The sequence below is a fragment of the Chlamydotis macqueenii genome, chromosome 1 (genome assembly GCF_036417535.1).
Source record: "Chlamydotis macqueenii isolate bChlMac1 chromosome 1, bChlMac1.mat, whole genome shotgun sequence".
Classification (NCBI taxonomy): Eukaryota; Metazoa; Chordata; class Aves; order Otidiformes; family Otididae; genus Chlamydotis; species Chlamydotis macqueenii.
Genome location: NC_141556.1, coordinates 207,560,520 through 207,848,877, shown reverse-complemented (window position 1 = coordinate 207,848,877; position 288,358 = coordinate 207,560,520). Strand labels below are relative to the sequence as shown.

The following is a 288,358-nucleotide window of genomic DNA, read 5'->3' as shown; positions in this document are numbered from 1 at the left end:
CCATAATGAGACCTTTTCTTGAAATTTTTTAGCACAATGAGTAGCTCCAAGCAGAAGCCAGCGTTGGATGGTCAACAGATGTTTGCAGAGATCAGTACAAGCATCCCTTTAAAAGGGGATAGTCTAAACTCTGTTTTCCAGTTCAGCCACTGATTCAGTCAGGCTGGTCTCTCGTAAACCATCAGATGTTCTGTGCTTCAGATCACTGCGTGTGAAGTACTCGCGTTTTGCATTGGATAATTACACTGCAAATTTGCTGGGACAAGCCATGACTCCATTCTCTTCCTATTTGTGTTCCCTATGAAAGACCAAGTGCTAGGGGGAAAAAACAAAACAAAACAAACCACCCAAAATAAGACCCCTTCAGGTCAAAGAGTTATGAAGGAAAAAGTGAAATTATGAATCCTATAAAGGAGGAGATGCTGAGTGCCTCTTCCTAGCTCCAATAATGAAGTCTTGATTTGATCTAGAGGTAAGTTGTTTCAGCATGCAGTCAGACACCTGCATGTGCTGAATGCTAAATGGCTTTGTGATCATTATTTAATGAAAACCACACATGAAAAATTGTCAGGCAAGATGCTTTGTTCTTTGCTGTAGAAGACATGAAGCAGCCCTTGAAATCTGTCAGCCTGCTGGTGCTGTTTGTCTTTTTGGAAATAGCTGTGTTGGTGACAGTTGGCTCCCGCTAGTCTAGGTTTAGCGGTTAATGGCGATTGAATTCCCTCAGCATCAGTAGTAGCAGCAGCAGACTGAGGCTGACACAGGAGACGGTGATTTGAAAAGAGGGAAAGTCGAAATGAGTGCTGCAGAAGCCTGGTGGGTGCACACGCTTGGGACAAGAGGCTTTCCTCGGCTTTTGCTGACAAGGGATGCAATTCGTTCTGGTCAGACCCACTGGGTTTTGCCTTGTTTGTGATCCCTAAGGATCTGCTGTTTGTTCAGCTGCTTTTCCACTTGTCTTCTCTTTTCCCTACGAAGAACTGTCTATGAATCGGGCTGAAATGTTGAGCTGGCATGATTACCCCAGCCCTTTCCTGGCTGTGGGGCAGACGGTGTGCTATTGCCCTTTGTGCAAGGGGGAAGATGGCTGTGTGGAGCAGAAAATGCAAAGTAGAGGGATGCTTCTGCTAAAGATTTCCTCAGTCCTATCCTCTTTTTAATAAATGCATCTGTGACTTAATTTTTTATTGCTTTGGACTTCAAGGAATGCTTTGAATTTTAATCTCTTCTGAAATTCCTCTGCATTCTTTTGCTTTCAATATCAAAGCACCAAATATCCTTACACAGGTTGCTCCTACCAACAAAGACCTTTTTGAGTTAATTCAGTTACATAAAGGTGTTTCTAGAGGACACTTTGTAAATTCCTAGTGAGCAAGTATGAAAGCTCTCTGAAACGTTGAGGTACGTAAGGGCTCACCAGAAAACCCACTGGAGCCAAAGGAAATACTCTAATCAATTCTAGTAGTGAAAACCCTGCAAAAGATGAAATATAAAAAGATTTTCTTCCTCCATTTATAAACTTTATTTGCTTATCTGAAGAAATTTGGCTCTTGACGCCACCCTTTTCTGTTCCATCAACTCTGTCCTCTTGTTGTTGTGGGTAGTAATTGTTCTAGTTTCTTTTCAAAAGCAGCAAAGGATCATAATTTTGAAGGACAGTCTTGTCTTCTCATGATGATGAGTGAGAAGACTGAGCTTTCCTGCTTGTGAGTAGTGCGTCCTAAGCAAAGCAGCCTCAACTGGAACCGGTTGTGTCTTTGAAATGTGATCGTCCACTCGAGCTGCACTTCAGTGTACCGTAAAGGTTACAGATCTCACATCTGCCTCGCTTCAGGGTTTATCTTGGCTAGGAAAACAGACAACAGGGTAATCACGCTGACTGTGATGCAAGGCTCCCAAAGTAGCCCGCTGCCTTGCTCTCACTGCACCTCACTAATCGCCGCCTCGCTAAACCGCCCCAAAGCCTCCTTTGCGGTGCTGTGCTATATCCAGCCTCGGAAATTGCCGGCTGTCATCGCCCGTGGGTGCCGTCCCACCCTTTCCCCTCATGTGAATGAGCTGTAACTTAAACCAGGACTAAAAACTCTGCTGTGTGCATTGAGGATGTTTGGTTATTTCCAAGTGGGAGCTGCAGACCCAGGAAAAAAACTCACCTCTAATGCTTGCCCCTCCAAATCCGGTCAGCTGGGTAACTGGGGAAGGATAACCCAGACACAGCAGAAAATGAGATGGCAATGAGTGCAATTTAGGCTGTAAATGTTGTCCGTGAAAAATGAGACTGGTTTGAAGAGTAGAGCCAGGGGTAGCAGCTCAGCTCATCTGTCTGGATAAAGAGGAGCTGGCTGTGCTGTGCTCAGAGGTTGTCTCTGTTTTCACATTAATAACGAGCTAGTACCGCTTTCTGGATGGGACCACACTTGTGGAACCAGTTATCCTTTCCCAGCAAGCTCAGAAGATAATTTTAGCTCTGTTTAGTGCTACAATTCAACTCAAGAAGCAGATGCCACCTTTACATTTGCCCCTTTGATTTTTCCACTCCCGCTTGTCTGGGGGCAGTGTTCCCAAGGACGTGTGCGCTGGTGAGCGCACCGTGGTGGTGTCCCCACCGAGCGTCTTCTGGAGTCCAGCCCTGGTCCGCAGGCACCTGACATGGCCAAAATCTATGTCAGTCATGGTTTTAGCTGTGCATGGTTCCCTGGGGGAGAGGGGATGTTGGAAGTACTCTTACGCTTTCACAGGCACTGATCGTGGGCTCTGGAGTGTCGTGAATGCAAACCTCGGAGCTTTTCAAAGCCTGATTCCTCTAGTACCTTTCATCCGTGAATCTGCTCCTCCCCAGTACTGCTCGTGCCTCGGGCACCGTGGAGGTCTCAGACTGGAAGCAATCCTGATTGTGTGACCCATGGGATCCAACTCCTGCTTTCGCTGGCAGGAAGAGCATCCGCGGCTCATCTTCTGTGCCGCTTCGAGTTTCTTACTATGAACATAAACCTAACTAATTCGATAAGCCCATTCTCAGCCAGGGCATCCTGTAAGGAATGTTTCCCTTCTTATGGGACCAATACGAGAGATTCGATGTTAAGAATCACGAGGGGTTTGGTGCAAGTGAGTAAATCTTCAGTGAGCAGGCGGATACTGCTCTCCGTCCGGGGAGACTTGCAGCCATGTGGAGGAGGAGAGTCATTCCCAGCTGTCGCTTGGGTCGTGGTGTAAATATCTCCAAGGGTCATAGGCACAAACTTCAGTAAACGTAACAGCCGCAGCATCCGCAGCAGCCAAGACTTTGTGAAGGGGGAAGTGGAGGAGAGGGCAAGGCTTTGACATTTTAATGGAGTGAGAAGAAAATGTTTGGTCTATGGCGGGGAGAGCTGCTGTGATTTCAGGCGCTGCCGTTGCCTCAACTCCCGCAGACTGTTTGGAAGCAAGCTGTACCGCTGGCTTCCAGATGCAGTCAGTGGTAAAGGGGAAAAATGAACTTAAATCAACGTTTTGGGGGAGAAAAGGCCATCTAATGAGAGTACAGAAGAAGCCCAGCGCTTGTTGCTGTGCTGGTTTGGAATGACAAGTATATCTCCGGATATCAGGGAAGCAGTTTAAAATGTGCCGTGGTTTTTAGCATAATAAGATGTGCTGCAGATATGTCACATCCATTTTATTCCCCACAGCTGTTTACAAAAGGAAAAAAAAAAAATAAAAAGCCCTGAGATTGGAGCTGCTGCAGTCACTCAGCTGTCAGTATGGGACAAGGCTCTTTCTGCTCCTCTTTTATTTCCACTTCACTCCGTTCTGCTGCACGAATTTGGCTGTTCTGTGAATTTGCAGCTCATGAGATTTTTTTTTTTTTTTTCACGCTGCCTTTGATCTATACAGAAAGATTCACCCAGCTCTCATTTGAATTCATTAATATTTTGAGTAGGCATTTTAATTTCATGTTTACTGGCTTGTTTCCCTTTGTAGCGTTATCTGACTGACGCGTTCATTGTGCTCTGCGTTACCTTTAGGTTTTTGACTCTAAAATGTTTCCTCTTTCCTGAAAGCTGTGATCACTTTGAGAGATGTTATAAAGGCATCTTCATTTCCTCAGAAGAAAACCTGAATTACTCTCAGCTTTGATTACTAGCAAGTCAATATTGAAGCACGTAGTCGTCCTTACAGCATGAACAAAGTACTTTTTATACCATCAACTGTAGCTTGAATTGTAGTTTAAAAGCCTGCTTAAGCACTGAAAGCAGTGTTTTGTTTGCAACTTCCATGCCAGGGAAGTCACAGCATTAAAGGGATTTCCTGCGTTGGAGCTTTTCCCACAAAGGTCTGCTGTCTTTTCCCCAACAATTGTAAATTTAGCACAATGTACAGAATTTTAGCGAGAACCCCAATTCCTAAAGAGGTGGCCGGAAGGGTGAGGAGAGGACGCGTTTCCTGTTGACCAAGCACAACCATTTCAGTGGAGAAAATGCACTACGCCGGCCAGACCGTTGATCTGGAGCTGCTGGGGTGGTGCTGCCTTTGGGAAGGGCATAGGTGTTAGCAAAGCCCCAAACTGTGAATCATGGACTGTCAGAAGCGTTTGGCTTGTCTGGTTTGTAAGTTTCTGTTGTCAAGTGTGGTGCAGTGGGGTTGAGAAAGGAATGTGTTTGGGATGACCAGGATGATGAATGTATGATGCTTCATGTTTATTTGTAATGTCCTTTTTATACTTAGAAATTGCTTACATATGTATCTGTATGTAAATAAATGTTTAATCCTTTCCACTTGGTGTTTGAAGTGTTTGATTTGTTTGTTGTTTTTTTTTTATTTGAACTGGAAAGCAAAGTTGTCTTAAAAGTATGTACCAGACAGGTTCACTTGATGTGATTTGATATCAGACCAAAAAATGAATGCCTCTGGAGGATTTTCTGCTTGGGTTCAGCACACCAAGCCTCTCACAGCATTAGGACCTCACAAAAAAAGCAAACGTAGAGCTGCTGTCCATGGGAGCAATGTCTCTTTGCACTAGAACGGAAGAAAAAATTATTCAAAGCAAGAGAGATCGTAGTGAAGTTTGAAATGCTGGCATCAGTCACTAGAGGGTGGCCTTTGACAGAGGTACCATCTTCACTCAGCTCCTTGCAAACATGTAGTTGGTTAAACTCCTGTCCTCGCAAGATGTTAGGTGTGTGTTGGTGAAGATTATGGTGGATGCTTCGGCAATCTTTTATTCTTTGTCCCAGTGCCTTTTTGGTTTTTAATGCTAGTTCTTTTCAGCCTTCAACTTGCTCTTTTCATGCTTGTAGAACTCCACTGGAGTTCCCCAATGACCTGCCTCTTTAGGGGCCTAGAATCCTTTTGGACAAAATCTCCCATTTTAAGCCTTTAGTCTCTTGGTCAGTATATAAAGTCTGTGCTCTAACTCATTCTGGGCATCAGGTTTCCTCCCCTGTGCTCTGCTCTACATCAAAGACGACTTCTGCTAGCGCTTACACGGATAAATGAGCTGTGAAGCTTGAAGACACCATGTGTCTTCTATTGCCTCTTCCGCTGACCTTGGAGCTCCTTCCTTGGTAAAAGTCTGACATGAGGGCTGGACCATCTGCTCTGTGTTCCCCAGGAAGCTGCCAATTTGAGTCAGTGATAAAATAGAGGTGTTTGGAGAGGGAAACGTCCCTGCATGCATTTAGGTAGGCAAAGGAAGAGGAAGAAAACATCCTTAAAACTTGGACAGCTTGGGAATTGAGCATTTCCTGAAAGTAGAGGGCTGGAGTGTGTTGCCTGTAGCGGTGATGGCTGGAGAAGCCAGACCAAGCTTCTCCTGGGGAAAGGTAAGGGGCAGGTGAAGAGTGGCTGCTCTTCCTTGCAAGGAGCTTGGAGCAGGGGGATGTGCAACCTCCTCCTTGCTCAGCAAGTGTAGGAGCAAGGCTGTGCAGAAAGCCTGTGCCAGGCTTTGCTGAAAAAAAAACTGCCCAGGGGAAGAAATGCAAGACTGGCAGATTACAGGAGCAAAACCAAGACGGTTCACTGCCTCTCCTCCATCTTCTCATGTACAAAGTCTTCCTACAGAGCACTTGGGGAGCTGTGCCCAGAAGATGTCATCTTGCTGACAGGGCTCTGTCACACAACAGTACTTTTTGGTCTCTGCTATGTGTGCAGTCCTCGCACACAAAGCACAGGAGATCTGACTGCCCTGCATTAATTTCAGTGGCATTGTACAGACAGTCCTACCTAATTTAAAATCTAATCTTGATTTATGGGTTTCTATGCATAGGGAATCAACCACAAACCCAGTATGCATTTTTCAGGAGTTTTATTACCTTCAGAATTAAACATGCTGAGCTTTATACTTTTTGTACAAGCTTGTAATTATAATCACATCAGCTTGCACCAAAGCTATCACTTACCGTAGCACGTGGATGAATTCACCGCTGAATAAAATCCCTCAGGCTGGACAAAACATTTCATGTCAAGATGCTGCCAGGTATATGACGTAGAAGTTCTGGCAGTGTTTCAGTGCTAGCAGCATCAAGTCTCTGGTGGATCACTTGGAACCGGTCTGACCCCCGTGATAAAGTGGGTGTTTGTCCAGTTCATCACAAGGGAGTGCTTAAAGAGCCAGTGATACTGCAGTCTCATATTATGTGGGATGCTGTAGCAGAAACAAGTAGTTTCATGCTTTATTTGTTTGAGCACTGGTATCTTAAAACCCTTATTGCCTTCCCTGTGCTCTGTGATTTGGATATGAGTAACGTTGTCTTTCCCTTTATTTCTTCTGCATAAGCCATCAACGCAGATCTACCATTTCCAAGCAGGCTACATTTCTTACTCCTTTGCCGCTTGCCCCTAACATAGATTCACCAAGTAGGATTTTATTTGCAATAAATAAAATATTTTGAACAGGCATGACATCGGTAAACACAGGCGGAAACGCAGGCTTGACCACTTGGCTCACCCTAGAGCCCTGCACTGTCCTGCCTGAAGCACCCCTGGTGCAGCGCTGGTGCTGTGATTTGCTATCAAGTGCAGGGCTAAAGCTCAGCTGGGGAAGCCAGCAACAGCTTATAAAGTCAATACATCGTCATCTGTTACCGTCATGTCCCCTTGGCTGTGGCAAGAAGCCCTGCAATAGGATCTTACAGCACAGCACTGCCAGGCTCTGCCGTGGCAGCTTAGGCCGGTGTCACTGGCACAGCATCTAAGAAGCGACTCCACTCACAGGTACAATGCTTGCAGTTACTGTGGTCATCAAATTGTTTAACTCTGCTTCCCTCCCACTTTTTTTTTTTGCTATAATTGGATGTTGGGGTTTTGTTTTTCTTCTGTTTATGTCCAGGATCCAGGGCCCACAGGGATCTAGGCTTGGGTCTGTGAGAAGAGACCTCAAGCCCCTTGCCACCACCACCTACTGTTGCAGCATCCTTAAACACCGGGAGGAACATTTGTGTTGTGCTTGAGGATCTTGCTTAGCCGGACAGCAAGGAGAAAAGATGGTTTGCTGGTTAAAACCTTCTGGTGATACCCAGAGCTAGGCTCCATGCTCTCTTAACAGTGGGCAAGTCTTTGAACCGTGCCCCAATTTCCTCAACTGTAAGTAGTGAAAAAAAACCAAACTAAACCAAACCAACGCCACCTGCTATAGAAAAACTTTTTTTGTGAAGTAATTTACCTGTGCAGACTTGCTGCATAGCCATGAGGAACTGTTTTCTTCATCCAGCCTACAGGAACGCCTGCAGCCTCAGCACACCCGTGCCCTCAGTAGGAGAGGCTCTGTCTCACTGATCACCTGCTCAGCTGCAGAGGCACGTGAACATAAATATTCTTCTCCCTCCCGTCCCTCAGTGAGAAGTGCATTTGATTACAGTGTGGAACTTAGGGTAGAGACCAAGAAACTGAAGTCTTGTCTCTAGTCTCAATGTAAATGGTGCATATTCATTTTACATCTCCATCCTAGGATCCCAAAGGGGCTTAAAGATGAGGCTCCCATAGGAGATACGAAATTCTTTGATGAAAACTTGGCCCTTCTCCGCAGACAATCACTAGGCAAGAATCTGGAGTGGACATGGACTCCAGAGGCTCTTCTTGAGACACCTCACCTACCTGTATTGGATAAGTGAGACCTATTAAATGCACACATTTACAAAAGTTTTTATTGCACAGTTCAAAGTTAATTTACAATAAAGTAACTGCAAATTCTGCTTTTCCCCATCTCTGTGCTACAAAGCTCTGCAAATAAACATAACTCATCTTTGGAAGACCAGGAAGTATATAAATAATTTAACTGTTTTAGCTCTTTTCTTCAACTGGTTCCTTCCACAAAATCTTAAAAGTAATTCATGCTAAAGCATAGAAATGTCTTTTTTTTTTTTTCTCAGTATTTTGACTTACTGGAAAAAGGGCTCCGTGCCCGGAAGAACAACTCAGGAGACCAGTCAGTTGCCCCTTCCAACATACCCCCTGAATAATTCGCACTTGAGAGGAGACTCTTGCCTTCTGAAGGGGAGCAGGTTTCCAGGACTGTATTGTTTAAAAACAAGGCCTTGGTGACACCTGCAGACACAGGAGTTCTGAGCATGCTGGCTGCATTCCCAGGGTTTAATTTCTCTTTTCTGAAGGATATATCATTTTCACTCTTCTCTTTGCTTTCAGAAATAGGGTTCCTGCCAGCGTGCCCACAGGTCGATTGCAGGTCAGTAGCCCAGCAAACTCTTTTTAAGGTTAAAGATGCAGCTGGTTTCAACCTTTTGTTTGCAGATGGAGGGATCCACTCCTCAAAGTCGGCAGGCAGCTGGCTGTTGAGGAACTCCTGTGAAGCAGAGCCGTAACTTTCTCTGTCTTCCCTGGTACTTGGCCTTTCCCGTTTCACTAACCTGCCAGTAAGCTGCTGCAACAGAGTGTTTTGGAAGGAAGACCTAGACCGCTTCCCTTTGGAATGGACTTCAGTGGGATTTTTAGGGGTGAAGATGGTGACAAGAGAGCTTCTTTCCCCAGCAGGCCACAGTTTCTGGAGAGGTTTTGTCATAGGAGTTGACTGTGAATAAGGAACAAAGTCTTGAGCACTAACTGAATCGCATTCTGAATCACAAAAGCAGGAAGTTACTGGTGTACTGTGCTTACTAAAAGCAGGAGAGGATCTACGTAGGGATGAGCTCGGTTTTGACCAGTTACAGGGAACATCTCCAGGATAAAGCACCAATTCAGGAGCTGTCACCTTTTCTGTCAAAGTATCTTCCTGTATCAAAGAATTACAGGATTTACTTGAGAATTCTACAGGGTTTGCTACCTCTCTTGCACTGGCATCAAAGAGATCAGCAGAAGCATTGTAGCTGCCTTCAGGAAAGTTATTGTTCCACAGCATCTCTCTCCTGTAAACACTGTTGAAGGTGTTTTCTGACAGTTCTATCAATGGTTTTAATTCTCTTTTACCTATCTTTCTTGTATTGTTGGGAGTTGCTGGATCAAAGTCCCACGCCCCTGTGAATGCAAGACCTGTTCTTTGGCTGGGTGTAGAAGAATTTTCTTTGTTTTCACAGCCAGCTAAACAGCTGTAAAGTGCAGAGTGCATACATGTAGCTGCCTTGCTCCTTTTTGAACAGGAGGTTTCTCCATGTTCAGCAGTACACTGCAGGCTAATAAAAGACCAAGCTGACTTTGAAATGTCAGTATTTGCTGCTTTGGACTGCACAAATCTGCCCTCAGAAACAGAAGACTCTGATATAACTGGCAAGGACTGTGACAGAATAGGTAGATGAGAGTTAGGTATAAAGCAAGATGCTCTGCATTCCTTGTCAGCTGAAGATAAAACACGAGATGAAGACTCACATTGTGACACCTCATCGCTCAGAAGATTTGCATTCGAGTGAAGACAAGCAAACAGCATGTTCTCCCAACTATCATTCTCTGCTGGTGGCAAGAGCCTCCCCGAAACGCTCGCTTCAGGCAGATCACCAGCTACTAGGGTTTGCCTGGGATATGATTTGTTAAGAATTACACCCAACTTGCTACTTTCAAGAAGGCCACGTTTGCCTGTATCAAGGCTGGGTGATGTTACAACACTCTTGCCATCTTCTATTCTGGCTAAAAATTCATTTAGGCTTTCTGAGAACGGGAGCTCATCCCAAAGCACAGAGTCTGTCCAAGACACTCCAGCTACATTTACACGATTAGAAGATGAGGAATCTCTCTTGTAAAAAAGGGAGTTGTGGGATTTTTCTGGGTAAGAATAATTTCTACTATTAGTCTTTGGGTAAATGCCTTTTACCCCAAATTCTAAGGGATATTGTAACAACCTGGAACTGTTTCCATGTGAATACTCAGTCTTTGAAGAGGATACTTCCTCTAATTCATCAGCTGCAGAGATACTGTCAGCCCGACTACGCTGTGAAGTCAATTCATTATCCTCCTTGTTATCCCTTTCCTTCACAGAAGAGCTGCAAAACTGTGAATCCTGAAGAGTTTGATTGTTGAGGCTCACACTGCACAATTCTACAGAGACAGGCTTCCCCTCTTCTTCATGCTGTTCACTCACCAGCTTTCCCACTTCCAGAGTGGGAAAGTCTTCTGCTGTTACCCAAGCAACAGATGAAGTCAGGCTGAAGGACTGCTGCCAGAACCCTAAAAAACTTTCTCTGCCACTGCACTGAACAAAACAGGAGCTTCTACTCAGGCTAGACAAGCTGCTGACCTCACTGACAGGTTCATCTATTGGAGCTGAAGATGCATCAGGTAAGCATAAGCTGTTATTACAGCTCCTGAATTTTGCTGACTGCAAGAGTCGATGGAAGTAGCTGATAACAGTAAAGCCTGTAACAGCAGCATTTGGCAGGAAGATCTGGCAAGCTGTAAGGTTTTTTGTATTTCTATTAATTCTGGAACAGTTTTGCAAGATGCTGCTGGCAGCAGAACGCGCTCCATCCTCCCTTGCAAAACCCTGGGGGGAAAAAGGGGAAAAACAAAACAAGAAACTTTAGTACAATACTCTATTTTGTGATAGAAAAAAAAATTAAGGCATGTCTTAAGTCAGGCTAAAATTTAGGTCTCACTTTTTGTCAGGATCTGCAGGGAATAGAATACAGAACAGTCTGTCACACAAAGCAGTACTTCCTGGGAAACAAGCACTGGCAAGGGCTATAAAGGGCATCACAGCGAGAGGTTCTTTGCTCGTTGCAATTACGCGGAGTTTTGGAGCTAGAAAAACAACCAAGAATTCTAAGGACAGACAGAAAGTTTCTTCCTCTCTTTAGGGCACTGGGTGCTTCCGGGCTTCCTCCAGTGCAGCTCTGTGCAAACAGCTAGCTGCTTAGCGGCAAGGCTTTTCTTTGATCTAGGAGGCACTGAGCCGTACTTGAAGGAAAGGACTCTGGGTACCAGACACCTGGCTTGGCAGCTCAGCTCTTAAAGCCAGCGTGATAGGTTCTGTGTGCTATCTCTGTGCAAGGGAAATAAGCAACAACCTTTGTTGTCTCAGATTTATCTGGAGAGCAGTGCTTCAAAGGAGCTTCAGCCTCAATTCTTTATAGAACCTATTTCTACACAGAAATTACAGGTGAAAAGTGACCTTAGAAGTAGAGGGAATTATCTAATGTTTTGAAAAGTGGATAAACCCTTTTGCACCTCCCCTTTGAGGTCTGGCAATGCCAGAGAGGCCAAAAAGCAAATATAGCTGTCTTCAAATTTAACAACCCTCCTACTGCCTGAGCCTACACAAAAAGTTGAGGCTGAAGACTGTTAGCCAAGGACAAATACCCTTCTGGGTAAGGCTTTAAAAAGAATGTTGATTCAGAGTTTTGTATGGGATAGTGCAACTGTATGTATATCTGAACACAACTACACAGAAAATTCTAGGAGACAAAGGCTGAACAAACGGTCTTTGAACGCGTGTTCAGTTCTTGGGTGTGCATGAGCAGCAACAAGGCTGTTGATAGGTGGGATTATTTCCATTTGTAAAGGCATCAGACCTAGAGACCTGGTGAATGGTTCCAGTGAAGTAAAGTTAATCCATGAAGTCCTCCAACTTTTACTACTTAAGATGGTGTGCACTGGAAAAATCCCAGCTCTGATACAAACCTCATGGTAACCTGTGGGAGAGGAAAAACACCTGCCAGGTAGGATTTAGTTCACAGACTTCATAATATGAACAACTCGCACAAGCACCACTTGAAGAGAGCTTGGAAGACTGTTTCTATGGAAATATTACTAAGAACTAATATTTCAGAGTCTGTTAAACACATAAAAGAGCCACAGATGCATATGCTGAACAGCTGTACCTTATCAACATTTTAAAACACTCTCTTAAATCCAGAAATATCAAAATTCTGCAAGGGAATGTGTTTCTCCTTACATGTCAGACTCCAGGAGACTGTAGCATGGGAAAGGTAGGACAGCACTTGAAAAGACAGTCCGTTTCTCGCTTGAACTGTACGAGGCTTTTTTTTTTTTTTTACAGACTCCAAGCTGTTACTGCCATGCACAGGAGCTGGCACTGCTCAGGCTCTCTGAAAAGCAGCCCTGACAAGCTGTCAAGCTGACTACTGCCATTCAAGATGACTTTTGGATGCGACTCATTTAAAATAACACAAGAGTCTGGGAGAAGAGGAGTAGAATCCTTCCCATGTCCTAGCCCTAAATTTTCTCAAATTCCCAAATGACATTGTACATAATGCTTTCATAACTCAGTCTACGCCACCAACTGGCTACAAGCTAATGAAAAAACTCAGTATAAGAGAGTGATGTGGATTAAAAGTTACCTTCACTCCAAATATAAATCTTTTTCCGATGAAACAGGTTTCCACTGCTTGAACTAGTGCTCCTGGAGATGCATCTGTGTTTGTTTCTCCTGACAGCCGATTGAAATCTTGAACACACCTTGAGTAAAAACATATAGAAGTATTGTACCAACAGAGGAAGCCTTACACAGCATTTTAGCTGTAGCACACATGCTAAAGAGAAGATACTGTGGTAGCTTAAACTAAATATAGAATGAAAACAGGAAACCATGAACCTAAATTCAATGGTTCACTTCACAGAATTTGTTAGTGAAACAGAAGTAAACAAAACAACCACTTTGAATGGGTTTAATACACACACAACTTCAGGGTGTTCCCTGTGTGGCTGTGATTTTTGTATCAACACCATGACTGTACAATGCTGTCAGTATGCTGCTACTGCGTACACATCCTTTCTGCCCACATCTTTACAGTGACAGCAGCATCCACATCAAGACATGCTAATAACTCTGGTTTTCATAGCTGACAGTAGTACAGCAGCCTAGAGTAGAATGCCTTCCATGAGAATGTCGTTAATGCTGCTAATACAGGATTTTAAAAGTGTTCATCTTTGACCCAGTGATAACACAAGGCATTGGAAAGTAACAGAACAGAGAAACAAGTAGTGAATGTATCTGGATATCCCATCCTAGCAGTTTCACATATCAGAAAGTCTGAAGTTTATAATGTAGGTGGTCAGGCTCCGAGGACTAACAGGCTTTCTTAGGAATCCCTTCTTGCTAAAGGAAAAGCTGCTCACATTGAATTAAAGTCATAAAGTGCACACTTTAAAAAAAAATCCAAACTGTTAAAAAACTCAAAATCCAAAGGCTCTATTTCTTTAGATTCTTACTCTAAAATCTTGAGGAAACTATAAGTCTAAACCTCTGGAAAAGCCAGCTTACTTAGTAATCTGACATTAGACAAAGGAAATTCAATCATCTCAAATAAAGGAGGATAGACACGAGGAAGAAGTTCAGCCAACCAAATCGTGAAGCTCACTTAGCAGGTGGTAGTTGCCTTCAATAGACAAGTGGAGGATCTCTTAAGTAGAAGTAATCAGTCTCAAAATTTCAAGATTTCAGGAAGAAACCAGATTTCAGTATTTTCTCAAGGTGACAATACCAAGGAAATGCTGGAAGGGAGCACTTCAGCAGCTTCTTCCCACTCATCTCCCCACCATCCAAACTCAGTTTTTTTAAGCTGAAGAAAAAGCAGCAGCTGTATAGTTACAAACCATACATTCCTTACCTCTGCAGATTTTCCGCGGTGACTCCAAAGAATGGGTCTAAGCAACTTCCAAACACAGTAATGTCAAACAAATCATTAGTGTCAGCAATCTTCAGGGACAATCTATATCTGTAGCTTGCATCTTTAGCTTCACCTGTGCAGCCACATCTTAGACAGCTAAACCTGACAAAAGACAGTAAAAGGATAAAAAAAAAATTGAATACATGAATTTATGTTAATCACTGCTGAGGTAAGAACTTATCTACAGCCATAAGTATTACTAATACAATGTATCAAATATTCCATTACAAAACTGCAAGATTCTTCCTTATTCTTTACTCCTTGAGGCATTAATCTTACTGTAGGCTCAGCAAGGTGTCTGTTTTGTGACAGAATCCTTCCGGCTTCTTTAATGATTTATTAAATGCTAGCCTGCTGTGAAGTTGGAGAGAGGCAGCAGGTTTTGAATAACTTGTTGGGGAGTAATTCTGAATTCCCTGTACCTCTCTCTCTTTTTTTTTTTTTTTTTTAAACATTTGTCATGGTTTAACCCCAGTTGGCAAGCAAGCACTATGCAGCCACTTGCTGCCCCTCCCTGGGGAATGGGGGAGAGAATTGGAAAGAAAGGAAAACTTGTGGGTTGAGATGAAGACAGTTTACTAGGGCAGAAAAGGAAGAAATAGTAGGATTATTAATAATAAAAAATAGGGAAAATAAAATACACAAAACAAATGCACAATTTGTCACCACTCAAGGACCGATAGAGCCCGTCCCAAGCAGCAATTACAGAACAGAACCGAGGGCGATCTCAGAACGATCCTGAGAGGAAGCCAGAGCTGCCCACTGGCCAGCTCCTCTTATGCACCGAGCACGACATCTACAGTGTGGAATACTTCCTCTGGCCAGCGTGGGTCAGCTGTACTGGCTACATCCCTCTCAACTTCTTTCATCTGCACGTTAGCAAAACCTGGGAAGCTGAGAAAAATCTTTAATCTCTCAGCAACAACTAATAACATCAGTGTACTATCAATGTTCTTCACATATCAAATCCCATACTAAACCCCACACATGGAAGTTACTGGGAATAAAATCAGCTCCACCCCAGCCAAGACCAGAACAGCATTTCACTCTTGTTTGGGATTTTTCTTCCTGTAGCTCTGGTGTAATACCTAGATTTAAAAAAATCATCAGAAAGCAGCACTGTTATCTTTTAATTCAGCATCTGAAGCAACAGATATTCTTGCTTTTCAAAGTCAGCTCCTTCCATTTAGTGCTGACATTTGCTGCCATACTGTTCTGTGCGTCATAGATTTCCGATAACTGGGATTAAAAATGAAAGCTCATGTTTCTGGACACACAGTAAGTGGAAGAGTCACACCTGATGCATTGCACATATTTTGTAAGAGCAAATTTTAAAAATAAGACTTGATTCAGAGCGGCTTTCAGCCAACACTTTCCCATTTAGGACCAGCACTGAAAAACTGGACTGCAGGGGATGCGCTTGGAAGCTACTAACACGCATCATTTATGCTCCTAAACTGTCCTGGCCCTGAAGGCAACAGAACTCTTGATCCGTAACGACCTCCAAGGTGCCACTGGAATACAAAGATCTAAATAGAGATAAGTAACACAAATATCTGAAATCAGCATTTATTTCTATCATGGCTGGATTTTCACCGGTTTGTTTTAACTTCTGTTCAGCTCACAGAGATTCCCAAGGCCTCTGACAGTGACGGTTAATAACCCCCCAAACAGGACGTACCTCCTAGAATCCAGTATCAGCCTAGAAAAGCATTTTTGACAGGCCGGATAGACAAAGCAGGAGTTCTGGATGGAAATTACAGAGGCAGCCAAGAGTCCTCGCACACTATTCATGTGCTCGCAGCATCACCTGAAACAGGCAAGTCAAAAATGGTTCAAAGTTCTCATTTTATGACATGTTCGTATTAACTGCTTTTAGTTTGGCTGTTTGAACATTTTGAAAGGCAGTCCTCAGGAAACAATGATCTCTGTCTGAAAATGGTAGCCCAATTGAGTTAACATCTATTATTACCCTTAATTAACCCTTTAAGGAAAAAAAAATGAAATAAGAGGCAAGCAGCCACTATATTTGCACTTGGCACACCACTGCAGACAAATAATGCAAATCCCCACTTGTATTTAGGGAATCTTTATTACAACTATCCTTGAGCACAGCACTACCACAAGTGTGTTTCTGATTTTTTCCTTAATTTAGGAAAAAAAATAAAAAAATCACAACATGAAGTTAAAACTGGAAATGATTTTATGTGTGTAATTCTGCAAATGCCTTCAACACCAATGACTTTGAAAGGGGAGGATACTCAGAAAATCTCAAAAGGGCCTGCAATTGCAATTATATTCCTGCCCTTTGAGCCAAAGGGACAGCTCTACAGTGTTTATCACCAGTTTTGACATGGGGACATACGGAACCAACAAATAAATTATGAACTGAATATGTAAATTAAAAAAAAAAAACACATACTTTTCATCAGTGTTACGTTCCTGCAGAATTATCTTGCTTTTATTATTATTATACTGTCCAAAATATCATTTTTTTAGGAAACTCTCCCTGTTTTAGGTTAACTTTTTTCTCAACAGATGCTAGAAACAAGTAGACAAAATTACTCTAAAATACCTCAAATGATAGAGTTCCAACTTAATCACCAAGATGTGAATTAAAGGAGGCCTTATAAACCCTTTTTTGCAGAACCACTTTTGTCACAGCAGGAGCTACATACACATCTCTTTTCAGCATAAGCTGCAGAATAAACTCAGCACGGAAAGTGAATTTCGCATCTTCATCCCGTAACTCCCTCATGGAGGCGGAAGGCCAAGGAGATAAAGGAGCCTCAAGTACGGCTTTGGCGTTTAACAGCCGTTCAATAACCAGCAACGATGTTTTATTGGTATTTTGCCACAAACTAGTTCAAGTCACAGGCTATCCCTCTGCCCATTCTCAGCATTCTGGCAGAAACAAGATCTGTAACACGAGTACTAGACAAACGTGAGTGACTCTAAGCCATTTGGAGGCACACAAAATAATCATATATACATATATATGATTTCTATGGCAGAAAGGCCAGGAAAAGAGAGCCAGGAAGATGTAAAAGCTTTACTGGAAGGACAACCAAAATGAAAAATCTCTCATCAAAGCATGTATTAACAGAGACTCACTTGACCTAATACATTAAATGGTGTAGGCCTTCAATTCTTCCCGAAAGGGAACTATTTTGCTTTAGTTACAGTACAAGATACTGGTGAATAGTGCAAGTAAAACACACCAACACACACACAAAAAAGAAATAATAAAAGTTAAGTCTGGTTTCAGTATTGCCCAAGGAGGTGGACTTGGAGAAACCACCAGGTGCTTCACATGCCACCTGGTTTTCAAGTAAGAACTATCTAAATGAAGTATACTGTTATCTGCAGTTTTTAATAAAAGAAAAAAAAAAACCCCACATCCTGGAAAACACAGCCAATACTTCAAGTATTCCACTGGAACACGGGAGACAAAGTGTATCATGTAGGTACCACAGAAGTTCTGGTAAGAGCTCCCTTCAGAGCAAACGGACTCAGATCTACACCTCTCTTTCTCTTTAGTTGAAGTACAGAGCTCGTGATCTGCAGATAAGTTAAAAGAGGGCAGTACGAATAGATCTGGTTCACTTTATGATCTTTTAATGAACAAAACAAACCCCTGGACCCACATACCCAGCCTGGGAACCACACTGCACTCCAGCTCCCAAAGAGCTTTTCCTTCCAGCAGTCTCACCGAGATTTCCATCGGTGCCTGGTGCCCTCTAGCGAGCTCGTGGCCTAAGGAAAAAACAAAACAAAACAAAACAAACCCAGAACACATCAGAAGAGCCGTAACGGGTCCCACACCGCGGTTTTCACCCCTGCACCAGCAGCCTCCTCCCGCTCCAGCCCCGGGCGGCCAGGGCGCAGCACAAGGGCGCCGAGGGCCGGACGGAGCTGCTTAGCCTCACCCCGCCCCCGCCGCTCGTCCTGGCCGCTCAACGCCCAGGAAACGCTGCCGTTACTGAAGCGTTACCGCTCGGGCCTACTTCAGCGCCGTGATCCCCCTCTCCCGGATCCTCCGTCTCCCGGCCGCAGGGACCGCGCTGAAGCGCTGTCACCCGGGCAAGGGAACAGACAGGCGGCGGCTGCACCGCCTCCCCTCGCGGCCCTCAGGCCCACCCGGGAGAGAACCGCCGAAGGGCGTTACCGCGGCCGCGGCCCCACAGCCGGAACGACCACCGCGCCCAGGAGAAGCCGGAAGACGGAAGTCCAGGCTGCTGGGGGAGGGGACGACGAGGCGCTCACCCAATCGCGACGCCGTCCGGAAGCAGGCCCGCCCCACTCGCCCAATAAGATGCCAGCCTCGTTCTCACGCAGCACCTAGTCACGAGAAAGGCGGATCACGTGCCCTTAAGCAAAACCCCAACCAAACGGCCACAGCCCACCCTCTCGTCCGCAGCCAATCGGAAAGCCCCGCTACTTAGTCCCCACCCCCTCCACGTGCCATAGCCCCGCCCTCCCCTCGGCTGGGTCCTAGCGCCCGCCTCTCCCGCGGGGCCGCCTCGGGGCAGCCGGCGGGCGGGGGGCGGTGCGGGGCCGCTATAAAGCGGCGGGGCGGCGGGGTGCTCCCCCCCCCCCCCGCCCCGCTCCTCCTGGCCATGCTGCGGCTGCTGCTGTGTTTCCTGCTGCTGGGCGCTCCCGGCGCCCTGCTCGTCCCCCTCCTCCGCCGCCACCGGCGGGGCGCCGCGCCCCGTGCCGCCCCCTACCTCACGCGCTACTTCCCGCAGCAGGTAGGAGCGGGTCCCGCCTTCCCCCGCACCGCCACCGGCCACCCCCGCCCCGAGGGGCCGCCGCCGCCGCTGCCCCCTGCGCCGCGGTGAGGGGAGATCCGCCCGGAGAGGCCCGCGCCCCGCGGAAGGTTGCGGGGCAGCCCGGTGCGGTTTCTGTCACTTCGGGGGTTTGCCCGCAGCGCAGCTGCTCTGGGGAGCCGGTGGCCCGGGTCAGGGTCGGGCAGTGGGGATTCAGGGCGGGGGTTTCTTCTATCGGATGCCTCCTTTAGCCCCAGGCTGCGCGGGAGCGTGTTTTTGTGGATTTCTGGATGTTGCGGTGCTCGTTCGCTTCGGTAAAACGTTCCAGGTCTGGAACATCCCGGTTAAATTGCAACTGTCCAGATGCCCCATCCCTGGAAACATTCCAGGCCAGGCTGGACGGGGCTCTGAGCAACCTGATCCGGTTGGAGATGTCCCTGCTCCTTGCAGGGGGGTTGGACTGGATGGCCTTTGAAGGTCCCTTCCAACCCAAACCAGTCCATGATTTTTATCCCAAGGGACCAGCTGCAGCGACGAGTAGTCTGCTCTGCTGTATCTCTACACCCTATCCTAGCACCAAAGTCCGTATTCCTAAACGCTGCACGGTGTGTTGGCAGAGAGGGGCCTCGCTTGTGCCCTGATGGCATTTGCAAACAGCACTTGTGTGATTTTTTTTTTTGTTGTTGTTTGTTTTAAATACAGATCAGACTTCTGTTGCTCACCTGAGCTTTGTTTTCCTGTCTGCTCTGACAATTCTCCTCGCAATTTGTTGGCAAAATGCGGACAGAAGGGAGGGCTCCGCGGTGCTGGCTACAAGTGCTGGTGTGGTCCCCTTGCAGAAAACGTGGAACTCCGCTTGTTATAAATTCTCACGAAAACAGTCAACAGCTCCTTTGTATGTGTCTGGGAACATCTGCGTCCTCACCTGTGCTGCACCTGATTTTTGCAGGGGAGGAAATGATTCTTCTTACTGGGAGGTGTAGGGAGGGAAGAGGACACTTCTAGCATTCTTTTGGTTCGATTAGAATCAGTCTTGTAGCCTACATATGAATTTCATGCCCTGGTCTACCTAGGGAGTGATGGGAAGGAGAAGATACCTAATTTGCAGGCTTCTTGGAGGACATGTGGATTGAACATCTCCTGTTTCAACTTTGTAGAAGGTGAACTTGGGATGGGATGAGCAAAATGGGAAGATTATACTTTCAGTGAGAACAGACATGAAGAAAACGGGTAACCCTTGTGAGATTATCCCAAATAGCTATGGAATAATTTTAGAGTCAAGGTCCCTGCCATTAGGGGGGTGAGAGGTGGGCTGGGAACAGTTTTAGTGACAAGTCCATACATTAAGATTATATTCTTCTGCAGACTGTGTTACTGGTTTGGGAGCATTCCTCTTCAGTGATCTCCTTCCATAAATCCTGTGTCTTGAAAGCCTCTCTGTCTAATGCTTTTCAGTCACTTGGGTAGTGATTTGAGCTCCTCCGTTCACTCCTCTAATAGCCCTGAAGCATGTTTTGGTAACCTACTGCAGATGCCTTCTGCGGTGCGTGGTCCGTGTTGGCCAGGATACCAGTCCCGCGGTAGTGGTGTAACTCTAAGCATGACACCTGATTCTCCTGGCGCCTCAGTTGTTGCGCATTGCTGTCATAGTATCAGCGGTACTAATTCTGTGCCGTGGTCGGAACCACCCTTTGTCACCATGCTGTGACTCCTCTGTCCTCATCCCATCTCTGGGTTGCGATATCTCCTGGTTATTCTCCTCTGTGATCGGCAGAGCTTCCGTGTGCCTGAGATCTGTGGATCTGGGGAGGTAGACAGATGTTGAGAGAAGGGACGGAAGAGTCCCCGTGACACCCTGTTGTAAAGCTGATGCCACATCTTACTCCCTTCACTCTTCCACGTTTTCTTTCCCTGCTCCGAGGAAAATCATACTGGCTGGGAATGGCTGCTGTGGGAAGAGGAGTCCTATTCACAGGCCTTGAAATCCTTGCTTTCCTTGTCAAAAGACTTGCTAGTATTGTTGAACATGGTGGGAGATGTGTGTATATTAATGTATTTTTTTTTTTGTATTCACCACAAATTTGAATGCTGCTGCCTGGCAGGTGAAAGATGCCGGGGTAGCATAGGAGGTCTAATCGGACGGAGGGCGTAAGGCTGCTCCGTCAGTAGCACAGCATGCAGAACTGATAGCCAAACTCTTCAGCCCTTAGGAAACGCGCACAGAGTGCTGTCTGGGAACTTGCAATTACATGATGATTCTGTAGTGGAACATAAACACCGTGATTAATGTGTTAAGTAGAGGCGGTGATACTTTGCCACCTCTCAGGGTTGTTGAAGTTTAATTATTTACATGATAGTTGCTTATGGCATGAATCATCTGCTTCTGTTCTGTGCTGCTGAGTCTTTCTTCTTAAATTTCCTGTTTTGATTCTTGTTTCTCCCTTTGATGGTTTTCAACATCAGTTAAAATAATTTATATAAAATCATACAACATAAAAGTGACTTTCAAATACGGCAAAATATTACACTGTCACAAAGGAAACATTTCTTATACCTACTTCTGTAAAAATATTTTTGAATAGTCTTTAAATATTTAATACTTCTACAAAAGAAAACAGGAAAGTCTAAATAGGTTTCTTGCATGAATTCTGTTGCTTAAAAATAACCTCTTGAGCACTGTGAACAATTCATTAATGCTGCACATAGAAGCGAATTTCAGAAGCTGAGAATTCCTATATGGAATTACAATCCCTAAATGGAGCCTCCTGGCATGAAGGCCTGTAGCCCTGTAGTGTTGCTTGAGGGTTTACTGTCAACTGAGGAGCACTGATATTGAAGTCTGCTTTCATAAAAATGGAGAAGTGGCAGGGTCAGAGTTCAGCTCAACGCTCCTTTACGTTGGATTTCCTCCTGTTTACCATTTTAAGTGTCAGACATCCCTGACGACGGGGCTAAAGTCTAGAATAATGAGAGATAAGTCAAGCAGTGCCTCTGTCAGCGTGACTAGGATCTTAGCTTGCATGCTGGACTTTGTATGTCCTCAACAACTTTTATTATTTTGGCTTGGACATATGATTTTTTTTTTTCTCACCCTTCATAAGTAACTGATGCCTTTCAGCTCTCTTCTCCTCCAACGCAGAAGTGAAATCACCCCAGGTACCATTAAGGTACCTCATGCTGATCTAGATTAGTAGATGGCCCTTGAAGAAGAAACTCTGCCACCACCACCATATTTGCATCGACAAATTTTATCTATATTGGGGAAGCTGGTCTCCTTTTCATCTCTTCTGATGTACTAGCGTGACTTTTGTGGGCAAGGCTATTCTCACTTCTGCTGTGGTGGCTTGTTTGCTGAAAGGTTGCTTGTGATTTGTGTGTTAAATTAATCCATCCCAACATGAACTTTACAGAAGGAATGATGTGTAGTGCCACAGGAAGACCACCACTATCTGAATGGCTTCTTGGTAGGCACCCGTGTCAGTGACCACAATTCAAATTCATCAGAAAGACTTGGTGAAGTATGCAAGAGCCATCTCCTCCTCTTTGCCCAAGTAGAAATAACCTTATAGCACAGTGAACAGGAAATTTTCAGTGAAACATGAATTTCAGTGAAATGACCTATAGCAGTCTTTTCCAGAAAAGAGAGTGGATGTGGTGTCTCTTCACTCAACTTGATAATTCATGGCTGTGTGAGACTTAGTGTGCTGGTGGACCCTTCACCCCACTCACGCTTTGTAAGCACACCATTTGCTTCGTGAACTGCTGTGAATTGGCCTAAGAACCGATGTAACAAGTACAAATTAACTTAGTTCAGCAAGTTACTGAGCCTGGTCCTTCGATCAGATTGTCTTTTGAACTAAGACATGTCAACTCTGTCACCATTTCTAGAGGATGGATTCTGATTGCATGTAATCAATTCCTAGAATTCATTCCTATGTCAGTATTTCATAGCTTAGTAAATTAATATGCAAGCCTTTGTGCTCTGAAACACATCTGCACTTCATATTGTGCGTACATAAAAGGAAGCTGTGTTGAAGCTTCAAAGTGATGAATTTAGAAAAGTAAGGCAAGTTTATATTTTCTGGCTGTATCAGGTGTCTTTAAAGCCAATTTTGTGTCACAGACTGAAGTTTCGAGGCGTAGGAAATGAAAGCCTAGATTGAAAGTGTGAAAACTAGAATGCAAGTTTCAAGCCAGAAAAGACAGTTGGAGAAGGACTGCAAAGGAGAATTAGATATATTTATTTTTATAGGTATGATTCTTTCTGTTTTACAGGAAGGGCCAATTTATAGGAAGCCAGTGAATCCCAGAATTTTCCTGCTCTACCTGAAAATGTACTACAGCAAAAAACCAATTTTACTTCAGTCTCAGGTCACTGCGTGAATGAGCAGAGTAAAGGAAAATGAGATGAAGAGATCAGATCACCTTTTTGATAACAATGCTGTCACCTTAAGATGATAAATTTGACTAATTTAATTTTTAATTGATTTATTGATTTGATTAATTTATCATCTTAAGATGGCAAATTTGTGTTAGTCCAAACTGAGAGTGCACTTTTGCTCTAATGTGTTGCATCTGCTGTCCTCACAAGAGGGAAGCTTACAATTATGGAATGAGCTATCTTTAATCTGATTCAGCATTTTCCAGTCTCTGAAATTTTCACTGTTGGATATAAATAAGTGTCACTAAAAACATCTATACAACAGTGCTGTATAAGCTGTTTTAATGCTAATGAAGTAATTCTCAACCATGGGCCTAAAACTTACTTCTAACATACTAAGACAGATTCTGATTAGAATCATAGAATCATGGAATGGTTTGGGTTGGAAGGGACCTTTAAAGCCCATCCAGTCCAACCCCCCTGCAAGCAGCAAGGACACCTCCAACCAGATCAGGTTGCTCAGAGCCCCATTCAACCTGGCCTTGAAAAATTATTAGATTAGCACTTCTGGTCAGCAATTTTTTCAGCACCTTATTGTGACTCAGGTGGATGTCTCGGAATAGTAACAGCTGTCGGGAATGGTTAAGATGGGTTTGTTTTTCATATCTGGCACCATAATACAATAGCACTTGTAACTTCTGGTGAAGGAAAAAACAAACTGCTTTTTACAGAGCCCCTTGGTACCAATTAAAACTTCTGCCAGAGGTTAGAGAAGAGGTGGTGCTGATGTTTTTCTCGGAGGTGAATGACTTGGAATATGTGTTTTACTCATCAAGTAGCACAGGAGCACTTGGCAGCTCTTACTCTGTGATTTCGTAGTGTGATTTAAAACAGGAGCTGTAAGCTATAAACCAGGTCTATAAGCAGAAACAATAGCTCTTATTCAGTGGACAGGAAACGGGGAAGTACTTGTTAAAGCTTGTCAGTGAATTTTTATTTTTATGCACTACTTATCTGTAGGTCACAGTGCAGACATCGGCTTCTCAAATTAAGCAGGAAACATTTAATTTCCTCACAACCTGCAGTCTCTTCCTTCAAGTGAGCAGTTAATACTAGAGACTACAAAAAGCGTCAGTGATCACTACTGTCTCTGAAAATAAGCATTTTTAAAATCTCACTGGCTTTAATAATTAAAAGCTGTAATAGGCCACCGAAAGATTTCTGATAGGCTGTCTTGATTAAAGGAAATCTAAAGCACTAAACAATAAACACAACTGCATATGGCTGAAGCAGCAAGCTGTTTACGAGCCAGATGTACGTGAGATAAGTCCTCTTAAGTTCATTGAAGTTATTTTGACCTGTACCAATTGCCCATGAGCTGCTAGCTGTTGAATCAGGCTTAGCTTGGAATTTCTTGATTTTTTTTTTTTTGGGGGGGGAGCAAGGGGGAGTTGGGTAGGGAGACAGAGAGGGAAATGAAGTTCAAAAGAGAATTTGATGTTGATGTGTTCTGTATTGATTGCTTCATCTGACTTCGAGGAGATCCAGGCCAGCCAACAGCGTAACTTGTCGTAGGCTGTGCAGATAGTTTGTAACATATGCCAAATTGGTGAGAGACTACAGGTCATGCTTGATTATTTCATTTTACATCTCAAAAACCTGAAGAATTACCTTAATCTTATTTTTTTTTTTCATACATGCTGGAATATTTAGATTTTATATCTAAAGCAGCGAAACTTGTGGGAAATTTAATGGGGAAAACCAGGCTGTCATCTTCCATGTACTTGCAGAATGGTTCAGTTATTTGTTTTCCAGGCATGTGAATTCAGAGAATTAAATATGGGCAACAGAATAGAAATTGCATTTCTTTTCAGCACAATCAGTAGATTCTGTCCTCCTTGCCTGTGGTGTAGGGGGATAATTTATTTTTTATTTTAAGTGTTTAGTCGCTGTCTCCTATGCTTTAGTTCAGCCCTAGTGTGCCTGGAATATTTTCTAATACTCAGCGCTGCTGTAGTGCTGTGCCAAGTGCCATTATGACTGTCAGGTCTGCTGTGGTTTCTGTTCTCTAAATGTGTAGAGTGAGCAAAAAAAACCAAAAACCAAAACTTCTTGTCCTTTTGAGTAGCCGTTTCTATATTCAAATTGATGTAACAGCTTTTTCCATTCTCCACTCCTACACCTGAGATAAAAAGTTTATGTACAAGCTTACCCTTCTGTCAGGCTAAAAGTGACAGTGTTTAGGTGAAGATTATCTGGAAAAGGTCTTTGGAAAGTAAGATCTCAGAAGCGTCTCTCTTTCCAGAAGAGGAGAGGGTTCACTGAAAGGCCTGCGTGGGATGTGAGTATGCAGGGAGCTGCGATGCTGTGCGCTAGCTTCTCCCTCTGACTGCTGATAGAGACACTTGGTGGTGCATCTCCTTTCATAGAATGGTTTGGGTTGGAAGGGACCTTTAAAGCCCATCCAGTCCAACTCCCCTGCAAGGAGCAGGGACCTCTCCAACCAGATCAGGTTGCTCAGAGCCCCGTCCAACCTGGCCTTGAACATTTCCAGGGATGGGGCATCCACCACCTCTCTGGGCAACCTGTGCCAGTTTGCCACCACCCTCAGTGTAAAAAATTTTTTCCTAATGTCTAATCTGAATCTACCTCCCTCTGTTTTAAAACCATTACCCCTCGTCCTGTCACGACAGACCCTACTGAAGAGTTTTTCCCTGTTTTTCCTGTAGACTCCCTTTAGGTACTGGAAGGCTGCTATAAGGTCTTTTATTCCTACTTAATTTATTCTGCTTCCAAAGGGAGTAAGTTTTCATGTACTGTGGAGCAAAAAAAAAAAAACAACCCTTTCTAAAAGCATCCACAAAAGGACTTACTGTGAAAAAGCTAGTCAGAAGTAGGCTTAGATGGTAGTTTCCATGCAGGAACTTCCTTTCAAGACAACAGGAACTGAAAGTGATGGGCATCAGGCCCTTTGACTTCAGCAGGGCTTGGACTGAGGCCAGAGCGAGCTAGGGGAAGTGGGTGAAAGCAAAACCAGCATTAACAAAACGTTTATTTATGCTTCAAAGTAGTAGCAGCTTGCTTTTCCTTACTGCCTGACTCCCTGAAAACCGAGTCTTCCACAAAAGCTGTGCAGCACCCCGTGCCGCGCTGGGAGCGCTGGCTTTTCTGTCGTGTTTCCTGTACTGTGATAAATGGCTGGCCACTTGCAAGTGAAGTTTTCAGTCCTGTAAGTCACTGCTACCACTGGAGAGCTTTTTTAATGGTCGTGACAAGATAACCTGGATGTTTCTGTTGCAAAACTGAGCAATCTGTAGAAAAATCTTTTCACCTGCAGGGAGCCATGGATGTTGTTTCCCTGAGTGCTCCCTCTCATCCTGTCTACCAACGTCTTGGAGCTCTGCAAGCAGACAGTTGTTCTTCAGTGTTCAGATATGTCGCAAGCTTGCCGAAGTAGCAGTTGCTATGTGGTACTTCTGCTGTTGCATAAGGGCTGTATGACTAATAGCTGCTTTGCCTTGTTTTCTGAGTTTTTCTTTCCCTCCTCCCCTTAGATGCTCATCAAAATTGGTGGCTATTAAATAAATGATCCACTGTGTAAAATCCCTAGCACTGGGCCTTATGTAGGTATTCAGTGCCTTTAAATACAAATTAACTGCCATTCCTGCACTGAGCTTCTGCAGTTTTGCCTGTGCTTTGTCTCATTAGAATATCCAGATGGATGACAGGACAGTTCTCCTGTTGGCTTTCATTACATTTGTCTCTTCTTCCTTGGATCCCTGTCTTGTGTGGGCTTATCTGTAGAAAATAAAATACAGATAATAGTGGAGAACAATAGAACAGAGCAAATTTCTTCGAGGCTTTGAAAATCCGGAAAGCAAAACAATTGCGACTTGAGTTGAACCTTTAAAAATATTTGGGAAAGTAGAAAGTTCTAGCTCTTTTGGGGGGAGGGGTAGAGATGTTTTAAATATTTAATTTGAGTAAGTCAAAATTTTGTCTTGACTCTGAAATGCTTTTCTTCCCCATGTCGTTGCTTACAAACAAGACACAGGAAGCCTTTCAAATGAAAACTGTTTTGATCAGAGAAGATCAAACTTATTTTGTGAAGTCTCTTGTTTAAACAATTAGTCCTACTTAGAGCTTTAGGATGCTCTCAGCAAAACAGGTATTTTTATACTGCTTAATCTGTGACATATTGAAGGTTCGTGTCCAACTTTTTCCTGTCCTCTGAAGTTAATCCTCCAAATGTGATGGATTTGTAATTCAATCTGGAAGGCAGATGGAAAAAAAAATACAGGCCTTTGCCTGTTGAGGGTCAGAGAGACCTTTCACAAGGGTAACTTTGTTTTTGCTGATGTAGTGTATCTTCTTTGTGCTTAGTTCAGCTTTATGAACAACGCATTTTGGGTAGTACAGCTCCGACCTGGTTGTCCCTAGGCCTTGCCCCATCCCTTGTCCCATGGAAGAATTTCACCAGGACACTGCCTTGAATGGAAGCATCAGTGATGTGAACATTTGGTGTTTTTATCACCGTAGTAGTTTGTTGTAAATTTACGTAGTTGATTGATTCGCAGCCTCTCCATTGCTTGGAGAAGAGCAGGGTGGTAGGGGAATGGAGAATGTGGTTGAGGAGCTCAGCAGTAAAGCTGGTGTAAGCGATTCCTGCTGTCTTTTGCCTTAGTCACCCATTCTCTCCCTTCTGCTGGAGCTTTGCAGCCCTCAAATCTGGGGCAGAAATTGTTGGGAGGGTCTATAGAACCTCTCAGACTGTCCTTCCAACTGGAGGAGCTTTAACAAAAGGAGCAGCATCTTCACAGTGACTGCTGGAGGATTTTACACCTACGTAATTAAAGGCTAAATGTGTTTATGGACTTCATTTTTACATGGTAAACAGAATCTGGAGTTGCAATTGCAGCGCAAAACTACTAATGGTTTGTGGAAGTTCAAAGCCATTTGTTTGTGTTCTTGTTAGCCGCTTAGGCTTCCAACACAAAAATAATGTTTCATCATACACTGTTTGGGAAGTGTTTGTTTTGGACAAGGGCTGACCTGGGTACCCTGGTTCTTTCCTACAGCATATCCTGTGGCTGTTTCAATGTCCTTCGGCCTTTTTCTTTTAAGTGTCGTGTCCAAACTCTGTGACTCAGGGCAGGGGTAGAGTTCCTGTCTGAGGCTTTTCTTGTCAGTGTTTTTTAATCACTGAAGTGATGAACGAGTGCTGAAAGCAGACTTCCTCAAACGGTTTCAGCCTCCCAAGAGCAGGTGACATGGTTTTTGCAGCGTAAAAGAAGCTTCAGTAAAATACACGAGGCATGATTCTAGCCAAAGGCCAGTGTGTTCACAAGGACGCAGTCACAATGGAAGAGATCCCTCCATTACAAGGACCTTAGGCCTGGATTTGTTTTGCGGAGCATGTTTGGCTGAAAGCTAATTCCAACCAAGGAAAAATTGGTAACAGTAGTGCTAGGCCATCACTAGCAGAGTGGAAGCTGGAATGGGCAAATAGCATGCGTATTGTATGTCCATATGCTTTGTCAAATGTGACAGATTAATGAAATAGAATTAAATCTAGTGAACAAAACCTCTGAATTGTGGGTAGTATAGAAGGTTACAATGACAGTCCATCTCTTCCAAATTTCTTCTATTATTTACGTGTAGGACTTTGAAGTTAGTGGGTTAGTGTAGCCTGATGCAAGCAGATGCAGTTTACATCTTCTTGCTCCTCCACAGAGCATCAAATGATTATGTATTTCAATGGGCTGCTTCTAACCTTCAGTCTTTGCTGTCCCTTGCACAAGTATTAGCCCAGGAAGCAAGAAAACACCTCATTCCTTGCATCTAAAATGAAAAAGGTAAAACAAAGCTAACATGTATTTTCTTTTTAATTTTTTTTTTATTTCTGCACTAAGTTAGCAGGGACAAGCAGAGAATCTACCAGCTGTCAGTGAGATGAAGCCTGTCCTGGCAGGCTAAGATACACAAATGTGTGCAATAGGAGGAAACAACACAGCAAGAATAGCATCAGGGAGGGAGAATATATTTTAGAAAGTGAATTTTATTTAGCTTTCATTTCTGGTTCTGCCTCCCCTGCTATGAAGACATAAATAGTGTGTGAGTATAGGTTTTTTTTAGTGGTACTCTACTGCTGCAATGTTTTTTATGAGCTTGAATATTTAATAGATGTACTAGTACTTTCATCAGAATGTGGGGCCCCTTGAATATGATGCTGTACAAAGATGACAAGGCAGTCCCTTGAACTTTCAACTTCACTGGAGGAAGCAAAGGTTTTTAAGAGGAAACAAGACTAATAGAGCCAACTAACTGGCCTGGAGTCCCACAGCCTGTCAGGAGTAAAATCAGGAATAGAAACGCAGTGGTGAAATCCCAGAGAGGCTAGTGCCCACACCGTGTTCAGGCAGGAGGATATCCTCAGACTATCCTGTATCTTCCTGTCCTCAGGAAATAATTCAGACAGGATGAGCACTCAAAACAGCTCCGTGAACGTGTGGAGGGGTGGAACGTGACTCTTAAAATCCCCTGGCTTCTCACTGGTAAAACACCCGACTTGATTTCAAATAGAATAGCCAAGTTTGGGAAAATAAAGCTGTTCTCTAGAGGACTGAAATCTGAGGCATGACAGAAAAGCTTTCAGGCACTTGCAATATTGCCAGAAACTCAAAAGCATAAAACCATCAAGTGATGATTTACTGCCTTGAATGACATTAAATGCTTTTGGTGAGAAGCTACTCTGTGAATTAGTCTTTTTTTTTTTTTTGTAAAGGCTTGGGTTTGCTGTTCTGTCTCTGTAGTCACTAATGACCTTAAGAAGCTGCTGAGAAGGAAGCGGATTTTATCCCACATGTCCTGTTTTGTCTTTGTGCTCCACGCAGTGCTATAGATCCCAAATTTTGCCAGGAGTATATTAAGCAGACTAACATCTGCAGAATAACTAACATCTGCTGTGCTGTTTTTTTTGTTTCCTCCCCAGGGTAGATGTGTGGCAGAGTGGCATATTTTATTTTAAATGGACTTTCAAAACAACAAAAAAACCCACACATTAAAATAACCCACCCCAAAATAAGTCATCTTCGAGAGCTCAATGTGATACATGTGCACAAATAAGGTAAAGTCACAGAAATGTGCTGTGTATTTTGAGTGGAAGGCAGTGAGATGGGTTTTGGCCCTTCCTTCTTCTTTGCTCAGGGGACCAGTGCGGAGCTGGTCCTGAGCCGATGAGCTGCACTTCACTGGAGAAGGTTTCTCTGAGCTGAAGGACCAAGGCTGCTGACTCAAGCCTTCAGTCTGGAGCTCTCATCAGCCTCTTGGGCACAACAGCTCGTCCTGCCAGTTGCTTTTTTAATCTGCCTCAGTGAGCGCAGTTCTCGGCAGCCGTGGCCGTGCCTTGGGACGTGGCTGCAGTCTTCCATCCGGAGCTGGCTGCCTCCTAGAATCATAGAATGGTTTGGGTTGGACTAGATGACCTTCAAAGGTCATCTAGTCCAACCCCCCTGCAAGGAGCAGGGACATCCCCAACTAGATCAGGTTGCTCAGAGCCTCATCCAGCCTGGCCTTGAACGTTTCCAAGGATGGGGCATCCACCACCTTTCTGGGCAACCTGTTCCAGTGTTCTATAACTCGCATTGTAAAAATTTTTTTCCTAATTTCCAATCTAAATCTACCCCCCTCTATTTTAAAACCATTACTCCTTGTCTTATTGCAACAGGCCCTACTGAACAGCCTCTCCCCATCTTTCTTGTAGGCCCCCTTGAGGTACTGGAAGACTGCTATCAGGTCTCCCCGGAGCCTCCTCTTCTCCAGGCTGAACAGCCCCAACTCTCTCAGCCTGTCCTCATAGGAAAGGTGCTCCAGCCCTTTTATCATCTTCGTGGCCCTCCTCTGGACTCACTCCAACTGGTCCATGTCCTTCTTGTGTTGGGGGCTCCAGAACTGGACACAGTACTCCAGGTGGAGTCTCACCAGGGCAGAGTAGAGGGGGAGAATCACCTCCCTCGACCTGCTGGCCACGCTCCTCTTGATGCAGCCCAGGATGCGGTTGGCCTTCTGGGCTGCGAGGGCGCATTGCCTGCTCATGTTGAGCTTCTCGTCCACCAGCACTCCCAAGTCCTTCTCCTCAGGGCTGTTCTCAATCCATTCCCCGCCAGCCTGTATTTGTGCCTGGGATTGCCATGACCCAGGTGCAGGACCTTGCACTTGGCCTGGTTGTACTTCATGAGGTTGGGACAGGCCCACCTCTCCAGCCTGTCAAGGTCCCTCTTGATGGCATCCCTCCCTTCCAGCGTGTCCACGGCACCACACAGCTTGGTGTCATCGGCAAACTTGCTGAGGGTGCACTCTATCCCACTGTCCATGTCGCCGACAAAGATGTTGAGCAGGGCCGGGCCCAGCACGCACCCCTGAGGGATGCCACTGGTGACCGGTCTCCACTTGGACATCGAGCTGTTGACCACCACTTTCTGAGTTTGGCCATCCAGCCAACTCCTTATCCACCGAGTGGTCCATCCATCAAACCCATGCCTCTCTAGAGAGAAGGATGTCGTGCGGGACAGTGTCAAAAGCTTTGCGCAAGTCCAGGTAGATGATATCTGTTGCTTGTCCCTTGTCCACCGATGCTGTGACCCCGTCATAGAAGGCCACCAAATTGGTCAGGCATGATCTGCCCTTGGTGAAGCCATGTTGGCTGTCCTGACCAATCTGTTGTGCATATGTACGCATCTTCCCTAAGTGCTTTGTGCATCTTTGAAGTCAAAGATGTGCAGGAAAATACAAAGTGATTCCTTTTTAAATCAAACAAAGTTCATAAAGATTTTTGTACGTGGAACTGAAATTTTGTTGCTGGCTTTCTTTGCTTCACAGCTGTATTCCCATCCTGCCTACCTCACTGACAAAAGTTTCCCAGCTTATTACTTTCAGTACTCCTTTTTCTATTTTTATCCTCCCTTTTATTAGTATCAGAATGACTGTTTCTATGTCAGTGTTTCATGTACATCCTCCTTTCATTTGTAAAACACTGCTGTTGTATTGCCAATGTCTGTATTCTTATTTGTGACCGAACTTGCTAAGTAGTTCTGTTTACACCCTGAAGCTTAAAACTTTAAGCTGTGTAACTGAATCATAGAATGAATCCTAGAATCATGGAATAGTTTGGGTTGGAAGGGACCTTAAAGGTCATCCTAGTCCCAACCCCCCTTCCCTGGGCAGGGACACCTTTCACCAGACCAGGTTGCTCAGAGCCCCATACGACCTGACCTTGAGGTTTGGATTAATCCTAGAATAGTTTAGTTTTGCAAGGGAACTCTGCACGTCATCTGGTCCACCCTCCCACTCACAGCAAGGCCAGTTTCAAAGTTGTATTGGGTTCCTCAGGACCTTGTACTTACTGCTGACATCCTGGCAATAATTGTAATGATGAAAATTGTGATTAAAAAAACCTCATACATAGTAGTGTACTTTTACTATTGTTACTTTTAACCAACAGTTAAGGTATTATAGATGTGTACTAAACTGCTTTTTATTTTTTCTTTTGCTGTTGTGGCCTGTTCTAATTAAGTCTGGTTGCAAAAGTCATTGCTTTTGTCTTACTCTTTTTGTATAAATGTGGAATGTGCCCGATGCGCTCTCTCAGGAGGTATGCTGTCTCCCGGGGGCTCGTATCAGGGATGTTGCCGAGAGACTACCTAGCCTCATACGGCCCACAGACTATTATCCACTGCTGGTGTTTCATGTGGGGGCCAGCGACACAGCCGGCAGCAGCCTGAGAAACATCAAAAGGGATTTCAGGGCTCTGGGTTCAGCAGCCAAAGGCTCTGGGGCGCAGGTGGTCTTCTCGTCAATCCTCCCAGTCGAAGGGCAGGGACCTGAAAGGGCCAGACGTATCTGGCAGGTTAACTCGTGGCTCAGGGAGTGATGCTACAGCCAGGGCTTTGGGTATCTAGATCACGGGGTGTGCTTTGAGAAGCCCGGGCTGCTAGGGGCAGGTGGCGTGCACCTAACCAAGAGGGGGAAGAATGTGCTTGGACAAAGACTTGCCAGGCTCATCCGGAGGGCTTTAAACTGGTGTTGCTGGGGGAGGGGGAGCACAGTTCAGCCCACTGCTGTCAGCATGGTGCCAGTGCCAGCACTGAGGGTCCAGAAGCTGAGGAAGGATCTCGGGTATGTGCAAATGAACTTAAACAGCCGTCCAAAAGAACTGTCGCTCCAGCCAGCAAGTCGGCTTTGTCGGGGGCCCAGCTGAAGTGTCTCTATACCAATGCACGCAGCATGGGGAATAAACAGGAAGAGCTGGAGATGCTTGCACAAGAGCAGGGCTACGACCTCGTTGGCATCACGGAGACGTGGTGGGATGACACATACGACTGGAGCGTCAACATGGAGGGGTATAGGCTTTTTAGAAAGGACAGGAACGGGAGATGAGGAGGGGGTGTCGCTCTCTACGTCAGCAACCGGCTGGAGTGCCTGGAGCTCTGCCTGGGGATGGAGGAGGAGCTGACAGAGAGCTTACGGGTCAAGATTAGAGGATGGGGACGGACAGGGGACGTTACGGTGGGGGTCTGTTACAGGCCGCCTGGCCAGGAGGACAAAGCTGCTGAGGCGCTCTATAGCCAGATAGGAGCAGCCTCACGGTCACAGTTCCTGGTCCTCATGGGGGACCAGTTCCTGGTCCTCCACCCTGACATCTGTTGGAGAGACAACACGGCAGGGCACAGGCGGTCCAGGAGGTTCCTGGAATGCGTGGATGACAACTTCCTCCTGCAGGCGATGGAGGAGCTGACAAGGAGGGGTGCCATGCTCGACCTTGTGCTCATCAACAGGGAGGGGCTGGTGGGGGATGTGAAACTGAAGGACAGCCTTGGCTGCAGCAACCACGACATGGTGGAGTTCAAGATCCATGGGGCAGCAAGGAAACTACACGGCAAGCTCTCTGCCCTAGACTTCAAGAGGGCAGACTTCGGCCTCTTCAGGGACCTGATGGGCCAAGTGCCATGGGAGGTGGCCCTGGAGGGAAGAGGGTCCCAGGAAAGTTGGTCTGTATTCAAGGAGCACCTCGTCTAAGCTCAGCAGAGGTGCATCCTGATGAAGAACAAGTCAGGCAAAAAGGCCAGGAGGCCTGCGTGGATGAGCAAGGAGCTCCTGGACCAACTGAAAGTGAAGAGGAAAGCCTATAGAGGGTGGATGCGGAGACAGGTAGCCTGGGAGGACTACAGAGAGGCTGTGCAAGTGGCCAGGGATTGCATGAGGAAGGCTAAAGCCCTGACGGAATTGAATCTGGCCAGGGATATAAAAAGCAACAAGAAAAGCTTCTGTAGGTATGTAGGGGACAAAAGAAAGTCCAAGGAGAATGTAGGCCCCCTCCGGAAGGAAACCGGTGTCCTGGTTACCCGGGACATGGAGAAGGCTGAGGTACTCAATGACTTTTTTTGCTTCAGTCTTCACCGATAAGGGCTCTTGTCTCACCACCCAAGCTGTGGAAGGTACAAGCAGGGACTGCGAGGATGAAGAACCACTCACTGTACTTGAAGAGCAGGTTCAGGAACATCTGAGGAACTTGAAGCTGCACAAGTCTGTGGGACCTGATGAGATCCATCCGCGGGTCCTGAGGGAACTGGTGGATGAAGTTGCCAAGCCACTTATAAGAATATCTAGGTGATTTGAGTTGTTAAGTGTATCTCACACAGTTTGTGGGGTTTATTCCTTGTTTGCGTACCAGTTTTATAGAGGATGCTGAAGGAACACAGTTGGTGAAGGAGAGCCAGCAGCTCCATCTGCTGTTCCTGAACTATGCTGTCCCGTTGGGCAGGCCTCTCACTTCACAATTTTCCATTGATTCTTGTGCTTCTTCCTTCTAACTTAGTACATTTTCAAGCAGTTTTTTACTCTTGTGAGGGGATACTCTTTGGGGCAGCTCCAAACTGTGTTTTAATGTTCAGGATTCAGAATTTCTTTTAATTTCTTGTCAATAATGAGCAGTTAGTTACCTCTCTATCTGCTTTACAAATATTAGGGTTTTTTTAGTTGTGTGTCCCTTGCAAAGACAAGTTACTACAGTGTATGAAGCCTCATCATCTAGCAAGAAAGGAGTTCCTGCTCTTCAGTTGAGTAATAGTCATTTGTGGTGTGTTTTGGTTTTTGGTTGGTTGGGTTGGTCTGGACTTGTGTCTGTGCTGTCTAGGATCTTCCGTATTCATAACACATCCCTGGTTGGATGTGTTATGAATATGATGAACAGAGGCAGTTCAGCTGTTGTGAAGCTATCAAAATTTTACAGATTGAGGGAAGAATGGGAAGAAGAATGTGGCTGATGGCAGTGAGTGAGTCTACAGCATGGCTCAGAGTCAGGATGGAGAATCACAGCACCTTCATCTATGCGTTACTAAAACCAGCAAAAAAATTCCTGTATTTTTCTCCCTCTGGGTACCGAGAGGCAGACTCTCTAGAGCGTTGGGATTTTGGGGTTTGTTTTGTGGGAGCAGACTGACAGGTCTCATCACAAGGAAAGCATATTAAATCCTATCTCTGAAAAGAAAATTAGCCGCCATTTGGGAAAATATATTCCTATTGGAATATTACTATCAAAATTTTCCAGCACCTGTGGAATAGAAACGGTAAGATGGGCTTTAGAATCTGTTCTGTGCAATACGACGTTGGATAAGCTCAGCCTGGTGCCAAAAGGATGCTTATCCATTAAACTTATTCTGATTTTTTTTTCCTCTGGGTTTTTTTTTTTTCCTCATCCACTGTATGTTTTTTGTCTATTGCATATCAAGCTGCCTGCACTGAGGGGATTTTGGTATGTATTTTTGTAGTTCAGGAAAGTTGAATACTTGTGATGTATTCTTGTAGTTGGTGCTGTGGCTTCAGGCAGGAAGGATGCAGAATCAAGTTTTAAAGCTAAATGTTTAATTTTGGATGATTCCATAAAAGGCAGACAGGACACATGAGCTTGTTTTTTCCTACCTCTGTCTAGCAGCCTAACCAGGAAAGCTAAATGGAAAAAGATACTTCTCCCCTTTACAAACAGACCTGGAATAAAAGATGTATTAGTTGTACTTTCTAATAGTGTCAGAGTTTATTAACCTATATTAAACTATACTGTGATTTTTTTTTTTTTATTAGATGTGCCTTATCTAATCCTTCTCTTCAATTGTCCCAAGGTCTTATGACCAAAGACTTTTTCAGTTGCTGACCTTGTTCTGCCTTTCTGCATCTAATCACTACACCTAATCACTCTTGATGTAGAAAATGAAACTTAAATTAATAACTGTGCAACTGAAAAGGAGCAGATGGGTTGTCAGTATAAAGTAAGCCCAGTGTACGTTGTCAGCGCTTATAAGTAGTAAATGGTCCCACGGAGCAAAACTCTAGAACATGCATAAATTGGTTTTATCTAGGTCTGGAAGCAGATTTCTACGCCATTTGCTGTTTTTTAACATTAACTTGCAGATGTTCTCAAAACAGCAAATGGGAAGGGCTGGTTCCCGGAGGATTGGAGAGATTTGGCGGAGTTGGGGGTGTAAAGGCAGATGATGGGTGAGCAGAGATGTGCAAGCCAGCAGATGTCAGGCTGTCACCGCCAGCAAGGAATGATGCAAAGGGAAGAGATGATGCTTTGTGCTGACGGAAGTCAAAATTGGGAAACCACAGGTCATCTTCAAACGATGAATAAAAGTAGTGATGATTTGCGAATACTTGGTCATTAAGCAGCATAGCTCTTCTGGAGTAGTTTTGTGTTTTGGTTTGAGTTTTTTATTTTTTATAGTAAAAGTCTGCATGAATATTCTGGAATAAGATTCTGCCCATGGAGGGAGTTACCGTGTAAAAGCAATTGATAAACTTTCCAGTATGGATGAATGCTTGGGGAAGGGTCAAGGGGGATAGTGCATACGAAGCAGCGTGACTAAAAGCTGAAAAACTGACCTTAGGAATTGAAATTCAATTTCTAATGAGCGAATAAAGCTATCGCGGTGGGGTTCGGGTTAGGTGGTACGTATAGGTTTGCACTGTTTGTAGGGTGTGGAAAGAATTGTGGAGTGTATGTGAATTCGTGAAAATTGCAAGGAGAGAAGGAGAAGCACTCCACAAATCTATCCAATAACTCTGTCAGTAGCACCAGAACTACAGAGAATTACTGTTTCCTAAGAATTAATCGCCACACACTTTCTAACAAGAATCTGTTTAAACTTCAATGTTATGCCAAGAGAGGGAGAGAAGGAAGAGGTGAGGATTTTTTTTGTTTTGTTTTAAATAAATAATGCAAGTAAGGAATTTTCCTAAGACTCAAAACTTTGTGGGACAGTGACTTTCTACCTGTTGATGCAGTTTTATTACATCACATACTTCGTGACCCCTCAGCAGATTTGTCTGATTTCCTAAATACATTTGGAATATCTCATGTTAAGTATGGTAGTATAAAAAGGGCATGGATTTTTTTTTTTTTTTGTAGCTGAAGATAATATTTCTCTGTCAGTATATACTCCTTTAATATTGGCTGAGTTCATCTGTAAAGCAGAAAACATTTGATATATTTTGATATATCTGGAATCTAGGAATATACATTAATTCTGTGTATTTTTTTTCTTAGTAAAACCTTTTTGCTTTTCTTTTCTTTTTTTTTTGTCTGCAAAGTGACTGTGAGCACTTCCAGTGGACTGCAGGGTCAATTTTCGCTTTCTGAACATGTTGTTCCTTGCTTTCACAGATTGATCACTTTGGATTTGATGAAAATCTTACATTCCAGCAGCGGTACCTAGTAGCAGATCAGCACTGGAAGAAAGACAATGGACCGATACTATTTTATACAGGCAATGAAGGAGACATCACGTGGTTCTGCAACAATACAGTATGTAGAAAATAGATTGTTGATTCTTGAATTACAGTACTGAGAAAATAAGGAAGAACAAGGAGACAGCATCAGACTATCGTTTAAAGAGAAGTTTGTAATGGTTATGATTGTTATAGGAAGAAGAGGAAGCTGAACAAAAGTACAGAAAAAGTTTTAGGGGGTTCAGGGTCCATAGAAATCAAAGGGATGCACCTGTATGAACTTCCTGGAGTAATGGAAAAAATTTCTAGAGGAAACACTACAAGGTGCCTCAAGCTAAGAATGCAAAATTTTGGACCAAATTACACCTATCCAGTTCTTTAGATTCACCAAGTAAAATGGGAGGTTTTGATGGTTGGGGTTTTTTTTTGTTGTTGTTTTTTTTTTTTCTCCATAAGAAAAATGTGAAGCGAGATGAAGGGGGCTGGAAATCAAAGACAGATGATTCTTGTTCTCTGACAAGACCCACGGAAGCTTTTACTGCCCTGACTGATACAAATGCAGAATGGTGCGTGTGGGCATTTTTCAGCTGATTCCATACAAAGTCCAGGAACACAACAGGAGGTGGCATGTGCTGGGCTCAAAGCAACCAAGGGCTGCTTACACCCTTTGTTCTGCAGCAGGTGATCTCTGTCTGCCTCTTTCCATAACTGGTGGCAACAAGTCATAACAAGTTGTAGTTATTTATTAGTTGAAAATAAGAGTATTGCAATGCTCTAGATTATTGCTTATTGCCTAACAAATTTTGTGTTTTCTGTAATGTAGTCCTAACTCAAATGCATGCTTTTCTCCTGTGATGTTTTTTTTTATTTCCGATGGATTAAGCTCGTGCCATAGGAGTTTTGCCAGGTTTGACTGTGTGTACTCAAGGAACACTACTGCTGAATACTTTGCAGCATTAAAATATACATATTTTCTTTCTACGTGTCCCTGTCTCTGGGTGGAGATCGGCTTTGTATGTTTTCTTACTTCAGTGGTACTTTCAAAGCAAGTTACAATCTGTATTTGTAGTTGTATTTTTATAGTGATATCTTTCTAATCAAAGAATGAGAGTTGTAATGCACAAGACTGAAAGTAGAGACTGAAAATAATTCATTCAGTTTATTTAAATGTCTGTTTTCCTCCAACCAGGGTTTTATGTGGGATGTGGCTGAAGAACTTAATGCCATGTTGGTGTTTGCTGAACATAGATATTATGGAGAATCTTTGCCCTTTGGGAATGAGTCTTTCAGCGTAAGTGTCTTCTTTCCTCTTCCTTAAATGTGTTCTATACAAACGTAATTCTGCCTATTGCAGTTCTTGTCAGTGCAATGATTGTTAGCCTGAGTAAGATTTAGATGTGCTAGAAGCACACAACTATCCTATTTTTGTAACTATGAATTCTAGGATTAAAAAAAATCTGAGATTTTTTTTTAGCACTTCAAGGGACACCTGTAAAGAATATTTCATTGGTTATCAGGCACAGATTTAGAGCTTGACAGCTGCTGTAGGGAATAGAAAAACTGCTGCTGGAAATCACTCCTGTGCTGTATATAACTTGTTTTCTTTGTCTCAGGACTCCAAGCATCTGAACTACCTCACGTCAGAACAAGCTCTGGCAGACTTCGCAGTCCTCATTGAGTACTTAAAGACGACCATTGCAGGAGCCCGTTACAGTCCTGTCATAGCTATAGGAGGGTCTTACGGAGGGATGCTTGCAGCCTGGTTTAGGATGAAGTACCCTCATGTGGTAGTTGGGTGAGTGTGCTCATCATGCTCAAACGCAGAGCAGGCATTCGTAACTTCCAAGCTATAAATATTACAGCACTGGGAGAAGTACTGTAATTGAAGTTGGCTTTAATTTTTTTTTGCTATTGGGAGGAGGTATTAACTTAACTTGAATTTGAGAAGAGGCACTGTTTGCCTGATAAAGACAGCTGTAGGTGAGCAGGTACGGGATGGTGTATATTTTCAGAGCTGTCTCTTAGCTTTGTAAAACAATTATTATGAACACTGACTTTGCACCTAATTTTTTTTAGGGTCACCAGACCTGGTGGTTTGAGGCAGGTCTTTAATCTCTTCAGTGCCTTAGTTCCACTCTAGGAAACAAGATTAGTAATTCCCCTACCTTTGTCTGCTAGAGAGTAGATTTTTGTGGGCAGGGTCTCTCTTCAGTTGAGTTTGCACAATACCTAGTGAAGAAGACCTAGCTGCTAGATGAGAACAGAAAATAAAGGAAGCAAGTCTGAATTTTTACTTTATGTGTTTACTGAATATCTTTGTACTAGGGTCCAAGACTTAGAACCTTCATGAGCCTTTGCATGCAGACCTGTGGAATAGTTTTGCAACATAATTGTTGGCTTGCCTACGGCTGAGTGTCTGTGCCACTTAGTGGCTGTGGGGAGGGTATTGACCAGAGGACAGAAGTTCACTTTACAGGGGTTCAGGATGCATATGTTTTTCCAAACAATCTTTTTATGTCCCTTTGCAGAGCTCTGGCAGCCTCTGCCCCCATCTGGCAGTTTGGTGATTTGGTTCCATGTGGCACTTATTTCAGTATCGTGACTAAAGATTTCAAAAAGAGTGGGACAGGCTGCTCAGAAAGCATCCGGAATTCTTGGAATGCCATAAACCGCCTTTCCTCAACAGGTGAGACCTCACCAATACTTTTTCAAAGGGTTGTAATGTTCAGGATTGTGTTTTGACTTCATATAATCAGCAAGTTTGTTATGGCTTTCACCTGTATATGTGTTGGGTTTTTTAAACTATACTCTTAGTGCTGAGTACTGCCAAATGAGGTTAGCATTATTTTGTAAATGTCTGTTTTGTTGGATTACAAGCTTCCTTCACACCTGGTGTGATTCAGAATCCAGGTCCAGCCATCCCTAAAGTCAATCAGAAGCTGACTCCAGAACCTCAAGGCTTATATTGCTTTCTGACAAAGTAGGCCAGACAGTTGTTACTCTTAAAACAAAAAAATAGTGAAAATGCCAACAAAGGCAATCAGGTATAGAAAATCACTGCAATCCTTATGGATCCAGTGCTAGCAGCTCAGTTGAACTCGATCTTAAGGGTCTTTTCCAACCTGAATGATTCTGATTCTACAGCTACCTGAAAGGAGGTTGTAGTGAGGTGAGTGTTGATCCCAAGTAACCAGTGACAGGACAAGAGGAAATGGCTTCAAGTTGTGCCGGGGAAGTTTAGATTGGATATTAGGAAAAATCCCTTCAGCAAAAGGGTTGTCAAGCACTGGAGCAGACTGCCCAGGGAAGTTGTCGAGTCACCATCCCTGGAGGTATTTAAGAGATATAGATGTGGTGCTTAGGGACACAGTTTAGTGGTGGAGTTGGCAGTGTTAGGTGAACAGTTGGACTCAATCATCTTAAGGGTCTTTCCAACCTAAATGATTTTATGGTTCTATATCAGATAAGCTCACTGCACGGCAAAGGAATTCAATTTAAAAAAATAATCTTGCTACTTGAGTTCAGTGTCCTAAAGATGATACTGCCTGGTATGATGAGTTAAATAATTAAAATCAGGGAAGCTGAATTGGATGACTTCTAGACCAGATAAAGTAATGAAAGGAAAGGCCAAGAGACCTCCAAGAGACCTGTCTATTGATAGTCCTTGGACTGTAAGGTAGCTGTTTCAAGTTTTCCTTTCATTGGAAGAAGAGTGCTCTGATGCTACTTCCTATTTAAAAAAAATACCAAATGTCTTGTAAATCTGTCTTTGTTTTTTTTTAGATAATATTATCTTAGCTGTGACATACCCATACCCTGAAGTATGCAGATTGTATATCCCTTCACGTAGAAATGCTGACCAAAATTTGCTCTATGTATGTATGTGGAATAATTTCACCAGACTAGTTATGCTAGGTGAAATATTTTTTTAGCAGCAGCACAACTGAATTATCTGTTAATGGTACAATACATTAAACATTATTTTATTTTTTAATTAAAGATGCAGGTTTACAGTGGCTTTCCAGCTCATTTCATTTGTGCAGCCCATTAAAAAATCTTCAGGATGCTGTTGCATTGAAAAGCTGGCTGAGTGAAACATGGGTAAACTTGGCCATGGTGAACTATCCCTATAAAGCTGACTTCTTACAGCCTCTGCCAGCTTGGCCTATACAGGTAATTGAGAACCAATGTCTTCTAGAATTGAACATTTGGTTAAACTAATTCTCTCCTTCTCTTACAGCCTGCACCTTTTCCTTTATTTTTGGCTCTGTAGAACCAGTATGGCTGAAAAAAAGAGAACCAGGGCAGTATCTTCTTGTGCATCAGCTGGTTTGTTGACTAACTGCCACTTTTAGGACTAATAGGTTGCATCGAGAGCCCAGAAGACTAAAAGTGCCAGGGATCACTGAAGAACCTCAGCTGTCCTGCAGAGCTGTTCTTGAGGAGCAGAAATGCTGCACAAAAAGCACATGCAATTAGAGCTTCTGATGCCACACTTAGCTGGCAGAGCTTGCAATTAAGAGAAAGTTTTGATCCTGTGTCCTTTTTGATGTGGGAGAACTAGTGAGAGAAGAAATGTGGATCACCACAAATATATTCCTTGCAGGGTCGCTTCTCAAAGCAGAACCACTTTTCACACTTGCAAACCTTCACTTGTGCCATTTCTATTTCTATTTCCTTAAAGTGTTTTTGTTCTTTTAAGACCCTGGCTGAATTTCCCTGCGTGGTTTTGGGTTACTTTGTATGGCAGGTGAGGCAGATAAGAAGTGTTGATATGTCTCTGCCACACCATCTGATCTTCACATGCAGCTCTCTGTCCTGCTGTCTGTCTACAGTGTGTATTTGCATGAACTAGTGAGCCTCTAATTGCCAAGTTAAGAACTGATGGCTGAGCTAGCCGAACCATAAAACCTACTTGGAATGGCAAAACGTGGAAGCTGTGCCCTGTGTTGCCTGTGGGGAACAAAGGAGGGATCCATTTCCTAGCTTCCACAGTGAAAATGAAGGAAAAGTTTATAAAGAGGAGGGAAGGACAGTGAGTTTACTTCTTGGAAGATGCACAGTTTGCGTTGGCCATGCAAGTTGTGCCCATGTGCCTGTGCCCTGTGCTTGAACAGCACTGGAGTTGCTGTTGCTATCCTTTGCTCCCTGCAGAGCCGCTTTAGATTCTTCCAGCGAGCTGGGAGCTCAGATTCACAGCTTTTGCCTTTCCCTGTTCTTGTGTTAGTCCCAGCTCCGTGGGAGCGGGGGTAAGGAGGAAGTCTTGCCAAAGAGAATATTGTCACTTTAAAGAAGATGTTTTAAGATGAAAAAAAAAAAATCTGGGCCAGTGGCTTTTGTGTTTTCTTTTTATTTTGTTTTTCCTACTACTTCTGTCCTCAGTTAAGATTTTAAATTAAACTCTGAGATTGCTCTTAATTTTTCACTGGCGAAACGGTGCCTTGTTCCACCACCTCATATTTTCCAAACACAAAGTAAGAATTTTGCAATGCATCTTTACAAAAGTAATTAAAAATATTAGAACTTTCCTTACATGGATGCTTCCACTTGTACTACAGCAAGCTACAGGGAATTCCAGTCTATACCTGGAGCTTCTTTATTGTATATTTGCACGTGTTATCTTTCATTACAGAGGAGCTAAATACTCTTTATTAAGTATTACCTATTTTAAAGAATGGGAAATGGTTTGAAAAGCTTGGTGAATGAAATATTAAGGTTGCCCTGTTTTTTTAAGTTTTAATTGAGAAATGTAAAGTTTCAGGTTCCTTGTAGGAGCATGCACTATGCAAATAGAATTTTGGTTTTGATGAGAATGCTCAGGGTATATAATTGCATAGAAAGATGCTTTCTGGAAGTAATCTGACTGTACTTCAAAAACAAATTTATATCCTATCAGGTATTGTGTATTAATTTTTATTTCTTGCAGATTTAGGTCCCTCCCTTCTCTCTTTGCAGGAAGTCTGCAAGTTCTTGAAGGATCCCAGTCTCTCTGACAAATTGTTGCTGCAGAATGTTTTTCAGGCGGTAAATTTATACTACAATTATTCAGGAGAAGTTTCATGCTTAGACATGTCTGAGACTGCAACAAAGAATCTGGGCGAGCTGGGTTGGTACTATCAGGTATGCGCTCTGTCCTTTCTAAACTGCAACTCAGTGAGGTTTTTTTGGGCTGATGAGAGTTGTCAAGTCACTTAGCTGTCAAGATGTATTGCACCAGATGTAATTGATGTGCTGATGACAAATATAAGCATGAAGCAAGTATGATTGTAGTGGGGAGGGCAAGACAGAAAAGAGAAGCAGCTTTCCCAGGAGGTTTAGGTTATGTCTTCATTATCTGGCTAATTGTTGTGTTTCAGCTCTTCATATTGACTGAAAATGATGTCCAGCATCTTGGTCTTCTAAACCCCTCATCCCAGCCATCGATCCCAATTTATGCATGCAAATATGTCAGGATATGTTGATAGTGATTTCTTTAAGCTAAAGCGGTGTTTATCCTGTAGCTCACTGAGACCCAACCTTTCCCATCAAGTAGGTAACAAAAATATAGATCCCTGAGATAAGGGGTCCAAGGTATTCTGCTCTTTCCACCCCATTTACTAAGCAGATGCAACACTATTATATGCAGTCTCTTTTCTGAGGAGCATGGCCACTGCTTCCAGAAGCAAGGTGTTAAGAATTGGTGTTCAGGCTGTGACCATCTACCTTGGCTAGTGTCTCCTACATATTTGTTCTGGACAGCCCTGGAGATGTGCAAGCTTTTTAAGTTGTCCTCTGAGAAAGGGGGGAAATGGCAGATGGGTAACAAAGGATATGGCAGCTGGGCTCATCAAAACAACACATCCACTCTGCAACTTGTTCCCTGCTTCCTTCTGAAGGCATGTGGGAAAGGGGACAAGTAGGAATAGACTGAGTTAGATTAATTGCCACGGTGAGGACTATGTTGCTTCCAGGATATAATTTGTTTTTCTTTTTTACCTAGTATCACTAAGGTGTCAGAGAATAGTTACTGTGAAAGATGGAATTTTTGCTTGGCGTCTGTTCTGGCGCATCTACAAGAAGGGCCGGAAGGAGGATCAGGGGAGGTACAGGCCTGTCAGTCTGACCCTGGTGCTGGGGAAGCTTGGAGCAGATCATCCTGAGTGCCGTCACGTAGCACATGCAGGACAATCAGGCCCAGTCAGCATGGGTTTGTGAAAGACAGATCCTGCTTGACCAACCTGATCTCCTATGATGGGGTGACCCGCTTAGTGGACGAGGGAAAGGCTGTGGATGATGTTTACCTAGACTTTAGTAAAGCCTTCGGCATTGTTTCCCACCACATTCTCCTGGAGAGACTGGCTGCTCATGGCTTGGATGGGTGTACTCTTTGCTGGGTAAAAAACTGGCTGGGTGGCCAGGCCCAAATAGTAGTGGTGAATGGAGTTAAATCCAGTTGGTGGCCAGTCACTAGTAGTGTTCCCCAGGGCTCAGTACTGGGGCCAGTTCTGTTTAATATCTGTACCAATGATCTGGACGAGGGGATCAAGTGCACCCTCAGTAAGTTTGCAGATGACACCAAATTGGGCAGGAGTGTCGATCTGCTTGGGGGTAGGAAGGCTCTGCAGAGGGATCTGGACAGGCTGGATCGATGGGCCGAGGCCAATTGTATGAGGTGCAACAAGGCCAAGTGCTGGGTCCTGCACTTGGGTCACAACAACCCCATGCAAGGCTACAGGCTTGGGGGAGAGTGGCTGGAAAGGTGCCTGGCAGAAAAGAACCTGGGGGTGCTGGTTGACAGCCAGCTGAACATGAGCCAGCAGTGTGCCCAGGTGGCCAGGAAGGCCAATGGCATCCTGGCTTGTATCAGCAGCATGGTCAGCAGGAGTAGGGAAGTGATCGTGCCCCTGTACTCAGCACTGGTGAGGCTACACCTCGAATACTGTGTGCAGTTTTGGGTCCCTCAGTACAAGAAAGACATTGAAGTGCTGGAGTGCGTCCAGAGAAGGGCAAAGAAGCTGGTGAGGGGTCTGGAGCACAAGTCTTATAAGGAGAGGCTGAGAGAACTGGGATTGTTTAGTCTGGAGAAGAGGAGGCTGAGGGGAGACCTTATCACTCTCTACAGCTACCTGAAAGGAGGTTTTAGTGAGGTGGATGTTGGTCTCTTCTCCCAAGTGATAGGATGAGAAGAAATGGCTTTAAGTTGCACCAGGGAGGTTTAGACTGGATATTAGGAAAAATTTATTCACCGAAAAGGGTTGTCAGGCATTGGAACAGGCTGCCCAGGGAAGTGGTGGAGTCACCAGCCCCTGGAGGTGTTCAAAAGATGTGTAGATGTGGCACTTAGGGATTGTTTAGGGGTGGAATTGGCAGTGCTAGGTTAACGGTTGGACTCTGATCTTAAGGGTTTTTCCCAACCTAAATGATTCCATGATAGTTTGAGAGTAGTTACTGATCAAATGCTGTTTGACCTTTTTTTTTTTTTTACGTAAATACTGCACTAACATGTATTGGACGGTCTCCAGGGAATACATCTTGTTGCCTTGCTCTTTCTTTCAGGCTTGCACTGAGATGGTGATGCCCATGTGCACAGATGGTGTCAATGACATGTTCGAGCCTCAGAAGTGGGACTTCGATGCATTTTCGGAAGAGTGTTACAGGCTATGGGGAGTGAGGCCTCGCCCCTCTTGGATTCTTTCTATGTATGGAGGGAAAAACATCAGTTCACACAGCAACATTGTCTTCAGGTGAGCCTTGTTTCAGCATCTGGAGTGTAGTCTTCCACCAATTTGGGTTGTCAGTGCAGAGAGCCTGCCCTAAGTAGCAAAAGGATCTGCTCCAGCACTCCAGGTGAATCAACGATGAACATGGTTTGTGTTGCTCTTGAGAGTAAAATGTCCAGTCTGCAGTGGCCAAAGAAGCCAACTGCTCTGTCACTGCCTGTGTGACTGGAAAAGAATCTGGGTTGGGATTCTGCCAAACATAATTTTCTTCCCATGTGGATTCCTTCTTATCTTGTGGCCAAAGTCCAGGTTTCCCATGCTGGTAAATCTGTCTAGCCTTTATGAAGGCAAAGCACTGTCTCTTCCACATAAAAGGGAAGTCTAAGCAAGCTCTAGCTGTGACACAGGATCTCGGTCACTAGAACCGTTGCTCTGGGTGATAGCCTTGCGAAGGTGCTGGCGTGATGTTTGTTTTTCCCTTTGATACAGAAAAGAGGGAAGTAACTTGAGGAGCTTTCCGATCACTACCAATTGTCCTTTTCTTTTAGTGGTCATTAGACAAGTTTCAACAAACTTGTGTAGGATCCGAATACGAAGAGATGTTTCCATTCCAGCAAGTAATACAACAGAAGTTTGTCTGAAACACCTTTGCATGTAGACAAAAAGTGAAAGAAATGTCTCGTGCAAAAACTAATGCATGCTGCTTGCTCTCTACTCAGCCTTCGCTCTCCTTATTTTTAAGGTTAAACTCTGCTTTCTTTAAAGGGAGGTTCCTGTAGCTGTGCTTCTGCAGTGAGGTGATACAAAATTTCGAAAGGCTAAGTATTGACATTAGGTTGTGAAGTGGTAGGGAGGCATTTAATAAACATGGGCAATCCTGTGCTTCCGGAGTCCTGACTCGCTGTACTGCGTGCTCACTGGGGCAGCTCCTGGATACATATTCCTCTGTGTTCTGGTTAAAGTTGTGCAGGGCCTTTTAAAAAAAAAAAAACAACAAACAAACCACAAAACCGTGTCACTTCTTTAAACAAAACTCATAATTGTGCTGTTTGACTTGGTAAATAGGTGTGTATTTAAAAAGTAGAAGGTCCTCACTCGAATTGGGGATTATTCTCTGAGTTTCAGCTGAAGGGGCCTGTTGCTTTCCTTGTTTGTGTCTTGCTGTTTCTGTCCCAGCAGGATATCTACTCTAGAGTGAGAAAATCTCTCTTCAGGAGAAATTTTTAATAAAAAAAAATTGTGAGCTTAACTTAATATCTGCAAAGTATTGCTTATTTCCAAGGCTTCACAGCTCTGTACAGTCGAAATCCGCTTTGTAAGCGATAGACAAGCAAACAAATCTAAATAAGTGTTTAAGAATTTATGCCAGCTGAAGGACCTTGAAGTGAGAAAAGCTTGAAAGCAACCAAATGAACGGAGAAGTAGCGCTGAGCACACAAAGCTTTGGCTCCCAAGCTGGCTTGTTTCTCTTCGAACAAACACATTGTCAGCACTGTACATTTTATATAAGAGCCTTTTATCCTCAAACACTGCAGAGTGCTTTGCAAAAAAACATTCCTGTGTTTACCAGGCCTTGTGGCTCCCTGTGGGGTGGGAACCACTGTGTTTCGAGTGTCAGGCATCTTGTACAACAGTTTAGCGCAGGAAGGGAGGAATACTCCATCTGAAGAGAACCACTGTAGGGTGGATTTTTCCAGCCGCAGGGGGATTTGGCCAGGATTCTAGTTTTTAGAATCATAGAATGGTTTGGGTTGGAAGGGACCTTCAAAGGCCATCCAGTCCAACCCCCCTGCAAGAAGCAGGGACATCTCCAACCAGATCAGGTTGCTCAGAACCCCGTCCAACCTGGCCTGGAATGTTTCCAGGGATGAGGCATCCACCACCTCTCTGGGTATCCTGTACCAGTGTTTTCAAACCTTATTCACCTCAGCAATTTCCACTTCTGATACTCTTCCCTGGGACATGCTGTGTACTTGGTGTGGAAGAGCTGCACAGTGGTGGAAGCAGCATTTTAACACTGTTCATACATGTGGTGGCAGAGAGCTTGTAGCAGTGTAGAAGTATCTCATCATCAGCATAATATGGTAGTCAAAATCAACGCAGGTTATATCAGACAGGATGAAATTTGGTGCACACAGTCTAAAAACTTATATTTTCCAGTCTGGATGGATCACACCTAGGTTGTGTGCTTCTAGGTTAGGGCACCCACCTAACCAGTTCTGCACTGGCAGGGGAGATGCAGAAAGGGAAGGCTCTGTTTTGAGAGATGCTGGAGCTATGTGCAGAGGAAGGGATTGTTAGTGTAAAAGAAGGGAATGGAGAAAAAGAAGAGAAGGCAGAACAATGCCTGGCTGAAGAGAAAACGTGAGAGAAAGTTAAGAAAAGGAAACTTGGCAGTTGTGGAGAGTGGGCATGTTAAAAAAGGATGCACAGACAGTGCAGCTGAGATTGTGTAAAACCTCTGGGTACGGCTTGGAGGGCTGAGGAGGCTCTGAAGAGAGGGTAGGGAAGGGAACTGTGCTGTGGGATAGCCAGGAACCTATTTATGATATGTGATAAATTGAAAACAGGAGAAGCCTGCTGATATTTTGCATTAGGTTGTTTGTTTGTTTGCTTTTTTTCTGAAGCCCTACTTGCCTGGCCACTGCTAGAAAGGAGTGGCTGACTTTTTTTTTTTTTATTCTTTCTTTTTTTTTAGTGCTTCTGTTTACATTGGGAAACTCCTGTCTTGTAAGATGGGCAGCTAAGTACTTAGATGCATGCTTTGTTTTAACACATAAATAATCAATGCCAGTTGGTACTGAATTCTCTTATTCTGTAAAACTGTTAAGACCTAACAACTATTTTGTGGTGAGCCCTCCACCCCCCCGCCTCTCAGCAAGCATCACTTTCCAAACTGCGTCAGTGCTTCCAGTGCCATAATTTGGCAAGACCCGCAGAGGACACAGCCAGAAGCTCCCAGAGAAGCCAGAGATGGTGTTGTTTTCTTGTGGCATTCTTCGTCTCTACATGACTGGGACCAAAAGATCCAAGTTCATGTACATCTTGGGTCTCTCAGCAACTCATCCCCCTGTTGCCAAGGTGCTCTGCTGATTCAGGCGACCTTTTAAGTCAAATGCTTTTTGCTTATTGGTCAGCTCTTATGCTTTTTGTTTTGCAGATACAAAATGTTCCTCTTCTCCTAAGGCATATTTAGAACCACTGGAAATAAAGAACTACAGAGAATAAAGATAATTGGTTTTTTTTCAGTGGAGAAACAAATAAGTATTAGTTCAGATCGCATCAGGTTTTTACTCTTAGTTATTTCTACAAAACTCTCTTTTACTCATTATTTCTTTCTGTTATTTTTTTTGGTGCTGCTGTTATGGTATTTTTCTAGCTGCATATCTCTTAATATCCAAGGATGTTTTAATTTCTTAGATCCTCCTAGAAATTTACACTGACATACAATAGCTCATCTCTAATCTTTCCTTTTGTGGGTAGGTCCAGTGCTTTAACTGAGGAACAGATCTGGATTTGCGTAGTTCCATAAGTATACGGGTGTTGCTTGCTTTGCACAGAAAGATGGACCAGATGTGGGAAGAACATGAAGGAAAATAAGATGCAGTAGGGATTACTGGGTCAAGTCCAAAGCTAGGAATGAGACACGTGAAACCCTCACCCCAGTTTGGCCATTGCCTTGCTCCGTGGACCAGACACCATTTGGAGCCAGATCTACAGTGCAAAGAATCCTTTTATTGACTTAGGGTGAGGGAGGAGGGGGAGTAAAATGCATTAAATTATCCTGTCACAGAGGAAGAATAATTTTAGTTTCTTGAGGGATAAAAGCTTTATTTTAATATGATTGTTATTAGAAATAAGGGGACCAATGGAAGGTCCAAGCATTTCTTTGTAAAATCAGGTTGGCACCCAGCTGAGACAGCAAAAGGTAAACTTCCCAAAAATTAAGCTCTCGGATCCAGTTGGTTATTAGTTTATGGCAGTCTGTGAAGAACAAAAGCAAAGAGCTGTGATTAGGAATTTGGACATGTCTTGGTACAGAGGAACCTGAACCTTTTAGGACAATGACAGCAGATCTATCTCCAGAGGCTGTGGCACTATTACAGGTTATTATCTGAGTTAGTAGATAATTAATGACAGCAGCGTAGCCTTGCTTAAGCTGCTCATAGCTCCATACATCTGTCGAGAAGGCTCCTCTCAGCAGACAGATGGGCCCAAGACGTCGAGACGGGGCTGGATTCTGTTTCTCTCTGTACCTATGTGAAACCAGTTGAAAGCCAGTGGAGGTACGCTGATGTCAGCTGCAGCCCCGCTGCTAGCTGCTGTGCAGATGTGCCCTCATGAGGTGTTCTCTCCTTACAGCAACGGTGGCCTGGACCCGTGGTCCGCAGGTGGGGTGACCCAGAACATCACCGATTCCCTCGTGGCAATCGTCATCCCGGATGGAGCCCATCACCTGGACCTACGCAGCCGCAACCCTGGGGACCCCAAATCTGTGCAGCAAGCTCGAGCCTTGGAAATCTGCTACATGAAGCAGTGGATCGAAAAGGCCAGGCACAGCCACTGAAGTGGTACTGCGACAACTGCGGCCACTATACCTCCGCAGGCTTTGCTGGGAGCAGGGCCAGGCCTTACTGCACGGTTGTCTGAACATTTCACCCCTGCTTCCTCACCCGTGTTGCAGTGCTAACCATTGCTTATGCCCGTAAGAGAAGCAGGTGGCAGATGGAGGGAGAGCATTCGCAGATAATAAACTTCAGTCAAAGTGCATGGATTGAGCTGCCTGCCCTGGCTTGCTTTCCTCTTCTGCTCTTTTCAAATGCTTCCTCGCTGTGGTAGGTGATTGTCCTGACTGCTGGTACATACAGTGAATTAAATGGTTGTGCTGTAGATGGTGAAACTCCTGCTGCCTTTGGTGGGATTGGGTTTCAGACATCCTCAGCTGGTATAAACAGCCATGGCAGGGGTGTGGAGATAATGGGGGAACAGAAATTGCATCTTACTGTGATGTTTGGTGGAGAGGTAGGGGAGTTATGGGGAAACTGGCTGTGCTGTTTATAAAGAAACTAAACAGCCCTTACCCTTTGGAATCCACACTGGAAAAGAAGAACTATCTCTTTTTTGTTCCTTAGTTTTCTGGCAGCTTATTAATCAAAGCTGCCTCAGGTGGTGTTTTCATTCTGCGCTGTCCTGAGTGGTCAGGGCTGGTCCTGGACTCACTGCTGGTAGCTGCACAGTCTATGTCAGGGTTTTACTTCTTTCTTTGCTGTTTGTCCTAATCCTGAAATACCTGCCACTGTGATGATGGTTGCCAAAGAAAACTCTGGGTGTATTTTGTGTGTGTGCATGTGTGTGTATCCCCTGCAAACACTTAGCTTTTTCAAATCAGGAAGCTTTTGGAGCTATTCTCTTGAAGAGCAAATGTGACACTTGTGCTGGCTGGATCTTATGAAGTGACAAATAATTGGGGCTGTGCCTTGTATGGGTTCCTCCCCCCCATTCTGTGTATTGTTCAAATTCTGCATGATCTGTTTGCTGATGGCTCTTCAATAAAAGCCTTTTTTTTTAAAAAAAAAAAAAAGTTTGCGGGACAAACTATTCAAAACACCAATGCAGCTCTCCTCTTGGATCAGCCTAAAGCCCAGTGCTGAGCTCAACAAGCCAGGTGCACTGGGCTTTCTGTAAGGCTTCCAAACCAGACAAACTGCCCTGATTCATGAGACAGCATATTTGACATTAATAAATGGCTGGGGCCGTCCCCTCATTTTCCAGCTTTGGCTTCGTTCACACTGCAGCCCTTCTTCAGAAAGGATTATTTGCAGTTTAAAGGACAACTTCATTTCAGAAAGACTCAGGCAAGGCTTCTTGTCCCCAGACTCTTAAAATTCCAGTTCTGTTGAAAAGTTTCCTCAGCTTTGATGATATGCCTGATAGCTGAGTATTTTCCTAAGACACCAGGTGGCCTTTTCTGTTTCCAGTCTCCTCCCGTGCTCTGGGAACAAAGTGAACCCAACACTGACATTTTATCTTTTAAAACATTCCTGTGCATCATCTTTCCAATAGAGTTCCTGGTATTCCCTTGCCTGGTGTTAAACGTGGCATTTATGTTCAAATTCTGCAATCTGACCCTCCCATGCCTTTGAGCAAAGTAATTGCTTAAGAGACTAGAGAGGAGAGGAGCAGAGAAGAACCACAGGGGGGAGAAGGAAGAGCTACGTAGAAATTGCCTGAAACCTGTTGAATGGAAGCTGTTGGCAATCCCTTTTCCAATAGCTCCAATTTTCTCACTCTACTGTAAATATACTCCAGTCTTTTACTTGTGTGCTTTATAATAAAATGGTGGCCTTGAATTTTTTAGAGCTATTTTTTTTTAAACAAATAAAAATTATTGATTTCTTAATCAAGTGTGTTACAGTGAAGTGTTTAGAAATATCATTGTAGATTAAGATATTAGGAAAAAACTTTTTACAATGCAAGTTGTAGAACACTGGCACAGATTGCCCAGAGAGGTGGTGGATGCACCATCCCTGGAAACATTCAAGGCCAGGTTGGACGGGGCTCTGAGCAACCTGATCTGGTTGGAGAGGTCCCTGCTCCTTGCAGGGGGGTTGGACTGGATGGGCTTTAAAGGTCCCTTCCAACCCAAACCGTTCTGTGATTCTATGATCTTATGTATTAACTGATGTATGGTAATGTTTGTTACTGCAAGGCAAGGAATGGAATCTGCAAGAGTAAATGTGAATTTGGGGATCACAAATAGTGTAACTGAGCAAGCAAATGTCCCACTGATTGCTCACGCTGCTCCAAGTGCAAATTCTGGGATGGGCATTTGTGTTGTACGGAGAAAGATGGGGGAGTATTTGTGCATTGGGCTGTGAAGGGTCCAAATTAACAGCCACTGTGTGTTAATCAGCCTGTCTCCTCCTCTCTCCCCTGCTAGCTAACTCACTGTCTCAGGAAACAGCTTCTCCTTTGGTGTCTGGAAAATACTTTTTAGTTTCAATCAGCATAAGTAATTTAAACTTTCATTCCTCTTTTCTGTCTTTTTTTTTTTTTTACTCCTTTCTTAAGCAGAAAAAAAAATGCCTTTAATAAAACTTAAAAAACCATGCAATTTTCAATTTTAAATTTAGAGAAATTGCATTTAAAACTAAAAATTGTTCAGTGTGGTTTGTTGTTTGTTTTTTTTTTGTTGTTTGTTTGTTTTTAAATAATCTTACTATTCTGTTCAGTTTCTGTGTGTGAGACTCTGAATCAAGTGCATTTTGGATCAGGTTCTTACTGCTTGGACCAGCTTATTAATTAGGTGACTATTGTTATTTTTAATTGTTTTTTCCTTTTTACTTTTTTTTCCTCCCAAAGCTGAGTAGTTGAAACCTTAGGTCTTATTTACCTTAAGCATTCATCTTAAAATCGATGCACACGTCTTTGTACGCTACCAAGGGACTGCCTGTGGTGTTTGGCTGCCTCATCTAAATGCAGCTCTCCTGCTTGTTTCATGTAGGTGAGGACAAAATGGGCCATGGGAAATGGCTGAGTCCTCTTTCCAGGTGTGTGATGATGGGCCATACTTCATCTCAGGCTTATAGATGTCCCTGACATGAATGGCTGGAATTTAAAAATGTGTATTACCTACTCACTGAGGAAAATGCAGAAGAAAAAGAAATTAATGATTTCCCCAAAGCATGAATCTTACTGGTGAAACTGCAGTTTGCATCAATAAAAATGCATTAAGTTAATGACATGTGAGTTTCTGGAACTGGATTTTGTTTCGCAAGGACATGGATTTTTATCCCTTGGCAGATTCAGAGTTCTGCAAATAATGTTGCCTTGTTTGTGCTTGGCTCTGGTGGAGTGGGAGCAGAACTGGTTCAGGTGATCCCCAGGTGATGCACACAGCAGTCCAGATGTCAGCGGTGAGTCCCTGCACTCGGCTGGCGGTTCCTCACTTCAGAGGTTGAGCTGCCTGGTGAGGAGCTGGTGTAGGAACTGGTTCTTCTCTGTAGGTGACCATGTTGAATACAATCAAGGCAGCTACAATGGGAAAAATACCCACATTTTGGTTTTGAAAGCTTATTCTTCCTACATATCAGTGATGATGAAGGTTGTGTCAACAGATCTGTAACACTCCCTGGCCTGGCAAGGGGAGGTTTAACTGGGCTGCGTAGGCCAAAGAGTTAACTGGGCAGGGCTAAGGCTGCAGAGTCTTGTGAGGGAGCTAAATAGCTTCTGTGACTTCTTGTGTTTGTAGGTAATTTTAACTTTGAAGATCATCAAATGTTGCATTATCAAAGGAGATGATGGAAAGGAAAGCCCCTCCGGGAACCTGGAACGTGGTTTCTGAATCACAGGAGAAGTGTATGCAAAGTGAGAATTGAGTTTTGTCTCCCATGCTGTCTGCTCACCAAATATATTGCAGAGAAACATCAGTATGCTTTAAATAAAAGGCCAGGGGTTTTTCTCTACCTCTTCTCTTAGAAAGGGTATTAAGCTGTTGTGAATCTAATGTCTACGGAGTGGGAAAGGATTATGAATGACCTAAAGACCTTTCTGTATGTTAAAGACTTTGCACGTTGATACTTGGATATTTTAGCTCCTTCCAGGGCTGATGGTGGAACCGTTCAGTCTTTCTGACAGTCAGGAGCACGTTATGAAACCCCTAAACACGGGGTTGAAAGAGCACAAGGGGTTGCATAAGCCAAGCCTAGGTTTTTTGCTCTCCCCTGTTGATTCAGAACGTCACTGCCATGATGTAACAGGGAGCACGCGTTCGTGAAACCGTGTGTTTAGTGGAAAAAAACTGAAAGATTTTTATGGTAGTTTGAGTTAAAAATAAATATGTCTGAAGCTATTGAGACTTGTGACCCAATGATACTTCTGCTCACAGCCATAACCAGCTTGAAGGAATGCACAGGACCACTGCTGTGGGGACGGATCTGTGTTGTTGGAACAATAAAATCTATCCTCACAGAGCTGCGAGTGATGCGTTGGTCTCATCGTTCTTAAATATGCTGCTGCTCCTTAAAGTAGAAATCTTTCTGAAGTTGAAACTGTGCATATGTGTTTTTTACTCCACAGGAACAATTCATAAATGATCTTTTGGAGGGGTTTATTTGAATCCCATGACACTTCTTTCTCCGTCGTTTGCCGTGCTAGTGGCATTGGTGTCGGTGTTTAGCATATTACTAGGTGTTACTGCTGTAGCCTCTGGATTTTTTATAATCTAGCCTCTTTATGTGTTTTTAAACCAAAGTCTTGGTCTTACAAAAATAACTTTACAAATCCAGCTTCTTTAAGGCTGTCCATGTGAAAAAACTAAAATGGTCGGTTTTGGCAGTGCAGCTTGCCAAAAAATATACGTTACCTCATGTTACCTGAGCAGTGGAGCAACAGCAAAAGATCTGAACGGAGGACGACACCTGGGACAAATTCACAGTGCTTAACTGCTTTTCAAATTTCTCCTTCTATTGTTTAAAAAAAAAAACCCCAAACAACCCTATTTTATAATTTTAAAGATGCTGGGCATGTGTTGCAGCTTCCACTGGTATGAATAGACTTGTACTCCTACATTATTTTGATTCCTTTTCTCACAGCTCTGCCTACATGCAGAGACATGAGTGTTGGAGCTCCAAGTAAGGCTTTCATTTTTTTTTTTTCCCGCAGCCCAACTCATTTTCACCAGCAAATTTGAAATTATTTGATCCACGTGCTTTAGACCAGTTTCCTTCTCTGTGTCCTTTCAACAGTACAAGGCCGGTGAAGAAATCGCTTTATAGCACCGGTTATGTTGCCAGCAGCTGGTTGTGTAGCTACCCTGAGCCACACCGAGCTGGGGAACCGCTCTTGTCCCATTTGCAGCCCCACACGGGAGGTCCCCCTGGTCCTGGGGGGCGATGCAGAGACAACAAATGCCCACAGCAGCGAAGAGCGAGAACGTGCTCCGCCAGCGTGGAGCACCCCGTGTTTGTGCTCCCCGAGGCAGTAATAAACAACGCCAGCCGCTGCTTATCTTGCAGTTGGGTTTTGGGTGCCAGATGTGAACATCTGGGTGCCAGCTGGCTGTTGGGGTGCTTTGGGTGTAACGTGGGCACCTCCATACTGGAAAAGGTCTTTTCCGTAGTCCTCAGCGCTAAATCCGCGTGTTTCCTCGGTGGGGAGCGAAGGCTCCTCGGGGTGGGCAGGGACGGCTGCTGCCCGGCTCGCGGGGGCTTTCCCCTCCGCCGGCGATTTGCAAAATCTCTTAGCTCAATCCCCCGGTTTAGAAAGTAGGGGCAGCGAGACACTGAGACTGGGAATAGCAAATCCCTTCCGTTTGTCTTGTTGTTTTCTAATGTATGCGACCTCTCTGGGTGGTTTAAGCGGTTTAGGTACTTTCTATAAAAGGGATCTTTTAATGACAAAACTAATGTGATTATCTTAGCGAGTGTGAGAGGCGTATTCAAGGTTTAAAGAAAATCTGTTAGAATAGCTGAATGTATCTGCTTAATCCTTTCTCTAATGTGGGTGGACAATGCTCTGGGAAGCAATTGGTCTTTCTTTCTTAGAGTAAATGCCTGGTCTCCAGAGGTAGGAACTTGTTTGCAGCTCTTTATACCCCTACGCTTCACCTTCTAGAGAATACAAAGGCGCAGGAGAGAGGCAGAGAGCTTTGAGAGGCCAAGTTTTTCCTCAAATAGCCGGGGGTGGAACCAATACGGGGCCAATTCCGGCAGGCGGCCGAGCACCCTCCGCTCCCTTTGACAGCGACCTGAATAGAGGGTCCTCCTCTTTCCCTCCTGCAAAACCACATCTGCCTCCAATGTGAAATACAGAAACGCTTTCTCCTTTCTGAGTGCGCGGTCGCTGGGATGGCAGGACCCTGCCTGGTTTTGTGTGTTGGGTGAGCAGCCCTTCCCACGTGGATCCATGGCTTTGGGGAATTCTCCCAAGGTTTTCCATATCAACCCTTTGGAGAGGTTTGGACCTGCTGGCAAGTTTTCCTAGGGTGAAGCCTGAGCAGGAGTGAATGCGGCCGTGCTGGGACAGGCAGGACACCATCAAGGGGGGATGCAACCAACTGGACCTTGGCTGGTACCAGCCTGGTGTTGCTCAGCTCCTCCACTGTTCATAGGTCTGTGCTTGTGAATCTTTGATTTCCTCACATCCGTCTGGATACACAGATCTTAGAAACATCTGGAAATCCTATTGTTCAGAACATTTAGCAAGATAGGTAGAACCCCCCCCCCCACCTTGCTGAAGTATTTAACAAAGCAAGTGGTGGCTCTGGGACTCTTTAGCTCATGGATTTGGCTTTATAGCAGAGGCAAACAGGTTGCATTTTGTAATTTGTTATCCAGACATCCTCAAAACAGCACATAAGGAGGAAAAGGACATTGAGCTGCTGCCTTTCCCAGTTTGAGTGAAACGGGCTGTCTCCTCTCACCACCCAGGAGAGTAATACAGGGCAAAGTGGTACCTCAGCACCAGTGTGTCCTCTTCACGGAGACCGGCACTGAGCTACAGCCCCACGAGCTCGTCTGGCTACCCCAGCTGCGGTGCTGGGGTTGGGTTCTCTGTTGCGGAGAGAGAAGGTATTCAAAGACTTAGTGCACAACCTAAAAACCAGTCCCAGATTGTGTCAGACTCTGGATTTTCTGAAGGAGGGGAAAGCAATTTGAACAGATAGGGCCCTTGCACCTCCCCAGTAGGCTGCTGGATGATCAGAAATCGTAGGATGATTTAGGTTGAAGGGACCTCAGGAAGTCTCTGGTCCAACCTCCTGCTCAGAGCAGGGTCAGTTCCAGGGTCAGCCCAGGATGCTCAGCGATGTGTCCAGTTGGGTCCTGAGAACCTCCAAGGACAGAGCCTCTACAGCCTCTCTGGGCACCGTGCTTGACTGTCCACGTGGTGGAAAAGTTTCAAATCCTAGTCTGAACCTGTTGTTTCAGTTTATATGTGCATTTTCTTCCCTCTTCCCACCACGCACTATCATGAAGAGCCCTACTCTGTCTTCTCAATGACACACACAGACACTGAGGACTCCTGTTAGGTGTCCCCAAAGCTTTTCCTTTTCCAGGCTGAACAAGTCCAGTTCCCCCATCATCTCCTTACAGGCCAAGTGCCCCAGCCATCCCAGTGGTCCTTCCCTGAACATTCTCTAGATGATCAATCTTCCACTGGGAGGCTCCAAACTGGATACAGCATTTGACTTGTGGTCACCAAGCACCAACTAGAGGGGGATGATCCCATCCCTGGATCTCCTGGCTTTGCTCCTGTTCATATGGCCCAGGAGATTGTTGGTCTCTTTGCTGCAAGGACACACAGCTGGCTCATGCCCAGCTTGATGTCCATCAGGACCCCCAGGACATTTTCTGCAGAGCTGCTCCCCAGACTGCACCACTGCAATGAGTCCTTCCTTCCCAAAGGGGCAAGACTTTGTGCTTGCTCTTGTTGAATTTTATGAGGTTCTTGTTGTCTCCTTCCTTCAGCATGTCTGTCTGAATGGCAACCCTTCCTTGAGTGTATTAACTCTTCCCTCCAACTTGGTGTCATCTGCAAGAGTAAGAAATGCCAAAGAAGAACTTGAAACATACGTAAGATATGATTTCTTTTTCTATCTCTGTGTGGAAGATATGCTTGGACTAGTCTTCAAAACACTTGTTCTCTAAAGTATTTGCAGCACTGAAAGGATGACATAATTCCTGACCGCCTTCTTACCGACTGCGTCCCTACACCAACTCTGCCACGGATTCTGCAGCTGAGATTGACCGGCTGTCAGGATAAGGGAGGAAAGCCCCAAGCCGCTCTGCCCTCAGAGCCCTGACGTACAGCAGGGCTTTTAGACGTGCCTTGCTGCTCATATGAATGAGCTTTAGAAGTAGCATGCAGACACCACAGCCTCCGTGCTGCCATGAAAACTGAACCCAGTCATTTCTACGAGGGACTGTGGAACAGCTTTAACAGTTATGCACTGTCCAAAAAACTGGGATGGGGGAAGAAGAGCTGCCTGGGCTACCACCTTGTAAGCAGCAAAGGATTTCTTTTGGAGGATGGTTCATATGGTCAAATGAGTCTGAGCGAACTACGGTTTGCATCACTCTTATATCACAGGTATTTTATCACCATTTCTTAAGTGAGGAATTTGGACCAAAAGAAGACCAGAGAGGTCTTGATTGTTTTCATTCAGGATTAATTATAACACATTTAATGTCTTATCACTGCCCAAATCTTTAGTGGTGCTCCAGGGCTGCCCACCACTCCCAGGGAAGTTACCCAGAACATCTGAGCAGATGCTGGGGTGTGGGGTTCAGGCACAGTCCAGTGGGTCACTGTTTCCAACACTGGGCTTCCCTGAGCACCCAGAGCTCTGCTCCCACACCTGCACACTCATCACAGGCAGCAACTCAACACTTCGCTGTGTTTAAGGCCTGTTGGTATTTCCCCAGGCATCCCAGAGATCGACTGCCTGCCTTTAGCTTCGTGGCTGAGGCGGGCTCTGGTCACGTGGAGCTTCATTCCTTTGGTCCAAGGGGAGAACAGTGGTCTCCTCTCCATGAAATGTGTATATATGCGTCAGCATGGATGGGGAAAAAACAGTGTTCCTCCTCCAGAAGGAAAGGAATGACCTTCTCCCTGCTTGCAGCTTGCTGATGTGCCCAGCCGTGCAAGCTGCGCTCTTCAGCTGCCCCTTAACATTTCACCATGTGCCAGAAAGCATGAGAGGGGAAATGAAGGGTGTTATTTCCTTGCAAAGACCAGTCCCGCATTCTCAATCACCATGAACGAGGCCACTAAAAAGGGCCAGGCCCTCCCAGGTCACACTGGAGGAGAGTGGAGGCTCCCATCTTTCCTCCCAACAGATGAAGTCAGTACTTGCTACGCAAACTAGACTAATAAATGTCGGGGCAGCGGGAGGTGAGAGCAATCAAGTGCGAGAGTCTGAGTTATAGTGGTAACCTGCTGAATTCCTGGGTCACAAAGTAATTTACAGAACAACCCTAAAGTCATTCAATAATTATTCAGACAGCCCGGACCCCGGAGGGGCACAGCCTCCCGCTGGGTGTATTATTAATACCATCAACAAGCAGCAGGATGTTGGTGTGAAGAAAAGAACCACAACACAAGCGTGTGAACCTAAGGAACAAATGGAAACCGCTATTAACAGGATATCGTACTGCTCCCTAATGAGCCAAAAAAAAATTAAATAAATAAAAATCTATCTCTCTATCTTGTCCTAGCAAGTCGTTCAGCGAAATACGAGTGTGTCCCCTTATGCTGAAAATTGCTCCCGGCAGTTTGCAGCAGAAGGGGAGGAAGATCGGTGTGTCAGTGTCTGCCCATTGATATCTCCCAGCCTCTGCGATAGTCCCCATGGAGACTGAACGGGGAGGGGGGAGGTGGTTTCCAAGCGCCCCAGAATAATTTAAATTAATATCCAGCGAACAATGTAAACCTTCTCTTTGACGTGGCGTGGGAATAGGCAGTCACAGCGCTCGAACTGGGTCAACTGAAAAGGAAGGTAATGCCACAGCCCAGGATTTGATCAGCGGAGTAAGCCAAGGGCTTGACCTCTGCTATCTCAGTCCGTCCCTTCTCCTCCCACCCCCTCATCCTCCAAAACATCTAGAAATGGCAGCAAATGCCCTTCAGAATCTTGTCTGTGAATGGAGACTTCCTGGATGAAGAGAACGTACAAGAAACCTGAGAACGGGTGTAGAGGGCAACATCTTCTGCGACACCTGAGGACCCTAGCACTTGGGTGCCAGGAGGTGCAAGTGTCCACTGGGTAGTGTTGCCACAGCTGTGATTTTAAACCTTTTCCCATCACTGCTTTGGGTTTTGTGACCCTTCCTCAGCCAACTGAAGCTCTACGTGGCCTCAAGTTTGCTGCAAAGGTGCAATAAGAAATTACACGGGCAAAGCCTGAAGTGATTCAAGCCCAAAGCAACCCTTGAGTGGTTTCTGAGCTAGGAAGTGACAGTGGAAGGCTCCTTCTACATTGCTTTGATCTGGTACATGCCACTAACAAAGAGACAAGGAAAACTTGACTTTGACTTGAGGTATGAGAGGAATTCTGTGGTTTTCTTTAAAAGTGCAAAATGAGTAAATCTCCACAAAATGGTGCGGCAAAAGGAAGCTGGCCATGTGGAGCTGCCATGTGGTAGGCAATGCCCTGGACCGGTGCTCTGGTGAACCAGTTCATCCTCCAGTGGGAGTGCACGGCATGTAAGGAGCGAACATGGGTTTGTCTGCAGAGCTGTCTGGGTCCGTGATCCAGCAAAGCACTTGTGGCTGTAATGAGACTCGCTGGCTCCAGTATTGGACAAATTATAACTGCGTTACTGGATCGGGGGCTGCCAGAGCACAGTCTGGAAGGCTGTCACCTCCCCAGTGGAGACAGAGCGGTGTGGTGCCTGGGACCAGTCTTCACATTTCCTACCAGAAAAAAAAGCGTGCCGGGTGCCTCCCTTTTCCCATCTGTCACAACTTTGACCAGTTCATTGCTTTTTCGGGGCTTAGGTAGAATTCAGATGGCTGTTTAACTAAATCAGAATTAGAGCAGAGGTCCAGCAGTAGATGTCCATCTGCCCAGAAAAGGTGCCCCTGAACCTGCAAAGCCACCAGACCGGAAACCTCCAGAAGTCCAGCAGGAAGGCATTTAATGTATTTAGGGGATACAGGGATAGATAGTCCTGTAACTGGATGGATGCCCCATCACTGGAAGTGTTCGAGGCCAGGTTTGAGCAACCTGATCTAGAGAAAGATGGCCATGCCCATGGCAGGGGGGTTGGACTAGATGATCTTTGAAAGCCTCTTCCAATCCAAACCATTCTATGGTTCTGTGGTTCTATGAAACACATACAGATGGGATCTCTCCTGTGAGGACAGGCTGAGAGAGTTGGGGTTGTTCAGCCTGGAGAAGAGAAGGCTCCAGGAAGACCTTATAGTGGCCTTCCAGTACCTAAAGGGGGACTACAAGAAAACTGGAGAAATAAATTCTTCGCTATGAGGGTGGTGACGCATTGGAACACATTGCCAGGAGGAGTTGTGGATATCCCATCCCTGGAAGTGTTCAAGGCTAGGTTGGAAGGGATTCTGAGCAACCCGGTTTAGTGGAAGGTGCCCCTGCAAATGGCAGAGGGATTGCAACTGGATGATCTTTAAGATCCCTTCCAACTCAAACCATTCTATGATTCTATGATCTCCAGCTGGATGTATCTAGGATTGCCGAGTGTGTCCTACACCCACAGTGGGCAGCCACAGCCTGAGGTTTGAGAAGCTCAGCCGTACAGCTTGTTTCACTGGCCACAAATGACTCCTCCTTCTGTGGCCTTTTTCAATGTTTGGCCAGTGCTTTTTTTCAATTTTTGGTTTTGCTTAACTTTTATGTTGCCAGTGCCCAGCAGACAGACAAGAGGGCAGGAGGGATGGAGGGCTCTGATGTTTTAGACTCCGGGCCCTTCCTCTTGTTCACAGTTTAGCAATAAATTGCTGGTGACATCACTCCCATCTAACCTCCCTCCCTGACTTCTCCCACACGCACCACCGCCAGAAGTAACTGTAGTTTTGTGCCTGTGCTGCTTTTCTTGGTGCGACCCATGAAAAAAGGGCGGGAGATGCGCTATTCTGACGTTATCACTGTCACGGCCTAAGAACAGGATCACCAAAACACTTCTGCTTTCCCTTTTGTGCTTATGCACGGATATTGCTGCTGATATTCCCTGAATTCTCCTGAAAAATAAAGACTGTTTTATCCCTGTTCCCCAAGTGCCCAATACAAATGCAAATCAGCTCCAGGCTCCTTGGTTTGTTTTTTTATTTTTTTTTTTTCCCCCTGGCTGCCCAGCATCACTTGGCAGGGCTTTCCTCACTTGTTTCTTTTCCTCCCTTTCCTTTAGCCGGTAAGTCCCAAGAGAGATCCCCAGGAAAGTCAGGGACCTGCTCCATTCCCACATCTCCGCCCTCCTCCTCCTCCTCCCAACTTGTTTAAAGCCTTTTTGTTTATGAAGCAGAAATAGCTGAAGGGCTAAAAGTAAATCAGGACTTGCTCAAATTGCCTAAAATAATGGTCAGGTGGGCCACACCAGTCCCAGACAAGAACATTTGGGCGTTTTATGTTCTTGCTTTGCTGCCTCTCCACAGGGTTCCTGTCTTGGATAAAACCAAGTAGGAGATCACAGCGGCAGGAGTCAAGATGAGAAGGAGGAAGGTGACTCTGAGCTTTCCCGTCACTTCATCAGGTCAGTGCTTTTACGTAACAAAATACCTAAATGAGGGACTCCTAAATCCCCCATGAGTGGGATTTGAACAAGTGGGATTTTAACCAGCGAGGCTGGTGAGAGTAACTGGTGCTCTAAATCCTTAGGCCAAAGGAGCTGTCTACTCACTTAAGAAAATTCATACACTATTTGTTAAAAAGTACAATTAGTCAGCAGACTAGGCTGCTGGGTTAAAACCATGCCTGTCATTTCTTCTTCCAGAGCTGGCACATTTTCTTCTGTGCCCAGATTTCAGACTCTCTGTGCCCTCAGAGTCTCCTGGCTTTTTAAAAATAAATTATTTTTAATTATATTTAAAGCTACAGCTGAACAGGTCAGCAGTTGACGTCAAATGCACACAAGATACTGCAAGGAGAAATTAAAAACAAGACTTCAACATCAAAATTCAGCTCCAGCAACCCAGCAAAAGGCAGCCTGCAGGTCTCGTGAGCCTGAGCTGAGCATCGCTTCCAGGCACAGCCACCATTTTGATCAGGATCCATCTCTTCTTCCCATGGGTTTCTGATCAACCGAGCACTTAAATATACGCCTTCTTGGGAGTGCATGAGCAGCTCCCACTTACTGAAGTGTTCTTGCAATGGGCTTAGTATTAAGGATGTCCTTAAACCCAAGCGAAGGGCTGGTGAAGCCCATGCGGGGATGAGGGACGCCATTTCCTTCCCCGCTTGGGTCCATCAAGGGGCTCGAGGTCCCACGAATCTGCTGAGCCTGTGGGCCTGACTGCCTGTTGCAGTGTTCGGGCCCATGGGGTGGCCTGAGCTGTCTGCTGGGAGTGACCGAATTTGGGTGGGAGACACATGGGGCCCGATCCGCCACCCGCATCTCTTCGTGCCACCTCCCATCTGCCCAGCGCCGATACTGAGCAGCTTGTTCTGCCTTCAATGCTGCAGCTGAGCCAGATTCTAAAAAAAGACCTCAGAGTTAAAAAATTCATTTGTGTGGGTTTCCTTTCCTCCCGCCCGCCCCCCTCCTTTTCATCTTCTTTCCTGCTGCTATTCATTTAGCATGAAATAACCTTCCAAATCAATCCGGAAGAGATCATTTGAAACTGTTGCTGTTTTCCCATTGCTAATTGCTGGGTTGAAATCCCATTCGAATCGCCCTGAATACACAATCTGATGTTCCCAAGCTAAGTGCCTACCAGGTATTTTCCCCAACAAGCTTTTATTTCCCTGAAAAAAAAAAAAATCCAACCCAATCCTGGCTGGCTGGTTAGCTTTTAATGGGACAATAGCATCTCCATAGTACGTCTTGTTTCCGAAGCAGAACCGTGTTTTGGCAGGAACCGACCGCTGCTGAGTTTCGCAGGGCGGGGAGGTTTGGTACTGGTGGGCCCAGAAATGAAGCAGTTAATTGCCCTACTGGGAAGGAGGAAATTTCTTGTAAAAATCCAGAATCTGGTTGAACAATGTGGCCTTTTATTTTTCAGCCTTGGAATCAAGCCTGGCTGCCCTTGTAAACAAAGAAAGGAGAGAATCACTGAACCAACCCAACACATAAAAACTGACCATGTCTGTCTTTGAAGTTCCCTTTATGTTGTTTGGAAAACTTGGGATTATAGAAGGTTTTTTCTTTTTTTTTTTTTCCTAAGAAAAAGAGAGATAGGAGTTAAGGGAAACTTTTTCTTAAACAGAGCAGAAGTCATTAATTAAGTATCCCATTCATCCCTGAGGCACCGGCTCATCAATCAGATTTCTTATTAGCATTCTGATGACCCGCCTGACCCCCCTGTCTCTGTACTGTCTGCATGACGACACGGAAAACCAGACCACACACCGAACGGAGGAGGATTATTCGATGCTTTTCCTTACTCCGGGGAGAGGGGGAACCGAGCTGGGAAGAGGAATGATGACTGACGTTGTTTTGGGTTGAGGCAAGTCAATAAATGGCTCCTGGAGAAATAGCCCTGAGAGCCTGGGACGGTGACACAAGTGATGTCCTGGTTCACTGGTGCGTGCGCAGGGCTGCTCTGGGGCTGAGACCTACGGCTCGGTGCCATCAGAGGGTCTCTATGCGCCCGTCGTGGTCACGCTAGGCTCAAATCCAGAGCAAAGAACAGGATTTTCGTGCAGTGACCACCACGCTCTTAGCCTTGGATAACCCTGGTCGGGAAAAAATTGGCTCCTGAAAATGTGCTGACAGCTTCAGGCCCCCTAAGTAGGCTGTGTCCTCAAGGCAGGTAAGGATCCCACATTACCAGTCCTCCAGCCTTTCTCCTTCCAGGTTATTCCAGTTACAAGTAATCAGCTGATTGCATCTTTACACAGATGCTTTTGGGCAAGTTTCTGTGCTGAAAAAGAAAAGAAAGAGGACAGTGACAGCACCAAGTTATGAGGCGTGCACATCACTCTTGAGAGAAAGTAGAACTACAGCGGCCCTTGCTCAGCACGGGAATTTGCACATAGAACCACAAAATCTTTAAGGTTGGAAAAGACCTCCAAGATCATCAAGTCCAACCATCAACCCAACACCACCCTGCCTGCCCAACCATATCCTACTTGCACACATGTGCACATGCACAGAGCACGCAGCCGAGGATGACCCCGACCGGCACCAGGGAAAGTGGTGGCCGGCGGAGGGAGGCAGCAGTGGGAGATCACGAGCTGCTTTCCGTTAAGTTTGCAGCATGTTACGTGGAGCCGCACATCAGGGAGGGAGAAAGGCAGCGTGAATGATGTACCCATGCAAGTGCCGTGGTGATGGATGCAGGAACACAGCGCTGCTCTTAGGGCTGCTTGTTACCAAGAGCTGGCTGAGATTTCTAAATCAGATTGGTTTTACAAAGTGTTATTCTCAAAATAAAAAAAAAACCCGACTTTTTTTTTTTTTTTGAATGGGGAGGTTTTTTCCCTGGAAATAATTTGTTTTACTATTTCCTACTTCATTTTTCTCTCATTTTCTCTCTCTTTTTCAAAAGCAAAAATATAATACTGTGTGTGGCGAACAGAAAAACTGGAAAATGTGAATAAAACTGTACAAATTTTCTAAAGTATTTAGATGGTATAGTTTTTAAAAAAATATTCTTTTTGATTTACTTGAGTCAGAAGGGGGTGACCAAGTGTGACATATTCTCCTTTAAGTCACGCAGCCCTGGATAACTACCATCACAGCTCATCTCTGACTTCAGCAACGTCCCCTGAATCACCCCAGAAACTGGTAGGGATTAGGCACCTTTAGGGGTGTGAGCCTCAAGATCTGACCCAACAAGAAATGTCCCTCTGGGCAGGGAATTATATCTGATCTCCAGCTAAGACCCCAGTGGATAAAACATCCTTGTCTTTGGGGCTCATCCTCAAGGTAGAGGTTTGCTGCCACAACTGAAGGGGACATCAAGGAACGCCCTGGGGATGCAAGGACATCCATTGCTGATGGAGGAGGAGATGGGGAGGATGGAAGTGGTGGGGGGCCAGCAGTTTGGTCTTTCATGTTAAACACCAAAGCAGCACCAGCACCTGAACCCAGGGCTTCCCTTCCCATGCAGGTGCCTTTGGGACGAAGCTGCAGGAACACTTCTGTCCAATGGATCCTGAATTATCAGACATCAGTGTGAGGGATGCAAGTCAACTTCTTCTGCACTGTGATCTTAAATCAGCTTTTTATTTTCCTTCTACTGTAGAGTGGAGCTCGGTGCACTTCATAGCATCTTCTGAGACTTTACTCCATGAATTCCCTGGTATTTTGGAAGCCCAGACACCAATGTTGCAGGTGTCCCCTCCTCTCTTCCTGAGGCACTTTACAGTTGCTGGCTTGGTTTCTTGTTTGAGTTTATTTCCTACAGCCCGGGTTGCATAGTGGCATGTGAAATGCTTTACAGATCCTTTTGTAGAGCTGAACTATGCTACAGAAGCTTTGTGTCCTCTCCCTGATAGAGGCCCAGGAGACCCTTGGGAAGAGCTATACGAATGGGATGAGCACAGAGCAACACTGCCCCTAAACCATCCCCATCCTCTTCCAATTTGCAGCTTGGGGACCTCTGACTGCGTAGCTGTCTGGGCTCCATGACCCAGATAGTGTCTTCTGGTCCTATACAAGCCTAAACACGTTACCACCCAGGCAGCCGCTGTGGCCCCAAGTGGCCAACTTTGGCCAGTGACTGGGGACAGCAGGCTCAGCTGGGGCAAGGATTAGGGCAAGTCAGAAATCAGGCTATTAGTCAAAGTAGCTGGAAACCAGCTCCCTGGGCTACCAGCACAGACACATCCTCAGCATCTTCAGAAAGGGATCTGTGTATCCCATGCACTTTAAAAAGGTCGTATTTTTGCTTGGTGATGGGAAGAGCTGAGGTACTTAGATGGGCAGCCCTTAATGTCATGCTGATGTTGCCCGGCTCAGAGCATTCTCATAAAGTCATCTCTGGTCTCAGCTCCCTACTCCCCATAATCCAGAGGGGTCTTAAGGAAGCGTTACCCCCTTGGGTTATTGCTGGATCTTTTGACATGGCTCTTCATGTCATGGGGACATGGACTTCGTCATGGACTGTGGGCATCAGACTGTGAGGCTCATCTCCACGCCTCCATCAGAGCAGATTACTGGTGTGTATTTTGGATTTGGGAAATACAGAAAGGAATTAAACCTATTACATATTGAAATGATAAGGGTGTGTTTTAGACATCAACAATTAAGTCTCATTTTCATGGTCCTTGTTAACCAAAGCAGCGCTTGACCTAGTTCCTCCCTGAGGTGTCTGCTAAGGGCTGTGACTGTCAGTGGTCTTTGTGTGCTGTGCCATGCTATTCAATACTCAGTGGATTTTGAATGTAGATCAGCTGAAATGTCAGATATTTCTCTGATGATGTCATCTCTTCCAACAGAGTGGCCTGGGAAGCAGCAAGTAAAAAAAAAAAAAAAAACAAAAAACCGAAAAAAACCAACAGGGAAGGAAGAATGTGTATTGGGTAGATACTGTCACAAAAGAGATCAGATGGGGAGAGACTTGCTATGTGGAAGACGTAAAAAATGCACAAAGAGTTGTGAGGAAGAAGGCTCAAATCCCTTCCATCTCACTCCAGTGCAGCAAATGAGGAGGCGAGTTCGACTGGGTACATGTTTGGCGGCTGCTGATCTGCTGCCGGACCACCTGACGCAGCGATCAGATGTTGTTTGCAAAGCCTGCATAAATTAAACTCCATGCACACGGAACACATTTAAACAGCATCTCTGGTGCCAGCAGCTCCTCTTATTGCTTTGTAGCCTGTTGGCGTTCCCTGGCAGATAATCACCATGACTAACAGTTATCTGACACAGCCAATTTTGCTACCAAAATCTGTTTTCCGACCTTAACCGACTATTCACAGAAATGACAGCCCCCTCTCCAACACTGTAAGTGCTAACAAAGCTCTCCTAGGAAATAGATGGGTTTTGGGGACACTCTATAAAGTCAAGATAAGATGCAATGAGTGCTCCAGAGAGCTGGATGGAGGGGCTATGTGCTTTTTATTTCTCCATATTAGTATTTGTGGCAGTTTCCTTCATCTGATTTCTTACTTCTGCTGTTATGTGTTGCATCTTCTAACACAGACTTTCTGCAGTTGGATGGCCACGCTGGAGAAAGAGCTACCTGCCACCCTCTTAATGTCAGCTTGACTTCCGCTCTTTCTTTCTCTGCTGTGTTTTCAAGAGGTCTGCAAGGTATGAAAAGCTGGTATGAGTGTCTGGTGATGCAGAGAAGGGCACTGGAGAATTGGTCGGGGTTCAGATGAACCTGGCAAGATCACAAAAGGAGAGGTTTAACTTCAAGCAGCTCCTCAGGCTTTTCACGTGATGCTGGCTCCAGACAGTGGTTGGCGCTGGGGCTGAGAGGAGAAGGAAGGACCAGGGCAGAGGCACACAGGTCTGCCTGTGGCTTGTTAGCAGATTTCTAACCTAACAGGGCTCTGCTGCCCAGGCCAATACTGTTTACTGACCCGTGTTTCCATAGATCTCCACTCAGGCCACGTGCACTATGAATCCCCAGCTTATTCTCATAGGACACAAACTGGGCAGCAGGACAAGGAACACTTGCTGGCTAGATAGAGGAACCTTTATCCACAATGAATTTTTTAAGCACTTGAGAGTCAACCTGTCTTTCTCAAGAACTGAATTCTTCAAGTGGATCTGCCTGTCCCTTCCAAAAGTCTGCTGTTTGTTTTTACTTTGAGTCTTTCTGCCCTGTTTCTCCTTCTGATTCTTCCTCCATGAAGCCCATACCATCCCATGAACCCATACCACACTTCTAAGGAAAATCCACCTTTAAATAACGCATCTAGGCCATGTGTTCACTCTATGGTGGTCCAGATCTAGTGGTCTTCACTGAACATCGGTGTTGAAGGCCTCAGGCTGCAAAGAGGTGGCTTAAAGGTAGTCCCTTGCAAAAAAAATCAGCAGATTTCCTCCAAGCAGGACTAAATAAGCTGCCTCTGGGCAAAACTGAGTGCACAATGTTAGTATTTCCATGTCTGGTTGTTTGTGAGGGGTGCTGGGCTCAGAACTGGCTCGAGTCATTGGCAAAAGGGCTCATCCTGCCTGTGTCTGAGGATATAGCCTGAATCCACTCCTCCCTCAGGGTTTCCCAGTGGTTCCTCTTCTTGGTCCTTGTGCTGCCACCACAAGACTCAATTTTGCTTATATTGATGGCTATCTCCACCCAAGTTGAATGAGTTCTCCATATTCGTATTCAGATTCTTCTTAGAAGTCCCTTCAGTAAACCCAAAATAAATAATACAAAGCCCTGCCCCAGAGAATAAATTGCCCTTCCTTACCTTCATTTTTCTAGAGCATCCAGCCATACGGACAAGACTTATCACATCTGGCAACTATTTGCTTCACTGTCTGTACATTCTTGACGTGAGGCTAATTATGGATATTTTCAGATCTTATTAGGCTTGTTAGTCTTAATAGCAGGAATCAGAGACTTGGAGAATTTGTAGAGAGATGCTCTGCATTTTCTCTTTCCAATTTTGTTCCCAGTCTGGTCTAAACCTGTAATGAACAGAAACAGTTACTGGGTGGGAGTTTCCCCCCTCAAATAGAAGTGTGGTGACCTCTGAGTGGCTAAAAAATCATTTTGGGCAATTGGCCTACACTGGTTTGACACCTGTAGCCCCAAAGGATGTTGGGCTGAGTTGGCAGGTGCCCTGAGTTTTTAAGAACAGGGTGGGACTAATTTGATTAGGTTGATAATGGGGGCTTCCTTTAAGGTCATCAGGAAAACAGGCAATCACAAGGCAAGATCACTAAAATAGGGCAGAGAAGTTACTCTGGAGCTGCCCATTTCTCTCCACCAATGAGAATCATAGAATTATTTAGGCTGGAAAAGACCCTTAAGATCATTAAGCCCAACTGTTAACTTAATGCTACCAAGCCCACCACTAAACCATGTCCCTAAGGGCCACATGCACCGAAGAGGAGCTGAGGGTGAGATGCTCAGGTGGGATCCTCTTTGTCAGCGACGATCAGTGGCTTTTGAGTCTTTTTTAATTGCTTGTCAGTGTCTGCATTTGGCAACCTGGTGGGCAGCATCTCATGGTCCTGACTGAGGTCCTCACTGAGGTGAATTATGGCTCTGGGGATGGCTGTGCCCAGATGTAGGCTGCATCAGTCGGGCTCCTCTGCGGTTCCCCCCGGAGGGAGCACCGAGAGGGAGGGTGGGCAGCTGCCCACCTCCCCACGGTGGGTCACACGAGGGAGGGTGGGCAGCGTAGAAACCTTCCGTTCCCCAGCTGGGAACCCTCTGGAAGCACCAAAAGGAAGACGAGAGCGTTAACACAGAAAAAAAAAAGGGTGAAGCTTGAATGTCTTGACCAAAATCCAAGCCCCCAAGAAGGGCGCTGCCAAAATCCACCTCGCCCAAACTCAGCAGCCCCCAACACGCGTGGCGGTTTGGACACGCCAAGCAGGAGCAGCCGCGTTCCCACCGCCGGGCGCGCAGCGATATGACGGCATGCCAAAGGATCTTCAGGGGCTGAGCGGGGGGAAAAAATCCTGGCATAGAATTTAAAATGTGCTCTAACCTTTTCTGCAAACTGAAAGCAAGAAAAATGCTCATAAAACTACTCTTTGTGCACAGAAAGAAGTCCGTTTTTATACTGTTGCTAAGTTCCTTATTGTTTTCTGGCTGTTTTTTGTGTTTCTGTGGCAGCCTTTTCTGTGGGGCTCTTTCAGTGACTTAGCTATATTGGCCTGCAGATAATTAGATCAGTGCTATCATTTTCACTGTCCTTTTTCCTCTGGGGCTATTTGCATGATAATGGCAGTTTGTGCGACTCTCTCCCTCCATCTCCCTCTCTCTTTCAACAAGACACCATTTCTAAACATGAAATAATTCAGGGAACAATCTGCGAGCGGCTCTGGTAAGAAAAGACTGAAAACATCTGGTGAAGAAAACATTTCTGGTAACAAGAAATCCAACATTTTTCTGAGCTATAGCTTTCAAAAAGAAGGGGTTTTTTTTGTTAATTTTACAGTATTTTTAGTCTATCTGTATTTGTTGTATGCAAAGCTTCCAATCACAGTATGCTCCCACTATGGATATATAAGTGTATATAATTATTTATCCAGATAATTTATAGACAAGAATTTAAACTCCTAATGAATCCTATGCATCACAGAATGGTTTTGAACCCCTCTTGCTGCCAACAAAATCTTCCTTTCAGCAAGATATGCTCAAATCTAAGCATGAGAGTAAACCCATTGAAGGCCAGAGGTTGACTTGGGTGGCTGATGCTTGTGTTGTGCCGATTTAGGGTCTGGGGCTTTCCATGTGAGAACGATATGTCCTCGCATGGGAAAAAAAAAAAGGGACTCCTGCTGTCCCCACGTCCTGCAGACCGGTGGCCATCTCAGCCCGCAGGCTGTGCTGCGCCAACGAGAAGGTTATTGTTGCTGTATGGGCCTTGGGACCAATTCCTGCTCCTGATGAGATCAAACTCCCTGCAGACATATCTCAGCAGGGGAGAAAATAAATTATGAAAAAAATAAAGGATGTTAATAAAATTGGTGTCAGTATCAGAAAATCATGATGTTCACTTGAAGTAGGACCTGGGTTTGCCTTCCAGAAAGGGCATCTGTGGAGAAGATCCAGGAGCGAATTAATGTGGAGCATGGATTTCCCCACGGCAAGGGGCATTGCATGTCCCGCTTCCAATATTTTTTGACATGGATCTGTCAGCTCTTCTTGTCATGCTGTCAAAAACACATTCCTGGTCCAGAACTTGGAGACCTCCTTGGAGCAGCCCAGCCCTCCAATGGATGGGGGTGAGACTGGGAAGAGAAAATTGTATTTGCCAGTTTAGTTAAGCTGTTAAAAAGTGCTTGGATGAAAGTGTTTTGCTGAAGGAAATGACCTTTCTAATGGGTGTCGTAGTTCAGCCCCGATCGGGACCAGACTACGCAGCCTGCCTCTCACTCCCCCCGCCGCCCCACCCTCTAGTGGGACAGAAGGGAGAATTGGTAAACAAAAAAAAAAACACAACCCATTTTCAATAGGCAAAACTGATCACAATTTTGATAACATTTTCAATTAAAAAATAAAACAATAAAAATTACAGAATTGTCCTTTTTTTTTTATGGAGGAAAAAAACTTTTGGAAAGAAACAGAGTTTAACCATTTAAATACTGGGACACAGCGTTGACCAACATTTAAAGATGGTCTTGTGGTGCAAATATCACCCAACAATTGGAACACACCAGAAAAAAAAAAATTTCCTTTAGGTAAATACCTGGGTCCTGTTGTGGTCTGCCATGGTATCACAGAGCTCCCACTGCTCCAGGGCCTGAGCCCCAGCTCTCTCCCTGGGGCAGACGCAGACGAGGCAGTGCCAGAGCAGCTCCGTAGGCAGAGGCCATCTTTTTGCCAGTGTTGTCACGTTACAGATCCATCAGCTGAGCTGCCCCAGGTTTGTTAGAGACGTAAAGGAATACGAAGAGTTACGACAGCATTGCTGTAGTCGGACATCTGAAATCATCTCCATGTCAGAGGCTCTCTGGTATGGTTGAAGCATCATTTGAGAGCTACCTGGAGTGAGAGAGAGAGCTGAGCCCAGGGGAGAGCTGAAAGGAAAAGCTGAGTTTAGCTCTTAGCTACACAGAGGGAAGATGCCACATGTCATACGAAGATTTTGGCGTGGGGTTTCCTGGCTCAAGAAAATGGGTTCTTCCCAAACGGAGGGCAAAGGGGCAGGGACTGGCTCACCAGTGTCACGGGAGTCACTGATGCTCAGCAGTTCTGAAAATTAGGTGCATTAATTGGGGTTATGCATCACTCAGCGAAAGTCAGAGGAAATGGCCTTGCTGGGAGTTGGACCAGGTCCTTATTTCAGAGCATAAATAATGAATGAGAAGATGTCTTTCTGAAACACTGGTGCCAGGCTGTGTATGATCATGGAGCAAACACCAAGCAGCACCCAGCCCTCCTGTGCTCTCTCCCGTGAGGTGGATGGCGCATGGCCAGACCTCTGAGAAACACCTTTGGTTTCACTGACCAGTCTGAGGTACACGAAGACTATTTTGCAGCGTTTGCTAAATCTTCACTGTTTGCATCAGGTCATATTTGAGGAGCTCCTGTCTTCCCCCAAACCATGCAGCACCTCCTGTCAAAGCCTGTCAAGAACCATTAGACCAAACAAACTGGTTCCTGTCAAGCAAAGAGAGATCAGTGGAAGGATAGTGTGCAGCAAACATGATGGAGCTTGATGTTAGTTGCTATTTGTTTGCATTCCACATTTTATTTCCATGCAGCAAAGCATTTCCAAGCAGCAGCCTGCATCACCAGCGAAAATAAAGGAATGAGTTTGATCTCAAAACCCACACATTTACCTGCAGAAATGTCTGTGAGTGAAGATAAAACCTTGCAAATGGAAAGGAATATGCAAGGACTGAGTGGGGGGGAAAAAAAAAAAAGAAAAAAAATTATCAATAATATGAAAAGTAATTTCCTTCCTTGTTCTTTTCAAGTATCTGTAAATGCTTCGTCGGGGCATATTTCTACCAGTAGCCAAGTGCTGGACTATGAGCAGGATTTAATGAAATGAAATTACAATTTCAATCCCCAACACTCTTTCCTGAAGAGGCAAATGGTGGTTTTGCACAGCTCTCGTAGTGGTGACAGAGCGCCAATATCTCCAAGTTCTGCATTCAAGAAAGCAGCCCACAAGAGTTATCAAATGCATTATTTTTGCAGCAAAGTTCATGGGTTTGCAACTTTTGTGGGATTTTGATCTATACCAGGACATTTTTAATCAAGTCATAAATAATTATGCAAAATTTAGGGGAGAGACCAAAATATCACAGCTAATACTCTTTCTGAATGCTCATGCTTTCAGAGAGTATGAAAAAATATTTAACCTACTAAAGGCAGCTTCAGTGAAGAGCTGAAAGCCTGCTGCCATTGCCTTTAAAATTACATAGAAGATTTGAATAAAAGTTACGATACTATGAAGAAAACGAGTGTTTCTCCAACCAGAAAGTTTATATAATGAAAAACCAGCTACAACCTGAAACACTGAGAACAACACAAAGTATTTTAAGCTGGTGCGGAGGTTTGTTTTCAGATGATCTGCCCCAGGAATTCGATTTAGACGTGGTCCGTTCCCCATTGCACCTGCTTCTGATCTTGTTGTTCTTAAGCTTCCAGTCTACGTTCCCACAGATAACTTCCTTCACAATATATCGTATATAAAGTGCATAAGGCAGCTGTGGAATGATATTTATGACTGCTGAGATGAAGGAGGACAAGATGGCTATGATGGAAGAGCTGACTCACCACTAAGCAACCCCAGTTTTATGCTGAAGCAACCCCACTGAAATAAAGAATTCCACTCTTATGAAACCGTGAGGTAGGGCTCAGCTCAACGATGGACTTTCCTCTTCATCCAGAAGATTAAATACAGCCCCTCCATGTGTGGGCCATGTCCTGCACTCCTGATGTGGCTGAAACGTCCGTTGCCTTATGAACAACGTGATCTCAGGCCAGGGCACTGCAGGACTGGGCGGCGTAAATCCCACAGATTTCACAAAATACTGGTAAATGGGAAATAAAGTCCCTCCCTGAGGAATTTATGAACTTGGTTCCTGTGGAATCTTTGGATACGTGAAGTTGATTGGATGAGGGCCTGAAGTAACCCACTATTTATTTTCCAGTTCTAAACCATATCTGTTTTTTTTTTCCTACTTTCTTAAAATAAGCATATATAAAAAAATCTCAGGTTAAATGCTTAAAGTTCACCTCGGACACCTGTGTGTAGCTCAGCAATACTTTGCTGAAACTCAGAAGTCTCCAGTGGCATCTCAGAGCTGAGCCCAGCCCGGGCAAGGACCAGGAGAGCCTTTACAGCATCTCCTGATGGAGCGATGATCCCCTAAACAGAGACAACACAGCTCTGTGCTTTATCCCCACACAGCTCCTTCCAGCGCGATGCAGTGCTTACAAACACACATCACCCACTCACCGCTGCCAGCAGAGCCACCGAAACCTGCTTTGCCCTTTCTTCTGGGGGAAATATATGCTGGGAGAACGTGAAACACACACCGAGAATGAAAGGGGGGAAGGGAAACTGAGGCAACGGCATCCAGAGGCTGCAAGAGGAAAACGGGGCTTTGTTTGCAGGCTGCCAACTCCGCAGTCCCGTGTCCACTAATAATTTCACCCGAGTAAAACAGCATCTCTGAGAAGCCAAGACCATAAAGGAAGGGAACCGCATATATAACCTACCGCACACGTAGGAACGCGCATCATTTGAAGGGGTCTATCGTGATTTAAGGCAGGTGAGGACTGGATCTACATTAGCCACACCGTCTTCTGTCTACACACATATACTGAATCTAGGTTAAGTGGATTAAATTTGGCTCAAGTGGAATACGCCTTTCACCCTTCCTTCTGATTTTATTGAATATTTTATTGCCAGTTTTTCTTTATTTATTGGTGGGGAAGCAAACCAGTATGTTTTAAAATTTCTCCCCCTGTTGCGAGTACAAACTTCCTGAAGATTTTAGCTTGTTTGCAAAAGATTCAGTAAAATGAAGATTTTTTTTTTTTTTTAGGTCAACATTTTCTTCTGGCAGACTGAGCCTGAAGTGCACTTTATTTCCCTTTAATTTAACAGCTCCAGCAGCTTTTCCAGTTAAATCGACTGTTCATTATTGAGCCCATTTATGAAGGGCTGTGCAGTGCAGTTTAATGAATCCCTGGCACAAAGCTCCCTTTCAGCGTAGGGAAAGAATAGCAGCCTATTTAGGTCCTGTAGGGCTGTATGTCAAAGGCTGCCTATAATACTTGTCAGGGAAGGGCAGAAATTCCCACTGATATAAGAATGTGCAAGAAATCAACTTTCACAACCAACTCGCCGATTAAGACGCGATCAGGAAATGAGACTGTAGGTTGCGAGCGGTGACACCTGTCTGGGCAGCCAGATTTTCCCAGAACTTGATAACCATATGGGCCGTGCAACCGGGCAGGGGAAAAAAAAGATCCTCCCGCCCCTGTCGTAGATTTTCTTATTTTCACGCTGCCTTCCCGATGCTGTGATGAAAGGGAAATGGGTGTTGGGAATTGTGAAGGCTGCGCTCGGTGCTGGATTTGGTTTGCCTTCCTCAAGGGAAGGTTTTGCTAGAGATCGTAGAATCACAGAAGGGTTTGGGTTGGAAAGGACCTTCAAAGCCCATCCAGTCCAACCCCCCTGCAAGAAGCAGGGACATCAGATCAGGTTGCTCAGAGCTCCGTCCAACCTGGCCTTGAACGTTTCCAGGGATGAGGCATCCACCACCTCTCTGGGCAACCTGTTCCAGTGTTCCACCACCCTCAGTGTGAAAAATTTCTTCCAAATTTCTGGTCTGAATCTACTCTCTTTTAGTGATGAGGCACAGCATGAGACGTTTCATAGAATCACAGAATCCTTCAGGCTGGATCCTAGCGGGATCTTGTCCCTGTGCTGCAGAGGATTTACGCTGGTGTTGACTGGAGATAAACTCCCTCCCAACTCAGGAGGGCGGATTTGGCTTCTGCAACTGCCTCTGGTGAGGAGCCGCTCCACAAAAGCGCTGGCACCATAACTCAGTCCTCAGTGGTGCAAGGCTTTCTTGTCTGCGTAAGCTGCTCTCTCCTTTCTGGCCTGCTTGATCTGTAACGATAACAAATTTATCTTCTTGTGAAGGCCTTGATTGTGCGGCTATGAGCTCAGTTTGTGCCCTGTGCAAAGCATTACTGAGCACGGCGTGTCCCTGCTCCCTTCGATTCACAGGGTGACCGTGCTGCGGTTCCCTCTAAAAACGCCAAGCTTGATGCCAAGGGCATAGTTCTGGTGAGCCTTGGTTTAACCTCCAGAGCTGGTCGAGATGCTGCTGCCTGTAATGGGTGAGAAAATAAACAAAACCAGATAAATTTTCTACACAAAGTGGGCAAGAAAATAGCAGAATCGATGCAGCCCCTGGAGCGCCTTAGCAAGCACTGAATGCTATCCAGTGGGGGAAGTGCTTCTGCAGCCACTTCACTCACCTCGGTCTGATGGGAGGAGGGACTGGGACATCTGGTGCAAGCATTTGCCTGGGGTTGGAGTTGTTTTGCAGGTCTAATCCCAGCACTTCCCGGACATTAGACCTTGCCAGCAGCCAAGGTGGATCGCTGGTGGGGAGTGAGAGCCGCCGCGCGCGGGCTCAGCATCGTCATCCTGATAGAGCGCAGGCAGAAGGCAAGCGTTGGCTCGTAGAGCTGCTGGGAAAGAGAGGGGTTTTGCAGGAATAACCAAACCGCTAATTCCTTGGAAAAATTAAGTTTCTTTGCAAGTTGTTGACATCATGTGGCTGAGCAAATTTCCCTCCAGGCATTGCCCAACTTGGGGTAATCAGCTCTGCTTGAGAGAACACGGAGAATAAGCATGTTTAATGCAATTATGAAGGCTTTCTAAATCTCCAGATCTGCTTGAGAATATGTAAATTTGGCTGCTCCGCACAACTGAATGCGAACTTCCCTTTGCATGCCTGACAATTGTTTTAATACTCTCCAATTTTTAGGAGGTAATAAAGTCTCCCACTAAAGTGAAGCTGAGCTCTCAAAGCTGTTTAATTGAATAAATTCAGCCTTACAGAAGAGAAGCCAGGGCTTTCAGCTTTTTTTTTTTTTTTCTCTCTAAGCCACCGGATATTTAGCCACTGTGCATATAATACCACCCAGACTCATTAACAGCCCCCTTTAGACAGGCTACGGAATATTGCTGCTATAATGCTGAAGCAGATGCTAAGTTGAGGACAACTTAGTTGCTGCTCTATCAGTTGTTTCAGGTAAGAAATGGTCCCAAACTGGCTGCACGTCCAGTGATCCCCATTTTCTGGACCCATATGCAGTTTGAAGTGGCCTCAAAGCGGATGCAAAACTCTCTAGTGGCGCACACAGGGGATGTATATGTTGTTCTTTACATTTCCCCATCAATCAGGGAGCTTGGAGCAGGCTCCAAAGCCTGACAGGGCTTGACAGGACCTGAGAGGAAAAGCTCGGGTAGCTAATCCGTGTCAGTTGTACTTGAGCTAAGTAGTTTAAATCCACCTCCTATGTAGATACACTCATTCTGCTACGGAGAGAGAGATTTCCCATAGCTCTCTACCTACCAGGGTTTTTTACTGCAATTATACAGTTGTGCTCAGAGCAGCTCCCCAAACGCGAGACTCTGGGAGGCTCCAGCTGAGCAGGTTTCGCAAGGAGACCCAGTGCAGATGTGCCAGAACCAGAGCCAAGGCTGTGCCTGGGACCACGAGGCTGTCCACCACTGGGATCCTGCTCAGACCTGCTGAGGTGCAGGCGAGAGACCAAGAAAATCAGCATTTTTGTTTTGTAGAGGATTTTCAGCCTCTTTTTCCCCCCCCTCACGAAATATGCGCTTTCTCCTCTTTTCTCCTTGCAATACTTGCTTTGCATTCAACGAGTGTTTGAAACCACAGTGAGGTGAATTTGGCTGATTTTTCTTTTTTTTTTTTGTCACTAAATACAGTCTTAGCAGCCTGTTTCCCTTTCCTTCTGCGGAGTTTCGCTTTCCGTTTTTTTTTCCTTCCAACACAAAACTGCTGCATTTCTAACGAATCGATGCAGACCAAGAAAACTCACTTTATTTCAGTCAAAATCCAATATGCATCTTTATTCATATTTCGACGTATAAAATCCCTGAAAATCAATCTGGAGCTCCAAAGGTTGAAGTTGTTCTGCATCAGCGTAAAAGTTTTCTAAAGAAAAATCAACCAAATACCTTTTCCCTCCAGAAAAGACAAGACAGTTCCTTCAGGAGCTGTTAGCAGGACTTTCAGTAGCCGCTTCACTAATTTTTCTACCTTCTATACAGAAGATTTATACCTCTGCTTCACTAAACCCCTGCCAAGTAAAAAGCTTCAGTTTTATGACAGACATTTAAAATCTCCACTGGATCACAGCGCTGGATTTTCTCAGGACTTGACCTGCTTAAGAAAATAAAATACGCCAAGTAATGTGCACAGCAATGAGCTTGGAAGACAAAAAAAAAAAATATAAAATTGTAAATTGATTGAGGCTGGTGCGTCCTGGCAGGTGTCAGAGCAAGAGCCCTTGCACCCAGAGCCGTGCGGGGGACCCCGCACCCCCGGGCCGGGCAGAGGGGCCCATTTTGTCCCAACTGAGCAGCTGCAGGAGGCGGGGGGGACACAGCGCTGGGGGGGCCGCACGCCGGGGATCACACTGATGGGGTCCGGGGGGCTGTGTACCCGCTCCGGAGCGGATGCGGGCATCCAGCCGGGGGATGCCTGCGGGTATGGCCCCGGGAGGTGCGGGTACCTGTCCGGGGCGGTGCGGGTACCTGTCCGGGGGGCGATGCCCGCCCCGCCACCGGTGTCCCCGCCGAGGAGGGGGTGGTTGCAGCTGGCCCGGCCCGGCCGAGAGGCGGGGAGGACCGGGGCCAGCCCCGCTGCTGAGCCCTCCTCCTGCTCCTCTTCCTCCTCCTCCTCCCCCGCCCGCCGCCTTTTCCCCGCCGCCGCCCGCCCGCCCGCCCCGCGCAGCCCTGCGGAGCTCGGGGGCGGCGGGGCCCCGCCGCCGGCCATGGCCGTGCCAGCCGCCCTGCTCAGCCCCCACCACCTCCTCTCCTTCTGCTTCCCCGCCGCCGGCGGCCTCCTGGGCTATGGCGACCTGGAGAAGGGCTACGAGGGCAGCGGCGGCGGCGGGGGGGGAGACCAAGGGGACTTTAAAGAAGCGACCAGGGACCTGCTGAGCTTCATCGACTCGGCCTCCAGCAACATCAAGCTGGCGCTGGACAAGCCGGTGAAGTCCAAGCGGAAGGTGAACCACAGGAAGTACCTGCAGAAGCAGATCAAGCGCTGCACCGGCATCATCGCCGCCGCCGCCCCGCCGCCGCCGCCCGCTCCGCCACCGCCCGCCGCCGCCGCCTCCTCCCCGCCCGCCGTCTGCCCCGCCAAGCCCCCGCCGCGCCGGGAGGCTTCGCAAGCAGCCAGCAGCCTCCAAAGCAAGAGCCTGGCCGCCCTCTTCGGCTCCCTGCAGCCGGGCCGGGGAGCGGCGGGCGGTGGGGAGGCGGCGGGCGGCGGCGGGGCGGGGAGCGGCGGCGGCGGCGGCGGGGCGGCGGGCGGCCCGCGGAAGGTGCCGCTGCGGGACCGTAACCTGCCGCCCTCCTTCTTCACGGAGCCGGCGCTGCCTCCTCCCGCCGCCCGCGGGCCGCTGCCGGGCGCCAAGGAGCTGGAGAAGGGCGGAGGTGGAGGCGGGGCGGAGGCGGCCGAGTTCTTCGAGCTGTTGGGCCCCGAGTACGGCGCGCTGCTGCCCGAGCACGCCGCCCCGCCGGACGCCTTCCCCGGCGGCGGATCTGCCCGCCTGCCCGCCGAGCTGGGCCTGGAGCACGGGCTGTACGAAGCGCCGCTGCCCGCCGCCCACCACCACCCGTTGCTGGGCGGGCTGCTCTACCCCGAACCGCCCTGGAGCCCGGCCGCGGCCTGCAGCCCGCCCAAGAAGGCGCCGTCCGAGGCCCTGCGCCCGCTGTACCCCGGCGGCGGGGAGCCGGCCCCCGGCGGCGGTGAAGAGGCCGGCGGGCAGCTGCCGGCGGGGTTCGCCTCCTTCTTCCCCGAGTGCCCGCTGCCCCCGCCGCCGGTGCCCTACGACTACAGCCCCGGCTACCACCGGGCCGCCTACCCCGGCCTGTAGGCCAGCGCCCGGGGATCGGCCCCCCGCCGGCCCCGAACCGCTCCACCCGGGACAGTGACATTGTTGGGGGGGGGGGTGGTGGGGGAAGAGGGGAGCGAGCGAGCCCACCCGCGGGGACCTGAGAGTGGGGCTCCCTCACCCCAAATCAGGGCCGCAGCCCCCGCAGGCTTCAGCCTCAAGCTCTGCGAGTCACCTCCTCCCGCGCTTTGGGAGATGCTGGAAATAAAATGTGAAATGTTGGGTTCCTTCAGGTGTGACTGCCTTTCCTTAGCCTGCCTGAGGGGCCAGGTTTGGGCTGGCTGGAGGCAGGCACGGGCTCGGCGTACCTGGCTTAGGTGACGTGGCAAGGGGGGCTGCTTTTCGTCAAGGCAGCCGCGACCGCTTGTAGATGATTTCAGTTGAAAAGTGAAAACTCGGTCAACTCTCACAGCGCATTTACAATTTTTCCCAGGCTCGCTTACATCGCAAGCGCTGGCGGATGTTCCGCTGAGGACACAAAGGCAAGGGGGAAAAAAAAAAACAAAAAAAACAAGTGAAGCAAAATTTAAAATGCTGCTACCAAAACTTAGTGTCTTGAAATTTAACAATGTCTTGCAGGATCTTGCAAACAGCAATTTACAGCGATACCGTAAGTTAATTGATGGCGTGAGTTCGGGACAAGAATGTACTGTAGCCACTGCGGCGATGTGATTCCTACAGACCGTTGGGTTTCTTCCAGGAATGTGTCAAAGCTCGGAAAGCAGTGTGGCTCGGTCTCATTGTGTACAGGAGATTATTTGATAATCATTTAAGTTATGTAAAAGAGTCTATGATAGGTCCTATAAAAATAAAGCTGCACAATAGATCTGAGATCTGTGGTTGTTACTGCTGTTGAAATGCAGCGTTTGAGGGGCTTTCACTGTGCCTCTGTCCTCTGTAATGGTTTCTTGGCAGGACTTAAGACGGGCAGTGTTTTTTTTGTCTTTCCTAAATCTTTTGAAATGCTGTATTTTGTCCACAGCGACCCATGCTTGTTTTGCCTTCATTTATACCGGCTGTTTCTTTAACTTACTCAAAAGAAGGCAACGCTAATGCGCTACAAAGCCAAGGGATGAAAATCGTTACAGTTATGAAAACAGATCAAAATACTCGGAGGTTTCCTATTGAGATGCGAGTCTTAAAAGGCAATCCCGCAGCCTGGCTCCCCGCCAGTCCCAAGTGGATTGTTTGTTTTTGAAACGGGATCCACATACGGATGAGCCTGAGGTTTTACCCTGGGTGGTGGCAAGTCCTTGTGCCTTCTGTCTTTTAAAAGGTAATGTGAAAGGTAAAACAGTTTTCTTCGTTCATCAACCCAGAGTTCACTCTTTGGAGACTTAGGGTCAAGATGTCGGGATGTGTGGAGAGGTGAAGCTTGCAAGATCTGCCATGAGATAATTTGTTTGATTGTAAACAGCAAGAGCTGTATCTTTTGCTGCCTCTTTCCTCCCCGAGAGCTCCCCAAGGTCTCCCCAAGCTGTATGGAGAGGAAACACCGTGGATGAACGGCCACAGCACTCCGGTGTCTAATAGCTGAGCGCTGTTAAGGAAATGCACTTTTCAAGTATAGTTTTGCGGTAGTTTATTTAACAGAGCTTCACAAGAGCGCGTATGAGGAACAATGGGCAGCCGGTCCAGCCAAGGTAGCTACAAATTAGGCTAATCCTGCCCTGCTGCTGGTTTTGATGACGGGACAATGTCCTCCTCTGTGAACTCGGTCCTTCCTTCCTCGCTTTGGCAAACCTCCCAGCGCAGAGAGTGCGAGTTTGCATTTGCAAGCAGCGCTCTGCCAGGTCCAGGCAGAGCTAGATTATCTAGACAAGACCAGCTGGGGGGTTATTTTGGTTGGAGAGGTGGGTTGTTGTTTTTTTTTTTGTTGAGCAACTGCTTCAGACATGTGAATTTGTAGGTGCTTGCAGTGTTCAGTGTGATGGTGCTGCGCTAACGTATGTATATCTTCTTGCCCGGCTTTCTTACCTGAGCCGTGTGCCCGAGATCTGCGCTTTCAGCAGGCCGAGCAAATGAAGGGGAAGCTGATAATGCAATGGTCTCTGCTGAGGAAAGATAACACCTTTTTTTTCACTTAGGATTTCACTGAGCAATGTATTTATTTCACAAGCTCAATAGGCAAATGTGTGTTAACCAAGGATCTAACCCTGAAGACCTTACAGCCATCCTACTTGTCAGCTGTCTTGCAGACTTCAGTGCGATTTTGCTTGAAAAAATGTCTAAAAGAGGTCTTCAGGAATAGACTCTGGGATATGCTACGTAGACATTGCAAACCTGAATGTTCTGGTTGCCTACAGGCCTCACCCTTTTATTCCAAGTAGCTGTGAAGTGCCACAAATCTGACCTGCTGGTGGTTTTTACTCGTTGGGAGCTCTGCTCTCTTGGAGATGGTGACTTGTGGTGCTTAGAAGCTGAGCATCATCAGCCTTCCTGGGTAAGATCTTGTCTCAGATCCGTGGGAGAAGCGGCTTTGTAGGTGTCAGCAGAGCTGGGCTGGTGTAAAACAGTCGTAGCAGCCCACTCCGGATGCTGCCAGGTTCAGAGGGTTTTTTTTAGGGCTTGCAAGAAGTTGGCAGCAGGAGCTCCGGGAGTCAGCCTGACTGAGCAGCAGCTGCAGATGTTGCTCCAGCTTAGCTTCTATTCTACAATAGATCCTTAAAGGGGGATTTTCAGTGTATAGGAACTTACACTGGAAAAAAATAATATTTTTTTATTATATTCTTCAACATACTCTTCAAAGCACTGCTGCATTTCTGCCAGAGGGTGTATTTGAGGAGTACCTGGTACGGGAAGTCTGATAAGGCTGGAAAGGAGCTGACAATGGCTCGGTCAATCCCGGCAGCTTTTCCCACAGCAGAGGCCAGACAAAGGACCTCTGTGCAGCTCCGGAGAAGGGCTGGAGCTCCTCTCCGTCCTGGGAGGAGGCAAGGGCAGCGCTACCAGCCCAAGGGTTTGCCGTCTAGCGGAGCTGCATCTTTTATCTTCTTTGTGCATGTGTGGGCTCTTTTTTGTTGCGGTTGTTTCCCCCGACTTGAATAGTGCAGGCGCTGAAAATGTCACGTAAGAGTCTCACTCAGAAACACCCTTGGGAAATTGTTTTCTCTACTGAAACACTGGAGAGCATCATCTTAAGCAGCTGTAAGAATAAAACCTTTTGTAATCGAGCACGATATTTTGGTTTATCTGGTGCACTGTTACAAGCAGTCCGTTCCCAAGAACTAAAGCTGTTCCTTTTCAGCTTTCCTCCCTTAAAAGAAGTGTGTCCCTTTGAATGGAAGCGGGTTCTGTTTGGTTGGATCAAGGTCAGGCTATTAAACCATTTTGTTTTACAAAGCCTGCACCGAGTTGCTCGGATATACTAAATTCCATCTTGTTGCTGGTGTATTTTACACACATTTTCTGATTTCATTGGAGGCTTTGGCGGAAAAGCACACACATCTTAATATTTTTTCCTATGTAGTCAAAGATGATAAAGGGGAATAACAAGAGCCTTTCACGCTCTTTTAAAGTGAGGGAATCTTACCTTTCTTTAATGGTGATTTACTGGTGAGTAACAAACGGTTCACAGTGAATAGTTATTACTGCGTCTCAATATTTTGTGACTTAAACGATCTGGGTCTTTTCCAAAGCTGCCTCAAGAAAGCAGAAAGATTCCTTTATTTTCTTGGATGGGCTTTTGAAACAGACTCGCTAACTATTTGATGATCTGAGCCTGGGATTGCTCAGATACATCTTGACCATCGATGATGCGTCATCTTCGATGAGCTTACGTAGTTACTCGAATAACGTTAGTAAAAAAAGATGCAGAAGTTTAGTGTAAACTCTTTTTGTTCTCTGACTTTTTGAATAAACTGCTTTTGGCAACAGTGCAAAAACTGAAGGTCATTCTGCAGTTATTGGCAAGAGGAGGAAAAAGGCGGTGGAGTAACTGCGTAGTGATGCGCAAGCAATTAAGGTGGAAATTTGAGGAGTTCAAGTGTGCAAACCTGACTACATGAAATGGGAGTTGGGAATACTTTCAGCATGGCTTTATGTCAACGGAAGAGACTGCAGCCTGCTTCCTCTGCAATAAACTTGCCTCTCATTTTTAAGATTGGTAAACGCTTAAAATCCAGTGTTTTTTCCCTAACATACCTACATAAAAGAGTTAAAAAAGAGTGTATTATAGTGAGCCTCTCTCCCAAAATCTGTATGGGTAAAGATTGGCAGAGGATTGCTGAAAGGTGAGGGGAGAACTTCTGTTTCCTGTGTTTCATAATATTTTTCGATACCTTGCTATAACCTTGATTATCTGTGGTGACTCCCCTCCCTCACGGGCAGAGAACTACTTGACTGGAGGTTTTTAGCTTTTATGCTTTTTATTCCCTGCCCCATATCAAATGGAAATGTACTGTCAAAGCTTTATTTTTCTTGGTTATTTTGATTGTAGTCCATAATTGTCCAGAGATTACAGACTCAACATCACTTCATTGCTGCCCATGGAAAATAATTTGAATTGCTTTAATTAGCCAGTGTAGGATTTGAGGAATATGCAGCGTTTCTCAAATGATCCCTCACCTCTCTTTCTCTGCGATGGGGGGAGTCATGTCTTATTTATGAAATCCCTGTGACGCTCTGTAAGGCAGCTAAAACTGCACGCTTTACCCTGTGCTCCCTCCAGATATTCCCCGATGATGCTGGACATATAAGAAAATGTGGATTGGTCCATAACAAGCGAGGGAGGACAGGATTCAAGTTTTGGCGTAACGGGCTCTGGTACTCCTGTTAGTGCAAGTTTTGTGTGTCAGGATGTCTCCTGTTGGGCATTTTGGGCTGCCTAAGCCTCAGCAGCTAATTGTTATTCAGTCTGCGGGCTCTGCTGAACAAATTCTGGCAAGTCCTGCTGTGCCAGATGAAGAGGTGACTGTCCCCATTTGCTGCCCTGCCTCTTTGCCAGAGGTACCATCCCTTGGCAGGGCAAACTGGAGGGAGCTGTACCTGTGCCTCCGTTACTCCAGCCCATGATCAGTGCCCAGGCCCATCTTCAGGGATGGTTTGAAGCAAACTGGGGGTCGTACCCATTAGCCCAGGCATGGCTGGAGTTCAGCCACAGCTCAGCTGAGCAAATTTGTTTGCAGACTGGGAGTGGGTTAAACTTGAGATACTGGGTGAACAGCAACATTACTTCACTAGCAGCTCTAAATAGGGAATACAGACTGCTTTCTGTTTCTTGAGTAGAAGCTGGGCATAATCGTTACTGGTTTTTTTTTTTTTTTTTTTCTTCAGCTTTATAAAAGATACAGGCCCACTGCTTAAACCTGTGCGTGCCTCCACAGCTGTGAAAACTCAATGAATTATTTTTAATCTGATGTTGCCAAGACACTTCAAATGTAAAGAATCCTGCCTGAGACAGGCTGCTGGACCAGGATGGGTGGCACAGAAGAGGCAGTGGCCCAGATTCTGTCTCTTCTAATTTTATTAATTGCAGATGGTGATACAGGCTCTGCTACACTACAAGGTAAAGAACAAGTTTATAAGGACTGATCCCCATGACCCATTTCGATGACATGCAGCAGACATGGCCCTTTCTGCAAGCAGTCATCCAGACCTCACGCTGAAGAGCTCAAGCCTGTGCTGAGCATAGTCAGGTCTCTGCTGTGGGTTCAAGCTGAGACAATGCTCCAGGGTGGCCTTGAGAGCTATCCTGGACCCTCCGGTAGTATGACACAGGTAATATTTCCTTCTCCTCCCGTGTCTCTCTGGTGTGTTCGGCTCCTAAGCTAGCTGGAGTGCTTCTTTGGGTGCTCTTTCCTTCCAACAGTTAAAACCGAAGTTCACAGTGAATTTGTGAGATCTCTGGAAACCTCAGTGGTTTTCCGAACCAATCTGCAGGAGTTACAGGTTAAAATACCATTTATTGTTCTGACTGCTGACTGTATGAATACAGCCTGGGTGACTGTGACTTGAGATGGACTCCAGCAGATCTCGTTTGAATGATACCAGCCAGTGTTAGAATTGTGTCATCAAATCCCGTCCCAGTTCCAGCAGTCTCTTCCCTGTCAGCGGTTTGTCAGCTAGGTTCATTAGGTCTGGACTAAACAGCCCTGTTGTTCTGCATATACAAAAAGCAGAGATTACATAGGTAAAATAGGGTGTGAATTCTAAATAAAAGGGAAATTCCACCCTCCTACCACCATTTTTCATCAGTGGGTAACTAATAAGAAATAATTTTTTGCATAGTAACGCTTCACAGTAGAACTAGGCTTTAGAGATTAGCTATAATTGCTTCTGTGCACTCAAATAATTGAATATAAATCAATTACCACCATTTTAGGTATTTGAACAGCCAAGCTCGCTCTATGAAGAAAACTCTTTCTTTCCTGTTTAATAGCCAGACCTTTAGCTTCTTTGTTTATCCACATATCTGGGACAAATGGTTCAAACTCAATCATTAATTAGTGATTTTATCAAGATTTTCCTTTCAGGATTGAAAGGTCAGCACACCCTTGAAGTGCTAGCAAAACAAATGTCTCCGATTTGCAGATGAAGTCAAGGCCGGTGAGGCAGAAGCCTCAGAAAATGACTTAAAGGGTAGAGGTTTAATTTGAGGTGACTGGCTGTACACGCCTGGTGTGCTAAGCACAAACGTGCTGATAGCCTGAATTTTAGCCAGAAGTCTGTGATTGATATTTTTTATAGATTAGATGACCCTTCAGGCCTAGAACCAGCTGACAGAAACGCCAGGCGCAAGGGCTGAAGTAAAAGTCAGGCCAGAGGAGCACGGCCCTGCCCTCGATATGATTTATTTTTACTGTGTTGTGCAGAGACCCTCTGGTTGTCAGAGCCACACGCGGGCTCTGGGGTGCTGGGGCTGAGCGCCGGGCCTGCGGCCGAGTGCTCCGAGCAATGCGCTGGCTTGGGCCAGAGACGGGCCCTGCCAGGGAGGGAAGGACACGGTTTGCTATGGGGCAAATGCTACCGGACTAATCCAGACCAGCTGTGGTTATAAATAAGATGCAATTTTGTTAAACAAGAGGAAGACATGAGTGACTAAGCAAAGAGAAGTGAAGGTTTGTTTTTTTTTCTGGCAGAAGTAATTCAGGTATCAGTCAATTGCCAGGCTTAGCATCATGTTAGGATGCCATAGTGATCCATTCTGGGCTTGAAATAGGTATTAATATTGCCAAATTATTACTTGTATTGATCTCTTTTTCTTGTATTTATGCTATTTTTGCTACTGCTTTCAAGTCATCTCATCAATTTTTCAAAGGAAGAAAAAAGAACAATGTAGGAATAAAATATTGGTTCTGCTGCTGAGAGAAAAAGTGGGAGCAAACAGAGAAATCCCAAATGATCCGCTACAAATATCCTGGCTTTCAATTAGAAAACGAACCACAGACAGACAGCAGCTAAAAGTCCCACAATATTCAAATTGTGGTTTTCCTACACGGATTTAATCTCTTTTACTAGCTAATGTGTCTTGTAGGGCAGCCACACAGCAATTTCTGGTTTCTGTAAGGAGTCCCTCTATGGGAGGTTTTCCTTGTGCAAGATTGGAAAAAAATATTCATTGCCACTGGTAACTCCCTGGTAAAATGTGATGTAGCACAGACAGGACCTTCTCAACGAGGCAAAAAAAGCGAACAGAAGTCCTCTACAGCCCTCAAGTGGTTCACTTGGACTCCTGCACATTGGGAACACAACGCCCCAGCCTCGGCAAGAAAGCTCCCAAGGCTGGCATGGTCTTCCCTCCCAGAAAAGGTGCTTACTGAGCTGCTGTGCTCTCGCCAGCCTTCCCCTTCCTCTCCAGCTCCTCCAGCCGCAGGGATGGATTGCCCGCAGCTGGATGCCCAGCAGCTTCAGCTTGTCAGCCTGCGTGTTCAGCGATGGGACGAGCAAAAGCACAGAAGGTGTTTTAGATGGAGGTTCCAAGCCAGGAGCTGCCGCTCGACGGCATGGCAGGCTTCCCAGTGGGGTCTGCCCAAGCTCAGGACAGTTTCCCCTGCGGCCTTCTGTCTCCAAGAGAGTCAGCAGGAAAGGCTTCAGCCCTCGGCCTCTGAGGCCAAGGGGAAGAACGCTTTCCCTGCCGTGGACTTGGAAGGAGTCCTCATCCTCAAGGGAGGAGTCCTTGTCCTCAAGGGAGGAAAAAAGGATTCAAAGTGCTGGTCTTTCTCTTGGAGGGAAGCTTACAGGTCAAGCTCAGAGAGGGAAAAAGTGTCTGCAAAGGCCCCCATGGGCAGAGAAAGGCTAGATTTGGGAGTACTTTAAACTTCTTGACATGCTGAGGCCCTCTCTGCCTCATTCCTCTCCCTGTGAGCCTGGTACCCTGCCCACATGCGGTCTTCCTCCCTTTCTTTCTGGAGCCACTCCAGAGATGCCCAGAGGTTTTTCATCCTGCTGCACACACAGGAAATATGCTGGGTATTTCCTGCCGGGGGTAAAAGCAGGCAATGGTGAGAGAGACATCAGTTAAAGAAACATCCAGAATCAGTATCCACCTAATGACACAGGCACCACGCTAAGTCAGGGGGGTGCATGGAGGGCGGACGTTCGGCATGAACCTGGTGAGGTGGCAAGAGGACAGAGGGTTGCAAATAACTGGTATTGCTGCATAGGCAGTCTTGCACTAGGGCTTCCTAAATAGGAGGGCATAGCCATAGCAGTGGCATTTTTTTCAGCGTTTAGGCATCTGATCTCTACTTGACAGTTCCAGAGAGATTTTCTTTCTGGGAATATCTTATTCCTTTCCCCATCCCAGCTAGGCACATGGGTGTATCTAGGCCACACACAGTTAAAAAAGGCAATCGAATGAGTTTCGGCTACGTGCACTGGGATGTTCGTTGTTATCTCTTTCAGGGTGTTTAATGCACAATGAGGCGCTTAAGGGTTTTGTGTATTGTAGGGAGTGATTATTAGTGTCCCATCGAGCATTCTATTTATCCATTTGTTATACTTATCCACACTCCACCCTGTGGTCTCACTGGTGAGTTGGAGGATAGAACAATTTGCATCCCATACTGAGCTCGCATTTATGATGCCCAGTGACCAACTGTAGACGATGTAAGTATAGCCTCAGTTCTCAGACCTTTAAAATCACCAGTTATAGTTGCTAAATTGCTCCCGTGTGGAGCTTGAGGGTTAGTGCAATGTTAATATCCTGCACAAAAATCAGTAAGGGCTCTTCTGCTGACTTGGAGGTAGGTAGACAAACAGTTACGTAGGTTAGATTCTTCATTCAGGCAAACCCTATCATCATTTTCGCTACCATATTGTTGTCATGGTGTGTTGTAAAGAGTGATCATCTGTGTTCCATCAGGCGCTGTTCCCCATGGAATGTCGGAGCATGGCATAGTGCCGTTTAAACTCCACCCCGTGGTGCCACTGGTGGGTAGATAAGTATAATTACATTTTGTTTCCTGCACTGAACTGGCATTTACCATGCCTGGTGACAAACTAAAGGTAACATGAGTGCAGTCTCCATCTTCAGCCCCCTCCTAGGTCCAACTATAATTGCTGTATTGCTCCCACGTGAGCTCAAGGGCTAGAGATATGCTGACATCCTGTGCAAAGATCAGCAAGGGGTCTTCTATTGACTTAAAGCTGGGCAGACAAGCCGTTATTGACATTAAGTTCACCATCTGTGCGAATCCTACTATTAATTTTGCCACCACGTTTCTGTCTAGACTCTTGTCGTCGTTTTGGAAGCAGAGAGGCAGAAGCTGCCCACGTAAGGACTTTGCAGATTGCCCCTGCACTACCACCGTCTAGAATAACCTGTGTTTCTCAATATCCACTACCAACTGCTGCCAAATGGGGCATCTCCAAAGTAATTAATGATCTTGAAAAGAGACAAATAAGTTGTAGACAGTCCTCTTACAACTCTCCAGTCTTGCCGGTCCGTAAAACCGACAGGCAATGGCTTTTAACAATTGATTATAGGAAATTAAATAGTAATACTCCAGCACTGACTGCTGCCATCCCAAATATAAGCTCCATATGACAGCAATACACACTGCCGCCTGCCCCTGGATGGCCACTCTAGATGTTAAGGATATATTTTTTATGGTTCCCCTCAGGGAGGAGGACAAACCCCAGTTTGCCTTTACTGAGGAAGGGATGCAATATATCTTGAATTGACTCCTGCAAGGGTATAAACACTCCCACACCATTGCCCACAATGCCTTAGCCACGCTCCTTGATACTGTGGACATGCTGGCAGGTGTCCACATATTTCAACACATAGATGATATCCTAATTGGGGGAGATAATAAAGGACAAGTGGGACAGGTGACTGAAGCCACCTGGAACCTATTGACTAAGAATGGGTTGGACATTTCACCTTCCAAATGTCAGGGTCCCAGACAAGAAATCAAATTCCTTGGGGCTTGGTGGATAGCAGGAGGTGTTGCGGTACCTGATGATGCGCTGTCAGCCATTGAGAAGGGACTAACTCCAAGTAACAAAACAGAACTACGATACTTATTAGACACATTGGGTTATTGGAGAAAACATACACCAGGGTTCTTGGTGATTGCTTGCCCGCTATATAACCTGCTTCGACAAAATAGGGATTGGGATTGGACTCTGCAACATATGGAAGACCTTAATATTCTGAAGGATGAACTCAAGGCCGATCAGAGGATAGGTCCATTGCACCTGTGAGATCTGTTAAGAGTGGAGTGGAGATTTGCCACCCATGCTTCATATTGTGGTGTGTTTCAGAAGGGACCGTGGGCACTGGCTAGGCCTTTATCATTCTCCTCCACCTCGTTTAAAGAGACCGAGGAATGGTACTCAGATTGGGAAAAAAGGGTCCTCAGTGAGTGGTTAAGGAGGCGGAGAAACAGCGCACATTGCAAGATGTTATAGTACAAGGTCCTTTTCCCCTTTTGAATCCGATTCTTAATGGATTACCCTCTCCTAAGGGAGTAGCCCAAAAGGCCACAGTTTGGAAACGGTATGCATACCTAGAAGGAATTAACCATTTACTCCCCTTAAGAGAAAGCCTGATCAAGGTCTCTAAATTGCAGCAACCTGTAAACTCAGACCCTATAAGCCTTCTCCCATTGAAGAAGCACCCAAGTTTGTAGCAGGCTCAGACCTACATAGAGTGTGGTTAACTGTTGCATCCGTCCGTCATGTGGGTCGAGGTGGCAATATAAAGCAGTAGCACTGGAAATTGCCACCAGGAAGACAGTCAAAGAAGAGGGTGAAGGTAGCACACAAGTAGGAGAATTGCAGACTCTCCTATTGGCCACAGAAAGTGACACCACCTTCATTTACACTGATTCCTATGTGTAAATAGATATGGAATGGATATGTCAATGGGAAGCTATTAAGTGCGAAGTAGGTTGCACAAAAGTGAGAGTCTCTTGCTCAGGAAATGTATTTCTCAGTGTCTCTCCCTGAATCTGCAACTTGACAGCTTTCTCTTTCCTTCTTTAGCCTAGGTGAGAAGATCTGCCTATGGGAGGAGCGTGGAAGGTGCTGGCATTACAAGCACACGGACGCTGGAGACTGTGGCTCATCAGCAAAGGGACGTGATGCTTTTCCTGGTGCTAAAAGCCATTAAAGGTACTAAAGAAAGGCTGTGGTAACCAGCCTTGGCCTTGCTGTGTGTGGGCAGCGAGAACCAGGAAGGGAAGATCTGCCAGCAAGCCCCTCTGTTTTTTCTCACTTTCGGTCAGGAACACCGTCATCCCACTGGGATAGTATTTGGCAGGGAGTGACAATTTTGCAGGGCTAGAGGAGCCCTCCCTGGGACCCTGTGACACAGAGAGAGCCCCCAGGAGGGCCTTTGGCTGGTGGCAGTGCTTCCTTAGCAGTGGCCAGCAGAAGATGCAGTGATAGAGTGGGGTGGCCGTGTGTGGGTTTGGGGGTACCCTGGTCTCCAGCTTGGCTCCCACTGTGCTTCCCTTGGCTCCTGTGCCCTTGGAGAACAGCCTGGACTGCAGAGGGGAGGGTAGCTGTTGTCCCCACAGGGCTGAGGGAGGTTTTGGGGTTTGTTTCCAAGGTGGTGGGGCACAGGACAGTGCCAGGCTGTGTGGCCCATGCACCAGCTTGGGTTGGATAAGACTCCCCAGACATGGGGGATTTTTGAAGCAGGAAAGGGTAGCACTGCCCAAGTGCACCTCTCTCAAGACAGTGCACACGCTTCTTATCCCATCCAGAGAGCCACAGGCAAAGTGCGGCTGTTGTGTGTGAGGGATGATCACACACACCGCCGCCACCGTGGAAGTGGGGCTCCGAGCTTCCCGCAGGTGCTCCCACTAGGAATGAGACTCTTGGCTTCTGAGGTGGCCCAGGCAGCTTCTCCTGAGGCGGCTGAGCTGAGAGCTGGGCAGTATGTTCAGCAGGCAGCAATACGCAGTGCTGATTGTCTGGGATGGGCTGCAGCCATCGTCTGTCTCCCTTCTTGGAGTACTGACTGCCCAGCTTGGACTCTGTTTTATTCTCTCCTGATGTGTTCCCACAGAGAAAACCCAGCGGCAAGTAAAAAAATACTTGGATTCATTTACTTTTATCATTCTGCAAGCCTGGAGGTGCATTTATATCAGCAATGATATGAATCATGATGGAAAAAAATGAGAGAATAGTTCTCACAAAAACTTATACATCTTGTGTTTGCATGGCTGCGGGGGGCCACCTGTAATCATCAATAACAAACGAGTCGTAATCAGGACTGTAAACAAGCTGTTTCACAAAGGCTTCCTTGTCTGCTGGCTCGGGGTACCAAGAAGCAAGACCTTGCTTGTAGGCCCAGTCAACAATCTGCAAAAACATAAGCAAAATAAGCTGATGAAATAAGGCTGGCACATTATGAAGTTGAAACCAACTGCAGTTTGGCCCTGGCTGTATTTTCCTCCTCTCCTCCCTCAAAATTGTGTCCTTTTTGCTTTTTTCTCTTTGTGCAATTCCCTGAGTCAGCTACATTTCATCCCTTGGGTGAGGGAATGCAAGCTGCCTGCAATTACTGCCTGCTTAGAAATGCACACCCCTGCCCTGGCAAAATGGTTGCTGTGCGCAACTAGAGAAGGAGAGCAGCCCTTTAACCACCTCCACTCACACCCTTAAGCTCCTCAGCTACACTGTGCACCCATCAGTAACTCCTAGAAGGCCACTGTGATTCTCAATGGGTGTCCCTTGAGCGGGAATTACAAATTTGATGTATTGAGGGTACCAATCCCACAATTAAACAACAAGCCCAGATCTGGAATAGTATTTAGATACTTAGGCTCCTATCAAATACAGGAGGAGAGGTTCCAAAATAGCAATTTGGAACCTAAAATCTTTTGGCAACTTGCATCATGTTTGAATCTGACCCTAAACCTGATTTTTTGAAGTGCTGAGCAGTCACAGCTCCAAGCAATAGAGCAGAGCTTTGTGAGCTGTGAGGCACTCAGAATCACGAGATATTTTTCACATTTGGGCTTTAAAGATGGGAGAAATCAAAGCAGCAATTCTGGCTGGAAGGATTCCTGAGAATCATTGCTTTAGGCTGTAGAAAAAGTTGAATTAAGAAACCATAAAGCAAGAATGATGCCAAGGCAAGTCCTGCCCTTCCTACCATGGAATGTGGAAATAAACGAGTACTCACTTTCACGGCGATTTTGAGAGACACTTCTCTGATGCTGTCCAAGGGGGGATAGAGTCGTCCTTCTGCAAGGTTCTGCTCTGTCACCTCGGCAGCAATAGACTAGAAAGAAGAGAAAGGCAGTTTATAGAGATGGTCTCAAGCACATGCCAGGTTCACTAGCATTACATGATACGTGGGCGAAACCTCAGCAGTGGCAGAGCTGGGAGTGGTTCTTAATGGGAACTGCTGAACTACCCAAAATCCATGTGTGTATACATTTCATTATAGACTTAAAACTGGAGCCAGAATGATGGAAGTGCTGTTCCAGTTATGGAGAATAAGGAAAACCCTGTTATGGCTCCTGCACCTTTGTAGGAACAGTGGAAGCTTGGGCTTTCCCTGAGACTGGGAAAGGCTGTGGCTTTTTGCTGAGGCTGTGTCATTTCTACTCAATGCGTTGCCCTAGGCCAGGTTCTTGAAAACACCTGCAGTAGGCCTCTTAAAATCTTTTTCAAAACATTAGTTAAATGCCAGTTGGAAACCTCTGCTGTGATGAGGAAGATATCGTCAGAGATGTGCCGGACTCCGCAGGCGATGACTCCCAGTGCCACTCCTGGGAAGACGTAGGCGTTGTTCCCTTGGCCAGGGAAGAAGGTCTGTCCATTGGGCAGGGTTACCTTTGAGAATGGACTCCCACTTGCAAATATTCCCCGTCCCTGATAAGAGAAAGAGGCATCCAAATTCAGAAGAGACATCTTACATTTCTGCTGCTTGTCATGCTCTGCCCTCAGGGGACTCTGGTGACGCAGAGCCATGAACAGGGCCACTGAGCACGGACTAGGTGTTTGCACTGCCCAACTGCAAGCGCTCTGAACTTGCTGAGAAGGAGTCTCTCTTCCTCTCTATCAATCATCTATTGAGTGTGAAGAGGGACTCATGTGGGATAAAGAACTGGGGCTGTGTGATTGCCCTAGCCAGCAGCAGGTGGTGGTGTGGTCAAAGCGGAGAGGGAGACAAGGCCTCCTCTCTCACCCCAGGTCAGTCCACATGACAGTAACTCTTCAGTGACGTTGACGGGTGATGGAACTGTTACACAAAGATCTAGGGTGGCAAAACACAGGGGACAGTAACCTGGGAGGACAGGGTGCCTCAGACAGCTGTGGGCGAAGGAGGCAAGTGCTTTCTTTAGAGGATCACAAAGTAATTCAAGCTGGTAGGGACCCAGACTTCTGCTCACAGTAATGTCAGCTATGAAATCAGACCAGGTTTCTCAGGGCTTTATCCAGTCTGGTCTTGAAAACCTACAAGGACAGAGACTGCACGAGTAGTCTGGGCCCCTGTTCCACCTCCTGACTCTCCTCACACTGTGCAAATTTTTCTTTATGACCAACTTGAACCCCTCTTATTTCAACTTATTCCCACTGTCACTTGTCCAGCCACCACGCACCACGGTGGTTTCCTTGGTACAGTCATGGCCACAGCATACCCGGAGCACCCAGTTTCCCTACGCTGAGCTCCAGTACCTCGGTGAGGCGGTAGCACTGCTCCGCTGTGCACTCCGCTTTGCTTGTGGGGTTGCTCAGGGCAAACACGATGGGCCTCTCATTGAAGGCTGCCATGTCCTTCAAAATCTTCTCAGTGAAAGCTCCTGCAACGGCTGCGACACCTAAAACAACAACTGCAGAGTGAGATGGTGCTTTCTGACTGTCTAACTAAAGTGCTTTGGGCTGATCCCTCTTGAATGCTTCTATCGGTAAATGAACTGCAGGAGGGAACAGGCTCCATCTGTGGAGATGCAGGTGGGAATGTTTTTTTTGCTATCATGGTGAGATTCAAAATCTGTCTCAAAATAACGCCCTCTGCTCCTCCAGGCAGACTGGGGATCAGTGTTTAGGCCAGTCTGGCTCCTGCACTTTGCCTCCGAAAGGCTTGGCGCTTCTCCTCCCAAAGACCTGCCCGAGCTGCCTGTTGTCATCCTTGTCCTGCCCAACCTGCCAGGGCCACGTTGGCTGCTGAGAGCCCCAGACCCTGCCTCCCGCACCACCTCCCTCTGCAGCCTTGTCTGGGAGGGCTCCTTCAGCTCCGAAAGAGAGGAAGCCTGTGTCCCACGGTCAAAGGGGAAAGGATGTGGAGAACTCAAATGACAAAATGGGGGTAAAACAAAGCTTATTTCTTTTTGACTGGGAGAACAAAAGGAGGCCCTGGAAAAACAGACAGAAACTATCCTAAGAACTGAATTGACATGAAAAGGTCGTGCTAAGGGAACTCCACCTATAATTGCCGTAGGCTTCACTTTCTGCACAACCTCTTCCAGTGTGTTCACACTGGGGTGGTCCTGGGCAAACATTTCTTTCTCATGGTTCAGGTTGCTCCTGCCCTGTGAGGAAAAAGGAGGAGTCAAACTTCAGGCTGTTGGCAAAAGCTGGAGACATAATGTAGTAACTCATCCGTTTGTTTCATCTCTTTCTGAGATCTAGTCCTCTGAAAGCAGGAACAGTTCTGCTGACACCAACAAAACTGCAGCCCTTACTCCAGAGCTGAGCAGGGGTCCAAGGTTTCTGCCTGCTCTGGCCTCTTTCTAGCTTGCAGGAGGTGGTGGGGGAGTGGAGCTCAGCTCTGGAGACAAATTTACCTTCACAATCAGTCCCTTGGAGTCCACCATCCAGATTTTTTTGATGGCATCCTCTCGTGAAATTCCTTCCTTTTCCATGGCCATGAGGATGAGATGAGCTATGCCCATTGCAGCCTGGAACACATTATATAAACACTTCATGGGAGTATCAACATCTTTTGGGGGGGGGGAAGGCTTTAAATGAGAGATGTGTTGTGTCACCCTCAGCACTGCACAAAACCAGGAGGCTTTCTGCTCCATGGTTGTACAGTGGCATGGCACAGGGCTGATTTTAGCACTATCAGTGCTGCCGTGAATAAAAAAAAAACAAACAAAAAAAATTGTCCAGCAGAGCGGGCTGCCTGTGAGGCTGGAGCAGTGGAAGTGGCACCTTGACAAGCAGAGGCTGTCTCCATCATTTAAACCAGCAGAGGAGGAAAAGGGGCAGACACTGAACAAACATTGGTGATGATGCCAGTACAGAGGAACTCAAAGCAAAGTGAGATTGCTGCATCCGAAGTACTGCCAAGAAGAAAGCCCTCTTCTCCCATTCCTGCCTGAGGAAGCAGCCTCGGACATGCTGTGCGTGTCAGTGGTCCTACAGCTGTGCCCAGCCCTCCTGCCCAGATGGGGACTAACAAGACAGGCTGTCTCTCTGCCACAGCACAGACATGTTTGTCAGGAGGGGTGGACAAAGAGAAGAAGCAATCTTTGCTTCACAGAGGGATGGACAAACAGTGAGTAACTGACCTTGCTCAAAGTCCCACAGGTGGGCAAGAGCTGAGCCATGACCTGGACTAATGCCTGTAGTCCACAGTCCAGGCTTTAGAAACTTTTTATTTCTCCTCTCTCTTTCAGCAAGGCACCTTACAGACTACCTGACTTCTGCCATGGGGGCAATATGACTGACTCCACAAAGTGAGGTTATGTTCTTACGGTTCCTCGAGTCTGAGTCCTTCTGACACTATTGCTAAAGAGGCTCTGGTTTACCCTAAATACCAGCCCTGGGAACTCAAAACAGTCTCCTTAATGGCCCTGCAGCACCTTGCCTCACAAGGGACTCAAGGTATTTAAAGCCCCACTGACACATGGGCACCCTTGTAGCATCCAGGAAGCCGTCCAGGACTTATGGGCCAAGAGGTCACTGAAAGATAGTTGGCAATTTCTGTGCAGCAGCAAGATCCACTTGTGGGGTCCACTTCTGCCCAGTGACAAGGAACTTGCTTCTGTGCATTGTTTTCATGAAGCCAAGCCTTGCAGGAAGCTTCATGGTTGACTTTTGCCTCTCTAAATATGAATTTAGATCATAATTAGGAACAAACTCAAGAACATTCCTACCTCTCCAGCTCCCTGGAAAACAAACTTATGGTCAGAGAGCTTGTTCTTTGTGATCCTTAAGGCTGCGAAGATGCCAGCGACTGCAACAGATGCGGTGCCTGAAAAGAGAAAAAAAAATGAGATGATCATCCTGGCAAATGGATTGTCTACCCTACTGATATGCTGTTAGAAACCTTGTGGTAGGAACCATTCTCTTAGATTCTGTCTCTAAAGGACCAGAGTGCCTTCCCTACTCTGAAATATTAATCCTCACAAGATCCCTGAAAGGCAGGAGAACACCAATTTCCCTCCATATAGACCCAAAGGGACACAGCATCCCAGAATGCCGGAAGGAGTTAAAACCTAACTGGCAAGGGTGTAAGAGGGATGTGACTTGTCTAAGGTCACATAACACATCTGTAGCAGAGTGGTGGTCTGGACTTGGGCACTCTTGTCACAAAATCTTCTGTGATCATGGAATTACCATCCTCTTCTCATTATTTACCTTCACAGCCCAACATCACCTTCTTTTTTTTTTTTTTTTTATTCCCCTGACACTCTGATACCCCTGAGTCAGAACCATCATGCCTCATTGCCAAGCATTAAGGAGTCACGGAGAACATGAGCTCGTCCCAGATTAATGAGAAAAAATCCAGAATATGGAGATCAGAGGTCTGCTGTTACAGCCACAGCGATATGTACGGCCTTCCATCCATCCAGGGAGGCAGATGCCTAGACTGAATAAACCTGCCTTCACCTCACATCACTCACATACAGTATTCACCTGATGGTCTATCCCAGGTGAAGGTACATGGTGGGAAGAAATCAAGTAAGGCACGGACTAATGAGGATTCAGGCACTGGTGTTATCTCAGGTCACTTGGGCAAGCTGGATACAAGTGTTAAAAGTGAGAAAGGAATGAAGGAGGGGGTTTTATCATAGAATATCTGAAGTTGGAAGGGACCTGTAAGGATCATCTAATCCATTAGTTTTATTCTGCAGCCTTTTAAAGGATGCCAGTTCGGATGTGCCCCCAGCTCTGATGCTGGTCTCTCCATTCTCATCTTCAGAAGCTTTACGAGAAATCAGGGAGTCCATAAGTAACAAGTCTTGTGTGGGTGGTCATGGGTGAGGTGGACAATGAACCCTTTTAGGCTAATAAACTTGATTTCACCAAATTTCCAGCATTTCCTATTTTCCTGCCCATTTAATCAGCCAGTGCATCAGGATTTCAATGAGCCAGTGCTTCAGTGAGACCCCTTGCAGGGTCCTTAGGGCCTGGGGTGCTGCCGGGCATCAGTGAACGTTATGTTTGGGAAATGAGAGCAGCTCATGAGCAAAGCACGACCATGAGCAGTGAAACCAGCAGATGGTGCTGCCTCATCTGTCAAGGACCGAGAAAACAAATTCAGCTTCACCCGCTCCTTCTCTTTAGTGCTAAATAGAAATCTACTGGTATATCGTGGCATCGGGGAAGGATTTACTCTCTATTTTCCACAAAAAAACTAGCAGGAGCACAATTACTCTGGCAAAGAAGTAACTTTTATTGACATGGCTTATTTTGCTTTGGGAACCTATATCAGTTACTCTGACAAAAAAAAAATTATCTTTTTTGGCCAGACCAGAAGTGTTTAACAGTACCATTAGCTCACCAACATTTTGCTTTTATAACTCAGATTAGTTTAGTTCTCCAAAAATTAATAATAAGTGCCACTTAAGAGTGATTCTGGTTCAGCGGAGGTGGCAGCGGCCACATTCCTGCAGCGAATGTTAGTGCCGTGGTGTCAATGGACAGGCACACTGGTACGGAATGGCAACAGCATAATTTCTTATTCAGGAGGGCAAATATCCCTGTCTTCAAGAGAAAGTGGACTAGACTAACGGTCGGTGGCTTCTTAAGCTTCTTTCTTGCAAAGAATCACTTAAGACACTTGCTTCGGCACCAAGGATGAATTCCCTTCACTAGCTCAGAAAAGTTAGGATCAGTTTATTTTCCGATCCAGGCCACCTGAGTTCAGCCAGGTTAAAAAGGAGTTGATGGGGAGGGAACCAGCCACTGAGTGCCCTGAGGCTTCAGTATTAACATGTCAACTCAGACAACAGAAGGATGTGTATGAAGGATTTCCTCTTGCTTCTCCTGCACTAAATCTCTGCCTTTTTAAGCTGTATTTAGAGCAATGTATTTACCTGGCAAAATGCCATGCCATCAAACTAGGAAAAAGTACAGAGGAAGACTATGAACATTCAAGGAATTTAAAGGAACACCAGATAATCACCTAGTTTTTAGCTTTTGCTTTTTATGGGTGTCACAGAGCTAGCCCATACTTATTCTCTGTGTTTCGGTAAGTCTATAAGCAGCGCGATTGCTCGGCTTGCTGCCGTGCCAGATGCTAAGGACAGGACTCCTCTGAACAACTGGGTCAAATGAAACACACCCTAAAAGTGTCACCACCACAGATTTTTAAGAGAGACAAGATAACTGGAACACGTGTAGACACTTCTATTGCAGACATCTAAAATTTGGAGGAAGGGATCCCACCCTGATTGTCTGAACTGAAAAAAAGTGGGGAGAGACCAGCGTCCCACGGTTGTCAGTGATGCCAAGCTTGCGACATGCGGTAGAATATGAACACCTACGCATATGCACATGCATGCTCACACTCTATCTCCCAGCCTAACTTTGCACAGAAATCCCCAAATCCCGGTGGGAGTGGGAGTGGGGAACTGATCAGAAGGAAAAATCCAAAAGTGGAACAATTACAGTGCCACAGTGTGTCAGGTCAGAGCATTAGCAGCAATAGATGTCTGCAAACTATTTAAAAGAAAGAAACATAGCTGGAGAAATATCTTGTTTCTCTTGGTCCTGACCCAGGCAAAATTGCTTTATACCCTACGATTGTCAAGAAGTCTGATGGGACAAATGCTGGTATCTGCAAACCCATTTAGATGGAAAATGCTTGTGGGACATTCAGCAGAGGGACTCGAGGTCTTTTAAAAAATGTTACTAGCAGGAATTTGAGAAGTGGGGCGTACGGAAAGAGAGGGTCCACAGTCTGCAGAGCAGCGTGCATTTTGCAGAGCAGAGACCTGTGGGACTGGGTGTGCCGTTACTCATCCCCGTGCACTTGCACTGACTAACAGCAGGACTCTGTTCAGCTCTGCCATTCCTAATCCTCCTCCTCTCTCTCCAATATGTTTCTAATCCCTTCCCGTCTCCCAAACTGCATCTCACCCCCATTACTCAAGTAACAAAGTTTCAGTACCTTGGCCTCAGTTCAGTAATTTTCTTTGATAATTACAATTTCTGAGCATGGAACAATAGAGCATCGCTATGGAGGAGAGTTCACAGCTGTTTTGTGTAAGGAATTGGCTAATCATTGTGCTTTAATTCCAAAAAGACCCCGAAAAAATGAGATAGAGAGGGAAAGAAAACCCCTCACCATGAGTTGTGGAAAGAAAAAAACAACTACCCTTCAACACATTGGTCTATCTGTTTTCCAAAGAGACTGAACGCTGCTATTGCAGATAACTGCTTCCTGAAGTAATTAGCAGGAGCCAGCTTGGCTGGTCTGTGTCTGAGGTGAAATATGGAGGAGCAGAGAGAAAAGCAAGAAAAATGCTCCCAAATAACCTCATCCATCCAAGACTCAAAGTGAATGCTCAACATAATATCGCAAAATAGCAAGCAGACCTCAGGAGCCTCTCTGAAGAGTCCAGATAATCAGAACCAGCAAAGAAAAGAGGCATTTAAAACTAAGGTACACTCAGGCCATCCCTGTAGGAATTAAGCACATCCAGAATACTGTAAAACATGAAGGAAACCCCCTCTGAGGCCAATTTTCTGCTTGCAGTAGTGTAAGTCAGATAGATGGATCCCCAATAGATGTCAGTGGAGCTACACCGGAGCAGAACCACGGGAAAAGGATCTGCTCCACAGGTTCAAGACATTGCACAGATGGAAGAGGCTGTAGCCCAGAGGCACCCATGCCCAGGGACCTGATCCTTCCTTCAGAGTGGGGAGAGCGGGCAGAGGGGCCAACAGCTTCGCACGTGGATTTACAGGCAGCGCTGGCACGAGTGCAGCAGGGAAAGTTCTGCCCAGCGCCCATGTCAAGGCTGTACTGCGTGTGACAGCACCCTGTGGCTCAGCAGGGGACGTGGGGGCAAGCGGGAACCCTACTTGGGGGCAGGAGTCCCCCCATGCTGAGGGCTGGCACTGCCCTGTCCCCTGGCCCAGGCGCTGGCTGAGCAGAGCGGAGCATCACCGCCATGCCGAATCCTTCTGACAGCAGCAGTGATGCAGCCGCGCCGCTGCCTGTTTCTTCATACAGCGCCTGTGTGGGTTGATTTCCCCTTCTGCACAGCATGCTGGTGGAAGAGATGGCCAAATTCAGTCTGATCTTTTATTTTTTACCCTTATCCCGGCCTGCTTGCACTTCGCCCCATCAAAACCATGCCAAGAGGAGGACCTGGGGAACAGCAAACACTAGTTTAACAGCTTCAGCAAAAGGCAGCCAAGAAAATATATCTAAATTTATGGATGCCGAGGAAGCACAGGGTTTTTCCAAAGGCTGGTTCACATTAACTCCCTGCAGCAGTTCCGCCTGTTACTGGAAAGCAGAGTGGAGCCTGTCCAGGTCTACTCCAAATACATCATCCAAAGTCAAACACAACAAAGCTGAAGCAAAAAGCTGTTGATGCGTCTGCAGCTCGAGGTCTTCACCTCCATGGCTGCGGGCTATTGTTATCCTTCCCCCAAAGGGCCTCTGTAAGACATAAAGAAAATAAACCTAGAAATGGTGTGGAGCAAGTCAATGAGAACAGCAGTAAAATGCAAAGCATTGATGCTGAGGGAAGGAACACGCTTTCTCCACTAACAGATTTAGGGACACTGGTGACCCAGAAGAGTGGTGATATGGTGAAGAGCTGTCTGACAATGGAGATGCAGAGTTCATCTTAAAGTAGGTCAGCTTTAGGTGCCTGTTTTTGATCCTTGCACCGTAAAGGATGTGCCAACGGTCAGACTGAACAGCATCCCCATCCCCATCGCAGCAGTGGAGAGGCTGCAGATGCTGTTTTATACCGACAAGATAAACCAAGTCAGAGCACAGCCCTGTTCTTCTGTTCATTTTGCCTCCTTAGCCTGGACTTAAAGATCACAGAGAGCGTAACACAGAGGTGACGTATGCTGTTCTTTACTGGAAATGAGGAGTTTGCCATGGCATCCAGTGAACAAGAGAAACCGTGAACAGGAAATGCAGGACAGGAAAGGGGACCAAATGTTCCACTCCCGAAAATGACAGAAGATATGGGCCAGATCTTCAGGGCCCTGCACCACTAAGCCCAAGACACTGAGGCCAATATATGCCCAGGAGTCCATGTTCTGACCTGGCTTGTTTAGCTGTCAATGTGCACTTCAGACACAGGTCTAGGAGCTGGCCCTTCAATAGTTAATGTAGTAGCATCAAGAGAAAATGCAGGAGCCTCTTCTGCTGCAGGGCACAGCAGGTCCAAAAGGGCCTGGTAATGGTGAACCACTACAAGACTGAGAACATCTCCAGATCTATCTTCAGGCTGGGTAAATCCCCAGAGGGACAGCGTGCTGCTCGGGAGCTGCCTGGCAGGACATAGCCTGCTTTGTTCTGCAGCAGGGTATCATCCAGCGCTCCCTTCCTATTGTGCTTCCCCCCTGTCCTTAGTTTCCTGTGATAATTACTGATGCATTTTCCACGCCAGCTGAAACAACAAAATAAGATACTGTACCATTTTAATCTGCTGAAATTAGTTCATGCTGAGCCAAAAAACTAGCTTCGCCTGCTTCACACAGCACATGGAAACGTGCCTGCAAATTAGGCCACGTTTGCACATGATTGATTTCTAACTTGCCCAAATGTTTGAAGCTGCTCAGATGTGTGGGACTGGAGTCAGCCTGTTCCCAACTTCAGCTGAGGTCTGGGAGCAGTGTTCCTCCAGGCTGAGACACTGCTTCCTGGAGCGTCCTAGAAAGGTTACAGAAAGGTTATCTGCTAGGATAATGAGAAAAGGTGGTTGGTGGGTCAAGAGATATTTTGAGGCTCATCAGTGGTCACACATCCAACAACAAAGGGGAATCCTTGCTCTAACGAGTGGGAAAAGACCCAGAGAGGTTCTGTGAAAGTGATGTCCCCTGTGCATTGCCTGTAGACTACTTTAGTTGTGGAGGGACTACGGAAATACAAAAGGCTGAGTGTTTTTAAAGTGGCTATTGATTTGGGGTTTCTGATCTTGAAGTGTCTTGATGAAGTTTCTTTTGCATAGTGTAGGTGTTTAGCCTATTTTAGAGATCCTGTCTGTTTACAGAGTTTCAAACTGGATACAGATATATCGGAAACATTCAGATTGGTGGTTTTTTGAGAAGCTCTCAATGTTGCACATCATAGAATCTTTAAGGTTGGAAAAGACCTCCAAGATCATCAAGTCCAACCATCAAGCCAACACCACCATGTCTACTAAACCATGTCCTGAAGTGCCACGTCTACACGTTTTTTGAACACCTCCAGGGACAGTGACTCCACCACTTCCTTGGGCAGTCTGTTCCAATGCCTGACTACTCTTTCAGTAAATAATTTTTTTCCTAATATCCAATTTAAACCTCCCCTGCCACAACTTGAGGCCATTTCCTCTTGTCCTATCACTTTTTACCTGGGAGAAGAGTCGAACACCTGCCTCCCTACAATCTCCTTTCAGGTAGTTGTAGAGAGCAATGAGGTCTCCCCTCAGCCTCCTCTTCTCCAGACTAAACAATCCCAGTCCTCTCAGCCGCTCCTTATAAGACTTGTGCTCCAGACCCCTCACCAGCGTCGTTGCCCTTCTCTGGACGCAGTCCAGCAACTCAATGTCCTTCTTGTACTGAGGGGCCCAAAACTACATACCATATTTGAGGTGCAGCCTCACCAGTGCCGAGAACAGGGGCAGAATCACTTCCCTAGTCCTGCTGGCCACACTCTTCCTTATACAAGCCAGGATGTGGCCACCTGGGCACACTGCTGGCTCATGTTGAGCCAGCTGTCGACCAACACTCCCAGGTCCCTTTCCATTGGGCAGCTTTCCAGCCACTCTCCCCCAAGCCTGTAGCCTTGCTTGGGGTTGTTGTGATCCAAGTGCAGGACCCGGCACTTGGCCTTGTTGCACCTCATACAATTGACCTCGGCCCATTGATCCAGCCTGTCCAGATCACTCTGCAGAGCCTTCCTACCCCCGAGCAGATTGACACTCCTGCCCAATTTGGTGTCATCTGCAAACTTACTGAGGATCCACTCAATCTCCTCATTCAGATCACCCAGGCCAGGGTGTACTAGGAGGACTCAGGGACCTGGGTTTGATTAGGCTGGAGAAGGCTAAGAGGACATCTAATTTCTGTCTACAGCTACTCACTGAGTGTTTGTAAAGAAGTCAGATTCTTCTCAGAGGTGAACAGCAAAAGGATGAGGGGCCATGAACACAACTTGCATCAAGAGAAGTTCCAATTAGATATTAGAGGAAAAAAGTGCACAGGGAAGATGAGAAAACTTTGGAACAAGTAGTATAAAGAGGTGGCGAATATCCATCCTTGTAGCTATTGAAAATCATTTTGCTGGACAAGGCTCTGACGAACCTGATCTAATGTCAAAATTGGATCTAACTTTGAAATCACCTTTTAATTGAGTGAGGACTTGGACTGGGTGATGTCCAGAGGTCCCTTCCAGACTAACCTTTTCCATGATTTTATCTCTGTTCTTGTGTGAAGCAGGAAGCCAGAGATGACTGTCTCAGGGATCCACAAGACTCGACACCTTTGTAAGACTTTTCAGTTGTCTACCTTTTATCACAGTTAAGTGGAGCAAAGTTACAGTAGGAAGAGAACAAGCAGGATCTAAAGCATTCTCCTGTCCCTCCAATTTCACATGTGCTTTGTTGCCTGCCCTGGTACTTTACTGGGAAAAAGGAAGAAGTGACAATCAGTTTTCTCCCATAGAGCTGAAATTGAAGCTGTTGCCCCTTGCATGAACCCAGACAGAGCTGGGAAAGGACTGATGTCATCAGCCCCATGGAGGAAGGAGCAGCACTCCCTTAATGGGGAGCTCCCACGCGCGCGGGCACTGCGAGCCAGCTCCTGCTAGCTCCCAGGCTAATGGCTTTTAGAATAAGGGCAAGCACCTCGTCCCGGTTTGTGGTACCTGGCAGGCGTCCCACTCAGCATCAGCAGGCTGGCTCAAACCGGAAGGGGTCTGAGTCATTTTAATTCTGTGGGGTTAGGATGGATTTGGCAATACGGTAATTTGTGTAACAAAAAAAAAAAAAAAGTGGGCGTTAATATTTTAAACTGCTTTCTGTTTGTGTAGGCCTGGGGGCAGCAAGAGGGAGCCTAAGGGAGATTAAGTGGAACGATTTATACTTTCTTTCCACATCTCATCTGTGTGTGTAGGCACATTGCATTCAGAGTCCCACTCTGCACCAATGGGCAATGAGTTTAACTTAGTATAGCTCAAATCTGATCTAACTTGCACTGATTGTGCCTAAGATGTTTTCTAAAATAAACAATGGCGGCTCAGAAGCTGGGATAATTCAGGCTTGAGGAGGTCTGTTCGTGCCTGACTTGAGTAAAATGAACCAGGCCTGCTTAAACAAGGCTTTGTATAATTCTCGTTAAGCATTTAAAACACAATTTGCATTGAACTCGCCCACTTTTTTAAGTAGGCAAGTTGTGAAACGCCAGCATGTTAGAAAAGAGAGAGCCTGAGGCAAACCCAAAGAACAGGAGGGTGTCAGTGAGAAAATGGCACTTCCTACCTTTCTCGTATCATCTGGGGATACAGGGAGTATATTAGGGTGGGTAAATCAGACTGCTCAACCCAGCTCCAACTCCATTAATCTCTGACGTGACTCCAAGATAGAGTTAACTGAGCAGATCCAAGTTACTTCAGCTTCCCAAAGGTCCTCAAAACTCACTCCTGACTACAACCCTGGCTTGTAATCCTCTTTTCTTTCTGACAGCTACATAAAAATGCCTGAAACAGCGGCTTGCTTCCCTTGACTCACTGCTTGTCTGTGCAAAAGATCAGCAGGATTTTTTTCCTTATCTACTACTGTGAAACCAGTGCCAGCTAGATGCTTTATTTGAGAATATAAGGCAGTTTTATTAGTAAGAGGTAAAATCCTACTGTTTTAACAGGTGAGACTCTGGAAAATTTTCAGAGGACTTGACATCTCCCATGCACTGTGACACACATCTAATTAGGGAGAAGCAGACAAGGTCTGATTTTATGGCAGTGCTGGTTCACAGCATCCTCCTGGATGTGGTTTGCCCCTCTGGGGGAGTTTTTTCCAGGAACTGTCTGAGGCATTCAGCTATGACCTATGGCCAAAAAGAAACTATAAAAAATACAGACTCCTGCTTCCTGCTCAGAATCTTCAGTTTTGCTTTAATATCCTCTTTCCCTTCTCTCTGTCAGTTGAAGAAACCATTCAAATTCACCAAGAAACCTTTCCAATTCACTCCAGTTCCCCCAAGAACACCTGCATCCGGGCTCACAGATCTGCCACATCACCTGCCCTCTTTTTCTTTCGACTGCCAAGTCCTCTTCCACTTGCAGAGAGAGCAACTAATAAAAAAAAAAAATCTTTACACCATTGGCTTCTTACTATGGGCTTTATCTGTACTTCTCCAGAGAAGTTTGAGTTCTTGGTTCCTTCATTCAAGACTTCAATTAAAAAATGTATCATCTCCTGTGTTCTCTTTTTCTGTGCTCCTCTCTCCACTGAAGGCTTTTGTGGGTGGCCGGAACACCTAATGAGTCTTCTGGTGCAGCAGTATCTATCTCACATTCTCTCAAATGCCTTAGGCCCCTTTGGTTCTAAATCCTCTTCATGAAAGTGTCTTTGAGCAGGATCATGCATTCCATTATACCAACCATATTCCCAAAGCCAAGGTCTTACTCCTTTTTGTGCCGGGACAGATATGAACAAGCTGTTACACACACTGCCAAGTAGTGGTAGATGGGTAGCAGATGCAGAAATAGCGCTGGAAAGTCTGCTCACAAAAGAACCAGCATTGTGTGAAAAATGACATTGGCATTTCTTTCAGGCTTTTTCAAGTCCAAGTGAGGATAAGCCCAACCGACTGCAAATAATTAAATCAATAAACCTTGGAAATTTCTGCATGTTGCAAGCAGGACTAGACAAAAGAAGAAAAGATTAAAGGACTCACAGGAGAAGAACTGGTTATTTGTAATCACTTGGGAAGATCCTGTCCTTGTAGGATGGCCAAACAGCCCTTCCAATGGTTTAAAGCAAAGTCAGCACCGGACCAGGATGCCAGCAACATCCACCTTATGTCCCTCTGTGCGTTTGAGCAGTTCTGCTGACTGCTGAACCTCACAGAGCCTGGGAGACATGCTAGTATAACCCCAGCTTTGCTGCTGTCATTTCTCTTTGAATCATAAAATCATAGAATGGTTTGGGTTGGAAGGGACCTTCAAAGGTCATCTAATCCAACCTCCCTGCAAGGAGCAGGGACATCCCCGACTAGATCAGGTTGCTCAGAGCCTCATCCAGCCTGGCCTTGAATGTTTCCAGGGATGGGGCATCCACCACCTTTCTGGGCAACCTGTTCCAGTGTTCTACAACTCGCATTGTAAAAAATTTTTTCCTAATATCCAATCTAAATCTACCCCCCTCTATTTTAAAACCATTACCCCTCATCCTATCACAACAGGCCCTACCGAACAGCCTCTCCCCATCTTTCTTGTAGGCCCCCTTGAGGTACTGGAAGACTGCTATAAGGTCTCCCTGGAGCCTCCTCTTCTCCAGGCTGTCCTCATAGGAAAGGTGCTCCAGCCCTCTGATCATCTTGGCGCTGGAAGAGTTATCTTAACCACACTAGGGGAGAACAGCCATTGTCAGATTACCGCAGAGATAGCATCCATGGAGAGGAAGAAGCTGGTTTGCCTTTTCATTTGTGCATTTAAGAAGGAGGATAACAATAGAGGGACAATGCCAGGATCAGCTAACCACCACCTGGCTCATGGAAACAGAAAGCCTTGCACAACTGTTAAAACGTCATCGCTGTCTTAGCTAAATTACAGAAAATTAATGGAACTCTCAAAATTACCTTAATAATCTAAAGCATGTGATCCATTTTCTCCCTCCAACGACATTGCTGCAGTGAACAGCTGAATTCCTATAAACAATGGAGACTCTATTCCACTTAGACTGCTGTGCTTTTGTTTATATTTTTAAATGCTTATGTGTAAACTCCACAATTTATTACACATCTAAGTATTGTATAATAAAGAGTCTTGTGATCTCAATTGCCTTTCCTCATGACAAGGTGAAGGTTAAATTTGCATTTTCCTAACGGTACTTACCCTGAATGTCATCATTGAAGGTACAGTATCTGTTGCGGTATTTGTTGAGGAGCCGAAAGGCATTAGCATTGGCAAAATCTTCAAACTGGATCAGACAATTCATGCCATACCTGCAAGTCAAAGCATAATTAAAAATGGAGAAAAATATTTCCACACGTAGGACAATATATACATCTTTTACCAGGACAATGCAGCTACAGTCTCTAGCACAGAGGTAAAAGTATTGTAAGAGAAATGCATCACGGTAACAGCCAACACGATCACACCCTTCCCAAGGTCCATTCCCCCAGAAATGTGGAGTCTCTGAGAATAAGTTGTATCCATAATCTGTCTATGCAAGAAGCACAGGGGGCTTCTTAATATGTACACCTATATACAAATATATATATATATGCATCTTTGGATGATTAGCATAACAAATTTTCAGTGACGTATTTACCGAGAAGCTTCTCAAAGTGAGGGAGATGCTCTTTTGCAATGGATAGTGCAACTGCCATGTTGCCATACAGGAAATCTGACTGCAATCGGAACGTCAGTTAAAGGGACACCACCAAGTGACCACGAGATGAGAAAAATCTGTGTGTAGGATCACATGGACCTGAGTGCTTCACGGTGTGATTTCATAGCCACATTGTTCTGCTTTGGAAACATGTTTCTCTCCACTGAGTTTCTTTGCAGGAAACTAGAACGCAAGGACAGTTAGTGACCCATAGAGTCAAAAGGCAGGAAATAATTGCAAACTTTCCATAATTATCCAGTAATATCAGGGCAAGTGTGCAATTTCTAAAGATTGGGTAATATTCAGACTGCTCCATATCTCTACGCTTTCAGCACTTTGTGACTCTAGGCTACATTAAAGCTTTGCTAATAAAATCTAAAAGGGCCATAAGTACTCTCGCCTCTCACATAAATGTGATGGGGCAGTGGGATAATCTCGGGGAATGAGTAATGCAACTATTAAGTATTAAGGAGGTAGATTCAGACTAGACATCAGGAACAAATTTTTTACACTGAGGGTGGTGGAACACTGGCACAGGTTGCCCAGAGAGATGGTGGATGCCCCATCCCTGGAAACATTCAAGGCCAGGTTGGATGGGGCTCTGAGCAACCTGATCTGGTTGGAGATGTCCCTGCTCCTTGCAGGGGGGTTGGACTGGATGGCCTTTAAAGGTCCCTTCCAACCCAAATTATTCTATGGTTCTGATTCTGTTAGCAGCCTCTGGGCTGCAGGCACGTGGAAGGGTTCCAAATAGCGGCACTGTGTAAGAGACCTGGGACTCTCTGGGACTGCAGGCAGCGCAGGGACGGCATCACCTTACATACCTCCCATTCGGACCTCCTCCTTTGCCATTGAAATCTGAGGTAGGGGACACCTGTCCTTTAAACTAGAAATTGATACTGGATAAAACACGCTCCATTTGAGAACTGCGGCTCCTGTCATGAAAAGCTCTTTTCATGGCACTCGCAGTGCGGGGACTCAGGCTCTCCTGGGAGGGCCTCAAATTTATTATTATTATTATTTTCCATTTCAAGTGTGTCTGTCAGCAAAGAGACAATGGTAAGCACATGCATTGTGCTCCTTTATTTGTCCATCATGAGAAACTCTTGCTTCATAAACCTTCTGCTCTCAAAAAGGGAAAGGGTTGGCTCTTACGCTTGCTTCACATTCTCTGTGCTTCCTTTTCAAAAAGGATCACAATGATTTTAGAGCTGTGTGTGACTTTTTTTAGATACAAAAAGCTCAGATTCAGCTCAATCCCTCACTTCAGTTAGGTCTCCCAATGTCCTACTAAGTATAATATTTGCAAAATAATATTTGTAAAAATTGCAATGAAAAATTAGGTGCTTGGAGTCTTTGTTGAACCAGGGACTCAGAAGCTGTGGAAACTTTTCCATGGGGTCTGCAGTGCAGTGTCATCCCCAGAGGGAAGTGTCACTGCTCCTGTCACTTTCAGCCTCCCCACTGCAGATTCTGGCAGCTATCGAGGTGACATCCAGTATCAAAATTTGTTCTGGAATGCTGAGTAACACTCTGAAAAGCAATAGATGAAGATTCCCAAGTCTCTTTCTCTCTGTAAAGTCTTGGAAGTCAAAATGAACACTTTGGATTTCCAAGGAATTTGTGCAAAGAAACAATACAAAAATTGCCCGTGAAAATCAGTTTATAGAGGACGATCCTCTAATCCATCGTTGGAATGTTTAAGGAAAACATGGCTAAGAGGGAGATGACGCACCACCCTGCACATCTGCTAACATCTCACAGCAGAGAATTAGCAAACCTTTAAGTAACTTCAGTTGCTATAGACACTGTTTCTCTAACACCAGTCTTATTATTTATTTGTGTCACTGAGGAAATAACATTACTGACTCGCTTAATGAAATCATTGATCTCAGCCAGCATCGATGTATGACCCGCTCTCCAAAGAGCATAAGGGTAGGTGGGTGGGTCTCCTTGACTACAGAGTTAAATTTGCAAGAGTATTAACCTGAATATTACTTTTTCTCTTTCGAGCACAGAATTCTCTCCTCACTTCACATTCCTGATCTGCAGCACGAGACAGTGCACAGTCACTTCTGTCTAATTTTGTCTTTGATCATTTTTTTATTAAGCAGAGCACAAGGAAAGTATGGTGGCCCATAAACTCTTTAAGGTGTGGTGGCCCATAAATTCTTCATTTCCCTTCATGCCTCTCAGAATGACGGGACAATGCTGGAATGCAAAATCTTTTCACTCAGTTATTTTTTGAAGGTTATTTTATTATTCTCTGCAAAATGTCCACTGAGCCTTTTAAAGTGTAAATTACATTTCTGAGTCTATGTGAGCCTTTGTATAATGTGAAAACTAAAGTTTTCATTAAGAAAGACCACAAATTCTGCCCCTCTACTCTGCTCTGGTGAGATCCCACCTGGAGTACTGTGTCCAGCTCTGGAGTCCCCAACATAAGAAGGACGTGGACCAGTTGGAGATGGTCCAGAGGAAGCCACAAAGATGATCAGAGGGCTGGAGCACCTCTCCTACAAGGGCAGGTTGAGACAGTTGGGGCTGTTCAGCCTGCAGAAGAGAAGGCTCCAAGGAGACCTTAAAGTGACCTTCCAGTACCTAAAGGGGGCCTACAGGAAAGATGAGGAGAAGCTCTTCAGCAGGGCCTGTTGTGACAGGATGAGGGGTAAGGGTTTTAAAATAGACGGAGGTAGAATCAGACTGGACATAAGGGAAAAATTTTTTACACTGAGGGTGGTGGAACACTGGCACAGGTTGCCCAGAGAGGTGGTGGATGCCCCATCCCTGGAAACATTCCAGGCCAGGTTGGACGGGGCTCTGAGCAACCTGATCTGGTTGGAGATGTCCCTGCTCCTTGCAGGGGGGTTGGACTGGATGGCCTTTAAAGGTCCCTTCCAACCCAAATTATTCTATGGTTCTATGATTCTAAGAAATTTGTCATGGCAAGACCTAGGACATGATGCTTTAAATGAAAGATTAAAATATTTAGCAGTTGCAGTTAAAGATGGGGATCTCAGGATGATGTTCAAATCCTAGTCCTCACAGACTTCCTACCTTACTGGGGTTTTGAGAGAACTTTAAAGAACTTATGCTGCTCAAAGTAACTGAAATTAAACACTAACTAGGCAGCTGACATACTAAGCCATCTTAGAAATCCACCAGTTTATGCTTACTGCTCTTTCCTAACGGTACTTTGGTGGCTGTGTGCAATACTCCGTCTTAGGATGACGTGATCAGCCTAAGGTTAAACGTAGTGAGGAGTATGAACAAAACAAATGCTGGGGCCATTTGCAATAACATCCTTGTGAGTATCAACATGATGAGTCAGTTCTACTGTCCTTCCTTCACAGCACAGTAACTCAAGATTTGTGTAACCTGTTTCAGCCCAAAGGAATTCAGAGCGCTCTACAAAATATTTGGGTAGCATCCAAAAGTAAAATGTAGCCAACATGGGACTGGAGCACAGAAGTGCTTTAATATGCCACAATGCTAAAAAAAAATCAGCTGTAGGAGAGAAAGTGGAGAATACTTGTTACTGCAAAGGGAAAGGGTGGTCAGAGAGCTGCTCCTTGTACGGGAATTCAGCCAACAAAAAGCAGCGCAGGCTAGGATTTCTTCCACTACCTTTACATATCTAAAAGTTGGCTGTGCAATGCTGAGCTAGGTAACTCTGGCTGCTTTCTCAGACAAAAGGGAGAATGAGGCACATCCAATAGCAACTTCTTTGAACAAGTCTGAATGGAAAGTGGAAGTAGATAACATCCCTGGAGATGCCTCTTTCTCCACAGTGTCTGTGAAGACAGTCTAAAATGACTAACTTAAATTTAGACGTCTAACTTTAGACACCTAAATTAGGAGAGATAATCTAATCTTAACTAATTATCACAGCTGGTTAGGAATATCTGAAATACACGTCACACACCCTAGGCCATTGGCTTTTCTCCCTTTCAACCACAATGCTCTGCTGTCCTTCAAAGCCTGTAATTTCTTTGTTGATCTTCTCTATAGAAATTGCCCTGCTCCATCCCTTGTGTGTGGTATCCAGGTGGTCCCTTATCAGGTTATATGGAAATACTTCAGGATGGAAGTGAATATACTGGCCAGTCTCCCCACGTTGTAACGTTTTCTAAATGAAAACTGTATTTTGACAAAACTGATTTTGCAAAATTATTGTGCTTCATTGGAAACATTGTAGTTTCCATCAAGAGAACAAAATTAATGATTTCTTGTTGGAGGAATAATTTTTAATGAGGTATGGTTTTGTTCAACCAGCTAATAAATTTTGCTGTGTTTAACTTGTGACATCTGATACGAATGCAGTTCTGCGTTAGTACACACCAAAGCACTTAGAACATGCTTGCAGTCTATAGGTGCAGGATCCCTCTTTAGAGAATAAGTTACTGCAAAGCGAGTATTTGATCAAGGGTTTCTGAAGATCCCCTCTGCCACATTTAAATATCCTAAATTTGTGGCTAGAATTGTGGGTGGCCCTGCAGAGAGATCTTGCAAACTGCTGTGGTAGGAAGAGGATCCTGAGGTCAGTGTGCTTGGCTTCTTGCCCGTTCTCATAGATTCTTCCACGCTTCTGCTGCTCCGCGTGACTCATCTCCTAACCTTCAGCCCAGAGCCTGAAGGAGAGTTTGAAGCCAAGAGCAGCAGGTCACTGGAATGTTTTCCAGTCCAAGAAAGGCATGGCCAGCTAAGGTTGGCTCCCTCCAGTAGTCTCATCCTTGACTGTCAGTGACTCATCTTCTCTAGAGCATTCTGTCATCTTCTTGGCATCTAGGGCATTAGTATTTAAACTAATGGATCTAATTGCCTTTATTGAAAAGGAAACCTCAAATGTAGACTATCAAGATTTCAGACTGACAAGGTACATTGAAACAGAACAAGTGCCAGTCTCCAGTTTTGTTTCTTCCAGTCCCCAGTTCTTTCCCTTCTTTTCAAAAAAGGAAAGTTTTGGGTTTTGTCTTTCTGATTTTGGATTCAGAGCTGTTCCCATTCCTCTTGGGCACACGGAAGCGTTCATTTCTTCTGATCTCTGCAGTCCTATGTCTCCTTGTGGAACTGGAGCTTTCCCCTTAGCATGAGTAATTCTGACATTTGCAGGCTGTAGAAAAGGATGCTTGGAGAGGTCATTTCTGTCTGACCCCTCTGACACAGGTGGTTTTTAAAGAATTCAGACATGCTGGATAGAAATGGAGAGAGATTATAACAACAAAGTCTTTTACAGTCACTAAATATTATCCAGGTTGATGTCTTAACACCAATGCCCCCTCAAACACCACACCACAAACACACTTTTCAGCAAAAAATGAGACCTTTTGGAGTTACAATCCAAACTGCTGTACTGGTTTGTTGTATGTGGGTTAACGTCAGGTGCAAACTCTGATATCCTTTGCTGAAGGCTCTGCGTGGTTTTCCAATAAAACACTGAATCTAATTTATCTCTAAAAACAATTCCTCACTTCTGTCTTGTAACTGCTGACACTACAAGAGTCATTATTAATACCATTAATACCATTACCATGTCTCCTGGTTCACTGTTGGCTGCCAGACCACCATCTGGGGACCCTATTCTCTGGAATCAATTTAGCCATTTCATAGAACTAGAAACAAAAAAAGGTACTTTGTCAGTTCTTCCTCACAAAAAAAACCCAACATCACTTGTCTTTCATGGCAAAGATTATACTGCTGCCTCATTAGTTTGCTTATTTGGGGGTTTTGTGCCATAATTATGACCCAAAGTCTGACTTTCTCTCCCAAACCTTGCAAAAACCTTCCTGTAAAAATAGCCTCACTGAGAAGAGCTTTACAGAATGGTCCCATACACTCCTTTTAGTCTGATCTCCAGACCTTGCCTAGCAAATTTTGCACAAACAGGATTTTAAATGAAGTAATGTACTATTCATCAAAATAATAGGATGTGTTTTGCTCTAATGAAGGATGACTGTAGGAACTAAACACATACAACAGTACAAGTCTGTTGCAAAAATCACCACCCAAAAATCTTTATTAAGAAGTTATTCAATTTCCTGGAAAACAAACAAGTGTAGGATTCACACTTTGTTTATCACTGTGCTGTTGTTCTGGTGCTGTTACTATCAGCCTAGAGCTACACTGAGTCTCTGGCTGTGTTAACATGAGAGATGCTGTTAGTCAAGTCTGTATCCCCTGTAGAGGATGATACACATCTCTCTTGGATGAGCATGAAGTGTGTAACAAAAGAGCGTCAATCCCAGAAGAGGGAGGCAGATGTTTTCCCGATGCTTTTAGCTTCTTTATTCAGGAGACTTCTCAACTGCCTTAACAATCTCATTATGCAACTTGGTTCTTTCATCCTCATTTGTATGTAGCTCCTCGAGTTCATCCAGCCTCATTATAAGCCACGAGGTCAGAGAGGAGAAAATTCATGAGGCAGCAGTTACCGTTTGAGAAGCATCTGACCAAAACTGCACAAGTCAGAACTTCAGGGGTGGCCTGAGGACCTGTGCAGCCCCTTTGCTGACCAGTATCAAAAGGCATTTTTGTTCACCATGAGCAGGGGGTAGAAAACATTGCTACATGTATGAAAAAAAACCCCAAAATTCTAAGAAGGTCCAGTTCCTTTATGGAAAGAAGCACAGGCAGGAGGTCCCAATCCTTTTCTGAATTTAGCATTTTATAGCACTGCTTTCAGTCATTCACGGCTTAAGGAGTCTGCTTTGATGCACGGCAACTGCTACTCATAGTCTTAAATAAAACAAGGCAGAGAAGAGCCAAATTGTCCTTGCCCTTGTCCTTGAGACTTCCTTACTGCTGCTTGATACACCAGCAACCAAAGTTCTGATTTCCAAGAAAAATTAAATTTTTCAGTAAGGGGGCACATTGTTAGGAAAAAATATCATGCTTGGCAAGTGATCAGCATTCAGGATCGGAAAACCAAAGTCCACTCTAGCTAGTAAAACAACACCAGCACCTGAGTCTGGCCAGTGTCCTGAGGTCATTCTTACTGTTAAATTGTTAACGTGATCCTTGGCAGGCGTTTGGTCAGAGCAGCAGTACTCTACCACACAATTCCTGGCCACAGTTTAGGGGTCTGTTTGGTCAGTCACCACCTCAAGAGATGGTTTGCCTGTGGATTTATAGCGGTAAGGGAGCTAACCAGTACCGATAAGGCTAAGCAGTATGGCTGTGAGCAGCAACCACAGTGCCATTTGGCCTTGCGACCAGAAAGCAGGCTCTGGCCTCTCTTGTTTACTAGTACAGATGTGGCTAGACGAGAAGTAGCTCAGAAGTGGGCAAAGCGCTTCTCTCATTCTGCTGCAGCCAAGATCTTACTTTGCCCCTGGAGAGGATGGGGGCAGTGACTTAAGAATCTGCATTTTCCATGTGTGTGAAGGGAAGCAGCCCTGTGCCTCTGCAGTGTTACGGGGTCCTGCCTGAGTGTGCCTCGGGTGGGCAGAAGTGGGGTCCAGGGCCAGCTGGAGCACTCAGAGAGAGAAAAGGCAAGTTGTTCCCATAAGGTCTTGGCAAACTGAGTTTTCACAAACCAGAGTGGAAAAAAACCAGACGTTGTCCCATCTAATACCAAAGTTGACTTAAGGCACAGAACAAGATACGCTTTCATCTACGTTAGAAATAGAGACAGAACCAGAAATCTTAAATGAGCAAACACTGGTGCCAAGCTAAGAAGCGTCTTAGAGAGCAACAGTACCTTTGTTCATCCCACTAAAAAATGCACAAAGCCCAGGCTTATTCTTCTTATTGGAGACTCATTTCCTTCCCACCTCTCAGTCTGCTGATAGCCCCTCAGTGGCAGCTCTGGTGTGGTGGCTGGGCTCTTTGCAATCAGCAGGTGACACAAGAAGGCGATGGCTTTTCTACTGTCATTCCTATCTGGGAAATCTCATGTCAGGATTGCACTGTTTGTATATTTGTATGCAAATTTATTTACCCAGGTAGGTAACGAGACAACAGCAAGACAGGTTTACTACTCGCAGACATGGGGCCAGCCAAAAGCACTATTGTTTGCAGACAGAGCTTGCAATATTTGTTTGCTTACAGGCTGCAGACAAATATTACACTTATCAGAAAAAGCCTTTCATTTTTAATACTTCCATATAGCTAAGAGGAAGGTAAGTTTTCCCTTAAAACACTGACAAAGAAAACTAAAATTTTGGTAAATTAAAATAAAAGTTGACCTTCTGGTTCTGAAACCACTGAAAAAACCCTTCAAAGCCTCACTCAGTACTGTGCTGTGATGTAACACCACTATGTATATTACTCCTTAAATAGTTCTACTAGTGTTAAAAGGAGAGATTAAGAGATAAGTTAGAAAACATGTTCATATCTGTTACTTTGTTTTGAAATGGAAATGTCATGGGTAAGGTTCATTGATTGTCAGATAATCATAGCACGGTGAAAGCTGGACCCAAGGACCCACAATAGAAGGCATGGCTGTTGTAAGAGATGTAGCAGTTATGATGGCCATCATAAACGAGACAGAAATGCAATCACTTTTATGCTAGAACATTTGGTTTTGAGCCAACAGATGGGAGTTTGCAAAAACTTGGAGCCTTTTCTATTATAGCCAATACAGAATGTAGGTCTTAGGTTTCAAAATCCCCTGCCAAGGGAGCTGCATCAGGAACCCAACAGGAACTGCGACTGGCCTCACCATCTTCTTAGACTGCAAACTATTTCTAACGTTGGGTAGGAGTCTCGCAAGGTTTCTGCCAACATAAACATGGCCACCACGCTCTGAGGCATAGAGCCTGCTGTGGATTCAGTGAGTGCTAAATGAAAGGGACCCTTGAAGACAGCAGGAAATCCCTGAATCTCAGATTACTGGAAGTTGGGGGTATGCCAAGGATTGTTTGCTGCGTGTTCCTAGTTATATGCCAGGGCATCTCCTATGAGCTGCAGTTAGAGACAGGACATGGGGCAAGATCAAGCCGAGATCAATCAAAAAGCTCTTGGGAAAAAAATGTTGAAAATTCATAGTCAGCTCCCATTATAGTCCTTAAACAGCAAAACCACCTCCCCAAAAAACAATCAACTCTTTTGCTCAGCACATCATAGAATCATAGACTCAGAGAATGGTTTGGGTTGGAAGGGACCTTTAAAGGCCGTCTAGTCCAACCCCCCTGCAAGAAGCAGGGGCATCTCCAACCAGATCAGGTTGCTCAGAGCCCCGTCCAACCTGGCCTTGAATGTTTCCAGGGATGGGGCATCCACCACCTCTCTGGGCAACCTGTGCCAGTCTTCCACCACGCTCAGTGTAAAAAATTTTTTCCTGATGTCTAATCTGAATCTACCTGCCTCTATTTTAAAACCATTTCCCCTCATCCTATTGCAGTGGCTCCAATGTCTCATGACTTCCAAGCACTAAGACCAGCCCTAATGACTGCTATGGCCATTCTTGTGTTTTTATGCAAAATGATGTCATCCTTCTTGCAGTGGGTCTGCTGTTGTTCAACAGCACCTGGAGGTAGAGGGCTTCTTGGGAGCAGGGCATAAGCAGGAGATGCAGCTGTGCTAGTGCAGATGTAGCCTTGAGCTACCCTCTGACAGAAAACAAGGAATGGAGCTTCAGCACTTGCCTTCCACCCAAATGGATCTTCTCCAGCTATATCTTTCTTAACCAGCTGTGGTAAGTGTGGCTTCCGTGGAAAGCACAGACTGAAAGCCTAGGGCAGAGGGCTTTTTGACATCTGTAAATGTGTTATCTCAAAGGATTTGAAGGCAAGGTAATAAAAGTCCATCACCACAGAGATCTTGCAGCAGCACATCTGGAGCTCAATCATTCTTCAGTAATAGAAAATCAAGGAAATAAAACCTGAATTTTATTATTTGATTTTAAATGTCATCCAATGGCTAAAAGCAGATTGTAGGAGCTGGCTGACGAGCTCATCCTACATCAAGCCAGGATACTGGACAATAGAGGTGGCTCTTCCCATCACCATCACTTAACCTTGCTCAATGGTGTCAGAGTCCCTCTGGGCATGGCAAGTGGGGCAGATGGGCCTGCTAAAGCACTGGTGATGGTGTGTAGATCTCCTAGCAGACACACAGATGCTGAGGGACTTTGGGTGTCAGCAGTATTATGTGAGGGCTTTGTGGAGGCCAGTGGTGCCTAGACACTTAAGCCTAGTCTTTCAGGATCAATTAGCCAAGTTAACTAGAGCATCTGAATAGATAACAGATGGGCACCTGTACTAGTGATTTTGTTTCCAAAAGGTGCTGGTGAATTTGTATCCATGACTCTGGAGAACTGCTGAAACAGAGGCAGCCTGTTGTTAGAGAGCACGTGGGACCTGACTTGGTGTGTTTGTGAGTGAAAGATCTGGGAAGGGATCAAGCAGAGAGAAATTAGGCATAAAGCAAGCACAAGGAAAAAACCAAACTCTGCAAAGCTACTTTCCTTCTCCCATTTTGAGAAATTGAGTGCTTGATCTCCTGGTGTCTTCTGTGCTCTGCCATATGGCACAAGCTGATAGAAAGCTTCTGTTTCCCTGGACACTCTGTTAATAAGCATTGACAGGAAAGAAAAGAGGAGTGAAGTTATGACAGCTTAATGAGGTTTCTGCAACATGGTTTGTGGAAGTGCCTCTTGCAAAGTCTCAGGCTGCCTGCTCAGCATCTGCTAGCAAGCGACTGAGGCCAGCATTCAAAACGGAGCCTGGCACTTGGGGACAGGCCATCCGTCAACACCTCTGGCCATTTGGAGCCACCAAGCCCCACTCTATGATGAAACTACAGAAGGAGTGAATGGAATAACATAGAAAAGGAACTGGTCTCCCATTTCTGTGCCAGTTTAGGAGAAAAAGAGAAGGAGGAAAGAAATTTACGGTGGTAGTTTGCTTTGAAAAAGAGTCTGAAGATTAAAGAGTACTGTTACTGTAGAGGCTGGGCTGAAGCTCTGCAGAGTCCTGAGAACTTGCTCCAGCACAACTCATCTCCCACTGTGTTTTGATTTTGACCTTAATTTGCTCATATAGGCAAGTTCCAGAAATTCTGTGAGTTAGTCTGATTGTGATCCTTGGATACTTTAGGTGAATATTTATTCCAGCCTACAAAAATGTACCAGTTCAAGAATAAGAATGACTTGCCCTTTACCATGGTAACAGAGGAAAGGGAAAACTGAAGCAGTGTATTTTCCCATACAAAACATATTACTCGGTGTGAGAAAACAGCAATTTGTGATACTGCTTCATTCAGTCATAGCCTAGGCTCAATGGGCCAAACTTCGCATGTAGTTGCCTCCCAAGAGGAGAAAAATGCATGGTTTGGAGCTCTTGTTAAAGAGCTCAGTTATTTCATGCAGTTTAGGTGAAAGAGTAATGAATGGAGGTTTAGGCAGCAGGAAAATGCAGAAATTTATCCAGGTGTTTCAGGAGGGGCTTTTTTTTTTCTAAAATTGCCCAGAAGTCACACTTGGTTTCAAAACACTCTAAGTGCTAACTCTGAAGCCTCTGACGCGCTCCTCATTTCATTACGAGGTGACTGTTACGAGACCAGGAGCCCTTTCTGCTGACTGCAGGGGTCTCCAGCTATAGACATTTGACATCTGTTTGATATTATTATTCCATTAGAAGAGTAAATCTTCCCTCCCCTGGCTTTCTTGTGGGCTCTGACACATTCCACTTCAGTGACAAATGTCCCTTGAGCCAGCAGTGATTTGACAGGGTGGGAGGTACTCCTGCAGAGGAACTGACAAATGGTTTCCATGAGAAGTTGAAGTACCCTCAGGAATTCCTGCATGAATATCAAGCTGAAAAGGAAACACCTAAATTGCAAGAGATTTGTGGCAACCCAAAAGGTTCCTCCCCAAATAACTGAATTTGCATGTGATATTGTAGACTTGCATAAGAAACCACAGCAGACTGAAGATCACAGCAGTTCGTACTCACAGGTTTCCTCACACGTGGATGCAGGCTACAATAAAGCAGCATGTTCTTGACCTTCTGAACAATTTCTGCTTCCTTTCGTAACAGAAGTAAGAGCTCCTACGGGGTTGCATCCAGTCATTCCAGTGGAAATTTGAGATCAAATGAATCTGTTTCATACAAGTTTGCCAAACCCAAGCTGATAGCAGGATTATTCACCAGCCCAGAGCAAGGAGAGGATCACACTCCAACAGCTTTTTAAAGTATGCTGGTGGTCAGGATAATATAGAGTAATAGCTCCTTTCACTCAATGAGCTCCAAATACCTTACAGATGTGAATGGAGAAGTGCAAAGTGGAATTTCAAAGCCCCACTTTGCAGAGAACTTTTTTTGGGCTTACCACGTTCAAGCAATACATCCTGGCTAAGAGAAAATAGCTGGGACAGGGGCCCCAGGAACTTGTTTCCAAGTACTTGGATGAAAGCATTAGACATGACATCACCTCCTCACAAGATAAGAGTTCATTGTTTCATGGCTGAGTGTCTTCTCCCTTTAATGCAGAGATCAGCTCATGTAAACTAAACATAGGAAAATAACAGCCAATCCTTGCCAGCAGCAAGCATAGAAAAGGCAAATTGTCTTTCTGGCCCCGTCACTGACATCACAGGAGTAGTGGGTGCCATGAGCTTTGCATTTAACAGCACAAGCATAAATCTTAAAGCCAAATTTGTTATGGCTGAGACCATCATCTGGGTTCTCATACTATTGTTCCCACTCTATCATCAACACCCACACTGCAATACCCCTGTGGTCTCCCGGTCAGAAGGAAGTGGGACAGTTTCCTTGAAGGATTAATTACCGACTACAATCAAAACAAATAACAACAAAAAAAAAATCAACCCCGACAGCTCTTAAATCTTTTCTACTTGTAGAGCCTCTTGTGATTTCCTAGCTGTGTTTTACCAGTTTTCTAGCTCCCAAGAATTTCTTTCCTCTAGATAACCCACAAGTTTCTAACATAAAACTACACTGCAATGAACTGACATTTCAGTCAAGCTTTTTTATCAAATATAAAGGAGGACAAACCAGAGCACAAACACAAAATTCTCTCCTCTGCAGTCACAGAATCATAGAATGGTTTGGGTTGGAAGGGACCTTCAAAGGTCATCTAGTCCAACCCCCCTGCAAGGAGCAGGGACATCTTCAACTAGTCATCCTTAGGTATTTTTAATCCAGCAGGCAGGGCAGTGTTATTGTGCTCAGATTCACAGATACAGGGGCTGCAACACTGGCTGACAGCAGGCCGGTGTTGTCATTAGACATTGGACATGATGCCTCCCACCTCAAGGGAGACAGGATGGACTGAGAGCTGAGGACACATGTACCACCCACTCCCTTCCATTTAGGCAGGAAAGTGCACACACACACACACACAGAGACAACTGGAGACAAAGAAAGAGGGAAGATCAAACATAACTCCTTCACCTGTGAAGAAAAGACCCTGCAGCATACAGACAGCAGCCTATTAATCAGGCACAGACTGCAGCGCTCTGCCACTCCTTATCGATATCATCTGCTGCTTTGGGAAAGGCAGAAAAAGCTGGTTAGGAGCTTGGAGCTTTCCAAATATTATTATTTTTTTCTTTAACAGTTGTTTTGACTTTCCTTTTTATGGTAACCTCTCCAAATTGTCATGGAGATTTAAATTATTATTATTATTATTATTATTATTATTATTATTATTATTTTTTTTTTTTTCAGAAAGAGGAACTCAATGCAGTGCAAGAAGTGTCCATACAGCGCTGAGGTGGTGGTTCTGCTCTTCCCATATCAAACTCCCTGGTGCATCAGAGCCCCTCTATGCCAGCTGGTTAAGTAAGAATGGAAATACGCACTCGATCTGACCCTCCATTAAAAATACAACGCTTATAATCCTGGTGTTCTTACTCCACAGACTTAAATGCCAGCGGGGAAGCTCCTGTTTTTAACAGAGTGATAGACAGGCAGTCTGCAGGCTCACACAGACATCACCATGTGGTGTAACATGCCGTTTCCAGTTAGATGGTTTCCTTCAGAATGGTGAAAGCTAGAAACTTCCTTTACAAAATGTAAACAAACCAAAGTTTAGATTCTGCCTATGCTGAATGAGGCTCATAAATGCATGATGGAGGCCAGATACAGCCCACAGGGCATAGGTTTGACACTTCTGGCCTATACAGACAGGAAATGGTTATAAATAGTCAGTCCCATTTCAGTTCTCTGAAGACAAATATTTTTGACACAGAGCGCTCAAGCACAAAGAGTCATTTGTCGACCACCCAGGAGACTTGCATTTAAATGACCTTTCTTCGCTCGGACGATCAATTATACTAATGTTTATTTCACGAGTTGCAACGTTTGTTCTAAGATGGAAGCAGCCCAGAGGAGCCACGTACATAATCCCACTTACTTGTCGGTAACTGCCTGCATAAACTCATCAATCAGTTCGTCGTACTCTTTCCCACGGACCCTCTTGTGTTTCAGTCCAATATAGAGGGGATCACTCAGGAGAGCCTAGGACACAAAGCAATTCTGTTGACATCTTCTCTTCCACACGTGGACAGAGATTTATGTCCCAGCCTACCCAAAAAATCTCGTCTGTTGTGGTCAAATCGATTTTACTTACTATGCAGTGAAGGCCGGCTCACACAGCTCTTCCTGACAAGAAAGTGTTTCCATAAGCAGCTATAGACTATCTTTTTGTGTAAATGAAGTTGGAGGGATGTAATGCTTCTTGTCTGCTGAACGAAACGGAGCTCTGCATCCCCAGCACAACTCTGCCAAGGTGCCTCACTCTTAGTGAATAAAACAGACCTTGTGTGAGAAGTGCTTACTGTTCAATCAGTTCTTAATTTTGCACTGAGGTTACCAGGAAAGCTGTTACTCGTAAACAGCGGTTTGAGCAATGATGATCACCCAAAGTAACCTGAAGATGTTCTGAGATGTGTCATATAGGCCTTTAGGTGCCAGCCCTGAGCTAACCAGAACCAGTGATGAGATGCCAAAATGTTCCCAAGCCCTGCACCTACCTAGCACTCACCTCCAGCTATCTGCAGGTGTCAAGGCAAGGTATTTTCATACAACAGATATATTTTTTTTTTGGCTTCTGTTGGGAATAAAAAACCAGGCCATTCTCCAACCAATCTAGCAGGTGTTAAGTCAGGACCCCTAAACCACCTAAAAGGATCAAGTCAGCATGGAAACAGTACATATTTTGGGGAAACCACAAGACAAACAGTGGCAGGAGACAGGTGGGCCAACAGCTCCGTGAGTCACTGCAAAGCAACTCTACTTCCCTTCCAGTTTCAGGAACTGAATCATCCACATGAGAAAGGGACGAGCCATCACAAACCTATTGTTCTGCAGCCATATGGGCCCCTAAATATTGGCAGGTACGCTAAAATTAGATCTGTTTGTACAGTCACAGCTGTTTTCCCTTAGAAGGAAAGAAGAAAGGGGTTTTCCTCTGATACATTAACTCTTCAGGCCCATGAAACAGAAAGCAGACCCATTTGCATTACTTCACTGATTGCTCCTATAGTGCCTTGTGCTCTGGGGCTGGTTCATGGAATATAAAATTCTCCCGCAGGCAAGCTGAGAAATGCCAAGCTCTGAAAAAAGACCAATTTGCTGAGAGTATACAAAGTATTATGAACTATCAGAAAGACAAGCTGGGAACTGATGCTAAAAATATGATACAGCTGCTATATTTATTCCATTCTACCTGAGGTTCCTGTGTTAGCCACACAGTCACCCTAGGCTCACCATATATTAATAGTCAGAGATGAAGAGGATGAATAGGATGAATGCTATTTTTTTTTTTACTCATGGGGCAGGATGCTCCTAGGACATGCTTAGGGTTCAGTTAAGCTGGGTTTATGCACAAGAGAAAGTCATTAAATAAAAAACCAAAATATTTATATTGTGAGGAAAGATATTGTTCATATTGCTGGAAACCAGCGACTTTGCTATCTTAATCCCAAATGTGGAAATTGCCTCCACAGAGCAGTTCCTGAACACAGAAGTTAAATTTGATCTTGGGTTAAACAAAAGTGCCCAAGACTGACTCTGGGAGTCCCTTTTTCTGACACCATCTGACCCTCGGAGATGCCTAAAAATCATTGGTGCCACTTTGGATTTTAGTGTTCCCCGGATGCTGAGATAGAAACAGATGGTCACGCACGGTCAGAAGCTTCCCATGGGAAGGGAAACCTTTACACCCAGGTCCCTCTGGAGGGAAACTACAGCTGGAGGACTCAGAGCATGCCAACACTTGATGGTGTGCAAACCAGCATGGAGGGTAAGGAAGAGATGAAGGAGCTAAAGTCAAGTACAATGCTCTGTTGCCTGGAAACTCCAAGAAGTGAGAGACTGAGACTTAATTCCCGCTTTAGCCTCAGGGGGTCCAAACTCAGAGTTCCCAATTTTCAGGAAAGACCATGGGATCAGGTTGAGATGAGCACACCCTATATTCCACTAGCCCATAACAGGCCTCTGTGCTAAAGGGATAAAATAATCCTGGGACCAGAGACCAAAGAGGTAATTAGGAGTCTCATCCCAGATATCATCTATGGCCACTGATTTAGCTTTTTTTTCCCATTCTTTTCAAGCGTCTAGTGCCAGACACTTGGGGCTGGAGTGAAAGAGATGCAGAAAATCTAGCTTTTCAGTGAGCATAGGCATGTCTGAAAATGTTGGCACTCATTTGTCTTCATGCACAAACTCAAAGCTCTTATACTCCAGATTTGTTATTTCTCTCAAGAAACATGTGTTTGGTTTACTTGGGGTCAAGTGAGGCACAAGCACATTTTACAAAAACGGACAAACCCAGGCCATCACAAATAACTATAGGATGTTCATTTTAAAAAAGATATCCTCACAGATGTCCATTCTGGCATTGCTAAGATGTTGCACTTCGGCCTTTCTGAGACAGAGTCATAAGGCAAAAATCTGCAAACAGATGGAATCCTCTTGTCTGGTTATCATGTGCAGTAAAGTGTGCAATCTGACAAAATTAATCATTCACAAACCACCCACCAGGGATTCTCCATTTTCTGGAATACAGTCACCTCTATGCAGACATGAGTATCTGTCTGTTTTCTAACAATTACCAGAGGAAGAATAAATCTGGGACTTCCTGTACAAAATCTTTCAACTCACCTTGCCATGCTGAAAGGTGGAGCTGATCCTTCAGCTCCAGCTGGCAACGCTCTGAGTCTTCTCACCAGGGGACCATGAAGCTATTTAGTGTTTATTTCAGTTTCCCGTAAGAGCAAAAGCTTCTTGAGTGTCAAACAGGAATGAAACCTGGCCACTTCCCTGCAGTGCTAGTCTAGCCATCATCTCATCTTGGATGTCTCTGGCTTTGCCTCCACGTTTAGGGAACTGGCCTCAGTTAAGCATTAATCTCAATTCTTTCTCCCCGCATCAGATTTATGAAAAACTGTCTTACCTCGTTGTCTGTGCCAACATCCAGCAGGACAGGGAGACACTGTTGTGGGTGAACTCCACCACAAGCTGTGTACAAGGCAAGCTTCCCCACTGGGATACCCATGCCATAACTTCCCAGATCTCCTAAACCGAGAATCCTCTCTCCATCTGTCACCACGATAGCCTAGGAGGATCAAAAGAGACTGTTGTATGGTGCTGCCGCAGCTCTAGAAGCAAAACTATCTCCACTGTCTTTACACTGATGCAATTTTGCAGTTGCATTGTGCAATGGATATTTGCTATTTCTACATGACACCATATTAATTAGCTGTTAGTGATAGAGGGATGCTAATTTTTGGAGGTAGAGGTAATGTGACTGATGGGTAGCTGCTCGTGGCGTGGGAGAGCAGCAGCTCTGCTTGTCAACACCTCAGTTCACTTGCAATTGGCCTTTTGCATTTCAGCAGTTCTGTAATGTGCTCATCAAAATCTCTGATCCATAATATTATGCTTTTCTTGTGATGGTATCATTTCTTTGTGACAAGAAGGGAAACAAAAACCTGCTTAATGTTGTCCAAATTAGAAGCCTGAAGTAGAGCTGTTCAACTCACGCTGCACATCGAGCCCTTAGGAGGTAAATGACCAAGCAGATCTGACTAAGCCTCACAATTTTTAGGTTAACTACTCTATTTGGCGGTTTTGTCCCCAGGGTCAGGCACTCTTTGGGGCAGTTCTGAAATGCAGTAAGAACAGGAAGATAGTATAGTCCAGTCTGACTGTGGGAGACAAGCTGTAAATACAATAATAAACTTCAATGTTCAGCACTGTCCCAGCACTTCAGAGAACACAACGCTCACATCAAATGGTTGATCAGACGGCGGGGGACTCAAGCGCACAATCTAGCTTGGATTTCAAAGGAGAAGACTGCAGAGAAGTTCTTTACTTGCTGATGTGCAAAGTCAATGCTAAACTTAGGACAGAGGACATACACATGTGTCTGCTTTAGTGAGAAATAAGGGAATGGGCAATTAGAAGCTACCTCAATAGATGTGCTTCCCTATAGGGGATAATAAAAATGCATTGGTTTATTGCTGTGTTGGAGAAGCATTTCGTTGTTTAGGAGTGGAATAAATGTCTTGCTGCGCTTCTGTATTTCAGGAAAAATCATACTGATCCGTTTCATTGTCCTTTCTTATTCAACATAAACTATACAGACATCCCAAGGCTATTTTCTCCCTCGACCTAAACCACTGTTTGTAATGGCAGAACAGAATTACATGACATGACATAGTTCGGGAATAAGCCTAAGAGGAAACTACAGATACAGAGTATCTACTCTGCTTTTTACATCTATTTTTTATATCTATTTTGCTCTCCAGCAAAAAGAACCACCAAACCTCTGGTAGTTTCTGGCATAATACATTCCAGGGTTGTAATGCACATAGTAATAGTGACAACCAATATATAGTAGAGACTATTTTGAAATAGTCCTGCTACACGTAGAATATTTGGGTTTGTGCTGTGGCCAGTTTCTTGTCACTAGGGGTTAGAATTCCTAAAAGTGAACCTTCAATGAAAAACCAATTAAAACTAAAAGGACTATACGCCTATCCTCAGGCTAGAGGTCCAACAAACCCTGCCATGAGAAATTCATAATTGTGGCAGTGATAAACTTATTCATCTCCATTTTCAAACATTTTCCTGTTTGTTTTTCCTTCTGAGTCAACGCGACATGTTAGGGATAGGAAAGTCTCTTTTTGGGTGGGGTCCATCTGTTTCTGGGTGTGCTCTCACTTCTTTACCGCACCCAGAGGATGCAATTGGGACTGGAAGGCAGAAATGGGAATAGGGAAAGCAGGAAGCACATGCACTGCTAGAGGTTTATCCTGAAACCGAAGCAAATTATATGAAAAGGAGTCAAAATCCTAACTATGCAGAGAATATTTTTCTTAAAAACAATAAAGTCCTAATGAACCAAAATATTTCTCTGGAGTACAGATCCCTTTTCATCCAAGCAAATAAGTGTTCTCAGGTAGCCCTAAGAACTTCTTGATAGCAGTTAAATATACCCATCAGAGACAGAAAATATTTTCGGTCTTAGATGTGCTGCACTGTACAGGTACCAAAGCTCCTCAAGGCAACAGTGAAAAATACAGGACAACAGAAAATACAGCACAGGAGACATTAATTGCTGTCAGTATCGCAGAGGGGAAACTGGATTCACATTTGTGTGTGGCTCTTTGGATGTAAAAAGCAATGGAAAAAAAAAAGTAGAAAGTTTCAATGGGTACCTGATATACAAGCGTATTAAAGTAATGTTTTGAATCACTCACATTCATGTGATCAAAACTGAACAAACAGGACACTAGTCTCCGGCTGAGCAGGACAGACCCTTCTAACTGAACCAGTGGTCTAACAGCTAGGAACCTGTTTTCTACTTCCAGCTGTGCTACAATTTTTCTTGATGACTCTGGTCAAGTCTTTGGCTACAGGTTAGGTGTGCAGTTGAAGCCAATCATCTAACTGGCTTCTAAACTTCTTTGGTAGCTGAAGGGAAGAGACAGAAACCTCCAGAGTGCATCTCTCCCCAGCAGCTGTTTTGGGAAGGAAGGAAAGGGGTACTTCTCTTTGAAGATGCTCGTCTCCCTCTCCGTTGGTCAGTGCAGAAGTACTCGCAAGCTGAGATTAGGCACTGAGTCTTCAGGCAGCTGATGTTGGCCGAGATGACTCTGGACCACAGGCTGTATGTAGCTGGCCCAGTTTTGCAACACCCAAGTAGGAGGCATCTGCCCCAGCAGAGTGATCCAGAGCACAATGCTGATCTCCAAGCCACCAAGGCAATGCAGAGAGGCACGTGCCGCTGTTCGCATTCCCACCTCTCTGTACTGATTGCACAAGGTCAGTCTTTACAGGATGAGTTGATACTCTGCCTTGAGTGCACCATGACTTTGAACAGTCCTGTACAGGAGCAATCCTGACAGGGACTCAAGATGCTGAGTGCAATTCTAGGGTGAGCATCCTATGGAAGGAGGAAGGGAGGGAGGGAAGGAAGGATGGAAGGCCAGTGCAGCAGCTTGCAGGGCAGCACGTTTGTCTAGGAATAGGAGATGAGGTTTCTAGATCATCCTCACTTTGACCTGGTTTGAACTCATAGCTGCCAGGAGGACACTCAACCACAACACTATCCTGTATGCTTTTCTGCATTCCCCCCGCTCTAGTTCAGCCATCATGCAGAAAAGAGTACAAGATTAAGAAACCAGAGAGAAAATTAACAAAGGGAGGCACTGATGAGGGCTATTGGCATTTTATCCAATGTTTCTTCATGGCAGGATTCATTAGCCACTCTAGGAGAGACACAAGAAACCCAAAAACCACACGAGTATGCTCAGAAATGGCTTCTTTTGCTTTTTCTGCTTCTGGCACTCCGATTCTTTCAGAACAGCCCAGCTTCAATGGGAGTGCTGGAGGTGAGGCACACCAGAGCTTGGCTGAGGCTCTGCTTAGCTTAGCAGAGGATCCAGGCCTACAACACAAATTTCCCGTTTCCACAGTAAATGCTGTTACCACGAAGGTCTAAGGAGCCACAAAGCAAAAGGTAGGGCAGCATCTCCAGGTATTTCTTCACCATCTTTAATGGGACTTACTGGTGTTGCTGTTCAGCCTTTTCAAAAAACTAGGTCCCTCCAGGGACTTAGGTGCAGTCCAGGTGCCTCCCTACTTATCTCAAAATCTCAGCTGTTCCAGTGCCTGCCAGTCCAGGCATGGAGAAGTCTGTGTACAAACACACAGGGAACCCTGGGGTCCAAACCAGTGATACTGATAAAATTAGCTGCCTTTGTAGTCTGGCAAATCTGGAAAGCAGATAGTCTGGATCTCTTCCATGGACCACTGCCCTTCCTATGGTCTGTTTTGGGTGCCAGAGGGGGCTGTTTCAACAACAGTCTCTAATCTTTCTGTGCCAGTTTCCCCATCTGCAAAAACTATAAGGAGTTCTGCCCATAGTCCTGAGTCAGAAACAAATGGAAATACTGAGATCTTTGGACAGAGCAAGGACAAAACACCTAGTTTGCATCTGTTCTCCATGTTTCCGAGGTCAAGGTTATAGGAATATGATTACTTTTTCTGGAAACATGTTAAATCTTTTTTTTTTTTTCCCTTAGAAATGGAAAATGCTTGCAAGATTTTCTTGGCTGCCAAACTTTTGTTCCTGGAAGAAACAGCTGACTGATAGGGGACCGAAGCCCTGTCAATAGCCAGGGAAATTCCCAGGCACATGTACTTTCAGCCTGATGGAAGCAGGTGACTGGCAAGACCTGTCTTAAATGTTGATTTTATTTCATGACAGAGACTTGTCCAGCCCTGAGCTCTAGTGAAAAACACTTCACAAGATCACTTTTTGGGTGGAGTGTCAGTAATACTTTCAGCTGCTGGATATCAAACATTATTTGCAGAGTTGCCAGTGTCTGGGATGCTGCGTGACTCATTGGATTTGGGAAGGAATCCTACAAGTAAGTTGGTTACACAGGGATCTTAAAGAGCTTTGGTACATCTAACAAGTTGTGAATTAGCCACACAACTCTTCAACACACACCCCTTGCTTCTTCACTAGGCCCCCTATTCTGTACAAATTTATTGTTGTGCATGCTCTTTTTATTGCTCAAAGTCCTGCTGCCTTTGATAAAGATGTTCTTGACCACATACACACATGACAGAGTCTCTGAAGTCCAACCACTAGCCTGGAAACTCTCTGAGGAAGGGAATATTTCTTAGCTTGTCCTTTCAAATAGGCAATTCTGTAGATAATGCCAAGCAGTTCCATTCAATATCCCATTTTCCACCCAACTCCCTGTCATTTTCCAGTCCACAGATGACATGCCACATACCTTAATATTTTCTTCAGGCCAAGAGTTGAGCATTGTTGCAATATGGCCTTTGTCATGGATGGTGATAAACAACCCCCTAAGAAAGGAAAAAAAAATAGAAGAAAAATAAGCTTTTTTCATAACATTAATAACTCCAAGATAAAATAAAATAGGTGAAACTTGAAAATGCAGGGAAATGAGCTACTGAACACAAAACCAGGCTATTCACTGGTGTGGAAATGAGACCTCAAAGGACTGCTAATAACAAGTTTAGTTCTCATTTCAAAACCCCAAGGCTCAAGATCTTTAATGGCAACTTCAGTCAACAGCCACTGGTGTTGCACATTCCACCTTCGTGAAACATCTTTGCTTCGGAGAGCAAACTCTGCTTTAGTGCAGAAAAGCTTTCTAGTTAAAATAATTCTGATAAATGCAAGGGAGGCTGATGGTTTTGCCTTAAACCTTGCTTATTGCTTATTGCTGGCAGTTCAGACAGTGAAAAAATGATCCTTCTCAACCAGCTGCCAAAGTCAACGGTATGGATGGCTAATTGCAGAGCTCGACATTTTGGTTCCGCTCTCCAGTCAACAGAGCTCTGACTGGATGCAATTAGATCAATATTTCCCATGGCATTTGCCTTGACCAAGCCAAACTTGTCCTTGCAGCACCATTTTCCCCCTGAATATCTGACCCCAGTTTTTGACACTTGCATTCACCAAATGAAAACCATCAAAATTACATGAAGTGAAACAGAAAATTAAATGTTTGGATGAAATCTCAGTATGAAGTATTCGCATGGACAATAGCATAGCTGATCGCACTACACCTAATGACTTCTCAACACAAAGGTCTTCATTGTTTAAACAAAAATGCCTTCTTTTTAATAAAATTAGGAACTGGAAGACAGTATTCTTGAAACGTGCTTTAGACTTGTGTCTTATTTTTTCTCCTCTTTGCTGTTATTACCAAAAATAGTATCCTTAGCAGGGATTCTTCCAATATCCAGGATAATATTATTCACATTGTCTGACCTCTACTTAGATGTTTTGAGATTCCTTGAAACTCCTTTTAGGCAGTGCTGACCTCAAAGCAGCAACCTCCTCCATATGTGTCTCAGGGTAAATTGCTTACGTTGCTCACAGTGCTCTCTAATCAGCACAAATCAAGGGCACTAACTCCATGACTCCTCTTGGCAGGTGGAGGCACCCATTTTCCTTGCCTCGTTATCTGCTCACAAAAGCAGGAGTTGTGCGGGTGATTACTATCAGTTGGAACAGTGGAGAAATGCATTTTTGCTGCTTACATCTCTCTACTATTGCTCAGCCCCAGTAAGTTCAGATCAGGTCACGGTTTGGGGTTCTAATATGAAATATTAAGAAGATAAAGCCTGAAAACAACCTCCATTGTAAGTCCATATGAGTGATGAATAATCAAACATAATTGGGCTACTCTCTACAGGAAGGACTCCTCTCACATGACTTTTCTAGGGGGGCAGATATCTTCCCACAGCTAACTGTGGGAATCCTAATGAAAAAGGCCTTTACTTTGAAAAGAAGAAAAATAAAAGTGCTGACCTCAACACTGATCAAGTTGTAATCGCACAGAAAGATCAGAAATGTAAAAAAAAAGGAAAGTAATGCTTCATTTATTCAGCATAATTCTTTAAAACTGTGCCCAGTAACCAACAAACTAATCATATACACATGGCCTATCTCAAAGGCAGTTTTCACAGATGTTAATTTTCATAAAAAAGGAGTACTGTACTGCTGCCATCTACTTTTAGAAAAGAGTTATTAGCCAGGAATTAAAAGCACAAATTAGTAACATAATGGAAGAGACTTCAAGTTACGACATGCTTTTAAAAAGAACGCTGTTGTTTTAATGTAGCATTTTCCATAGGGAATAGACACCTATTACTTAAGTGTCCAGCTGTGTGCCTCATACATCCACATCTCTTCAGTGCTGAAGGGAGTCCACCAACTATTTGACCTTTGAAAGACATCCAGTGCTCACCGCAGAACCTGAAACCCAACTGTCTACCCACCACTGGTGCCGTAGCTCAGTGAATTGTTTCATACAAATGGAAGAGGGCAGATTCCCACTGCTTCGGAAGAGTTCCTGACTCTGACTGGTGTCTCAGGAGGGCAGTGGGCTGGTTTCCAATTCCTGCTCTGGATTTGGCAGAAGAGAAAGTTCAACCTGGGTCTTCCCAAATCTGATGATTGCTCTCACTATGTTGCTTGGAAGAAGTGCTCTCATGGCTATCACCAGCGTGTGGTTTGCCTGAGGAAGGACCGGTTTGCCTTAGATAGACAGGTTGGTGACTAAGAACCAAGCACAGAGAAGCACCCCGTTCGGAATTTATGTTCCTTTCCTTAATATTATGTTTATTTGATGTTAAAGAGGCCCTGCCAGTGATTATGCTGGCTTCTGTGGATCCTTTTCTGAAAACAAAATGGCTATGACACATGTTCACTCTCACTTCAGGTCATGCCATGGACCAGGTCCCTAGTCCTAGCTGCTTATCTCTGCTGTCACATGCATGCAGCAATTCAGGTGAAAAATTCCTCCTCGCTTTACTCCAGGCAAAATAGGACAGCTTTATTAAGACTAAAAATTAACGCACTAATGGTACTCCAGCTTTGGAAGGGAAACCCTCAGGAGCAGAAATGGTGATCCATTTGGGCAAAGTGACCTCTTTCACTGCCACAACCACATCGGGAAGTGGCCTCATATCTAAGCAAGCCTCATATTCCCCTAAAACTGTATCCAAGAGCCAAGGGCCTAGTTTCAGTAAAACACAAAAGTTTCCAATGCCTTTAGGCACTGTCGTAGTTCATCCCTGATCGGGACCAGACTACGCAGTCTCTCTCTCACTCCCCCCACCCTCTGAGAGAATAGGGGGAGATAATATAAGAAAAACGGCTCGAGGTTTGAGATAAGGACGGGGAGAAATCCATAAAGTTACCGTCACGGGCAAAACAGACTTGCGGAAAACTATTCATTTATTACTACAAACAGCAGGATAATGAGACAAGGAACAAGATAACCTCCCCCCCCATCCCTCCTTCTTCCTGGGCTTTACGTTATCTCTACCACCTTGCCCCCCTGAGCGGCACAGGGGGGAAAAGGGAATGGGGGTTGCGGTCAGTTCACCACGCATTGTTTCATGCCGCTGCTTCATCATCGGGGGAAGAACTCCTCACATTCCTCCCCTGCTCTTTCATGGGGTCCCTCCCACGGGCCACAGTCCTTTGTGAAACTGCTCTGGCGTGGGTCATCTCTTCCACAGGGTGCAGTCCCTCCAGAACGGCTGTCCCAGTGGGCCCTCCACAGGCCACAGCTTCCTCCAGGCATCTGCCTGCCCTGGTGTGGGGTCCTCCACGGGCTGCAGGTGGATCTCTGCCCCTCCGTGGGCCTCCATGGGCTGCAGGGGCACAGCCTGCTCCACCATGGGCTGCACCATGGGCTGCAGGGGAATTTTGGCCAGGAGCCGCATTACTGCTCTCCCTCCTTCTGAACTGACCGTGGCATCTGCAGCCGTTCCTCACAAGAAAAATTCTTCACAGCAGGCTGGCAGACACCTCTCAGGATCTTTTTTGCATCTCATTCACATCTCATCTCCTCTCCACTTCTTGCAGCTGGGCTGGGCCGAGTCGGGCCCAGTCGGCCGCCCGGCGGGAGGCCAGAGGGTGAGGGCTGCAAGACCCACAAGGCTCGCGCCTCCCCCTCTCTGCCTCCGCTCAGCTGCTTCACATCTTCTTTTTTTTTTTTTTTCCCCCTGTTTTCCCCTTCTTAAATACGTTACTGCAGAGGCATTATCATGGAACATTCTGCTACCAATTGGCTCAGCCTTGGCCAGCAGCAGGTCCACTCTAGGCCTGGCCAAGTCCACTGAACAAAGGGGAGCGACTTCTAGCAGTTTCCTACAGAAGCTGCCACCTTAGGCCCCCCCTCACTAAACAAAACCAGAACAGGCACTCAGCTGGAGCACACTCCTGAACCTGGCCCAGGCCCTGTGGACTCCATTAGATATTCAAGCAATCCGAAGCGGGTCCTGGTAGTGGTGAGGTGGAACTCCCTTTGTAGACCAAGTATGAAACGACCAACTCTGTCAGGCAGTTCAGTCCATTCACTGTGTTTGTAAGAAGATGTAAAGGGAAAACAACACTCGTCAGACTTTAGACTCGGGGGACACAATTAAGTCCTCATTTTGAATGGTCCTACAATGGAGTTGTGCTCTCCCCTGATGACAATGGTTAGGCACAGAGACGAGCTGGCCACATTACCTGTTTAAATAAGATGCCTAATATTGTCAGGGGGTTAAATCTTTCCCAAAATCCCTTCTGCAAGGCAGACAGAAGGAAGAGACAAGTGCTGTAAACTGAACTCAGCAGAAGTTTTGCTGATGACTGAACAGAAAAGAGTAGCAGCCAGGTTTCTCTCAAGGGTACAAAGCTTATAGGAGAGGTAACAGGAGCAAAAGCCTGTTTGTGTCTGAGGACAGCAAGGTGGAGCTCTGAATACTGAGAGGAACAGGTTGGTCTGTGTGGATCAGTAGTAAATAAGAAACATCCAAGTGGCAATAAAACCAATTAACTTGATTTTTCTGAGGAAAAGATGCAGCCTAAGCATTCTGAAGAGGGAATGCAACAGATGCTGCCTTTATCATCATGCCTTCTCCATCTCTCCTGGAATTACATTTGATAAATTGCTTCGGAGAAACAAAAAAGACAATGAGGCAGTTTTTCTTTAATCCCCTCAGGACTCAATAAAAATAATGCAATCAAAACAAGATGCTAAAAAGAGAAGTAATTTTGATCAAGTCATGTAACATGGGCACTGTGTGGGGCAAACATGCCGTAGTTAAGTGGACCAGCAGACTCACTTGAGCCCAGGATGCTGCCACTCTACATGGGCTTAGTCATTGTATATCGTTATCCCTCCCAGAGAAGCAGCTATGCACACAGTTAGCTGGAAGCCAAACACACATGCATGGGGGTAACAATAGAAGAAATAGAGCTTAGTAAAAATTAACTGCCCCAGCAATGTCAAGCCAGAACGTATGCACAGCACCACTATTTCTGGCTAAACAGTGACCTTCAGAGAGCTGCTGCCGTTGTGGGGGTAATTCAGAGTGGGGAGTGCTCCAACCTGCATTCATTAGGGTTTCAGAGCTCCAGTCTCCCAGTCAGTCCATTAACATCACAAGTTTCACTACAGCTGCCTTTAGTTAAGGTAGAGGTCAGGCTAGATTTCATTGTGCCACTGAGCATGTCTGTGAGGTTCCAGGAAATGTTGAAGAGAGTTACAACTTCTTAATTTGTCACTGACACAGTATTTCTATCTGGATTTCAGCAAGTCAAGTCAAGCTGCCTGAACTGGACTGCACGATCCAGCAGACTGCAGATCATCATTGCAGAATCGGTCCCAGTCCAAGGATTGGATATGTTCACCTACACCAGAGCTTTTATCATCCCTAAGCCAGGAGCATTTTCTTTTCCTTTCTGATTTTGTTCTGTCTCAGTTCACGGAAGTGCTCCAGGAATTACAAAGCTACACAGCTTACCATGCAAGCCATGGGAAAGGATCCTGCTGTGGTGCTCAGCACTAGTGAGATCTTGGCCATCCCAATGGCATTTTGAAAAACTTGCAAAGAAGACAATCCCAGAACTGCCAGGTTCAGTTGAGAAAGAGTTCAGGGACAAGGGAGATAGGACACATTTGATGCCTAGAGGAAGCAATGCCAGACATTGGTGATGGCTTTTTAGAATAACATTAATTTCTTTTAGACATTTGGGCGGGAAAAATTTTTAACATGTCTCAGGTATTAGGGAACAAAAATATCATTTAATGCTTCTTCCAAAAGGCAAAGTACTGTTCCCCTTTCTGATCTTCATGGTCAGCAGTGCTGCCTCGTGAGCTATTTTCCCTTAGAAGAAACATTGTACGACAGAGCCAGGGGTACTATCTCTAAAGCACTATTGTTTATTTACAGAGAATGTGCAAAGCTTTGTTTTCCAAAGCTCAGAAGGGAGTGAAAGACATTAAGCAACTTCTTTCCTCACAGCTCCAAATCTCTCCTCACTTACCTTCTACCCCAAAGCCTCTCTCCCTAATAGCTTTTCCTTGGCAATTACCAGTGCTTCTGTGGCTGTGCTTGTAACCCTCCTGGTGCTGTCTCGCCCCACTTTTCTAGCCTGCTGCTGCCTCTGACACGCAATCAAGCAGAAATCCAAGGCAATCAATGCCTTTGCCTTATCGGCTCTGTGTAAAACCTCCTTGGCCAGTGCTGTGCTCCTCTTACAGTCCTGTCCTGTGCTGTGGTTTTGGGTAGCACTGCTATAACTTCAGTTTCCTGTTTACATCTACACAATTAATGGTCTCTTTACACTTACCATATGTGAGTAACAGGTAGCAGTTATATCCACCGACTTTACCATCTTGGTCAAAAACCACAGAAGGGCAGAACAGATGATCACACTGGATTGCTGACTTGTATACTAGCATGAAGCAAAAGGACCCTACTCTTTGTTTCACGTGAATTTTTCTTACTAGTTGAGATAGGATCATATGACCTTTAAAGGTCCCTTCTAACCCTAACTATTCTATTCTTTATTTGTATATTTATGTCTCTGGAAGGATTTATCCACTTGAAGGATGTAAAAAACTTCTAAGTTGACAGGAGTTTAAAAACACACAAAAAACCCCACTCAACCAATGCAGCTTCATCCTTCTTTTCCTCCCTCACTCCTCTAAAAAGAGTGCTCTCTGAAGAAAAATACATTTGCTTAGGAGAGGAGGTATGTATTTGAACAGTATTATCCAGCATCTACAGATACTGCAATGGTCAGGGTTTGGTATGTAGCATGAAGAACACAAAAAACTCAACTGTAAGTTCCACGTGCTTTCTGCACAGCAACCAGTTCATCAATTTTGTTTGATGATCTCAGAAAAGAAACATCAGAGATGTCTTCCTTAATGGGCTACCAGTCTTTGCCTTATATAATTACCTGTTCCTGAGAAGAAGGGCTGGTGAGGGAAAGAAGATGGAAAAGGTAGCTAAGGTCCCTGACTCTCCACACACTTACACACTGCTTGCTGTCCTACATGAGAGGGGCACTTGCAAGGAGTCCGGCTCCTTGTGTGTGTGCTGCCCTACCAGCGTGCAATGAATTGCAAGACTAAACCATGAATACGGCAACAAAACTCAGGCTTTTGTTTCATTTTCTTTCCACTTATTAACTTCTGGTCTGCGTGCCGTGAGGGGAACTTGCTCCAGAAGTGAGAAGAGGATAGGTTAGCATTAAGAAAATGAACATACAACACTTATATCAGACAGGCAGGCATCACGACTGAATGTTTTAATCCGGACAGGAAAGGCTCATTCTCAGAACAAAAATGCTCAGGACAAAGGTTAAGCATCTCCACTCGCAATCTGAAGGTGGTGAAATCCTACCCACATAAAAGTCCTTGAGTGTTTTGACTTAGTAGGGCCTGGACTTCCCTCAGAACAGGCAGGAAATCCATGGGAAGCCATTGCTTGAAAAAGTAACAAACAAAAGAGGTGAGTCTGGTCTTTGCCACTATCTGAGCCTGCACGAAGGTGCCATTGAACAACGATGAAAAAGTTGTGAGACAGTGGTCAGAAACCTACACTGAGATATGAGGCTGCATAGGAAAGGGCTCTAACAAGCACGGCACAAGGTGACCTCCTGCAGTGATCCCAGCCATTGCCTTACATAATGCTCCTGGTCGCTCTGAGCAAGATTGTCTCAGAGTAACGCTGAGGTTCACCTGGAAAAATCATCTTCACACTCAGGAAAGAAAAAGACAAGATGGCTTGTCACTGTGGACGGATGCTGCATGTCGCTCTGTGCTCTTCGGAGTTTGGTTGAATTGTGGCCCACACACAGATGACGGGTAGGTATTTTGGCTGTCCACGGCTGCAATGGGGACACACGCGAGGGAGGGACCAGCTGGTGGCCTTGGCTTTTGTTGCATGCCAACCACAGAAAACTGTCACTGCTGTGCCAGATGAACAGGCCGGAGGACCCGCTCTGGATTCAAGGCCAACCTGTGCTACAGACGCAGTAAAATGTGGTTACGGTAAAGCCCCACATTTGGTTTTATTTATTTACAGATTCAGGGCTCATACACAAAATTGACAGGTTGAGCAATATGAGCCTCTAGAGATGTTTCCACCAGCTGCACCCCTATTGTTGATTTTTTTTGGTTCAGCTCTCTGCCAGAACAGGATAAGAGGCTTCAGAATAACAAAATAAACTTTGAAATTGCTTGGCTCTTTTAGGGAGCTTGAGATTATAAATGCCTGTGGGCTACAGGCTTTTGGAGAGAAAGTATGTGCTAGCATGCGCTGATTTGTCTAAATACAGTACAATTAAAATTTTGTGCACAAAATTGGACAAAATAGCTGTGGTGATTCATCAGCTTTTTTTTTTTTTGCAGATTTCTTTATAATAAAAGCCAAGAACTTTTTGTTGTTTTAGATAATTATCTTTGTAAATAGTAGGATGCTGAACATCCCTGAGGTACTGCTGAAAAAATAATAGAAACCAAGCACAGTCAAATATTAATAAAATCTATACAGAGATTTATAAGGCAATACCGTACCATTTAAGTAGGCTATGAGATTTAATTTCCAATAATCTGCAAGGTGAATGATTGCATTAATATTACAAATGTCCTTAAAGTTGTCATAATTTATTTCAGACAAGAAAACCAAAATTCAGCATGGAAGCCAAACGGCACAGGCCCCAAGGTACCGTAATGGAAGATCCACTATCCACAGCAACCCCCCAAAACCCACCTAACGAAATCTCCATGATCCTAAGGGATGGCAAGCAGCTAAGCTGTAGGAAATTGCCAAAGGTCAGCAACAGAGAGATTTGAACAAGGATATATGAGTGATTGCCCCCAAATGCACGCAGGCTTCAGCGGAAGCTGCAGCCCTCCCAGTTCTTTGGCACAGCCCAAGCCCTGCCACAGCAGGAAGGTTCTGATCAGAGCCTAAAGCAAAGCTTTCAGATCCATCTCCCAGACAGCCAAGTTATTAAGGGAGCTTACACAACAACTCTGTGTCCTCTCTTACCTGCTAGTTAACTTCCAACAGATTTATCAGGAAAGCAAAGGTCTCAAAGATGTTTGTTCCTACACTCTTTTATGGAAACCACTGTTGAGAAAAAGGGAAAAGATAATGGGGCTCATGTCCCCACCACTCTGGGGAGGGGAACATAGACCTTCCTCTGACAATTATTCTGACAACTGGCCAAAAAGACAGCTTGCAGTTGGACACAACATGCACTGCTTCACACCTAGGTCCTACTGAGCCCTCACTAGCCCAGCCCTAGTAAAACCTCAGAGCCTTCCTGGGCTGCAGGACTAGGCTGAAGGCAGAGAAAAGGAGGAAAAAGCCAGCTGTAGAGGAAACCAAATGAAAAAATGGAACAGTTACGGGGCAGGATCAAAAGTGCACAGACAGGAAACCAGAGGGGACATCAAGCAGAGCACCCATTGCTGTGCCCACTCCCTAAAGAAGAGGTGAGGTAAGGGGAGAAGCACGAGCTGCTGTGGGTGGCTATGGTGCAGCACAGGTGGATACAGAAAAGGGATGAAAGCGATGTGGAAAGGAGGTAGGTATTGCAAAGGGGGCGTGTTAGGGGACAGCAGGCAGAAATAAGGAGAAATCCTGGATTCCTCAATTCTGCTAGTCAGGAAACAGCCTAAAGAAGAAACAGTCCTTTCTTCCTCTCCGTGGGGGAGTCGATGGAGAAAGATCAGCTCAGTAACCACTGTTATTGGTCTTCATGCAACAATGTGAAAATGCAGAGTGTTGGCATCAGGTCGCCAATGAATCTCTGCTATCCACGGTCTAGGATTAAGGCAGGAGGCAAACAGACTCACATTACTCTTGGCTTGTCATGATCTGCTTGTCCTTACTGGATCCTCAGGTCTGGATTCTCTGGTTTAACCAGAGAACTGTCATGTCATAGGTAATTCAGTAGTTAAATCCTGCTTGTATTTGAAAATTTCGGAAACCATTTTTTTTTCCAGTGTCCTTTTCAGCAGTGGCGTTCCCATAGTGGTATTTAAGAGGACCTCTGAGGAGGTCCATGAAGGATTGAGCCCATGGTGCCAAGGGCTGGGCAAGAGCCAAGCAGGGCTGCAGCACGGGGTGACTCTTGCTCACCCTCAGCACCCAGAGCTCCCTTCTTGCTGATGTGCAGGAGGGAAAGCGAGAAACCAGGATGTTCATAACTTCTCTGCCACCCATGTGTAAATTTACAGATGAACATGGGTAAAGAGCAGGCTTTGAGGTGAGACATAAGATCCCACCATCCAGAAATTCCACCAACCAGCAAGTGTGGGCGTTTCCCAAATTCAGTACCCTTTGCTGCATTTAAGCTCAAGGGGCTTGAAGTCCTCTGTTCAAAAGCAACTTTTAAGTGCAGGAAAATCCAACTCAGTCCCGACTTTTCTCTGCCTTTTTGGAGGCTCAGTTCTAACCCTGCCTGTATGTGGGATCCTGGCAGTATCTCAATAACTGGAAGATTACAGGGTTGCAAAGAGAAACCTCTTGAGATAGACAATCAGTGCTGTTGCTCAGGGATGTTGACCAAGGAGCCCTTATCTCTTTTCATGGTTAAGCACATAATGTATTCTGTTTTACTTGACACTACAGAGGTTAAGGTGGGATCAAAAATCTCTGGAAAGTTAAATTAAGTCCTATCCTGATTATATTTCCTTCCTGCACTGTGCAAACCCTTCCAAGACCCACACCTTCACTTTTAAAGTGCACAGCAGGGAGCCCCAAGAATGACCATAGAATTAGGACCAAGTTTGACAAAGAAAAGAAATACTATTTTCACAATACCAGAGCAATCAGCTTTCAGATAAATTAAATCTAACCTGGCACATTCTGTCTTAGTGAATCCACCTAATACAAATTTTAACTTTTGCCATAAAACGCAGCAAATACAGACAATATCGGCAGCTTTTACAGCAGGTCTTCCACAATCACGTGATGTAGATATGTCATGTGCTTGCCTTGTCAAAATGTTTGAATGGTGGATCTGTGCACAGAGTTCTCCAGAAAAAAAAAAAGAAAAAACAAACAAAAAAACCAAAACAACAAAACACAGCAAAACCCAAGGAAGGTAAGAATTACAGCATCAAAGCACAGAAGCCCTCACTCTGTGCAGACCTGTTGGGGAAGTCTTTGGCAAAAGCAAACCAGCTCTTTATGCTGCCTCCTGATTTCTCTTCTCTCAGAAATGGATGCCCTGTTGTCAGGGGATAAGGGTGCTGGTTTGCTAGCTCCGACACAGCTGTTAAACCACAGCACGAGACTGCATCTCGCAGTTACCTTGCAGGGGCACATAAAAGTCAATATAAATTACATAATAAAAATGTATTATTTATTAAGATAAATATTCCTTAAAAAGTTAAAAAAGAGGATTGCTCCTCAGAAAAACTGTCCCCAGGTCACAATGCACAGTCCATGGGCGGCTGTCCCACAGCCCAGGGGATATTGCTGTCCAAGGTTTTCAGGATAGTCAGTGTTATTTCCCCTCCAATTTACATCCTGGTATTCATGATTCTAAATAATTCTTCTCCCTCCTCCCTGTCTTTGGTATTTTTTGTTTAAGGTGGAGTTGTTACTTGTGGCAAGAGCACAGATTTATGCCAGATTAAATGCAAACACATCATCTTGAATTTCCTTCACCAGGTCAACCTCTTTCTTTTGGCCAGCTCCACCTCTTCCTTTGAGCTCCTCCTGGTAAATCAGCGAATTTCAACAGACTTAAATCCAAATCACCTCTGACAGCAGAGGAAAGTCTGGCTTCCATAAATTAATGTGAGACTTTGCCATTAATTTCAGTGGGCTTGAGATTCTACCTCATGCCTATGTAAGTTTTTATCGAGTGTTAGAGCCATTGCATGTACATTTTGCTCAGGACAAGTAAGGGAGAGAGAGAGAGAGAAAAGACTGCATATATGGAAGGAGGAGCACTGATGGTTTTTCTAATGAAAAAAGGGATCTAAGTCCTTTTTCACTCCCACTCCAATTTAATAACCCTGGAACAGCCTCACAGCCCAAACAGTGTCCATCCTATTCCCTCAGTCTTCATGGTACCTCAGATCACAGCTGATACACCAGCTCTTCCTTCCATATGCCCAGAAGCCAATCCGTGCCCCATTCCCCCTTTTGAGAACCACTTAACTAAAGCAGGAGCAGAGAAGGGACAGGATGGGGGTACAGCATGCTGAACAGAGTTACCTGGAAAACGGGAGGTCAGCATAGGTGGAGCAGTAGGAACCCTTGAACCACTCTGCCATCTCTCAGCAGAGGTTTCCAGACAGACTGAGCCGTTCCCAGCAGCCCAAGGCTCCCTCTGAGCTAACTGCTTCCTTCTCACGTACTCCAGCCATGGCCTTCTCCTCCCCATTCCATAGCCTGGCCCCATAACTAGGACTAGATATAAGGAAGAATTTTTTTACAGTGAGGGTGGTAGAACACTGGAACAGATTGCCAAGAGAGGTGGTAGATGCCCCACCCCTGGAAACATTCAAGGCTAGGTTGGACGGGGCTGTGAGCAACCTAATCTGGTTGGAGATGTCTCTGCTTCTTGCAGGAGAGTTGGACTGGATGGCCTTTAAAGCTCCCTTCCAAGCCCAAACCATTCTATGACTATCTCCCACCTATATCCCCTACCAACCTCTTCAGGGCTTCCTGACTACACATTGTCTCCATGAGACTTTCCACAAATCTCCCTCCAGTCTGTTACAAGATCTGCCTGCTTGTAGCGATGTTATCTAAACACAGATCATTAAACACATCCATCTTCTCTTACAGTGACTTCAGCTGCTTCTGGAAGAAGGATGAATCAGGCTAGTGGAAACAAGGGAAGTTACAACAATCAGTGTTTTTGCAAGAAGCAGAGATTGCTTAAATGGGTTTTAAAGCACAATTTTCAGGACAATAATCCAAACACCAGTCTTTCCACTCACTTTTGGTCTCTGTGGTTTTATAGAAGAGGGATTGCAGGCAAACACTGCGGTTAGGGCGAAGTCTATGGGTTTTACACCTTTATTCGAATTTCCATTTGGTTTGGGTTTAAAGTCTCTAGAAACGTCAGGTAACTTCCTCTCCTACTGCTCTGACTGTGCAACATAATTAAAAAAAAAAGCCTCAGCAGAGCCAGATCTTTTTACAAGACAATTCTGAAGACTGACTGATGTTTCACTTGCTCATTTTTCATCAGCGACACAGATCGTTATTCTGTTAGACTCAATTTTCGCACCATCTGCATCCTGTTAGCTTTCATTCTCCAGGTTCAGCTTCACCCCAACATGTTTTGTATTGTTCTGCAACCAGCCCTCAAAGATATTTATGTCTCCAGGAAAGGAGAGTGAACCTAAGCAAGTTTTTTCTGTCCTCATATCTTTCTTCCAATGGTGATGTACCAGCTTGTTCCAGTCCTGCCCTCAGGGGGTGCCAAAAACTTTTGCAGAGCAGCTGACAACTGTATATTTTAAAATACCAGTATGTTCATGAATTATCCAGTGTCTCAAGAGGCTGTGAGCTTATGCCGCTAGAATAAACCATTCCTCACTATTACACAAGGAATAAAACCCTGAATCCATGCCCTGAAATAAGTTCCCTCTCTGCTTTCTCTTTGTGAAAAAATATAAAGTCTCTTTCCAAAGATACTGCCACAATTAAAAGAGATCCCTCAGCTTGAAAAATACCCTTTAAATTGCGTTGCACATGTTCAGTCCTGTGCTGCATAAGGTCCCCCTTGATATTAAGTACATTTTACATTGGGAAAAAAGGGAAAAAAAGATCACAGTACTATTATGCACTTTTCTTCATAGCAGACTTTGTATCTTCACTCCAAAGCAAAGAGTACTCTCAATTACAGTTTCAAAGCTTTTAGGGCTGGTGGAAACACTTCCTAAGATAATGGTAACTCTTTCTATTAACGAGATCAAAGAATGTAAATTCCTCCCTCCCTCCCTAGAAAGTTGCAAGCCCTGCTCTGTTACACTTCATTCCTTCCCCCTACCAAATTTCTGATAAGGATGAAGAATTTCCAGGCTTTGAAAAGCAAACACTTCTAAGGCCCATGTTCCTCAGTAGCCTTTGCTTGAAGCTACAATTATGTCATCACTGCTGCTGAACATAAGCAAACCTGTCCTCCCATGTCTTCAGCAGCTTGCTCCTGCTTCTGCACGTCCCCTTCACCATGGCAGCACAACTCCTGTTGCAGCTGGCGGTGAACTGGCTACTTGGATGTGTTGGTTTTGTTTGGTGAAGGGGTGCTACAGCAGCAGCTCCTGTAAGAAGCTGCTGGAAGTTTCCCCTTTGTCCAGTGGACCCATCCGGGCCTAGGGCGGACCCGCTACTGGCCAGGGCTGAGCCAATTGGTAACGGAATGTTCCGTGATAACACCTCTGCGATAACGTATTTAAGAAGGAGACAAATAAAGAAAAAAAGAGAAATGAAGAAGCTGAAGCAGGGGCAGAGAGGGGGAGGTGCGAGCCTCGTGGGCCTTGCGGCCCTCACCCTCTGGCCTCCCGCCGGGCAGCAGACTGGGCCTGACTCAGCCCGGCCTGGCTGCAAGAAGTGGAGAGGAGATGAGATGTGAAGAGAACCTGAGAGGCGTCTGCCTGAGCTGGTTGTGAAGAATTTCTTGTGAGAGGAATGGCTGCAGATGCCAAGGTCAGTGCAGAAGGAGGGGGAGCAGTAATGCGGCTCCCGGCAGGGATTCCCCTGCAGCCCGTGGTGCAGCCCATGGTGGAGCAGGCTGTGCCCCTGCAGCCCATGGAGGCCCATGGAGGCCCATGGAGGGGCAGAGATCCACCTGCAGCCTGTGGAGGATCCCACGCTGGGGCAGGCAGATGCCTGAAGGAGGCTGTGGCCCATGGAGGGCCTGTGCTGGGGCAGCCATTCCACCCTGTGGAAAAACGACCCACGCTGGAGCAGTTCACGAAGGACTGTAGCCCATGGGAGAGACCCCACGCTGGAGCAGGGAAGGAATGTGAGGAGTTCTTCCCCCGAGGAGGAAGCAGCGGGGTAAAACAACGTGTGATGAACTGACCGTAACCCCCATTCCCTCTTTCCCCCTGTGCCACTTGGGGTAGGGAAGAAGGCGGAGATAATTGAAATGAAGTTAAGCCCAGGAAGAGGGAGGGGTGGGAGGAAGTGACTTTATTCTATTCCTTATCATCCTGCCTTGGTTTTAATAATAAATAAATAGTGTTCCCAAAGTCAAGTCTGTTTTGCCAGTAACAGTAACTTTAAGGATCTCTCCCTGTCCTTATCTCAATCCTTGAGCCTTTTCTGTTGTATTATCTCTTCCTATTCCCTTAAAGGGTGGGGGGAATGAGTGCAAGACTGAGTAGCTTGGTCCTGAGCGGGGCTAAACTATGACAGCTGTGTATTTCAGCTGTAGGATCTGAAGGTGGACAACTGTGCAAGAAATCTCCCTGAAGTCTGGGCCACCCTTGAGCATCAGGAATTACACCTATACATGATTCAGACCTTGTCACCTTGGGACGCTGTTTCCAGGAATATACTTTGGCTTTGACAACGTGAATACGTCTGAGTTCCCTCACAATCATTCCAGAACTTGTGAAAACAAACATGGCAGTAGACTTTTTTTTTGTAACAAAACTGCACCCGCGAGACCCTGAGACACAAACTGTGGAGGAGCATAACCTAAGAAGCCCTCAGGAAGTGAGCATATTTGCCTACCCTAGTCTTATTCTCCTTCTTAGGAACCTGCTCCTGGCCACTGCTGCAGACAGGATCCATGGCTAGGAAGACTTCTCTTTGGACATAGTTGCTCTTCTCTTGTGCTTGCTGAATGTGGTCTGATCACAGAGGACAGAGATTTTGACAGGGTCCTTATATAAGTGTGACAGAGGTGAAATTGCTTGGTACTTCAACCTGTACTTACAGATTATTTCTATTACAATAATTTCTATTTTTTTAATTTTAAAAATACAAAATATGAAATGACATTGTACTTTGGCCCGAAGATCTTAATGGTTATTGCATGACTTTGAATAAACAAATATTGGTAATTCAGCAGGGAGAGCTCTATGGAAAACAAGATAGGAAAAATGTTATTCAACATAGACACCTTCCAGCAAAAACCTCAGAGGTCTGAGGGGACAGTGCCAGAATGTCATTTTTAATAATTTGATGGTTCTACCTCTCTTCCAGCTGTTCTAAAAACCTGAGTTTTCAGCACATACAAAAAAGTCTGAGGCCACATAAAAAGAAAAGCCTGCTTAGAGAATTTAAAGTGACTCCTGAAGAGAAAGGCAGTTGGAGTTTGGGGAAGAGACAGAAACTTCCTGGGACACAGGAACTCTGGCCGTCCCACCAGCAGAAGAGGACATCATAGGTGAGCATGCCAAGAGTTGCATGTTTGCAAGTCTTTTTTTTTTCCCAGTGCCTCTTTTCTACTGGTAAATAGAGGAAACCTGTGCTTTAAGACTGCTGGTTGTCTAGCTTTTAGAAAGGAAAGCACAGCAGATGTCTGATCACATTTGGAGCAGATAAATCTGCTGGCAGAGCGGATGCCAGAGCCCTGACCTGGAAGGAGAAATCTGGACACCAGCCCTGTAGAAGGGCAGGTAAAAAGTCCACCCATAAGAATTTGTACACAGAGACCAGGAAAGGTATAAGAGGCGTTGAGCCCTGCAATAATGACAGCAGTATCTGGAAAACAAAATCTGCAGCCATGCGAAAACTGACAAAGGCATTCTGATGAGAGAAGTCGTGCTGGACCTCATAGGACTATTTTCGGATGCTCTTGTACAGGAGTTGCTTTGTAAGCAAGTTACTTGTGCTTTAATCTTTCCAGGCTCAACCTTCAAATATAAAGCCAAATGCCAATGGGGCTGAGAAAGATCTCGACACAAGGGGAAGTTTTTTTTTGTGTCCACAGGTCACTAATTGCTGCTGCTGTGGCTGCAGAAGGACTGCATAATATTCTGTAGGCTTCCCTCCTCACCATAAGCTGTGCTATATGTGCACGTCCATCCATGTTGGAGCACCACACGGTGTTTTAAAACAGATATCTCATCTCCCTGGCCTGATCAACAGTATTGAATGTGACAGTTTGGATGAAAGGGTAATTGCTGCAGCAAACTCTGAAACCAGCTCCCTGTTGCCCAAAGAGTTGGGCTGGAAGGCGCGGCACTCCTGAGGACAAGTTTAGAAAGACTTTGATTCACTGGAGAGATGAGCCAAAATCAGCAGGATAGAGTTCACAGCAGGACATGTAGCGAGGAGAAATTCTAAGCACAATTATGGAGTGGCACATATCTGGTGGGGTAATCGTGTTAAAGAAAAGATTCAGAGGGAAAAGATGACAAAGTGAATTACAGCAACCAGACCACTCAGATAATGCCACAGAAGGTGAGGCATTACTGGGACGCGTTAGCAAAAGCTAACTGCTCTGGTCCCCTCGGCACTGCTGGTTCTCCACGGTGAAGCAGTGCTCACTCTTCTGTGGTTCATTTCAGGAGAAATGTAGCCAAACAGGAGACTCCAGAGTGGGACAACGTGGACAGAACAGCAAGAACTACAAGCAAGAAAACCACCAGGCTGAACATGATCCCAGTTTTCTATCCTGAAAAGGCTACTGCAGAGAGGATGACATGGGCAAAGAACCATTGGGAAAAGCACTTTATACTTACATGAGAGTTAAGTACTGGAATGGGCTACACAGGTCAACTTTATTGCAGATTTAAAATAAAACATGATCACTTAATGAACAAGATTATGTGATAAGGCTTCCTGTGACAGCAGAACAAAACTGAACGGCTTGGACATCCCCTCCAGTTCTAAGTGCTATGTTCTCCCTAAACCAACAGCGAAATATATTTACATTTTGTTTGAAAAACCTGATACAAATACAATTAGGTTAGAAGAATCACCTTTTCAGACTGTCAGTGCAGCTTAGGATAACAAACATGGGAAAAGCTAGAAATACAAACTTAGATCATAATTCCTGAGCTCCACAAATCTGCAGGTCCCAATGATTTTAGCAGAAAGTGTTGGCATCCTACACTAAGTGTCTTAGAGGTCAGCTCCTGATGTACACTGTACTCGAAGAGCAGGTTTGGGAACATCTGAGGAATGTGAAGGTGCACACGTCCATGGGACCTGATGAGATCCATCTGCGGGTCCTGAGGGAACTGGCAGATGAAGTTGCCAAGCCACTGGCCATTGTATTTGAGAAGTTGTGGCAGTCTGATGAGGTCCCTGATGACTGGAAGAGAGGGAACATAACCCCCATTTTTAAAAAGGGAACAAGAAGGACCTGGGTCAGCCTCACCCCTGTGCCTGGCAAGGTCATGGAGCAGATTCTCCTGGAAACCATGCTAAGGCACATGGAGAGCAAGGAGGTGGTTGGTGACAGCCAACATGGCTTCACCAAGGGCAGATCGTGCCTGACCAATTTGGTGGCCTTCTATGATGGGGTCACAGCATTGGTGGACAATGGACGAGCAACTGACATCATCTACCTGGACTTGTGCAAAGCTTTTGACACTGTCCCACACGACATCCTTCTCTCTAAACTAGAGAGTCATGAGTTTGATGGACAGACCACTCAGTGGATAAGGAGTTGGCTGGATGGCTGCACTCAGAAAGTGGTGGTCAACAGCTCAGTATCCAAGTGAAGACTGGTCAAGAGTGGCGTCCTTCAGGGGTCCGTGTTGGGCCCAGCCCTGTTCAACATCTTTGTCGGCGACATGGACAGTGGGATAGAGTGCACCCTCAGCAAGTTTGCCGATGAGACCAAGCTGTGTGGTGCCATCAACACGCTGGAAGGGAGGGATGCCGTCCAGAGGGACCTTGACAGGCTGGAGAGGTGGGCCCGTGCCAACCTCATGAAGTTCAACCAGGCCAAGTGCAAGGTCCTGCACCTGAGGCATGGAAATCCCAGGCACAAATACAGGCTGGGCGCGGAATGGATTGAGAGCAGCCCTGAGGAGAAGGACTTGGGAGTGCTGGTGGACAAGAAGCTCAACATGAGCAGGCAATGCGCCCTCGCAGCCCAGAAGGCCAACCGCATCCTGGGCTGCATCAAGAGGAGCCTCTACTCTGCCCTGGTGAGACCCCACCTGGAGTACTGTGTCCAGTTCTGGAGCCCCCAGCACAAGAAGGACATGGACCAGTTGGAGAGGGTCCAGAGGAGGGCCACGAAGATGATAAGAGGGCTGGAGCACCTCTCTTATGAGGACAGGCTGAGAGAGTTGGGGCTGTTCAGCCTGGAGAAGAGGAGGCTCCGGGGAGACCTGATAGCGGTCTTCCAGTACCTCAAGGGGGCCTACAAGAAAGATGGGGAGAGGCTGTTCAGTAGGGCCTGTTGAAATAGGACAAGGGGTAATGGTTTATAGAGAGAGGTAGATTTAGATTGGATATTAGGAAAAAATTTTTTACAATGCGAGTTGTAGAACACTGGAACAGGTTGCCCAGAAAGGTGGTGGATGCCCCATCCCTGGAAACATTCAAGGCCAGGCTGGATGAGGCTCTGAGCAACCTGATCTAGTTGGGGATGTCCCTGCTCCTTTCAGGGGGCTTGGACTAGATGACCTTTGAAGGTCCCTTCCAACCCAAACCATTCTATGATTCTATGATTCTATGATTCTACATAGAATCATGGAATCACTTATGTTTGAAAAGACCCTTAAGATCATTGAGTCCGACTGTTATGCTAACACTGCCAAGTCCACCACTAAACTGTGTCCCTAAGCGCCACGTCTACACCACTTCTCAATACCTCCAGGGCTGGTCATTCAACCACTTCCCTGGGCAGCCTGTTCCAGGGAACACAGCCTGTTCCTTATATACAACTTGTGCTCCAGGAAAAAAAAATATATACTGCAAGATAATATGAATCAGAGCTACAAAGAAACCCACATATGAGTGCTTCTCATTTTAATCTCATCACTTTACATGACATAATAGCTCTTTTCTTTATAGAACAAAACCACTCTTTTGCTAAAACAACTTTGATTAAAACCAAATCTGACATAGACTGAAATTCACTTTACCTCTTCAGAAAAACAAACTCCCTCTCATAGGAAATTCAGTGTACTAAGGGCATGATAGTTTGCCCTTTCCGGTGGAAGTCATGGGCTGGAATCCAGAACAGTTCCAAGCCTAAGTTCAACAGCAAAACTGTCAGACTACAAGAACAGATGTTCTACCACATCGGTAAAACACTGTATGTTTAAAACATGAGAAAGAAGTGAGACACAGGAAGGGGAATTCTCCAACAGCAACAACTGCAGAACGAGTCCAGTATATGGAAAGACATCCATGCATTCCTGAGGATAACAACAGGGATGGAAAACAAAAGAGGCGAAGCTCCCAAATATTATTTGAACTTCGTGCAAGGTAAAGGCAGGCTGAAGGCAGAGATACAGTGTCTGCGCAGCAGGAATTGCCGGCTGTGAATCTTGGTCAGCTGAGAACCAGCAGCGTGCTGTTCCCTGCCTGACACCGCTTGCAGCTCAACACCCAGGGACGGAGTCTGGGCTCTCTTCTCTTTGCTACCTCTCCCCCTGCCCAGGGGAAGTATCTATCCTCTCCCTGTACAAAGAGCAATTCCTCCTCTGGTTTCCTCATGCACACTGCGGAGGAAGAGGGGATACGATAAAGCCTTGTGTAGATGAATGATGTCACCATAGCCCAGCAGATCCAGAAGCTGGGTATCAGGGAACAGAACACAATTACCCAGGATAGACACAAGTCAAAAAGCAATCCTGCGAGCAGCTCATGTGAAGGAATACAGCAGCTTTGCTAGAAATTTTGATGACAAACAGGATGCAAGCGTGTTTGCCAAGATAATCTTATCCATAATCTGTTATTCGTTATCTGTCTGCACAGACCTTACATCTTCAAGGTCTGCCTCAGGGTCCCCACTGTGACCTGGAGTGAGTTAGCAGAAATTGCCTCAGTTTCCCCATCTATCACACTACTCGCAGCTGAAACTGTAGTTAAACCTCATGATGGTGGAATGCTTTTAAACCAGTATAATCCCACTCCTTTACTTTGCTTATTTCTATAGCAAAAGCTAAAGTTTTTATCTGTCTACTGGTACATTTCAAGGACACAAAAAGAAAAAGCTTGCACAGAAAACTGAACTTTATAATTGATTTTTTTTTGGGCTAGGACTAAAATGCATTTCAGAATGCTAATGAGGGCTTTATCTAAACATTAATCATTAAAAAGAATTATGCAGAACAGGGCTTTCCAACATGGTACAGAGTGTTTAATGTTGCATGAATTTACACAGTAACTGTTTGGAGCAGTGAGGCAGGCACTGATGCAGAGCATCATGTCCTATGAAAACGATTCTTGTGGAGTGGTTTGTGGAAGCGCATACAAAAATTCAAAATCAGCACGATGTACCCCAAATCCAGCAATTACAATGCCAGCACTTCAGAAGGCACTCAGTGCTCCCGAGACAGCAGATGGGGAGGGGTGCAGCTGTAAGTTCAGAGAGCCGTTTGGAGTGAAGCTGCACAGCCTGTACAGTACTGTTTGAGAACAAAACCACTCTGTTCGCTGTTTGTAGGAAGAAGGCAGAGCTATTCTCGACTCCCCAGCTCATCATCAAATGTACACACACGAAGCTGCTTGCTGGTCCATCTTTTGATGAGGGATCGAGTTTTAGGTGTTGCGGGCCACCCACATGAAGATGGACTGTTGGTACAAAGGAAACATTCACATGAAATTTGAAAAAGTGGGAAGAACAGTCTCTTCACTCACCGTGGTCTCCTGAAAGCCAAACCATACTGCTGACAAGCCAGGCCAACTGTTGGGGTGTAAACAATAGGCATGAATCTCTCGATGTCGGAGGTCAGCACTCGGTAAAAAAGCTTCTCATTCCTGTCTTGTAATGTCATAAGAACAATATACCTTAAAAGTAAAACAAAATAGACATATATCAGTATTTATGGATGTTGGCAGTTTCATAAAAAGCAGCAGTCAGCTCACTCACTACATACTCAGTTCTCCCAAGCCCTGACACTCCTCATTGTGAGCAGACACTTGGAGCAAAATTTCCCAGAGGACACGACCAGCTCCACCATCCTCAGTGACAGCTCACAAAGACTCGGTACAGCTGGAAGTCAGAGCCATGCACACCCTAAGAATTTCAGAATTTGCATTTGAAACAAATGCAAAGGAAATGATCAAAAGTAGACTTCAGGGCTACCTGGGACAGAGCATGACATCATCTTTATTATCAAATTTTATTATGCAATCTAGAAGATGAAATATGCATATATGCAAATGTTAATATGAACATTTCAAAGCACTGTCTTTCCTAAAGCATTTCCACAAAATCTCTCTCTTTGTTATCCTGCATCCTCAATTACTTAATCACTAAACACAGCAGGGTAGTTAAATCTCCTTTTTTTTTTTAAAAAGACAAAAATAATAATTTAGAAAATGAAAACGTTAAATTAACTTTGTATTCTTAGTGTTGTCCAGACTTACGTGTGCATCACGGGGTTTATACCACCACTTGGTCACTCAGAATATGTTACATTTGTCCAAAGACTTTCCTTGAAAATGCTTCATTGGCTAAGATTGAATTTGTCAAATTGAAGACAGAAAAATTGAAAACTCAAGAAGTAAGGAGAGATTGCAAATGATTTTCTGTCTGAGAAACTTGTATGAACATAATGATGAACTCCCTTTTGTGTTCAACACCCAGTCTTGCAGTGTGGCTTTACAAAGGCATCACGTGCTGCTCACGATATATAATTTGCAAGATCGACACGTGCATTTGTGACACAGAAAAGCCAATGCAATGGAATTGGTCTACAGGGGAAGAGTCCTGCTGCCTCAGTGCCCAGATCAATAACAACTGAGACAAGACAGAGATGCGAACCCTATGGTGCAGCACAACAGGAGTCAAACACCATCTTCCATCAGTAACCCTGATGAACAATCCTGGACGCAACACAAGCTCAAGAACAGAAAGATTAATCATTACACATTATTGCCTCTATTTTTTTTTTATTTTTTCCTACCAGTTGGCAGGTTCTTTCTGTTCTTCCATCAGTATTTTAGTGAATACACTGATGAGTGTACAGATGTATGCAGTACATGTGTCCACTCTACCTCCAGTGCCCTGGGGCAAGGCACTGCCTTTTCGTTGTGCACTTGTACCCAAAGTATAGTGAATTGCTAGGCTAACACCAGAGCCCTCCAGCAATGCAGTGGTAGAAAAAAAACAGTACCAGTGCTATTTTGGGTCTGGGATATCATGCAACTGAGGTGATGGAGGACAGGCCAGAATAAACACTCCTGGTGCTGGAGAGTATGGACAGGTAGAAAAAAGTGATTCTGAAGGAAACCTGTGTACCTTGAAGCAGGGTCCTCAAGTCTTCCAGGAGGTTTTAAAGAACTGAAAATCAAACTGAGAGGAGGATGAAATAAGATGTTTCATACATACTTGTCTAGATCATTAGATTTGTTCTCGTAGTTTTTCATGACACGGAGGACTTGAACGTCTTGGCTTAAGAAACAAGGAGGAAGGAGGCCATGAATTCCCAGCTGCAGCCTCTCTTCAAGTGTAAAAGCCATTCCCTGGGAAGAAAAGAGGAAGGCACGTTCAAAAGGCCTGATATGCACTACCAGATAGGATATTCAAGAGGAAAGCAAGCAACAACATACAGCCCCCAAGGCTCTGGAGGCAGTCCTTGGCTGCAGGGAGCATGGGGCTTGGACCACCCAGACCTTACAGCTTCTGGATTAGCAGTCCCTTGTGCCAGCAGGGCTTTGATGACCCACACTCTTCTGCCATTTGAATTTGGTTGGTCTCGACAGTGTGTAAAACCTTAGGGTGTATATATCCTTAGGACTTCTTTCACTTTGTGCTCTTACATTACTTAATTAGCTGACACCTACAAGTTTCAATGGCCTTCCTGAAAGCCCAGCTCTCACAATCCTTTACAAATCACATATCAGGTTTAGATTTGGGTACGGAATAGTATACTCAACTCATCAACTCGTCATAGCATACGCAACTCATCAACTTCAGCTACCTTCTAGTTTTCCACCAGACACAATGTGTGTTAACGGCATGTTAGCAGCACAGAAGACAGATATGACATGTAGGATGCTTTCTCCATGCTAATTCTTATTATTTTTTTTTTTAATTCAAGGAGCACACAGAGTGCCAGAAGTCTTATTAAGTAGCTGACACTGGCCCACACCTGAAGCTGAAATGCTAGATCATGTGGGATACCCCTGCTCTTATGGGACAATTTCATCCTTCCTAGGCAGAAGCCTGAGTGTGTCCCACTCCCGTGCATGCAAGGACTAATGCTGATGCTCCAGGTGACCTGCACTGCAGTGCACCCTGCATTGGACCCAGCCCGGTGAACGGCAACAGTAAACGCATTCTGCAGTCTGGGAAGAAGATTATAAAAGGTCTTAGTCCTTAATTAATGGGATTTCTGCTATGCTGATAGCAGATTAGACAGCAGGATAGAGGGAAACATTTTCAGAAGCGTCTAAGGAGCTTAAATCCTAATGGAAACTTCACCCATAACTGACCAACTGATTCATATCTTGATGAACAGTTGGCAGTAAAATATTCAAAATCAGTAATTATTGGACTATGTCTACTCAAGCACACAGACAAATGCATGGAAAAAAATCTTAATGAGCAGCTTTATGACTACATAGCTGTTGAACTGCTGTTTTCTTCCATAGATTTAGTGTTTCTTTATGACAAATAACTGTTATTAATGTTGCACAAGAAAAACTGAGGACATATCTTGATGAACTTGTTTTGGCAGCCTTCCCTTGCCTCCTGTAGCTTGTTCCTGTCCCTGTGCCATCCCAACGGCTGTGCCAGCAGAAGCATGTGTGCAGTCACATGGTTAATCAGCGAGAGGAAGTACCTGGATTAAAAATAACCAGGTCATTTGAGCTCAGAGCAGCTCCCCTGGCCGATGATATACCACAGATGGCTCCGCAGACACTGGCAAGCCTGGGCGCTGCCACTGGGGACATACAGCCATGGGAACTGGAAGAGCCGCTCACTTTTAAGTGGTGCGGATGCTGATGAAAATGTTGGCCAAACTAGATCAGCAGTGGCAAGTAGCCTATAAAAGGGCAGAGGAAAGGACTGAAACGGATTCTCCTGTTTGCCAGATCCATGCCTCGTACATAGTGTGACACTTACTTCTTTTATTAGTAAATTTTGCACTAGTGCCAATTGAAAAAATATTCTTCGTATATTTCAGAAAAGATATTCAGCCACCAGGACATCTAAGAAGAAAATGGTCTTTATCCCACAAGCATTTTTGAGGTTTTTTTTTTTCTGCTCTGTATCAGGATAGAATCAAGTATTTTCCAAATCTGTGATGCAAAAACATGGCAGAACAAAGTCATTCCTCTTCCTGCCAGCAGATTGCCTAGGAGGCAGGACGTCAAGATTTTGCTGTCAAACCCAGTCTCGGCGGTCATTGGTCAATGTTGTACCCAGGACATGGCTTGTTCTGCTGAAGTGCTTGATATTTCTGACCCAAATTTCCTTCCTGGACCTGAGAAGCCTTCCCCTAAATGCCCTAAATTTCATAGCAGAACCACTTGCTTGTCCAGAGAGATTCACATCACAGGTTGGCTGGTCAGGGTCACAGACCTGAGCCCTGCTCAGCAATAAAAGTAAACCAGTGGTGGTTACTCTTCTAGAAGAGAAAGTGATAGAACAGGCAGAAATGTAGGATCCTAGGCATTGCTGCCCTCAACCACTAACAATTTTCTTGAGGCATTTGTTTTCAACAGGAAAAAAAGGCTTTGCAGTTATTTTCCACCCATTAAAATAATGACAAGTTCCGATATTTCATCATATGATCACACACCCAATACAAAAAAAAAAATTCTGTCTAGCTTATTTCTATTCAAAACAATACCATGACACCTTACAGAAACAGCAGTCTGCATGCCTGCTAGGAACCCCCGCCCTTTTTTTTTTCCAGTGTGCTGGGTTCTGCTTGATCGACGTCTCCTACAACCCAGCACGGCCAGGAGCTCCAGCTTCCCTTTAGCTAGAGGCAGCGTGAGAGCTGTGATGGAATTACAGCTGCCGTGAAGGCGAAGCACTTGTATTTGGGCATTTGCCCTTCAGTTCCTCTGGTTTTTGTTTTTTTTTAACTTTTAGAAGGAATTAATATAATAATTAACAAGACTGAACAGGGTCAAAAGGGAGAGTGGGGTTGTAGAGTGGTTTGTCTGCGTAACTTGGGCTGGGAGGGACATTCATACATGCCTTGGGCGCAAATCTGCTCAGTGCTTAATTTCTGGCTAGTTTGTAACTTTGCATAGTGCCAGGAGTCCGGTCTCTCCCAGTGCCGACCTACTGTTTCAAGACGCGGCAAACTCAAGACTCTGAACTTGAATCTTAAGGATTTTTAAGATCTATGCACATGGATGCACGTTTTTGGATTGTAAGAGCAGATTAAACTGTTTCTTTTAACACAACCACAGCTGTGCTGTTGACGGTCCAGCGCTAAGCATGGTCACACTAACGTACGGCATCTCCAGCTCACTGCACTTTTGCATCTCCCACATCTGAATGATCTACACCAGTTTAAGTATTGTCACACTGGAGCGATTGCGACCAGATGTGATGAGGAAGTCGCTGCCTTCCCAACCAGTTAAATCTCCAAAACACTTTTAAGCACAGAGCGGGTCCATCGCGCAGTGGCTCTGTGGCAGGGTCAGGAGCGGAGCAGAAATTGCCTGCCCTAACTTTGAAGGCTGCTCTCTGAAGTTTCTCGGAAGGTCTAGGAGTAGGACCCCTGGGTGAAGCAGTTATATTCACTGAAACAGCACAGCGTGAAATGAGTTTGGAAACACATTCTGCCCCAGATCAAAAGCTGGAATTCACTGAGGTATTGCTATGTTTAAGACTAAAGCTTTTAGGGTTGGATTTTTTTTAAAAGACTGCCTGAAAGCCATATTGTACCACTCTTTTTCTGGTCTTGAAAGGTCTAATGATTAGATGGTGAGCCACAGCCCTGTGGAGCTAAGGCCAGGTGCTCCAATTCATTTTTAAATGTGTGGGAAATGAGTTGTCATGGAGAGGGCAAATGCTATGTCACTACCCAAAAACAAAGGCAAAAATATCAGCTGCCCACAGGGCTTCACCGCTACGTCGGGGCTGAGCGAGGGGTTTTGTGCTGAAAAAAGCTCGCTGCAAACAACCCCAAATGCTTCTGTTTTCTTATCACTGACAGCACCAAGGCTGCTATGTGGCGGCTCTCTCTTTGCAGCTCAAGCCCATGAAAGCCACTTATTTCAGAAACTGAAGGGTGAAGCCAGTTCACAGATAACGATTGGTTTTATCACCACCTGCACTCTGCAGCAGTGAGAAGGGGGTGTTTCACTCAGGGGTGAATGCAAGAAGGGATGCTAGCATGGCTAGATCATACTCTTGTAGGTGGGAACAAAGACGCAGAATGTTCCTAGGGTATCAGGAAACTGTTGGTAGGGCAGTGGGGGTTTAATCAAGGGCTTACCTAGTGCAGAACATGCAGAGTCCATGGCAGCTCAGACCACCTCCAGCTGCTCAGCATCATTTTGGAGCAAAGTCTTGGCTTACTGCATCTTTCAGTATCGCTGTGCCTTACACAGCAACTAGCAGCCACAGCACAGGGAGGACTGTGGGGTGGCTGGGATGGCCAGATCAAGGCGTTTATGCAGTTTGTACAGTCCCAGGCCATTGCCCTCCGTGACGCCAGGACTCAAGCTGCGGCTCTCAGGCAGCCTTTGGGACTACAGTCCCTAATCCACGCGATTGAAAGCTGGCCAGGCAGTGTCTGAGCTGAGTAAACAAGGATCAGTGGACATCTCCCAACCCTTTGGAAACAGTCCCTGGAACAGGGAACTTCCTAGTCTGATAAGAGCAGAGTGCTGGAAGGGGACACGGAGGAAACACAGGCACACAAGGGATCACCACTGCAGGCTCCAAGAGCAGGCACAGCTAACTCGCTTCTGCTTTATAATTAGTATGTTAACAGCCGTGCTAGGGAAGTCCTACTAGTCAGGGCTTATTCCATACAGACTTTTCCTGTAATGAGTTTTCCACAGATATTTGCACCTGTCCAGTTTTACAGCCAGGATGTACTCTGACTAGCAAGAGTTCCTCCCGTAAGGGGTCAGCACCAGAAGCCAAACTACTCCCCTCTGAGACTGCATGCAGGGGCTGGGGAACAGAGAGCAACAGCAGAAAACATCAATTTTCTACACTGCACAAGACTTTTCTATAAAGGTCAGATCCTACTGTGGCCTCCTTGGCTCCAGTTGACGTGATAACCTTCTTCCCAGGGCTCCTTCTCAGCTAAGCAAGTTTCTGTCGCTGGCGTGGACGGACGGCTACAGGCCCTGTCCTGCACTGCATCCCACCCTGGAAACGCTGTACTGACAATACTGTTTGCATAAAAAAGGGGATGGAGGCACATTGAAGGGGTAATCCTTTATTTTCTCATTTTAAATGTCTTGTAGCTCTTTATTACCTTTAATTTGTATGTGTATGTGCTCTTAAGCTTGGAAAAAAACCAAATTCGTGATGCTTTGGGCTGTTTGGAAGACATCGTTCAGTGTGTCTTCTCTGAAACCTGGAAAGATTCCCCACTGTGCCTTCTCAGCAGTTATTGCTGGGCAAACCTTTTGTTGACCGTGATTTACAAACTCTTCTCATAGTGTCTAGGCCTCTTTCTGGGTTCAAAGCCACTAGCTGAAAAAATCTCACACTCTTGGCCATCCCCTTTGTTACAAAGTGATATAATCACGGATTTCTAATCCTTTCATAGCGTTGTTCCGTCCTCTCCCACAGAGCCTAGGAATACTAAAAAACCTCCAAGACAAAGATAATTAAGCAACTCAACTTTATGTTTGTTTCTGTTCCTGGGGAGCCATCTTTAATGAGGTCCACTAATTCAATTACAACATAAGTTGTCCCTGCTATTAATGAGGTTTTACCAGTAAATGTTTTGTTTTGTGCAAGTCACTTCCTTTCACTGGATTAGAGGGATGTATTTTCATTATTCTTCTCATTTTTACCTTGTCTTACGACAGTGACACTTGATTTACACCAACGTAAGAGTGAGCAGAACTGGAACGTGACAAAGTCCCTGTGCCAGAATACTTACTGACCACAGACCCGATCCTGCTCGGTTTATCTCACAGAAGTAAGCGCTCTCCTGATGAGGACATCCCTGATGAGCATGCGACGGGCAAGATGTGACGGCCACAGGCAAGAAGAAGCAATTTTCCAAAGCCACGCTGTTCTCACATGTTACAGGAGGTTTACTTCAATAAACAAACCTCATAAGCCAAATGTCTTCAGGGTTTTATTCATCAATCCACAGGAAGAACTTCAGAGCAAAGCTCCTCAAGCCCTGCACTGTGATTTCAAACTAAATTCAGTTCTATAGTGAGTTTAGCAGAGGATTCATTACTATTTCCTACAGTTTGCCAGCCTCCAGGGCAGCATTTTTTCCTCCATAGGAAAAAATAAAATAAAATAACATCCATATGCTAGAAATTGTATGTTTTGTCTGCAAACAAGATTCTGGTGCATTGAGAAAAACAGATTTTTAAAACTGAGTTAGACAAACTTCCTCAAAGAACAGCTGGCTTGGCAGGGGGGGTTTGTGAAGGATCTACGAACTTTGCAGACAGTTAAAAATAGCATCATTGCTCTACTGATAGGAAAGGTGGAGATAGACAATTAATGCCAAGTAAGAGGTAACAAGATAGAGCTGTATTTTTAAGAAATTTAAATTCTGGGCCAAATTCAATGCTTTCCTTCTTCCCACAAGAGCAATATCAAGATCCTCATGGAGTTCTAACCAAGCTAAAGGGAATACTTCTTTAGCTTCAGTGAGAAATAGATTAGGCTGACATTGCTTTTGATTTTGACTAGATTCACACATGCCTTTACGTGCATGAAGTGTCTAAATACAAGCTCCAGTGTCTTTCAGTACAGGAGAAGAGTAAAATCACTGCATGGAGAATAGGACTGTCATGCTACAGGAAAACTTGGTGTAACGGGGAAAGAAATGGAGAAATTTTGAGAAATTATTATAAAAAATAGAGCAGCACAGACTCCCAAATGGGTTGGGACACGTGGTGCATGCATACACGCATATGGCGGAGTAGAACACGAAGCACTTGCTTCTTCACGTATAGCAAAATACTTGAGAAAGAAGGGAGGCCTGATGGAGCAAGCAGGAACGAGGACAGCAGGTTTTATGCTACAGCCAAGTACATGGACAGATTCCTGAGGTGAACCTCAAATTCTCGGCCCCCTATCAAAAATATCCCAGGTGATCTTGGCACACAGATCCCAATGGATTGGCCCTCCTGGCTCCCAGGAAAACGAAGACACTTTGGTGTCTCTGCTACATGATTCCCAGCCTTCCTGTGTAATTCCACATCTGTTTTACATGTACCACTGTCACATCTTTTTATGCCAACTAGCGAGTGAAATGAGCTAGTCCAGGATAGAAATGAGAAGCTTGTAGGCCACATGACTATCTCAGCTAGGGAGATGCTATTATTTTTTACAATTTTTAAATTTTTTACACTGAGGGTGGTGGAAAACTGGCATAGGTTGCCCAGAGAGGTGGTGGATGCCCCAGCCCTGGAAACATTCCAGGCCAGGTTGGACGGGGCTCTGAGCAAGCTAATCTGGTTGGAGATGTCCCTGCTCCTTGCAGGGGGCTTGGACTAGATGACCTTTGAAGTTCCCTTCCAACACAAACCATTCCATGATTCTATGATGCTATCATGCTATTCTTTCACCTCATGGGGAGAGGGAGCAGAGTAAAATCAGTTTCTGCAGGAATTTTGCCAAGCACAAAAAAAATTATTTCTGTCAGAGCATGGCAGTTTCTGTGAGGCTGCAGACACACATTTCTCCCAAATATGACATTTTGCCATGACAGGAAGAATTCAGCATAAATTACAACGCTTGCATTCGTTGGTCTATGAAAACCAGCCCTCATCCTCAATTCAAACGAGGAAGTTTGTCTGAGCAGAAAGATCAGGGCAATGTTAAGGTTTAAAAGTGATCCAAAACATTAAGAGAATACAGTTTTAAAAGCTGGTTTTACAATGTCTGGAAACTTTTCCCATTGTATAGGCAGTTGGTCATGTGAATCGTGGTTGCATCCAATTTGGGTTCGGTGCTACAGAGAGCACTAACTTCCTTTGAAGGTTCCAACAAATTACATAAAATGAGGCTTGCGCACTTACTGCTTGCACGCAAACCACATTGTGCTGTAGGGTTGGAGGACGGGAGTCTCTCCACAATTTGTATCTCATTTGCTGTTGCCACTCCAGCGAATGAGGTTGCTCCAAATCTAGGTTGGAGCAGGTTTACAGTTCATGGATGATTGCTGATGGCTGTATTTGGTTGAAGACCACTGAAAAGCAGTGCCTAAGCCATAAAACTAGCTGTTTTGCAAGACTGCTTTGATGGAAGCTTAAACTGAATGAAACCAAGAGTAGTTTTGTTACTCACTTCACCAGAGAGAATATATCCACTGTACCATTCATGTGTCCTTGTATGCTTTTTCTACCAAAGCTCTGTAGAAAGGAACCATCAGCAGCAGCTTCTTGAGCAGTACCAGATGCTCTCTGCTCATTCCTATCTAATCCAGGACAAGCAGGCTTGGCTTCTGAGCCACAATTTTGATAGCTGTTTAATGAGATGTAACATATGCCTGCTTCACAGCACTACAGGCAATCAATCAGAGATGCTCACAAAACATTCAGATACCCCCCCAGATAAAAGATTCCAGAGAAAGGCAATGTTTTCCTCTAAAAATTAGGAATATGAGAAATAAAGAAGGCACTAAATAAGAAATCTGTCATCTCAGTTAAACAAACACACTAGAAAAAACGCCACTAAGCTCTCCTCCAATTACACAATCACCACTTGAAGACAACTAAACATGTAGGCAAACACAGAGCATCCCGTACGAAATCTGCATGAGGCTCCGTTTCCTGTTTGAGTAATTCACAATGCTTTTGTTTTTCCATCACCACTTCTGTACTCCATCCACACTGCAAGATCGTTGATGGACTTCAACCCAGGCAGCTTATCATAGAATCACAGAATGGTTAGGGTTGGAAGGGACCTTCAAAGGTCATCTAGTCCCACCCCTGTGCAAGGAGCAGAGACATTTCCAACCAGATCAGGTTGCTCAGAGCCAACCTGGCCCTGAATGTTTCCAGGGATGGGGCATCCACCACCTCTCTGGGCAACCTGGACCACTGTTCCAGCACCCTCACTGTAAAAAAATTCTTCCTTATGTCCAGTCTCAATCTACCTCCTTCTATTTTAAAATCATTCCCCCTTGTCCTATCACAACAGGCCCTGCTAAAGAGTTTTTCCCCATCTTTCCTGTAGGCCCCCTTTAGGTACTGGAAGGCTGCTATTAGGTCTCCCTGGAGCCTCCTCTTCTCCAGGCTGAACAGCCCCAACTCTCTCAGCCTGTGCTCCAGCCCTCTGATCATCTTCATGGTCTCCTCTGGACTGACTCCAACAGGTCCGTTTCCTTCTTACATTGGGCGCTCCAGAGCTGGATGCAGTACTGCAGGTGAGGTCTCATGAGAGCAGAGTAGAGGGGCAGAATCAGCTCCCTCAACCTGCTGGCCACACTTCTTTTGATGCAGCCCAGGATGCGGTTGGCTTTTTGGACTGCAAGCGCACATTGCCGGCTCATGTTGAGCTTTTCGTCCACCAGCACCTCCAAGTCCTTCTCCTCAGGGGTGGTCTTGATCCATTCTCCACCCAGCCTGTATTGTGCTTGGGATTGCCCTGACCTGTGTGGAGGACCCAGCACTTGGCCGTGTTGAACTTCATGATGTTTGCACAGGCCCACTGCTCCAGCCTAGGGCTCAACAAAGAAAGTGTAGCTATCATGATGCACACGGGGCCAAGGTACAGTCATGCATTGCAGTGCCCATCAGCACTGCAACACGCCAGCTGAGAGACGTACAGCACTCTTGAGAGTGTCCAGCTTCTCTCTGGAAGGCTGTCCTCATTTGGCAGCTCACCTCAGAGTTTAGCTGTGCTTTGCACCATGATGATATTTTTCTTTCCACTTCTCAGCCTTCCACAGACTCAGCTCTCCGATGGTCTTTTATTTTGTCTCTCAAGGCATTAAGCATCTTGCCTCCCTCTCTTTACTCCAGCATTTCTACAACTGTATTTCACAAAGCCCCTTTTTAACACTGACAGGTAGCTAAAGCTGCATGCATGCACACGTATAACGGAGCACAAACACATGTCCTTTGCCAATCCAGCCTCCAGCCAGCCCTAAGATGATCTCTGTGCTGACCTCAGGGACTGTTGTTTCGCCAAGCACATGTTTTGCTCAAATGCTGAGATCAGTCATCCAATTGTCCAAACTACTTTTGGCATCACGAGGAGAGTAGCTAGCCTACCGTGACTACCCTCTGACCCGGCCCGTCAACCTCCTCCTTGTCTGAATATTTTACTTCAAACTTTTTCTTCCTTTTTAATGCAGAGAGGAAAAGGGAAGACACATGAAGTGCTCACATACATATAATCTGACCTTTTGTGTGTATAGCTCTCATCGCCTTTGCGTGCGTTCTCCCCGCTATCTTGGTCTATTGGCAGCTTGATTTGAGCTGTCTCTAAATTATACACAGTTGAATGCACAGCACTCAGCATGCTTGGCCCCGATACCACAGCATCTGGACTGCAATTTGTACAATAACACAAATACGAAATGATACATCCTTTCTATCAAATTCCACCCCCCCCCCCCCCGCAGGACCTCTAAATATTCTTCCAATGATATAACCCTTTTATTTTCCACTTTCTTTGCCCGTCAACATTTCAGCTTTATTTTTTCCATATGGTGTGAGTAGAACTATGTCCAAATATTCCAGGTGACAAAATACCACTAATTTCATACAAGTGCTTTAATTTTCATCCCTTTCTTGAGATTGAGCTTAATCACTTTCCGTTTCAAAAGCACTAGAAAGATATTTACACTAGATTATAAATGAAATAACTAATAAAGTTCCTGAGATTTTTCCAAAAAAACTCCCACCCTTCTCCTCCAACTGTTTTTAATCACGGGCAGTATGAAACAAGTTATCCAAGTTCATATTGGAGAAAAAAAAAAAAGTACAATTACTCTGAGATTAAATTTAAAGATTAAAACCCTTTTGATTCCCTGAGCTGTTTGACAAACATTTCTGTGGGACAGGAACTGCAGCGAGATGTTATAAAATATTGATGTCAGTTTGCAATATGCGTGACCACAGTTGGGTTGGAAGGGACAACACGCATGGTCAAGACCGTTGAACTGTTCATTATTACTAGGAAGCTGTAAATCATCCCTTTGGCAAACCTTCAAATGAGTTTAGAAAAAAACTAATTCTTGATTCCATTACAAGCTATAGATTAAAATGCAAATAATATTTTTCTTGGCGTGACTGCTGCCTGTCCACCTCAGCACAATTACTAGCTTAGATGAGTATCATCTGAAGGCAACGCAGCAGCTTCCTTCCTCCAACAGAACATCTATTCTTCTGTAACCAAAACAATTTGGATAAATTACGCAAAGATAAAGTGTGACTGCAGCAAGGGTAACAAATACAGTCCAGGCTCCTTGAATACACAACCATTATTGCAAAATAATTTGCTATATGATGATCAGGAAAAGGCAACAGGAAAAGTGTGGATTTGACTCCTCCACCTCTGTTTCTTAGGAGACACCAGCTGATGCATCAGACCTCCAAACCTTCCATTCAAAGTTGGACTTCAACTTAATACCTGCCTTGCTGAAAGAGCACAGTGCAGTGAGGAGCATGGGAGGCAGAGCCAGCCAGACTCTGCAAAGACCGGGAAGGTTGAAGTGATTATCACTCATGACCTGTTGCAAAGACCTGCATGCAAGACAAGAGGATGGCCACTTTCTTCAAGATCAGCTCAGGACACTGGGTAAATCTTTGGGAACAGACCTCTCAAAACCAGGTTTCAGTCCATGGTTTTGATTCTCCTTGGTGTGGTAACCACAGACATACAGCAACACCAGATTAAAGCAAAAATAAAATTATTTTGAACTCACTCAGTTGTTTGGTTTTTTTTTTAATAATTGACAGGACTGAAGACTTAGGCTCTGAATATTCAGAGCTGAAAAGCTAGATGGAGATCTTATTTCAGCCTTTCAATATTTAGAGGGCTTGTAAAAAAGATGAAGAGACACTTTTTACTAGGACCTGAAGTGACTGGAAAAGGGGTAATGGTTTTAAACTAAAAGAGTGCAGATTCAGATTAGATATAAGGAAGACATTTTTATGATGAGAGTGGTGAGACACTGGCACAGGTTGCCCCATCCCTGGAAGTGTTAAGGACCAGGTTGGATGGGGCTCTGAGCAACTTGGTCTAGCAGAAGGTGTCCCTGCCCGTGGCAGAGGGGTTGGACTAGACGATCTTTAAAGGTCTCTTCCAACCCAAACTATTCTATGATCCTATGGTTCTACATCCTGGAAAAAAACAAGGCTACATTTTGGCACCAGTATGATTTTGTCAGTTCTCAATGGCTATTTGATATGTTATCAGACACAATGGTCTTCCTCCTGGTGCTGAAACTCAGATGTAAGAAGTTATCACAATGCCCATAAAATCTGGGCGAGGGAGCACTCATTCCTGAAGTTGCTGGATTACCATTACGTTTGGTATTGAGCAAAACCTAGAAGATCACACTCTGCTTTATTATCCTTTACAGTAAGAGCATGGTTGTCAGAGTATGTGTCCTTATGGCATGTCTTTTGTGGTTTAAAAAAGCTTTGTCTTCTGTTCCATCACTTCGTAGAAGTGCTGACTTTGCCAGGTCATCATTTACTTTCTGGCCGCGTCTCTGCCTTGCTGCCACACAACAGCATCCTCTCCCAACCCAGGAGAAGAGGTCAGCAGTTTTGACTGACTGATCCATTATTGATGTTGACGAACTAAAGGAGGGCAGGCGTGAAGCTGAACGGCACCCCAGAGAGTTATTTAGCAGTTACTTAAGGACGCACATACAACTGCATCAACAGCCTCTCCGATGAAAACCATACCCTGGACAAAGGTCCAGGATCCCTAGAGATGGGATCCCAGTTATGATCCCTTTGGAAGCAAACTGACAGCTTGCTTTGTTAGATGAAAGGACCTACAAGAACTGAAGAACAGGATAGTGCTTACCTTGTGCCTTCACACCTCTGTAATTGTTACAGTAGTCTGTGCTTGATACAACCACCTTGGTCTGAAAACCTGCCTAAGAGCAACAGAGTAGCTGGCAAAGTTCAGGTGATCTTTACCCAAGGAAGTGGTGATCTCTACATGAGGGTGCCAGTCCAGTCCCTCTGGACCCAGCACTCAGCACAAGATGTCATCAGGTCAGTGCGAGGCAGCAGGCTTTTCCTTCACTGAGCTGCACAGATTGTTTTGCAATCTGATAACACTGGGGTCTGTTTGAGGAAAACATTTTCTGCTGGCAAGCCCTAGTCAGGGCAGTAAGAGGAGTACCTGAGCGTCAGGTCTCTTGCAGTTGCTAATGCCACCGTGTCTTACACTCAGTAATTCAAGAGGATCATACCCTGCAGCTCTGAAAGGCTGTGAGGACAATGGAAGTAACATACTAACCAAGGGCCAACAGAGTCCAGCCAGCTGGTTAAGAAACTAGCTTCACACCTCCTAGACCTTTCTGTCAAAAACACATGGGCACCGGCATCTCCACGCATTTTCATTCCTAACGGAATTTCTGCTGCTTTATTACAACGCAGATGTAGTTTGCTCATTCAGTCCCATCTCTCTCTTCTGATCTTCTTTCATGGAAAATGCGAAGCAGCTAAGTGGCAGAGCTGCTAATTAAAGCCAGATTATCTTCTGGAGGTTGCTATTTCCAGGATGTATCATTTGGAGCTTTTAAGAACATCAGTAAACATTGAGTTTGGGCTGCAGTAGTCACACACTGTCATTGTATTTCCCACAATGATTTCCTGAAGCAAGGTTTTTGGTTTTTTTTTCTAGCTAGTATTAGCACGTGCATGTGTCAGAAAATAAGGAAACAAATACTATTAGTGCCAAAACTGCAGGATGAACCTTGCTGCTACTTTACCACACAATAAAGAAAATTTGCCACTAAAATTTGGTTATTTTCACAGTTATTAGTGACTCGGATTACTTACATGAAAATGTTCTGTGGACAAATAACATCAGCGATAAGTACAGAGGACACTTCAAACGTCCCTAATGACAGTTTCCACGTGTTTGTTGCTCTAGGCTGTGTTAGACAACTCAGTGCACCGATGTGGAGACCACAAGATAACTCCAGTTGGCAGAGTGGCTCTCTGCTCCCGTTGGGACAGTGGTTGTTGTGAGTCCATCAGCCTTATGTTCACGTGCATAGACTGGTTTCCAGACAGCAATGTTAAACCCTGGGTCTTGCCTTTTTAGAGAAATCAGTGGACTGAGCCCTTGATTACATTGCTTGAATTCTGATACAGAGCTTGATCTCTGAACTGCTTGATCTCTGAACTGGCAGATGCCACATCCCACGGCAAGTTGAGCGCAAGCTGCATGCACGCCGTCAAGGATATCTAGCTCTGGAAGAAGCTTTCAGAGAAAGTTAAGTAGGTCCAGAGTGTGACCTTCTGGAAATGACCAAAAGCCTTTCGCTTCAGCAACTATACCCCGCACAATTCAAAACAACCTTTTATTCCTAAAGCCCCGTCAATTCAACCCTTCAAAAACACAAAGCACAATGAAGGAGAGCCTAACCACAGGGTCTAGACTCCCCAGAGGAAGGAGAGCAGCGTCTCCAAGACTGAGTCTCAGGATGACTGTCAGCGATACGAACTCTAAAGATGTGCAACTAGGAGGATCTAAAGCCAAAAGCGCTGAGTTAATCCTTCTGCTAGAATAAATTTCAAACACAAAAACTTTAAAGTGAACTTCAGAAGTTTGTCTGAAAGCCATCTCTTCCGCCCAAGGCTTGCAGTTTTGTTCCGAGCTTCACGCAGGCCTTTGTTCAGCAGCAGGCTAGGGTGGAAATGACGAAGCTGGCATTTAGGCCATCCAAAACCAAACCCGGTATGTATTGAAAGGGAAAGCAAAGTGGACTAAGGTTTCTTTGTTCCTTAGCCGGAGGGTTTGGCTTAGTGCTCAGCCTAGCTCTTCCTTTCAGCTTAAGACAAATTGGATTCCAGTGGTAAAACCCTGGCTCCAGCGAATTACACGGCAAAACTCATGTTGACTCCAGAGCAGATCAGATATGATAAGTCTTAGGGATTTGTTTGCTAGACAAAAACATAAATGTAAATAATGACAATTATTCCATTATTATTAAAAAATAAAACCTCCTTTAAGTGAAAGTTGAAGTGATGGCCAGACATACCGAGGTTTAATTATATTAAACTTGCAAGGTCCTGAGAGGAGCAAGGAGTTGGACTCGATGATCCGTACAGATGTCTTCCAACTTGAGATATTCTATGATTCTATGACATTATACACTTCAGGGTTTTTTTTTTAATGTAACTTCTGTAACAAAATAAATGTTACATTATTAGGCTCCATTTCTTAGAAGGGAAACTGACGATTTTTAATTTACATTGAATCAATAGAGTTAAAGTCCAGTATCAGGTACTATATATAAGAAATGCCAATGAAGTACAGTGTTCCAAAAAAAAAAAAATCCTTTCATTTCTGCAACTCTGAAATGTCTCTCCTCAACACCTTTGGATTTGAGTTTAGCTAGCAAGTACAGTATTTTTTCTCCACTTGGGCTAGCCACAAATTTGGAAAGCCAATTCATACTTAATAAAGGAGAACTTGCTTTCCTTCTTCATTCTTTTACCAAAACAGAATCAAGAATCAAATCTACTTAGTCAAAATGAAGATGACATTTTCATTTACGTAATTAAAACAGAGTCATATTTTCCAGGGGTATTTAGGTACTTCTAGATGCACAAAGATATCTACTGGGTTTATCAAAGATATTCAAGATATCAAAGATATTCAAGACCAGGTTGGACGGGGCTCTGAGCAACCTGATCTGGTTGGAGATGTCCCTGCTCCTTGCAGGGGAGTTGGACTGGATGGCCTTTGAAGGTCCCTTCCAACCGTAACGATTCTATGATTCTATATATTAATAGGATAGGCCTCTAATTTGCATTGTGTTCACATGTCAGAGATTTAACATAGCACTGCCTAAATCTCTCCATAACTCTGACTGGAAAGGCAACAAGAAACTAGAGATTCTTTAGTGGCTGTTAGTATTTTTTTTTGTTTTATACATTTGCTTTTCTTGGTAAAATAAAATTATCCTAGGAGGGGTTGGCTACACACACACACACACAAAACCATTAAAAATTGCTTTCAAACAGAGTTCTAATTTAATACCAAACAGATCTAATATAAAATCAGAGTAAAAGCATCTGGAAAAGGAAAAAAGAACACCACGCACAAATGGATCTAGATAAGTTACCTGACTGCTTAAGCAAAACCCAAGTCGTGGGGCTGCCTTCCGATACCAAGAACTTGCTTACAGAGGAACACGTGCATAAGCATTGTCAGCCAAGGAGAAAGAACACTCAGGAAAACAAAGGAAAAACACAAAATCAGGTTCCCTGCTTGTTATAGGCCTGCCCATCACCCTCATTGAGCTAGCACCAGGTAATTCACTCCAGCTGGATGCTGTTTCTGCACCACGGTGTTGTCACCGGGGAGTTGCTTCCACTACATGGTTCCACTTCATTCAGAGGGCTACGTGAGTTTTCTAGATGTACAGTTTGTTGGATAGCCAAATTCCTCACCTTCTCATTTTGAGACCTCCTCTGCAATTTCCAACGCTCAAAGCATCCCAGCATATTAAGAGGATGTGCATGCGCTTGGCATGTATTGTTTTGTTAATGAGAGAGTTCAGAACCACTCATTAGGAAGTCAGTGTCCCTAGCAGAAGAGCTTAAGATAAAATGGCATTTCAGGAAAGCCTCTACCAGTTGATTTCTTCTATTTAACCACGAAAAAAAAAAAGGCTAAAAAAATTTAAAAGTAAATACATAACACATTTTTCACATAGAGTCATGTAAGTGTATTTTTTCTGTTGATTTTTTTTTTTTTTGGTTCAGAGGAAGAGGAAATAATGATGTGCAGGTATTAAACCGTACCACAGAGACAGACACATTCTGTTAGCGTGGTTTTGCCAACAACCGTTTGATTACTTGGGGCTTTCTTTAGAGCCTGGAGCAGAGCCAGGAGGTGCCCATTGATGGCACTGAAAGCAGAGAAACGCAGTGGAGGTCAGTCACCAGAAGAGACCTTTCTCCCTCTGCTTTGCCAAGTTGCTTGATGAGGTGGCTGATGGAAACAGCTTCTCTTCATCAGTTACAATGCCATTCTTTCAGATTCTTTCCCATCTCAGCCTTATTGTCAGCCCCATACGCAGGCCAGTGCTGAGCTCTGCAGTGGAGTCACCATAGAAATAACATGGCGAGCATCTGACCTCTCAACTGTGCTTCCCTGTCCTGAAATAAATTTGAGCTCGGTTATTGCCGCGCCTCTGATTTAATAATTGGCTTTTGGGAGACACTCAAATGCTTCAAATGGAATATTTTCTTAGGGTCAGATCCTGTCCCTATTGTAGCCTACGGGAATTTTGCCATCAGACGCTAATGAGACAACAATTTGGCCATTAATCCATGAATATTTGCTACTGTAGTTCACACTGCACTCCCATTTAGGACCCTGTTGTTCAGTTCCCTCTGAACCAGCTTGTTTTCACTTTCAAGAGAATTGCACAGGGTACAGAGTAAATCAAACAACAGATTCAGCAACAGCAGGCATTAGCTGCATTAACTATACGACTGCTGGGTGGACAACACCAAACTCAGCTGCAGACTCTTCCCAAACCTGCTAACAGTCACAAAGGCAATGAAAACGAAGAAGCATCTTCCCCCTCATTTCATCAAAAAGACAACAAAAGCTCCATAAACAGGGAGTTTCTATGGTGCACAGCCTGGGAGCTTTAATGCCTTTAGCTTCCAAGAGCAGGAGCTGGTTCTTCAGATCAGCGAACACCAAGGACCAAGTTCTGCTCTAGATGTATGTCAGAGCTCACATTAATGGGAGCGTACCTTAGGGCAGGCCTTCCAAATTGCCACTTGCACATCCTGGCTGACTTCTTTCAGCTTCTATCTATCTGGAAACACTCAAGGCCAGGTTGGACGGGGCTCTGAGCAACCTGATCTGGTTGGAGATGTCCCTGCTCCTTGCAGGGGGGTTGGACTAGATGGCCCTTAAAGGTCCCTTCCAACCCAAACCATTCTATGATTCTATGATTCTATAACATTTTGCATCTTTGTAGTCGTTTGAGTTGTAGGTCACTGAAAATCTTCCAGCGAGATGCAAATGTTCTTTTAGAAACGGCCGTATGTTTTTTGCTGTTAAACACCAGTGGCATAGAAAACACAGCAGATTTTCTGAGGTGACCAAGGTCAGAGCAACTCCCACTAATTTTAAGTCTCAGAGCTGGCTTTTCCAACCTTGGCAAATTGCTCATTGCTTTTGTTCACAGGTAATTCTAAGTTATACTCCTGGACTTCACACCTACAACATTTTGCAGCACCTGCAGAAATACCTTTATAAATACAATGGCAGATTTCCCTGCGTGGAAGGGGGTTAAACAAGATGACAGCCAGGTTTCTGTGTCTCTGGTTAACAAAACATAAAATTTCTCTCCTGTTGCCTCTCCTCGACGCTGTTTAAGTGATCTGGCACGCTCTGAAAATGCACAACAAGGGCTCTATTATGTACCCGCACTAGGTACAGCAGGTTTCACTGGACTGTAACTGATTTGTTTCAGATGAAGGGATGCTGTTAACCACCACTGTGAATATAATTGCTTAGTTGATTTCCACATTCTTGTCATTGTTGGCCTGGCTACTGCAAGAACAAGCTGGTGAGGAATTCCCTAATGCTGGTTATAAAAAGAAAAAAAAAGGAAGTCTCCAGGTCATACCAGAGGCTCATTCAGACATGCCCACACCAGAGGAAATGCAAATACCCCTTTTCACCACTTCACTGCTGGTCCTTTGCCCCTTATTTAGACCACAGCTAACTCCGGGAGGAGAAACCGTCCAGGTGAAGAGGGAAAGGGACCTTTGCTGATGGTCAAAATACTGAGGTGCCACCTTCGAACAAGCTCCGGGATGCACAATATTTGATTCCTTTTGTTTCATGTGGCAGGGGGCTTAGAAGCTCGCAGCCGTTCCTTGCACAAAGCACGTCTCCACTCCTGACACGTTGCCTCCGTAGCGTGTCCTGTGCTATTAAGTTTGCGGGAAAGCCCCCAGACTCCAACTGAGATCAGAGCATCCACCAGAGTGGAAAGAAAAGCCATAGGTAAATGGGGACTTGCCAGTTCTGGATTCAGTTCCTTCCCCTCTCACAGCTCAGAGCAGTGTTCCCACCTTGGAGTCTGGTGGCACCTGCAGCCTCCAACAAAGGCTGGTCCCTGCCCATGCCAAACACTACATATACACAGGGTATGTATGTTCTGCTGAGCTTGTCGAGCAGCTTAGTACTAAGAATGGAAATCTTACTGGAGAAGTCTGGTAGTCCATGGGAACTAGGATCCAGGTGACCTTAATGGTGGTCACGAGAAGCTCAGCATTAGCTAGCAGTGGGCACTTGCAGCCCAGAAAGCCAACCGCATCCTGGGCTACATCAATAGAAGCGTGGCCAGCAGATCAAGGGAGGTGATTCTCCCCCTCTACTCTGCTGTCATGAGACCCCACCTGGAGTACAGCATCCAGCTCTGGAGCTGCCAACACAAGAAGGACATAGACCAGTTGGAGCGAGCCCAGAGGAGGCCACAAAGATGATCAGAGGACTGGCGGGCCTCTCCTATGAGGACAGGCTGAGAGAGTTGGGGCTGTTTGACCTGGAGAAGAGAAGGCTCTGGGGAGACCTTATAACAGCCTTCCAGTACCTCAAGGGGTCCTACAGGAAAGATGGAGAGAAACCCTTCAGCAGGGCCTGTTGTGACAGGATGAGGGGTGATGGTTTTAAAATAGAGGGAGGTAGATTCAGATCGGACATTAGGAAAAAATTTTTTACAGTGTGGGTGGTGGAACACTGGCACAAGTTGCCCAGAGAGGTGATGGATGCCCCATCCCTGGAAAAGTTCAAGGCCAGGTTGGACGGGGCTCTGAGCAACCTGATCTGGTTGGAGATGTCCCTGTTCCTTGCAGGGGGAGTTGGACTGGATGGCCTTTAAAGGTCCCTTCCAACCCAAACCACTCTATGATTCTAATGTCTCTCTACTGCCACTTCACACTACATTTCTAATCCAGATCCTTTGCAGTCTTTGCTTGAGTGAGGAGAAAAGTTTTCTTCATTGTGTTTACCACTGCAGATTTGAGTCTTTCCCTCTCATGTGGAAAAATTCCCTGTACATCCTTCCTACTCTGACTTCATTCTTTTCCAAACACCAGAAATGAAGGTCTCTTGATTTTATAAAGGCTTTTGGACATACTTTTTTTCTTCATTTGATATGTAATGTCAAGTGTACACATAATTCTTTAGAAAATGGGAGTCCTAGGCTTGCTTTCTTACCTTTTAGCTTATCTCCTTTGTCATTGTTATCTAGATCTAGGGTATATTGTATTAATTTCTCAGTAAAATTCTCCTTTGAAAATAAGGAAACACTATCACTTATAGCATTTTGAACATGTAACTTTTTTCAAGTAAGTATTCAACATAAATTTTCCTTATGAAAAAAATCAGTGGTGAGACATAGCCCTCTATAGAAAGAGCCTGGCAGCATTTAGTATAGATGACTACACTTAAGAGCATCGCTTAACAGCAGGACAGACAAATAAACTCAATGTACTCCATGTACTAGGAGAGGACTGTGAGTTCAGATAGACTGAAAGAATGGGAGCCTATTTCTTTTCAATAAATGCTGAAGTTTTATTCCGGACTACGAACAAACCCGGAAAAATTTTCATATTAGAATAGCTCCTGCCACACATCACAGCTTTAGGGTCCAAAGCACACGGTAAAAAAAGAAAAAGGAGATCAAAACAAAGCAATGAAAAAAAAGACAGGCTTTATCCCGAAGAGACAATTGGTACAGAGAGGCAGGAGACAAGAGAGGAGCAATACTGATGAGCACAACGAGCTCCGTTCTTAACGCAAGTCTCGCAGTACTCTCAGCAAGCCCGCAGCCAAGTCGGAAAGTCATCTCAAAAATATTTGTTATGCTAAAGTAATCCTTCTGTGCACGTCATTTTCCTCTAGGATGACATTCGGCTCAGAGGTAAAGCACAGAGGATCTTGGGCTGGATTCTTATTGTGAGTGACACAGAGAAAAAGCCCCTCGCCACAGGACACTGATTTATTGCCTATGGCTCCATTGAATGGTCTGCATAGAAAGTCAGGCTGCTCCCCGCAAGCTGCACAACACCCAGCCGAGCACGCCGTGCAAATTAGAGAAGCTCGCGGTGCCAGCTTTGGCAAGAACCGGGCCTGCTGGGGAAAGACGTGGCTAAGCAGGAAAATCACGCTATAGCATAACAGCCGGGCGAGGAACGCTTCCTCAGAGGGACTGCGAACAGGCACTAGGGATCTATACACGTTGTTCCTTGTAAAAGCAAGAAACACCGAGCAAGAGATGCTCCAAATTTCTGCCGTGCCTCACATAATTGGGATGCATTACCAGCCACAGGAGGTATGTAATCAGCATAAATTACTTGATCATTAGCTACCTAATATGCAACAGTTGCCCTCAGCATTAAGTGGGTGAGCCAGGAAGGGCAGAATAAAAGTAGCCAATGATGCCGTATGAGATTTTTCCTGCCAATGCCACTCAGTAGCAGCAGTAGACCAGCCCTACGTGCTTCTCCCAGAATTTTAACCAACATTTTCCTAGGAACATTCAAAAGGAAAAAGGCTAGGAAAGCATAACAGCGTGATGTGACGCCAATGATTCTCCACAGTAAGAACCCCAAAAGTAGAATTACAGAATTGGTGTAAACTGGGGAAGATCCTAAAGCGGAAGCTGTGGGGCTAGGAAGGGCTTGTTTTTCTTTGGTGGAGAAATGATCATGTGCCTGGAAAGTAATTTCATGGCCCTTACCTGTAACAGGCATGTTTCCACAGAACATTGCTATGTATGTTTTTGCTGACCAAACTTAGCTAGTTACAGCACTACATATGTTATCTATTTCTACTAGTGAGCAACAAAAATAAAGACAAATACCAAGACCCAACAATCTGAATAAGTGTTAAAAGATAGTTAACGTTCCAAGTAGGGTATATATGAATGCTCAGAAATCTGGGGTTTGAGTCCTTAAAGACATTACTTTTATCAGTCATTCATTTTGAATGTAAAAAAAAAAAAAAAAGAAAAAAAAATCAAGATGTAGATTGTTATGTAGTGACTCTTCTCAGGAGATCTCAAAGAAACCCAAAACTCCTCCTGTTTTGTATAATTTGTGTAAAGTTTTATATATAAAAAAAGACACATCCCATAAAAGGTGGCTCGGGCTCAGCCGGGATTAATGCCACCCACCCCTCACACCAGGAACGCCCCATCAGTGTCAACGCTGGTGGTCTCCTAAACTATGACTAAACTACGACCATCCTGTCTCACCAGAGAGCACCAGGGCACAGGTATCTAAGCAGAGGTAAGGGTTGGGTAGAGCGACACAATTTCTCACAGCTGGAAAAAAGCCTAACAGTGGCAACACAGCTCAGGGTGATAGTGCCCTATGGGTGCTTATTTCTTCCCACTGGTTATAAGGGAAGACCAGGGAACAACCTCTGGTGTAGGTGTCTACACTGTGTGTGTGTCCAAGGCAGACCGAGGAGAATGCAGGTCAGGAGGCAGTAAGGAGATGTTTGGGGATGACACTACACCAAAAGGTGTAGATGGCTCCTAGTAAGATTCCATCACCAGGGAGGCTGTACTGCAGGGAAAAACTCTTCAGTAGGGCCTGTTGCAATAGGACGAGGGGTAATGATTTTAAAATAGCAGGAGGTACATTCAGATTAGCTATTAGGAAAAAATTTTTTACAATGAGGGTGGTAGAACACTGGAACAGGTTGCCTAAAGAGGTGGTGGATGCCCCATCCCTGGAAACATTCAAGGCCAGGTTGGATGGGGCTCTGAGCAACCTGATCTGGTTGGAGATGTCTCTGCTTCTTGCAGGGGGTTGGATTAGATGGCCTTTAAAGGTCCCTTCCAACCCAAACTATTCTATGATTCTACTACATTCATTCACAAATTTTGTTAATACATCATTGATCCTATGAATCTGCCAGTAGTAAATAATAACATAAATATGATCTCAGTTTCCCCACTAGCTCACTTTCCATGTACATTTTACTGCAAACACAAGGAGTCTTCAGCTTTCCAACGCCGCTGCCACGCAAAGTTCACAAGTTGAATTTTGTGGTCTGTGGCTGAAGCGTGCAAAATGAGTTTCCAGTTTTACGGCACTAAAGGGAAGTTTTTCCAGACTGCAGGAGAACTGCAGCCAAACATGGATGTTTAGTTTCAGCCTTGCAGGAAGGGCTGAGAAGCACAGGCAAAGCGCACTCCTGCCAGCACAGCTCTTCAGGGAGGTCACAGGCTAAAAGTTTACAGGACTTTCCCTTAAATGAGAAAGGAATTGATTCATTGTTTCCATACTGGACAAAAGGTTAAAGAAAGACTCTCAAAGGCTAGGGTGCAGAGGTAAGCAGATGGAGCCTACCAAATATTCTGCAAACTTCCTTCTCTTCTTGAATTACCATGGCACTTTAGGGGGTTCTCAGCCTGTGGGACCCAGAGCGTTCTCCTGGAGGTGGTACTAACAGAGCAAAAACCTGCCCCAAACAGATGATAAAGCATAAGAAGTCCCAGCTGGCACAGGAGGACAGCAGGGCACAAATATGTACCTGCAAGATAAACAATGATTTTGCTATATCAGCAGCCTAACTTGGTGATACAGTTGTTTTTTGAAAAGTTGATAGTATAGTGGCTTTGGTGGTACTCAAAAAAGTTCTTTCTAATTGTGGTGGTTTAGCCCGGATCACCACACAGTTTCTCACTCACCCTCCCCCTCCATCCAGCAGGACAGGGGAGGGAAATTGCAAAGAAAGGACAACTCGTGGGTTGAGGTAAAAACAGTTTACTAAAATACTGAAAACTACAAAGACAACCGGATATAAGGATATTAATATATACAAAATATACAAAACTAACAACGTACGATTTCTCACCACCCGATGTCTGAACAACCGACGCAGCCCGAGCAGTGATCACGGAAACGACACCGAGCAGTAAGCAAAGTGGGGGAGAGTAAGCCAGCAAGGTAGAGGTAATGATGCCAGCAAGCAAGAGAGAAGAAAAGGATGCCAAGGGTGCCCGAATGGGTGCCAGAACGGAATGGAATGCCCCCTCTGATGGGCAACCCCCACTTATATACTGAGCATGACGTTTATGGCATGGAATACTCTCTTTGGCCAGTTTGGATCAATTATTCTGTCTGTCTTTCTCCCAGCTTCCCACATCTGCACGTTAACGAGACTTTAACGAGACTTGAAAAGCCAGACAGTGTCCTTGGTCTCCTCAAAAACAACTCATATCATCAGAGTGTTTTTATCAACATTCTTCACATACAAAATCCAAAACACACCAGCTACTGCGAGAAGAATTAACTCCATCCCTGCTGAAACCAGGACATTAATGTGGAGGGAAACGAGAGAAAGCAGAAAATATAACAAGGGCAGGATGGAGGCTCCTGTTGCAGGCTGCTTTGAATTGGGAGTCAACATCTTGATAATAAATAAAAGCAGCCATGCAATGAGAATCACCTGTGAACCACTCTTACCACAAAGACTGGTTTGATTCACTATGGAAAAGCAGAGGAAGAACAGCGGCACACAGAAAGGCTAGGAACAAAGCAGAAGTTAATTCAGATACAGAATGATAAAAGCCTGGGTGAAATGATATCTGTGTGAAATGTTAGCATAAAAAGGACCATATACTAGAGATGTTATGCAAAAAGCAGTTGATAACATGCAAACATACTGACTACAACCTTTGGAGAGACCCAGGGTACAGGGTAAGCATTGGGAAGAAGGTTGCTGCTGCTTACAGTGATCCAGACAGAAGGTTGTGGATGAAATATTAAGTTCTCCATCCTAGGTACACAGAGGTAAGCTAACAGCTGCGTACCCCTTAGGAAAGGCCAGATAAAATTGTCTCTGAATTAGGCTATAAATGTAGCTCAGAGAGAAAGGGCTGTTGTTTGGAAAGACATTTGCAAGTGGAGAAATATAACTGTAAGATATACACATAGTGATAGTAGTTGCATGGTTAAGATGGTTAAGATCTTATAAAGATCAAGGAAAGAAAGGAGAAGGGGACAAATGACAGAAGATCCTCCACGAAGAAGTCCACCAGTGAAAAGAAAAAAAAAAACGTGGTGAGAAAAGTATGAGTAGAGGCAGATAGCCACAGATGGCAAAGGATGTCAGGACTTCACGAAGAGAGATGTCATGGACTTCGTTGAAGGTGGATGGCAGCGGGATAGAAGGAAGGGTACAAAATACTGACTTTGAGCTTTTCTTAAGATGAAGTCACTAGAAACGTTCCCTCCAGCAGAAGTAAGCAGTGTGTATCACACAGTTACTTAGAGCATAGAGAAATGCATTATTAAAGAGGACGAAACTCGCATATCACCAGGATCTGGTCCACTAAGTTCCAATTTCTGATGTCACACCTATTCCCTCTGGAAAAAAAAAAATGTGATGCAAAGGATTTATGACTTTCTTAAGACATAGCTCAAGGAGAGCTGCAAAAAGGAGAAAGGGAGAAATGTGGATGAAAACCACAGCAAAACCTCAGAAAGGATGAAGTAGAGCCCATGGAATGACAATAATCTGGGAGCGCACCACTCCTGTCTCATGGAAACAGGTTGAACATTTTGATGCGAAAGGCTGATATCAGCCTTAAAACAGTCAGAAGGTACAAAGTCTTGCACTCCTTAAAAGTAAATTCCTAGTCTTCAGAAACCCTGCCGAGGAATCTGCCCTGTCCAGAAGCTCCAGGTCTCTGCATCAGCCTCTACATGGAGCCTACAAATGAGGCAATGCCATTACCAGTAGCAGTACTGGGCTACCCCAGTAGGATCTGGAGCAAGGTCTTAAGCTGAGCCAGCAACCTCCTGCAGCCAACGTCATGGCAGAAGGCAGCCATCAAGAGGAGATTCCCCACAGTTCAGGGTCTCTCTCTCTTTTTTTTTCTCTTTTGATTCCTTCAGAATCCTGAACAGCTCATCACTGCAATTCTTCGATCCAGGGCCAAAACAATTTGAATGCTCATAACCTGCAAGTTATTGAACACTTCCCCCAATAGCACCCATCTTTGTTTATAGTGTCCTTAACTTAGTAAGCCCTTCCCAACTCAGAACCTCTAGGACTGCATATTTTAAAAGAACATTCATCCCGTATTCAAAAAGCATGCCTTAACTGTAGCCAGATGTCCACTGAACTCTGCAAAAAGCTGCTTCTACCAGTGCCACTTGGTTTACTCTCACATCTGTTGCGTAGCCCAGGAATTAGTAGAATGTAAAACATTTTACGAATTCCCCCTGCTCTCATTCAGCGTTAATATATTCAATGTGTTTTTCTCAAACCACACGCAGGCACATACATGCACGCCTTTCCCCATTTCTTTTATTTTATTTGCATAACTCAACTCCCAAAGCCAACCTGCAATATTCACAGAAATTGGAGACAGACCCCATCCACCTATAAAAGCTCAGCCTATTTCTAAATTTAGGGACGGTTGTTTCCAAAGGGTGAAATCTGACCTTACTGAAGATAACGGCAAAAACTCGAGGAGCTTCACTAAAAGCAAGTTTGGCCTAAAACTACCCCAGGACTCTTCCCTCATCCCTTTTATTTATTGTTAAGGCACACTATCCCCTTTATACAAAGATATTTGAATTAGTATTCAGGAGTTTAAAGCTCCATGGACTGTGCTTACGCCTATACACACCAGATTGGCATCACGTTGGAATTATTAGCATTGTGGTGTTTTTTTTTCTAGACATTTCTTTTTAGTCTGAAACTGAACTTTCCAACTTGCTTTCTCCCCTTCAGTCCCAGGAGGTAAGCACAGGTGTCAAATCTGCCAAATAACTCCCAAATAATCTCCATCTTTTATTTTTTGGAAATGAGCGAGGGAAAAATGACAAGCTGTAATTACCATCTCATTCCCTACGTGCAAAGCCCAAATTGCTTTGTATTCTGCATAAATAGTAATTTTGTTTGCTAAAGTGAACTCTGACCTGATTCCAGTTTTCTCCTTGGATGAAAAGGCGGCTGGCTGTTGCGTGGAAGGAGGGAGAAAGCGAGTGCTCAGAGTGGCTTGTGCAGTACAGACTTAACGAGAAGGGTTATGGAAATCAACGATCAGGAATTTGCTCCTCTGGGTGCTGCATTTCCATAATTCTGATCTCAGACTCAGTGCCAGCAGAAATCCACAGAGAGCAGCAGCCTCTGCAAATCTCGAGTTTCCAACCGAACCTGCTGCTTTAATGAAAGTGAGTTCCCTTTGCATGCTGTTACTCCAGCTGAATGCTCCAAGGGGATGGCCCAGCTCCTCTCTCCTTGCCCGTGCCCCGCTGGCACAGCCCACATAAGGTCACTGCACATTGGCACAGGGTACAAAATGCATCTGGAGGGAGATCTATGCACAATTTTGCAGCCATGAGCCAAGTTTTTATTTTTTGCCTAATGCTGCTTGCCCCTATTAGTTCTCCTGAGGCGGGGAGCGGGAAACGTATGATTATTGGTCTCCCTGAAGAGATTACATTCCCTGTCAAGTGGCCTTGGGAGGGATTCGTTTCCTTCCCACTCAGTCAAGCCTCCGTGGAAGTATCCCACAGCCAACATACTCTTTTGGTCTAAAGGCCGCTCAGCTGTAAAGTTACTGTCCTTTGGTCCCAGAATCAGAGAAAACAGAGGTTGGAAGGGGCATGAAATAGTAATTTAGCTCATTCCTCCACCACAGCAAATGTACATCTTCCTCTGTCTTGTACATCTCTGTCTTCCTGACTCCTCTTATCTCCTTCTCATTCTTCTAAGCTTAGGCATAGCTGGTATTGCATTTTAGTAATGAGCACACATGAATTATGATTTCTTCACACGGCCATGGTCTACATCACAGCCTTGTGTACAGCATCCAGGCAGTTCACTGCTGTCAGGCATTACGCTCCATCTCTCCACATTCACCTCAGCCATGGCTGCAATTGGCTAGGACAGCTCAGGGCTGCAGGCTGAAGTGGCTGCCAGCTCATGTCTGGAGCCAGCTGATGGCTGCTTCAGTCAGCTAAAGGACTTGTTTCCCATCACAAAGCTCCAGCAATGCCATCCATAATCCATGACTATGCTCCATCCCTGGAAACATTCAAGGCCAGGTTGAATGGGGCTCTGAGCAACCTGATCTGGTTGGAGATGTCCCTGCGCCTTGCAGGGGGTTAGACCAGGTAGGCTTTAAAGGTCCTTTCCAACCCAAACCATTCTATGGTTCTATGATATTTACAGTTCCCCTGCAAATCCCCCATGCCAAAATAGAAAGGGAAAGAGACACACTGGGCCTCCGCTCCCCACCAAGAAAAACCTTTTTTGTCAGCTTTATCTGCCTGGTTCGCAGACCCTTTAGGACACTGCATCAGCAGATGTTGGGCACAGCATCATTGCATTCATGACTTGCTCCGGGGGAGTGAAACAAAAAATTCCCCCATTCCCTAACCTACAGCCAGGGAGAATAAACACCACAGTTCATGCTTCAGGGGATCTCCCCTTCCAGACTTGGACAATAACCTAGTGGTTGACAAGGAAAAATAATAATAACCAAGACGGCATCTCCTGCCTCCCTGTGAGGCCTGAATAAGTAACAACTTTAAGCTATGTTTTCCCATTTCTCCTACCCTCTCCAAAGGCCAAATCGAAAAAAGAATAGAAAGCAGACAACTTGGACAAGTGATCCTGCTGCATTACATCTGTCCTTGCCACAGGCTGCTTTCTACAAGTTTCAGCCAGCAAGCTATGGAGGTTGGAGCATGTTGGCTTGAAAGGCTTTCACCCACAGGGAAGGATGCAGCAGCAGCCGCGCACCTTGGGATGCTTGCCCTCGCAGCTGGGCTGTCTCCTACTAGAGCTGGAGAAAAGGCAAGAGGTGCGGCAGGACGCAGAGCAGCAGGCAGGCAGGTAGGTAGGTGCAACAGCACGGCCGGAACAGCAGCCGTGTCAGACCAATGAACCAAGCAATCTGTTCTCCTGGCTTGGACAACGGCCAGCACCAGCTTTTTGAAAAAGTGTGAAAGAATTTGCAAGGATGGCAAATGGATATTCACTTTGCCTCCAGCAGGTTTCCTTTTGAAGGTCTGGGGTTTATGTGCGCACAGTCTATCTGCACCTGCAGACGTACCAGCTGAGGATTCCATGTACTCAGCTTAAGAGCCTTTGGAAGTAGAAAACAAGGAGCTGTATTTTTATTGTGATTCAGCAATGCTCCAAACCTTCAAGTTCACTCAGTAAATAACAGGAAAATCCAGGGAAATACCCCAGCTCTCTTAAATCCCAATCTTTCTGTAACCAAACCTCACTTGAGAAAATGGGTGATGGTCCTCTCTTCACTGCTTCTTCTCACCTCTCCCTTTATCTCAGGGCTGCCACTGCTGCCTCCTCACCATCTGGCTCAAACACAGCACAGACCCATCGGTGCTGGTTGCACTCCCCCAGCTCCATCCCTCCAAAATGCGAGCAAAGGTCTGCGCTAGGCTATGACTCAAGCAGAGAGTGTTGTACTTATTATTCCTGGGCTCAAGGTTTGCAACCCAGTACCTTTACAATCTCATCCCAGGTAACCGTAAATACTGTTTTTAATCACTGTGTCAGCTTCAGCAATACCCAGAGTTTCACAGGTTTTATAAGCAAATTCCGAAGCTGTTACATGCTGGGAGAAAAAAAAAAACAACAACAAAGCAAACAAGAAAGGATAGCAACAAAAATGATTAAAATTTCATATTATGGTGATGCACAAAATGATTTTTATTGCACCAAACCAAGAGATATGGGCTAAAACATTTGAATACTTCAGATTTCTATACACAGTAGAGAAGGGAGAAATTTGCAAACAACTCATGTACCTTACTAAACAAAGGACAGAAATGGGTCAGGGCAGGTCAAATAGCTAAATCCGGCTTTTCAGGCCAAACTGATCTGAATTCAAACCAATGATGTTCAATTCTGTAATTTACAGCTTAGTAGCATCTCCCTCTGGAATGTCAAAACAGCAACTCAATGCATAGTCCAGTGCTTTCACATTTCCCTAATGGAGCTATTCACATGCTGAACAAAGCCTGAAAGGAGCCAGGCTAGGGGAAAAAAAGTATGAATCTCACTAAATATTCAGTATTTAAAATGCAGGTCAGAGAACACAAGTGAGTTTAATTAGGAAACTAAAATGGGATCCTGCATGTTAATGCACTTGTTCACTGCTTGGGTTCATTTCAAAGTGCTCCCATTTGATTGTCCTTGGAGACATTTGTGTTTGTATCTAACAAAGGAGAAAAAAAAATGACAGGAAATGTTTGTTCTGGGTGTATCTGTGTAAATCTGCTTGCAGCAGAGATGTTATTGCAGCCCTCCACTACATCACGGAATTCATGAGATGGGAATGGCTGGACACTCAGTGCTGCGCGAACCCTCTTCCCTGGAAAAGCCCTTACTAACCTGCATCCGTAGCAAAATGTAGTTTCCAGTGCACTGTCTTCTGACTTTTACAACTTTGGAAAATTCTGGCAAGAATTAGAGCGGTGATATAGATCTGTGTCACAACCTGCCTGGAAACGATCAGGTTTTCAGTGCCTGGGGGACAATTCCCAGCTGTAGGGTAAAAGGATGCTGCTGAAATGCACAGATGCGATGATGGTGGATTTAAAAAAAATAAAACTTTACATGCTTTTTTATGGTTATAAATAATATTGCTTCTTGAAATCACTCAGTGTAAGACTGAAGGGAGAAAACTCCAAGTGTGCGAAGCATGGTCCCCACTGAAGCTCATCGGCTGCTCCTGTTGATGCTGCTTGAATACGATTGTGGCGAAACAAGTTGGATAGCATTCCTATAAAGAAATTTTTCAAACTCTCTAGAGCTCTTCACTATCTGTTTTCCAAAAGCTATCATGTAAGATAAACCAGCAATTTTTATAGCTGGGTTTAATTCATTTTATGCAATAAAAAATCAGAATGTTTTGTGCTTAAGCTTCCTTCAGTTTATGGCTTCTGTGGAAAACAACATGGGGCAGAAATCATAGCCGAATTAAACACTACAAAATGCAATCAAGAAACAAGTTCAGGCTACTTCAGGCAAGGACCGACCTGAAGGGAAGATACTTAGGGGCTTATTCCCAGTATCCATACGAAAGACCGTCCTTCCTTGAGCACAAACACATTATAGGAAGTACTTATATGGTACAAGGGAAAAAAAAAAAAGAAATACTGACTAGAGGCACACAGTATCTGTGTGAGTTTGCAACGGACCTGAAAAAACAGCCCAACAGGAATGGTCCAAAAAATCTGAGTGTTTTCGGACTACTCTTATTTTCCTGTTGCATGTGCAGTTCAAATGCTTCAATGCTAAACTAGTGCACTGGTTCCTAAATTTTCCACACAGAGATTTCCTTTCCTTCATGGAGACCTCTCCTGGCTAGAATGCACCTCTTCTGTTTGCACAGTGCAGGAAGGGATGGAGGGCTGGAGTCCCAGTGCTGGGGCACACAAGGAATTGAACGGGAGTAAAACCAGATTATGAACGGAAGATTGGTCCGTGTAGACGCTTGTTATGTCAGATGAGTGAAATGCAACTACAGCAAGTGGCAGCAAACACACACACACATGAAAACTAAGCTCGGGTGGCTCATCCCCTGCAGTGTGACCAGGATCCACTGCACAGTCCCAAGGAGTCCATCCACAGTCCACTGCTCACCAGTCTCCTTCTCGTGATCTGTACATTGTGGAACCAGCCACATGGACCTTTCTGAGTTTGAATCTCAGAGGACAATTTGTCCTAGACAGAGTCTGCTGCAGCTAAAGGCTGTCCCATGAGGAGCATTCCATCCCCACACAGCTGAGGGCACCCAGTCTCAATATAACACCCACCTCCAGCAGCTGCTGGTGGGACTTGATGGAGGCATAACTCTCCTTCTCATCTTTTTCCCCTCATTCTCTCTTGTGGTCATCAACAAACCCCATGCCTCTTTGAGGAGCCAGCTGGAACACTACAAGGGAAATCCCAAGCAGACTCCAAAGCACCCGCACCTCAAGAGTGCACACTGCGCCTCAGAGAAGCAGACTGAAACCTGGGAGAAAAGTTAACCACCTCATTTGAGTCAAACCTTATCCAAAGGTACCAGCCCAAATAAAACCAGAATTTGCTTTTAAATCCCTCACCTCCTTATTTATGACTAAGGATTTTCTTTGGCTTGGAGATGTCTGTGTGCTTGCACTCTGTCTAGATGAGAGACATTCCCCTGCCTGCCCTTACCAATGTATGGCTGCAGTTCAGGACAGATTTCACTCGCCAGCAGCACAGTAGGAATTTGAGGTCTGCATTTTTCTTTCCCAAAGGGGACAAAAAAGCAACTAAGCATTTCTTCTCCTTTGAACCTTGCAGACAAACTGACAAAAAAAAAATCTCATTACTTGGGACATATTTTACCTCCTGCAAAGTGTGAAACAGGCCAAGTGCAGAGATAGTTAAAGAAAACCAACCCCCTCCATCCCTGCGAACTCACTCAAGCCTAAAGCACTACCAGAGATCTCCCACTGTGGGGAGCTACAGACCACAGTGCCCTCCACTCACCCAGAGAGACATAAAATTAAGGGGCTTTTATAGAGCAGGTAGGAACTGGATGTCAGGGTTTCCTCCTGGAGGAGTGTAACAAATGCTGCGGTGAACAGAGAGTCAGAGAGATGGGTACCCACATGCCACAACCACGGAGATCCCCTGAGCAAAGGGCTGGCAGGTCCCGTCCATGTCCCCCTCGAAGCCGCAGGTAGCTGATGCCCTGGTGGAATGTGAGCTTTTCCCTCCTTCAGAAATGCTCCTGGCTCTTTGTGTGCTGCTCCTGATGGAGAAATTCCCTTCCCGACCCCCAGCAGGAGATGGGTTTAGGCATGTGCACAGACAGACAGCCTGCTACGCCCGCCAAAACAGGTTTTCTTAAATCCTTCACGTTGACATCAGGTCCTGAGCTGATGTCTAAGAAAAAAATTGGTTTGTTGTAAACTACTGCCTTAGTGGAAAAGCTCATAGCTTCAGATGACCCTGTTTCACCCAGCAGAGAACAATGAGAAAAGATAAATAACGGTCAGACAAACACTTGAATGAAGTGAAGCAAAGATGCAAAAGGATTTCAACATGAGCTGAACACACAGAGCTGAAACCAGGCACGCGTTTTTCATAGAATCATAGAATAGTTAGAGTTGGAAGGGACCTTCAACGGTCATCTAGTCCAACCCCCCTGCAAGAAGCAGGGACATCCCTGACTAGATCAGGTTGCTCAGAGCCTCATCCAGCCTGGCCTTGAACGATTCCAGGGATGGGGCATCCACCACCTCTCTGGGCAACCTGTTCCAGTGCTCTACAACTCTCATTGTAAAAAATTTTTTTCTAAAAATTTGGGTCCCAACAAAAAGCCTTCACAGAAACGAGTGACGGTGCAACACAGAAAGCCAAGGAGGAGTGGCAGCAAGTCAACCATGAGCAGAAGAGAAGATGTTGCTCCTTAAGATAGCTCCAGGGCTGACTTGTATTTGAGGATTTAGCTCGAATACCCACTCACCTACAAGACTCAAGGGTGCACCAAGACACGGACCTCTCAAAAGGTCAAATTCTTAATAAGCAGCAGAGTGAAGAAAGCACAAGAAACAGCCTGTTTCTCAAATTCCAGGCAGGACAAACTCAGCCCCATCAGCGATGGAGCGGTGTCTGCTGGTGCAAAATTCAGCCCTGCTTGTCTTCTTGGACCTCTGCTGCTGGGATGAATCAGGTCCAAGCAGTTTGAAGATGGCTGTTTCAATTCTTGTCCCCATGCACTCAAACTGCTACTATTTTTCCATCTTTTAATCTGTTCATAACAAAATTATGACCCGGTACAGAGAACACAAGCCAGACAAATGAAAGTTGCTCCATCTGAAATTGCTAATGAGAGAGGCCTTGCTTTCTGGCAGGGAGGTTGAATCAAGTTCACTCCTAGGGCTGTTTAAGTTGAAGTTGGTTTGTTTAGATTCAGAGCAGAGGCCACAAAGTATACAAAAAGCATTCACAGATACAGCAGTGAAAGCATGATGATCCCCATAGCTTACCAGATTGAATAAGCAAGCACTTTTCTGCAGAAGGTTCTGTAAAATCCTTCTTTCCTGTATTTTTACTGTATCTGCTGGTTTTTAACACATATAACCAATGGGAAATTTGTTAAAACACAAGACCCGATGATTCAGCAGAAGCATTGGTGATACACAACACACAAAATACAGCAAAATTTATACCAGTTCCTCCCTTCCATCTGCCCTATGGCCTCTTGTGTCTATCACGTACTCCCTCTGCTTCAAAACCTCTCCTCTCCCTCTGCATCTCGTTTTGGCAGATTATCTGGAGGCATCGACTTTTTTTGCATTTTTAGGAGGTTCAGTTTATACAAGTGAGAGAAACATGACCAAACAACAAAGATACAATTAAACATTTGCTCATTACTTCAGAGAGGGTGAGCACCTTTGAGCAAAGAGTTTCTTTTAAATACCTGCAGAGCTTGGTGGACCACAGCGCTGCAGCGTCACGGCAGCTGAAAGCCTCTCTCACCCACTGTGGGAACGGCTTAGAGCTTTATTGAGTACATATAGCCTAAAATAGGATAACTGCATTCCTGGCAATAGCTGAGGAGCTCTTAAGTAAACAGTCTTAGGGAAAAGTTGATGAAAGGAGACAACAAACACCCATTTTAAATCTCTGGGCAGTTCTGTCTGTGTTTACAACACGCTGCAGCAATTCCTTTTTTGCTCTCTTCCTATTACTTCTTCCACAGCTGTGTTGAGTTTCCCCGAAGAAACAGAAGATGCAATAGGTATTTGTCTGTAGCATGGCCTCCAAGTCAGAAAACATTTGTGTAGAGGCTCACACTAAATTCCCATTAACTTCCCAGAACTGAAATCACGCTGGTGTGAGGCCGCAGTTTACGTTTCCCTCTGGTTCTGACTAGTGCAAGTAGTTTTTCCTCCATAATTGTATACAGGCACACGCACAGCTGCTGAAGTGGATGTAGGTAGGAAATGCATTAACTGGGAAACTCCTAAAGAGTTAGAAAAAAAATGGCTGGCTAATAGTAATTTTTCTCTCCATGGCAGTACACATTTTAGCAAGATACATGCCTAGGCTTTAAATGAAAACCAGAATTAGAAGACAGGGATACTCCACCTTTAAATCTTTTGTTGTTAAAGGAGTTAAATTTTCTGTATCCTATACATTAGAAACCTGTATTCTATACATTAGATACTCTCATATCAAATGTACATGGGCAGAGTGGATGAAAAGTAAAGTGACAACAAATCACAGGCCAGATATGAGTGACACCCTGAATCTTCTAGATTTTAAAGAACTGCCTTTCTGGAGATTTTGAATGCAACTCTAATACAAATGTAACATTCACACTGCATGCCAAGTGTCTGTATTTTCATCTTCAAAAGCAAACAAACTGTGGAACTGGCAGCATATAATCTTCTTAGGCCTTAAGGAGAGCACTCTCAGATGCAACAAAGCCATCCATGGATGTTACAATAGCAAAATCCCCAAACTAACATGAAGGGAGGGTAGGCAGGTGAGAGGGGTAATTTTAGAACAAGACTGAATGCCAAATCTGGCAAATACATTACTGTACTGTGTGTGAAGCATGAAGTGCTTGCAGCAAACTCCACATGGCAAATCCAATGAGGTACACGTGCATCTAAACATCCTGGGTTTTCTGAAGGCTGCAAACAGGAAAAGTCAGCTGAAAGCCAGATCATAGAATCATAGAAGCATAGAATGGTTAGGGTTGGAAGGGACCTTCAAAGGTCATCTAGTCCAACCCCCCTGCAAGGAGCAGGGACATCCCCGACTAGATCAGGTTGCTCAGAGCCTCATCCAGCCTGGCCTCATCAGTGTCCTCCCAGAGCCCACATGCAAAGAGAGGAAAAGATAGACATTTTCAACAAATGGAATAGGAATTTTCAATTGAAAGGGAAAGATATTTGTCTAATGCTCTCTAGAAATACATTTTTTACGATTCTCTTTTGTAGATGTTCAAAGTAGTACAATCGTAGCTTATGATTATCTTTATTCTAAGAAGATAATGGACAAACCTAATTCTTACCTTTAAATTTTAACTGGTAATAAAACAATTTCCCAGTGATCTGACAGCTGCGGGGGACCGTTTGGAGCAGCAGTTCGTTAAACACAGTAAGTGACAAACGCTCTCAGATATAAGCTAACTAGTTCTCTAAAGTTGGAGATGGGCTCTATGCCCTCCAGAAAGCAGCTGATTTAGGGACAGGTGGGACAACAGACAAACTTCTTCAGGTCTCTTCAGTGCCTGAGAAACCATTGCCTGAAGGCAAAAAGCAGGCTTGTGAAATCAGCTGCTGACCCTGAAAACACTGTCTCATTCCATCATTCAGAAATTAATATGGTAAAACTAAATGTCCTGGGAAGAAATAAGTCATTTGAAGGACACGGTATAAAAAGGATGGTTTAGGCATTCAGGACTTTGAGCTGGTTTTGAAATTATTTGCTGGGCATTTTGTAAAAACACCCATTTCTGTGACTGCGCATGCAGCAGAGGTAGCACATTATTGGATCTAAAAGCTGGTACGTGCTTCAGAGACCTAAGTCTGCTCAAGAGTATTTACTTGTATCTTAACTACAAATGCATTGCCCTGGGACAAGACAAACATTTCTTTGCCAAATGTGACCAACCTTCACATTCTGATGATTGCAAAATTTAATTTTTCTGCAATTTTCATGGTCTTCAAACACAAGAATTTGTAATTATTGCATTATCTAGATCAACACTTTAATACATAAATTAAAATTAATTAGTTAAGCTCAGGATCTTGCCTAGCAGCATTTCCTGTTCAGTGATTCGGATCAGCGTGGGCTGATCCTTACTGGAATGCCTGAAACCTTTAATTGTATCGCACGTGAACACAACAGGATTTCATGCTCATGGCAGTGATTTAACGTCCACTCCCTTTTCATGAAGTAAGCCTTTTAAGCGATCCACAGAGAAAAAGTTAACAGCTTTAATACTTTGGCCCATACGGCCTATGGGAGTCCCTTTACTGATCAGCATAAACCCCAACACTTCTGCAACAACTCTTACAGCAAATAAATGTCAGCAACATTTGGGCTGGTTTGGAAATGAGTGCTGCTCTCTTTCTGGCAAGAGTTAAGTGAACTGTTCTCCCTTGAAATAGCGAGCCCGGTTATCATTAACAAATTCGGATTTTGATATCCCTTATCAGCAACACCTGGAGCGACTCCGCTGATGTTAATAACGTAACACCGGGGGATTATCAGGCTAAGTGAAAATGAGGACTCAGGACCACAGGCAATAAAAGGTTTGTGTCTGTATCAGATCCAGGCTTGGCCTGGCTGAGCTAACTCTCATGTGTATTCATGAAAAACAAGTACGTACAACGCAGGAGGGGTACAAAGTAAACTTGAAAGAGCATGCACTGAAATATTTTTGGCTGCTTCTAATCTTGTCATCTTTTATTTATCCTCTTATTGTAAATTGCTTTAATATTTCCCCCCACCTCAATACAGATAAACTTGAAAATGCCTTTCCTTACCTTCCTTCTATTCTGGCAGGTCTATAACATCCTTCAGAAGACTACAAATGATCTGGGGGCTGTACTGCACACCTACACAAAAGAGCACAAATTTACTAGTCTTACATTCCAATCTAAAGGAACCCAAAGCTGCTTCACTCTGGAAACCAAGCAGTGGGCCTCTTCATCAGTGTCTGATGTGGCTGCAGGCTTCTGAACTGGAGCTGCATTATTTCTGGCCAGTTTTCTAGCACTAGCAAGTAAACTCAAATCTCTCTAGACCCATTCGCTTAGATATAATGGGTGTCTTAAAAAAACCTGAGCAATACTCAGAGTATTACGAGTCACTTAAAAGAATTTGAAAATTGTCACTAATTTTGAGTTCTTGTGTTGAAGCACTTTGTATCTGTCTGCCTTTTAGATACCAGGAGAAGACATGGCTTCATCAAGCTCTGGAGATGGCCAGCACTTCAAAAACAAAATGAAAACAGAAAGATAAAACCAATGAAATTAAACTTACAGCCCAATTTAAGGTCTGAAAAGTTAAGGAAAATATTAAGAAATTCAGAGGAACTTGTAACATTTTCATCTCCCTGATTTAATTCCTGGGGATATTCTTTCAACAGATAATTCATGAAAATGCTATTCTACATATCATACGTGCTGGCAAAATGAAAATCATCTTTGTCCATCCTTTCTGTGCCAATCACAATTTTGGAAACCACATAGTCCCAATTTGGTCAATTGTTCCTTATATGGAAGCCCTTCTACACCTTTGATCATCCTTGTTGCCCTTCTCTGGACCTTTGCCAGGGCATCCACTTTTCAAGGCATTTATGAACAAGTTGAACGCAGATTCCAGCATAGATCCCTCCAGGACTTCACTAGTAACTTCCCTTCATTTACTCTAAGCCTTTGTTTCTTACCTTTTAATTACTGATACAACCATGATGGGATCTTCCCTCCTCTATCACAGTTGCTTTGCCTCATAAAAAGCCTTCAGCAAGGGCTGCATCAAAAACTTATCAAAATCAATGCAGATAACATCAACAAAACCACGTTACCCATGTATTTGTTGATCCCTTTGGAGATGTACAAACCAAGAGGTTTACAGAAGCCTTTAGAGAACTCATATAGATTCTTCCTCAGCAGATCTTATTTGTCCAAGAATCTACTGATTCTATCCTTTATTAGAGTCTCTGCTAATTTTTTGATGTTGCAAGCCTGTATCTCCCCACATTCCCTCAGGATCTTTTTAAGATGGACATCCATTGTCCACCTCGTAGTCTTCAGATACTGAGAAAGTTTTAAGTGACAGCACATCTTACTGTAAGCAATGCAGCTACTTAATGTTTGTTACCCTAGAGCTCCTAGAAGAACACCATCATGTTTGTAGTATCTGCTGTATTGTAACTTCTTCCACAGTAGCCTCAATAACGGACATACTCTCTACTGAGTTTACTCCAAAATCCTCTGTGACAGTCTCAGCTGTTTCTTCCATAGTGAATACCAATGCAAATAATTAATTTGTCCTCTCTACAATGGGGTGCCCATCATCCCCAGCTGATTCTTTTTATACTGTGATGATCAACTGACCTTACAGACTCTCTGATTTCCTTTTTGCTCTTGGTATGTTTGAAGAGTTTAGTACTAGTTTTAAGTACTTTAGCTAATTTTCCTTCTTTTTGCTTTATATTTTTATATCTCATCTGCCAGAGATTAGGATTCTTTCCATTTTCATCCTTTGGATACACTTCCAGCTTTTCAAAGACTGCCTTCCTGTCTTTTCACAACCTAACTTACTTTGCTCTTTAGCCATACCTGCTCCCTTTCACCGTTTTCTAAGCCTTTATTAAAAGCTAATACATACCAGTGATTCTGATGTAGTAGTGTTCAGCATCTCCTTATCTCCTGTAAGTGTCTAATTCTCATAAAAGCCCTTTTTAACATCCTTTTATCAATCTTCCTGATACACACATACTTAATCTTATAGAAGCTGAATGCAACTGTGGTGGATGTTTGGCTTTTCTAGCTTCAGTGTTCCTACAGAGATAAAATACTTTGTAGTCACGGGTACGAGTAGCACTTAAAACTGCAAAATATTCAGCCAGATCTGGCACCTTACTTAATGCCAAGTCAAGGGTTGTATTTTTTTTTGTAGTGCACCTTGATCAGCTGCTGCAGGAAATAAGCCTTGTTTCACCTCTGGGCAAACATTAGACAAGACGTGAAGCAACAGATAAGGTGGTAATTGGATTTTCCACATACAAGAGTACTTTCTGCCCCTCTGATCTCCATATATAGAATCATTGAATCTTTAAGGTTGGAAAAGACCTCCAGGATCATCAAGGCCAACCATCAACCCAACACCACCCTGCCTACTAAACCATGTCCTGAAAGTGCCACGTCTACATGTTGTTTTTTTTTTAACACCTGCAGGGATGGTGACTCCACCACTTCCCTGTGCAGCCTATTCCTGACCACTCTTTCCGTAAATAAATTTTTCCTAATATCCAATCTAGACCTCCCCCGCCACATGTTGAGGCCATTTCCTCTTGTCCCATCACTAGTTACTTAGGAGAAGAGACCAACACCCATCTCCCTACAACCTCCTTTCAGGTAGTTGTAGAGAGTGATGCGCAGTTAGAGTCATGGTCCTGGTAGAAGAGCCAATAATAAGAATCCAGTGTTATATTCTTCCTATTTAGACATTCGATTTCAATACAGATTGTATAGATTCCCTGACGACAACTGCTACCAAATCTGACTTTTAAGCTGTTGTGTGTGGGTTGGGTGACCTCAAGCACCAAAAATTCATGTCCAGACTCACATCTTACTGTGAACCAAGCCTTTGCAGATGGCAGGCGATATGTAAATATTGGAAGTATATTTGTTCTGCTCTCTCTTATCTCTAAAATAAGCCAACAGGTCTTCTTGACGGCCTTTAAAGAAACAAAGAAGTCATCTATGTACAATTTTTTTTTTTTTATTTAAAAGTCTGAAAAACTGTTGCAAAATACAGACTCATTTTTGTGAGGAACTGCTATTTGTAAGGATTTTAACTCAGTGCCTGTGAGACATGAAATGGCAGCAGCTGTCTGTCTGCCTGGCTTTCACACAAATGAAGCACTGTCAGGAGATGCTATTCTCAGAATTCATTTTTTGCATCCCTGTAGCATTATACTGAGCACATTGACTCTCATCTTGAGTGATGGCCCAAATATTTCTACTGGAATGCAAGTCAAGCCCTGGCTTCAAGTTTTAAATGAACCAGATACTTTTGTGCATGAAAACAAGTTGTCAAAGTACTTCTTGCTTTCCAAGAGCAGGTTTAAATTGTTTAAATTGTCTGTGAAGACCTAGCTAGCAAGAGCAAAGCCCTTACTCCTCACTGCTTCAGAGATGCTGTATGGATGTGCAGGTTCTTCTATTTGAAGAGCTCTGTGTTAAGGAACAGGGAGGGAGAAATGAAACAACAGTTCTTCTTGGCACAGATTTTTTTTTTTTTAATATGCATTCTGCCAAAAGTTGTAGTTTAATTTTGGTCTCACTTGAAAAAATAAACATTGCAGAACATTAAAATCTTACTTTTATATCCCTTAAGCATCAAAGTATCATTTAATGTCAAGCTAAATAAAATGAAACAAACCTTTTTTTTTTTTAATAGCTAGAAACTAACAGCTAGAAATGAGAGTTTTCGACCCCTTAAGCTCCTGGCTTCAACCACAAGGACCGAGCTGCTCTTCTAACTGTCCAGGGCATCAGTGGAGGCAAAGCCCCAAATATTGCAATACAATCAAATGAAGTAGAATCTCCCTCAGTAACACGAGTACGTCAGACAGCCACAGATTAATTTAGGTAAAAATGAACCTCATCTAGTCCCACCCCTGCTCAGAACAGGCCAGCTTGCTCAGGATCACACCTCCTTAGTGGTTTGCAAAACCCACGGGGGTTTGACAGAGCAAAGAGAATAAGGTGACTGGAGCACAACACAGATCTCCTCATTTAGACTCACTTTTCAGAATAAAAGGGATGAAAACAGTAGAAAAATGAACATATTTTTGGATACTCAGATAAGCAAAATATTTCTGGTTGCTGAGACCTGGCAGGCCGTGCAAGATGACCTGAATCAGGCAGGTCAGACTTTCTCATCCTGCAGAAGCTCTGCTGTGACACTCACCGACCCAGGCTCTGCATCTTTGTTCATCTGCCTGAAAGAACCAAAGCCAAGTGCCCCTTGATCTTGAATCGTTCCCTCTCCCCGCTTCTGTCACATGGCAGAGGACAGCAGAACAGCATCTCTCACTATCTGAATTACCCATAATTAGCACAACAGGACCCTAAGCCACATAGACGGTACAGCAATAGACAATGTAATTACAGGGATACATTTATTTTAAGAATTCTTCCATTTGCATATTCCCCTTTTCCCTCATTTTTCCGCAGATGAATTACGAAAAAACTCAGCTTGTTGTGTGCAGTGAGTTTATCTCTGCCTGTAGGACCCTTGGAGGAGGTTAGATTTTGTTATTTCAACTTTATTCTCTCCTCTCCAGTTCTGTCTTTCGAAAATAAAACATATCTAATGGTTCTTTCCTCCTTCCACATTTTAAAGTCCCTTTCCATTGTTCTAGCTTCTTACGTTTGAGCTATTAAAATAAGAAACCCTGCAATGCGGTAACGGGAAGAAGAGCAAAAAACAGCAGGTAGCTTTTTTATTGTACTTTGTGACAAAAAGTAAAGCTTTCTTAAAAAGAGTAAATGAAATAAAAACCAGAGATTGAATATCTCATTTTAACCAAAAGCTGGAAAAATTTGAACAAAAGTTCTCCACTGAAAAGTTCTGCAAGGGATTTTTGTAAGGGAAAAAGTTTTAAGCAGCACAAGTAAATAAATGAAACCCCAAACTAAGTTCTCACCTTAGAGCTGAAGAGCTTGCTGTTCCTATTCACAAAGACACTGGGTTGACCACCTGTCCAGCTCTACCAGCCCTACTGGAAAAGTTGATTAATAATTCTCAGCTGATTCCCAACTTCTAAGCAGGCTTCAGGAGAAAACAACTCACTTCCTTGCGCTCTGCCATGAATCAACAGAGATGTACAAAAAGAATTCCAGGTCAAAAGCCCTGGGTGCAAGTTCAGTCAATTATGACAACCACAACACAGGCCCCAATTACAGTCTGAAAGGCAGGGAAAAAACCAAAACCAGAAAACCCAACCACAGTGATGACAAACAGCCGAGACAGATGAAACTGCACAGACCCAGGGAGCTTCCTGCAGAAGGAGCCTGGAAGCACACGCCAGGAGGGTCGCTTAGGCACCTAGGGTGCAAAAGTTGACAGATTAAGGTTATAAATGATATGGTCAGGAAAAAAAAAAAAGTATTTTGGAGCCAAAGCTGAGAACTCCTTACCAGTTCTGCGTATCTCCAGACAGCAAATGAGCATTACTGGTCCTCAGAGATGTCTTTATGGACACACTGTCACCCCAAGGACAATACTGAAGGCTATCCCGCAGTGGCCCAACTCCCCTTTCTGCCCTCAGGTCATCCTCAGCATTACAGTGGCCGAAACCTACCTACATTTTTGAATGAAGGGACAGGGCTTTCCATCCCCATATTTCCCCAACCAGCACATTTTTTCCTTTGGTTCTGGCTTTTGCTTTTATTTTCTTTCACATTCTCTGCAGAACGGAAGCCCAGTGCAAGAGGGGTCAAGAACACTCCTCAGTGAAGTCAGAAAGAAAGCAGAAGAGTGCCCAGTAAGATAAAGTAGATGGACTGGGAGCATAAATGAGCTTTAGGGTCTGCTCCGGCAGCTCCCCAGGTGTAGCGTCCTAGGCAGCATCTGCCCAGGCTGTGAGGATGAACCTGCTGGTTTTGCATTCATTCCCTTGCCAGTTAACAATGAATTCTCAGAGCCGGCTGCGCAGCAGATGACTTCAAAATATATGGGAAATTCAAGCCCGGCCTGCAGCATCACAGCTATTTATTTATTCTGAGTTAAAGTGAAGCTCAAAGTAGATTATTACATAAAATAGACAAGGACTGTCTCCTACAGAAAGAATATATTTTACACTTCTTTTTTTTAAAAAAAACCCTTCAACTTATAAAAACTGCTGTAAAGACCCTTAAGGCTTATCTCTACAGCTTTGCCACTGTGGTGTTGTTTACTCTTTCACCAAGCTATTTGCATTGAAATTCTATCCTATCAATTTATTAAATACGTTTTGAGGCTGTGGAATATGTGCTTACATGATTCACTTGAAGTTACAGTTTCAGTCTCTGGAAGTAATTTCCATTGCAGGGCTGTATTATAGACATTGCTTTAGAATTCTTATTTCCTTATGAAATGGGAAAATTGCATATAACTGCACATTTCAAATTAATTTTCTAGCTCTACTCCATCACACCGGAGCTTTTCACTATCAAGTCTCCATTCTATTTTCAATTTTCCCACTCATTTCCCATGAGAATTTAAGCAACTGGCTAAGAATCAATTACTTTGAAAAATTCCCTGATTCTAGATGTGCTAATTTTTGGTGACCATCTTGTGTGGGGTTGGAGGGGGTCCTTTTTTTTTGTTGGTTTTTAACCTTGGTGAGACTCAAAACTAATTTGCTTCAAAGAGAATTCACATTTCCTGACTCTTACTGTTATTCTCTTCCCCACACACACTGGAAAAAATGATGTTGAGATTCAGGAGGTCACAAACATCTGAGCATTACCAGTGTATTACATAAAGCATCAAATAATACCACCAAACTACAGGTTCAAAATGAAATGAAGTATTTCTTTATACAACACTCAGTCATTTTAAAGAACTTCTTGCCTTGTATGTTACTGTTAATACAGGGTTTTAAAACATTCAACAAACTTGGGGCAGGTGGCGGCAGATCTTTCGAAGCCTATTAAATGCAATGATTCAAGTTCAAATTAATTCAAGCTTCTAAATTTTTTTTTTCATATTGTTTCTTGCTGTGGTGTTCTCCATAGGCATCTTTAGCATCGATGCTCCAAGGCCAACCCATCGCAAAGCCGAGGCGCGTGCCAGGGGATCTTACCACACAGTTTGTGCAGAAACCAAAATTCTGCAACTACCAAGTAGTGGCTTGTAACAAGATCCCCTAAAAAGGCAAAAGTATGTTCTAATAGTTCATAAAGCACTGAAACAGCATCAGGAACGACTCAAGTGGCTGCACATGATGGAACTGATTCCTAACACCAACATAAGATCGCACTTTCTCTACGGTAAGCTTTGCACTGAGGTGGTTACTACTGATGGGGGAACTGGATTTCCTAGCAGCAGAGAACTGGGAATGAAGTAGTGGAATCTCTGAGATTTCTTCACTGTCAGATTTTTCCTTTCCAAGCTGTGGAACAGGGGAAAACAAATCAGAGGGTGGGTGGAGGGAGGACAGAATAGAGTCAGCTTGACCAGCCAAACACTGCTGACAAAGCCAAATAACATCTATCATCAGTTATTGGCCAAAAAGCCCTATGCTGACTCAAGTATGTTCTGTAATTGAGAGATGTGTAGTTCCAGCCACAGCAGTTAGGCAAAAATGCTGAAATAAGCTCAAACATGGTATAGGCAGTGCTACGGAAACAGTACCCACAACAGTGAAATATATTTGAATGGCTTTAGATGAACAGGCTGTAAAGCAATAGGTGACAGAGTGGTTTGGGTTTTTTTTGCGATTTGAAACTCTCTGGATGTAACACCAGTGTTAATGCAAGGCTATCCAGAAGGAAACTTTACTCTATGGAAAGCAAGATTAAAAAGCAGCTACAGCATCCAGAGGTTTTTTCCTGTATGTTCACACACAGAGAACTCCTAAACGTACCAGGATGTCTCTCAAATTTCTGCTGGTGGGGGAACTCTGTGGCCATGAAAGGTCTTTACAGAAAAGAAGCTGACTATATGAACTGTCACTGAAAAGGCTAGCAAGGCAAAAATATCCTTCGGAACAGCAGCATAAAACCCATCACACGCTCTTTACTACTAACGTGTTTACAGGTAGCCAGCTAACAGCGCGTAGAGGATTTAGGCATGTTCCCCTCAGATGAAAAGTCAAGACAAAACTGATGTCTTGCATGCTTGTGATGCTAGAAGCTAAGATGCAGTGCTTCTTGAAAAATGCTTAATAGATTCAAGAACTGAATGCCTTTCTGAAGTGCTGAAGTATAGCACAGAAAAAGCGTGCGTCACTTCGTTAGATCCCCATCCCCATGCCAGATCTGTCTGAAACTCTGCGCTAACACCTGATAACGCTTCTGAACCGAGTCTTGCTAAGTGTGAAGACAGCAGGCTCCTCTTGGCATTTAGTGAATGTGAGATCTGTCTCAAAAAACCACCTCAAAACAACTTTTCCCTTTTTATACAGAAACACATCCTTTATCTGTAGAAAGGAGACTTGACAACACTCTACAAATGAGCAGAGCCCCTTCAGTGCTCACAGATGCAGCAAACTTTCAAAATCCAAACACTCACACAGCAAGGGGTTGTACCACAACACAGAGAAGCGTCATTTGAGGGTCTATGAACTGCTGTGGTGGCAAAGCTTTAGGTTCAAGCACGAATATTTGCTTTAGGGTGCAATGTATGTCACAACGCCCTGAAGATATTTGCTGCAGCAGTATGAGATCTTACAGTCTCTGATGATCCAGTTTGATTTTTCCAGCCTTGCTGAAGTTGATTGCTTCTGTAGTAAAATGAGCAAGAGTCTGGCATGTCCACACAGAGCATGAATCAACGAACTTACATCACTGAAGGGACAACTGTGAAGCAAGATAGACCTAACTTTCCAAACTCCCTCTGAACTTGGCTCATTAATTCCAGAATGCCAATTACTTGATTACTGAAGGCCATCCACGATGCCTCCCTTGACAAGTATCTTTCCTGGAAAGAAGATGAACTACTGTTTGAAACAGAAGTCATCATTTATTCTGGAGCTGATGAAGTACTACTTTTTGGGGGTTCACCAGGCCACCTGCCTCGTATCTGGGACCTCTTCCACCCCAGTATGTCTATGGAAACCTTCTGCAGGTACCTTTCAATCACACAAACCTTATAGGTGTTGCAGGTAGGAGGGCATTTCTGTCCGTAACTAGTTAGTGTAAACCAATTAAGAAGGCAAGATTTAAAAAACATTATTACAGAATGAAATCTGATAAATAACAAAGTTCAAAACTTTAAAAAGATCAATGTAATTGTATAAAGTTATCTACAATTACCTTCTCAGTTTTCATACTAATAACCATTGTGAAAGACTAATCCACAGGAAAAGTACCATCCTGCGACAAAGAACAACCTCCCACTTGGAAATGCTCAAGAAATACATTAACCATTTCTGGATTAACTGTATGCGTTGACATTCTCAGCATCAAAACTATGAGCTCCTGGCACGTGCCAATTGTTCCCCTTGAGCTTGGCTATGCCAATCAATATAGTCAGAAGAAGGAAAATGAAAAATGTACAAGCTTTCAGGGTCACAAATTCTTACTCAAATACTGGAAATTTCTGTTTACTCTAGACCACTTAACCGAGCTATAATTTGTGGGTTTAGTTCTGCATGATTCGCCAACATTGAGGTAGCCCGCAAGAAATATAATTCTTAAAGGATTCCTTAAAAATATGTGGATGGGAAATCCCAGTTTGTTGCACGAGGTCTTAAACTCTTTGGCTCTGCTGTGAACTGGTGCAAAAAAAATCAGCAACCAGCTGTCATACAGACCACGCTGGATTTACACTGAGAAGGTGCAGGCACAGAGGTCTGGGGAAGCGGAGCTGTACTGACACTCAAAGAGGTAAGTGTCCTTTTCCATGTTCTAAGCTTCTAGCCACCACCTTGTAAGTCTTACTAAATCAAGACTCATATAAAAAGAATAAAGAAAAAAAAAAGGGTGAGAGTTGAGTAGTGTGCATGCAGACCTTGCAGCTGGCCTCAGAGACAAAGAATGGGCTTGTGTATGTTTAATTTGTTAGAACAGATACTGCCTACATCTGATTTATGTCATTTGAGGTGGCTTGAGGTTTTACATCAGCAGGAATCCAGTACAACACAACATTCAAAGCAGCCCCATTCACAGACTGTGTTGACTGCAGCGTTCCCATGAGACAGGGATGGACTCATGCTATAAAGCCTGTATTTAAGAGACTGTAACCAGATTACGAACACAAACATTTAATTATGTCATGGAGACCAGCTCACGCAGCAAAGCAGCTCAACAGCTGTTGTTTCAAACGAGCGTCAGGATGTACTTGTCAATTAATAGTCAAGGAAGGCTGCTAGTGATCACAAACCAGTTGAGATCTGGCAGATTACCTGCATGTTGAGATGGGCAATGTATCATATTTGATTTCAATTGTTGACATCAAGCTATGACCTTCTGGGATATCACACACACAGAAACCTTTAACCACTTTCAAAAAGCTTATGGCCACCATTTTCCCAAAAGCTTGCATGTAATTATCTACAACACTTACCCTTGAAAATCATTAAAAGGTTACAAACACCTCTTAACACCATCGTAGCTCCAAAACCTGACATCTGATGAAAGCACAGTGAAGACAAACAAGTATTTCTAATGGAAAATTCTCAATTCAAATTAGGTGTTTTCCTCAAGTCTTTCCAGATGTATCAGAAAGCTCAGTAAAATGTGGGCAATTAAAAGTAGGTACATGCTCACATTCAGTGAATTAATTCATTTGTGGCACAAAGCATCTGGATCAAAAAAGGGTTTCTCTCTTCTTCCCCTGGTAGCTGAAGAGACTGCCAGATTAACAGGAAATCTCAACATTCTCACCACTTTTTAAGTCCTCAAAGGGCAAGAGTGAGGCATACATATTCATTCTACTTCTGCTTTCCTGAGATATACCAGTGAAATTTAAAAGCATGATCCTCTCCTTGACTTCAGGATGGCACAAGATACCAGTATCTGTACTAATTTGCTGCAAACTCGAAGAACTACTGACACAAAATGGAGAGGAAAAAATACACTGCGCTGCAGCTGTATTTTATACCTGTAAACTGCATTATGCAAACTTCACTCCCTTCCACTCTATAAAGAATCAGGTTTTCTTTTATTCATTTTGAGAGGTTTATTTTTGCTTAAAGATGTAAAACAGTAAACTCACTGGAAACAAACATATTGTATACAAGACTTCAGAAACAGAAATACCACCTACTTCTACAATGCCTTCTATAAAGCCAGGTTCAAGGCCTCTTTCACCACTTGCCCATCCTGTTCATCCTCAACAGCCCTCTAAGTAGCATTTCCAGGGTGATCAGGGTGCTATGAGTAGGGAAAGGTCTGAAGTACAGTCTGCACTTTACAGTACATCCAAGGACACGTCCATCTGCTGTAGGGCAGCAGATCACTGTGAGGTTCAGACGTCTCTGTCTCTCAGCCTTTTTTTTTCCAGAGACCTGATGCCAACAGACAAGACCACATGTTTCTTCCTGAAAGGGTCTGCACAAGGGTCTTTGAATTTCACAGACAAGCTGAATTCGGGCTGTTTACCAGGATAAATGGACAGACAGAACCAGGACCTGAGTTCCTCCAAGCCAGCCCAAGTACAGCATAGATACAGGCACTAAACCAAATTGCTTTTGCTACCACCCTCCTTTTTATTACAGGACAGAGATTTTGCTTCTCGTCTTCTTACCTTGTACTCCTGATGGTAAAAAAACCCTCCCACTGTTATATTAAAATTCCTTTTTGACGTGTATGTCGTATTAAAACAAGGTTATATTAATAGCCTGAAATGTTTCACACTTCTCAAAAGTGTTACAGATTAGCCACAGAAAGCAGCTTTGGGCTTGAAGCTACGAATGCATTTCCCAAGCAATTCCATTCATGATCTACATCCAATATTCACAAAAGGAGAGCTCTAAAAGAAATGGCTTGTGCAAATACATCTAGAATGTACTAGTCAAACTCAGCACTTGAAAGCTGTTATTTCTTTACAGAAATGTTTTTAACTGTAAAATACAGAAGTGCACAAAATCATGGGTTAATACAAAGGGGATAACCACGTCATTTGTCCACCACCAGAATGCACAGATGGAAGTATGACTTAACGGCTGCTAAGAAGCACCTTAAATTAACTGATGCCCACCTAACCAATTGGTTATGTGACAAGACACATTCAGTCTCTTAACTTCAGTGGTTAACATAAAGTAAGCATATGCCTTTGAACATTCCTTAAAAGTCATCATCTGCTGAGAGGTCAGAGCAATTTTAGCAGGATGTAGATGATGTTGAAGTTTTGCAGATGGCAGTGGCAATGCTTCTTCCCGCAGGAGAATCAGAAGGTTTTTGTTTCAGAGAACAGTAGAGGCGAATTTGTATTCTGAATAAAGAGGCCAGATTCTGCCAAAAATCATGGTCTAGGCATGTGCACGGGGGAAAAAAAAAAAAAAAAGGCAAAAAAAAAAAAAAAGCAGTTTCAGACATTTTTCGTGTGAAGTCTACTTTGACAAGTATCCAAATTATACTGAAGTTGCTCAAGTCTTATACTGTTGAGGATGTCTGTTTTGTACCTGTCAAAATCTTACTTCAGATTAAAACGTTATGATAAGTGCAGAGGGGTGCCCCTGCGGTTGCACATTTTAAATCAGCTTCCTATTACATGCAAGGTAATAGAATCGGGTACCTCCCTGCTCCATTGTGCTGGCCTCTGTCGAAATTTCTGCATAAATGTTGCCCTGATGCTATTCCCAGCCACCTTCTCCTCCAACAAAGAAAGAGTTCTGCAAAGCTTGAGGTTACCTGAATAACTTAAAGACATTAAAAAAAAAAAATAGTTCTTTTCCAAAAGCCACCAACTTCTAAACTATGTTTATCTTGGAAGAGCATTGCTAAGACTCAGCATGAAGCAAGCATTCTGGGTTTATTTTTGTCCTGACTGAAATTCCATGCCTTGGAGTATTTTTTTACACAAATCTGGTCATACACGTTCATATTACTCACAAATCTTCCTACCACTGAATTTTCCCATCACATCTCACAATTTCTGCATCGTCCTGAACCTGCTATGAGGTATAGGCCTTTCTACATGGATCAAGGATTCCACTTCTTGACTGCAAGCACTGCATCTAAGGACCTGTAGGATCAAAAAAATCAAACATTTACATGATGTTGCTGATCTCAGTTTTCTTTTCAAGAAACAGATGGACTTTTTGCTTGTAAAGAGCCTGGTATGTAGAAGAGAGAGCAAGTTTGTCTTGGCTGCGGGGCTTTATTCCTTTTGCCATACCTTACAGGCAATCCTCACCATGGTCTTTGCTATTGCTACACTTTGCTCCTTTTCCCTTAGTTCCCAAACCAAGGAACTAGAGAGTTGAGACAGGGGAGCTGCCAATCAGAACAGCAAATGTATCAGAGTGTGTACTTTTGCACCAAGAAAAAGTGAATCAAAATTTAAGTACTAACTATTTCATGCGGAGAAAAGGTTTGCGCTCCATGGCTTGGGGACAGACCCTGGCTCCAAGCACCCTTAATCTGTCTGTTTAACCAACCACACGTTAATCAAACTACTCAGTTACTGCACAGTACGTGGAAAGACAGGTCAAACTCCTACGCTAGGATTAAAGAATGTAGGATCTAAGACCACTACCGACATAAGCGTCTGTCATACTTCTTCAGGACTCTTCTTTCCTTTCATCCACTACTCTTCTACTTGTTCTTTCTTAAATTAAAAGAAGAAAGTGAATCAGTGAAAAAAAAAAAATCCTGTGACCTCAGGAGTGTGAAGCTGAGAGCTAATTTATAGCACTCAAATTTTTAACACCTGAAGGGAATGTGTCACTTTGTAGGGTATTTATTACCTATTTTTCTTCTCCTGTGTTTAATAAAGCAAACACCAACTGGAGACATTATAAGCTGTCTGAACCTCATTCTGCAAGTTCATTTTGATTTTGCAGTTTATTTTCTTCTGTCTGGTACTCAACAACACAGATATATTATTGGTTTTTATTTTTGCTTCTCTTTCCTCTGCATGCAGAGCAGAAGTGCATCACCACTTGTTTACAACCCAGCTGTGCTCCTATCAAGCCACTCCTCAGACAGCCTTTGGCCAGAAGACGCTCACAGTCTTACAGCAGTGGGATACTAAATCAAAAACCAGTGCCTCAGTTCAGCAAAGCACCCTCCTAAACAATATGAAACCAATAAGGCTACAGGTCTGAAGGTCTGAATTCTTTACCGCAAAGGGCCGTAATTACTCATTTGTTTCCCATCAAACTCAATCTGCTTTGGATCTAGTCCCAGACATTGCTGGAAGGTGTCATTAAATAAAATGAGAGGAAAGTCAGGCCAGTAATACCTTGATTTCTAAAAAATCACTAGTTGCAGTATCTATCCAGTCAGATGCTTAAGCAGCAGCCACAGGGGGACCACACATTGCACCCAGATCTCTGGCCCACTAGCTTTAAGCAAAAATATTTACCCTATTTTGGTTCTCTCTTTGAATTATTACTTTAATAATATAGACAAGGTAATTCCCCCAAGTTTACAGGTGTTGGCATCTGTAACATATACAGTGTGACTGGAAGTTTTGAACTGCTACATAATAAAGATAGAAATTTTAAGTGATTAACTAAGCACTTAAATGAAAAATTTATGAAAAATGAAAAAAATGAAGCAAGTTCTGGTAAACAGAATAAAAAAACCACCTTCCTAGAAGAGCTGCTTATTACTGCTTGCTTCCTTTGCACACAGCTTTTGGGAAATATTTCACAAAATGCTTTTCATTTTATAAAACAATGAATATTTGATGGAACATATGGGATATAGCAGTTGATACATCACATCTGTTTCTAACAGGCTGTGGTTGAGATCATTGCTGGTAGAGATAAAAGACGCTATGAGACAACAGAGCAAGCAGGTATGCTGGCTGAGTGGTTAAGTTAATTTGGGGAGACTCGTGTTCACTTACTTGGTCTGCCACAATTACTTGGTTTCCCATATTACCTTGGGCAAGCGAAATTCAATACCCCGCTGAAGTGAGAATAACTCCATTTTCCTGTCTCAGAAGAGCGCTTCAGAATTACATGTGAAATGTATGATACCAATATGATGTCCATGACTGCCTGATCCTTTCTGGAATGCATCTCAGTGATTCAGAAACTGCACTCCATAACTATTTCATAAGAAACCAAACAGAGCTCAGAAGTGGTAGATGTAATGCAATGAGTGTGTTAGGACTCCGGTTGCTTGAACTCCAATGTTTGAATGAATCTCAGTAAAAAAAAAAAGCAGAAGCTGAATGAGACATGCCTCGAAAGTCATTATGTGCCAAATGCTTCCAAGAATGAGGAATAAGAAATAATAAACCACAAGTATTTCTCCCATTCATGTTGCTTTCATGTTTTTCCACATCTCTATGTTCAAACTCAACATAGTTCCTATATTTTGCTGCAATCTGGCAACCACAGCCAGGAATGATGTGCCTAACCACAGTCTCACCGGTGGGAAAAAGCACTCTGTCTTTCCACTTTAGGCTCAAGTTGTAGAACATTGTAAACCTAAGTGGTGCATTCTAGATAAAGAAAATGTTTCTTAATTTGTGGAGTAATAAACAGGTACCTTTACAACTTCCAGTATATTTTTTCTTTACCTCGTATTTGTTGGATGAATTAAAAAACATCTCTCTCTCTCTCTCTCTCTGTCTCTCTAAGGAATGAACTTTGAGATCTACTCTCTCAAGTACCAGTATCTCCAGGCATGTTCTCTACTTCCACATAGATCTTTTATTGAGAAACAAATGTACAGATTTTGGCCATTGCCCCAGGATTTCTGAAAGTCCAGAAGCCAGCTCAGAGCTAGTCTTACGTGCACAGGTATTCTGCAAATGGACAGTAAAGCCAATCCATCCAAAAGATTATCAACTTCTCTGCATATGTACAGACTATATGCACAGCCGACGCAAGATTCCCAGGAATCCCAAACATATGGCCATACTCTATGTGTGAATCAATCCCACAGTTCCCAGATGCAAGTTAGTCTCATCATCTGGACATAGAATCATGGAATGTGTTGGGTTGGAAGGGACCTTTAAAGGCCATCCGGTCCAATTCCCCTGCAAGGGACATCTCCAACCAGATCAGGTTGCTCAGAGCCTCATCCAACCTGGCCTGGAATGTTTCCATGGATGGGGCATCCACCACCTCTCTGGGCAACCTGGGCCAGTGTTACACCACCCTCAGCATAAAAAGTTTCTTCTTCAAGTCTAATCTAAATGTACCCTCTTTTAATTTAAAGCCATTACCCCTTGTCTTATCACAATAGGCCCTGCTAAAAAGTTTCTCCCCATCTTTCTTATAAGCCCCCCTTAAGTATTGAAATGCTGCAATAAGGTCTCCACTGGCAACGCACTGCCTGGAAGCGGCACAATGTGCTGCAGAAATATGCAAAAGCACAGTAATCCAGCACACTCTTGGCACATCAGTCTCACCATGGAGGCACTTCATATTTCTTCTCGGGGAAATCCTGGCTACAAACATAAGAACCCCAGAAATAAATGCAAACTCTTGATAGGAGAATGTAAGCTTTTGGTATACATAATATTTAACATATTGCTTTCCAGGTGATATTTTAAAACCTTAAATTATGCATTTAACAGTAATGTTAGAAGTATGCCAGGAAGATGTCCGGTGTCTCCCTTTTGTGCTCGCACAGTATCTATTACCAGGATGCACATGTGGCACTCTAAGAAATGAAAGCCATGCAAAGAGGAGACATTTTCAATCTGTGATATTTTAAAGAACGCCAGTGAGAGGGACTCTTAGAATCATAGATTCATGGACTGGTTTGGGTTGGAAGGGACCTTTAAAGCCCATCCAGTCCAACCCCCCTGCAAGAAGCAGGGACATCTCCAACCAGATCAGGTGGCTCAGAGCCTCATCCAACCTGGCCTTGAACGTTTCCAGGGATGAGGCTTCCACCACCTCTCTGGGCAACCTGTTCCAGTGTTCTATAACCCTCATTGTAAAAAAATTTTTCCTAATATCCAATCTAAATCTACCCCGCTCTATTTTAAAACCATTACTCCTTGTCCTATTGCAACAGGCCCTACTGAACAGCCTCTTGTGGTAGCCTTGGACAACAGATAGTTTGGTCTTACAAACAGCTTAGATGAAATATTCACTATCTGCTGGACCAAACCTCAGGAGACACCAAGCACGGGTAACGGCAAGCGTGAAGCCTCAGTACCTGAACTGGACACAGGATCTCCCGCAGCGTTACAGACTGCCATGGGATTCCCCCCACTCATGCTGTGCACAGGAACAGCAACCCTTGATGTTTTTGCCTGCTTTATACAATATAGAGGGCGGGAAAGAGTCCTCAACCTCAGAGATAGCTTGATTATCTTTAATAGAATGTGTATCTTTAATATAATGTGTATTATATAACATAAAAATATGTGCTGAGGCAAAAGAATTGAGGCTGGATAAAGCCTCCTCCTTATCTCACAGGAGAGCTCCGGTACTCGTCCCTCTATTCCGTGTTTTCATCTTTCCTCTTTGCCTCTCCCTCCACCTCCTTTGAGCAAAGGGAGGATCTCCAGCCACATCCAGGAAAACAGCAGTGGGTAAAAACAGGGAGTTCAAACAAACTGATTGAAAAGAACTGGTTGCTCATTCTGCTGCACTGTTTGTCCTTTGGTATCCTTTTCCTTCCAACCCTAACCATTCTATGACTCTATGATTTTACAAAGAGGTGGACAAAGTCAGTCAGTGGAAAGGAGGTCTGTGTAGCAATGCTCTAGGCAGGAGATGGGCACACTGAAACACAGAGGAGAAATTATTTGCTAGAGTACCTGGAGCCTCAGTGACAAAAAGAGCAGCAATTCCAGCACAAGCCATCGTATGTGCCCACTCACAGCACAAATGCGTCTCAGTTGTTATAGACATTGGCAGTGCAGGTGTCTGTGGGTGAATGGGTCACCCTGGGATCTCCTCTCAAGGGACAGGAGTGCCTCATCTCATCCAGAATGGAGTTGGGGAATACCTGCAATGCACAGAATAACATGTATCTGGATGGTCCCACTGCCATGGACACATGCATACGTGCACACTGTAGATCTGGAAACTCTCACATACTGGAGGCTCCTTAGCCCAAGTGCCTCATCTCTCCTAGCAACATTCTTCTGCCAGGATAGGAAAAAGTGATGTTGTCTCAAAAGAAGTTTTAAGCCTCTCTAAGAGACATAAAGCATGTCCCATAGCATGAAATTACTACGAACCTGAAAGGCTCCCAAGACTTCAAGGAAATTTGGGTTGGGTACCAAATCAGTGTTCACTGAAATCAGTTCAGGCTCTGAGAGCAATTTTGTAACACTAGGAAGATTAAAACCAGCAGTGAACTGACCAGGTGACTATTTCATCAACACGACTGAGGTTTATGCCTCCCACAAGCACACTCGATACAGTACTACAGTTCAGAGATTAAGTTATGATGATGCCAAGCAAAGACATTGAGAAAGACATGAGAACACTTTCAGAAGTCCACTGCTTCTTCGCAGATCTGTAACCTCGTTCACTGTTCCTCTTCCGTACTCTAACTCTGTGGAACATTTAAGGTCCCGTGAGCTGCTTTATTTGTTCTCTGACAAAAAGTAAAAAGTTAAAAGCATCTACTTCACTGAATTTGCTGTTCATCAGGAAACGCTAATTGAAAAGTCCTTGCTCTGTGTTACAAACTGCAGTGCAAATATTATGATTCTGTAAGTCAAACAAGATTAATATCCCTCTTTCCCTGCAGGAAATCCTAATAAACGCTGCAAGGGTTTCCAGCTTTGGAGGAAGTGAAACTGCTGAACTGTCATACGCTTTCGGATTTGGCTTGAGTGAGAAACTGATTTTGCAACTGCATCAAATATCAGTTACGTTCCTACAAGCTAAGCAGTCCAGCTGCCAGTCAATGGGACATTTGACCTTGCAGAGAACTCCGAAAGGCACTTGTACAAAACAACAAGATCTGGTTACAGTTGCACTCTCACTGCCCAAGCCATTAAAGCTTATCTTTAAAATGCAGTTACCTTCTAGAAAGTGGCCAACGTCAAACCTATTTTCCAGTAGCAGCCAAGTCTCGCTGCTGCCTCCCAGCACCTCTGTACCAGTTCTTTCTATTTCTGTGAGAAATAGCTTTGCTATCTTATAACTTCAAACACAGTTAACATGTTAAACCCAAAACAATCACCTGCCCTTAGGGAGAGCAGCCCAGTTTCAGCAAGCATCAATCACGTATTCATTCTGGTTTCATAATCCCAGATCATCGGACATTTTGAAGGTCACAATTCAAAGGCACCTTTGCAAATTTTATTAAGCTACTGCAAGAACTATCCAGGGCAGCTTCAAGCTCTCTGTGGTATCTCAGTTAGGACCTTAGATTTTCCTCCAGCCGCTCTTGTGAAGAAGCCTGGCTCTTCTTGCCTGCATGCCAGGGGGCAGATTTTGGCATTGGAAAGGCATCGCTGAATTGCTTGCTCCAAAGCTTATAAGGAAGACAAATGAGTTTGGACTGATAATACTAAAACAAAGAGTACTAAAAAGCACTTTTGATGTTTGTGACACAACTACAGAAGCAGCTGGAGCCTTCATACGATTCTGTGTCAGCAGAAATTGATGACATCAGCAAATTCAATTTTTGCCTTGAGATTTTGTAAGCACAAATTTTCACATATGCTTCCATTTTAATTCTTGTCTATTAACAAAGTAAGACGGTAAAATTTCACACTATACTATCTTTAATTTTATCCTTTCCAGATCAAATAATCTCACATCTTGAATGGTGCAATTGCTTGTTCCTATATTCAAAAAAAATCTTGATGCAAAGTTCATTGAAATCAGTGGAAAGTCTCCCAGTGGCTTCAGCTTATGCTGCCTAAGAAAGCACACAGCAATGCTCAGGGAGACCTCTGTGCTACTGGAAGCATTTTTTTTTTTCCCCCTAGACATAAGCCAGTTAAAGCTGCTGGCATCAGCACATGGAGGGGAAGGCATGTCACACGTCTCCTTCTAATAAATACTGCTGCATATCACAACCTGGGCAATTCACCAAACCTGAGAGGAATCTGTTGCACGTGCGCAATGAGAACCAACTCCCAGCAGTACGTGCACTGAAAATCCTCTGAACTCAGAGGGGAAAAAATTCTTTTATTACCTTTGAGTAACTGAGTTTGTGTTTAAATGTGATTTACTTGACAAGCTTGTAAGATGCCAATGTAAGCAAATTCACCAGTGAGTATAAAGTAGCAGACACCGCAGACCGCAAGCCGTTCTGCGTTAGGATCAGCATTAACTCATGCTTGGGAAGTTTTCTGGAGAAGCACCTACCTGGAGCACATGGTCACATTTATCATTGCTCTCCATCATCCCAGCAAGCCAAGCCATCTGGTAGGCACCGGGGCAAGAGAGAAGAGCTTTCAATTCTTCTTCCCTATGTTGACTTCACTTCAAACACTTTCACATCCTCTTGGGCAAACTGCATCTTTCACCCAGAAAGCAGCCAAACTGCTGAACTATTCTACTGTTGTACCACCCTTTTCTGTTCCCTACAGGAGTGTCTGCTGGAATTCAGGCTTTGTGCACATTGCAGTAGCACAAACTGTTTTCTCTCACAGCTGTTATTTTTTGCTTTTAAAGAGGATCTACTTAAAAAGAAAAAAATAAATCAATGGGAGATACAATATATTTTTAGATTATATTCATTTTTTTTCCACAGTATTCAGACTTAGAACTTCAGCGAGGTATGGTTTTTGGGTTTTTTTTTTGGGTTCATTTTATGGCTAGATTCAGAAAATTTCATAAAATATTAGGGCACAGAAGGATCTTCTCTTGTTCCTGCAATAACTGTGATAAAGAGATTAGATTTATAGAAGCAGTTGTTTTACCTCAGTAATAAGCTATAGACATAAGTGGCAACATGAAGATGTCTAATTCCCTGTGGAGTAGAAAAAGGCTCATAGAGAGAGGTTTTGGGTTGGGTTTGGGTTGGGTTTTTTTTTGTTGTTATTGTTGATTTGTTTTTTTTTGGTTTTGTTTTTGTTTTTTTTTAATTGGACCAACTGATCTAGTTGAGGATAGAAAAAAAGTTTCCAGAAGAAGGGCTATGGCTATGGAAATCCTGGGTTTACTTCTTTTTTTTTTCACCCCCATCTAAATCTGTTGGCCTAATAAAACACAGCCCCCTCCAGCCCTCCAGCCCCTGCCCTGCTTACATGCTTAGACCATCCTGACAACAGACACTCTTAATAACCTGGACACTTCCAAAAATGCCAGGATTTGGTATGTATAATCCATTCACCCATTTGCAAATAATCACAGCTAAGATTGCCTGCAGGTTTAACATCAAACCCTTCAAATGAAGATTAAACAGAGCTTAGTAGTTTCCATAAGGAATTTCACCACTAGGCAAAGGGACAAATCCGTCAGCCAAGCCGAAGAGCTAAAGTTCAAGATGTCTTGTCCAGGAGAACATAGCACTGCTGTATTCAAAATAACCAATTCCTTCCCATGTTGGAAAACACAGTAAAGCCTTAGCTACACATTTTACGAGGCTGAACAGAGCTAGTCCATATGGCCATACTACAAAACAGACTTATCACTTCGTAAGCTAGGCACGCAGGAAAAAAAATATTCTGAGATGTGGAGTTAATCTTTTTTATAAACAATGCAGAAATTTACTGAAATATCTGTTTCGGCTCCATGGATCCACGTGTTGAAGGATACATGTCCAACAGGGCGCTGCAAAGTGAAGTGAAGCAGAAACGGTTGATATGCAGACAACTTCTGCGTTGGCGTTATTTTCTTTGTCAGAACCACAGTCTACTCAGTTTATGTCTGAGTTTTGTGTTTGGCAGCTGCAGGATTATAAAAAGCTTTGCCATTTAAAACATTTTAAAAAGAAATGTATTGTCAGCCTAATACAATATCTAAGTCATTCATCAAAATCCCATGTTATTTGGGGAGAATGACAGAAAGTGTCACCCCTGGGCCTCAACAACGAGGTTAAAAATTAAAAACATGCTCATTGTGTCTACCAGAGCACATTGTAAGCGGAAAGTAGTCAAGTTTGCTGTTGTGCTAAGCGTTCTGTTGAAAGAGAGGGAATTGTAGCACAGTGTTTATTCTCCCCCAAGCACCAAGGCCTGTCTGACCTGCTCACCAGAGCTCTAAAGCAAAGTCTATGCCAAAAGAACTTATTTGGGTGAAAGCTACAACGGGCTGTTCAAGGTCTGATAGCAGGTCTGGTAAATCAGTGAGAAAAAGACAGAAAAATAAGTAACAGTCAGAGGAAAAGCAAGAGAGAGCAAAACCTTTGGTTTTTTCAGCCTGACCTATCTCCGAGGTTTTGCCAGTGTAAGAGCATTTCCTGAATCATAGAATCAGAATAGTTAGGGTTGGAAGGGACCTTTAAAGGCCATCTAGTCCAACCCACCTGCAAGGAGCAGGGACATCTCCAACCAGATCAGGCTGCTCAGAGCCCCGTCCAACCTGGCCTTGAATGTTTCCAGGGATGGGGCATCCACCACCTCTCCGGGCAACCTGTGCCAGTGTTCCACCACCCTCAGCGTAAAAGATTTATTCCTAATATCTAATCTGAATCTACCTCCCTCTGTTTTAAAACCATTACCCGTTGTTCTTTCACAACGGGCACTGCTGAAGAGTTTCTCCCCATCTTTCCTGTAGGCCCGCTTGAGGTTCTGGAAGGCCACTGTAAGGTCTTCTCTTCTCCAGGCTGAACAACCCCAGCTCTCTCAGCCTATCCTCATAGGAAAGGTGCTCCAGCCCTCTCATTATCTTCATGGCCTCCTCTGGACCCTCTCCAGCAGGTCTATGTCTTTCTTATGTTGGGGGCTCCAGAACTGGACACAGTACTGCAGGTGGGGTCTCACGAGAGTGGAGTAGAGGCGGAGAATCACCTCCCTCGACCTGCTGGCCACGCTCCTCTTGATGAAACCCACGAATGCGGTTGGCCTTCTGGGCTGCAAGGGCGCATTGCTGGCTCACGTTGAGCTTCTCGTCCACCAGCACTCCCAAGTCCTTCTCCTCAGGGCTGCTCTTGATCCATTCTCTGCCCAGCCTGGATTTGTGCCTGGGATTGCCCCAACCCATGTTCAGGACCTTGCACCTGGCCTGGTTGAACTTCATGAGGTTTGCACAGGCCCACCTCTCCAGCCTGTCAAGGTCCCTCTGGATGGCATCCTTTCTTTCCAGCGTGTCCACGGCACCACACAGTTTGGTGTCATCGGTGAACTTGCTGAGGGTGCACTCTATCCCACTGTCCATGTCACCGACAAAGATGTTGAACAGGGCCAATCCCAATACTGACCCCTGAAACCTCAAGGATAATTGAAATTCTGGATACTGATCCAGAATCTCAAGGATAATTAAAATAACCATTTGCCTCTTAGCTGCCTGCTTCCTTGGTTAAAACAAACCAGCTAAGCCCCACAACAAAACAGGACAGACTGTATTCCTGCCTGGCATTTACTCAGAGGTAGGCACAGGCAAGGCTTCTCCCATGCAGGGCAGCATCCAGCTCTCAGCTACAGCAGCCAGGTGCACTGGCAGCTCCAATATCCAACTCCAGGCCCTAACTCTGCAAGGGTCTTGGTTCTAGAACTGCCTGGGTGCTGTCTCCATGCGCTGGCAGTGGTACTCTTTCAAATGAAGAATGAGTAAAATATTGAAACCACAGGAGAGCTGCCAAAAGCAGATGTTTGCACAGTACCTCCCATCAACCAGGCAAGTTAGGGGGGGCAGGAAGAGAAATCAGCATCACTTAGAGCAAGTCAAAGGTGGGGGGGGGGGGACGGAAATCCCAAAGCACTGGAAGAGCCTAAGTGTTATAAACACTCATAACTTCCCCCTTGAGTAAGGGGTATTAGCAGAGTGCACCAGTCCGTTAACAGTTTGTGGATTAATTCCTGGTTCTCCCCAGCTCACAGGAACTCACCGTTGGCTGCAGTCGGATCAAACTGGACAGAGAAGCAAATCTATGGAGCCCGATTCTTCCTGGGCAGAAGGCACATCTCTGTCCCTCATATTCGTAACGGTGGATAGAGCCGAAGCACAAGCCCCTCAGCAAAACATGTCTAGTGACTAGAAAAATGACTACTGCGCTTTGTCCAGTATGCTTTCTTATTAAAAAAAACAAATAAAATTAATTATATGTAGGGTTCTGCAGATGCCATGAAAACGAAGAATTATTTATGGGGGCAGGGAAGGCGGAATGAAGGGACAAATAGGGTACAGCCAGAAGATTGCTACTCTGTATTAAATTGAAAAACTCCCTCTTATTGTGTTGAATCCCATTTATTGTGCTCTAAATTGAAAAAAAAAAAATACAGTACCATTTGTAATTATGATGTTCTGTTCCCACAGCATACGCAAGCTATGGCATTTATGCTGATTTTAAGAGATTGCATACTGCGCTTGATTGCATCAGCAGATGAGAAACAGAACAGAAACTAGATATATGGTGATAAGAGATACAAGATTAAGGGTCAAATGACACAGCTGAGGTCATTCTGTAAGTTTAGAAGATGATCTTGCATATCTATATCTGCTGTAAGCCTAACAAAACCCATTTTTACCACTTATCAATTTCACTATATTGCACTGGTAAAACTGGGGCAAAGCAGCGTTTTTTTTTTTAATGCAAGACACTCAGTGTTTATATAAACACTCTCAATTTGTAATAGGGGAATTAAAGTCCATATGCTGCTCCTACTAAAGTAAAACTCTCTAATAAAGGTGGTGTAGTCTACGGATCTTTTGGGCACACAGATCACACTGTCCCATCAACTGGGGGGCTTTTCCCCCTAGAAGCAGGGACATTGTGCATCGAGACCCAAACCTCAGGATCCTGAGCGCTCATTTTCTCTTACCATCGGGCTTCAAATCAGAGCAGTGAAGTCACTGAATAGTTTCCATCTCTTGTTCCTAAGAAATTGCTGGGTTGGTTTGTTTTTTTGTTAAAGATCGGCCTTTCCTTTCTTAGCTCCGAAGGAGTGCCAGTAACAGTAGCTAGTACATTCTTCTGGACGTGGCTGCTATAGAAGCTAAAGAGGAATTCAGTTTACATTTCCTTTATCCAAAATCAAGTCAAATGGAATTTGCTCTAGGGGGTCATACTCTGCCACACAGCACTACAAAGCCGCTAGACCCATCTCTAGTGGTACCTTACTGCATGGCAAATCCATCTGAAATCAAAACCAAGCCACAAAATGCTGCTCTTTGCTTCATCTTGTGAATTAGCACTGCCTTTCAGAAGCTTCAGTTAAATCATCACTAGTTCTGAGGAGCACCAATGACTCAGCTCAACATACAGCAGCACACAGTTTCTAACTTAAACGACATTTTATGTCATGCTGCTTACGTAGGGCAAGGCTTGGAGCCTGTTGAGATCAGTAGAGTGAAGACTGTTTACATGACTAGCCCCACATACAATATCCTCAGTCTTTCCACCAACATCCACAGTGCTTCTAAAGGAATCAACTGGTTGTTTGCCACACATTTCACTTGATGCAATGAATAGGAATGCTGAACAAGCTGTAGCATTCAGCCCTACATCTATTCTAACTGCAGTAATATAAATTTTCATACTATTTCTCAAACTGTTTCTGTTCCTTAAGTGCAATTCTTATTCAAGCGCCAAAAAAAAACCCAAAACTTAGTCCACCCTGTGAAACAAGAGCTACATTCATTCTTGTCTCTGCCCTACCAAAACATGCATGGTGTAGGGATTAAGCCTTCTGTAAAAAGAAAAAGCATGATTTAAAAAAAAAAAACAGCAACACAGGAAGCTGCCGAACTGGCAATTTTCCACAACTTAAATCAAATTGTAAAGGTATTTTTACAACAGAAACTGCTCCGAAAACAGGAACAAGTGTTTGGTCCAAACACAATTTAATTTTATTAATAACTTACAGTGACTGTAACCATAAACTCAGCACTTATAAAAGCTGCCCAATCAATACTTCAAAGACCTCTGAATGCATTTAGAAGGGCTAAAGGCACAACAAGGACCAGCGTGTTACAGGGTTAGTACCACACAGACAGGCAGGGTCTGCAGCAGCATCCCTCTCACCTTGGCAGCAGCAGACTTTCTTTGCACTTCCAAGCTTTTCCACAAGAGCTCTACCCCCAAAGCATTAATGGCATCCCAAAGGGGAGAGTGATGGTGTTGGCAAGAGATAATGCAGACAGACAGGAAGGCAGATGGCATCCTGGTTTGGCTATGATAATGGAGAAGGACTGGAGTCCAAGCTGGGGGAGTACAGGGACCTTTGCAGGCTGCTGCCAATACCAGAAGCACCAACAGATTTAGTTTGGGCTTAGTTTGCTGACCATGCCACTATGACAAGTTCTCTAGTACTGAAACATTAGGAAATGTCATAACCAAAAGATACTTTGGTCTCAAAAAATATATGCTTGACATTAACAACAAACAAACAAAAATGAAACTCCAAACACCAGGATGAAGGCAAAAACCCACAACAAAACAAAACACACACAAAAAAAAAACCAAAAAAAACCCTGAGATATAACTAATATTTCCAGAACACCACCACATTTGCCAAAACACTGTGTAAAAGCTCATCTCCTTGGAGTTTGCTTCCCCTGAAGTCTATGGTGATACAGCTAGGCTTGACTGATGAAATCAAGAACCAGTAAAAGCACGAAAGCAGCCCCTCTGCTCTGGACACCACTGAAGGCTCATCGCATTGCACAGTGCTCCAGCTCGCTTACACTGCAACTCTAGAAGAGTTACAGCATGATTTGCCAAAGAGCACGCTCTCAGCTGTGGTTTGGCTCAGGTTTGAAGCGGCCCATGTGCTGCAGGGTTTGCCCATGAAGGTGTCTTGTTTGACAGCCCTAGAAACACGAGAGTCCTATCAGGTCAGTTCATCCACATGAGCATCCTGTCTCCAGCAGCAGCCATATACCTTAAGAAGAGTAAACAAGTAAATAGGATAAATCTTCACCTGCACATTCCCATCCTTTCATTATTTTCAGTTTGAAGACTTTCTAAGCCAGGTATGGTTTTACTGTATTTAGTAACCCTCAGTGGATTTTTTTAATTTTTTTTTTTAAATGAACTTGTCCAATCTAAAACTTGCCCTCTAAAACTTGGTCAAATAGTTATAGACTCCTGAAAAATAAGAGGGGAACCTCCGAACTCTGCCCACCTCATACTCTTACTGTGCAAAACATGAATAGACCGTGAGTTAACAAATGCTGGGAGTCACACAGCCCCTTAAAGCCTTGTGCGTACCTCGGTAGTTATATATTTATCCAGACCTAAACCCAGCCAATTGCAAGCTCTAGTTGTAAAAATAAAACATGGTGGATTCAGAGAGATCTGGTAATTTGAAAACAGAATCCTGCCTCAATTTGACCTTGCCAACTGCCGTTTCAGACACACTGTTCTTGTGCTCCTTACTAGTTTTGTTTAAAAGCAATCATTTTACAAATCCGGCTAATTTTAGGCCTCTTTCACGGCAGTTGCCCAGTACAGCCACGTGCAAGACTGTATCATTTTTTTTTTTTTCCTCAGTTACAGTGGCAAAACACTATGTTCTAAGAACCCTCAGCTCAATTCTGATCCCTGCAAAGCTGAAGGACAAACAGACTTCCTGCATTTTAATGATGTGTACAGCAGTACATTCCAAAACCACTGGGAGAACCTACAGCAATTCTTTAAAGTTTCATTCTTACAGATTCAGATTGGTAGTTTCGTTTTGTTGGGTTTGTTTTTTGGGGGTTTTTTTTTGGTTTTGTTTTGTTTTTTTTTTTTTTTTTGGTAATTCATGCATGCATATCAAAAGAGCAAAGAGTATTATGCAGATGTACACAGAAGACCCCAAATTGTGATCCCCGCACTGTGCCTTGCAGAAAAGTATATCTGAACCCTTCAAATATGGCAACACCCTGCCACTCTGAAAATAAACTGTGACTTCCAGTTCTGCATGTTTGTGATTGCAGATGTCCAAGGAGGCACGATTTATCTCAAAATTAGGACTTCTACCAAAATGCATGAAGTGCCATCAACCTTCTAATTGAACAGTGCAGTCAGATGTTATGAACACAACTACAGTCCATTTTGGACGAGACAAGATTTTTGAATCCCTACAAGTATATGGTCAAACTGGGAATTGTCCAGCTCAGTTTGTGCCCAAACAGGGCACACAGATTTGACAGAGTCCCTGGAAAAACTGAAGAATCATGAACAGCACGTCTGAGATGATCAGAATTGCACAAACATTAAGAACTGACAGCAGCATCAGAGAGAGTACACAACATGGCCTTGACCACATCAAACAGAAGGCAACTTTGATAAATCAGGCAGTGAGTAAGAGGTGCCCCATTTTTCCTCCCAGGATCTGAGTGCTGAATGAGCTTTTCACAAGGCTGAAGCCCCACAGTAGAACAGACTTGTCTCTCAGCAAGTCCAGCACTGCTGCTGCCCTGACAGCAAGTTGCTTGCTTAGACATGGCCAAAGCTTCTAACAAATCCTCCTGGAACCCAGCTTGCACTTGCATCACCACAGAACAGTCTCACTGATTCTCTGTGGCTATCTGACATTTGCTAACATTTTTAGGTTTTTCAATTTTGCAGCATTCAAAGGCAGGAAAAGAAGAACTACTTCATGAGGCACTTCATTAATACATGTGACAAGCTCTTCCACATCCTCCCACTCTTTCTGAGACTCTTCTGTCAACTCAAAACAACCATTAGCGCCCTTAAAGACCACAAGTACCCCTCAGAAGAATGCTGACACTTCCTGAGTCCTGCCCTTGGATCAGACACGGGCTGTAACACTTTGCAACAGAAGGAAGAACGGTATTTGAATAGCAGAAACATGCACTGCGCTTAAAGTCTTATCAGCAAAGATGAAGCATAACAAGTTCTGTCTTCAAAGTTCCTACTACTGTCCAAGGGTTTAAGCTACAAGACTTCCATGCATGTGACTTCTCCAGTGTCACACAGAAAGTCTGAGACATAATCAAACCCAGTCTTGCCTTAACTGCAAGACAGATCTTTCCTCTAAATTTTCCCCAAAATGCCTAGTCAAGCAAGCTCTTATACACAATGCAAAGCTTGGCCAAATAATTTAAGGACTTGAGATAATTTGCAGTCCATGCTTAATACACTGTTGGCACCCTTGATCAATATTTAGGAATTCAATTCCTAAATTGAGAAAAAACCAGTCAACTTCACATATAAACAATGACCAAAGGAAAGAAACACCTGCGCATTTCTTCCATCCATCACTAGTTTTTCTATTTATCCGACCTAGAAGAAAAAAATTTGGAAAAAAGAGGCGCATCTCAGAGGACGGCCTGCTTTGGCTGGTATTTAGAGTGTCACAGAGGACCTGGCAGCAGTGACTTCTGAGTCTGCTGCTTCTTCAAAGCACCTTCAACCTAGTAAGCAAGCAAAGACTTGGATCAATAATCTCAGACCATAAATCAGTCTGTGATTCTGCTGGAGGGACATAGTATTCATTGAATAAATACCACACACTTCATAGCTTTAGACTGACACTTTAAACTTCACCCAAAAGCTCAGGGCATTTTGTTCAGCCAGGGCACTGAGCAAAGCAACAAAATACTTGCTGCCCAAAGCCTCACTTGTGAAAACTTTTTCAGAGGTTCTTAGAGAGATATAAGGACTGTCCCCTGCAGAGCAGCCTCCAGTCAGATGAAAGCTTAGATTAAAATAAGATCCACTCCAGGAAAACAGCAATGACTCCATGCTTGCATTTAGCTACCAAAGCGGTAAATGGGAATTGCTATGTGATCAGAGTACAACAGCCGAAAACCTACCGAGATCCCTAATTTTGACCTATACTACTGCAGCACAGTAGACCAAAGGGCCATCAATCATACCTTAACCACATACGAACTGTCTGAAGTATCTCATTTCAATTAAACACAGTTAATTTCTTAAATGAACTGTTAAAACCAATAGGGAAATAGAAATTTGTTTAGGAAAGTTTGGAAAGAGGGCCTGAGCATTTACTAATGACTAGTTACTAGTTACCTAGGTGCATAAACAGGCAGTCCTTATCTCTTACCACACATGCCATCCATTTCTGTCCTCACTTGGATGTTCTGTACATGACTATATCAAGGATTGTAAGGTCTGTACTGACAGATGCACATAACAACACAAACGGCAAACACTTGGACTGGAGAGTAACTGGGAGATTACTCATGGCCAATTAAACATAGCACACTAGGATCTATTTTACTCTAACAGAAGCAGTTTTCTTCCCTTCTCTCCACATGGACCAAAATTCCCTTTAGACTTAAAGAAAAATACTTTATTCCACTGGAAGAAGGGACAGTCCTGTCCTAAAAAGGACATGGACCAGTTGGAAAAGGTCCAGAGGAGGGCCATGAAGATGATAAAAGGGCTGGAGCACCTCTCCTATGAGGACAGGCTGAGAGGGTTGGGGCTGTTCAGCCTGGAGAAGAGGAGGCTCCGGGGAGACCTGATAGCTGCCTTCCAGTACCTAAAGGGGGCCTACAGGAAAGATGGGGAGAGGCTGTTCAGTAGGGCCTGTTGTGATAGGACGAGAGGTAATGGTTTTAAAATAGAGGGGGGTAGATTTAGATTGGATATTAGGAAAAAAATTTTTACAATGAGGGTTGTAGAACACTGGCACAGGTTGCCCAGAGAGGTGGTGGATGCCCCCCATCCCTGGAAACGGTCAAGGCCAGGTTGGATGAGGCTCTGAGCAACCTGATCTGGTTGGAGATGTCCCTGCTCCTTGCACGGGGACTGGACCAGGTGACCTTTGAAGGTCCCTTCCAACTCTAACCATTCTATGATTCTAAAACACTTTAGGAAAGCCCCAGCTCTGAAAATCATCAAATGGGACATTCAAAATCTACTTCTGCGGTAGCCAGATCAATTTAAAACATGTGACAGATTCAGTTGAAATGGATATATGTAAGACTATTAGAAACATTAGCTATATCACTTCATAACAATCATTGAACACCCAAGAGGACAAGTTAGATGCTGAAGAAAAACCCATCAAAACCACTTAATGCGGATCAATAACTGCTGCTTATGAGATAGCTAGCAATTCCTCTTGTGTTCAGTCTTACAGACACGCACTCCGTAGCCACTCAGATCAGATTCCCTACAAAGGTGTCGCATATTCCGTAACAGCCTGTGTCATCGCCTGCCTTGGTCCTTAGGTGTGCACCTCTATGGATGCTGAAACGGTACCAAGAGACGCAAGCCCAGTGCACCACGTACTACACAAAGTACAAGCTGTCATCCAGAGGGTCTCCAGGCCAGAAGAGGACGCAGGAGGCTCATACAGTGGATAACGAGATACCAAGCAGATGATAAATAGTCACAGCCCCATCAACTATCAATACGGTGTTTAATAGCTGCTTATTTTTAAGGTAATTAATGTATTTGTAGTAATTTCTAGCAATATTAGTAACAAGAAATCGGAAACCAACATCCTGAATCTGACATATTTGATCCCCAAATTTACATCCAGATTAATTTTTTTCCTTCAAATTATGGAAAGGGATGGAAAAGTATTATCGTGTTAAATTACAGGGTCTCATTTCACACAGGTTTTCAACAAAGTCTGCCAGATTTCTCCTAAAGCTTTATGAAGTTGACGGTTCTGCAGTATCGAGAAAAATACATCTTCAGCCTGGCAAAGCATGCTGCTTTGGTAGCGGAACACACATTGCTATGGATATGCTACGAAAGGAAGATTTAAAACAAGAACAATGACAAATGTTTGTTTTAACATAAGGATGTAAACGATCAGTTCCCCTGCTACACACGTAATACAATGTATGCCAAAATACCCCAGGTTTTGGTATTGCATTTTTAGAAGCCATACTTCTTCCTTTACCCAGTTTTTGGTGATTTCAGGCAAATGATTTCAGGCCCCAGCCAAGGGTGCTCCTGCCCTACCCAGGCCCTTCCAGTGCCACCAGCACGGCAGCCGCAGCGGACGGAGGGCCGACGCCGAACCGGCTGATAACTCACCGGTACAAAAATCACCCCGCGCCCCGTTCAGGTGCACCCGTGACTGTTCCCCTCGCCGACCCCCAAACATTCCCCCCCCCGCCCCCTTTTTGCCTTGGGGCTGCACCTGAGGATGGACACGGGCAACGCTGCCAAGGGGCTCACGAACCGGGACACCTGCGATGGCGCCGAGCCCCTTCCCTCACCTCCCACCCTCCCCGGCGCCACCACCGAGCCCTGAGCCCCTCCCAGGCCGCAAACCAACCCCCGGCGGCACCGACCTTGTTGAGGTGGGGGTTCCTGGTGATGTCGTAGCCCCGCTTTTTGACGGCCAGGGCCCTGCCGCGAGTGGCCGGGCTCCCTGCCGCCTGGCAGCCGCGGCCCCGGGTGAAGCCGAGGAGAAGCGGCCCCCGGCCGGCCCCCGCCATCCGCAACAGCAGGCGGCCGCCCGCCCCGCCGTACACCGGCACCATCGCCCCGCCGCGGTTCCTCCGGGCCCGGCCGGGGACGGCGTTAGCGGGGACAGGGCGGGAAGGGCGCGGCGAGAGGGCGGGCCCGGCCCGGCCCAGGTGCGCCCGGCCCGGCCCCTCCCGGCGCGGCGCTCGCCGCCGAAGCGAAAGGAAACCCGGGAAGCAGAACGCACCCCGACCCCGCGGCGGTCGCCCCTCCTCCGTTACCTGTTAAGGCTCGGCCGGCGGCTGAGGGGAGGGGGGTGCCCGCGGGGGCCCCGCCTCCCCGGGGACAACGGGCCCGCCCGGCCTGGGACTCGGCTGTGGCAGCGCGACCGGAGGGGACGGGGTTGGCCCGGTCGGGGCCTGGCCTTTTGCCATCGCGGGCCTGAGGGAGCCCCTCTCGCCTCTCTCCTCCTTTTGGATTTGTGTTTTCTCCATCAGCCTTAACAGAGAGGGGCGGGGGGCGGCCTCGGCCCGGGCGCTGGGGAGAGGGCCGCAGCGCTGCGTTTCGGTGTCCTGGGCAAAGTGCGGGACCCCCGGCGGGAGGTGCAGGGGGAGCAGGAGGAGCTGTCAGTCCCCGGGAAGGGCTTTAGAAGGGCTTTTCGGTCTTCCTTTTCCTGGGATGTGAGCAGCTGCGGGTAGTTCGGCATCTCAACCTACCTATAATCCATACGTTCTGTGTATAAAACCTATATGCACCCTATACTGTATAGATCAGGTATATATACTATGTATGTAGTATATATTACGTGCAAGACGTATTTTTTGTATCTTGTAATCTATATATTCTATTCATTGAAGGAGGCAGGTCCCTGCATCCATTTTTTTTTCAAGGAAACGAGTTCTTTCATCCTTTCAAATGGTGACATCGTCATCACTACTACCACTTCTCACATAAAAACCCAGCGGCCAGATTACTCCACACAAGAGTGGGAGATTCAGGTTCAATTCCATCTTCAGATCAAGACTGCTGCCACACCTGCGCCCCCATCACGAAGCTCAGGCCTGCTTTGGGTGAGGGACACTCTCCAGCTTCTCCTTCCATTTGTGCGGCTGTCTGCAGATGCATTTTTTAATATGCTTTAATATCTGGGGATAAATGATACAATCCCTGCAGAAAAGAATGGATTGCAGAGTGAAAGATGTTCATTAGATGGATATGGTTGTCCTTTCTTGCCTTGGCATTTTACAGGCACTTCATAGACTAGACTAGACTAGACTATTTCGGTTCAGTTCCACGACCTTATGATTCCTCCCTAAAGAGAAATGCTTCATGCATTGCCCTCAGTGTGCCCAGGATATTTACGCCTCTGCTGTAAGAAAATGATTATATTCAAACCTCATACTTGAGGACTATGGCCGCTTAATAACTATTAGGACTATGGGGAATTTTTTTTTGTCTAGTTGTTTTTTTGTCTAATATGAATACAATCTAATGAAAACTTTTTTTTTTTTACAGTAATGATGTTTTATGGATGAAAATGGGTGTTGTCACAGAATATTTTCGTTTCTACGTAAGTGTTCCAGTTTTTCATTGAGGCTGAAACCCTAACTAGTCTCAATTTTGAAATGAAAAATCAATTATGAGAAAATAATTTACTGAGAACGTATTTTCTAAGAATTTTTTTATGATGTTAATTTACTTTTGAGTCTGATTTACTAAATACAATATGTTTAACAACAAAAGTTCCAAAATTTAATCTGAAATAGATTTGAACTTTGGGTGGGTCTTTTGCAGAACTAAATGCTTAAATTTACTTGACTGTAGCAAATACTGAAGGTATAATACTTCCCTGTCTGAGAAAAGGGCGGGACGTTGCTGGCTTCTTTATCTACAAACCACATAGCCCGCAGCCTCCTAATCCTCTAAACCTTCTGTTAGACCTTACTTAATTTTGCATCAGAGGAGAAGTAGACAACAAGGTAGTATTAAAGACAAGATGCAAAAACACAGACATCAGTACAGCTACCACAGAAGGCAGACACCAATAATAAAAAACAAATTTATGGTCTACGCTTGCTTGATAAAAGACAAGGAAGCTCGAGGAGGAAATAAGACATTAAAAGGCCTTTCCCACGCCATAGGACTGCTGGCCGAGCTGACAGCTTTGGTCTGTTCCTGAACGGTGTGGAGAATTGTTATTTCTTGATGTTGGACTTGAGTGAGTGAAGGTAACTGTGACACCTCTTTGGGCTGGGCTCCAATTTTCTACACACTACGAGAATTTTTTTCTGCTTCTTAATGTTCTTCGAGGTGGCTTCTCAGAACTTGTGAATCACCGCTTCTTTTTATACAAACATGAGCAGAACACCTTTTTTTTTTAACTAGGAATGCCCATAAACTAGCAGACAGTGAAGTAACTGAATTAACTTATTATCATCAAAAGGATTTCACAGAGTTTTCTCAAAAGTAAATCAGCTCCTCCTGCCTAATAGTGTTCCAAAGCAACAAAAAAAATAAAGGGGCTTCATAGCTTTCTTTGGAGCTTGTCAGACAACGTTCTCCCAAAGCAGCAACCTGAAATCAAGAAAGTTCCCTGAGTTTTTGGTTTAGCCTCTGGCTGAGGACACAACTTCCACAGTAGCCCTGGGAGAGAGTTGCTGTATAAATCTTGACTTTGTACATCTATCTTCTCCCCATCAGTGCTAGATCAAGGGTCATGACAAAATCATAAAGCTGTATGTGAACTGTCAGCAGAGAAGTCTGTTTCCTTTTCCTGGCCTTGAACTGATAGAGTTGTTATCTCGATCTCAAGAGCGTCTGGAGATATGCCAGGGGCCTTGCCCAGTAACCCTTCAGTAGAAGTTAATGGTCTATATGTGCAAGAGGGACAAATACAGGGAGGGAAATGGAGACATTGCTTGCCTGGGGCTACATAACGGGTCAAACGGCAAAGGTGGGAATTCCTGCACACCCCTTCCACCACAGACTGGCAAAAATTGCGAGACAGGGAGTGAGGGAAGTGCTGTATCTCTGGTATCTCATTTCTAAATGGGCTGCGGAAATGGCTGCACACAGGATCTCCCGCTATTGACCACTGAGGATACAGGACAAGGTTTTAAGAAGGGTTATTTTTAACAGGCTCACAGCATTTTGAGCATTTTTGGCTCACACACACTGCCACAGGAAGACAGATAAAGAGAGAAAGATCTGTATACACATATCTATGCTTTTGACTTTATTGTTACTATATGGACTCTTTCACGTGATTTATTTCCTTCATTTTAAAACTCCAGTTTATAATCTTCTCCGAGCAGGGATGTGTTATACATTTATAAAAGCAAAAATAAGGTTTTCTCTGGAGCCATGAATTGTCTCCCTATGTTCTGCGGACACTGAATAGCGCCTTGCCAGGGGACGTCTCATTCTTTACCCTCTGTTGGCTGACAATAGCCGTCAAATGGAGAGAAACAAATTACAAATGCTGGGTTTCTGAAATTTACCTGGCACTGCAAAATAAAGCTTGAATCTGATTTAGATTCTTTATCTCCAGGATGCAGAGCGCTTGCTGTCAGATGCACATGAATGCACTTTGTCTAACCTGCAAGTCCCTCTGGAATGCAAATTTGATTGAAGCAATGGTGAAATGCTTGATTAAAAAATTAGAAAGAGTGTTAGAAAAAATGCTGTAAAAGCAATGAAATGCACACTTATATTCTGCATTGACCTCTTAGGATTTTATTTAAGCTATTTTTCAGCAGCGGGAAGAAAGCAATGGTTTGTGGAGTGGGATTCTATATACACTTGGGGATTTGCAGGTTGCTACAGAATGCAATTGAAGTTTCAAAGTGTGTTATAAGAGCTAATTTATTCCTCTAGTAATTTAAGAAATCTCTTTGTGCTGTGGCCTTGCATTTAACAGTTTGGCATCTAAGAGAATGCCAATGAAATACTCTTTAAACTTACCAGAGAATGAATCTCTGACATACAAAGAAGGACCTTACACTGTCTATTCTTCTACGGCATTATCTTTCCTCTCAGGAACTGAATTGAGCTGCAGTTTTAAACTTACATTGTAGTGGTTTTCAAATCACATACCTTGAGAATTCTTGGCATTGTGCAGCCGTCTGTCTCCTGGTTTGTTAGATTTTGCAGAGACTCTATACTGTCTATTCACGCTGACTGTTAATTTAAGTTCGTCATGACACAAGAAGCCTAACACAACAGGGGCTGTGAGTTTTGATCTGCACCCCTCCGTACAACAAATGGTGGCAAGAAAACCTGCAAGTGCTATAGAAGAGTCTGGAGCCGGCTGGACCACAGACAGCTACAATGAGCTCCCCATGTAGAAGGTGATACAACATTTTCATCTGCTGTAGCATTTAAGTTGCTCTTCTTGGTCACATTGCTATGCAGAAAGTATATATATGGAGGGAGAATATCTGTAGGATATAGTAAATTAATGTGTCTATAGTAAAATATATATGTCGTAGAGATATGCTTTAGCTCAGTTAGAAGTTATGAGCTCAATTTATATGGCATATGCAGGTTATCAAACTGGGTCAGACCATGGGATTTGAAGGCACCACAGGGATCATCATGACAGCCTTTCGCAACTGCAAGCAATTATGTACTTGATGTTTAATCCAAAGGATTCATAAAAGTTTGCTCCAGATGTGGCAGCCCCAGAACTCTTCTGTTCACCTCTAACAAGCATCAGACCTAAGGTTATAGACAAAATGCCACAGATGATCACATGCCACCGTAAAACGGCAGAGCTCTGAAGTGAGATAACAATGCTTTCTGGTCTTAAAAATCTTTATTACTGCAGCCTGTCCTCTGCAGCAAAGTTTGAAGTCTTTTTTTTTTTTTATATCAGCATGGTTAATGGAGTGCTAACTCCATATTTTTTCATACATGTTAGAGACGGAGGGACATGCAGAGGGTTCTTGTCCATGGCCACATACTCGGACAGTGATGGAGCTGGGAACAGGCTCCATACGTCCTGGCTGTCAGTCCCTTGCTTACTTTGTCATGTATCACTAGGCTTCCTTTGTCACAGTTTATTTCCTTGACACATGCTCTCACGACGTTATTCTTCAGCAGCAAGAGACTTCACTGTCACGCAGACAAAAACCATCTGCCGTTGTGCGATTACGGCCTTAATCAGACCTCTGGGTCCCTTTTCTGGCTTTGGCTGGTTTTAAGTGATACTGATGATGGTTTATACTTACACCTCTTAAAATGAAAAATGAGCATGGAGATAAACACACTTCAGTCAATAAATTCTCCTGTTCTCTCTAATATAAATGTTGGCTTTTTTTTTTTTTGTTTTCCTGCCATCTTACTACAGATGTCCTTAGCAGTACATTAACCCTGTAGTGCACGTGCATGGTCCTCAGTGTTCAAATTCTTGAAGAGAAATGGGCAGAACAGCAAAGACAATGCACTAGTTAACATCTTAATTTCTACTAAAGAGAATCAGTTTACAGTGAAACACAAGTATATAATTTTTATTTATTTTACAACCAAATTTTTTTTTTCATAGGCTTTGCGCTTCCTCCCTCAGAAGGCGGCAGTTGGCTTCAGCAGGACTTGAATACTGCTATAGTCCAGCTATAAATTTCAGTAACATTTTTAATTTTAAAACAATTCTCTATACAGTGCAAGAGTATATTTTTATATCTAGCATGTTGATACTGTTTTTGAGTAACATCATGTATGTCTAAACAGCTTTTGAAGACAAAAAGAAGGTGGATAATCTTTTTCCTTAGAAGTCAGTTTGTTGTTCGAAGGATCACAACTGACCTTTCGAATAGTAATCTGCCCCACGGCTGACCTGGACCGTTATTTTTGCTAGAAAAATTTGTGTAATTGAAAGATTGCATTAACAGTACAGATTCATTAAAATGATGCTGAGTGAGACTTTGCAGCTCACAAAAAAAAAAGGTGAGATGTCCTGACAATGCCTTGTGGTACAAAAAAAAGTCAAGGAGATGATCAAAGACTCAGACACGTGAATAAAAGCTGTTACACAAGTTACCGAGGGGTGAAGTGACTACGTCAGTGGATCTACCCGTGCTAATCCTCACTCACTGCTGCTGTGAGGCAGTTTGAGGTGTGTTAATTCCAACTGAACGTACCCTACGCTGATCCGTGTTACCTTCAGCCTGACTGGGGTAAGCATACAGACAGGTGGGTTAACCTGCATCTGAATAGCCCACATTTGTCATGTACATGTACCCGTGCAGCTGATATGCAGCACATTTAAAAATTTATGGAAAGCAAAATTTTAACAGATCTCTCTGGCTTTAAAGCAGTAAAATAGCTATAATCATACCAGAGTTTGGTCAAAAGATGTTTAAATAATGTCTTGCTGCCACAAAAGTAAGCATAATATATTTCTGAACACTCTTTTTTTTGATTGTAAAAAATTGCAATTAGCACTTGAATTTATCAGTTCAATAGTTTCAGACTAAATAAAAGGAAGAAATTTTTTACAGTAAGGGTGATGGAACACTGGCACAGGTTGCCCAGAGAGGTGGTGGATGCCCCATCCCTGGAAACGTTCAAGGCCAGGTTGGATGAGGCTCTGAGCAACCTGATCTGGTTGGAAATGTCCCTGCTTCTTGCAGGGGGGTTGGACTAGATGGGCTTTAAAGGTCCCTTCCAATCCAGTCCCTTCTATGATTCTAATTATTTTACATCATGTTCTGACATTCCTGAGCATTCTAGGGTGGTACAAGTCTGTATGATGAAAGGACAAAACAGTGTGAGAAGCTTTTAATGAGAAATGATAATTTTTGCTTCATAAACATTGTATTCATTGGCTTCTTTGCCAATGTTTTCCTTATGTGTGAAAAGGTGAGTTTTAAAAATAGCTATTTTTGAATACTGCAAAATGAGAAAGCAATACCAGATTGCCCACAGGGGAACATTGTGAAAATGCCAAGTCAACCTGGATATCATGAAAGTGAGAAAGAGAAAATAGCATGAAGAAACCTACATGCCTGCATGCAAAGCAGTTCTTCACCCTTCTTTCTACAACCAGGCCATTGTCATCCCTTCATTTTTTTAATCTCATCCTAGAAGAGAAGCCTTTTTAATGTTCAGTGGAGCATTTTCCAAGAGCTGTATTTATGTGTTACTCTTTCTATTCAGCTCTGTCCCAAAGGTTATCTTCCTCAGCAGACAAGTCTCCAATATGAACTGTAGGAAGAGTAAGGACTGGAAGAATTCAGCTGTTGAAGATTTCTCAGGCTCTAAAAGAAACTGGTGCCAGAAAATCCATTTTAGAAATCCACTTTAACTCAATTTGCCTCTGTATAATTATATTAGCTCTGCTACTTGCAATCAGTAGCTATCAAGTGAAATTGCAACCACCGCCACCTCGTAAAATCATCTCGTTAGCACTCCGTCCGAAAGCATGCTTTCCTTAAACTCTTTGGTGAAGGGAAAACACCAGCACGACATTTCCGAGCGATAACCCGTGCGCAGAGGGCAGCAGCCTCCTACTGAACTCTGCCGCGCATCCAGTTACGCGTGACCAAGCTCTGCAGAGGTATACCGGTGAGGTACAGGGCTGATAAGGAAAGTAAACAGCTGAAAGCGAGAAGTGGCTCGGAAGGTCAGCCGCGCCGTTGGATAGGTGCAGATGTGCTCAGCATCTGGCATGCTCATGTACCTGGAGTGGAGCTCTCAATCTTGCTGCCATTTAAAAAAAAAAAAACTGTGTGTAATGTCAGCATAAATGTTTAGTAGTGTCCTACACAACGAGAAAAGAAAAAAAAAAAGCAACAGGCTTCTTAAACCATGTCACATAAAAGCAGAAATGTTTGCTGGGTTTCTCATTAAGCACTCTTTTTTGGTCATACGAAGATTTGCAAAAAAAAATTATCTGTTCATTAAGTCTTCAATCAATTCTCTAACCTCCAAGATAATTTTCTAAAAAGCCTTTGGGTCTGATTTTAGGAGACTGAGTCTCTTATGCCTCTTAAAATAAATCAGGACAAACAATTTTGAAGCCAATGAGCCTCTATTTTTGAGTGATATAAATCATTGTAGCTTTTTTTTGACATCAGTATTTCTCTTGTTTACACTAGAATCATAGAATCATAGAATGGTTAGGGTTGGAAGGGACCTTCAAAGGTCATCTAGTCCAACCCCCCTGCAAGAAGCAGGGACATCCCTGACTAGGTCAGGTTGCTCAGAGCCTCATCCAGCCTGGCCTTGAACGTTTCCAGAGATGGGGCCTCCACCACCTTTCTGGGCAACCTGTTCCAGTGTTCTATAACCTGCATCGTAAAAAATTTTTTCCTAATTTCTAATCTAAATCTACCCCCCTCTATTTTAAAACCATTACTCCTTGTCTTATTGCAACAGGCCCTACTAAACAGCCTTTCCCCATCTTTCTTGTAGGCCCCCTTGAGGTACTGGAAGACCGCTATCAGGTCTCCCCGGAGCCTCCTCTTCTCCAGGCTGAACAGCCCCAACTCTCTCAGCCTGTCCTTATAAGAGAGGTGCTCCAGCCCTTTTATCATCTTCGTGGCCCTCCTCTGGACCTTCTCCAACTGGTCCATGTCCTTCTTGTGCTGGGGGCTCCAGAACTGGACACAGTACTCCAGGTGGGGTCTCACCAGGGCAGAGTAGAGGGGGAGAATCACCTCCCTCGACCTGCTGGCCACGCTTCTCTTGATGCAGCCCAGGATGCGGTTGGCCTTCTGGGCCGCAAGGGCGCATTGCCTGCTCATGTTAAGCTTCTCATCCACCAGCACTCCCAAGTCCTTCTCCTCAGGGCTGCTCTCAATCCATTCCGCGCCCAGCCTGGATTTGTGCCTGCGATTGCCATGACCCAGGTGCAGGACCTTGCACTTGGCCTGGTTGAACTTCATGAGGTTGGCACGGGCCCACCTCTCCAGCCTGTCCAGGTCCCTCTGGATGGCATCCCTCCCTTCCAGCGTGTCGATGGCACCACACAACTTGGTGTCATCGGCGAACTTGCTGAGGGTGCACTCTATCCCACTGTCCATGTCGCCGACAAAGATGTTGAACAGGGCCGGGCCCAGCATGGACCCCTGAGGGACGCCACTCGTGACCGGTCTCCACCTGGACATCGAGCTGTTGACCATCACTCTCTAGTATAAGTTTAGCAGACTTGTGTTGCTGACTTGATCATTTCATTCCAAACACACAGCATTTTTACTGAGTGCTTGTAATTATAAATATGTATTTATTATGGAGACAAGAAAACCAGAGAATAGGAAGTTAACACTTTAAAAGGCCATTTAATAGGAGTACAGGAAAGCTTGCACTGCTAAAAGTCCATTAGTCTAGACAGTTTGCTGAGAAATCTCTCCCAGATACTCTGCTGAGAGGATATAACACAGATTGGGTAATGTACCTTCTGTCATGGAGTCTGCATGCATGAACCACTTGTAGGAAGGAATTGTAATCAATGTGTTCACTTTCTAATCAGAACTGCTGCCCATCATTGGAAATCGTGGCCTGCCACGCTCCAGCTGAATCTAGACTTTGCACTGAAGCTGCTGGGGACTGGCTGGATCTTTGCTTCCACTGACTCGTCCTGAGAAATTAACTTCTGGCAAAGAGGGTGGGCAGCTGGCTCTGCTGGTGTTGTGAACTTCTGCAGCACAAGTTGCCAGACCTATGGATCAGAGAGATATTTTTTTTTTAAAGGAGAGAGAGAAAAGAGCAATCATAACACTGCACCAGGCACACGTGAATTTGGGTTGGGATTTTTTTTTTGCAAATAGACGTTGTTTGGGTCACAGTGGGGAATTTTGCCATTGCAAAGGGGATGAATGAATTAGTAGGTGAAATAAGAACAGTTTCTACTTGTCGCTGTGATGTACAAAAGCTGACAGCTGACAGGTTATTGGGTCTGTGCAGAGGCTTCCAAAAGCCTTTTTAACCAGTGGAAAATGCCGCTTGTGCAAGTAAATGCTTTATGAATTGCCATCGACTACGTGGGGAAAACATAGCTCACAGTAATGGTGAACTGTGCAAAATGGCTACTTTATGCAATAAAGAATCTTTAACAGTGAACTAATTTGTGTTACTTCTAGAATAGGAGGGAAAGGTCCAGCAAGCCGAAGGTCCATCTCAGGGAGCTCAGGCTGACTCCACTAACAACTATTGGCATGAGCAATGCTGATGAATAAGCTCATTCTCCAGGGCTGAGTGGATGCAATTCATCACCCATACAGAGAAATCTGGAGGCAGCAAAGATTCCAGTGAGCCATTCTTAAATAAGTAGGCACGCTCGTAGAATCTCCAAAGGCAATTCAATATCAATATATCTGCAATGTGCACTTGCAGCCCAGAAAGCCAACTGCATCCTGGGCTGCATCAAGAGAAGCATGGCCAGCAGGTCGAGGGAGGTGATTCTCCCCCTCTACTCTGCCCTGGTGAGACCCCACCTGGAGTACTGTGTCCAGTTCTGGAGCCCCCAGCACAAGAAGGACATGGACCAGTTGGAGAAGGTCCAGAGGAGGCCACGAAGATGATAAAAGGGCTGGAGCACCTCTCCTATGAGGACAGGCTGAGAGAGTTGGGGCTGTTCAGCCTTGGGAAGAGGAGGCTCCAGGGAGACCTTAAAGCAGCCTTTCAGTACCTAAAGGGGGCTTATAGGAAAGATTGGGAGAAACTCTTCAGTAGGGCCTGTTGTGACAGGACAAGGGGGAATGGTTTTAAAACAGAGGGAGGTAGATTCAGACTGGATATAAAGAAGAAATTTTTTACACTGAGGGTGGTGGAACACTGGCCCAGGTTGCCCAGAGAGGTGGTGGATGCCCCATCCCTGGAAACATCCAAGGCCAGGTTGGATGGGGCTCTGAGCAACCTGATCTGGTTGGAGATGTCCCTGCTCCTTGCAGGGGGTTTGGACTGGATGGGCTTTGAGGTCCCTTCCAACCCAAACCATTCTATGATTCTATGGAGTGAAATCTTGGTAACTGAAGGATTAAATCTGGAAAGGAGTGCAGTCTACATGTTTGTGCTGGAAGGAGGGTGGAAGAGAAGACAAAATACAGAAGCAAAATTCCTTTGGAGTACTGAATGTGCTGGGAACTTCTGGTATGAGAGCCTGCGTACCAACAGCTGTAACTAAAGTGCACGAGGACCCTTGCAGCGTGCCAGGCTTCTCCTCCGTTCCAACACAGGCAGATACAATAGACCGTCCCCTTCTCACTCACATTTTCTAAAACCTGGGTGCTTGTTGACACGCACTCAGCTGTGTTTCGGAGCCTGTGTGAGTCACTGAGCGAGGGTTTATTACTCACCACTGAGCAACAGCTGAGGAATGAGGAGCTCTGGGGCTCATGTGTCAGCGGTCACTGTATACCCGATGTTAAATACGGCAGGTCTGCCTGGGAACCCTCCGAGTCATCCTTCTTTTCCTTTTTTATTTATTTATTTATTTTTCAACAGGGTTCAGGGACAGGGTGTTCCTGCTTTCTGGGTTATTTTGTTACCCTCGGGTGAACAGGCAGACAAACTGCGCAAGAAAATGGATTTTATTCATTGTGGGAAAGTGACTGTATATGGGGGGAAAAAATGTGCTCCACATTCTCTCCACATGATGAATTTAAGATTCATGTGGAGATAAACCAAAAATACCATGAAAGGGTTTTGGTTTTTGCATTTCATTTCCACGGGAGATTCCCAGAGTTGTTTGTTTGAAATAAACAACATAAAAGGAGACCCTCTGCCCACTCTCTGATGTGAAGTAATTAATTGCTGGATCAGCTTTTTCACTCTTAATTCTGCTTTTCCTATGGTTTATTTTAAAAATTTGCTCCAGACATGAACCTAACATGTAATAATACTTTGCATTTAGAGAAGCCTTTCATCTAAGCAGCACAAAGTGCTTTGAAAATATTACTCAATCAAGATTCACAACATCCTGAGAGATACAGGGTTTTTTTCAAAGAGAAACGGAGACATTCAGGGTCAAACACCCTGCAGACATTTTGCCTGGCGATATGGCAGAGTATCAGAAACCCAGATTTCTGTTCATTAATTCTGACAATCATTTGAACCCATCACTGTTTCCATGTCCTACTTAAAGATGGCTTTTTTATTTTTCATACTGTGAAGAAGTTTGAAATAAACTTTGAAAAATTTACTTAAGTAAAAGTTTTCTGTGTAGCTAGATGTCTGCGCTTTTGCATCTTGTCTTTAATACTACCTCGCTGTCTACTTCTCCTCTGATACAAAATTAAGTAAGGTCTAACAGAAGGTTTAAAGGACTAGATGCATGCCTCTTCCTGAGATTCTGCAAAAATTGCAGTGGAGTTTACAACGCCCAAGTGTCCCCTCCAACCCCCAGCACCAGTTCAGCGCTTAGGGCTGGCTCAAGGACCTCTCAGCCCGCTATTTGGAGCTGGCCACGAGAACGTGTAACTTCAAAACACAATATAGCCAAACAAAAGATGAAAATCTTATTTTTAGAGGACAAACAAGCAAGTATGAAAGTCTCAATATTTTTTGGTTTTCCTCATGCTGCTAGGATGCTTTGCACTGCAGCAGAGAAGATTGCTCGGTGTGGTGGCACGTTCAGCCTAAGCCAGTAGGTGCTCTGTGTATTACACGAAAGGCCTACAAAGGACCAAGTCAGAAATAATCCTCGTCCCCTTACAACTTTGCCAGCTGATTTATGGAAGATTGCAGAAGGTGGTTGTAACAAGCAATCAGAAGCAACTGAAGGAGAAAAAGAGATTTTATAGAAAACCACAGGATTACCTAGCTCTAATAAATGCACAATCAAGCGGTTTGAAGTCAAGTAGTTACAAAAGAATAAATGATCTGAAGCAGGCATAAAATCAACGAAAGCGAGATACAATGCCTCTCCTGACCATCTGCCCCACTGCAGGCAGTTGGCATTTCCCTGTCAGCATCACGGAACAGCATGGCACAAAAAGGAGTGGCAGGTGTGGGAAAAGCTAGCAGATACACTGGAGGAGCTGAAGCTGGCTTATTAAGGTCCTAATCGTCTCCCGAGTCCCAGAATTCACAAATTTAAGCAAATGCCAACAGCAGTTTTCTGATACCCTACTTGGTTTGTGACATTCAGTTTGCCACCAACATCCCATTTTGGAACCAGAGAATCCAATACCTTAGCTGAGAAACTGAGAGGCCTGGAAAGAAGATGCCGGTAAGCTCCATTTGTGGTTCTGCGGAGAGAAACATGGAGAGAGGGAGTAAGTTCTCATTAGTCCTATTCATCTCTATTTCTCTTTCTGAACATGTTTTTTTTTTCCAGTAATTACAATGATTGATCAAATTTTAGTAGTCAAGGACCACCATATCTACTCCTCTCATGGTCTGATCTCCGATGCAGAGATTATTTACCAGTGTTTTACACTTAATGACATAACTAAGACCAAAAAGTATTAGTATTTCAGTAAGTTTGTCTCCAAACAAATAAATTTAAACTTTGTATTACATGCTGCTCAAATCCCCCAAAGACCACAATGTCAAAGTTTGCATATAAGCTGCTTCCCTGACCTTTATCAGGAGAAAATGTATTTCAGCTTTCACTCTGGAGAGGCAAGAGTGAGGAATATACGTGATTGCTAGTAAGCTATGCAGCACATGACGTGCTGGAAAGATTGCGGAGTCATGCATCGCTCTAGTGACTTGGAGGGGGAGTGAGGTCTTGCTCTACAGCATATTGATCACCAAAGCAGCTACCAAAAATCCCAGCAATGAAATATTAAATATACATTGATCTTGGCCCTTTTTCACAGCATTTTTTTCTGAGGATTTGCAGTTGAACAGCTTGGGGCATGAAATGGTCCTGTTTGCATTGGCTATGTATTCCCTTCAAGGAGCCCTCTGCAACTATGGTGTCACAACGCTTCCCTTCTTCAACCTGCTAATTATTGCTCCAGCCTCCTGCAATTCCCATTTTTCAGTAGGGAGTCTGCACCATAACTAACGAGTGGCTTTTTTTTTAGGATCACATGGGCAGTCTGTGTCAAAACAGAGGGCTTTCACCTGTCCAGCCTAGTGCCTAAAGACCAAGGCCATCTTTCCCATTTGGATTTTCAGGAATTTCTTGGGTGTAATCACCTTTTCCATTGAACTATCACAACGCCGAGTGCCATAGATCTTCTGCCTGCAAGTGCAGGAGATATGAATAGAAACGATCCTTGTGTCACTGTTCCAGAAGTTGGGGAAGCTGCACACAGTGACGGGAGGTGAGTCTAAACTGATGCGCGCACAGAAAGCGACGGCAGCAAAGGGACCGGCGTAGGGATTGTAGCAAGGAGGTACGTCCCTGCTGCTTACACAGTTCAGACTACGGTTTGTGTGGAAGCTTGTGATGTTGCATCTTCTTTTTTTTTTTTTGTTTGGATTCATTGTTGGTGGCATAAAATCCTTGTAACAGATCGCTTAGGGCATGGCCCACTGTGATCAAGGGCAGCACATTCAGTCCCTGCCGTTAAATAGCGCTGCCTTTAATCCCCGGAGGTGAATGACGTTCTGTATTTTACAGTGTGGCAAAATGCATCTGGCAATGTTCAGACGTGGGTTATGAGAAAGCTTTTTTTTTACAGGCATGCATGCAAACATATAAAGCTGTTCTGAGCAAGGTCAGAATAATTCACAGTACATATTTTGGCTCAGCTTGAAGATCATCTCCAAAACTTGCATACAGAAAATTGCAGGCAAGTCTAATAAAAAATTTAATGAGCCTTGACCAGAAGGAATAGTTTATTACGATTTGATTTAATAGACATTTCTGCTACTCTTTTCTCATGCCAATAAATATCAGCCATTACCTGCACATGAAACTTTTTTAGTTCACCATGAGTCACACCTCAGAAAAGACACTGTACGGGACATGTGTCTGTGTAGACACTCAATGGAAGGACCAAGGCCAGAATAGGCATTTTACCTCCACACCCAGAACAACTGCATCCGAGTCACTTCTCTGTGTCAAAGGTTAGTTTCAAAACACAGTCTTGTTTGTAATGAACTGTTCCTTTTTAAGGCTAATACCAGATGATTAGATGTCTTTGGATTGTTTCATGTATTATTTGAGGTTATTTGGTTTGTCTGATAAAAGTCCTACTTGAATGTTTGAGATTTATGCCGGGGAGCACAATAACAGGACACAGTCCCATCAACAACCGGCTGGGAGGTTTGCTAGCAGGGAACTGCTAACGCTTCAGCTGTTTTGTGGGAACAGCCCTTTGCATGCTTCATCCCCAGTCGCCAGGGAACAAGCTCCCTGCAATCAGGCCGCCGTTTCCCATGGCGTACGCTCCGGCACTCACCAGGATGTGACCGACGCTCTGTGAACTCACATCCCAGCTGATCCCTCAACAACGTGTTCGTGGGCCTGAGCCCAAGATGGAGAATGCTTTTGTCATCTGAAAGATTTTGGATGTTAACAGAGGGTATGAGCAACTGGTTTATGAGTGATTTGGAGGAAGAGAAGGGAGGATTCTTGGAGTGCAGAAAGCTCAAAGTGCTAGAATTTTTTTTTTCTCTAAATAACAAAGCTGTGACCACAGGGTCTGCCTGTCCTGAGTCGCTGGGATACTGGAGGGAGATGATGAGTGATTAGAAACAGCTGAAATACTGCTTTAAGTCTCCATTAATTAATCTTGTAGCAATTCCATTGTCTTCATAACTTCCTTTAATAGGAAATTTTCATTCTGCTGTCTGAATGCTGAAAATGATTTTTTCCTTATTATTATATGTCAAAACCTTGTTTTGAAATGAGTTTCTCAGGTCGCCTTGAGTGATGTTGCTCCTACCAAATGAACCTGCAGACATGAAGAGCCACCACCAAGTATTAAACAAGTCACTCCACCTACAGGAACCGGCTTGCAGTGCATAAGCATCCCCCTGAGCACCATCACATCGACCTTCCCAGTGCCAGGTACCAAACTTGGCAGGACACACCCGTTCAGCTTCTGAAAACAAACCTGTGACCACAGCGGGAGGGTGTCGCGGTGCCAACAGGGAGAATTGCCCCAACGATCCGAAAAGGCAAGTCTGCACCTCTGAGTGTACGTGTATGGATCCTGTCAGAGCTAACGCCCAGGTAAGACAGTGTGTAGGACACCTAGGAGGCTGTGTGCTGAAAACCCCAACAATTCAAACCCCTCCTCTGCAAGATAAGGAGGCAGGAGCACACATGAAATAGGTGTTAATGGCACTGTTCTCGCTCCACACAACACTGACTCAGTCCTTCCATTTTGACAGGCTATATGCGGAAAAACAACACTGGATGGTGGCTGTGTGTTCCCTGCAGTCCTGGCAGGGATACAGCAGGAGAGATCACACCTCTTTTTATAGATGTAAAAAGGCCAACGGTGAGAAACAATGAAGATGGAAGAAGGCATTTTTGTTTACACCACAAAGCTGTTTGAGAAGCAGGTACTTACTGTCCTGTCCTCTCCACCCTTTTGTCTGGGTTGCTTTTCACTGGGACAGGTTTCTCATCTCACCTACCTGGAGGTAAAAATGTGGGGTCTGTGTAGGTAACCTGCCTTGAACGTGCGAGCTCAGCTCGCGCTCAGCTTGCTTTGCTCCAGCGTTACCTAAAGGGGGCCTACAGGAAAGACGGGGAGAAACCCTTCAGCAGGGCCTTTAGTAATAAAACGAGAGGTAATGGTTTTAAAACAGAGGCAGGTAGATTCAGATTAGATATTAGGAAAAAGTTTTTTACCATGAGGGTGGTAGAACACTGGCACAGGTTGCCTAGAGGGGTGGTGGATGCCTCATCCCTGGAAACATTCCAGGCCAGGTTGGATGAGGCTCTGAGCAACCTGATCTGGTTGAAGATGTCCCTGCTTCTTGCAGGGGGGTTGGACTAGATGACCTTTAAAGGTCCCTTCCAACCCAAACCATTCTATGATTCTATGAGTGTGTGTCATCTGGGAGAGCGGAGGATTTCTTTGAGACTCTGACACAAAAATTCACATGGGAAGAATTCCTGAAAGCAGAGCCACATCCTCTTAATCGAGCTCCACAGACAGTGAGGAGGAGTGGGAGGGTGTGTGGGAGAAGGATACTGTTCCTCCCCGTTACACAGTGATTCACCCGTGACCATGTAGGAAGCTGTGGCAGAGGTGGTCTTTATGCATGGGTCTGTGGAGCCCCAGCACCTCTCTAACCCCCAACCAACTTTGTTTGCTGATTGCAGATGATGCACTTTACTCATTAACTGGACAAAGCCTGGATGCCACCAATGTCTGAAAGGCAGGTACACTAAACTGGTATGATCTCACATAACAAAACAAAAAGAAGGACAAATGTTTCTCATACAAATTCACAGGATTATGAACATTTATAAGAAAATACAACTAACTCCAGAGTCTGAACACATTCAGCCCCAGCTTCCCCTGGAGTGTGTGCTACACTGTGTTCACCTCTGCCTGCAGGGAAGGGATGGGAGAACAAATACCAAATGCCAGATGTTGTACACATTGCATAATGTATTACTGGAAAATAGTATAGAATCATAGAATGAATCATAGAATCATAGAATCATAGAACGGTTTGGGTTGGAAGGGACCTTTACAGCCCATCCAGTTCAACCCCCCTGCAAGGAGCAGGGACATCTCCAACCAGATCAGGTTGCTCAGAGCCCCGTCCAACCTGACCTTGAATGTTTCCAGGGATGGAGCATCTACCAACTCTCTAGGCAACCTATGCCAGCGTTCCACCACATTCAGTGTAAATTTTTTTTTCCTGATGTCCAGTCTGAATCTACCTCCCTCTATTTTAAAACCATTACCCCTCATTTTATCACAACAGGCCCTGCTAAAGAGTTTCTCCCAATCTTTCCTACAATCACCCTTTAGGTGCTGGAAGGCCGCTGTAAGGTCTCCCTGGAGCCTTCTCTTCTCCAGGATGAACAGCCCCAACTCTCTCAGCCTGTCCTCATAGGAGAGGTGCTCCAGCCCTCTGATCATCTTTGTGGACTCCTCTAGACTCGCTCTAACTGGTCCATGCCCTTCTTATGTTGGCAGCTCCAGAGCAGGACACAGTACTGCAGGTGAGGTCTCAAAAGAGCAGAGTAGAGGGGCAGAATCACCTCCCTCGACCTGCTGGCCACGCTTCTTCTGATGCAGCCCAGGATGCAGTTGGCTTTCTGGGCTGCAAGCACACATTGCCAGCTCATGTTGAGCTTCTCATCCACCAGCACTCCCACAAATCGAGAACAAATCTTTTTTATCTCACTGAACAAAAAATCTTTACTCTAATAGCGATTGCTCCACAGCTTCCAAACACTGGAACTCACTGTAGATTAGGCCTACGATTAATCTGTTGGTGTGCACCTACACACATTTGTCTGGGCCACTGGCTCCTACCCAGTGGAACCTGAACTCTGACTCTCTCAGTCCCATGATACCAACAGCTATCAGCAATTCTCCTTTAGTTCAGTGTCTGCTTTCTCTGGGGTAGAGCTCTGAGCCACATGTTTGTTCATGCAGTGAAATGTTAAGTAACTATAGCTTGAAGGCAACATCTGTTCTAAGAGGTGAACTTCTAAGGGACTTCAGGATAAAGGAACCAGCAGGTACTGAGATCACATTTTAACAGATGGTTTTCTGGGTTGGTCTGTCACTTACTTTTAAGGAGCAAGGTCTGTTGGACGGTTTAAGCGCTAAGATGTGATTTACACAGAGGCAAACAGCTTGGTGCAGCACAGACTATCTTTTGGCAGAACCGTTGAAAGTCATCAGTTGTTTTCCTTGCCTCCACTTTTCTCAGTGCCTTGCTCCTTCCTGCTGTTTCCTAGCTCCGACTTGATGATCTGAATGCACCACGAAATCTAGCAGCACATCGAGTCGGAGCCCATTTCCTAGAGCAACGCTTGTGATACCCATTGAGAAAGGGCACGGCAAAAAGAGGAAGGTGACAAACGAGAGGAAGAAGGCATGGAGAGGGAAGAGAGAAAGGTAAATATAGAGAAAGTAAGTTTGTATACGTTGCCCTGATTAATCCAATAGCAGCCCCTATAAGAGGAGTAGGGCATGGAAAGTGCTGATACAGAGAGCCAGCGTGACCGCGTGCACAAAGACAAATCAACTGAGATATATCAAGTAGCTTCATCCTAATGCTTGGGACAGAGAGGGTAAAGGGAAGGATAGATGAAGGCTCTGGTGTTACTAAGGTCTCTATCATATGGGCACTCTCACACAGAGGCCACAGTGTGTGGGTTCACGTTGTGGAACAGAACTGAGGCTTTGAGCTTAAGGGGTTGGGGAGGAAGCCGAGGGCTGCCTTTTCAGGCACCCAACTGAGAGCACAGGAATGCAACAAAGGGGCTGTGTTACTCCAGCTTAATGAACCACTGCCCAAAAGGTGAGCTGCTCTACACACCGACGTAAAACAACTCCACCTGTCATATCTGCAGGACAAAACGTGTTAACTGACCCTAACACGAAGGTAGGTCCTTTCCACGGCACTGTGAGGGGAGTTTCAGCAAATGCTTGGTGATAGCTATTCAGACAGGCTTAAAACAAACCTGAGGTGAGTCTTAGCTGACAGAGGGTGAAGTCACAGTAACCATATTGCTTTTACTCAGGTACTCATACAAACCAGCATGGTTTTGGTTTTGGCACTGATAATCTACAGTTATTTCTCTATATATTCCATAGGCTTTCGTTATAACACACACTGAGTAACTTCCCAAAGTCATTCTTCCTTCCTTCTTTGGACCCTGTATTAATAAGAAATATAAATATTATAAAACTGCCTTGGGAATAAGAGAGAGGACCGCGTTTTATACCTATAGCTATGCTTTTTTTTTTTGTTTAATCCAAGCCTAGATCACAAGATATCCCTCGTGTATTGTAAAACTTGTCATGTAAATAAATCATAAGCCCCTTAAGTGGAGGAGGAGTTAGGAACTGTTAATCTTCCCCTTTATGGTCTGTGCTCTGAGTAGTTTAGAAACCTCCCCTGTTTTTGTGCTCCAGGCAGATTTTTGAGTTCAGCTAAACCTTTCCAGCAGACATTTCCTAGTGTTCATGCACCCTGTGCAATACCCTCCATCCTGGCATCACCACAGGGATGTCGTCGGCGTCGCTGGTGCACCGCTACGCCGCTCACCCGCTCTCTTAGGAAGGGACTCGTAAAAGCGTGTGGGTCCCTACTGAGCCGGGAAAGCCCTTTATGAGATTATTTCTATTGCCTGTGACTGAATGAGGTTGTACAAAACACACCCCATGGTTTTCTAGCTAGTGAGGGAGATTTTGACCATGAGCACAGAAGGTTTCAAGCCCTTGGCAACGCTCTTTTGGAAAAACTGTTAATCTCAGAGCCTCACCCTGGTTTAAGCAAACTACCTTCTATGCCCGTGATAATCTTCTAATTTTTCCCCATTGCTCTAGCATTTGAGACTCATAGAGTTTGTTTTCAACACCAGCTGAAATTGTCCAGAGGTCTCACATTTTTATAAAAACACTTCAACACTGAGTCTTTTCCTAATAAAAAGCAGCTAAGTGTCACTAGGCCTTTTTTTTTAAGATGTTCATTCAGATTATGATGCAGAGGTAATTCTAAAAACAATCATTGCATTATCCCTGAATTTAGGGAAACACCAAAGGTGTAGGACAGCCAGTTGCCCTGGCGTGAAAAAAAAAAAAGGCTGTATCATTCTGTTTTCTGTTTTTAAGAAATTTGATCTTTACCTAGTCAAAAGCCAGTGGGTCCCGGTGCAAACTGGGCCATTGGATACAAAAGTAAATGTGGCCAAAAGCCATAGAAGACATGTAAACTTTACACATGAAAACACACAGAGGTGTTTGGCATATGTACATATAAATAGTGCATCTGAGACATTTGATGCTTAAACAGCTGTTTTGTGTCCCCTGAATCCTGTACCCTTGAATGAACTTCCCCTCAGAGCAAAAGTGTAGCTTTTTTTTTATTTGTACTAATTTTTTTCCCCGTAAAAATATTTTAATGATTTAAGTCCCATAAGCCCAAGAGCTCCAGCTGCATATTTTAGTTGTTTGTCATAAGAACTATCCAACATAAAAAATCACCATCCTTTCAGCCAGTATGAGTTTGCACTATGCTAAATGTTAAAGTGAAGTAGAAGAATTTTTCATTATAGTGAAATAAATCCTTATAAAAGTGTCATCTGTGAAGCTTTAATACCTGCAGTGGTAAATTGAGATTTTTTTGCCATCTGAAATGCTTTTGAAGGAGCTAGGTCTCTAGAAGGTGAACTCCAGTTCCTATCTAAGGCAACATTAACCTTCCAATTGATTTCAGCAGTGCTCAGATTTTACACAGAGATATAGCTTTTAGCTTTTTCACCTTCTGACTTTCTGGCGTCTTGAACTATTACCATCTACTGGTAACTCTTTTCAGAAAAGCTATGTACCTACCATACCTTAACCAAACTCTCCTGCAAGGGTAAGTTAATAAAGCCGTCAGACATGTTTTTCCTAAGTCATCCTAACATTAATGAAACTAGGCACTGATTTTTCCAGAGCGCCATAGAACACATTGCTCACCTGCCCGGGACTGTCGCTAGATCAAGGCAAGACATGGACATACCTGTCTGGCTTCATATTTCTTCTCCTGGGGACATCCAGCTACTTTGTCAGGGCCTGGATATGAACACAACAGAGGAACCCAATGAGGTTGCACATGTGTATGGAACTACATGCATGTGCTTCAGAACAAACTGTTATTGCACTGATTTCAGGAGGCAAAATTCACTGTATCTCCCTAGGAACAGGATTCGGATGCATGTTTTGTGGCACTTTCTTCCAAACGTACCTATCTCTGGCTCTTTGTGGACAGTGCTTGCAGAGGGATCTGCCTGAGGGAGCAGACTGGATGAAGTCAGCTGTGGTTAACAGAACATCCACTTCTCATCTCTATCTAAGACAGTGCCATCAGTTACCCAATTCTTTTTCAAATTGCTTATCTTTCACTCTTGGTTAATGATTTTCCCATAAGCAAAACTGTTTGCTTCTGGAATTACTCGGATGATGCCCACTTAATTGCCTTTTGTCCTTTTCACCTTAGGATGAACTCAGATATGAAGAGTGATTTACCTAAGAGGGAAAGTTCTTGCAGTCTTCAGATAAATATTTACTTATGCCTTTTTTTTTCTGTTTGTCTTGTCCTTGGTATTCCCATGTCCTTTGAGGCATCAGTATCAACTCGCACTGACTCTATAGACACTTCTCAAGCAGAGTTACTCAATACTGTTTTGGACGTGTTTTCTACTCCTTAACTTGACTGCAGATATTTTCATGTTTGTGTTACAAAGGCCAACTGAGACGTTGTGGACAATATCCTCCTGTTCTTATAAAAGTATGTGCAAGAGTGGTTAGGATGCAGACATTTCAAACTGGGTTCAGACTGGATTGCAGGACCAGGGTGGGACTATTAACATATATAACTCAGAGCGATTAAGAAATTACTGAATGAAGGACCTAGGTCACCCTTCCCTCATCAAAGCACATTTACTGAATGTCAGTAAAAGGAAAATTAATGCTGAGGTACCTTGAAAGCTCTTGGTTTTTCATAAGAGGAAGCAACAGAGAAGGAGAAGAAGCTAGGGGAACACCATGGGCCTGAAATACAAGAAAAGTGTTCTTCACTGCAAGGGTTTTCAGTCACTGGAACAGGCTCCCCAGGGAAGTGGTCCTGACACCAAGCCTGTCAGAGGAGCATCTGGACAATGCTCCTAGTCACTTGGTTTAGTTTTAGGTAGTCCTGCAAGGAGCAGGGAGTTGGGCTTGATGATCCTTATGGGTCCGTTCCAACTTGAGATATTCTGTGACTCTCTAACTCTAGGAAAAGTGAGATTAGATTCAAAATAATGTATAGATGTGTCTCAGCATTGAAGAAGCCACCCCTCATACTCTCTGCAGCAGCTCTTAGTTACCTAGACTGCCCATTTTCTGAACAGGGAGCATTTTGAGGCTGTGAAAAAGAAGAAGGTTGTATATTGAACGGGGAATTTCCACAGCCCTGTGGTTAGGGGACTCCCTTGACACCCACAACGTTTCTACTCAAAAGCCTTCTCACAGCAGGGACTTGCTCTCCAAGTACCATCTTCTTTATTATGAAACTGGTCTTTCTTCAACTCTCTTACTTCCCACATTATATTAAATAAATAAATATTTGTAAGGTCAGACAGAATTGTGTGAGCCAACTTTGAGTATAATAGGCTGTACAAAGTGGGAGTAGTTACAAAAAGCTGGAGTAGCTGAAGGCAGCCCCTGGTGAGGACACCATTCACCTGGAATGTGGATAAATTCAGACAGGGAAAGAGTTTGAACAGGAGCTTCCCTCCTGTCCCAGCTGAGTGATGCTAAGGTGTTACATGTAAGGGGCAGCACGTGAAACAGAGGCATTTCCCAGATGTCTTGTCCTGGCTGGTTTTTGTAGATAGGGCACGTAGATAGGCCCTAGAGCTGTGGGAAGAAGAGAGAAATGCCCACTCTGAGAGTCCCATCAGAACTTTAATAAAGACATCCAGCGATGAGGTGGTAGCAGGACGTAGGAGGCTTTGTTCGTACACCAAAATATTTCTTCTTAAGCATTAATGAGAGCTTTTCCTGTGGTGTTAGGCAGCAACTGACGTGGGTCCAAGGCTGCCAGTGGCACTCCAGTGTTGGACTTCTGTACTTAAACAAGGATTTTGGTGCTTGAAATCCATTATGAACATAGACTTTAATATCTTCTGTCCAGAAAATATTTTTTTTTTATATACTCCTAGCCTGTACCTGTAGTTGAACAGAGAAGCTTTTCTGTGCTTTCTCTCTTTCCCAACAAGGATCCCTCCCTCTTCATTCAGTTGTAGCTAGACACTCGGGATCTCCGCATGGGCTGGAGCTCAGTAGGAAGTGATGGCTCAGTCAGCCTTCTGCCAGAGTCTTCACCTCCCCAAATGATTTAGCTTTACCAGAATTGCTCATTGCGAAAGGTAACACCCGTGCTTGCTGGAATGCAATGTGTATCATTTCTGCTTGTTCCTTGTCTAGAACTAACACTTATATGGCAAACACAAAATACTGAAACAAAACAGAGATATCACAGAATTGTCTCTACGATATTTATGAACTTCCTCCTGTGTATTAAGTCTAACATTTCTACCAAACCCCGCCATGCATGTTTTTATCTCAATTCTTGATTTTACAAACCATAGTGATGCTGGTTTGCCTTTTTGCCTTTTACTGACTGACCAATCAATCCACTGACCCTTAGGTATCCTTCTGCCCAGTTTGTACCCACAGATTTATGGGTTCATTCACCTTCAAGACCTGAAACAACAAGGAATAAAGAATGCTGGCAAGAAGCATAGTCCCCAGGTCAATCCTTTCCAGCATCCAAATTCCTTACACAAGAGGCACACAAGAGCAAAGAGATTCTTTGCCTCTGTGAAAGCACCTGTGTACTGTAAATCTGAAGACCTCTTCAGGGTGGTGGCTGGCCTAGGCAATCCAAACCCTCCCATTTGGTTACTCATGTAAAAGCACCTCAGGTTAGAATTTATTTGTGTTTACCCTGAAGATAACTGATCAGATTCAAGCCAAGCTGCCTTCAACAAGCCTTGAACATGCCCACAGGCATGGAAAAGTATTTGGGAGGGACAGCACTAAGCCGTCTTTGTGCACGTTTAATTTTAGGTTGCTGATAAAGTCTGGGAAGCGTGGTGAAAACCTCATGACCCAGTCTGTGCTTTGACACAGCACCAAGCCCTTTGTGGAGATGTTGTACTCTTCCTCTGAAGGGGATCAGGCTACTATCTGCTTATTATGGGCTTTTTTTTCAAAAGGTACCTGGTGATGCTTTTCACAATTTGCTTAATTGGGCCACAGAGCTTGTTATTAAAAAGTCCCCCTGGCTACAGCTGTAATACCAAGACTTGCCAGGCATGAAGCCAAAGGGCACGTTGTGATTCATCTCCACAGGACTAAACTCTTTCCCCCTCCAAAAACAGGGTGGCCACACCCAGCCTGCCTTTTGGGAATGGTCCCAGGAATGTGCTGTTCTCTCCACTGCACTCAGGTATCGTCTGCTAGCTGGTGCTAATCCACGTCAAGGGACCATGAAACAACACAGACAGGCGTGTGCCAGCACTAGGGCTAGTGCTGTGGCCATGTTTAATTGACTAGTCTAGACATAGCCGTTAACATCCAGAGTTTAGCTGGGTTCTTGAAAGAGCCAATGCATTTATATGGCTGATAAGAATACCCAGAGGAACAGGAAAAATACTTTGAACGCAAAAAACAAAGCCAGATCCGGTGTTTTGGCAGTGATAAAGTACTAAGATCCTCTGGGAACAGAATACACAGAACTGCTTCTCACAGAGGGTCTGGTATTCTCCCTAGCAACATCTGGTGCTGCAGGTCCTTGGGAAGAGGACGCTGGACACGATGGCCCTCTGCCCCATCTGCTTTGGCAGTCCTGGTGTTAACTGCAGCACAGCGTTACACTTTTGGTAAAAGGTACAGAAAGACTGTGAAAATACCTCTCAGGGACCTCTGTTTTCCTTGACTTGCTCCCTGATCAGAATAAGGTAAAGCCTGGAGCTGGAAGCTGACAGCTGGCTTTCACCCAGCACTGAGCAGGTAGGAGTGTTGAGTGAAGCTCTGCTGCGTCACACCTGGGCTGGCACATCGACACAAACATGGTTTTGGTCTGTAGGGCAGTTTTACTGCCTGATATCTTTATACTTGTGGGAAGCATACTGCTAAGTTGTGTCTGTCATGATTTTTGAACTGAATTCTTCAACTGATCCCCAGCTTAAGCTTTTTCTTTTGTTTTCTTATTTAAATCTAAACAAACAAAGACATTTAGTCTTTCCCATGCACTCATACCATGGCTTGCCTCCTGGATCCCTTCTCTCCCAGGATGCTAGTCACGATCTTGTTCCAAACATGCCTGTGGTGTGATGAGTTGGAGAGTTTTAGCAACTTCCACTTGAGTTTCCTTTTGTGAAAGTCCATGAAAAGCAGCAGCCGAAGAAGAAAGGGCTGAAGCAGCTATGTAGAAACAGCACCACGAGCAGACCCAGCCAGTGGAAGCACTGGCTCTTCATAGCAACCAACCCACAATTGTCCTGGCTGGGAATATCAATAGATTACGGGAAGTTCAGAATAGCCACAAACAACATCTGCACTCTCTTTCCTGAGGGCAGAATCTGGGACATCAATGTAGCCATTATATGAAAAAACAGAGTGATGCCTGAGTGAAGAACAAGTCTTAGCAACCTGCCTGGAGTCCCAGTGGTGCCTGTAGCAGGATCCCAGGGGACCGCACGCCTATGTCCCTGCGCATGGTTAGGGCCCCAGCTTGCACCACGATACAGACACAATGCCTCTTAGTGTGCGAATGAAGACACGGATTGTGTAATCCCTATAGGAGACCCTGAGCCAAAACGACTCACGTCACACCGTTTCCGTCAGCCGAGTGGCACTGCCTTTGAATGGTGGCAACTGGTCTGCAGATATTTTATGTGCAGTGTCCATTTACATCAAAGAAATATTATCATGGATAATATCTCCGTATGCCCCTTTCACTACAAAGGCAGATTTCATGTCTGAAGAGAAATGTGAAGCCACATCCTATATCTCATGCTGACTCCCAATTCCCACAAAAAAAAAAAAGGGCTGCGGAAATACAGAATCAGACCCAGGAAAAAATCTAAATGCAGTTTGTCCCTATTCTTTCTTGTGGGTGATATTCAATCCATTACTGAGGCTTAGCACAAAGCCGAGCCAACACTTAAGCCCCTCAGCAGGATGCTTAAGTGGCGTCTAGGCTTTGTGCTGGATCTCTACACTAGCATGAATTTTTACCAGTGAGGAGAAGGGTTGCTTTGTCCATGCTGAAAAGTACACAGCCAGCTTTCTCTGTAGTATGTCTCTTAATTTAGTTTTGATTTAATCCTTCGCATTGAGGGGATGCTGGTTGCCCTAAAGGAAGAAAAGCTGCCACTCTGGGGCATGTGCCTTTTACTATCCATGCAATCCAAATAGTTACATTCAAATCAAATCTAAGCGCTCCAAGAGCCAAATCTAGAGCAGCTTTTCTTAATTGGCGGTTAAGTTTCAGTTCCTTTTGTTAATATTTGAAGGCAAGTTAGAAGCAGTATTTTAGATGCTGAGGATTAAGCACAGCAGCCTCAGACGTGCGAATACTCCCACACCTCTTACTTCACGTGACCTACCTGAGCTCTGACTAATTGTAACCACAAGCCTTTGAAGACAACACCTAATCCTTACAAGTTGCAATAGCTGTATTAGGTATGGTTCATCACAGAAATATTAAAATGTTTCAATAGATGTCCACTTACAATGCTAAATGTACCTTCACTTTGGACTGTGTCCACAGGTTTCTGTCCATTTTTATCCTGCTGCCACTAGCAGCTGCTTTTTTAGATGCAATGACATCAGGTGATGGCCATGTTGCCTTTGCATAGTGTGTTTCTAGGGAAAGACACAAGGATTTGGGCTGTAAAATAGCTATCAAGTAAAAAGAGGAGCTGAAAAGCTCTGAAAAACTATCATCTGGAATATAAAACCAAAGTTTTGGGTCAGTGGCTTGGTAAATATTCCAGGAACTACTCTTCTCTCTGCGGCATTAGCGGGGCAATCCTCCCTCGTCCCTGTCTTCCTGTGGAGGTGGACGTATCTGGTCCTCATTAGGGGCTGGTTACTGCAGTGGGATCAGAAGAGCTCAGATTATAGTCGTGAGGCGCTGTGGTCTCCTGGTTCTGGCAGGGGGCTGTGACTCAGACGTCCTGACCTGCATTCCTGGGTTTGTCACGCTGGCTCACAGTCAGGCTAAGGACAAGTCCTGTTCACCCAGAGTTTTTTTACCTGTATATTTGGTATACACAGCGCTCTCCAGCTGTGTGCAGAGGCTGGGAGATGCTTTGGTGAGAAGCACCATAAATGCAAAGATGCTGGCATATGGGTGATGAGGGAGAAGTATTTTACTAAGCACACCTACAGATATTATAATCAGGAAGAAGAAGGTGGACACAACAGTAAATAACCAACCAAGAGGCAACTCTTGTCAGAAAAACATGATGGGGAGCCCCGACCCAGGTGACTGGTAACAGCTGAGAACAAGCCAGCCTTGCTTGACTCTGGAAGATCCCATGTGCAGGGCTGTGAGCATGAGCTTAAATCCATAAATTATCAGCTGCTTAAAAGAGCATGGAGCACCAAAAGGAGGCTCTCTAGAGTTCCTTTTGAAGTATTTAGTTTATGTACACTTACTTTGTCAACTTATATGTGTTGACAAAGAGAGGGCTGTCCCTCTCTTCTGATGAGTAGGGTCGTCACATGGCTACAGGATGGAAAGAGTTAACTCTGTTCCTCACACAGCCGTTGTCCTAGCACATCTCAGCTACCTTCAGACACTTATGCCCTACATCCAGGGCTACCTCCACTAATAAATGAACAGGCCAAGGAATGTTACAGGGCACAGGGACCTGAACTGCTGCTGTACTGTCAGAAGGGCCCTGACATCAGTGTAGCGGAGAGTGCTAGCCCTGTCCCAACAGTCATTGGTCATGACCTGGGAGCCCACCAGGCTGAGACTGCTCCCAGCTGGTGGTCCCTACAGAGACATGTCGATTAGGAGAGGAGGAAAATTTACTCGCCCAGATGGCGGTTGCATGGTGCCAACTGGCCTCAGGGGTAGAGCTTGGATGCATTTAACTTACTGATGCAGACCAAGCCTAAGATCTGGAATGATAAAGACACTTCCAGAGACTGACTCAGCCCACCCAGGATCTGAATCAGTCCCGGAGGTGTCTGTCTGTCTCTCTGCACTGGGAGATTTAGGTGTTGCCTTCCTAGGCAGCTGCCTCAGCTGCAGGCAGGGCAGAAGGATCTGGGCAAGCGAGGGCAGCCAAGGTGGACAAGATTAGACTGGGGGAATGTATTCTCCCTTGTAGTCCTGTCCTGGGTCTCCAATCACGGTAATAATAACTTTGACAGCTAATCAGGATGTTTTTAGAATAAGAATTTAACACTTCATATCCACCCAGGGTCACAGAATGCTTTATAAATTGTAATTCATTTCCATAAAGTTCTCAAGAGGACTCTGGGTAGTAGTGTACCTGCTTGATGAATGTGTAAACTGAAGTACAGAGAGCTGAAAGGACTTTTTGTCCTTTTTCCCCCCCTATAACTAGTCTGAGATGAAGCTGGAAGCGCAGCCCCTTGGGCTTGGTTCCTCCTCTCCCAAAACTGCCAGCTGAGGAAGTATCTCACTTGGTTTTAATGAAGTTCTGTTTGCCACTTCATTTTACAGACTGTTAGCCCAGGATAATGGGAAGTGGGTACCCCGATGGATGACAGAAGCCTTTCTAGTTTGTCAAAGTACAATTAATAGCTGGCAAGCTGAAGACCAGCTCTCTGTCAGTAAAGACACTTTGGGCCAGAGTCGCTTAAAGATTTCTGTCCTCGTGTCTCCAGTTGTCCAGGTCAGCTGCAGCTCAGCCTGGAATTTGAATCCCCAGGTTCTGCAGCAACTCTGATCCTGCAGAGCCTTCTTTGAAAAGGCTTCTAAGACCACGAGTCTTCTACATCTGGTCAGAATAAAGGCAGAGAGACAGTCAGCAAAGGGCGAGGTCTGATTTTTTGTTTTTTAGTGGAGTTTTGTTGTCCTCAAGCTCTTCTCTGAGGTGAATATTCTTGCCAGAGATTATCAGCCTCAGTGGTTTGGCTCAGATTTTTGCTCCAGATTCTTTTGTCCTGTTGACTTTTGGATCAACTCTGCACTGGCTCTGTTTTGAAAGTTGCTTTATCCATATTAATGTTTAACTTAAACAAGTATTAAATCATAAGTCTAACATGGAAATGTTTTGGTCTCTGGACAGTTCCTTTCCTTGCTGCTTTCGAGCTGTACACGAGCACAGCTTCACTTGGCAGGATTTCTTCTGCGTGGTGCTGGTCTCATGACACTCTGTTATTTCTGCTGCTTTAATGCAGTGGAAAACAAACAACAAAAAAAACCCCGCTATGGTATTGTAGGCAATACTGTGGGCTCCTGTGAGTCAGAGCAGCCCAAGGTGGGGTGACAGAAGCCTGAAACTCATTTATTTCACACTATATCCATCCAGTCTCCATGGAGCATGTTTTAGATCTGGAGGCCCTATGAGGAAGGAAAATGTCCCTTACTGTTGTCATACACCTCTTTACAAGTCATCAGTCATTGTCTGGGAATTAGACGCCAATTCTAACAGGAATGGGAGAGAAAAACAGGTATTAGGTGTATCAGGACAGTTATCCTCACAAAGAGTAACTTAACTTTCCATGTCGGTATCTACTTCGTGCACACTTTCCAGGGAACCCACTGATAGGTTTGCTGCTATTCCCACTGCCCTGAGTTGCCTTCAAGATCTCAAAGAGGGGCTTCTAAAGGCTTAATGCTCTGAATAGCATGAGTCTACCACTTCTCTTTTCTGATGCTACTTTATACCATATCCTCTGTCATAGAACTATGGACTGGTTTGGGTTGGAAGGGACCTTTAAAGGCCATCCAGTCCAACCCCCCTGCAAGGAGCAGGGACATCTCCAACCAGATCAGGTTGCTCAGAGCCCCGTCCAACCTGACCTGGAATGTTTCCAGGGATGGGGCATCCACCTCCTCTCTGGGCAACCTGTTCCAGTGTTCCACCACCCTCAGTGTAAAAAATTTTTTCCTTATATTGAGTCTGAATCTACCTCCCTCTATTTTAAAACCATTACCCCTCGTTCTGTCACAACAGGCCCTGCTGAAGAGTTTCTCCCCATCTGTACCACCCTCTGCAGAAGATTAACATATAGTGGATTAAAAAGCCATCTTGTCAAGGTCCTGAGTGGCTCTCCCTAATCGTGGAATCATACAATATCTCAGGTTGGAAGGGACTCATAATCAGTGAGAACAGAAACAGTTACAGTTACCAGACAATAGACATTGATTAAAAATCCTGCCAGCCTCAATGACAGTGGAGCTTGGACTCACAGAGTTGTGACTGTCCCTTCCGTCCCTCTGCAAGATTCAGACTGCTGTTTTTCCACAGGGTACACCCTCTGCATGGTATCTCTGGTTCCAGCTTGTAGAGTTGTCTGTGAGCACCTTGCAGACCCTGCTCTTTGTACTTGAACTCGTACTCGCCATCATACATGGTTAGTAGCCCAGCTGCATGGGCTTTGGCCTTTTCCTCGTCTCCTGCTCCCTAGGCAATTCTAGGGCCATGGCAGGACAGCAGAAATAGAGCTAAGTCCTCTCCAAATGGCTACAGTCTTCATTCCATCCATTTTTTTTTTTTTTTGTGGAAAAGGCTTTTAGAGAAAGAATGTCTTATTTAATTTTATTTCCAGCACACCCATGAACAAACAACCCTTGTTTTGGGGCAAATGACATCCAATGATGATGGTTATTTTCTGTCTGGTAGTTTTAGGTTCCCTGCCTTTGTTCCTGCAGGTGAGGGTGCCATCAGCTTGCATTGCTTCCAGTCACTGCTGTGTCCACAGAGACACATTTTGAAGGAAATGCCGTTGTCGTGCTCAGCAAGGGAAAGGCAAAGCAGCCTGGGAGTAAGGAGAGGAGCTTCACACATTAATCTCAGGGTTTTATCTTGCTTTTCTATTTCCCCCTAGAGCCCCAGCAGAAAGCTCTGCCTTTGTAGAAGGTCATCATTCCTAGCGTCTGAATGAGCTCTCTAGACCTTTCTACTCAGCTCTGTACACTGTGTCCTACCTGCCCATTCACATCCATGGCAGAGTCTTAGATACTGCACATAAAGCACATCCAGCCCTGTAAGCCATTGGTAACTGAGGCTGCTGACCACCTTCTGGGGCAGAAACACAGTGCAGGTGCCTGCTGCCTACCTTGCTCAGATGAACTGGGGGACAATCAAAGGACCCAGAGCTGTTCTTCACTTCTTAGCACTCTCCAGAGCAGCGAGGACGCTGCTCGTGACCTGATGATGCTGAGGCTATCTGGGGTCACCAAGCCCTCTTCCTCACCATTCAGGGTCTGGGTGGATATGCTCATGGTTTTCAATAAGCTTGCAGTGTGACATTCTCAAGGCATTTTATAAATCTCATACTTAAAAACCACTCTGCTTAACACTGAAATGCTCTCATCTAGGTTGGTGCTCAGCAGAGCCATTACTCAAACAGCACTGGTAGACCTGTTACGGCCAGAGACTGACAGATCAGTATTCAGCTGCTACTGCCAAAGCAGAGCAGATAAGTACATTGTACTTAGTGTGGAATTTGTCTAAGGATCAGAACTGAACAGCTTTGTCTCACAAAAAGATTTCAGGATCTTTAGGGAGCATGGGTGGTTTGGTTTTGAGATTTATATCCCCTGCTCTTCTGGCAGTGCCATAATCACAGACTCATAGAATGGTTTGGGTTGGAAGGAACCTTTAAAGGCCATCCAGTCCAACCCCACTGCAAGGAGCAGGGACATCTCCAACCAGGTCAGGTTGCTCAGAGCTTTATCCAACCTGGCCTTGAATGTTTCCAGGGATGGGGAAATATGCAACGGGATGTTTGCCCACTGCTTAGTCAAATAAAAGTCACTTTCAACCATGACTGGGAGGGTCTTTTGGAACCTGTCTACTCCCTCCTAACTTCTGCTGCTGCTTACAGGAGAGATCTCAGCCTGAGGGTAACTCTGGCATCTCTGCCCGGTTTCATAAAAGGGAGCCAGAAGCCAGCAGTGTGAGTAAGGCAGGGTCCCATGTGACTGAGTAACCACTGCTTTCCATGGGAAGATATTTCTCACATTAGAAAGTCCAGCGAGTGGGAGGGGGGAAGTCTGTAGCAGTGGTTTGGCTTGGGACTGTGGAAAAGAGATGTGATGCAAGCTAAACGACTGGCCTCTCTCACCTTTGCTTGGCATGGAAAAACTCGTCTCTTCTTTCTGGCTCACATCTGGCAAAGAGTGTGCAAATGGTTATCAACTAAAAGGCACTATAGTTCTGGGTTCCTCATTGTGATTTGTATTTTATTAGATGCAAAAATGCAAAAACTTTGGCTTTTTCATGGCTATAAAAAAAAAGACTAGGCAGAATAATTCCTCCACCGCAGCTCCCCAGAAAATGAGGAGGAAGCTCACTCAGTGAAGCGAAGGGGTGGGAAGTGGAGCTGTGCACATCGCTCCTGGCTCCGTCCGGCCTACTGAGATAGCTTGCCAACCTCACTCGTCAATGATAATGCATTCCATTTTCCTCTCCATGACATGTGAGGTCTAATCAGAGCAGCAAACAGAGACAGAATTTCTATTGACTGATTTTGGCTGGAAGTACATTTTCTGATTTCCAATCAATTTTTTCGTGGAGGTTAAGATCTTTTGATGACACAACCATGTCTCCCTGCTTTTATAAGAATACAGCTGGATTCTACAAAACAGGTGTGAGTCCCTGCTCTAAAAGTTTTGAGCTATATTAAAATAAAGGAAACTTTTCTCCCTTTCTGTGAGACAGATGTTATTAGATCTAGCCGAAACCTCAAGTTTCCATTCCACGAAAAATGCCAGCGTTTTAATGCCAGTTCTATTATGGTAAGAACAAAGAATGCTATTCTGACTTTAGCTTTTTGGCGTATTAGTATAATGTAATACAGAACAAAACATGTTTGGAGGCAACAAGTTGTTGTGAAATCAAAAATTAGTCAAAGGAGTCAGATCAGACTATCACCAAAGTCAGCACTGTTATAGGGGAAGTTTTCCATGTAGATGATACAGGAAAAATATGCTGTCAGAATATTTCAGTCATAGATGCTTTAATTATAGTTATATTATTCTATGGCTCATTTTCTGGTGAAATCCAGACACTAAGTCAAAATGTCCTTTGGTTTGCTCTTGTATGATGTCAACACAGTTTAATGAGAGACGCAGCTAACATACATACAGGTATATGTGCTTGGTACAATCCAGCAAATAGGTGGATAAAAACTTTCACAGTGTTACATTTCCAGGATTGGAGAAGACTTCCAGTAAGAAAATCTCCAGCTTTGAGGAGAAGATGATGGAGGAATAAGCTGTCTTTTGGCAGCAAGGATTTACCTACAGGTGACTGTAAAGCCAGCTGCCCACAGCTCCTCCTCATCTCTGGATGAGACAAAATTTTTATCTCTTTCCCCCCTTGCTGTTAGCCCTAGAGGTACGTCCAGCCTTGCCTTGCATTTTAGCAGGTTCACAGGGGTACATACACCGGGTTTTTGCTCCTGAGCCATGGAACGAAAGAAACGCTGACATTTTAGAACAGTTTGCACAAACCCTTGCCTTGTCCTTGAGACATTCAGGTTCATCTGTGATTTTTATTTCATTGCTGCATCCCAACAAATCCTTTTTGTCTTCCAGAACTCTGGCTGCTCCCTGCACTGCTTCCCTATGGACTCTGTCAAACCGCATCTCTCAGCTGCAGGTAACTTGGCCTTCATTCCCTTATGGCAGTGTTGTGAATCCTTCCTAGTTTGAATGGCCTCTTTTCTCCATACAAAACTTTGGATTTATGGTGGGAAGCCCAAAGATGGCAGAAATAAAGGATCAGCACAGTTACCTACACATATCTCACATAATAGTTTCCTTATTGCCTTTCCCTTTTTTTTTTGCTGCAAACAGGAGCAGTGCCTGGTCCCATTGAGTATTGGAAGTTGTCTCCATTCAGCTTTTAGGAAAAATCTCTTTTTTTTTTTTTTTTTTTTTTTGACAAAACTACTATTCTCTTGGCCATCGAGGGACCTCTAAATGAAAAAACTTTGCCAATCTGCAGCCATTCCCAGTTAATGCCACTGCTTCCTTGGAAATCACTGGAAAACATGACTGCAGAGTTAAAGTGGCAACTACTTCCCACCGCAGTCTTTTGCTTCAAAGTCCAGAAGACTGTTTCTGACAGGGTCTAGCAGGGCTGGCATCCCAGTCATGAGGAGCCTGTAGGAAGCACCCAAAGCAGTTAAGCATGGAACTATGTACTTCCTATCCATTGCAGTTAAACCACAGTCTAATAAAACAATTGGCAGCTGTTACGACTGGACATTAGTTTTCACCTGCTGTAAATTAATACAATTGAATAGGCAAAGTGATTGGTCAGAATAACTTCTCATGAATTTTAAGAAAAAGCTTAAATAAAAGCTTTCAAAATTTCACTTGGCATGCCTTTACATGATGGCTCTGACAGCAGTATCCCTTCAAATACTGGTTTGTAAAGCCACTCTCAAAGTGGATTTTTGTTCCAAGTTGCTATTTGCTGTAACGACGGAGAATGATACCGCCTGCAGCTGGGCATGGCAACGATTAAAGGCTTCTGGGCAGTGTGGGCAAAAGCTCCCTCTTCTGATGGCTCCAGGGGGAAAGGCCAGAGGGAGAGATCGAGGGCTGGGGAAGACAAAATCATAGAATCACAGAATTATAGAATGTTTTGGGTTGGAAGGGACCTTTAGAGGCCATCCTGTCCAACCCCCCTGCAAGGAGCAGGGACATCTCCAACCAGATCAGGTTGCTCAGAGTCCTGTCCAACCTGGCCTTGAACATTTCCAGGGATGGGGCATCCACCACCTCTCTGGACAACCTGTGCCAGTGTTTCACCACCCTCAGCATAAACAATTTTTTTCCTTATGTCTAAATCTACCTTCTTTTAGTGTAAAACCATTAACCCCCCACAGGCCCTGCTAAAGAGTTTCTCCCCGTCTTTCTTACAGGCCCCCTTTAAGTACTGAACGCCATCAGGCATTTCAGGGAAAGTTCAGCTAAGGGTAAAGCGACTTGGAGCTGTCAGTAGAGGTTTAACTCCCTCTATTTAACCCTCTACTCTTTCTTAGACACTCTGTCCCCACCCATTCCTTCATGAGACCCACAGCTTTACATTTTTGCTGTGACTGCTCCTCAACAGGCTTTTGGGCTTCTGAAACTTCACTGTAGTAAAATGTCTGTTTCTAGTGCAGAACATCCATCCTGCTTCTACTCTGGCATTTAACCAATCACAGTTTCTTAGGTTGACGTATTTTCCTCTATAAATGCAATGCTTGCAAGAAGCAACTGAATGTCACTCTACCAAAATGAGAACCAAGTACTGATTTTTCAGCAGAGGATGTCAGGAACTCATCTTCATAGAATCATAGGATCATAGAATAGTTAGAGTTGGAAGGGACCTTCAACGGTCATCTAGTCCAACCCCCCTGCAAGAAGCAGGGACATCCCTGACTAGATCAGGTGGCTCAGAGCCTCATCCAGCCTGGCCTTGAACGATTCCAGGGATGGGGCATCCACCACCTCTCTGGGCAACCTGTTCCAGTGCTCTACAACTCTCATTGTAAAAAATTTTTTTCTAATATCCAATCTAAACCTACCTCCTTCTAATTTAAACCCATTACCCCTTGTTCTATCACAACAGGCCCTACTGAACAGCTTCTCCCCATCTTTCCTGTAGGCCCCCTTGAGGTATTGGAAGACCGCTATCAGGTCTCCCCAGCGCCTCCTCTTCTCCAGGCTGAACAGCCCCAACTCTCTCAGCCTGTCCTCATAGGAGAGGTGCTCCAGCCCTCTGATCATCTTTGTGGCCCTCCTCTGGACCCTTTCCAACTGGTCCATGTCCTTCTTGTGTTGGGGACTCCAGAACTGGATGCAGTACTCCAGGTGGGGTCTCACCAGGGCAGAGTAGAGGGGCAGAATCACCTCCCTCGACCTGCTGGCCACGCTCCTCTTGATGCAGCCCAGGATGCGGTTGGCCTTCTGGGCCGCAAGGGCGCATTGCCCACTCATGTTGAACCTCTCGTCTACCAACACTCCCAGGTCTTTCTCCTCAGGGCTGCTCTCGATCCAATCCCCACCCAGCCTGTATTTGTGCTTGGGATTGCCACGACCCAGATGCAGGACCTTGCACTTGGCCTGGTTGAACTTCATGAGGCTGGCACGGGCCCACCTCTCCAGCCTGTCCAGGTCCCTCTGGATGGCATCCCTCCCTTCCAGCGAGTCGACGGCACCACACAGCTTGGTGTCATCGGCGAACTTGCTGAGGGTGCACTCTATCCCACTGTCCATGTCGCCGACAAAGATGTTGAACAGGGCCGGGCCCAACACAGACCCCTGAGGGACGCCACTGGTGACCGGTCTACACTTGGACATTGAGCCGTTGACCACCACTCTCTGAGTGCGGCCATCCAGCCAACTCCTTATCCACCGAGTGGTCCATCCATCGAACCCATGCCTCTCTAGTTTAGAGAGAAGGATGTCGTGCGGGACAGTGTCAAATGCCTTGCACAAGTCCAGGTAGATGATATCCGTTGCCCGTCCCTTGTCCACCGATGCTGTTACCCCGTCATAAAAGGCCACCAAATTGGTCAGGCACGATCTGCCCTTGGTGAAGCCATGTTGGCTGTCACCAACCACCTCCTTGCTCACCATGTGCATCTTCTTTGCAGTGTCTTTGTAATTCCAGTATTATCACTAATTTCAGCAAGTGACTAGGAGGGAAAAAAGTGTTATCTACCAGAATGCAGGGGGAATAAACTGTGTCAAGGGAAAATGGACAATGTAGGCTGGCATCCTGATGAGAGATCTGTGAGGCAGAAGAATAATCCTCCATGGCAAATATCTCATGGAGAACTGTAGAGAAATTTATTTCGTAAGAGGCCTCTGGACATATCTAGTCCCACATCCTGCACACTGGAGCTCTCCTCTGCACTGAGCAGAGCTTTCTTCCCATCTTCTCTGTATTTCCTCAAGATTGCGTATGCATGTATGGTGACTCCATCCAAGTGCATCTATACACTCCACCCACACAAACATCCCACCACATCTCTGTAATTGCAGTGATGGTGTAGCTCTGCTGCTGCACACACCTCCAGTTCCTCCTATTTGTTTCCCAGACGGTGTATTAGTGTGCAGGAGCTTCCCAGGACGTCCTCTACCTCCCAGGAGCATAAGGGCCTCCCCCAGTGCCTTGTTTCCTCTGTGATTTCATCTTCCTCCACAGAAGAGCCTACTTTAACGTCGTCCTCAGTAGGTTAGAAAAGACAGCCAGAGGAGAATTTTGCCAGGGCAAGACACATGGAGCTTTTCCTTTCTGTCAGGCATTCATATCAGGTCCAAGGCAGCAGCAATCAGAGCTCCTGTCAGCTGGCAGTTTGGAGACGTGGGCTTGCAATCTAAATCCAGTTTTCCCACAGCAGCACTTTTTGACACATTTCTCAGCTGTCTCAGCAGAAAGGCAAGAGACTGAGTGAGTGAGGAAGGCCAGAGGGTCCCCTAACCCCAGCACGGGGACTGCCGCCACGTGCCAAGGGAGACGGCGGCTGGTGCACAAGAGATGTCTCTGACGCTACAGCACACCACCGATCCTGGAAGGAAGTCACAGAGGATGTTTCCTACACTGAGAGTGTCTTTTTAATTTTCACACTGGATGATCTCTGTCAAAGTATGAAATTAGTTAACCACCATGAGGAAACAAACAGCTCCTGAGGTAACTTTTGGAAAGAGAATCAGTTTAACCTCAAAGCTGCTGTTTTCCAGCTCCATATTTCTTTCGCTTTCTGTCCCTCAAACATTTCCCAGAAGAAAGAAAATCAGTTCCGCAAATTTATTCTATCTCCTCAAGCACATTATAGACAAATTACACATTTTCTCCTTCACCAAATGTCACATAGGATTGTGTTATAGGATCCAAGGCCAGGTTGGACGGGGCTCTGAGCAACCTGGTCTGGTTGGAGATGTCCCTGCTTCTCGCAGTGGGTTGGACTGGATGGCCTTTAAAGGTCCCTTCCAATCTAAACCATTCTATGATTCTATGATCTCTGTCAGTCTCCTGAACCTTTCATATAAGAATATGAAAGAATACGAAATTCAAAGGTGAGTTAAGTACTAAGATTAGGGATGTAGCTGAGAAATCTAGTTAGACTACAGCAATATTGCCTACTGGATGGGGGTTCAGAGGACTTTGGCTTTATTCCAGGTTGTGTCAAACTGAGTGCAAACATAGGCAGATAGACTGTGTTTTTTCTATCTTGATTGCAAAATAGTGTGAGAAAGTACTTTTCATTTTTCTTTTTTATAATGTGTAGCACACTGCAGTTCCAAACTGAGTTAGGACTCGTGGATTCTGCAGAAACACAAATAACGTATGTAGCAATATAACACAATACTGCTCTTAATCAGACAGAGCTCCCAATTATTCCAGGGAGAATACTGCCTGCAGGATCAGGTCATCAGTTCCTAATTAGGGTTCAGTAAGCTGTCAGCTTTCCCTGCCAAGTTCAGTACCGGGGACTCAACTTCATCTCACCCTCCTTCTGCTCCTCGCCTACCCTCACAACAGAAGCTCCGTATTCGCATTCAGAACAAGAGCATTCACCACACAGTGATTTAATTCTGACCAGGCCTGGCACTCCCCGGGCTTTGTTAACGCCTGCGCTTGCTTCGGTGCCGTCCTTTCTTGTAAGCCTAATAAGTACATAAAGGCTGAGGAACGGGGACCCGGGTGGCCTCACAGCAATGAGCTTCCAGGAGCTTGTTTGCCTGGCCAGACAGACTGGGTAAACAATTCGCTCCGGCTCCAACGTTCGGGTCCTGTGGAAGAATTGGATGCTTGGCACTGGCTGCTCTCCGTGACATTCAAAATTTGGCTTTTCTCCAATCAAATATTTAAACATTGGTGATCGTTTGCCCAGCCCCACAGGCTCAGTTAGGAATTTCTGCTACGTTCTATTTTTGTAAATGGAGATATGGTGATTATTTACTAAGAACTTTGGAAAAAATGTGCTTAGCTTTACAGCAAGGGTAACAGAGAGTTTGTGCGAAAGTCATATAATGGAACAGGCCAGCAGCTAGCAGCATCATACTGTAAGCAATGTACACTCAGACGTAATATAACTTGGAGTGTTGCTGTCACAGACCCTTCTGTGTTCGTTGCTGGTAGCAAGCAGCTGGCATTTAATGAAACATAATGGAGAATTTGTTATTTTAAAACTGCCCTTCCATGTATAATAATCCCAGTTGCAGCACAACGGAGAATCGTGTCCTTATTCCTTCATGCTGGCAATGCAGGAAAAATTTAACAAGTGCTTGTTAAGTATTTATTTTAAAATACGCTAATGGTGTGTCTCCAGATCAGCAAAGATCTGTGTCTCCAGATCATTCTTTGACTCACGCATACATGTTGTACCTTTTGTATCAGGACATCGTGTTTATTATAATCCTTGCCTTTCACAGTTTCAAACTGATACAGTAAAAGAGGCACAGTATTCTCCAAGTCAATCATCTCTTATGTTTCACTCTATTTCATTTTATCAAACCCAGCTCTTCAGTTAGAGGAAGGAATTTGAGTAAGTTCTCAGGCAATCAACCTGGTGTATGCCATGGGTCTGCCAACCTAGCTTCAATATAGTACATAAATTTTTTAAAAAGTGGTAAACAACACATGAAAAATTGTAGGAAAATAATATTTTTTTTGTAAGACATTTGAAGAAAATGAGAAAAAAAATTGTTCTCATTGTTTTTCACTTGTCTTTGAGAACAGAATCCAGCCACTCTCGCACATAAGCACAAAACTTGATATTAATTGGTTTTTTTTCAGCCATATATGCACAAGACATTTAGAAAAGAACAGAGGGCATTGGGTGGGTCGCTGTGGAAGTCTCAACCTGTGAGGCTGCACACGTTCTCATAAAGAACTTGCAACCTGTTCAAAGGCAGTGGATGGTCCTTGATGGATAGTCTGCAAGAGAGACTTTACTGGACTTAAGAGGTGAATCCAAGTCTCAGCTTTGGACTTGGTCCTGCTTTGAGGAGGAGGTTGGACTAGAAGACTGCCAGAGGCAACCTAAATTATTCTCTGGTTCTCTAAATAGATGTAATGACTACTGATGGCCTAAATGAATACTAATGACAGGTCAACCCATGTACTACTGAGAGTAGAGAAGTCAGCAGGGAACTGCTAAGGGGAATGTTCAAGTGATCCGGAAGAACTGGTACATGCTAGGCAGAAGTTAGGTAAATAGCTCAAATTAAAGCTCTAATAAATGTTGGCCTACTTTTCCTAGGGAAATGGGACAGTTTAGATGGCGTCCAAATAAAGAGAAAGGTATATAGACTTCTCTGGGACCAGGCTGGGGCATTAAGCTGATAAAAAAAGAGCAGAGTGAAAAGGTAGAACACTGGGACACACTGATTAGCACAAAGTGAAAACATCATAAAAGATATCAGCAAAGCAGCCAAGAGACTTACAAAGAAGAAAATATTTCGTTTTCCAGAGGCTAATACTCAAAATCTGGAAAATAAACAAGAGTAATTTCCCTGTTCATTAATATACACTAATTTGACCTAACTGATATTACTGAAGTTAGTGGCAGGATTTCTGTGATCAGACAGGTTAAATCACTTGCTATAACTCAGCCAGCAAGTAGTGATCTCAAAATAGCAGAAATTGTATGTCAAAAATGGCATCGCCTCTTTCTGTCACTGATAAGGGAAACCATTGATCTCAAATGTTTTTGAACCACAGGACAAATATCTACTTAAAACATCACTCTGCAATGCACAGATAAAGTGATTTAGACTGAATTATGTATGCTGGATTTCCCACAGTGTCAGAGGGACTTTCTAAAAATTACATACAACAGTTTCCTATACTGAAAATCAACATGGGAAATACATATTAGCCCTCCCAGCTAACAGAGGTATCATTCCAAGAGTTAAATATTATTGCTTACAGTTGTTACTAAAATCAGACATTTCAAAGTCAGGAGTTTTCAAGAGCTTGTCAAGAAGCTCTCTTGACCATTAACGTCTATTTTCAATTAGTCCTAAAGCAGAAGGAAAATTGTAAATGTTTGGAAGAAGGTGAAGGTGATATGAGTACCTGGATAGGATATATGGAATAATTCAGATAACCGTGGGCTTTTTGATTTGATTCTAATCTCAGATCCCATAGTCAGATGATGATATATTTCACAAAGGATTGAAGTAATATAATTAAGATTTATGGAAACAGATTTTGTCAAAGAACAATAATGCTTTTGATGAAATTGCAAGTTTTAGAATAACAGTAACTGTACTGATACAGTACACTTAGACTTTTAAGGCCATTGACCATAACAGGTCTTGATAAATAGCTGAAGTATGAATAGAAATAAGCAGACAATGATGAACCAAAGGCTGTACTGTATACCTACACTGTGATAATTTTTAGCTCACTCTTCTTTAAAATGTTTTTCTCACTTAAACAAGACTAGTGACCAGGGGCAGAGAAGTCCGCGGGGATGGACACAATGTCAGACTAGATGGATCTAGCAGGATGTCAGGCTAGATCTAGCTGCTTCCTTCCAGCTACAAAACTCTCTTCATGTGGGTTTTAACTTGACTATCAAGTTAAAGCGTTTTGCAGCACCTAAGGTACAGCAAAAGCTGGTACTTCTGGCTGGGGTCTTTCCTCAAGGCCCAGGTCCAGCAGTTACCTGAGATCCTCCTACTTATACACTAGGATGAGGGCAGTCTCAGGACCTTTACTTCTGAGTGTGGCTGAATTACCATTCAAGGGAGTATCTGTGCAGATGTCTGGGTCGGGTGCACTGCTCTCTCCTTTCCTGTCGCAGGATGTCTTCTGCCAAGGTGGCCATAGAACAATGCCATGGAGTTATATGGGATGCCTCTCAGACTTACTGTCTTAGGCTGGTGTTAAATGTAGGCAGATATCTATACCCTGCTTGTCTTAGTTCATATTTTCAATGAGGGTGTGGATGAGAAAGTTATGTTAAATTCAAAATGATATTTGCAGGCTTGATGCATCTCTCAGCTCCTGGTGCGGACCCGATCCTAGACTCAGGTATCTGTATCTGATTTGGCCTGTGTGTGGCTGTATGTGTCATTAAAAAATAATTTTTTCCACTTAAATATCTCTCCTTGGTAGAGAAGGGAACCCAACTTAACTGAAAGAGTGTTGACCAAGTGCATAGATTTGACCTTTTGGAAACAGGCTTTTTCTCTGAGTACATTTGAGAGAGGAAATATTTACAGACCACCAGTAAGTACCTGGCACATAGTGTGGAGCAGCACAGGGCTATTTTTAGACATGCATCTTCAAGTTTCGAAATGGCAGACTGTGTCGGAAATAAGTTATAAGAAATCCAGACTTACTATAAATATTCCTCTTGGGATGTGTCTCTGGAAGACATATCATCAAGTGGTTTTCTTATCTTCTATGCTGTAGATTGTAGTAGTTAGTGCTGGGAAAGACCTATCAGATTACCTAAACTGTTACATGATACTCAGGATTGCTCCCTTTCCTAATGTTTTGCCTCACACAGTTTACATATTCTTGAGGGTGAAACCCCCCCCCGGGATACTATTTCACCACCAGTTCACACAGTCAGAAATTCTTCTGGCGACATTTAGCCCAAATATGTCTTTTCTTATCTCATTGCATTATATTCTTGTCATTACACTCTATAACACCATGTGAAATAACTCCTCCTTAGGGTCCTATATACTCTACACTACACGTGTAGTCTGTAAGATTCATCCTACGACAAACCATACAAGTTTTCTTTATTTGCCTTTAATAATTTTTTTCTTTTCTTAGTCACCTTCAATTTATCTACATCTTGCATGGAATGAGGTAGCCAGAACTAAATACAGTACTGCAGCTGCAGTCAAAGTTGAGAAGCATAAAATCACAATTATTACCTTGCAAACGAAAGATGTCATCTGCCACAAGGGAAGGAATAGGTTAGTGAAACAGGTTTCCCACTTGGGAGAAAAATCATCACTGTTTTCATAGCTGGATACAGTAGGTTTGTAAAACAAGCCAAGCTCATCTTGACAAGATGTGAACAAGAGCTGCCCAGGAGCAATTACCTGATGAGGAGCACTTAACTCCGAATGATGTGTTGCCATCTAAATTTAAAAGACAAATGTCCTCTCCACATGAGCTGTCCATTTCTCTTGACACCCAAGAGAAAATAACTCCAGACTGCAGTTCATTCTATAGTAACTGCAGCATCTAACACGGGTGGGATGGGTTGGCCTCTGGAGATGCCTCCTCTCCTCTAACTTACAGGCTTACTGGCATAATTTTTAGGTGGCTAAAATTAGCTGAGGTTAATCTTGTTTGCTTGTTCCCAAGCTAATTGTAACTGACCTCTCTAATATGACTCCTCTTCACGTTTCAGAGCAGAGGCCCCTATCAGCCAGCGTCATGTGCTGGCTGTGATGGCTAAACAGTCCTCCTGTACGCCCTGGACGCCCGTGTTCATCCCCCTTAGGAGAAGTGATTCACAGGTGTTATGTGGGCTCGCAAAATTCTACCCGCAAAGGCTTATTTGACCGAGAAATTAAGGCAGAAACACACCAATCCCTGCCTGGTTTTGCTTTTTCTTTGTCTCCCTAAGCTGGGGAGATACACCTGCTTTATGTGTCCCCACAGGGCCTACATCTACTGCAGGGTGGTCTTGCCAAGAACACCACCTTCAACCCTTCCTCTCCCTGAGGGAAGTTTTAACTGCATAGGTTCTGTCTGTGCTACCAGACGGACCGCAGCTAGAACAGTCTGAAATATGATGTGGTCCCTCCCTTAGCAGTCACACTGCTAACTTCAGGGGCCTTCATGCTGGGTGTAACACGACCAGGCATCAAACTACGTCTGAGCTCAAGCGTCTTGTTAGAAATCCTACTAATTAATAATCCTACCAATTCTTGCTGGGAAAGGCCCTTCCCAGCATTGGCCAAGCAACATCGTTGCAAAGGCCGACAGGCTGACGGTGGAAGGTCTGACCAGGCACTGTGCCCAGCTCATCTGCCCTGCAGGCATGGGCTCTCACTGCGGGGAGAACCTTCTCCTTCGCTGTGTGCATCGCACACGGGCCTCTCCTTAAACAAGCTGGACACGAGGTGAGGATGATCTCCAATGGGAGCTGAAAAGCAATCTATTAATCCCCTCAGTGACCTTCTGACTATGCGGTCACTTCATGGTCACATACAGCACTTATAAAACGTTATGGCTCACTGTTCTCAGACGAGTACATGGTGGATTCAGAACCGCCAGACGGAGCAGTGAAACCTACAGCAGGATCTAAACCCAGCAGATGACACAGGCTAGCATGAAATAAAAAAAACAGTAGTGATGAATATGATCCAGTTTTGCATAATACTGAAGATTCCCTTTTTCAGGAAATTCCTGAAGTTCTCAGAGAATGCAGTTGTGGTGGATGTTTTCTTTTTAAGGTGTTATTTTGGGATTACTTCACCATATTGACATGCTGTTTATCCAAACGGTGAAGATGCAGTGTCTTACAAGAATCTCAGTCTTGTTGGAGCAAATCCAGATGCCTGTTTTATTTCAACAAGTTTTCACTATCATGAAACTAAAGAGGCACTGTTAGTTTAAATATCACTTGTCAGAAATATTTTCAGTAATATGATTAGCAGTAATTCCCAAGATCTGTATAGTTAAGAGCATATATACCATATATGTAGTAGTGAATTTTGAACCAAGCTGTATTCAAACTGTTGTTCCTCATTCTATTCTTTCTGTCTTTGATTTCTATCTAAGTTTGATCAAAACTTTCTACATAGTGTACTCTATTCCAAGCAGACAGAGAATCACATGCCCTGTCTGACAAATATAGATCATTCCAATAATCCTTTCAATTGAGGATTCGGAGGGGGGAGGAACCTACAAAATTATTCCTAAATGTACTGTATTTTCAGTCCAATGTTACCTCCTGTGTTTCCCATATAGTAGTAGATTACTTTTCTAATAATTTTAGAAACTTGAAAGCTTGAGCTGTTCCAGGCAAAGCTCTTTATTTGTGCAGTTATGTCTGCAGGTGGAACTGTGCAGTCGAAACCTTCCTCTGTTAGGATGAATTGCAAGTAGATGCTCAAATATCCCTGTTCAGCCAAGAAGAAGAAGGACACAATGAGTGGGATGCTCCTCATGTAACTGTAGGCATCAAAAAGTTGGATTTAACCTCTCCTAATAGACAACGGAAGGAAATGAGTGCTTTTAAGGAATGATTGTCTGGCCTATCTTATATCGTATTTCAGGATGTAATAAATCTCCTTCTGAGGTAGCCCCTAACGGCCTGCAAAAGGAACCTAGAGTGGTCATAACTAGCTTTTAGTTGTCTTCATTTGGGCAGAAGAATCCTCTCCAAGGCCAGAGCCCTTCACCCTGCTCCACCGCGTCACACTCACTGACGACAAGATTTTCACCAACACAGGAAGAACGTTGTATACATTCAGCTGTCAGTTTTCCCACTTGGCAATCTTTTTCATAAACCAAACAACTCGGACTCTCAGTCCTCACATGCTTCCTTTAGGAGCTGACAGTAAAAGCATCTTGCTTCTGGGAACTAGGAAAAAGTGCTTCCTCCACCACCCTTGCATCCACTGTCGTGGAAAACCTCAGAAAAAAAGAGTTCATTCTCTCTGGGTGGTATCAACTTATGGTGCAACATATGTGAGGCAAATATCTGGCCTTTCCCTTCCCATCATCACAGTACCCAGTTGTGGGACAGTCACCACCGTGTTTATCACCACAGCACCGCACTGAGACAGAACACGCTCTCGCACTCATTGCGCAGGTTGGGAACCGAGGCAGCAGAGCCTTCCTGAAGTCCCGCAACTAAGTAGGGGCAGGCATGAGGACAGGACTTGCTTCTCCAAAGTCGCAGTCTGCAGCATCCTTGCCTTCAAAACAGACTGTTTTCAAAGGGATAGAGAGCGCCTTCACCTTTAACTTCTTGCTCCTGCATTTAGCAACAGGGAAACCGGGCATTTGGGAGCAGGGGTCTCTGTCGCCGGGAAGGCAGAGGGATCCTGCTGGGTAGCTGCCATGGCAGTGGGGAACTCCAAGGCTTTTTCTGCTGCATTACATCAGCAGTGAGCAATGGGAGGACTCATTTGAGCCAATTGTGGGTTGTCATTCTTCCTCCCAGACTCAGTGGCCTCTGAAATCACTCCATTGTCTGCGGCGGAATCTGGCACAGGCCTGCAATGCCAGGTTACTTCACTTCCCTGCAGAATAAAAGATTTCTTCAACCATGAGAAATTATCTCCCGACAGTGCCATTCATTAGGGCTCCCACCTGTAGACTGTTTCATTTTCAGCTTACTCGCAAGGTGCTGAAAAGTCAGACTGTGTGTTATCACTTCACAATATAGCACAGCTAATACCTCTTCGCCCTTATGCACGTTGTCACTTACTGCTCTTTGCCTCAACAATGGCTCACAGTAACACACAGATCTGGGACTCCACTCTCCTTTTAAAAAAAGCTTGTGCAGTCCAATTTCACCAATTTCCCTATTATACACATAGGGAAAAAAATAAATCTATCATTGGTATTTTTTTCCTCTTTTGAACTAGAAAGTTAAACCATCAGATTATGTCTATGGTTGCTGGAGAGAACTGGACAGTGGTTCATTTTTTCTTAAGGCAGGCATTAAGATAGGCCAGATGAACTGTCTTTTCTGAGCTTATGGTTCAATGTATGCCCTAAAAAGAATAAAAATCTAGTTTTGTTTTTTTTTTTTGTGGCAACCAAGTGTCTCGTAACTAAATTTCACACTAAACATTCTTCTCCACTCCTTCTGACATTAAAAAAGTTTTGCCCAACACTTTCTTTCGGGTTTCATTCTCCAGAGGAGTCCTGTAGACACCAAGCCTTGTGGCTCCTGTTCATCAATCTGTGCTGTACACAGTGGCACTCAATGTCTTATAATCTGTACAACCGAAATACCGTGGACTGGTATCTACGCACCAGCTTCCCATTGTGGCAGGTGCTGTATAAGCACAACACAAAAAGAAGATGATCCTTTCTCCTGATCAGAAGTAGAGAGACAGCACTCAGTCACAGGAAGGCAGAGATACACCAGGAAACCATGAGAAGTGTGGTGGGATGTCGCTAAGTACGGACATTTACACAGATGCGTTTTTTGGCATGAGGTGCCTTCATGTTTTCCAGTACCGACTTTCAGCTGCTTCTCCAGACAGGGAAAGTCTGTAGTCCTGTATCATGGACAGTCCAGGGCACCCCAAACCCCTGCAGTTAAGTAAGGTGAATCCCACCATATGTATCTTAGCAGTGTCACGTACCTCTGCCCTGCTGTCTGCTGTAAACATTTCTATTGGTGTCATATCTTCTAGGATTGCGTCTCTTTGAGTTTGTGTTTGGAGATCAAACAGTACTTCTTCAGTCAGTCAGAATTTATTCACAGTCACTGTAAACAAAAAATGGGGGAAAACATAAAAAGAAGGAAACAATTATGCTAACATTTATTCCTTCTTCCCATTGAGACTCTTGAAAGCAGCCGTGTGATACAGGAAAGCTGAAATATTTGAGATAAAGCAGGAAAGGGACGTATAGAGAATTCTTCAGCAGAGGGTTTGCAGTCAGCTAGAAGTGACTGCTGGGCAATCTGTACTTTGTCAGAAGAGTAAAAGTGATCAAGAGGCCTCGTTTCGTGTGGTGACCTACTACAGTCAGGAATACCTGCGAGGAAAGCTGGGAAAGCCCTGGAGCACACATAGCAGTTGTGACAGAAGAGGCTGTACGTCCATGGAAAGCAAGAGCCCACCGGGACCAGTGCTGCAGCCCCGACTCCCACTACATAACCAAACCTCACAATGCTCTCACCCCCTACAAGACAAGTGCCACCTCCTCCATCCGTGCAAAACAGCAGAGGCGTACGGGGCAAAGCCTCCTGAGCAGTGGGACTGCGTATCTGATCGGGAGGCAGGTAGACACCGAGTCCGGATAAGGAGGGGGTCTGTGATCAGTATGGTATTGCTGATGGAGTCTTAGTTGTTAGCTGCCTACTGATACTCCAGGTGTCTTCCTCGCTGTTGCACGAACATTTCCTGGTGGCCTAAGAGCAGCCGAACTGGTGCTACCAGCCCTTGCTTCCCCCTGACACCAGCTCTAGCTGTGTTTTCGCTGGAGGTGTTTGCCCTCTGCCCCCAGGGAGCTCTCCCTTACACTGGAATCCTCCTCTAATCTTTCGTAGTCTAGAAAGACTTTTCTGAGTGGTTACGATTTTTGTAGCACTTGCTTTTTCCAACCATCTGTTAAAACCTTTCCACAGACCCCAATGGGGTTGGTGCTAGGCCCACGTAAATGCAAATTGGAAAAATCATGTCTAAGAATGTAAGATCCTGTAACATCTCAGCTCCTCATGGAGGGTCTATGCGTGGGGCAGGGCTTTGCCATGCTTCAAGCCCTCCAGGTCCTTTGTAACGGTAGCAGTGAGGTGAAGAGATCAGCAGAAGGTAGCAAATAAATTGATTCCTGTGAAATTTATATTTCCTTTCTGGGGTAATGGCGATCAGCTGGGAATTTTGGCAAAACCTTCTGTGGATTTTTCTCGCGGAGTTAAAACACATTGCAGGATTCTATGATTTTTGCCTTCTTGGCTCCAGTTTCCTCTTTTCTCGCCAGGTATCATTATAAGGATTCAAGAAGGATGAGTAACTAAAACCCATGCGAACAATGTGTCTGACAATTAAATTTGAATACCCCCCCTGATGAGGCACCAGAGGTGATGGACCGCAGAGCACCTGGAGCTTACGCCCTTGCCATGGCAGGAGAGACCCCAGGGGGTCACCCCACACCTGGGGACCCTGTGAGCAGGGACCTGCAACGCTGGGGACCCCAAGGCTGGGAAAAAAGATCTGGGTGCCCTCGAGTCTGCGGAGGTACCATGACTGCACCCCAAAACCTCCCGCTTCAGCCCTGGGGTGAGGAGTTGGTGGCCAGGACACCGTGACTGTAAACAAGGATGAAGGGAAAATGCACGGTTTTCCTCAGGAAATAAATGAAAATTGCTGTAGAAAAGGGAAAATAGGGGGTGACGCCCCACAGGGTGCACTGGGGCGGCGGCCCGCGGGCGGAGGCCTGCGCGGAAGGAAGGCCCCGACCCCGGCCTGTCCCGGCGCGGCCCCCCGCAGCCGGCCGGGCAGAGGGCGCTTGCGCCGCCGGGAGCGCTGCGGAGCGGAGCGGGGCCGGGCCGGGCCGGGTCGGGCTCGGCGGCGGGAGGCACCTGCGGGAGGCGCCGCTCCGCCCCGCCCCGCCCCGCTCGGAGCGCGGCTCTGAGGGAAGGCGCCCGGCGGGAGGGGTCCCGCAGCCCAACGGAGGCGGCGGGAGGGATGGAACCGGTCCCGCCACCTGCCTGACGGCTCCCGGAGACGCCGCCGCCGCCGCCGCGGGGAGCTGGTAGGTAGCGGGTCCCGCCGGGCGGGAGGGTGCCGCGGCCGCGGGGTGCGGGTCACCGCCGGGGGACAAAGGGGCGGCGGGGAGGGTGGCGAGGGCCGCTCTCGCCCCTCGGTGCCCCGGGGCCAGCGCCTCACCTGCTGAGGGGCACCGGGCCGGGCGCTGCCGCCAGCCGGGCGGCGGGAGCCGCTGTCCCGGCCCGGGGCGAGCCCTCCTGGCACGGCTTCGGTTTTAACCCGGCTCGCATCAAGGGGACGGCGGACAAAAGGGATAACGGGGGCGGCCGAAGCGGCGGGCGCCGCTGCTCGCTGGTGCCGGTGACAACTTTGACGGGGCGGCGGGTGGAAAATTCGCCTTTGCCGCATTCCACGCTCGGGAGGCATCGGAAGTCGCTCTCCGGTTGAGCCGCTGCAGACCTGCAGTTTGATTCATCACCGTGACTGAAAACATCAAGCTTTTTAGTTTTGGGGTTGTTTTTTTTTTTTTTAAGAAATACATCACACCATCCCTTGGGTGAAGCGGTGGCTGGAGCTTGCGGCGGTTGTTCGCCTCCCGCCCCGAGCGATGGCCGAGGGGTCGGTAAGGTCCCAGCGGAGGCCCCGCTTGCGCGGCTGCCCCGGTGCTGTGCATCGCCCAGGTGTTTGATAGCCCTGGGGATGCACCTCCCTGCTCGCAGCTCGCCGTTTTGTTCAAGTTGACCATCACCATCCGCCTGTAACACAGTTTGCTCTTCATGGTGAAACCAAAGCTTCTTTACGTGCAGGGAGGGAGAAAGAGGGAAAGAAAGAGGGCAAAAGGAGGCAGTGAAATTATTCTGTAGGAACTGGGCTAAGCGATAAACACATAATATGATCCCTTTCCTCTGTGTGCGTGTGTGTCACTGACACACGTGTCAAAATACCCGCTGTGCCCGCTGCGTCTGTTAACGGACGCCCTTGGCCTGCCGATATCACAGCGCGTTTCAGGTTTTCCGAGACGTCTCTTCTTACAGCCCTCAGTCTAGCAGGTAAGGCAGCGTGACTCTCGCACCACCCTCAGCGTCGCGGGCAGGCTGATAGAGATGTTAGATTTTAATGGCAGTTAGACTTCTGTAATTCTTAAAGTGCGACTTGATGATTTTTGCTGTGTTTTAACAAGTTCTGTGACTAAGAAAAGCAGCCGAGGTATTTTGGCATGACAGTGACAGCGATGTAGTTCACCTTTGTAGTTTGGTTTGAGGCAGGTTTTTCTCTCTTACTCTGTTGGTTTCCTTTCTTTCTTCTTCTTTTTTTTTTTAAACACTTTTTTTTTTTTTTTTTGCCATTCCAGCTTCCAGCACTGTGGAAAAACTTTCTTCATTTCAAAATGTAATGGAGACTGTTCGCTTCACGGGCTTTCATACTGTATGTTCCAAGATTTATTGTTATTTACCCATCTATTACCAGAGCCACCCCTGAAGTAGTAAACTCTTCCAGAAAAATTACTTGCTTATTAGAAAATGATTCATGTCCATCCCGAACAAGGCAGTACTCTTTCACCAACATCTATCTCAAGGCGGGAATGCCCATAGCAGGCAGGAAAATGTGTCTGTAAAGTGTTTCAGCAGCATGGGGAGCCGCGGGGTAGCTGTCACTGTTTCCATTCTCCCAACGATTTTAATGCCATTAGCAAGTGTGATTATGTACAAACCGCTTTCTCGGGGGTTTCCTAGGCTGGATATCAGAGCAGGGCTTTGTACTGAGTCAAAGGGTGGATTGAGTTTATGACACAGTTTAAACAGAAACAGAAGAGCAGCGCTACAGTACAGCAGCACGTCGTAATTCATTCGGTATCGGTTTGTGATAGCCGTTCCGGGAAATACTCGCTTCTTCCCAGTTTGTTCTGTTTGAGAACATCTTTCAGGGTCACCCACAAGTAAGCAGCTGACCATAGAGAGTGTTAACCCTGATTTTTTCAGCTTTTTGTTTTTATTTTAAACAAAAAGGAGAAGAGAAAGGAAAAGGAAAGAAGAGACTAACTGGTAGGTCTCTCTTTAAATTTAGACTACTTTTAAAATTCCTTCTTTTTTCTGCTTAACCACTTTATTTTTTAAAGAGGAAGGATCTATGCAGAAAAAGGTACTAATTTGGCATCTTGTTATAAATAAGACATATTTATTCTATTTATTGTAGCCCAGAGCTGATTCAGTACCAGTTATGTCTCCAGATAAGACTTAATTACAAACGCTTCAGCATGTGCCTTGCTTTGTGAGCACGGCTTAGCTTCTATGTTCAGATATAAACTCATAACTGTATTTTATGGTTTGATTTTAATAACATTGAAATAATGGAAAAGTTCTGTAACTGATGAAAAGGCTTTTTTATCCCATTGTATCTGCAATCTGATCATAGCACAGAGGCAGCAGGGGAGGGGTGTTTGGAGACGTGAAGTGGGGTAAGTACCACTTTACAGAGCGCAGCAGAGACACAGATGCCATCTCCTGAAGCCTTTTTTTGGGGACCAACTTGAGTCCCAGCTCCAGCCTCCTTCTCTTCATAGGGCGGCTGCCCTCTGCTGTCTAAAACTGCCTTGGACAGTGCTGGTTCTGCTGCAGCAGTGGTGGCAGGGAGATGAGGGAGGGCCGGTTGCAGGGAGAGGTGATTTCTCCTCTCAGCCCTGATGATGTTCTCAGAGGAAGGAGAGAAGTTGTTGGGCATGCAGTCCCGTCATTGGGTCGCTGCGCTGACAGGCACAAGGGAAACTTGCTCTTTGTGCAAATGACAACTGACAAGAGACTTACAGTTTTTCCCTGCCAGCTAAATAAAGGCCAGAATTGGCTCAGTGCGCATGGATGATTTTTAGATCCGAGGAGTGGCATGCGTGTTGTAATTCAGACGGAAATTTCAGCTATTGGGAAAGCTTCAAATGTAGTTTGTGGGAATAACTTTGGTGTGAAGCAGATGAGAGCAGACTGCTTGTAAATATGTGCTCTTAATAATGGAGTCTGCTACCTGATGCATAGCATAGTTGTGATTTAGCCTGTTCTCAGTTTCTAACTGGGAGACCAATAAACATTTCAGTGCACAGTCCTCACTGTCACAAGCAGGACCGTTAACAGTTGACTTTTGCTAGTGTATACTGTCATTGTGGGGATGGACTGGTATCACTTGTCCCTGTTACCTTCTTCTTCTACGTTTTCCTAATCACCGTTACACAACAAGTATATCTGACATACAACAAGTGTTCCCTGGGCCATCCTTACACCAACGTGAGACCAGCTCATTTGGTAGCTTCCAACACCCGGCCACATCAAATATTCATCTCTGCCATGGAAGGAGCCAGAGGAGCTGACGGTTTTCCTTGAATACATAAGCAAGTATTTTCCCATTTTGAGACATCCAAAATTATGCAATTCTGATTCATATTTAAAATGGCCTGTATTTTCCAGTATGGCTTGCCCATTAGGAATAAAGCAATACATTCTACAGAGTTTAACCCTTGTAGAAAAAAAAAATACGTCACTTTAAAGATGTCCTGTTTGTTTATGAAAAAATGACCAACAGAGTGGTCACTTCTGGAAGAGTCAGTACCTCTGTGGGCATCAGTAGCATCAGCTGTGTTCATCCACATCTGTTTTTTGGAATGGAAATGTTTCGATATCCTGCATGACTCAACTGATATTTTGAACATTGTGTGTTTTTAATTATAGCCTCCACTCCCAAAGAGAATGCTACCAACAATGGAAGAATCCAGGCCCAATATTTGAGTTGGGCACCTTTGGACTTTAGCAGGCTGTAGCTTCCAAAGTCTTAGGGATGGAGTATTCCTGCAAAAAAGTATCAGAGAGAAGGATTTTACTTTTTTATTCTTAGATAGCTGTGGTCATCTCCTGCGTGATTTGCTTTGGTTTACTCATTTGAGGTATTTCAGGAATGATCCTGCAGTTGTGATCAGTGTAACCTCAGCAGGGTTTTAAATATGTGTAAGCTCAACATAATTGTGAAGCTTTGTTTGAATAATCTTTGTATGAGGGAGATCCTGCCTGCCTTCTTGCCCAGGGTGCAATGCCTCCTGCAGCGATTCAGCTGTATGGCTAATTTTCAAATAAACTAAAGTTACACATTTTCTTGACGCAGTACTAGTGCACGCTGTTCTCTGCAGTCTGAGGCGCTCTGCCTGCGGTTCGTAAACACATCTACAGTCCCATTTGCCTCCCTGGGCTCAGAGGGGGCTGGTTTGCATTTCTAATGAATGGACTTTATAAACGAATAAGTATATTAACAGAAAATGCCCTCAAGAATTGTTAACTTAGTTCATTAGCTGCCCTGGTGTCATTGAATCACCCTTTCTCATGTAAGCCTAGGGAAGAGCGAACGCTACGTGGAGCGGAAACCTTCGTCTGGTATGAGTTGCAAGGGGAAGTGGGTCTCCTGTGAGGCCATGTTCTGCAACCCAGCTCCTGTTCAGGTTACCTTCTTTGTCCACTGCCTGTCCCTCCCGTCAGCTTGGTGTCTCTGGCCAAGTCCTGATCGGGGCTGAACTACGACAACAGCAAATGGTGTGAGGTGATTTAAGGACCTCTCTCAGTGGAGTCGAGAGAATAGGTGGGAGCTTTCAGAGAACGCTGTAATCTAGCTGAGGACAGACACGTTTACTCTTTGCAGGAGCTGTGGTTTCTGGGAATTTACACAGAGTCTGAATTTTCTTTTCTCAATGTGAAGGCAGATACCATAACTTCCCACTGATATCAACCGGGAGCTGCTGGCTCAGCACACTGAAGGGTGAAATGCCCTGTGTTTCAGTGTTAATCTGGGACACTTGTTTCAAGACACAGGTTAAGGCATTAGTTTAACACTGTGGAGTCTAAGGTACTTAACATAGTTTGCTCCATTCAGATCACCTGACCCTTATTGTATATACTTGGTTAGCAAGCCGTTACTTGGCAAGGTAGATTAATCTTGCAACTCATTTGGGTGAGTAACCGGACTTTTTTTTGCTCTCCACAGAGCGGCATTCAGAATGGCGGGCTTGTCCACATTAATCCTCCTTTTGTGTGCTGCTAAAGATGTGATGCCCTCCAGTTCTCACTGGAAGCCAACTTGGCCATCGTACAGAGTTCCAGTTATCCTGCCACAGTCTACCCTTAACTTGGACAAACCGCAGTTTGATGCTGAAGCCAAACTGGAAGTGGTATCTCCCTGTGGCCCAGCTTGCCACAAAAGTTCTCCGCTGCCGACTTATGAAGAAGTGAAGAACTACCTGTCCTATGAAACCTTGTACGCTAATGGTAGCCTCACTGAAACTGAAGTGGGCATATATATTCTGAGCAGCGGCGGTGATGGGTCTCGGGGCAAATCTCGAACTAAGAGGCAGATCTATGGCTATGACAGCAGGTTTAGCATTTTTGGGAAAGACTTCTTGTTGAATTACCCGTTCTCCACATCGGTGAAGCTATCTACAGGTTGCACGGGGACACTAGTGGCTGAAAAGCATGTTCTTACTGCCGCTCATTGCATCCATGATGGCAAGAGTTATGTCAAAGGAGCTCAGAAACTGCGGGTGGGGTTCCTAAAGCCCAAACTGAAAGATGGCAGCAAAGGGGCCAATATCACCAACTCAGCAATGCCTGAGAAAATGAAATTCCAGTGGATCCGAGTGAAACGGACACACGTCCCCAAAGGATGGATCAAAGGCAACGCCAATGACATTGGCATGGATTATGACTATGCCCTGCTGGAGCTCAAGAAGCCTCATAAAAGAAAGTTTATGAAGATAGGTGTGAGCCCACCAGCAAGACACTTGCCTGGAGGGAGGATTCACTTCTCTGGCTACGACAATGATCGTCCGGGAAATCTGGTTTACCGTTTCTGTGATGTCAAAGACGAAACGTATGACCTGTTGTACCAGCAGTGCGATGCCCAGCCGGGTGCAAGTGGATCTGGGGTGTATGTGAGGATGTGGAAGAGGCAGAATCACAAATGGGAGCGTAAAATTATTGGAATATTTTCGGGCCATCAGTGGGTGGACATGAATGGCACCCCACAGGATTTCAATGTAGCTGTTCGCATCACACCCCTCAAATATGCACAGATCTGTTACTGGATCAAAGGCAACTACCTTGACTGCAGGGAAGGATAAAGACAATGAAACTCCTTGAAAGCACTTAATGACTGGTTTTAATTACTTACCTGAGGAAAGGCTAGACTTCTGCTGCAAACGTGTGTGATACGGTCTTGTAACAGGACAGGGGCTGTGTGGTGCTGTCATTGCAGCTTGAAACTGGGGAGAAAGGAACATCAGCTGGGTGGGGAAGGAGCAGGTGGACTTGCTGAATTTGCAGCTGAGCAACTGAAGATTAATTAGGGGCGGATCAGTAAACAGTACAAAATCAGAACCGTCTCCAAAGAATCTTATAAAAGGGACGCTGTTGACTATCTCGTGCCTACAATGTTTGTTTTAATAAATCCTAGGATTAGTAGAAACGCTTTGATCTGAACTCTTAAAAGAAAATATTTCTATGCTGTTGGGGGCTGAAGAGGGGCATTTAGTGGTGGTTGCAACCCAAACATTACAGCTTTGCGTTCCTGCATGAGAAAGGGAGTGTGAAAAGGGCAAGGCATACACTGTGGGAGATGAACGCCACACAAATAGCGTGAAGGGTAAATAACTGCGTAACACTTCTAACCTTCTTTTGGCCAAATGGTTTGAAACTTTATGAGTAAATAGTTAAGAAAAATGCTTTTGGAGCAAACAGACGTTGACGTTGCTAGGACTTGACTGGGAAGATGATGTTGGTCGTATGAGCAGTGCCATTACATCCTGCTTTGGGAAATACAAATCATACAGGGGCTGAAGTCTCTGTAGCAGCTGGGGCATAACCTTACACCTAGCAGGTTCCCTATGAATATGCTATTATAGAAAGCGTCTGGGGACAGAAGCTTGTTTTCTGTTCCTGTTAGAGCTTTTAAGGAAAATCTTGTGTCAGCAACTCAAATTTTCAGAGGGGAAGCCTCTCTTTGGTCTTGCTGACCATCTGAATTGCTGCCTGTAAAGCAGGTAAAGGGGAGAGCAGGACAAGGGTTGTAATGAGTTTTACCCTTTTTGTTGAAGATCCATGCTGTTCTACCTAGAAATACACCAGGTAGAGGGACCCTAGAGTTATAAGTCTCTCTGTTGTATGCCTTTGACAGTGTAATTTGTGTGACATCTTGACTTCTGTTTCTTGTGTTGTTTGGGGTAGGAATCCTCCTCCCCATCACATTGTTGAGTTACGAATAATTCTTGGCAAATGCACAGTTCAGTAATTCTGCAGCTGAAACAGAGCCACATTATCGGGTGCAATCTGAGTTTGCTATGAAGTGATGCTCTGCTGTCTCTTACAGATAACAGTGACTTACATTTTTACTATAGCAGAACTGGAGTTTGAAACAAGAGCTGTCTTTTATAGGTAAAATCAGTCCAGCCAAATACTTGTAGCTCAGCAGACAGCATCGGGAAGTCAATGTGGTCTGTATGGTGTTTCTCGGGTGGATTGTGCCACTGCGTTGCAGTAACATGGTTAAGTACACGCTGCCATGCCAATATTATTTTTATAAATAGGAAGATAGACACTGGCTCCAGTTCCAGTTTCTCTTCCATCCATCTCTCACTGTCTCCTGAAGCTTACCAAGTTGCCCATGGTGCTTGGTGTTGTGGGGCAAATGCAAGTCCCTGGTGTGAAATGGCAGAGCTGGGAAGGAATGCATCTGAGCAGAGCTTCCCTACGCTGTATGAGGAAAATGTTAATTCAGCTAAGCCTTTCTTACACTCTACTAATTACTATGGCATTTGTAAACATATGCCTGATGGTGCTTTATCTTTGTGATGGCTTCGGCTCTAGTTCTGAAAAACATCTTTTGCTAGAGCTGCCTATGATTATTATTTTTATAGGTGCAGCATACAAAAACGTGGACCCTCATGTGGGCTTTTGGTGCACTCAGATACAAGCAGTTACTAATGCTTTGAAATATGAATAATCTCCGTATGTATCTGATGGTCTTTTTCTGCCTTTTAATTTTAATTTCCTTTACTCTATGGCTGTTATCTGGAGCACTTTTGTTTGAATGTATCACAGTGAATAAAGAAAAGTTATGGAATTTCAGTGCTGACATTCTTGTATTTGTACTGTACTTGAGTTGCACTTTCCATCTCGTTTCAGTTATTTATTTGTAAAGACATTCAGACACAGAACAGATTAATATCCTCAGTGCTGTTTATTTTCCTTCAATTTTCTTTTGTCCTCACCTGTTATAGAAGTTTTGGTTTGTTTTTTTTTTTTTTCAGTAGGCTTAATTACTCTGTGTATTTGGATGGTAATAATCAATCTTAGCTTTTGTATGATTGTTGAAGTTCCAAAGCCAATCATGAGCTCAGATTAGTTAGAGCTGAAAATAACATATTAGACTAAAAGATTGCATTGTTTTTGTTAACTTTAGGGTCAATAAACTAATTTGAGGAATTTGAACCAGTCAGTATAAAGTCATAAATCAGGTCCATCTTTTAGTTAATGCAGTAAGATAAAAGCTCCTCTGAAGCCAAAAGTGAGACCCACAGTTTTTAGAGTGCAAAAATGTTATACTTTGTGATTTGGGAATTGCTACTCATACAACTTTCCTGAACTCTGGATGTGCAGACTACGTCATGTGGGCTTGAGAATGTCAGTCCTGGTTTACTGGACATATTTCCCATCCACTGGTCCTATGTTCTCAACTGCTTCGTTGGACTGTAGACAGATCTTTTATTCTCTCGAGATGACTGGCAGAGTGGAATTGTGCAGAAGGCAAAAGAGGAAAAAAAAAAAATGCAGCAAATTCAGTGTAACGAGGGATGGGAGAGTCTCTTTCTACTGTAGACTCTATGCAAACACTCCAGATTGTTTTTGGAAAGAAAAGGAAATCTCAGATAACGTGGGCAGAATTGTTGTGCTACAGCTCAGCACTGTTTCACCTGTGCCCACCTGGGCTGGCGGTAATTTTGCCAGCGTATTCATCCAGCGTGGGATTGGGCCGCTGCTAAGCGGGTTTGGAAACTGCGTTAGATGTATACTTGCTTTGATGCTGTAAACAGGGCTCTTTTAAAACCAGACCTGTAAGCTGTGGGAAAGATAGCCGTGCAGCCAACATAGTTCATCAAGGAAACACGAGTAACTAAACTGTATACAGGCATGACACTAGGAATGTCATTGTTCCTGCTGATCATGACTGCCGATAATCTGCAGAGCTGAATCGGGTGCCTCATTATTCTTGTGTCTTAAGGCAGGACAGCAGATGGGTGCAAAAAGGCTCTTTTGGTTGTGAATGGAAAGGATTATAGTCTTCCTCTCCTGCATCTTTAAGAGGCTGACGTAAGAAAAATTCTAGTTAATGTGATATAACCACCTCGGAGAAGGGTGCTGGAGACGGAAACCGAGGTCTTGAGAAAGCACAGACTACGCCGAGCTCTTCCAGAGCAGACAGGGAGCTTAGCCTATTGAAGGCTGCAGAATATCATCAAGTCCCCTTCTCAGAGGAAAGGTATTTTCCTTGCATCTGTAATTGTTTTGCAACTGAATTCCCAGGCCTGCCTGTTTAGAGGGCAGCCCTCCTCTTAAAAGTTGCATGCTGAACTCCAAGCAAGTATAATACATGCTTGAAATTCTTTTCCATGTTTCCACTTAATCTGCCGTTTGTTAGCGGGTTTTGGTAGCGTGCCAACGCAATATGCGCAGGCCTTGAGAAGAGAAGCCTGCAAAGAGTGGGTAAAGTATGATGGGTGAGTAAAAACTCCTTTGCCTCCCTGCAGTAAAAAGGAAGCATGGGCAGAGCAGAGCAGCAGAGTAGAGGGAAAAGGCAATATACGCATCGCACCAGCGAGATTTCTGGTGAATCGGTTGCTGTGTATACGTGCACATGTATGGATACGCATCTCTGTTGTGCTTTTCAGTATAATACTGTTCGTTTCCTTTCCCTCTTCCTCCAGGTACAGACAAAAAACTTAGGAGCTGAAGTGCATTGACCTCTTAAAATCAGTGCGTAAATGCCAAATCTGGGACCACTGTGCGGCACCCACACATGAGCAGTTTAGGCTATGACATGTCTCTAGGGACACGAGAAAAGTGTGTCAGTGACATTAGAACTAGGAACCTGATCTTTTCCACCCAGAAATGTTTTTTCCTGTCTCGCATGGTGACTATAAGGTTACACGTACTTTGTGCCTGCTGTTAAAGGGAGTGTGGGCTTTTACAGGTAAATGATTAAACAAGACAGGAGAAGAGAAACATCGTAACATGTCCCAAACACTTTCATCAACACTGATTATTTCCAGGATAAAATTATCAGCGCTACCTTGGGTGTGGATGGATTTTGAACTAAATGGGAATAGATTGAGTCATGAAGCAGACTCATACTGGTTTTTCAATCTAAAGATCTCTAACAGTAATTAAGTGATTGTGGCTCAAAGGGAGACGATGAATGTTAATCTGCAAATATTTTATGGACAATGTTGGGTTTTTTACAATAAAAGGTAAGTATGCATCAGCAGAGATCTACAAGAAGTTAAACACTTCTATTGTTTCACCAAGCAAATGGTCATGATATAAAAGAATTTAAAATGAAAATATCTGATACATGTTAACTGACATCTGTTCATTTGCACTTGTTTCAGTTTTGGAAATCACTGTTCACGCCAATTTAGTGAGGAGAGAATATTTTTCTGGCAAGCCTGATCAACTCCACTTACAAAGAGAGTGTTCGTGAAACACTGACATGTGACAGGAGTATGAAGGTTGTTAGCTTTTATTGGAGTGACAGCAGTAATAAGGTATAATAAATTTTTCCAGCTTATCCTAAACAATTCCCTGTAACTATTTTATGCCACGTTATCATAGATTTGGTGATTTTTCCACAGGCTGCATCATGAAGAAGTCAATTATGATTTAGATTTTTTCTTTTTTTTCCGCATCCCCTTGCCCGTGAAGCCAGGTGTATTTCCTGCTATGGGCAGGTCAGAAGAGGAGAAAAAATGTTCACATTTGCAAAAGTTCATAAAGTCCCACTTGTGAGCTGAAGTTGAACTATATTTG

At 44.6% G+C, this 288,358-nt stretch overlaps 5 protein-coding genes across 12 annotated transcripts; 3 read left to right on the top strand and 2 right to left on the bottom strand.

Moving 5' to 3' along the window:
* Positions 1 to 8,099: 8,099 nt before the first annotated feature.
* Positions 8,100 to 18,270, bottom strand: DDIAS (DNA damage induced apoptosis suppressor). 6 transcript variants are annotated; one of them, XM_086739657.1, is made up of 6 exons: positions 17,972 to 18,270; positions 17,694 to 17,798; positions 15,724 to 15,852; positions 13,983 to 14,144; positions 12,714 to 12,831; positions 8,100 to 10,897 (listed from the first exon to the last, which is right to left on the bottom strand). In XM_086739657.1, exons 3-6 carry the CDS (start codon positions 15,834 to 15,836, stop codon positions 8,339 to 8,341), a joined length of 2,952 nt encoding a protein of 983 aa, XP_086595783.1. In that variant the 5' UTR covers positions 15,837 to 15,852; positions 17,694 to 17,798; positions 17,972 to 18,270; the 3' UTR covers positions 8,100 to 8,338. The 6 variants fall into 6 exon arrangements, with proteins under 6 accessions (XP_086595783.1, XP_086595785.1, XP_086595786.1 ...); XM_086739659.1 differs by having other exon boundaries at positions 18,037 to 18,270; XM_086739660.1 differs by lacking the exon at positions 17,694 to 17,798.
* Positions 18,271 to 18,549: 279 nt separating this feature from the next.
* On the top strand, positions 18,550 to 53,836 carry PRCP (prolylcarboxypeptidase). Its single transcript, XM_086739665.1, has 9 exons — positions 18,550 to 18,793; positions 37,909 to 38,049; positions 39,163 to 39,264; positions 39,587 to 39,768; positions 40,502 to 40,659; positions 41,974 to 42,146; positions 43,929 to 44,093; positions 46,509 to 46,696; positions 51,035 to 53,836. The coding sequence occupies exons 1-9, from the start codon at positions 18,662 to 18,664 to the stop codon at positions 51,237 to 51,239; spliced, it is 1,446 nt and encodes a 481-aa protein (XP_086595791.1). The 5' UTR covers positions 18,550 to 18,661; the 3' UTR covers positions 51,240 to 53,836.
* A 27,042-nt stretch (positions 53,837 to 80,878) lies between these two features.
* On the top strand, positions 80,879 to 82,904 carry FAM181B (family with sequence similarity 181 member B). The gene has a single exon (XM_086739655.1). The coding sequence runs from the start codon at positions 80,951 to 80,953 to the stop codon at positions 82,055 to 82,057; it is 1,107 nt and encodes a 368-aa protein (XP_086595781.1). The 5' UTR covers positions 80,879 to 80,950; the 3' UTR covers positions 82,058 to 82,904.
* Positions 82,905 to 94,564: 11,660 nt separating this feature from the next.
* ME3 (malic enzyme 3) lies at positions 94,565 to 227,336 on the bottom strand. 2 transcript variants are annotated; one of them, XM_086739653.1, is made up of 14 exons: positions 227,009 to 227,336; positions 157,177 to 157,310; positions 155,481 to 155,630; positions 133,676 to 133,751; positions 128,815 to 128,976; positions 125,773 to 125,876; positions 110,952 to 111,061; positions 99,589 to 99,686; positions 98,272 to 98,385; positions 97,911 to 98,016; positions 97,163 to 97,305; positions 96,182 to 96,355; positions 95,661 to 95,759; positions 94,565 to 94,834 (listed from the first exon to the last, which is right to left on the bottom strand). In XM_086739653.1, the coding sequence occupies exons 1-14, from the start codon at positions 227,198 to 227,200 to the stop codon at positions 94,673 to 94,675; spliced, it is 1,824 nt and encodes a 607-aa protein (XP_086595779.1). In that variant the 5' UTR covers positions 227,201 to 227,336; the 3' UTR covers positions 94,565 to 94,672. The 2 variants fall into 2 exon arrangements, with proteins under 2 accessions (XP_086595779.1, XP_086595780.1); XM_086739654.1 differs by lacking the exon at positions 227,009 to 227,336 and adding an exon at positions 172,163 to 172,280.
* Positions 227,337 to 277,095: 49,759 nt separating this feature from the next.
* Positions 277,096 to 285,400, top strand: PRSS23 (serine protease 23). Of its 2 annotated transcripts, none has more exons than XM_086739651.1 (2): positions 277,096 to 277,305; positions 282,267 to 285,400. In XM_086739651.1, the coding sequence occupies exon 2, from the start codon at positions 282,280 to 282,282 to the stop codon at positions 283,396 to 283,398; it is 1,119 nt and encodes a 372-aa protein (XP_086595777.1). In that variant the 5' UTR covers positions 277,096 to 277,305; positions 282,267 to 282,279; the 3' UTR covers positions 283,399 to 285,400. The 2 variants fall into 2 exon arrangements, with proteins under 2 accessions (XP_086595777.1, XP_086595778.1); XM_086739652.1 differs by lacking the exon at positions 277,096 to 277,305 and adding an exon at positions 277,982 to 278,308.
* The last annotated feature ends 2,958 nt before the right edge of the window (positions 285,401 to 288,358 follow it).

Coding starts and splice junctions, on each gene's coding strand:
- ME3 (XM_086739653.1), bottom strand. CDS start 227,200: ATGGTGCCGGTGTACGGCGGGGCGGGCGGCCGCCTGCTGTTGCGGATG. Junction 155,631..157,176: donor AAATCTAATGATCTAGACAA/GTATGTATGAAA, acceptor TTTACTTTTAAG/GTATATTGTTCTTATGACAT. Junction 96,356..97,162: donor AGTGCTACCGCCTCACCGAG/GTACTGGAGCTC, acceptor TTCTCTTATCAG/GGACGGGGAATATTTGCAAG.
- FAM181B (XM_086739655.1), top strand. CDS start 80,951: ATGGCCGTGCCAGCCGCCCTGCTCAGCCCCCACCACCTCCTCTCCTTC.
- PRSS23 (XM_086739651.1), top strand. CDS start 282,280: ATGGCGGGCTTGTCCACATTAATCCTCCTTTTGTGTGCTGCTAAAGAT.
- DDIAS (XM_086739657.1), bottom strand. CDS start 15,836: ATGAATAGTGTGCGAGGACTCTTGGCTGCCTCTGTAATTTCCATCCAG. Junction 12,832..13,982: donor ACCGCGGAAAATCTGCAGAG/GTAAGGAATGTA, acceptor TTTTTACTCAAG/GTGTGTTCAAGATTTCAATC. Junction 10,898..12,713: donor GATTTATATTTGGAGTGAAG/GTAACTTTTAAT, acceptor TTTTCCCCCCAG/GGTTTTGCAAGGGAGGATGG.
- PRCP (XM_086739665.1), top strand. CDS start 18,662: ATGCTGCGGCTGCTGCTGTGTTTCCTGCTGCTGGGCGCTCCCGGCGCC. Junction 38,050..39,162: donor CGTGGTTCTGCAACAATACA/GTATGTAGAAAA, acceptor TCCTCCAACCAG/GGTTTTATGTGGGATGTGGC. Junction 39,265..39,586: donor TTGGGAATGAGTCTTTCAGC/GTAAGTGTCTTC, acceptor TCTTTGTCTCAG/GACTCCAAGCATCTGAACTA.